The sequence below is a fragment of the Onychostoma macrolepis genome, chromosome 19 (assembly GCF_012432095.1).
Source record: "Onychostoma macrolepis isolate SWU-2019 chromosome 19, ASM1243209v1, whole genome shotgun sequence".
Lineage (NCBI taxonomy): Eukaryota > Metazoa > Chordata > Actinopteri > Cypriniformes > Cyprinidae > Onychostoma > Onychostoma macrolepis.
The window spans coordinates 21,897,456-22,185,813 of NC_081173.1; the positions used below are offsets into that span (position 1 = coordinate 21,897,456).

At 37.5% G+C, this 288,358-nt stretch overlaps 13 protein-coding genes, 3 long non-coding RNA genes, 3 other non-coding genes and 13 gene segments (V, D, J or C); 17 read left to right on the forward strand and 15 right to left on the reverse strand.

Annotated features, from left to right (window-relative positions):
• Positions 1–568: 568 nt before the first annotated feature.
• Positions 569–2,160, reverse strand: LOC131526170 (galactose-specific lectin nattectin-like). Its single transcript, XM_058754315.1, has 6 exons — positions 2,071–2,160; positions 1,869–1,936; positions 1,593–1,687; positions 1,260–1,382; positions 974–1,082; positions 569–795 (listed from the first exon to the last, which is right to left on the reverse strand). The coding sequence occupies exons 2-6, from the start codon at positions 1,927–1,929 to the stop codon at positions 731–733; spliced, it is 453 nt and encodes a 150-aa protein (XP_058610298.1). The 5' UTR covers positions 1,930–1,936; positions 2,071–2,160; the 3' UTR covers positions 569–730.
• A 19,262-nt stretch (positions 2,161–21,422) lies between these two features.
• LOC131526415 (uncharacterized) lies at positions 21,423–23,056 on the forward strand. The gene is made up of 4 exons (XR_009267447.1): positions 21,423–21,614; positions 21,720–21,902; positions 22,007–22,084; positions 22,843–23,056. It is a non-coding gene; the product is annotated as an uncharacterized LOC131526415 (long non-coding RNA).
• A 15,277-nt stretch (positions 23,057–38,333) lies between these two features.
• Positions 38,334–40,602, reverse strand: LOC131525473 (Ig kappa chain V-III region VH-like). The segment is given in 3 exon segments: positions 38,334–38,872; positions 38,965–39,046; positions 40,451–40,602. Coding segments are annotated over 2 exon segments (453 nt in total).
• LOC131525471 (uncharacterized) lies at positions 39,548–43,639 on the forward strand. Of its 2 annotated transcripts, XR_009267234.1 has the most exons (4): positions 39,548–40,063; positions 41,944–42,083; positions 43,190–43,242; positions 43,338–43,639. XR_009267234.1 is itself a non-coding variant. In XM_058753121.1 (3 exons), exons 1-3 carry the CDS (start codon positions 41,505–41,507, stop codon positions 43,363–43,365), a joined length of 660 nt encoding a protein of 219 aa, XP_058609104.1. In that variant the 5' UTR covers positions 41,482–41,504; the 3' UTR covers positions 43,366–43,639. The 2 variants fall into 2 exon arrangements, 1 of the variants encoding a protein (XP_058609104.1); XM_058753121.1 differs by lacking the exon at positions 39,548–40,063 and having other exon boundaries at positions 41,482–42,083.
• Positions 43,640–43,653: 14 nt separating this feature from the next.
• LOC131525469 (uncharacterized) lies at positions 43,654–45,795 on the forward strand. Its single transcript, XM_058753120.1, has 4 exons — positions 43,654–44,299; positions 44,413–44,580; positions 44,792–44,887; positions 44,967–45,795. Exons 1-4 carry the CDS (start codon positions 43,790–43,792, stop codon positions 45,291–45,293), a joined length of 1,101 nt encoding a protein of 366 aa, XP_058609103.1. The 5' UTR covers positions 43,654–43,789; the 3' UTR covers positions 45,294–45,795.
• Positions 45,796–46,897: 1,102 nt separating this feature from the next.
• On the forward strand, positions 46,898–55,042 carry LOC131525472 (immunoglobulin kappa light chain-like). The gene is made up of 4 exons (XM_058753122.1): positions 46,898–46,928; positions 47,029–47,271; positions 52,732–52,815; positions 54,548–55,042. Exons 1-4 carry the CDS (start codon positions 46,898–46,900, stop codon positions 54,868–54,870), a joined length of 681 nt encoding a protein of 226 aa, XP_058609105.1. The 3' UTR covers positions 54,871–55,042.
• On the reverse strand, positions 51,907–52,475 carry LOC131525474 (immunoglobulin kappa variable 1-6-like). The segment is given in 2 exon segments: positions 51,907–52,221; positions 52,396–52,475. Coding segments are annotated over 2 exon segments (351 nt in total).
• Positions 55,043–56,219: 1,177 nt separating the features above from the next.
• On the reverse strand, positions 56,220–57,017 carry LOC131525140 (Ig kappa chain V-III region VH-like). The segment is given in 2 exon segments: positions 56,220–56,695; positions 56,918–57,017. Coding segments are annotated over 2 exon segments (549 nt in total).
• Positions 57,018–67,063: 10,046 nt separating this feature from the next.
• LOC131525941 (immunoglobulin kappa variable 4-1-like) lies at positions 67,064–67,762 on the reverse strand. The segment is given in 2 exon segments: positions 67,064–67,561; positions 67,649–67,762. Coding segments are annotated over 2 exon segments (438 nt in total).
• Positions 67,763–70,730: 2,968 nt separating this feature from the next.
• Positions 70,731–72,955, forward strand: LOC131525141 (Ig kappa-b4 chain C region-like). The segment is given in 3 exon segments: positions 70,731–70,791; positions 71,163–71,264; positions 72,504–72,955. Coding segments are annotated over 3 exon segments (486 nt in total).
• A 4,210-nt stretch (positions 72,956–77,165) lies between these two features.
• LOC131526115 (immunoglobulin kappa variable 3-11-like) lies at positions 77,166–78,548 on the reverse strand. The segment is given in 2 exon segments: positions 77,166–77,943; positions 78,168–78,548. Coding segments are annotated over 2 exon segments (462 nt in total).
• Positions 78,549–81,075: 2,527 nt separating this feature from the next.
• LOC131525142 (immunoglobulin kappa variable 1-6-like) lies at positions 81,076–81,607 on the reverse strand. The segment is given in 2 exon segments: positions 81,076–81,377; positions 81,568–81,607. Coding segments are annotated over 2 exon segments (342 nt in total).
• Positions 81,608–84,914: 3,307 nt separating this feature from the next.
• On the forward strand, positions 84,915–86,746 carry LOC131526116 (Ig kappa-b4 chain C region-like). The segment is given in 2 exon segments: positions 84,915–85,195; positions 86,251–86,746. Coding segments are annotated over 2 exon segments (387 nt in total).
• A 16,230-nt stretch (positions 86,747–102,976) lies between these two features.
• LOC131526401 (uncharacterized) lies at positions 102,977–105,175 on the reverse strand. The gene is made up of 3 exons (XR_009267443.1): positions 104,300–105,175; positions 103,770–104,049; positions 102,977–103,670 (listed from the first exon to the last, which is right to left on the reverse strand). It is a non-coding gene; the product is annotated as an uncharacterized LOC131526401 (long non-coding RNA).
• A 39-nt stretch (positions 105,176–105,214) lies between these two features.
• LOC131525143 (immunoglobulin kappa variable 1-6-like) lies at positions 105,215–105,744 on the reverse strand. The segment is given in 2 exon segments: positions 105,215–105,516; positions 105,696–105,744. Coding segments are annotated over 2 exon segments (351 nt in total).
• Positions 105,745–105,844: 100 nt separating this feature from the next.
• Positions 105,845–107,794, forward strand: LOC131526400 (Ig kappa-b4 chain C region-like). The segment is given in 2 exon segments: positions 105,845–106,088; positions 107,337–107,794. Coding segments are annotated over 2 exon segments (435 nt in total).
• Positions 107,795–112,642: 4,848 nt separating this feature from the next.
• On the reverse strand, positions 112,643–113,394 carry LOC131525109 (immunoglobulin kappa variable 1-8-like). The segment is given in 2 exon segments: positions 112,643–113,107; positions 113,243–113,394. Coding segments are annotated over 2 exon segments (351 nt in total).
• Positions 113,395–113,864: 470 nt separating this feature from the next.
• Positions 113,865–115,446, reverse strand: LOC131525108 (immunoglobulin kappa variable 1-6-like). The segment is given in 2 exon segments: positions 113,865–114,852; positions 115,034–115,446. Coding segments are annotated over 2 exon segments (351 nt in total).
• LOC131525144 (Ig kappa-b4 chain C region-like) lies at positions 115,126–117,231 on the forward strand. The segment is given in 3 exon segments: positions 115,126–115,153; positions 115,366–115,449; positions 116,706–117,231. Coding segments are annotated over 3 exon segments (435 nt in total).
• A 1,617-nt stretch (positions 117,232–118,848) lies between these two features.
• Positions 118,849–118,920, forward strand: trnap-agg (transfer RNA proline (anticodon AGG)). Its single transcript has one exon. It is a non-coding gene; the product is annotated as a tRNA-Pro (tRNA).
• A 598-nt stretch (positions 118,921–119,518) lies between these two features.
• On the reverse strand, positions 119,519–119,590 carry trnap-ugg (transfer RNA proline (anticodon UGG)). The gene has a single exon. It is a non-coding gene; the product is annotated as a tRNA-Pro (tRNA).
• Positions 119,591–120,340: 750 nt separating this feature from the next.
• Positions 120,341–120,412, forward strand: trnap-agg (transfer RNA proline (anticodon AGG)). The gene has a single exon. It is a non-coding gene; the product is annotated as a tRNA-Pro (tRNA).
• Positions 120,413–120,656: 244 nt separating this feature from the next.
• Positions 120,657–197,500, reverse strand: grb10a (growth factor receptor-bound protein 10a). Of its 4 annotated transcripts, none has more exons than XM_058752735.1 (17): positions 197,255–197,500; positions 185,392–185,504; positions 175,272–175,365; positions 165,521–165,767; positions 162,031–162,166; positions 135,244–135,400; positions 133,217–133,332; positions 127,728–127,802; positions 127,351–127,488; positions 126,716–126,826; positions 126,424–126,522; positions 125,644–125,721; positions 125,092–125,208; positions 124,932–124,998; positions 124,722–124,809; positions 124,544–124,637; positions 120,657–123,857 (listed from the first exon to the last, which is right to left on the reverse strand). In XM_058752735.1, exons 2-17 carry the CDS (start codon positions 185,440–185,442, stop codon positions 123,711–123,713), a joined length of 1,815 nt encoding a protein of 604 aa, XP_058608718.1. In that variant the 5' UTR covers positions 185,443–185,504; positions 197,255–197,500; the 3' UTR covers positions 120,657–123,710. The 4 variants fall into 4 exon arrangements, with proteins under 4 accessions (XP_058608718.1, XP_058608719.1, XP_058608720.1 ...); XM_058752736.1 differs by lacking the exon at positions 197,255–197,500 and adding an exon at positions 196,320–197,248; XM_058752737.1 differs by lacking the exon at positions 185,392–185,504.
• Positions 197,501–206,558: 9,058 nt separating this feature from the next.
• On the forward strand, positions 206,559–220,676 carry LOC131525274 (interferon-inducible GTPase 5-like). Of its 3 annotated transcripts, XR_009267171.1 has the most exons (5): positions 206,559–206,661; positions 214,717–214,794; positions 215,721–216,288; positions 216,516–218,827; positions 220,599–220,676. XR_009267171.1 is itself a non-coding variant. In XM_058752667.1 (4 exons), exons 3-4 carry the CDS (start codon positions 215,721–215,723, stop codon positions 217,142–217,144), a joined length of 1,197 nt encoding a protein of 398 aa, XP_058608650.1. In that variant the 5' UTR covers positions 206,559–206,661; positions 214,717–214,794; the 3' UTR covers positions 217,145–220,098. The 3 variants fall into 3 exon arrangements, 2 of the variants coding, with proteins under 2 accessions (XP_058608650.1, XP_058608652.1); XM_058752667.1 differs by lacking the exon at positions 220,599–220,676 and having other exon boundaries at positions 216,516–220,098; XM_058752669.1 differs by lacking the exons at positions 206,559–206,661; positions 220,599–220,676 and adding an exon at positions 207,899–207,993 and having other exon boundaries at positions 216,516–220,098.
• Positions 206,571–211,008, forward strand: irgf1 (immunity-related GTPase family, f1). 3 transcript variants are annotated; one of them, XM_058752666.1, is made up of 4 exons: positions 206,571–206,661; positions 208,267–208,364; positions 209,024–209,591; positions 209,784–211,008. In XM_058752666.1, exons 3-4 carry the CDS (start codon positions 209,024–209,026, stop codon positions 210,410–210,412), a joined length of 1,197 nt encoding a protein of 398 aa, XP_058608649.1. In that variant the 5' UTR covers positions 206,571–206,661; positions 208,267–208,364; the 3' UTR covers positions 210,413–211,008. The 3 variants fall into 3 exon arrangements, with proteins under 3 accessions (XP_058608649.1, XP_058608647.1, XP_058608648.1); XM_058752665.1 differs by lacking the exon at positions 206,571–206,661 and adding an exon at positions 207,895–207,993; XM_058752664.1 differs by lacking the exon at positions 208,267–208,364 and having other exon boundaries at positions 206,609–206,661.
• LOC131525276 (translocon-associated protein subunit beta) lies at positions 220,608–224,637 on the forward strand. The gene is made up of 6 exons (XM_058752671.1): positions 220,608–220,748; positions 221,432–221,589; positions 222,266–222,364; positions 222,700–222,808; positions 223,026–223,103; positions 224,149–224,637. Exons 2-6 carry the CDS (start codon positions 221,432–221,434, stop codon positions 224,257–224,259), a joined length of 555 nt encoding a protein of 184 aa, XP_058608654.1. The 5' UTR covers positions 220,608–220,748; the 3' UTR covers positions 224,260–224,637.
• A 570-nt stretch (positions 224,638–225,207) lies between these two features.
• Positions 225,208–240,115, reverse strand: LOC131525145 (SH2 domain-containing protein 2A-like; the record flags this gene model as incomplete). The annotated part of the gene is made up of 7 exons (XM_058752516.1): positions 225,208–225,382; positions 225,484–225,632; positions 225,826–226,159; positions 227,711–227,799; positions 230,949–231,184; positions 239,772–239,861; positions 240,009–240,115. Coding segments are annotated over 7 exons (1,167 nt in total), but the record flags the coding sequence as incomplete, so codon positions are not given.
• Positions 240,115–245,638, forward strand: LOC131525146 (translocon-associated protein subunit beta-like). Its single transcript, XM_058752517.1, has 4 exons — positions 240,115–240,119; positions 240,151–240,331; positions 240,547–240,624; positions 245,298–245,638. Exons 1-4 carry the CDS (start codon positions 240,115–240,117, stop codon positions 245,406–245,408), a joined length of 375 nt encoding a protein of 124 aa, XP_058608500.1. The 3' UTR covers positions 245,409–245,638.
• Positions 241,765–245,291, forward strand: LOC131525278 (uncharacterized). Its single transcript, XR_009267172.1, has 5 exons — positions 241,765–241,992; positions 242,993–243,043; positions 243,370–243,471; positions 243,576–243,737; positions 243,820–245,291. It is a non-coding gene; the product is annotated as an uncharacterized LOC131525278 (long non-coding RNA).
• Positions 245,639–245,824: 186 nt separating the features above from the next.
• si:ch73-109i22.2 (hematopoietic SH2 domain-containing protein homolog) lies at positions 245,825–269,497 on the reverse strand. Its single transcript, XM_058752663.1, has 9 exons — positions 269,010–269,497; positions 267,867–268,069; positions 267,163–267,338; positions 266,926–267,015; positions 262,470–262,647; positions 262,080–262,349; positions 246,965–247,297; positions 246,624–246,771; positions 245,825–246,522 (listed from the first exon to the last, which is right to left on the reverse strand). The coding sequence occupies exons 1-8, from the start codon at positions 269,035–269,037 to the stop codon at positions 246,769–246,771; spliced, it is 1,281 nt and encodes a 426-aa protein (XP_058608646.1). The 5' UTR covers positions 269,038–269,497; the 3' UTR covers positions 245,825–246,522; positions 246,624–246,768.
• Positions 256,496–258,706, forward strand: LOC131525277 (galactose-specific lectin nattectin-like). Its single transcript, XM_058752672.1, has 6 exons — positions 256,496–256,913; positions 257,048–257,115; positions 257,297–257,391; positions 257,591–257,713; positions 257,891–257,999; positions 258,180–258,706. Exons 2-6 carry the CDS (start codon positions 257,055–257,057, stop codon positions 258,242–258,244), a joined length of 453 nt encoding a protein of 150 aa, XP_058608655.1. The 5' UTR covers positions 256,496–256,913; positions 257,048–257,054; the 3' UTR covers positions 258,245–258,706.
• Positions 269,498–269,578: 81 nt separating the features above from the next.
• Positions 269,579–288,358, forward strand: part of si:dkey-240h12.4 (death-associated protein kinase 2) — a 24,399-nt gene continuing 5,619 nt past the window's right edge. Inside the window, exons 1-8 of the mRNA XM_058752670.1 lie at positions 269,579–269,949; positions 280,442–280,610; positions 281,652–281,873; positions 282,367–282,505; positions 283,049–283,178; positions 287,092–287,140; positions 287,798–287,824; positions 288,296–288,358. The exon at positions 288,296–288,358 is cut by the window's right edge and continues 90 nt beyond it. Of these exons, the coding sequence (XP_058608653.1) occupies positions 280,549–280,610; positions 281,652–281,873; positions 282,367–282,505; positions 283,049–283,178; positions 287,092–287,140; positions 287,798–287,824; positions 288,296–288,358 (692 nt within the window). The 5' untranslated portion in view covers positions 269,579–269,949; positions 280,442–280,548. The remainder of the gene's footprint in view (positions 269,950–280,441; positions 280,611–281,651; positions 281,874–282,366; positions 282,506–283,048; positions 283,179–287,091; positions 287,141–287,797; positions 287,825–288,295) is intronic.

Consider the following 288,358-nt stretch of genomic DNA (forward strand, 5'->3'; position numbering starts at 1 on the left):
GTAAATAAATTAAATAGCACACTAATGATAAATACTTTTTTATATTTGATCTGTATTTATTTGATATCGTAGGCTATGTTTCAGGTTCATTTTACTGTGAAATTTTTATAATGATTTGCTATTTTGTTATTGCGTCCCATTCCTTACATTTTTATTTGCATGATTCATATTGACTGATATATTGGGCGCATACACTTCTCTTTGAAGTTATACTGTTTTTAAGGCTTGGTTTAATTCTTACTTACACAAATCTACATAGCCCAAATCTTTTATATTATAGTTGACCTGGAGTCACTAATATGTGGAACTTGAATATGATATGGATTCATGCTAACAGCCCATCCGCCTACAAAGTGACGTCATAGTTACCCCACTCTGTTGTAACTGAACTTCGACGGTTGATGATGACGTAGAACGAGAACACAAGGACGCAAGATCGCTGAAGAACGCATATTGAGAAACAGCCATTGTCTTGCTTGGTAGGCTATACTTGAAACTTCAAGGACCCCTGACTTAAAGCCTATAAAGCCATTCCAAAAACCATATTTTAAATCCAAGATTTTTTTAATGCCTTTATTGATTTGAGAAGTGTTTCAGTATTGAGAAGAGATTAAAGTTGAGAAAATATTTAAGAAAAGTTTAATTTCAGAATGAAACTTGTAAAGATAAGATCAGAACATGTAAATGTAGTACAATCAAAATAAGTGGAGCAGGATGACTGCATGTGATCTCACAGGTATTTGGCACAAACATAACTCAGTGAGGTTAAACAGTCTGCATCGTTCCAGCGGTTATCTGTGAGGTGAAAAAAAAATGTTATTCTCATCATTATTGTCATGTTAGAATCAAAATAAAATGGAATTTTTAAGACATTTTTGACAAATGAGCCGTTTCTTGTTACTGGAAGATGTGAAATTACTGGAATTGTTGTAAATTATAGAATTGTTGTAAATAAACCACACTGCATTCTTACAGTCGAAGTTGAACTCCCCGCAGTTCTCGGTATGCAGATTGTCAGGTTGTCCAGGGGCCCAGAGGGTGTAGTCAAATGGAGATCCATCAGTCCACAACCACTCTCCTTCCTAAAGAGCAAACCCAGTTATTATAAGAGTGCTCTACTGTACTCAGACTCCATTTAGAAGGTCTTTTAGTTTAGCTTTGAAGAAGTCAAACAATCTTCATTGTAAACTTTGGAGATTTCAGTCTAGACAAACAAACTAGACAAAGCAAAACAAAAAAGGCCACACAACTTTACTTACATGGTTACCATCGTGAGAACCAAACCAACAACGTGTGGAAGAAGGCAACAGACTCAGAAGAAAATCGTGTTCTATTTTATTGTGTACAGACGCAAGATTTGCATCCAGACTTAGGCAGCTCTTCTACAGAGATAGATATTTTTATTGTCAATACAAAATACAGTCTTTTTAGGATAAAGCATAAATGATCATTTTCAAACAAAGTCGGGTCTGACTGATTATTTGCTCAGTATTAGTTTTCAGTCCATTTTTTTTTTTTTTTTTTTTTTTTTACAAAAAGGAAGTTTTATTTTTAAAATAATTTAAAAAATCACCTTGCAACTAAAAATTTACCTCTGCTGTGACCCAGTTGACCCCCTGAGAGAAGAACTTGTAGCATTTGACTCCAAAATTTCTCCATCCATAGGGGCATTTTTTAAATGAATTAACTATCCAGAAAATGAACATAAGAAATATTATAATAATATTATGATAATTATTAGTTGGTTGAATATCATACATTTCCTGCTATCCTTCTCCATAAAGCTACAAAACATCAAAGGTTTGGCAGAAAAGCTTTTCAAATTAATTAACGAGGAGTTTTTACAAATAAATGTAGCTATTTGTTACCTTCTGCGTTCCCCATGGAGAACACAGTAAACAGAAGCAGAAGACTTCTCAGCATTGCCATGATGAAACTGAAAAATAAAAGTTAAGCATTTAAAATTAAATGTATGAATTATACTGCACATTGTGGATTGTCATTGTATTTTAAAGACAAAGACACTTTAAGTCAAAAGGTTATTCAGTAGGTTTCTGTTGCAAAACTCACCTTGGTTTTCAGATTGTTGCCTTCAGAATGTCAGAGGAAGATTTTGTGAAGTTCCAGAAAGAGCCCTGCTTTTATGCTTAACTTGATGTCAAGTGTGTATAAGTCACGAGGATGATACTGGATATGATTGTTTGATCTCTCAGTTATGTACATATAAAAATAATTCTTATATATGGGAAATAGGGGTAAGATGAGCCTGTCTAGAAATACAATATTAGGTTAACTAAATATTTACTCTAAGTAAATTTTAAGAACAAGGAGGGAAAAAAATGAATTAGCGTAAATGATGAATTATAGTTCCTTTTTATATAAACTTTAGAAACATCCAGTACTTTCTTTTCAAACGGTTTCATGTAGAAACAACAAAGTGTCTTGAACATGGTGAGAACACTCTACTAACCACTAATGCAACTCAATCAGGCCTTTTTGCGTATGCCTTGGGCAGAAATTATTTAAATAAGGGACATTGTGATGTATTTGTGATACTTAAAACCCTCCACCAACATATTTATAAAGCCAATAGACACCTAAATAGATGCTTTTTCTTTTTCTTTCTTTCTTTTTTTCTTTTCTTGGAGTCTTGTGCATCAGAATTTTAGCCAGCCAATGGTCCGTGGACATGACGTCTGAGATTACCAGAGATCTAATATAACAAAATTAACTCCAAGAGTGTTGCAGAGAAAGAAAGAAATGCAGTTTACACAGACACAGACACATTACCAAGCCAGACACAGGTGATGTCATGGAACTAATTCACCTTTTTCCGACACTAGGATGCTTTATGCAAATTAGGGGAATAACTGTAAACGGTGAAACATTTACTCTATGAACTATTTAAGTATAAGTATAATTTTTTTTGTTTTGTTTTTAAACTGGGCTGATGAAGTAGACTAAATTACATTTTAAAATACACATAATCAGACTACAGTTACTTGTTTATTGGTTATATGTTTACATATTTACAAAATATTTACTTTTCTTTGCTTTTTTATATTTTCTATATGGTACATTATTATCCTATTTAAATCAACATGACAAATGAGTTCACAAGTAATCTAAAAGTAATCAAAAATAGTCATCAAAAGTACCGTATTGTCCCGAATATAAGACGATGTTTTTTTCTTGGAAATACATCTGAAAAAACACGGTCGTCTTATATTCCAACCCATTCTCACACCCAACTCGTCACATATTGAAGCTTGGTCAGGACCACTTGGCGTCGCTTTTTGACGCTCAAGGTACCCCTTAGCGTCATTTTTCGACTTGCAGGGTCCTCCGTTGCTTTAAATAGGAAACCCTTAGCGTCAATATGCCGACGCCATACTGGGAATTTTATCGTCATAATTAAATTATATATTGGGTATTGCCATTATTGCATATATGTTGGGGTGTGATTTTTCAATGTAAACAGCCACAACAGTTTTATTTATATTACAATATTTACACATTTGTGAGCACATAACCCAAGCCCTGCCCCTAAACCTACCATTTGTCAATAAAACACAAGATATAACAGGCAGATACAACTACCGTCATAATTTATTTTAAAAATATTAATATTCCAAGTCTTCCGAGGCAAAACATTTGATTTGTGAGAGGAATAGACGCGATCGCCGTCTCCGTCCGCCGCTAAGCTCAGCCTGTGTGCTGCAGTCTGTGCGCGAATTCAAAAAATGCCGCCAGAAGAAGCCTTACGTCAGCCTTGGTTGTGAAATGCTATTGGTTCTTGTGTGTCTCGTGACCGATTGCGTTATGCTGTTCTGACAGGCTATTGGCCGAATTGGCCAATAGCCGACTTGTTTTTAATGCTTTTATACTGCTTGTTTATGGTCAGTTTTTGCAATAAATACCTGTGACTGCACTTATATTTGCCTGTTATGTGTTTTATGTTGTTCAGAAGTGGGTAGGTTTAGGGTAGGGGTGGGTTAGGTGCTCCAATGAAAGTATAAATGTATATAAAATTATTTATATTTTTTACAAATGCATGCAAACCATTAAACTAAGACAAACAACTGAAAACAACGGAGGAGAACGTGTTGTCATTTTCCATGAGCGTCTTGACCTGACGCATAAAGCAAGCAATTGAAAGCAATGGAGTTCCTATTTTGTCATATAATGACGCCTAGGGGCACTTTTGGCGTCTTCATAGTGACGCGAAAGGCGTTTGACCATGCTTCAGTTTTTGACGCCTTGGGAGTGAGAATGGGTTGCATATTCGGGGTCTAGACTTTGACATGTCAGTAATACACCCACAACAATAGGTGGCGCCAAAAACGCATAAAACGAGTGTGCCATGAAATATGTAATGTAATGTGTGTTGTAAAGTCGTGACTGTCATGTTAGCCTGACGGGACCAAACTTCCTCTGTAAGTGATTTTAAAACATAAGACAGTACCCAGATTTGAAGACTACAATAAGATTTCACTTCTACTGATAATAAAATTTTGGTTGGCTACTATGAGATGGATAGCCTATATGTTATATAATTCAGATGGGCTACCTGTTATTTCAATGGTATATCAAAAATAAATTTTTCAATGTCATTGTTGGTACATTTTTACCAGTATTTACCATAATTTCAAAACAAAAATTAAAATAGGAAAAATATGCAATTTGAAAATAATTTAAGAAACAAATGTGTTTTACAGAGAGAAAAACAAACAAACACAAAAACAAGATTTGGTTTTCAAAAAGGTACATCTGGAAAAAGGGGGGTCGTCTTATAATCAGGGTCGTCTTATATTCGGGACAATACGGTAATCAAAAAATAGATTATAAAATGCGTAATGTAATGGATTATGTTACTATTTTTTTTGGAATCTAATTTGGAATCAGTAACGGACTACAATTTTTACATAATCTATCTAGCTCTCGCCATCACAACACAGACCATTTCTCAATACCAAATACTGTACTATTATTAAATACAACTATTATAAATTATTATTTATTAAAAATAATATTTAATAAACAACAATAGCCATTATAAAATTTGCTAAGTTATTCAGTCAAAAGCACAAATGCAGCACTCTAATACAGCATTAAAGTTAATATAAAATCAATTTGCTCTGGAAAAAATAATAGATTAACGAGACCAAATATTGCCTGTTAGATTTATCCAAAGCTAATTATCTCTCAATTATCTATCTAATTATCTCTTTAACCACTAGAGGCATCAGAGCAAATTCAGAACCGCAGAAAAATGTGATTGTTCTAGTTTTGGACTAGCTTTGAATAGTGATTGGGCTTGTAAAGTCACATTGTTGAAAAAGCTTTGCTGTGTGGAAATTACATTTGATAAAAATTATTTTGTGGTGAAGTAAATACTACAGAAAAACAAATGTAATTTCTACATTAAGTATATTTTACTTGGAATTGTTTGTTATTTTTACAAAGATTGCTTAAGTAGATATCAATGTCATGATCCTGTTGTTCCCATCATGCACTTGGGCATGAATAATTAATAAGGTAATTTTTTTTTGCTGTTTTCGAGATGTATTTACACTGTTTTATGATTGCTTTTGTTGTTAGGTTAAGTAACTTGCTGTTTTGTGACATCTGGAGTTCATTTTTTACTCAAAATGACCCATTCATACTCAATCATTATTCACTGATTGTCACCGTCATTGTGTATCATGTGCCAAGTATTCAGGTCTCTGTGTTCATTCAGTTAATAATTATATTGAGTCAACATATTATCTTAAAATGAATAACAAACAGTCTACTTGTTTACATACGTGATTGCATTTTGTTTTCAGTGCTATCTTGTTTGAGTGAAGTTTACAAACCGTGACTGAGTGAAATGTACTTGAGTATTGCAGGGTAAACTTCAAATAATTAAGTAGAAATTACTCATCAAACTCTATCTGGCCACGTTAAAATTACTTATTTCCTTTGCTAATTTTAGATAACTTAGTTAAGTAGATTTTACATTAAAAATATGCATGCAAAAACTTGCAAAATAAAAATTAAGTAAATTTAACTTGTAATAACTTGTTTTTTTCAGTGTATACACACATGAACAGAAAACCATACACGCTAATAATAATAATAATAATATAAAAATAGCACAGTTTCTACAACTATCTATTCAGAGGTGTGATATTTTTATATAATAGAAAGAAAGGTCTCAGAGAAGGTGTTTCTGAGAAAACCAAGAAGACCAACAAAAACTTATTTAGGCTAATAGTGATTACAATCATTGATCATAGAGATAATACTATTTGTCAACATACAAAGACATTCAATATTTGCAAAATGTGATGGCACAAAATGTTTCTGGCCTTCTACAGTGAATCGATTGATCCAAAAGCTTTTTGGCAGCATCATCTAAATTTTCTGAAGATTAATATTTTTTTAACGCAAATTAATCGTTTTATAAGGTTTGACCCCAACCTCTTCCCGTCATCACAGCGCGGAAGGGTATCTATCAGCGAACCAGTGTTGCAGGGTAGCGGCACAAGTGGGCAATTTTAAAAATACAGACGCGGGAAAAATTACAGAGCCGTGGGTTGCGGTTTTTTGGGCTACTTTTATAATGCCGCCCAAAGTGTATATAGACAAATAAAAATAAAAATAGATCCCTTTACTAATGTGTATTATACTTGGAATGTATACCTGGCAACTTAAGAACAGAGAGACGGTTGTAACATCAAACAACATGAGTTTCAGTCAGAGCATACATGTTTTTACACAGCAGAAATAAACTTGACAACAGCCACAAGATTATAATAGATAATAAACACACGATTACGATAGATATGGTCTGTATGTGATTTTTTTGAGTTGAATGTGTACATTTGAAATGCTAATTTGTGCAGCAATATAAAAGGCTATAAATTGCATATTTTAACAACAGTAAACGACCAAATTCCACATGTGATCGCAAAAGGAAGTTATTACAAACACTCGATGGTGGTTTAAAGTGAGTTCTGAGTAAAAGTGTACTATTAATATCATAAATTGTCTTATGAAGTATTAGCTCTAATGCACCTGCAGAACAGGTCCAATTCTTCTTCATAATGCATTTTGTCATAATACTTCATGTAAGGTCGCAAGAAATGTTTTGTTGTATTTATTTAGAAACACTTTTGATAATAGTTGGGTAAAAGTATACTGGGATTGAAGCGATGTGGCTTGGTAAACGTTTTATTGCCAGTTTAAAGTCTGATAATGGCTGAATAAAAACAAAAGAATAATGATAAAAGAATAATAAGGATTATGTCTCATACCTGGTGGAAGTGTGAAAGGTTCTGTTTCCTTAAACTAGTTTGTCATGCATTTCGTTTTCAACACATTTACAGGTAAATCCTAGTATTTTAAATTTGCGATTAATCATGATTAATCACAGTCCATGACTGTGATTAACGCGATTACATTTTTTAATCGATTGACAGCACTAGTTTATTTCGAAGAAGTAAGGTACAGTATCTCACAGAAGTGAGTACACTTTGCTACAATGTAAAGTAGTGAGTGTACAGCTTGTATAATATTGTAAATTTGCTGTCCCCTCAAAATAACTCAACACACAGCCATTAATGTCTAAACCGCTGGCCACAAAAGTGAGTACATCCCTAAGTAAAAATGTCCAAATTGGGCCCAATTAGCCATTTTCTCTCCCCGGTGTCTTGTGACTCGTTAGTGTTACAAGGTCTCAGGTGTGAATGGGGAGCAGGTGTGTTAAATTTGGTGTTATTGCTCTCACTCTCTCATACTGGTCACTGGAAGTTCAACATGGCACCTCATGGCAAAGAACTCTCTGAGGATTGGAAAAAAAGAATTATTGCTCTACATAAAGATGGCGTTGGGTATAAGAAGATTGCCAAGACCCTGAAACTGAGCTGCAGCAAGGTGGCCAAGACCATACAGCGGTTTAACAGGACAGGTTCCACTCAGAACATTGCTAAAGAAGCTGAGGGTAAAGGTGATGGACTGGCCAAGCATGTCTCCAGACCTAAAGGATAGTCTCCAGGATAGTTTGCACTGTTTGCCACATGTACAGTTTATCTCTCTCTGTCAGCAGCGAGGGATTCACATGTGATAAATGCAGGGAAATAGTTAGGCTGACAGAGAAGGTTTTAGAACTAGAGACACGCATCCAAACTTTAGTTGAGGATAGTAAGAATGTGAGGGCTGTAGATACTGCTTTGGATGCGACTAGCTCAGGGAGTCCTGTACATTGTTCGGTTCCGGTTGAGCCCGTGCAGCAGGGCAATTGGGTGACTGTGAGGCGGCCTAGTCGCGGCTCAAAACACCGCTCTTCCGTTCCGATTAGAACATCAAACAGGTTCTCCCCACTCAGTGACGCACCCACTGAGAAACCTGATGAAAGTGCTCTAGTTATTGGCGATTCTATTGTACGGAATGTGAAAATAGAGACACCAGCCACCATAGTCCATTGTCAAATAAAAAGCCAGAGTGCCTGACATCTTGGCAAATTTAAAAGTGCTGACTAATGCTAAACGTAAATTCAGTAAAATTGTTATCCACATTGGCACTAAAGATGTTCGACTTCGCCAGTCGGAGATCACAAAAAAAAAAAAAAAAAAGAGGTGTGTGAACTTGCAAATACAATGTCAGACACTGTAATATGCTCTGGTCCGCTCGATCCCTGCTTACCGTGGCGATGAGATTCATAGCAGACTGACGTCTAAGTGGTGCCCGCAAAATAACATAGGCTTTATAGACAATTGAACGAGTTTTTGGGGCAGACCTGACCTGTTGAAAAGAGATGGTGTTCATCCCTCCTGGGGTGGTGACGCTCTTCTCTCTAGAATTATGGCACATAGTTGCCCATTTCACGCCCATTTCACACCGCAAGCGTGAGCGGCGCGTGAACAACGCATATTTTTTTCGGCGCCCATGTTAACAAATGAGTGTATTCACACCGGGAGCAGGAGCAGCGCGTAATCGTCAAGCAGGAGCATCGCGTGAGCAGAGCTGCAGCGACTGTTTCAGTGCCGAGTCTATTTTTGCTGCGCCACTCAAGCTCAATTAAAGTGACAGCACACTTTTGATGGACAAAATAAATATGATTTCACACAAAACGTGCTAAAAATGCACAGAATAAGCATGTCTAGTGTGTTTTAAGACGAATTGGAGTATGTCAGGAAAGAAAATGAACAATCAAAAATATGTATAGAAGATTTACCCATTTTAAGTTGTTTTTCATTTTTAATTGCCATAAGCAAATTATAACTTAAAGCATTTTATCAAACTCACAACGAACAATTGATCTTGCTCAGGATCTTAAGTTACAATGGAGTATATACAGTAGGCCTACATAAGAAATTCATTATTCATTCATTATTGACAGCTTCTATAAGAAATGAAGATTATGGGTAAAAGTATATATTATTAAAAAAACAAAACAAAACAACAACAACAAAAAAACAGTATAAACAGCACTTTGTATATTTGAGTATGACTGAAACAACATGATAGGAGCTGTTTTTGTTGTTTACCATTTACAAGCGAAACTTCAAAACTTTCAAGTTTATAACTGACCAACTTCTAAAAACAAATTTATAGTTGTCTTTGTAAAGAAATATGTCGCTTTGGAGCCTCTGCTGTGACGCTGAACAAACGCTTGCAGTGTGAATACTCTGGCGAGTCTGCAGCTGAAACGAGCGTTACGTATTTGACTAACTGGGGCCCAGGTCAGGAAGTAGACAGACTGGCTAAACCGACCGTCTGCTAGCTGCCTCACGCCACAGAAGTCAGTTAATTCTCAGCACATAGAGACTCCTTCACCTAGATATCACAGATTGTGTCTGTTCCCTGTACTAGAAAATACAGAAAACATCCAAACCAAAGTAATAGTAACAATTTAATTGATGTTCAACAAATAAAAAAACAGATATAATACAGATAAACACATGATAAAGCTTGGCTTATTGAATATTAGATCCCTTTCTACAAAAGCACTTTTTGTAAATGATATGTTCACTGACCATAAACTAGATGTGCTTTGTTTGACAGAAACTTGGCTAAAACCAGATGATTACATTACTTTAAACGAGTCTACACCCCAAGATTACTGTTACAAACATGAACCGTGTCCAAAAGGTAAAGGGGGAGGTGTTGCTACAATTTATAGCAATATTTTCAGTATTTCTCAGAGGTCGGGTTTCGAGTATAATTCGTTCGAAGTAATGGTGCTTTATATAACATTATCCAAAGTAACAAGTGTTAATGATAAAATCCCTGTAATGTTTGTACTGGCTACTGTATACAGGGCACCAGGGCACCATATAGACTTTATTAAAGAATTTACTGATTTTCTATCGGAGTTAGTGCTGGCTGCAGATAAAGTCCTAATTGTTGGTGATTTTAATATCCATGTTGATAATGAAAAAGATTTGTTGGGATCAGCATTTATAGACATTCTAAATTCTATTGGTGTTAAACAACACGTGTCAGGACCTACTCATTGTCGAAATCATACTCTAGATTTAATACTGTCACATGGAATTGATGTCAGTGGCATTGAAATTTTGCAGCAGAGCGATGATATCTCAGATTATCTAGTCTCCTGTATATTCCATATAGCTAAAGCTGTAAAGCCAACTCCTTGTTACAAATATGGTAGAACCATCACTTCTACCACAAAAGACTGCTTTATAAATAATCTTCCTGACTTATCTCAGTTCCTCAGCATATCCAATAGCTCAGAACAACTTGATGATGTAACAGAAACTATGGACTCTCTCTTCTCTAGCACTTTAGATACGGTTGCTCCTTTACGCTTAAGGAAGATTAAGGATAAGACTCCAACACCGTGGTATAATGAGCACACTCGCGCCCTAAAGAGAGCAGCCCGGAAAATGGAGCGCAGCTGGAGGAAAACAAAACTAGAGATATTTCGTATAGCTTGGCGGGAAAGTACCCTATCCTACAGAAAAGCATTAAAAACTGCTAGATCTGACTACTTTCCGTCTCTTCTAGAAGAAAACAAACATAACCACCGGTATTTATTCAATACAAAGTATGACTAAATTAATGAAAAATAAAGCATCAACAGGTGTTGGCATTTCCCAAGAGCACAGCAGTAATGACTTGATGAACTACTTTACTTCCAATATCGATACTATCAGAGATAAAATTGTAACCACGCAGCGGTCAGCTACAGTATCGCATCAGATCAGCACTATAGATCCACTGAGGAACAATTCCACTCATTCTCTACTGTAGGAGAGGAAGAATTGTATAAACTTGTTAAATCATCTAAATCAACAACATGTTAGACCCTATTCCATCTAAACTACTAAAAGAGCTGCTTCCAGAAGTCATAGATCCTCTTTTGGCTATTATTAATTCATCATTTTCATTAGGATATGTCCCCAAAACCTTCAAATTGGCTGTTATTAAGCCTCTCATTAAAAAAACACAACTTGACCCAAAAGATCTAGTTCATTACAGACCGATCTCAAATCTCCCTTTTCTGTCAAAGATACTAGAACAGGTAGTATCCTCACAATTATATTCCTTCTTAGAGAAAAATGGTATCTGTGAGGAATTCCAGTCAGGATTTAGACCTTATAGTACTGAGACTGCTCTCATTAGAGTTACAAATGACCTGCTTCTATTATCTGATCGTGGTTGTATCTCTTTAGCAAGGCAAGTTTATTTATATAGCACATTTCATACACAGTGGTAATTCAAAGTGCTTTACATAAAAGGAAGTGAAAAAGTAATATAAAAAAAAAGTCACAATAAAAACAAGGAATTAAAAAAAAATAATAATAAAAACAAGATATAAAAATTGATTTAAGAATTTAAAACAGTTAAGAATAGAAAATGATTATACATAGTGCAATCAGTTCGGACGTAGCACAGTGCTCATTTGACAAATGCACAGCTAAACAGATGAGTTTTGAGTCTGGATTTAAATGTGGCTAATGTTTTAGCACATCTGACCTCATCTGGAAGCTGGTTCCAACTGCGGGCGGCATAATAGCTAAAAGCAGACTCCCCTTGTTTTGTGTGAACCCTTGGTATTTCTAACTGACTCAATCCTAATGATCTGAGTGGTCTGTTAGGTTTATATTCAGTGAGCATATCTGCAATGTATTTAGGTCCTAGGCCATTGAGTGATTTGTAAATGAGTAAAAGTACTTTATAATCAATCCTAAATGTAACTGGAAGCCAGTGTAAGGACCTGAGGACTGGTGTGATATGATCAGATTTTCTGGTTCTTGTCAGAATCCTGGCAAGAAGCGTTCTGGGTGAGCTGCAGCTGTCTAATGGTCTTCTTTGGAAGGCCGGTGAGGAGACCATTACAATAATCCACCCTGCTGGTGATAAAGGCATGAACAAGTTTCTCCAAATCTTGACTGGACACAAAACATCTAATTCTTGCAATGTTTTTGAGATGATAGTATGCTGATTTAGTTACTGCTTTGACATGACTACTAAAACTAAGGTCTGTCTCCAGAATCACCCCAAGATTTTTGACTTGATTTTTAGTTGTTTGATCCCTAGAGTCAAGGTATGCATTCACCTTGAGAACTTCATCTTTGTTTCCAAATGCAATGTCTTCAGTTTTCTCCTTGTTTAACTGAAGAAAGTTCTGGCACATCCAACAGTTTATTTCATCAATGCATTGGCAGAGGGAGTCAATGGGGCTATAGTCATTTGGAGATAAGGCTAGGTAAATCTGCGTATCATCAGCATAGCTGTGATAGGCAATTTGGTTCTTTCTCATTATTTGACTTAGTGGGAGCATATACAGGCTAAACAAGAGTGATGCAAGAATTGAGCCTTGTGGGACTCCGCATGTCATGGACGTCCGCTTAGACTTATGCTCTCCTATACTCACATAATTACCTCTCCCTTCTAAGTATGACCTGAACCATTTGAGTACCATCCCAGAAAGCCCGACCCAGTTTTCCAGTCTCTTTAGAAGTATGTTATGATCAACTGTGTCAAACGCAGCACTAAGATCTAGTAGTACCAGCACTGATATTTTGCCAGAATCAGAATTGAAGCGAATATAATTTATTATCTTAATAAGCGCTGTCTCTATACTGTGATGCACTCGGAAACCAGATTGAAAATTGTCCAGGTATCCATTTGAGTTTAAGTAGTTGTTCAGCTGATTAAAAACTACCTTTTCAATAATCTTACCTATGAAAGGAAGATTTGATATTGGTCTATAGTTGCTCAACATTGTGTTATCAAGATTGCGCTTTTTCAGAAGTGGCTTAACAACTGCAGTTTTCAGGGAGTTTGGAAAAGTCCCAGTAAGAAGTGAGGCGTTCACCACTTCTAAGAGATCTGCTTCTAAACAGTTAAGTACTTTTGAAAAAATATGTGGGAATTGTGTCAAGATAGCAGGTTGACGATTTAAGGTGCTGTACTATTTCTTCCAAAATTTTGCTATCAGTTGCTTCAAAAACAGACATAGTCACTCCTTTTTGAAATTGCGGTCGAATCTGTGTGACCTCTGTATAACTTGAGGATGTGCCAATCTCCTTTCTGATATTATTGATCTTCTCAGAAAAGAAGGAAGCAAACTCATTACATTTGCTGTCGGAGAGCATTTCACTGGGAATCTGACTTGGGGGGGGGGGTTTGTTAGTCTCTCAACAGTAGCAAAAAGAGTGCGAGTGTTGTTTAAGTTACTGTGTTTAAGAGGTTTGAGACGAAGGAGTGTCTAGCTGTGGCTAGTTCCACATTGAAAGCATGAAGGCTGTATTTATAGATGCTATAGTGAATTTCAAGTTTCGTCTTCCGCCACATCCGCTCAGCTTTTCTGCATTGTCTTTTCATACTCTGAACTGCTGTTGATTTTCTCCAAGATGATTTTTGTCTGCCATTCTTCTTGCTGACTTTTTCAGGAGCGATATCATCAATAACATTCTTAACTTTTGAGTTAAATGAATCCAGGAGAAGATCAACAGTGTCTGCAGAAGTGCTTGGTGTTAAAGATATAGCCTTCATAAATAGCGCACTAGTTTTCTCATCAATGCATCTCTTTCTGACAGAGACAGATCTAGATTCAGTGGTAACAGAGATCAATATATCAAAGAAAATACAGAAGTGATCAGATAGTGCTACATCCTTAACAACAATGGATGAAATGTTTAGACCTCTATTGATGAGTAAATCTAGAGTGTGTCCACGATTGTGTGTGGGTTCATGCACATGCTGGATCAGATCAAAAGTGTTTAAAACAGTAATAATTTATTTTGCAGTTTTGATTTCTGCATTATCTATGTGAATATTAAAATCCCCTGCAATAGTAAAACAGTCAAACTCTGAGGAAATCATTGATAACAGTTCTGTGAACTCTTCAACAAAGGCTGGAGAGTATTTTGGAGGCCTGTAAATAATGATAAACAGAATGCGTGGAGCACCTTTCAGCACAATACCTAGATATTCAAAGGACAAATACTGACCAAATGACACTTGCTTGCATTGATAAACATCTTTAAATAGAGCAGCTACACCTCCACCTCTCCTAACAGTCCTGCAGACACTTATAAAGTTAAAGTTAGGAGGGGCTGTTTCATTGAGGACTGTTGCACTGCAGCTGTCTTCAAGCCATGTTTCATTTAGAAACATAAAAACAGGTTGTTTGTGGTTATAAAATCATTAATCAGAAATGATTTATTTTTTAGTGAGCGAATGTTTAAAAATGCTAACTTGATGGAATTACATTTTGTCTCTACAGCAATCTTAGATTGGTGCATTACAGGCCGCAGATTAGATGGGTCAGCCGTACGGCTTGAGAAGGCCTTAGATTTTCTATCACGTGATAAAACAGAAATATAGAAGGCTACAGGCACACTGGGTTCCCGCTTGTTCTGTGAACATTTGTGAGTGTTGCTGCTAATATAGCGGGGACCCGACACATATCACTGAGAGCTGTTATCAGTTGTTTTTGGTTCACCTACAGCTAATGGAGGAGGGTTTGGGCCCTGGCGTTGTGGCAGCGGTCGGAGAGCTCTCACAGGAGGAGGAGGGAGAGCTGGGCCTGCTGTCTTTGGTGGTTGTGGGGCCCGCCGTTTTTTAGTTGATATCTGGGGGGCTTAGAGCGAATGAGTGGGAGAGTTTGGTCCCAGCATACACCAGTTCCTCCATTTTCTGTGAGAAGCTTAGAAGTGGAGATTTTGGAGAGAGGGATAGTGTGTCTGGCGAGCGGGGCTCTGGCTCTGGTGTTTCCGGTGGCTGTGATATGTTGTCCTGGCTTCCCTGGCTGTTTTCCAGATAGTTGTCCTTGGGTGCTGAGTCTTGGAGCTGTTGTAGTACGTCACAGTCTGTCTGTGAAGAGCTCGTTGGGCAGGGCTCAGCCGGGATAGTTTCCATGAGGAAAGTTTGTTTTGGCTGCGTGGTGTTATCAGTGTCCTTGTGGGATGTGTCAACCACAAGATGACTCTGAGGCTGACATGAAGTCCTGTGGTCACTCATATTCTGTCCAGGTGTGTGTGTGCCATTGAGGCCGAGTGGATTGGCACACACCACTGAAGGATGACGGAGGGAGAAATAGATATTGCCCTTTAGCACTCTTGCACCAAGTTTATTTGGGTGGAGGCCATCCAGTTTAAACAGCTGTCTATGGCCCCAGAAAAGATTGAAGTTGTTGATGAAGTTGACTCCTTTTATACTGCAGGTTCTTTGTAGCCATGTATTCAGCCCAAGCAACCGTGAAAACATATTAGTTCCCCTTGCTGGGAGTGGTCCACTGATGAACGACTGAACTTCAAGTCTTTGAAGTGTTTCAAAGAGTTCACTGAAATCCTTCTTAAGGAGTTCTGACTTCTCTTTCCGAATATCATTCTTCCTCACATGGATGATGATTCGATTTGCAGTCTTGTGCTTCATCAGAATGTTCCGAAGTTCCTTGTTCTCATCAGAGACGGTTGCTTGAGGAAAGCAGCATATAGTTGTAGTCCTGCTACTGATGTTTCTGATAATAGAGTCGCCCACTATCAGAGTCCTGGGCTCGGCTGCGCTCTGAGCTGAGTGCCGCTGTCTGCTTGACCTCGAGCGTCTGTTAGTAGCGATGTTAGCTGCTGGCTGATATGATCTATGTTCAATCACATTTGGGGATTCCTCACCCACATTCATTAATGCTTCAAATCTGTTCTCAAGATTTATAGGGGTTGGTAGAATACCAGTGTTTACAAGTCTTGTCATAGCCGTATCTGGGGTAGAGGATGCTACGGCAGCAATCCAAGATACTCGTGACAATTTGAAGTCTCGAGTGCCTTTGGGTCTCGCTCCCTGTTTGTGCCATCGATTAGTCTGTCGATCAGTTTCGGCTTGTTTCTCTACACATGGTATAAACTGTTGAGATTCACATGCAGGACTCACCGGCTGTATGCCATGGTCCATGATTACCATCTGCTGTGTGTTTGAATGTAGACACCTGTGTTTTCCTGTCTCCGGAATGTAATGGGAGGCAAAGAGTCTTCTTTTTCCAAAAAAAAAATGTGTTGTTTGAGCACTGTGCTGATCTGCTGAAGTTAAAATCTTAGAGAGATCTGAGAAAAGTGCATAAATAGGGAGCAAAGCGCAGAGCAATAAGCAAGAGCGTCCGAACAGTAGCGAAGCCGGAAGCGGCTTTATTAGTTCTACTGGATCTTAGCGCTGCGTTCGACACTATCGACCACAACATTCTTTTGAATAGACTAGAAAACTTTGTTGGCATTAGTGGAAGTGCCTTAGCGTGGTTCAAATCGTACTTATCTGACCGCCATCAGTTCGTAGCAGTGAATGAAGAGGTGTCATATCGATCACAAGTGCAGTATGGAGTACCTCAAGGCTCAGTACTAGGGCCATTACTTTTCACGCTTTACATGTTACCCGTGGGATATATTATCAGGGAGACAAGGTGTTAGCTTTCACTGTTATGCTGATGATACAGAAGTGTTAATTATCGGACCTAAAAAACCCCACATGTAATAACCTAGAACACTATCTAACACTTGAAGGCTGCTCTGTCAATTCTTCTTCATCAGTTAAGAACCTAGGTGTGCTGTTTGATAGCAATCTTTCATTTGAAAGCCATGTTTCTAGCATCTGTAAAACTGCGTTTTTCCATCTCAAAAACATATCTAAATTGCGACCTATGCTCTCAACGTCAAATGCAGAAATGCTAATTCATGCGTTTATGACCTCAAGGTTAGACTATTGTAATGCTTTATTGGGTGGTTGTTCTGCACGCTTGATCAACAATCTACAGTTAGTCCAAAATGCAGCAGCTAGAGTCCTTACTAGAACCAGGAAGTATGACCATATTAGCCCGGTTCTGTCAACACTGCACTGGCTCCCTATCAAACATAGGATAGATTTTAAAATCTTGTTAATTACTTATAAAGCCCTGAATGGCTTAGCTCCTCAGTACTTGAGTGAGCTCTTATCACATTATGCAGTTAATTAAACTATAAATTTAAATTATAATAAACAAACAAATATATATTATAAAAATAGACCGCGAAACAATAAATGCATTAAACTAAACATTACAATTATAGCAAATGAATAAATCATTTACAGTGGTGTGAAAAAGTGTTGGGCCCCTTCCTGATTTTTTAATTTTTTGCATATTTGTCACTTAAAAGATTCAGATCATCAAACTAATTTTAATATTACACAAAGATAATGCAAGTAAATACAAAATGCAGTTTTTAAATTATGATTTCATTTATTAAGGGACAAAAGCTGTCCAAACCTACCTGGCCCTCTATGAAAAAGTGCTTGCCTCCTCCTATTAAATCATGAAAGAACTGTAATTAACCACATTATTTTAGAAAGCTGAGTTAAATTTCACTTGCCAAACCCAGGCCTGATTACTGCCAGACCTGTTGAATCAAGAAATCACTTAAATAGAATCTGTCTGACAAAGTGAAGCATGTTTAAAGAGCAACACATCATTCCGCAATCTTAAGAAATTCATAAACAGATGAGAAACAAAATAGTTTACATGTATCAGTCTGGAAAGGGTTATAAAGCCATTTCTAAGGCTTTGGGACTCCAGCAAACCATGGTCAGAGCCATTATCCACAAATGGAGAAAACTTGGAACAGTGGTGAACTTTCCCATCACTCTTAGAAGAGATTGAACCTTTAGAGTTCAAAAAAGAACTTTAAAGTGCAAATATGAACTTCTAGTTATGAAAAAGGTTCAAAGTTGAACTTAAAGGTTCTATAATGATCCACTGGTTATTTAGCAGTTATTTTTTGAACCTTTGTTGTGGTAAAAGGTTCATATTAGAACCTAGCATAGTTAAGGTTCTTTCATGAACCTTTTCTAAGATGTACTGTAAACAGGGTTCTAAATTAACTTTTTTGATCACCAGCCAATGTGGCTGGTAACTTTCTAAAGTTACCAGCCAATCAGAATTTCCACTAGCCAAATTTTTTAAGTTTTTAGTTTAATCTTAACTTTTTACTAGCTAACTCTCCTCTTTCTGTCTATGCTCCATTCGTTCTTCTTCCTTGTGTTTATTGGTGGACGTTCCGTTCGTTTCCATGGTTTCTCGCACTGGTTTCACTGCAAACTGCGCGCAGCCAATGGGCGTATGAAACGTCATCGCGTAGCATTACGGCACAGTGTTCATGGGAAATGTAGGAAGTGCTACCAGGGGGATAAACGACCGAGAGAACAGAGCCTTATGTATCATGCATGGAATGTCTCATGAATCACCAGCCAAACTGGCTAGTAAGTTTTTATTAACACCCGCCAAAATGAATTTTAACCCGCATTTGGCGGGTTGGCGGGTGTTAATTTAGAACCCTGACTGTAAATACTAGACTGAGTACAGTTAGAACACCATTTGCTTGTTACATTAGTAAATTACTAATTCACAAACTCAGTATTAATGAATTTACTCTTATTCAGTTACTAATTGTGATGTCAGATGCAGTTGTGGCCTCCATCAGTTTAACCAAAATGTTTAGGCCTTGAGTTGATACAATGTGTTTCGTCTGTGCCCCATGCACCTCACATATCTCTAAATTGCACAATAACCTTTAGGGCACCATGTTGTTGTCAATTTTTAGAACACAAATTAAAAATCACAAAAATCAAAGTTCAGTTTTATGTTCATAAATGAACAAGAAGCTATACTGTGTTAAATTTAGAGGGTGAAATTCTTACCCCTAAAAATAAACTTTAGGTCACACTTTATATTAGGTGGCCTTAACTACTATGTACTTACATCAAAAAATAAGTACAATGTACTGCTATTGAGGTGGGATACGGGTAAGGTTAGGGACAGGTTTGGTGGTATGGGTAGGTTTAAGGGTGGGTTAAGGTGTAAGGGATGGGTCAGCAGTGTAATTATAAATGTACTTACATAAATTAAATACAGATGTAATTACATATAGGTAGTTTTAAAAATATAAGTACAATGTAAAAACATGTATGTACACAATAAGTGCATTGTACCAAATTATTAATTTAAATGTAAGTACATATTAGTTAAGGCCACCTAATAAAGTGGGACCAAACTTTATATTCAATAGGCTATCTTCATATTTTACACCTGTGCATCCTTTAACATTTCACATTCAACCTTCAAATCTCAGAAAGCCAACTAATTCAGCTCAGAACAAAACAAGTGACAAAAGTGAATTATTTTAAATGAATCTGGTTGGCAAACACCTTTTAGACATGATCAGGTTGGGCACTTGTTTATATGATTGAGGAACACCATTATGTCATTAACACTCCAAATGTGAAGCAAATACGTGTTGTGTAAGGTTTCATCAGCAAGATTATTTTTCTTTCTTTCTTTATTAGTAGTTTTATTATTGTTGTTGTTTTTATCATTATCGTTATTATACTATTATTATTACTATTTTGATTATATTGTTTCGATTTTGATAATAAAAACAAACAAAACAAAAACATTTAAACACCAGGGCTTGGTGTGTAACGCAACGCAAAGCACTGAAACTGTTTCGCGCGAGGTCACTCAGAGGTCGCGCGGAAAAACCGTTACAAACAAACATTCAAGCGCAAACAGCGGCACTCAGTGGAGCAGCACGAATGAGGTAAGACAACACAACCTTTCAAATAAACTATGATCTTTTTGAAAAGCTATGAAAATAACACCTACGTAATGTCATAATTGTGTGTTTCATAATGAATAAATGACGACGGGCTACAGAATTGTAGAAAAATTAAGTACAAAAGATGTTAATGTGGCCACAATATTAAGTCAGTTTACCGGTCCAGAGTTAATTATTCCACATATACCGTGGTTACTACACCTGAAGACCTTTTCTCAGATGTTTTATTTCAAGATATTCTTTAAGATTTTAGCCTGCTGGTTACCAGACCACTCGTGTATTGATTATTTTCACCAACAGAGGGCGCTGCGAGCTGCATTGAGTGCTTGGTCACGTGCCGCTACTTCATTCGTGAAGAACTTGGACGACAGACGCTATTATCATCAATTCTCAGAAGAGACACCATTGTCCCTATCAAGGTAGTATGTTGAATTAAAATAATACTGTTTGTATGTACTTTATAACTGCCTTTATAACTATAATTTCATGACTCCTGTTGTTTTAACAGACTGAAATTGATGGAGATATTTTAATGAACCTAACTGAGACTACGAAAGCTTAAATATTACCAAAAATGAAGGATTAAGTTAAATTCATAAGATTACAAGAAAACCTAAAGACTGAGATGCCAGCAAGACCACAGACACCACGACTAAGTTTCTACTCTACGGGTTTAAAAATTTGTGGGCACATTTAGGCTACTAATTATTATTAACTATTATAACTGCTGCCATCTGGTCAACGCTACAGAGCTCTGAGAACCAGAACGACCAGACACAGGAACAGTTTCTTCCCTCAGGCTAATTATTTAATGGGATGTACGGAAGAACTTAGCGACTTTAACATTTTCTCACATTTATGCATTTGGTTGACGTTGTTATTACAAAGCAACTTTCAGTGCATTCCCACTTTTAATGGGATGCTCAGTTAGGTGTAATGGTCAGGTCAGGTGTCCACATATGTTTAGCCGAACTATATTGTGATCAAATCATTGAGCTGTTTTTACCATACTAACATGCACTTTTCTGCAAACTTTTTTTGTAGGACTTCTTATTGATATTTCACCTGGATCAGTCTCAAGACAACATATTGTTTGTTTGTAGCAACATATTGTAGCAATAAAAAAAAAGACTTGAGAGAAGAGATTTTTTTTCTTTGAAAGGACAAAGCAAACAAGATCAAAAAATAATTCAAGGTCTGTTTGATTAGATGTGCACACATACATGGTAATTTCCACAATGCAGTAAGTTTATAATTTTAGAGAATGATGAAGCTAAAAATGTTTTTCTCTATTTTCAGGTATACAACAGGTGAACACAACAAGATGTCTTCAGCCCTGGTTACCAAATACCAGTTCTTGAGAGTAAAGACTGGCAGAGGATGTGCTTAAAAACAAATTCCAAAAGAGAAAGATAACCTTTGATTAATGTTGAAGAAATAAATGAAATTTGCTGCAGGTTCGGCAAAGAAAACAGATAATTTTACCAGGAGTCCATCAAAAATATGGCAGCCATTGTAGAGGTAGGTTTGCTAAAATAAAGTGACACTTCGATACTTACATTTCTATTATCAAGTGAGAATGTTTCATGTATATGTTTATTTTTCTATTATTTATTTATTTTGTAGATGGATGATCTATCTGGCCAAGATTTGTATCAAAAGAGGCCAAGGCCAGTAGGGGTAAGTGTCACAGACAGAGTCTGGTGGCACAGACAGTGATCAACGAGTGCCAAAGAAGAGCAGTTGGGGTAGATATTGTTACTGAGTTGAATGAAGAAAAACAAATCTGCATTGGTTTAGCACACAAAGGTAATAAATCACTGATTTACATGAACAGTAATGCTAAGAATCATCATCATGAATTATCAGAAACATAGTATGCCATATTCAATTTAACACATTTTATATTTAAGGCCTCAATGGTTGCTGCTGTCCTGCTGTTTCCACTTCTATTAAAGGAGAGTCTGAGATCTCTTCATGTCATCAGTGAGGTGAATGCATTTGGAACAGTGTACAGAAAACATTTGTTTTCTTTTTCAACCCCTTCTCCTGGTTATCATTTCTTCTAAACATTTAGTTAGGGGTTATTCTGTGGAACGGTTTGTGTCTGTGCATGTTCCACAGTAAAATCAGCAAGAATGAATAGAGGGAATATTCAAACAAAAATTTAAATTCTGTCATAATTTACTCACCTTCATGTTGTTTCAAACTTGTATGACTTTCTTTTGTTTTGTGAAATAAATTATTTTCAAGAATGTCACTGAAAATCATTGACATGTTGTTCTGGACCCCAGTGATCTTCATCATATGGACATTAACATTCTTAAAAATATCTTATTTTGTGTTCTGCAGAAGAAAAAGGGTTGTTTGGAACAACATCAGGGAGAGTAAATGACGACAAAATTTCCCTTTAATGGGTCATATACTTTTGATTAAAATTTGTTATATTTAGAATTATCTGTTTTCTCACTGATGTCAACTTATAATATTAGTAAGGGATTCTTGCAACCAAAAAACTCATAATGTAGTTTTTCATGACTACTTGCCACCCTCTCTATTATCTTAATTATGTTGATAATACAGTTTACACTGCCTCATCTTTCTTTTCAAAGCCTCTTTTACATTGACAGGTTCAAAAATAGTCAAAGATTTATTACTGACTCATTTTTTAATCTTAATTTTAAAACAAATAAATTCACTTTAACTACTAAATATTGTTATAGTATAACATTATTTTCTCCTTGTTTAGGAACCACATACACCCAACCCCGTGCTGTTTATAAAGGGATTTGCCTTGGATGCAGAGACTCTTTTAGAAATAATGATGGAAGGGGAGGAGGAGGTCTGAGAAGTAGACGATGTGAACACGGCTCTACACTTCATCTTCAACACTGAATATGCTTCATGAGAGACACCCTGACATTCATTGAAAACTGTTTAATGTATCATAATGCCAAAACCAATATGCCAGTTTTTTTTTAAATTAAATTAATGTATATGTATATAAATGCATGTTGATTGTTGTTTATTTATTAATGTGTTTGTTGGTTTGTTTGTAACACATATTTATGTTTGATTGTTGTTTATTTATTTATTTATTTATTTATGTGTTTGTTGGTTTGTTTGTAACACATTTATGTTTGATTGTTGTTTATTTATTTATTTATTTATTTATGTGTTTGTTGGTTTGTTTGTAACACATTTATGTTTGATTGTTGTTTATTTATTTATTTATGTGTTTGTTGGTTTGTTTGTAATACATATTTATGTATTAAACAGTTTGTGGACAATCACAGTGTTCTGTCTATATAGTGAAATTGGATTAATAATGTATAATAATAATAATAATATTTTTATTGCTATCTAGAAAAAGGTTAAAAAAGGAACCCATGAGGGTCATTAATGCACCTTTAAGTGAAGGTTCCAATTAGAACCTTTTCAAAAAGGTTCAAAAATAAACCTTTGAGGTTCCTCCACAGTTGCAATCTCCAGGAACCTCAAAAGGTTCATTTTTGAACCTTTTCTTCTAAGAGTGCATGAGTGGCCGGCCTACCAAAATTACTCCAAGAGCGGAACGACGACTCATCCAGGAGGTCATAAAAGAACCCAGAACAACATCTAAAGAACTGCAGGCCTCACTTGCCTCAATTAAGGTCAGTGTTCATGATTCAACAATAAGAAAGAGACTGGTCAAAAACAGCATCCATGGGAGAGTTCCAAGGCAAAAGCCACTGCTGACCAAAAAGAACACAAAGGCTCGTCTCACATTTGCCAAAAAATATCTTGATTATCCCCAAGACTTTTGGGCAAATATTCTGTGGACTGATGTGACAAAAGTTGAACTTTTTGGAAGGTGGTGTCCCGTTACATCTGGCATAAAACCAACACAGCATTTCATAAAAAGAACATCATACCAACTGTCAAACATGGTGGTGGTAGTGTGATGGTTTAAGGCTGCTTTGCAGCTTCAGAACCTGGATGACTTGCCATAATTGATAGAACCATGAATTCTGCACTCTATCAGAAAATCCTGAAGGAGAATGTCTGGCCATCAGTTTGTGACCTCAAGCTCAAGTGCACTTGATTGCAGTTGTTGCTGCAAAGGGTGGCCCAACCAGTTATTAGGTTTAGGGGGCAAGTACTTTTTCACACAGGGCCATGTGGGTTTGTATTTTGTTTTCCCTTCATAATAAAAAACTTCATTTAAAAACTGCATGTTGTGTTTACTTGTGTTATCTTTGATTAATATTTAAATTTGTTTGATGATCTGAAACATTAAAGTGTGACAAACATGCAAAAAAATAAAAAAATCAGGAAGGGGGCCAACACTTTTTCACACCACTGTAAATGAAAAACTTCAAATAATGAATAAAACAAAAATATAACAAATACATTAAATTATAAATTAAAATGCTCCATCGGGACAAGACCACTGGAATCAGATAAGCCTTTTACACAATCTGACATGGCTGTGGTTGGAATTGAACTGCGGGTTTCATCTGTCCAGAGGAGAACTGCCCCCCTGACTGAGCCTGGTTTCTTCCAAGGTTTTTTGTTCTCCATTCTGTCACAGAGGGAGTTTTGGTTCCTTGCTGCTGTCGCCTCTGGCTTGCTCAGTTGGGGACACTTAATTTCTAGCGATTATCGTCGATTTGTTTGCACAGATATTATTTAAACTAAACTGAGCTAGACAATGACATCTCTGAATTCAATAATGAAATGCCTTTAGCTGAAAATTGAGTGTTTAATCTTATCATTATACATTACTGACACGCTATCCTCCAATTTGATACTGTTGACATGCAGGACGGACTTCCATGCGATAGGACCCATAAGAACCAGCACAGAGTGCTTTGACACAATCTGTATTGTTAAAAGTGCTATATAAATAAAGGTGACTTGACTTGACCGGACCTAAACCCTATTTAGCATCTGTGGGGCATCCTCAAACGGAAGGTGGAGGAGCGCAAGGTCTCTAACACCCACCAGCTCCGTGATGTCGTCATGGAGGAGTGGAAGAGGACTCCAGTGGCAACCTGTGAAGCTCTGGTGAACTCCATGCCCAAGAGGGTTAAGGCAGTGCTGGAAAATAATGGTGGCCACACAAAATATTGACACTTTGGGCCCAATTTGGACATTTTCACTTAGGGGTGTACTGTACTCTCTTTTGTGGACAGCAAATTTACACTGTTATACAAGCTGTACACTCACTACTTTACATTGTAGCAAAGTGTAATTTCTTCAGTGTTGTCACATGAAAAGGTATAATAAAATATTTACAAAAATGTGAGGGGTGTACTCCTGTGAGATACTGTATGTCTTTTAACAAAATAAAAAATTGAATACAAAAGTAGAAAATATGCTGTAGTCTAGTCCATTTGAATCACAGTTTGATTAAAAAGTCAAATTGTTTGTGCCACTAGAGTTTGAGTGACAGGCCCTTTGTTTGAGTACTCCAGTTTTTCTAGCTACTGATGTTTGAAAATTCAACATCTCAGTAACTGTCAACAGAAATTATATTTACACACATGAACAGGAAATTTAACCCATACATAATAATGAAATATGATATGAAATTTGATCACTTCTCCACATCAGAAATATCATATCCGTCCCCGGATCCTTGATCCTGTCAGAAGATAACAATTTTCGGCAGGCAAATAGGCTACTCTTCTTGACACCCCTGCTTTTTGGGACACAGCACCACCTATTGGTCATAAAGATTTTTCACATAAAGACTAATTTTTCACTTTTTCACATAAACACAGTTTAGCAGTTACACAGTTTATTATTTATTTATATATTTATTACCATAAGTGACACACACCCTCTGCTCTCAACTTTATAAAACTTGCTGTCTTTTGGACCCTGCAGGTCATGTATTAAGATAAAACCAGCCTTCTAATGATCAGCTAATGGTGATGCCCGCATGCTGGAAATAAAGTTTCCTTTCATTACTCCCTTCGCCAAGTGCATTCCATACAGCTAAATTATGATACACAGGTGCCCTGCATATCGTCTGTGTGAAGATGCGCATTGTACACCAGCGCCAAGAGAGAAATGATAACAGCGCCAACGAGCACTCGCCGTAACACATTCCAGCGATAGATTGCCTGTTATTTAACACAGACCAACGAATTTCTTATCAAATGGAGATGTTTCTTTCTTTTAGGTACATCCGACCATGCGTGCCGCGAGATGGGAGATGGTCGTGCTCGCCTCTCGAGGAATGCGGTTGCCGTGATTCCTGCGTGTTTGTGTGTGTTGGAGAGAAAAATGGGACACGGTGCAAGTGGTAGGACGCATTTTGTTGTGTGGTGAGTTTGCTTTTAGTTTTCTCCAAAACTATAAAGTAAAATGACTTGAAAATAACCACAGTGATAGTCAGGGTCATTCTGAATATATATCAATTGAAAGAATGAGCTAACCTATAAAGGAAATATTTTTATGAGTGTTTGAATATAAGGAAATGATCCAAGTGTAAGAATGTCTGGGGTGATTTTGCCTTTAATTTTCTCTGAAACTGTACAGTAAAATGACTTGAAAATAAATACATTGATAGTCAGGATCACTTTGACAAATACTAATTGAAAGAATGAGCAAATCTGTAAAGCAAAGCTTGTTATGAGTGTTTAAAAATGGGATATATATATATATATATATATATATATATGCGTATATACACACACACACACACACACACACACAAACATTAAAATAAGAATGAATAAAAACAATGTTAACATTTATTAACATTAATAAATGTTTTATAATAATTAATGTACAATACAAACGTTTATTTACAAATTTAATGTATTTACAAACATTACAACAAAAAAATGAAAAATGTAAAATAAGGAAAGGTATAAAGGAAACGCCGGCATAATAGCTTCTTTACATGCATTTTGACTGCTCTCAGCACCCGTACCTTAAGTGCATGATTACATGCGCAACACACAAAAAACAGTGCGGCTGGCTTGACCGCAGTTCCTCACATGCGATAGCCAAGTAGCCGGGAAAACTTCTTTATGTTTACAGACGTGACGTAATGACGCAGTGCCTACCCATACCACTCAAATTACAAAACTTTATTATAAGCTAACCGTTGTGAATCGGGCTAAAGTAAGGTGAGTTGTGAACACTGGCTGGTTATGTACTTGCTCAAATATTGATTTTGGATCATTTTTAACCAAAAAAAGTTACGGATTGCAGCTTTAAAAATGAAACACTAAATTAAAATAATTTGTTTGGATTTGTTTGTATTTAAAATACATTTTTAAAAATAATACCCATGACTAATATAAGAATAAATTATTGAAAAGTTTTGTTCTGGTGTGACAATACCAAATACAATACTTTTCTTATTACTTCTTCAGACCAATTTAAAACAGACACTTTTTATTATTGGGCATTTTATGCATCAGAATTTGACAAACAATGTTTTCATTTGGCATGAAATAGAAAGCTAATGTCTGTATGAGTATATGCAGTCTTTTACTCACCTTTACAAAACTATTCAACAGAGGCAAACAAGAAAACTTTAAAACATTTTATTACACATGAAAAGCGTCAATATAGTAAGACAGCTTGTGAATTATAGAAAGTTCATATTTAATTATTTTTGATTGTTTTTAATAATTATTAAATGTTACCTAGAAATGTACCTTGAAAAAGGCTACTAGCCGAAACGTTGGTTAATAAATATGCTTAAGTGAGTGTGCAGTTGTTCTCTAATTGAGAAATCACATTGTAATATGGCTTTATTGATAATTTTTAGCTTATTTTACTTAATTGCATTAAAATTGGGCTAATAGTCTGAAGTCTTTAAATGGGTGTCAGGATTTATGCATTTGGATTTATGCATTTCACAGGATGAAAGAAAAAATTAACTGTTCATCACAGAATCATAGACAGAAAGTGTAGATTGATTAAATATTTTGTTCATACTGCAAAATTAATTTCTCATTTAATAGAAATTAGTACATAATTGCTCAGTTCACTGTGTGAACAATGTATTAGAATAAGACCCCTTACAGTAATCTCCTTCATCCTCAAGCTGGACTCCATGTATGTTCAGCATAAATTCATATCCAGAATAATTTTCACTGAACCTGTCTGAAATTCCAGAAGAAAGGTTACTTACAGTGCCATGAAAAAAATGATCACGTTCCCTAATATTTTACTATAATAGCAGCATTCAAATTTGCATCTACAAGAAGACACTATATGTAAATGTAATTAAATATTGATAAAAATGATAAAAATGTTTAATGAATTACATTTTTTTTTTTTTACAATCATTTTTGCTCTAATAACAGAACTTTCATGTCATTTTTCAAAACTGTAGACACATATTTCACAACCGATGATCAAAATGCACATTTTTCAAAACATTTAACACTTTTTTTTTTTTTTTTAAATGCTTGGATACAATAAACAAACCAAAGATATTTCGTTCATTTAACTAAAATCACTGGTTCAAAATAACACAACTTAACATCAAAGTATTACTATTTCAAAATGCAACCCACACATTACATCTGAATTGAGTGTCTATTCATTTCATTATAATGATGTAATTGATACAACTGCTCAAAATGCTACTGTTGCATAACTCCTGAAACATAGTCTTTATGGAAAATGATGAACAACATTACATGTATAGATTATGAAAGTGAAGCAACTGAGAACTGAGTATGTTTATGTATGTTATCAGTATTTGTTTCTCCTACAATAAATAGATTTTTAGAGGGTGTTAGAGCTGGAATCTGATGAAAGCCATTCATATTTTTAGATGAGGCAGGCTTTACCCTGGTCATGACATGGAGGAGAGGTTGAGAGCGGCCCAGAACGATGTTCTCTGTCGGGCCTGACCACCCCCCACTGAATGTGATTTTGAGGGATCCCATAGCAAAATCAGTGCAATGGGCCCAGAATTCCTAGCAACGGCCTGACGCTTTACTATTGGGGGCTCTGTCAGCTAGCTATACTGTTGACTAATCAAATCTATTCAGATGGGCTTAGCTAGCGTTACATATTTAGAGAAGAGAAGAGAGAATAATTAAGTTCACTTGTCACTGAGTTTAACATGTTAAATTAGTTATCTTACCCAGTAAACGACCTATTGCTCGCCATGATACAACCTGCTCGATCTTCTATCAGACTGGCAGCGGCAGAGGCGGGGATTCCGGGGAAACGTAGTGGGCGTGGTCAACCGGTGACTTCAATCGAGAGTGACCAACAGAAAAAGGCCTTTCATCCTGGTGGGTAGAGCCCGCCCACTGAGACACAGCTTCACTCGCAAGCAAAACTTTTCATCTCGCAAACAAGTTTTAGACCGGCAAAAAAAGGCGGCAGAAAAGAGAGCAACATTTGTGGTTTCGTGATGAAAAGTGTTTGAAGTGCACAAAGAAAAATATGATTTTTCAAAGACTTACACACACTGCAAATTATTTTGTTTTCAATTTCTTTATTTTTGAGCCTTAAGAATAATGTTTTTGCAAACTTTTATTTTTTAATTACAAAATAATTAGTTTTGCTCTCAAACACAGTATGTTTGATTGAATAAAAATAAACAAAATAAACTCCATACTATGATGCCAACCCCAAAACAACATACAAAACTACCAAATTTTGCCATAAGTTTAATTGCAGCATATAATCATTGCTGTTAATAGTGTTCACCATCTGTTTGATTACATGTCATTAATAAACTTGCAAATAAACTTGAATTGAACTGAAATATGTAAAGTTCGTGGCACATACTCTTTAAAATACATCCAAGACAATTAGTCTGTAATTGTGGAGACATTTCCATGCCCCTAAACATGATGTGGCACAAAACTAAACGTGATTGGTTGCTTTACCTGTCCTCTTCTGGGGCGGTCCTTGGCCATTCAAAGCGGCCATGGTTCCCAGACCTTCTGCCATTAGTCTGAAGGTTTGACTAAGCAAGACAAGCTTTCAACTGCACAGAATGCTTCCACTACAAGAGAAAGCGGCAGCAGCTCTGTGATTCCACCGCTTGCCATGTCCCGTGTGAAATGGCCTTTAGGCCAAAAGTATAGGCCTACTTGACAGCATTCCACTCTTCCACTTGCAGAGCGCGCACGATTTAAACACATTTGACAAGATTAACTATCAAGACTGATTGGCTCACACTATTTTCCCCCTTGTCGGCGCTCTTTTATTCTTTCAGGTTAACTGATGGCAAATCTGAATGATGCACTATTTTAACTTAAATCAACAAGTAGAATTGCCCATGACATCCTCACCTTATTATTCCAGAAAAGTCACTCATCCAATGCCGAATGGAGCTCACATGAATGAATGTTGGGGTTGGGGAAAGAGAGTTCATGTCTGAGCTATCTGATACATGAAATCAGCACCCTGATAAAGATGTTGACTGGCACAAAATTATTTTATGTATTTTGAAAATACAAAAATACTGATCTTAAATGTATTTAAATGCAAACTCCAGATGCAGGTTGTGAGCATCCAAATAATGATGGCTATTAAAGTCATGTTTGCTTTAGGATCTGTTATCATGAAGGAAAGCTGTCAGTCATAAAATCACAAAGTCACAGATCTAATAAAGACCTCCAGAGCACTGAAGCATGCAGTTCAATGCAAAACAGGCTTCTGTCCACAGTGATGCTAGTTTCCACAAAAATATTAAGCAGCACAACCAAGAATAAATAGTAGTGTATTTAAATTGTTTTTCAAGTAAATTCCGCGATGCATCTGAATGTGTTTTTGAAAGTGTTTTGCATATTAACTGAACACTTTAAGGGGACTTTCCATAGGCGTATTGGTTTTTATACTGTACAACCCGTATTTTCTATTGCCCTACACCTAAACCTACCCCTTACAGGAAACATTCTGCTATTTCAGATTTTCAATACACTCCATTCTGTGTGATTTATAAGCTTGTTTTCTCATGGGGACCAAAAAATGTCCCCACAAGGTCAAAATATACTGGTATTACTATACTTGTGGGGACATTTGGTCCCCATAATGCGATGAATACCAGGTACACACACACACACATACACACACACACACACACACAATGAAATGAAACAATGAAATTTCTCTTATTCTAATCCTGAGGACGCTGGGTCTGCTTGCTCAAGGTTCAAAAATATATTTTCTGTTCTGACGATAATTTAATTAAAACCATTTTTGAATTTGTGTGTAACTTTTTATTTTTAATATATTTAGTTCAATATTTTTATAGCAGACACACATTTCTCTTTATCTGTATTTTGAAATATTGCAACATTTGTTTTTGATCTCTCTCTCAGTGTCTCATGAAGAGGTTCAGTCTTCTGAGTCTCTGTCTGCTGAAGCAGGAGATTCTGTCTCTATCAGCTGCACTGGGACCAGCGGAGTTGGTGATGATATGTCCTGGTACCATCAGATTCCTGGAGAAGCTCATAAACTCCTGGGCCCGTATTCTTAAGGATTCTAAGAATCCTCTCAGAGAGCTCCTAATTTAGCTTAAAAATTTCTAACTAGGAGTCTTGGCTTAAAAGTGATTCAGGACCAATCTGAGAGTAACTCTGAGCGAGGAAAACGCAAAAACTTTTATTTTAGTGAGGAGGCGGGGCTGACCCCGTTGCTAGCGATGACACAGTCTTTTGAAGACTGTGATTGGTTAGTTGTCCAAGAAGGAAACAAAAGAGCGCTTTTAAGAGTAGGGTTTATTTATTATAAGCCTTCACTTTGAAATTACATGCGTATTTTTTCTTGTTTTACCGTACTCTCTCTCTCTCTCACACACACACATTATATATGTATTCTTTATTTTTTATTTACCATGCTGTCATACTTAACGTATTTTATAGGAAATGAACAGCGACACAATGAGGTTCTGAAAGTGCTGTAACAGACCCAAATCACCGCTGCTGCAGAGTTGCATTTTTCCAGTTGCCAAATATGTTAATGTAGTTAATGTAGTGACTTTTTAGGGTTAAGATGCTTTCTGAATTACTTTTGTATCACTGTGGCACACATTCGACACACAGCAGTGCGATGATCAGTGAAATAAACACTGACATAGACTATAAGCATGCATAATCACTCGTTCATACTCAAACAACCAAACATAGTCACGAATCCGGTCTATGAACTTCCGTTCACTCACCACCAGAGGTCACCCGGTCACCACAAGGACTCTCACACTACACAGACCGTTACACTATACCCTGGACTACATTTCCCATCATCCATTACACTGACTGCACACACACCTAAATGCACTGATTACACAGACACACAGCTGAATCCCATCAAATCCTCTTCCAGATTGCCGGTCACTGTGATAGCTACTCTACGGAGCCTCTAAGTCATAGTCTTGCCTGTTTTCCTGTGTTTTTGATTCTTGCATCTTATATTTACCCATTGCCGTGCTGTTTGGATACTGTTTGCCCCAGCCCGGACTTTTGCTCATGTTTACTGATTACCTGTTTTGTCTAAGCCGTCTGGATATTGTTAGCCGACGATCGACCACGCCCGGTTAGGATACTTCTCTTGCCTTGCCCTCTTGCCATTGTCAGAAACTTGCCTGTTTAACGACCTCGTCTCTTAATAAAGCTTTGCAGATGGATCCGAACGCTTCCTCTGTTCCTTCCATATATAACACATACACAGTCTTACTAATGGACCAACAATGCTGTGTACCAATTTGCTCATGTTAATCTTTCTTTAAGCCTGCTTTATGATGAATTTTTCAATAAAAGTGTTATTTTATTGTTTTTATTCTTTCCAAATAAAAGTTTGAATCATTAATTGTGTATTATTATTTTTGTCCTGATTTAATTTGATTTCTTTCCTTTACCCTAGTATTCAATACATTTTATTGTCATTTTATTAGTTTACATGCTTTTATCATTCATTTGAATGGAGTTGATCATCAGTGTCACAAGAAAATAAACAGCTTTTTACAGTAAATATAGCAGGAAAACCTGTTGTTGTTAACAGATACAAAATAAAACAAAAAATGGATTCTGGCTTATTTCATACTGAACTGGGCTGTTCATATTGTTTGTTAAAGCATGAATTTGAGAAGTTGCTTTGGCCATGGTGAATTTGCTTTCATTAAGTTTGGATGGATTTGGATTGCAATTCATGTGGAAACCTGACTGAGACATTCTGATGTCTACTGTTAATAAAATATGTGGATTGTTTAATAATGAACATCAACAGTTCCGAGGCCTTAAAGAGTCTCTGTGTTTGTGTGTAAAGTCAGTGAGGTGAATAATGATCTTCAACATCAACATCTGCAGAAGCTCAAAGCTGCAGCGCTACAATCTCACCTAAGGAGGTTTTTGTATGATGATTTTACACTGTGTGAACACCCAGTCTGTGGTGCCAGAGACTCCCTTGTCATGTTGACTCTGACAGTAATAAACTCCTGAATCTTCAGGTTGGACTCCACTGATGGTCAGAGTAAAATCCATGTGCTTTCCACTTTCACTGCCACTGAATCTAGAAGAAACACCTGAAGCTCTGTCTGATGTGTAACAGATCAGGGCCCGTATTCATGAAAAATCTTAGCGCTAAGAGTTGCTCCTAGTAACTAGAAAATTCTTAGAAATGTGGGTGTTTCCCCTTAAAATTAAAGAAAAGATCCTAGTAAAGAAAAAAGTAATTCAGAAAGCATCTTAACCCTTAAAAGAGGTCTTAAGTTCCAAAATTGTTAGGAATACGAACAAAGACTTTTAAGAGGCTTAAGAGTTTCTTTAGCAGAGGAGAAACTGGACGAAACATGAAGAGGGAGAAGAAATGTGTTGCATTTCTTCTAGGTAGGGTAGGTCAGCCCCGCCTCCTCACTAAGATAAAAGTTTTTGCGTTTTCCTTGCTCAGAGTTGCTCTCAGATTGGTCCTGAATGACTTATAAGCTAAGACTCCTAGTTGGAAATGTTTAAGCTAAATTAGGAGCTCTCTGAGAGGATTCTTAGAATCTTTAAGAATACGGGCCCAGGAGTTTATGAGCTTCTCCAGGAATCTGATGGTACCAGGACATGCAATACAGAGGGGTATCCTTTTTCCTACACTTTACAGCTGGTTCTTGATTACAGTGAATAGTGACAGTCTGATCAGGCTTCAATGTTTGATCTTCAGATTGAGTCAGAATCTGCCCCACAGAACCTGAAGAGAAAGACAGAAAACACTGTAAGCAACAATAAAATTAGCACATGTAAAAGTCTAACATTTACTTATAACATATCTGCAAAGACTGAGATCCAATATGTCCTTTTCTTGCATTACAAGTAGCCTACTAAATATGTTGTTGCACATTTTGCACACTGCCAATTAATGACAATATAGACTCTGAAGATCAAAAACAATTTACATGAAATAAAATATACAGTGGGGCAAAAAAGGATTTAGTCAGCCACCAATTGTGCAAGTTCTCCCACTTAAAAAGATGAGAGAGGCCTGTAATTTTCATTATAGGTATACCTCAACTATGAGAGACAAAATGAGAAAAGAAAATCCAGAAAATCACATTGTAGGATTTTTAAAGAATTAATTGGTAAATTCCTCGGTAAAATAAGTATTTGGTCACCTACAAACAAGCAAGATTTCTGGCTCTCACAGACCTGTAACTTCTTCTTTAAGAGGATCCTCTGTCCTCCACTCGTTACCTGTATTAATGGCATCTGATTGAACTCATTATCAGTATAAAGTCAAGTCAAGTCAAGTCAAGTTCAAGTCAAGTTGAGCTTTATTTTCATTCCGCTACATGCGGGGGCATACAGTGGAACGAAATGTCGTGCCTCACAGGACCACGGTGCTACATAAATACAGGCATACAACAATGGAGTAAGACAATATAAACCTATACACAACTATCCTACTGATAGATTTTGACTATAAATATAAATATACTATCTATAAAAAAAGTACCTATACAAACTAAAAAATACAAACTATACGAATGCTTCAGATAAGTACTGTACATGTGCAAGGAGAAACATTGAGTTCAAGCAGCTGGCTGGGGAACAGTGCAGGATGATTTGTAGTGCATGAGCATGTAAACATACATATATTACGGAGTTCTTTTGTGGATTTGTGTACACACAGCAGTGTGTGTGAAAAGTGACAAGTGCGCATAGAGGAGGAGAGTGTGCTACTACAGGTGGTTTGTACAGGCCCACTCACCTGTGTGTAGCACACTTCAATTGCACGTTACATGTTACAGGAGGTAGGGGTTTGTATGGGGGTTCAGAGAGGGCGGGTGATTTGAGTTCAGGGCTCTCACAGCCTGGAAAAAGCTGTTGAGCAGTCTGGCAGAGCGGGCTCTGATGCTCCGGTACCGTCTTCCTGATGGTAGGAGCTGGAAGAGACTGTGGGAGGGGTGTGTGGAGTCCTTCACGATACTATTGGCTTTGCTGGAGCATCGTGTGAGGAAAATATCCAGGATGGAGGGGAGAGGGGCACCGATGATCCTTGCAGCGGTGTTCACTGTCCGTTGTAGGGTCTTGCGGTCTGCTGCAGTACAGTTCCCGTACCAGACAGTGATGCAGCTGGTCAGCACACTCTCAATGGTGCCCCTGTAGAAAGTGGTGAGGATGGGTGGAGGGAGACTGTCAGACACCTGTCCACAACCTCAAACAGTCCAACTCCAAACTCCACCATGGCCAAGACCAAAGAGCTGTCAAAGGACACCAGAAACAAAATTGTAGACCTGCACCAGGCTGGGAAGACTGAATCTGCAATAGGTAAGCAGCTTGGTGTGAAGAAATCAACTGTGGGAGCAATTATTAGAAAATGGAAGACATACAAGACCACTGATAATCTCCCTCGAACTGGGGCTCCACGCAAGATCTCACCCCGTGGGGTCAAAATGATCACCAGAACTGTGAGCAAAAATCCCAGAACCACACGGGGGACCTAGTGAATGACCTGCAGAGAGCTGGGACCAAAGTAACAAAGGCTACCATCAGTAACACACTGCACCGCCAGGGACTCAAATTCTGCAGTGCCAGACGTGTCCCCCTGCTTAAGCCAGTACATGTCCGGCCCGTCTGAAGTTTGCTAGAGAGCATTTGGATGATCCAGAAGAGGATTGGGAGAATGTCATATGGTCAGATTAAACCAAAATATAACTTTTTGGTAAAAACTCAACTTGTCGTGTTTGGAGGAGAAAGAATGCTGAGTTGCATCCAAAGAACACCATACCTACTGTGAAGCATGGGGGTGGAAACATCATGCTTTGGGGCTGTTTTTCTGCAAAGGGACCAGGACGACAGAATAAACGAAAGAATGAATGGGGCCATGTATCGTGAGATTTTGAGTGAAAACCTCCTTCCATCAGCAAGGGCATTGAAGATGAAACGTGGCTGGGTCTTTCAGCATGACAATGATCCCAAACAGGCAATGATCCCACCCAGGCAACGAAGGAGTGGCTTCGTAAGAAGCATTTCAAGGTCCTGGAGTGGCCTAGCCAGTCTCCAGATCTCAACCCCATCGAAAATCTTTGGAGGGAGTTGAAAGTCCGTGTTGCCCAGCGACAGCCCCAAAACATTACTGCTCTAGAGGAGATCTGCATGGAGGAATGGGCCAAAATACCAGCAACAGTGTGTGAAAACCTTGTGAAGACTTACAGAAAACGTTTGACCTCTGTCATTGCCAACAAAGGGTATATAACAAAGTATTGAGATGAAATTTTGTTATTGACCAAATACTTATTTTCCACCATAATTTGCAAATAAATTCTTTAAAAATCCTACAATGTGATTTTCTAGATTTTTTTTTCTTTCTCATTTTGTCTCTCATAGTTGAGGTATACCTATGATGAAAATTACAGGCCTCTCTCATCTTTTTAAGTGGGAGAACTTGCACAATTGGTGGCTGACTAAATACTTTTTTGCCCCACTGTATATCTGATGTCAGCATCTGTGGATTGCTTAATTTCTAGTTCGACTGATATGAATTTCTATACTTACTGCAGATGCAGGTTGTGATAGTGACGGCTATTAAAGTCATGTTTGCTTTAGGATCTGTTATCACGAAGGAGAGCTGTCAGTCATAAGGTCGCAGATCTATAAAGACCTTCAGAGCACTGAAGCATGCAGCTCAATGCAAAATATCTTCACAATGTAAATGTTCTTTCTGAGAACATCAACCTCTCGTACTGTCTTACCTCCCTTACTGTTTTTGGGCACTTTTAAAATTCTAACAATCTCAGTTATTGATCAAAAAATAGTATTATTCACTTAAAAAGACAGTCACTTGTCACCACACAGCGGTGTAACCTGCAGAAGGATTCAACATTCTTATCAGCCTAGCCTAATGTCTTCTGATTTGTGTTGTAATTTAGGGTTAGGGTATGTTTCTTTGACATACTGTACGTATTGTTCCAGAACCAACAAATGAAATCGAAATCGAAGTATTGCGTTTACATGAGATAAAGTTTAAATCGCAATATTGCCCAAATCTCATCGCATTAAGACGGTGCATGTAAGCGCTAATGTTTATATCTGAACTGCAAACTTTCATCCCAGTATTTCTGTGATAATATGAATGACTATATAAAACAGAAATAATACTGTGCAGTTGAAAAGACTGTTTGTGAAGCTGTTTCTTACCCAAACATGTCTGCTCTCTGTGTCAGTGGCAGCGCCAACGCAGATTTGAACGTTGTATGATTTTTTTCAAAGGTTTAATAGACACGGCGAATCGTTGTCATTTAAAAATGGGATTGCGCGGGTGTTTGAATCGAGATGGTGATCTTTTAACGATTAATAGTGCAGCTCTAATTTTTAGTATGTTAGTTCTACAACTAAAATAAGGCATTTGAAAAATCACATTGACAGTAACATGGCTTTAATGATCATTTTTAGCTTATTTTACTTAATTACATTAAAATCGGGGCAAATAGACTGGAGTTTTCACATGGGTGTCAGGATTTATGCATTTGAACAGGATGAATTAACAAAGTTAAGAATCATAGTATATTGATTAAATATTGTACATTGTAGATTTTGTTCTGAGAAAAATAGGGTTGTGAATTAAATGATCACATTCCCTAATATTGCATTATTAGTAACTAAATCATGGAAGAGCATTCAGTTTGCATATACAACAAGACATTTAATTTTAATTAAGGAAGACATTTATATGTAATTAAATATATGTCATTATTAATATTGTATTGCTTGTATTTTTGTTTACCTGCAACACAAGTCATTTGTATATACAGGCGTACATTTGGGAAATTATCTACAGTATGACACAAATGACACATTAACTAGAATGTGAAATTAATTTGAATTTTATTGGTTTTGGCCGTGAGCTTTTCTTTATCATCTGTGAGTCAGTGAGGTGAATAATGATCCTCAACATCAACATCTGCAGAAGCTCAAAGCTGCAGCGCTGCAGTCTCACTCAGAGAGGTTTTTGTACGATGATTTTACACTGTGTGAACACCCAGTCTACATTCCCTGAGTCTTTTTTTATACCATGTTGACTCTGACAGTAATAAACTCCTGAATCTTCAGGCTGGACTCCACTGATTGTCAGAGTAAAATCTGTGTCCCTTCCACTGCCACTGAATCTAGAAGAAACACCTGAAGCTCTGTCTGATGTGTAATAGACCAGGAGTTTAGGAGCTTCTCCAGGAATCTGATGGTACCAGGCCATGCAGTACTGAGAGGTATCTTTTTTAACACAGTTCACTACTGGTGTGTGTTGACAGTGAATAGTGACAGTCTGATCAGGCTTCACTATTTGATCTTCAGATTGAGTCAGAATCTGCCCTACAGAACCTGAAGAGAACCAGAAAACATGTCATACATATCAAAACATATAAGTTAAAATGCAACAACAAAGAAAGAATTATTAATTTTTATATACTTACTCCAGGTGCAAGTTGCAAGCATCCAAATAATGACAGATACTAAAGTCATGTTTACTTTGAGATCTGTTATCATGATGGAGAGCTGTCAATAATGAAATCATAAAGTCACAGATCCACAGATCTATAAAGACCTCCAGAGCACTGACGCATGCAGTTCAACACTGTATTCCCGAACAGTATAACCTACTTATTAAAAATAAGTAAACTGCACTCAAAACTGCAAAAAAGTTAATTCAACTTTAAACTTTTAGGTGTGTTCAACGTTTTGGCCGTTTTAACTACCAAAAACTCAAATAAAATAAGTAAAACAGACTTAATCTTATAGCCTCATCTTCGCCTGTTGGTGGCGATAATGAGCTTTATTGCGTTCCAATATTCCAATTAAACAAAGAAGAGTTTCTACTCCGTGCACTTTATTTGCCTATTTTAAAACATACTAGGTTAAATCTCTCCAAAACAGAACGAGTCAACAGGTAGACTATCATGCCATGTCAGTTTATTTAATGTTTTACACAAATGACTTGTAAATTCGTTTTACTCTGTTGTTAATTTTTCATCTGAAAATGAGCGCTCGGATTTGAACTTCAAGCCTCGTCAACTGGTGAGTTTTGCGTTTATCTCCAACTGTGAACAATAGACCTCAGATTGGTTATGTCCATAGTAATAATGTCGATAATAATATAATCGTTCTTACTACGTGATGTTCTCGGTGTAAAAACAAAGATAAGTGATTTCATTGTAAACACAAAAGTGCATTTAACAAAGTTTTAAAATACTTGTTGTTTTGCCATCCGAACTCGTCCTACAAAATGGCTGTTAAAAACCACTGTTGCGAGTTATCTGAGCGACTTTTACCGCTTGAACGAGCATTTTAATATCTTTTACTTTTTTTTTTTTTTTAAACACAAGTTTGCAAAATTCACGAATCTGCGGCCGATTGGACACTGCTGTTACACGCAAAAAGTCACCAGTTAACGTGAAAACCAGAAAACCCGCCAAGTCACGCAGGATTCGTCGCTTCAGTGTGGTTCTGTGGAATCTTTCATCATCTTCATTGCTTCTGTGGTTGCTGCAGGTTTTTTTTATCAGCTATTATCTGGTAAGTACTTTATAAAATCATTTTAGAAAATATTTCAAGTACTGTGCATCATAATGTGATGGTATATTCATCAAACTGAAACGAGTTACTTGTTGCATATGTAGCTAATAGACCTAATAAAACGATCAGATACGCTTTACACTGCAATGTTATTTGTAGTGTGATTAACTAAATTTAAACAATATAGGGACAGTATTGATATATGCACGAATTAAATCCTAGCAGATGTGTAGAATTAAATTAGCTGTAATTGAAGTCAAATGTTCCCTATTCTGAAATTGTTGTAACGCTATGTCTTTGACGTGTCTCTGCCTCACTATTAATGTTTTTGTTGTCTTTTTCTACACAGTTTAAAGTTTGACACCAGAGCAAATGTGCAAAACTTACATTTTGGAATTTGGGGCTGGAGATACATTTGTAAGACTAACTTTAACTCCAACTGATTTCAGAAGTTGGCATAGCTCAGTGTGTTCTCATTTTCAATGTGTGGTCTTTTTCATGATTTGGATTTGAGTGATGGATTGGAAGTGCAGGTTATGCGATTCCTCCTCACCTACCGAGCAGGGTTACTTAGGCATTATGGTTTGCATCATAGCCATTTTTCAAAGGTTAGCCCTTTACCATGTCTCTCGACTCATGCATTTGCACATTTGTTTCATTTAATGCGCAAAAATTCATGTGTCACGATTTCATAATGAGAAGGATAAGATACAGTCATGTGAGGAAATCCAATTGGTGTACACATGTCCTTTATGTGGCTTCAAGCTACCTTTTTCAGAGAAAAATCTATTTGGTCATTTAAGAGGACATTTGAGAAGTCATGAAATGGTAACATGTCCGTATAAGAATTGTAGGTATACCACAAATGTCTACACCACTTTTAATTCCCACAAAAACAGGGCCCATGGAGTAGATGTTAATTTAGATTGTTTGGATCTTTTTGAGGATGTAGTTGCTGCAGATGATGGCGGTTCTGCAGTTGTGGAGCCTCAGTATGAGGATCCTGCTCAATCTGAGAGTACAGACATATTGGATGTTGTTGATGATATACAGTGTGACACAGGCCAATTAAAAGCGCAGCTACAACGCAATTTAGCCTCTCTGTTTTTGAAGATGCAGGCTATACTTCATATTTCAGATACAGCTGCGCAGGAAATTGTAGAACATTTGTGTCAGCTGTTTTCTTTGTCGAGACCTCTGCTGAGAGAAGCAGTTAATGATGTATTACAGAGACATTGCAATACTGTGAGTGTAGCTGCTCTTGATGAAATTGTTAGCGTTGTTATGGACAATAATGTTTTTGTCAGTGCAACTGCTAAAGGAGCAGAGTTATCCTCAAAGAAGCGACGAAAAACCTTTATTGAAAGTAACTACCCAGTGGTTATGCCGTATCAGTATGTTGTAGCACCTGGGCACAGCTGTTTACGTCCCTATACTTCCAATGATTCAGTTGTTGTTTAAACATACTGATGTACTTGTCAGAATTCAAGAATCACATTCTTCACAATCCAGTCAATACACAAATCATCGAGATGGTTTGTATTTTCGAGAAAATAAGCTGTTGTCCGCATCTGAGGAGTTTAAATTGCCATTGCTGTTTTACATCGATGAGATAGAAGTTGCAAATCCATTAGGTACTTCAAGGAAAATACACAAAATCTGTTCGGTATACTGGGTACTGGCTGATCTACCTAGCAAATACCGTTCAGCTTTGCATGTAATACAGCTGGCAGTGCTGTGTAAAGTTCCTGATGTCCAGACATGTGGCTATGAAAGTGTGCTTGGCCCTTTAATGCAAGACATATGTACACTAGAACAAGATGGTGTGTTCATTGAGTCTCTTGGTCAATCTGTTAAAGGCACTGTTCTTTTTGTTGCAGCAGATAATCTTGCAGCTCACGGACTGGCAGGCTTTGTACAGTCATTTCGTTCTGAGTATGTGTGCAGATTCTGTCTGGCAACTCAAGACCAGTTTAAATCGCAGGAAGTTGCTGAGGGTGAATTCAGTCTGAGAACTAAGGTAAGTCATGATCTGCATGTCCAGAATGTCTCAAGTAGAACTGGGGAAAGTATCTGTGGTGTGAAAGCAGACTGTGTTTTGAAACAAAAGCTGCAATATTTTCATCCCATCACTGGTTTCCCCGATATTCTTCATGACCTCCTTGAGGGTATTGTGCCAGTAGAATTGGCTTTATGCATTCAGGAAATGATTCGTCTGAAACACTTCACACTTGATTATTTGAACAGGAAAATTGAATCGTTCCCATATCAACATACAGATAAGGTTAATAAACCAAAACCAATTTCCAAAACTTATACCACAAAAATGACAATAGGTGGTAATGGGCATGAAAATGCTGCATTGCTTGGCTGCTTCCATTTATGGTTGGCAATGTAGTACCAGAGGGAGATGGTGCATGGGCAGTGCTATTGGAATTGAAAGACATTGTGGAGTTAGTGCTGTCTCCAACATTTACTGAAGAGATGATTCAGTATCTACAGAGTAAAATTAGGGACCACAGGCAAGGTCTTCTTGAAGTATTTCCAGCTTTTAAGCTTCGTCAAGCATCACTATATCGAACATTACCCTGAGTTGATCAGATGTTTTGGACCTCTTGTACATTTATGGACCATACGTTTTGAAGGCAAGCATCGCTTCTTCAAACGGGTTGTGCACGATACACAGAACTTTAAAAATGTGCTGAAGACGCTGGCAAGCAGACACCAGCATATGATGGCTTACCATCTAAGTGCGCCAGGGTTCTTCAAACCACATTTGCAGGCATCAACAGTGACATCTGTTTTAGTTTCAACACTACCTGAAGTGGCAATACAGTATATTAAACAGAAGACTGACAGTAACACTATATACTGTGCATCTACAATCACCATTGATGGGATGAATATTTCTACTGGGGAATTTGTTCCTTCTGGATTTGAAGCAGGGTTACCTCAGTTTTGTAAAATTGAGTCAATCCTCCTTGTGAATGGTCATGTGGCCTTCCTGTGCAGGGAGCACAAGTCCCATTATATTGAACATCTAAGAGCCTTTAATTTGTGTTTGGGTGACTTGTCTGTTAAAACAATAACAGATTTGAGTGACACATACCCCCTTTCTGCCTACAGCATAAAAGGCCAGTTGCTGTTGACACCAAAGCGATTTCTACCATTACAATAAGGTAAAGATTTTTACATGATCTGGAAATCGATGTCCAGCACATCTTGTTTGAAACTATTTGTTTAACTTGTCCTTTACCTTGTTTTGTTCTCCTAGATGGCGGAATCCCAGAAACTTGTACTGAGAGTTTACATTGCTCCTGACATTGCCCACAAGATGACCCTTTCTACACGCCCAAGTACAGTAGAAGAGTTGATTACAGTGATTAAAGAGAAATTCAGACCTCGTCTTGATTTTGATTTCAGCCTCCAATATGAAGACCCAGACTTTGGGGGGGAACTCTGCTTTCTAACAGACATTTCAGAACTGCCGGAGAAAGCTGTATTGAAAGTACACAGATCTGAGACTGAAGCCAGCTCAACTGCAACTTCAGACACCGAAATACTTCCTTATAACCCGGAACGCTGCAAAGTTGGCCTGACGTGTTCCCAGTTCCTCGATTTTCATATGATGTCGAGTACAGGCTAGAAGCTGGAAATGCAATCTATGAAAACAGTGGAAAGTTCTTGAAATTAACAAAAGGCCAAAAACATGACATTCTCGAAAATATGGCCAAGGCAATGCACAGCTTTAAGGCTTACCCCAGCGACAAAGAAGTAGCTAAAGCTGCTGATGCTCTTGTTTCTCAGCACCCCTGCCTCAGAGAACCAGGAAGTCAATGTGGTTGGTATGGCTGGAAGACAAGTTTAAAGTTTAAGATGGGCAACTATCGCTTAAAACTCAGCAGATCTGGTTGTGAAGAGGTGGCTGTGAACTCAGGAAAGAGAAGCCAAAGTAACCAAGAGAGTGAGTGTCCTCACTCAAACATCAAAAAAGCTCGTCGAGCTGAGGTAAACTACCTACCCAATTTTCCAAAAGGAGAGAATGCTGAAAGCTTGGAAAAACAAAGATTGCAAATAATTGAGGAAGTGTCTAAGACCGAAAGAAACCATGGGCTGATAGAGAGACTCATGCAAAGTACCTTTGCTCTGCGTCGCAAACAGATAGTGGTTGATAACCCATCACAACCAGTGAAGTCATTTTTGGAAAAGTGGCCTGCTCTTCGTTTGGAATCTCAGGTAATTTTCTCAGTTATTTTTTTTCCATTCCATATTCTTTTTTTTTTGGTGTGTGTGTTACTGTTGTTTTCTTGTTAAACATTAATGTTATGTGTTTGTATGCTTTCTTTCAGATTGCTGCAGAATTCCACAGAATTACTAATATCAGTTTGAAGAACAAGTTCTATGCAGAGCTGGACAAACATACCCTTCAATTGTTGGCTGTTTACAGGCAGAAGGCCGCCCGCACTGGCAAGGCAGCAGAAGCACTGAGAAGAATCTTTAGTGCCTATGATCGTCTGGTAAATTTTATGTTAATTACATTTATAGTATAAAGTTAATTGTTTAATGTGCATAAGTTTTACTTCATGAGCAGACACTGCTATCTGTGAATAGTTTAAACCTGGGTTTGAATTATCTCGTTTTAAATGTCTTTCCCTCTGTCATCGTTCCTTTATCTCTATTTGTTTCCCTTTTCTCTTGCACCACTAACACAGTTCTGTCTTTTTTCAGGAGCCAAACGATATTAACAACAGACGTACAGCTGCACTTCGAGGCCTCCCTGTGTACTTGCGTGAAGATGACTCTTTGTTTTTCAAGATGTGGAATGTAGGTTTTATACATCATTTTAATTTTAATTTTAATATAATTTATCTGCTTATGCTCATGAAGCTCTCATGCTTTTCAGACTGAAGAGGTGGATGAGCCAGACATTGCAGATTCAGCCGTAGCTCTTGTCAGCATGGTGAATGGCGACTCAAGTTCCACTGTTCAGTTTGACCCTGCTGGGTTTGCCATTGCGCTGGAAGGTGACATTGTTCTGAGGGACATTTGCAGGTTGGCTGATGCTTTTCTTTTGATGTTTGGTTTGATATATGCATTACATCTCGACTATCCAAAAGAGCTGACCCACACCTTCAACTTCATCCAAAAAGTCCTACTAGGCTTGGTAGACTCAAAGCCACTTGCACCCAGGTTGCTGAGTCTAAAAAATGATCTCCTGATTAAGGAGTAGGAGGAATGGATGTATGTGCTCAGTACAATGTATTTTCTGTTCTTTTCCATTTTTTTGACTAATGTCGTTACACAATTTAAACACTGAGCTGAAGGTTTGAAAATTGTCAGTGACGTACAGATTTTTACGTTCATTTCATTATTCATTGGGATTGCATTCCTGGAAAACACTAGCACCCAGATTGCTGTCTAAAAATTGTTTGTTTACTTCAGAGATATTCTGCATCTCTGGATGCAAAAGAGATTTATTATTGATAAATATTTATTGACTTTGATTTCATTTGTTGTGACTAATATTGTCATAGTCTGTTGTAATACTTCTTAAATGTTACAACTTTCCAGAACACAGATTTTGTTCACTTGGTATTTAATGGGATTGCATTACTGAAAGCCACTAGCACATACTAGTTACATTCTACAGAGCTCAGGTTGTAATGCAGAGCTCAGAAAACTGTGCCCTTTGTGCAATGACTCTGATTTCTTTTAAAAGACAACAGTGTAAACACTTCTGAAATTACTTTTGAAATGTGCTAACTTTTATATGGTATACGTCTACTTTTTATATATTGTTTTATTCTCAAATAGTTAATGTCAGTTATGCATGGATGTTAATGCATCAGGTTTGAATGGTTATTTGTTCTGCAAAATAAAATATATTTTTGCATATGTAGTTTGAAAATTGTCTTCTCTCCAAGTGTTTAAGAAATCAAATTTTGCTAATATTAATGTTGAGGTAATTTTTTAAAGGCTTTTTAAATTTATTTTAATTAATGAAAATAATTGTTTGTTACAAAAATGAAGTATTGTGTATTTAAAAAATATATATATATATATATATATATATATATATATTAGTATTTTAATTTCTGATCAATCAAATTTGAGTTTAAAATAAACAGAAAAACATTTATTCAAATAAGTAATTTTGAGTTCATAGGTTATATGTACGTGAGTGTAATAAACTTAAAAATTTAAGTTTATAAACTTAAAAGTTTTAAGACAATAAGTTTCATCAAATTTTTGAGTTATCTTAACTTATCGGGGTTTACAGTGAATGCAAAGCAGCCTTCTGTCCACAATGAAGCTAAATTCATCAAAAGTGACAGCAAAGACATTTATAATGTTACCAATGATTTCTATTTTAAATAAATGCTGTTTTTAACTATCTATTCATTAAATAATTATAAAAAGAATTCTTTCAAAAATAATAATCAGAAATGTTTCTTATAATCAGAGCACAGAATCATATTAATTAAAATGTTAAAATACAGGAATAAATTACATTTTAAAATATATTAAAATAGAAAACATAATAATTTAAACTGTAATAGCAATTCACAATATTCCTGTCTTTACTGTATTTTTAACAAATAAATGCAGCCTTGGTGAGATGATTCTTTCAAAAACATCAAAAAAAAACTTACTGACCCCAAACTTTTAAACAGACAGTGTATTCTTTTCCAGGATGCATCTGGATGTGTTCTGAATCTGAATGTCAGAGCATTTTGCATATTAACTGAACACGGTGCTTAAAACTCTCTAATAATCACTGATGATTATTAGTGTGTGACACTGACACACACATAAGAAACAATTATTTCTCCAATGCTGGGAACACTGGGTCTGCTTGCTCAAGGTTCAAAAATATATTTTCTACATTATGATGATTAACGTTTATTTATGAAATATTTTGAATTTGTGCTTAACATTTTTATTTATTTTAGTAGTTTTACAGTAGACACATGAAGAGGTTCAGTCTGCTGAAGCAGGAGATTCTGTCTCTATTGACGGGACCATTCGAGTACAAGATGACATAAACTGGAATCTGCTGAAACCTGGAGAAACTCCTAAAATTCTCATTTACTCAACGAGTGAACATGCATCTGGAGTCCCAGATCGGTTCAGTGGAAGTGGATCTGAACCTGATTTCACTCTGAACATATGTGGAGTCCAGCCTGAGGATGCAGGACATTATTACAGTGACAGGTTCTCAGTATGAAATAACACCATACAAAAACCATACTAAAGGTTCACAATCAGTCAGTCCAGACAGAAGCAGATAAATTCTGATACTTGTCTTAAGAATTAATCTATATATGTGACCCTGGATCACAAAACCAGTCTTAAGTCACTGGGGTATATTTTTAAGCAATAGCCAAAAATATGGGTCAAAATTATACATTTTTCTTTTATGCCAGAAATCATTAGTATATTAAGTAAAGATCATGTTCCATGAAGATATTTTATAAATTTCTTACCTTAAATGTATCAAAACTTAATTTTTGTTTAGTAATATACATTGCTAAGAACTTCATTTGGACAAATTTAAAGGCGATTTTCTCAATATTTCGATTTTTTTGCACCCTCAGATTCCAGATTTTCAAATAGTTGTATCTCCGCCAAATATTGCCCTATCCTAACAAACCATACATCAATGGAAAGCTTATTTATTCAGCTCTCAGATGATGTATTAATTATCAAATGTGAAAAATTGACACTTGAGACTGGTTTTGTCATCCAGGGTCACATATACAATACATAATGTTCAGTATAAATGAAATATGACATCCATATCAGTCTGTTTCAGTCAGGGCCGGGTTATCCATAGACGGGATTGGGCGAGTGCCCTGGGGCACCAGCCAATAAGGGGGCACCAAGTGATTAAGAAAATAACTAGACCTTTAAAATATTTTTAATGTTTTGTATATATTATTTTGCTGGAAGAGTTGCAGATGCATAGAAAATAAACAGTTAATGATCCAATGTATACAGAGAGAATATAAAATATATGCATGCATATAGAACTGCGATTGGGTCAGGCCACAGTGTAATTGCGCCCTCCCCCAGTCAGAGTCGAGCCCGCCAATTTATAATATTCAATTCATAATGGATAGGCAGCATCAGCGTAGCAGTTGGGCTAAATGTAAATTAAAAAATGAGAAAATATCAGGGCACATAGCCAGGGCTCTACAATGCGACTGAAAAGTACTGCGTGCAACTATCAAAACATACCCGATCAGCATTTGTGTTTGCGCTCAGGGGAGCTTCAAAGATTTCTACTTGCGTGTTTGTGCAGCAGTGAGTAATGTGTCGCAGACATTAATTTCTTGAATGCAATGTTAATCAGAATCCACTCACTGCTCAAAATACTTTTGTTCATTGCTGAGTTATGCAAGCTCACAAATCCTCTCGTTATAACAAACAAAGTGTAGACAGGGTGTAAATAAGAGATTCGTTGTGCAGTGTAGATCTCTTCATTGATTATTATGGAGCTTTGTGAGATTGCGATGAACTGTGACAGCTTTTAAAGATTATAGGAGTTTGCAAATGTGATATCAAATTAATACAACAGTTCAACAAACAATAAGTTATATAAAGTGATGTACATTGTATGAATTTAACAATATTTCCGATTTTGCTCTATTTCGTAAAGGAAAATAGGTTCAAACAGTCACAGCTGAGCCGCTGCGCATCTCCATTCAAATACAGCGTTGTTTCATTTATGAATGAACCTGCGTTTTAAATGAATCTAGAGTCAGTGATTCAATTATCCATTCATAAAGACAGTGCCTGCGTCCCAATGTGCATACTATCCATCCTAAATTCTATGTGATAGTAGTCATTTTCAATACTATTTAGGGCAGATAGGGTGGATAGTATGCACATTGGGACGCAGGGAGTCACTTGCTTCGTTCCTGAATGAATCAGCCGTTCAAACAAATCAGTTAAATGAATGATTCAGTGATAAAATCAGTGACTTGCTGCCACCTGCTGGCAGTTTTATTTTAAAGTGTCATAGTTACTTAAATAATTTCAATCAAACAACAGTTCTATATTCAAAATTTTATTTTTAAAACATTAATCTCACAACATTGTTATGAATTTAAAACATCTATCCCACCTCTGAGCCTTTGTAAATGTCTGTAAATTTACCTTCATGCCACTTTTGTGTTCTGTGCCACCTTTGTAGTGGAAACTGATTTTGTTAATATTGATTTATTTTGATTGGTAACTTATTCTTATTATTCTACCTGTTCTTATTCTATTTTTTTATTATTAGACATTTTGGAAAAGCTTATAAATATGGACTTTTGAATTTGACATAATGACATACTTTTAATAAAATTCGAGAAAAAAAAAAAATTGCATTGCAAAAAATACCAGAAAATGCCCCTGTAAATCACTTTAAGGAGTCAAATATCACCTTCTAATGGGAAAGCTAATTTTTGTTATTGATCAGAAGGTGCTCCTGAATTTTTGAGGGGGGGGCGCTTCAAATGTGCTCACCCTAGGGCACTACACTGTGTTAATCCGGGCCTGGTTTCAGTGATAAATAATGACACATTCTTGCATTAATTCATTCTTTCTTTCAAACCTGAAATACTAATGATGTTTAAATGTATATTTCAGAGTAATTTTAAACAATATTTGAAGCAGTAGTTAAGATTTTGTCAAGTAAATTGGGCTTGTATCATTGTGGAACACATTTGACACACAGCAGTGCGATGATCAGTGAAATACACACACTGACATAGACTATCATGCATTATCACTCATTCATACTCACACAACCACACATACACAGTCTTTACTAATGGACATACAATACTGTGTACCAATTAGCTTTTTATGTTAATCTTTCTGAAAGCATGCTTTAACACGTGACGTGAATTTCTAATAAAATTGTGTTCTTTTATCATTTTATTTTTGCCAAATGTAAGCTTTTTAAATGATTAATTGTGTATGATTATTTTGTCCTTATTTAGTCTTATTTCATTCCTTTGTCATATCATTTAATGAATTTTGAGTTGATCATCAACAACACAAGAAAATAAACAGCTTATATATTTCATTTTGAATACACAAGGGAAACCCTGTTGTTAACGAATACAAAATCAAACAAAATATGGATTCTGGCTTATTTCACACTGAACTGGGCTATTACGTTGTTTCGTTAAAGTGTGAATTTGAGAAGTTGCTTTGGCCATGATGAGTTTGCTTTTATCAAGTTTGGATGGGTTTTACTGGATTGTACCTCATGTGGAAACTTGACTGAGATATCCTGATGTTTATTATTAATAAAATATGTAGAATGTGTTGAGGAGTGTGTGACAATAATGGACATCAACAGTTCAGCAGCTTTAAAGAGAGTTTCTGTGTATGTGTGTGTAAAGTCAGTGAGGGGAATAATGATCTTCAACATCTGCAGAAGCTCAAAGCTCAGCGCTGCAATATCACCCAAAGAGGTTTTTGAACGATGATTTTGCACTGTGTGAACACCCAGTCTGTGGTCTAGACTCCCTTGTTATGTTGACTCCCAGACAGCAAGCAGTGTCGGCCCAGATCCAGCCCACATGGATTTCACGCGGGCCAGATGTGGGCCGGATCTGGGCCAACACTATGTTGCTGTCTGGGCTGTGTCAGTAATAAACTCCTGAATCTTCAGGCTGGACTCCACTGATGGTCAGAGTAAAATCCATGTGGTTTCCACTTTCACTGCCACTGAATCTAGAAGAAACACCTGCAGCTCTGTCTGATGTGTAATAGATCAGGAGTTTAGGAGCTTCTCCAGGAATCTGATGGTACCAGGACATGCAATACTGAGAGGTATCCTTTTTTCAACAGTACACAGCTGGTTCATGATTACAGTGAATAGTGACAGTCTGATCAGGCTTCACTGTTTGATCTTCAGATTGAGTCAGAATCTGCCCCACTGAACCTGAAGAGAACCAGAAAACACTGTAACCAACAATAATATTAGCACATGAGTGTCCAAATAATGACAGATATTAAAGTCATGTTTGCTTTATGATCTGTTATGATGAAGAAGAGCTGTCAGTCATAAAATCAGAAACTCACAGATCTATAAAGACCTCCAGAGCACCAAAGCATCCAATTCAATGCAAAGTGTCACTAAGTGAGACTAACAACCTCCCTCAATTTTATTTTTATTTTTTTGGGGCAAGACAGTCACTTGTCGCCATATATCAGTGTAACCTGCAGATGGATTCAACATTCTTATCAACCTATAGCCTAATTGTCCTGAGATTTATGCTGTAATTTATGTGGGTTAGGATATGGTTATTTGACATATGTTTTGTTCCAGGACCAACAAATGATGTTGATACAAGAGCAGATGGTTATCGTGATGACAAATATTATGATTTAAATGTGATATGAATGCTTATGTTTACCACTATATTTAAAAAAAAAAAAAAAAAAAGAATTAAAGACAGTTTCCATGTTTTTTGATGGTTCACGTTCATAAACAGTATGATGTGAGAATATGATTTGTTGTCTTCTTACTACATAAAACCTCCATAGGCTAGTCATGTCATTTTACAATTAATTGTTACAAATGTTGTTCAAAATGCTACAAATTAGGGCAGCTACAAGGATGAATGAAAGAGTATGTTAATACTGAAACAGACACATGGATTTCATGCTTCATTCATAATTAACTAAAGTCTAATTAATTCATCATTGTGTATTATCTTGTGGATGTATGTACAAATACAATTAAGCACAACTTATCTGATTATATCAAAACTGACTGATATTGTGAACTTCTCAGTATTCACATATTCTCTGCTGTCTGACTGAAGGAGGTTTTTGTATGATGCTGTTTCACTGTGTGCACACTCCACCACTATAATACCCCATACAGTAATAAACTCCTGCATCCTCAGTCTGGACTCCACGTATGTTCAGTGTGAAATCAGGTTCAGATCCACTTCCACTGAACCGATCTGAGACTCCAGATTCAAGTTGACTGGCTGTGTAGATCAGGAGTTTAGGAGCTTCTCCAGGTTTCTGCAGATACCAGCTCATGTCTCTTCCAACTCCGCTGGTCCCAGTGCAGCTGATAGAGACAGAATCTCCTGCTTCAGCAGACAGAGACTCAGGAGACTGAACCTCTTCATGAGACACTGAGAGAGAGATCAAAAACAAGTATTACAATAATTTAAAATACAAGCAAAGACAAGTTTTCATATATAAAGCAAAGTAAATATAATAAATCTAAAAAGCAAAGCAAAAAAAAAAAATGATATAAAATAAATTCCAAATGATTAATTCCATAATGTAGAAACATATTTCTGAACCTTGAGCAAGCAGACAGAGTGTCCCCAGCATTAGAATAAGAGAAATCATTGTTTCTTATGTGTGTGTGTGTCAGTGTCACACACTAATAATCATGAGTGGAGTTTTAAGCACCGTGTTCAGTTAATATGCAAAACACTTTCAAAAACAAATTCAGATGCATCCTGGAATTTACCAAAAATACAAAATACATTTTGCTTGAATTAATCAATTAACATTAATAAAGTACTGTAAAAATAGTTAATTTCTAATTTTGACCTTTCTAAGCAAAACTAACCTAAGATACAGTCTGGCGGTGTTATTGTGAGTGTGAGTGTTGATGTTAGTGTCAGTTTTAGTGCAGGAGGTTTTTGTACAGCTGTTGATTGAGTTTGTGTCACTGTGGCGCACGTTCGGTGGAGGCACCCGACTCTCAGTTGGAAGTAAGTAAATATCTTTCTATTTCTATTATTTCTATTTCTATTAATTAATTAGTTAGTAATAATAAGAAAAAGAACAGACCAATAGAATAAGAGTAACTAAAATACAAAAATAGCCTATCCTCAGACAATTTTTTAGTAGACAGAATTAGTTGACCTTTTTATCTGTTTGATTGGTAAATAAGAAAATATGCATTTTATAGATTATGCTTGTGTACTTCACATGAAATAGAAATATGTCTGCTGTTTCAGATGTTTAGGAACAAAATAAATCACCTCAGTTTTAGGTGAAATGCTTATAAAATACACAATTATCTTCTTTTTCAAGTCTGAATATATTGTTCAGAATATAAACCTGAAAGGTAGATATCATTCCAATCAGAGGTCGTAAAAATTCTGTCACAATCTATTATTACCTGTTATTTTAATTTTCAGATTTTAATGATAATAACTCATTTAATTGCTTTTATATTTGTCCACATTTTCAATTTTAATAATGAACCTAAAGGACGAGCATATAGGCTTATGCATTTATTTAGTCATGAAGAGCACAGAGGAGCAGAGACTGTGTGTCACTTTTCATGTTCAACAACACACCCCGCAGTGACAGGGAGGTCACTAAAAACAATAAAATATATAGGGCTGGGTAACAACAACAACAAAAAATCAATTTCTGGATTTTAATAGATTTTTATGAACCAATATCGATTCTTAAATCCTACTCGATGCTGTTTTCAGTTGATGAATGAACAGTAGCTACATATAATGCCTCCCATCCAATAAATCACAATAGGCTAAGCTTGTGTTGTTACTTTTCTTATGAAACAAAGTTTCAGATTTTAAATTCTGTCAATAGATCACCCTCGGTGTAATCTGTCACAGATTTTTCACTGCTAAAAGGGCTTTCCTGTAGCTCAAATAGTAGAGCATGGCGCTAGCAACGCTAAAATCATGGGTTCGATTCCCAGGGAAAGCAAGAGCTGATCAAATGTAAAAACTGTAACTTGAATGTAAGTCACTTTGGATAAAAGTGTCTGCTAAATGCATAAATGTAAATGTAAAAACATTATGTAGTGATGGAAAATTATCGGTTAACACGACCTCTGATTCCAATATATAAATGTATGTCTCATATCATAAATCTTGATTTTTTATGAACACTGATTATTTTAATTATGAATACTGACACTAATATGTTTTTACAGGCTGTTGAAATTCAGATCTGCTTCAAAACTTCAAATTCAACATTAAAGTAAATAATAATGTGTTGTTTCAAAATCGTTCATGCTTAAAATGATAAGTTTAGTTTGGTTAAGTTGGATATTTAAACTATCTAGAAAAAACATTAAGTTGATATTACTGCAGCATTATTTTACAGTGTTGATTAATTTAGTTTTTTTTAATTTCTTTTTTCATTGAATGTTACATGAGACAGAAATGCGTTTTCTTCCAGTGTAATTTTCTATAAGTAATACGGTAAGTTTTCAACAAATAATTTAACAATAATTTGAATATATGTTCACAGAAACCATATAACATTATCTATAATTAATAAATAGTTTTAAATGTAAAGATAACCTATATGAGATTGCTGGTAAAAATGTGTGCTTTACAGACTATTGGATCTGCTTGATTAACTCTGTATCTCTTAGAGGGAAGTGAAAGACAGTCAGAAAGACTGATAGAGCTGTTTTTCAGAAGAACGAAACCTCACAGTTTCTGTGTCTCTCTTTAGCTGCGGCTCGTCCCGCTCTCACGGTGCTGCCTCCCTCCAGAGACGAGCTGCAGCAGGGTAAGGCTACAGTGCTGTGTGTGGCCAGTAAGGGATTCCCCTCTGACTGGAAGCTGAGCTGGAAGGTGGACGACAGCAGCAGGAGCTCTGGTGTCAATCTGAGTCCCGGTCAGCTGCAGAAGGATGGACTGTACAGCTGGAGCAGCAGCCTGAGCCTCACTGAGAGTGAGTGGAGCAGAGCAACAACCGTCAGCTGTGACGCCACGCACCCGTCCCACAATGCAGTGACCAAGAGCCTCGACACACAGCAGTGCAATGATGAGTGAATACACACACTGACACACTGTCCTAAATCAGACCATGCTCAACCATTAATCTTTCGTGCTGTTGGTATATTGCTCATATATTCTTATCTGTTGTAACTCTACAACTACAATGCTATGAATGTTTTGTTAATCTTTTTATTCTTGCTGCCAAATAAAAGCATTTTGTCTTAAATACAGTGCTGAATTATTATTAAAATATGAAATACTGTGCAATTTATTGGTTTTTAGGACATGTGATATTGTGATGAGCAGCATGGATATGTAGATATTATTTAAAATATCAATAATAGTAAAAGAGATGTTTATGTTAAAATATTTTTGTTACATTTAATTAATGAAGTATTTTAATTTTTATTATTTTTATTATACAGTATATACAATATTGAATAATTTAAAATATAAAGAATCATTTCAAATATACAGATATACAGACAAGTTACTGGGAAAGTCCAAAAGAAAAAGACTTGTGCCTATTATTCATAGCGACTACTGAGATATATGTTAGTTCTCAGCTTGAGCAGAGCTCAGTAAGCCTATACTAATTTACACATTCACAGAAGAATGAATGAATGAATGAATGAATGAATATGTACATGAAAAATTTGTTAAATATTATTTAAAAAATGAGCCTGGATTTGGATTATGGAAATCATATGTTACAGGAGAAGGAGGATGGAATATAAATTAATTTTAAAAATAAATAAATAAATACATTATTGAGTTAATTATATTAAACAAAATTAAACTTTGTGAGTGCTTGAGTGTCATATTTATTGATTGTTTTCGTTCTCTTTTCAGCACCTACAGTTGCATTAGAAGATCTTCCCTTGGTTCAGTAACCTGACTAAGGGAAGTTTTCCCAATAACACCCAGCTGTCAATGATCTTACATATACTATATATGAGATACATTAAAGATAATAAAGTTTCAGTTACTCCACTAACCACTTCATTTCATAGTAAAATGTGGGTGGCTTTTCACCAGGGACTGATGTGAAAACCTTTTATTTCATTGGCTTTGGCCATGGTGAACTTTCCTTTATTATTTTCACGAGTTCACACTTACATATAATAAACTGAATAAAGGTTATGCGTATTTGGTGCTTGATTATTTATAGGGGTTGCACTGATTGGATAGATGGTGTAATTACTAATGATGAATTGGCCGTGTTAATTATCTGTGCGTGCTCCTCCCGAAACTTGTTTATAAAACATCACTTATTGGATTGTAATTTTATATGGAAACCCTTAAGACATTCTGATGTTAATTATTAATAAAATATGTAGAATGTGTCAAGGAGTGTGTGACAATAATGAAAATCAATCGATCACCAGCATTAAAGAGAGTTTCTATGTGTATGCTTGTGTAAAGTCAGTGAGATGAATAATGATCTTTAACATCAACATCTGCAGAAGCTCAAAGTTGCAGTGCTGCAGTCTCACACAGAGAGGTTTTTGTATGATGATTTTACACTGTGTGAACACCCAGTCTGTGGTGCCAGAGACTCCCTTGTTATGTAGACTCTGACAGTAATAAACTCCTGAATCTTCAGGCTGGACTCTACTGATGGTCAGAGTAAAATCCATGTGATTTCCACTTTCACTGCCACTGAATCTAGAAGAAACACCTGAAGCTCTGTCTGATGTGGAATAGATCAGGAGTTTAGGAGATTCTCCAGGAATCTGATGGTACCAGGACATGCAATACTGAGAGGTATCTTTTTTAACACAGCTCACAGCTGGTTCATGATTACAGTGAATAGTGACAGTCTGATCAGGCTTCACTGTTTGATCTTCAGATTGAGTCAGAATCTGCCCTACAGAACCTGAAGAGAGACACAGAAAAGACTGTAGAATAATAAAAATCATAATCATATTAGTTCTGTATATCATAGTCATCTTTCATATCAAAATAGTTAAAGTTCAATGATAATATATACAGTATAATAACGTATACTGTTCAGGTCAAAAACATGCATTTAAGAAAGTATATGTATATATATATATATATATATATATATATATGATATGAATTTCTATATACTTACTCCAGATGCAGGTTGTGAGTGTCCAAATAATGATGGCTATTAAAGTCATGTTTGCTTTATGATCTGTTATCATGAAGGAGAGCAGTCAGTCATAAAATCAGTCTCACAAATCTATAAAGACCTCCAGAGCACTGAAGCATGCAGTTCAATGCAAAGTGTCTTCACAATGTAAATGTTTTTTTGTTTTTTCTGAGAACAACAACCTCTCATACCGCCAAGGAACATATTTCAATGGATGAGTCAGACTTTTTTTTTGTTTTTGTTTTTTTGACAGTTTTAAAGTTCTAATGAACTAAGTTATTGATCAATAAAAGTTATTAATCAATGATTTCATTGTTGTTCAGCTGTAACATTGAGGGTTTGTTGTCATTTTGCATCGTTCTAATTCTGCTATACAAATCTCCTGAACCAGAAAGTTGTTCAGAGTAGTTATATTTTACAGTCACACAAGACTTCATTGTGGGAGACTGAAAAAACAAGCTCATGTGGAAAGGTTTCGCAAATTTGCACACGCTGAATTAATGTTCACGGTATTTGAAATAGACTCCATAATTCACTATTCCCCCCACTATTACTCCACTCATGTTTTGCATTTTCAAAAAAACTCATTTATTATGAAATATCATAGGAACATTACTTTAGATCACCCACACACAATATACCCATAGTTTCACTGTGTAGGTTTTAGTACAATCATTAAATATAGTTGTTCAAAACACATGATGCAGCTTTTATTATGGTTCTACACATTCATACATCATTGTAATAGACTAGAGAGAAAAGTACAGACACTGGAATCATTAAACAAAATTTGAAAATTATTGATGAAATAATCAACACAACAGCTTTTTCAAAAAACTTTAAATAATAAAAAAAAGATAAGAAAAAACTACAGTAGGTCTACAGTAAAATGTCAACTGAAGTGTTCCTCACTGCATTTCTATGTTTTTATCAACCCTGTCTTGTGGATTTAGCCACATGCAGGTTCTCATCCACATCATAATGGATGTTTTCATTAGTTAAAATCTTCCTGCATGGCAAATACAGGCCTGACATTGGTCCCCTGTGACGTCATTGCATGCATCATCTATGGCCTGGAGAAGAGGGACTTGTTTGTGAGGAGCCTATTGAAAACCTTCCACCTCCAAGTGGAGAAAAAAATCTTCAGTCGGGTTACAGTAAGGAAAGGGGAGTATGGGGTTAAATACAAGTTGATAAACTGTGGATGGGCCTGAAACCATGATTGCTCTCAGTGCCATTACTAGGAATTCTGGGCCCATTGCACTGATTTTGCTATGGGGCCCCTCAAAATCACATTCAGTGGGGGGTGGTCAGGCCCCCAGCGAACATCATTCTGGGCCGCTCTCAACCTCTCCTCCATGTCATGACCAGGGTAGACTGCCTTTTTCAAAAATATGAATGGTTTTCATCAGCTTCCAGCTCTATCACCCTCTAAAAAGACATTTACAGTATTGTAGGAAAAACAAATACTGATAACAATGAGATAGACTTTTGGGGATTTTTTTCTTCTTCTCCCAACAACAGGCATCTTGAAACTGATCATACCTGAACATACTCAGTCCTCGGTTGCTTCACACTCATAATCTAAACATTTAATATTGTTCATCATTTTCCATAGAGTAATGCAACAGTTAGGTAGCATATTGAGCAGTTGTATCAGTTGATAGTTAAATCATTGTAATGAAATGAATAGACACTCAATTCAGATGTTGAATTTTGAAATAGTAATACTTTGATGTTAAGTTGTGTTATTTTGAACCAGTGATTTTAGTTCAATGAACAAAAGATCTTTGGCTATCCATGCATCCATGCATTTGGAAAAAGTGTTAAGTGTTTTGAAAAATGTTTTGATTTTGATCATCGGTTGTGAATTATGTGCCTAGAGTTTTGAAAAATAACATGAAGGTTCTGTTATTAGTGCAAAAATGATTGTAACAAACTATATGACTGACAGACTGCACGGTTTGAGTTAAAAATCTTCATTTGTGTTCTACTGAAGAAACAAAGTCACCTACATCTTGGATGCCCTGGGGTTAAGCAGATAAACATCAAATTTTCATTTTTGGGTGAACTATCCCTTTAAAATCAAAGTATTACTATTTCAAAATGCAACTCATGCATTACATCTGAATTGAGTGTCTATTCATTTCATTATAATGATCTAACTATCAATTGATACAACTGCTCAAAAAGCTACGTAACTGTTGCATAACTCTTGAAGCAAATTTTTTATGTAAATTGATGAACAATATTACATGTTTAGATAATGAAAGTGAAGCAACTGAGGACTGAGTATGTTCAGGTATGATCAGTTTCAAGGTGCCTGTTGTTGGGTAGAAAAAAAATCCCCCAAAATTCTATATCATTGTATTTAGTATTTGTTTTTCCTACAATACAGTAAATGTCTTTTTAGAGGGTGATAGAGCTGGAAGCTGATGGAAACCATTCATATTTTTGGATGAGGCAGGCTTTACCCTGGCCATGACATGGAGGAGAGGTTGAGATTCCAGTGGTTGAGAGCGTCCCAGAACGATGTTCGCTGGGGGCCTGACCACCCCCCACTGAATGTGATTTTGAGGGATCCCATAGCAAAATTAGTGCAATGGGCCCAGAATTCCTAGCAACGACACCAAGTGCAATCATGGTTTCAGGCAAATCCACAGTTTATCACCTTGTATTTACCTTTATACTTCCCTTTCCTTACTGTAACCTGAAGGTTTTCAATAGGCTCCTCACAAACAAGTCCCTCTTCTCCAGGCCATAGATGATGCGTGCAATGACATCCAACCCATTCTCACACCCAACTAGTCACATATTGAAGCTTGGTCAGGACCACTTGGCGTCGCTTTTTGACGCTCAAGGTACCCCTTAGCGTCATTTTTCGACTTGCAGGGTCCTCCGTTGCTTTAAATAGGAAACCCTTAGCGTCAATATGCCGACGCCATACTGGGAATTTTATCGTCATAATTAAATTATATATTGGGTATTGCCATTATTGCATATATGTTGGGGTGTGATTTTTCAATGTAAACAGCCACAACAGTTTTATTTTATTACAATATTTACACATTTGTGAGCACATAACCCAACCCCTGCCCCTAAACCTACCATTTGTCAATAAAACACAAGATATAACAGGCAGATACAACTACCGTCATAATTTGAATATCAAAAAATATGAATATTCCAAGTCTTCCGAGGCAAAACATTTGATTTGTGAGAGGAATAGACGCGATCGCCGTCTCCGTCCGCCGTTAAGCTCAGCCTGTGTGCTGCAGTCTGTGCGCGAATTCAAAAAATGCCGCCAGAAGAAGCCTTACGTCAGCCTTGGTTGTGAAATACTATTGGTTCTTGTGTGTCTCGTGACCGATTGCGTCATGCTGTTCTGACAGGCTATTGGCTCTTCTGTGTCTTGTTTTGCTCTCTTCTTCTCACAAAGACTTCGTATGGCTTCAGAAGACTTGGAATGCAACATGACTTGTTTGTAATGCTTTTATACTGCTTGTTTATGGTCAGTTTTTGCAATAAATACCTGTGACTGCACTTATATTTGCCTGTTACGTGTTTTATGTTGTTCAGAAGTGGGTAGGTTTAGGGTAGGGGTGGGGTTAGGTGCTCCAATAAAAGTATAAATGTATATAAAATGATTTATAAATTTTTTACAAATGCATGCAAACCATTAAACTAAGACAAACAACTGAAAACAACGGAGGATAACGTGTTGTCATTTTCCATAAGCGTCTTGACCTGACGCATAAAGCAAGTAACTGAAAGCAATGGAAATCCTATTTTGTCATATAATGACGCCTAGGGGCACTTTTGGTGTCTTCATAGTGATGTGAAAGGAGTTTGACCATGCTTCAGTTTTTGACGCCTTGGGAGTGAGAATGGGTTGTGACATCACAGGAGGAGACCAATGTCAGGCCTGTTTTTGCCATGCAGGAAGATTTTTTTCCAAGTTGTTTAACTAATGAAAACATCCATTATGATGTGGATGAGAACCCGCATGTGGCCAAATCCACAAGACAGGGTTGATAAAAACATAGAATAATATAATAATAAAGGAAACATCTGTGTTACAAATAATGACTGTTTTGAGTTTTGTGTCTAGAGTTTTGAAAAATGACATCAAGGTTCTGAAATTGGTGACAAAATGATTGTAAAAAACTGTATTATATTCAGAATATTTTTCTGTATGATATTACTGTAGAAATGGTGCAAATTTCTATCTTATTCATTTTTATACTGTGCTAGGTTTTGAACTTTTTTTTTTTTTTTTTCAGTCGCTAGGACACATTTCTCAATACTACTAAGTTGAGCCAACTTAAAATTTTAAGGCAACCAGCTTCAGCAGGTTTTTGAGTTTTCTTAACTTGTCATTTTAAGTTTATACAACAAAAATTGGAGAATCGCCCAAAAAATGCGTTGAGCAAACTCAAAAATCTGCTGACGCTGGTTGCCTTAAAATTTTAAGTTGGTTCAATTTAAAATTGGTTCAGTGTAAGCTACTATTACAAAACAACCTAAAAAACACTAACAACAGGTAGCATTACAGTATACAATGTTTTCTTTTGTAAAATTCAATGTGATGTATGTTGCATGCTCCATGTTTACATTAGCCTACAGTACAAAATTATAAATTTTCCCCCTTTTCTATAGATAGTAATGAAAGTGAAAGACTAACAGATGTTCAGCTACATGCAACTGCTTTGATTTTGTACACTCAGAATATTTTTCTATATGATATTACTGCAGAATTCTGTCTTATTCATTTTTATACGGGGCTAGGTTTTCAACGTAAGTTTAACAGTTTTGTAAACAGTATGTAAACGTGCAAATTGGCTTGTATAGTACATAAAGTTTTGGTGTTGTTTGTGTCAAAGTGAGAATACAATTCATGCAATTTGACAGATTTCGTCAATGAATGCATTTTGTGCCAAAGCAATGATAAATGATTCACAAATTAGCCCACTTCGACTGATGTTGTGCTCGCTGTGTGAAGAGTTTTGAAAAAGTGACTTAAGTATTGAGAAATGTGTCCTAGTGATTGTAAAAAAAAAATAAATAAATGTATTTACTGTTTCAGTACGAGAAGGACTAAGTATCTTTTTTTTGTACATCATTCACTATCTAATCATTGACAATAAAGAACTTGACTTGAAGATCAAAATGTTAAATTAAGTACTAAAATGTTTAATTAGGGTCCAAGCCAAAATGGCGCAGGGCCCTATTTTTTCCTTCAGGATTATTTATTTATTTATTTTATTTTATTTTATTTTTTCAACCTTCCAGGAGTTTTTGGGGGCCTTAAAGGAACACTCCACTTTTTTTGGAAATAGGCTCATTCTCCAACTCCCCCAGAGTTAATAAATTGAGTTTTACCGTTTTGGAATCCATTCAGCTGATCTCTGGATCTAGCGATAGCACTTTTAGCATAGCTTAGCATAGATCATTGAATCCGATTAGACCAGTAGCATCGCGTTCAAAAATGACCAAAGAGTTTCGATATTTGTCCCATTTAAAACTTGACTCTTCTGTAGTTATATCATGTACTAAGACCGGCAGAAAATGAAAAGTTGCGATTTTCTAGGCTGATATGATTAAGAACTATACTCTCATTCCGGCGTAATAATCAAGGAACTTTGCTGCCGTACCATGGCGCAGCAGGTGCAGTAATATTGCGCAGCGCCTGAAAGTAGTCCCCAGCTAGGTACCTAGTTATAATATAGCTGGGGACTACTTTCAGGCGCAACGTAATATCACTGCGCCATGGTACGGCAGCAAAGTTCCTTGATTATTACGCCGGCATGAGAGTATAGTTCCTAGCCAAATCGGCCTAGAAAATCGCAAATTTTCATTTTCTGCCGGTCTTAGTACACGATATAACTACAGAAGAGTCAAGTTTTAAATAGGACAAATATCGAAACTCTTTGGTCATTTTTGAACGCAATGCTACTGGTCTAATCGGATTCAATGATCTATGCTAAGCTATGCTAAAAGTGCTATCGCCAGACCCGGAGATCGGCTGAATGGATTCCAAAACGGTAAAACTCAACTTATTAACTCTGGGGGAGTTGGAGAATGAGCCTATTTCCAAAAAAAGTGGAGTGTTCCTTTAACATGCTCAAAAACTCTTGAAAATTTGCACACATGTTGGAATCCACGGCCATTAGGACGCCTCCCAGGCTGGGACCTGGGCGTGGCACAGGGGCTCTACAGCGACCCCTAGAACACAGTCTGAAAACATGATATGTAGCTCACACATACCTGCACGTATTCATATGAAACTCGGAACACATATAGATCTCATTGAGCCGAACAATTTTCACCCTCTATGTCATAGGCTCCGCCCAACAGGAAGTCGGCTATATAGGGCTGTTTGAAAAGCGCATGCTCTGGAATTTGAAATACTCCTCTGAGGACTTCCATACGATTGCCACCAAACTCGGTGAACATGATCTCAAGACATTGGGGATGCTAAATTGCGGAAGGATTTTTGATATCTCGAACGGTTTGCCCGTGGCGAGGTGATGAATTATGGCGAAAAATGAGAGACACGAAATGTCTAATAACATCCACATACATTGTCTGATTTTGATCAAACGTCAGGGGTTTGTTCGTTGTACGATGCCGATCGAATAGATGTGACTATTATGAGTAAAAGTTATAGCGCCACCAACTGGCAACAGGAAATGTTTCAATTTCAAAATGCTTTGAATTCAGCATCTTATTTTTACCCGATTTGTTTCAAACTTCATCAGAATAATGACAAAACACGGCCGATGTAAAACTGTGAAGGGAATATTGATATCTAAAATATTGTTGCCGTGGTAATATGTCAAAGTTGAATATTTTTTTCCGGTTATTTTGAGGCAGATAACATGCTTAGAATTCCATGAAACTCAATACACATATCCGTATTAATGATAGTTAGACACCAACAAAAGCTCATAAATGGGCGTGGAAGAGGCACTCTATAGCGCCACCTTTTGTCAAAAGTTTGGGGGTTAGTTTTAGCTACAGACACCAAACTTGGTACATAAATTGTTCTTATTTAGCCGGACAACTTTCTAATTTACAGTCATTAGCTACGACCAACAGGAAGTCGGCTATTTTTATTTGAATGTTTGTTTTTTGAGAAAACAGGCTGTAAATAAACTCGTACTCCAAGCAGAAACAAGTAGTTCACACCAAACTTTGTCAACATGATGCCAATATACTGAAGATTTTAAATTGCGGACGGATTTAGGATATCTCGAACGGTGTGGTAATGCTGATTTATTAAAGTAACAGTAAAACAAATAGCAGTAATTTTCTTATATCTTTAAAGTGCAGTTTCCAAACACTTCAAAACGTTTTACATAAATATAACAAGTCATTCTGAGGAAACATGCATAGTTTCAAAAATGTATCATGCTCAGGGGCCACAAAACAATTAAAACTTTAACTGAAATTGGTTTAAAGGTGAAGAGTGTAATACCAAGGATGATCACCAGATGGAGGCATGACCTTATTTTTCATGAGCTGCCTGTCTTTGTATCAGAATGAAAAAGAATGCATAGAATCAGCTGAAATGCTCTGTATTCTCAGTATTCTTTATACACACACACACACACACACACACACACACACACACACACACATATATATATATATATATATATATATATATATATATATATATATATATATATATATATATATATATATATTTTTATATAGTTATAGAATATTAAAAGTATTTGTAACAATTTACATTAAGGTCTCTTTGGTTAACATAAGTTATTACATTAATTAACATGAACTAAAAAGGAACAATATAATTTAAAATCATTCATTAATCTTATTTAATGTTAGTTAATACCAAGAGTGTAATACCAAGGATGACCACCAGATGGAGGCATAGCATTAAATTTCAAGAGCTGCCTGTATGTCTATCAGAATGAAAAGTAATGCACAGAATCAGCTGAAATGTTCTGTACTGTCAATATTCTTTTACATATATATATATATATATATATATATATATATATATATATATTTTTTTATAGTGATAGAATATAACAGAATAGAATAGAATAGAATATAAAAAGTATTGGTAACAATTTACATTAAGGTCTCTTTGGTTAACATAAGTTATTACATTAATTAACATGAACTAAAAAGAACAATATATTTTAAAATCATTTATTAATCTTATTTAATGTTAGTTAATACTGACATATATTATGTTAATTCACAGAACATAAACTAATGTTAAGATGCAACTTTAAATTTTAATAATGTATTAATACATTTTTAACTGAACATTAATAAATATTGTATAATCATTGTTCATGCTAACTAGTATAGTTCAATAATATAGTTTTTAATATGAGTTAATTCAAAACTTACAAACTAAGTATGAACAACATATGTTTTACTATATTTCTTTGTGTTAGTAAAAAATTATTTGTTAGTTTATGGTACAGTAACTAATGTACATTAACCAGAAATTTTAATTAGTAATGTAGTAGTCAATTTTGAACATATCATACACCAAGATTCATAAATGGGACCCTGGACCACAAAACCGGTCTTGAGTCGCTGGGGTATATTTGTAGCAATAGCCAAAACTACATTGTATGGGTCAAAATTATAGATTTTTCTTTTATGCCAAAAATCATTAGGATATTAAGTAAAGATCATGTTCCATGAATATATTTTGTAAATTTCTTACAGTAAATGTATCAGAACTTAATGTTTGATTAGTAATATGCATAGCTAAGAACTTCATTTGGACAACTTTAAAGGCGATTTTTAAAATATTTTGATTTTTGCACCCTCAGATTCCAGATTTTCAAATAGTTGTATCTCAGCCTAATATTGTCCTATTCTAACAAACCATACATCAATGGAAAGCGTTTTCAGCTCTCAGATGATGTATGAATCTCAATTTCGAAAAATCAACACTTAAGACTGGTTTTGTTGTCCAGGGTCACAAAAATGCTATACAACTATTGTTCATGTTAACTTTGTGTTAACTTATATAATGTTAAAAACTAAAAACTTGTTGAAAAGTGTTACAAAAGATTCACAAATTGTTCTTTGTGTGTGTGTGTGTGTGTGTGTGTGAGACATAGAGGATAGAGAGAGACTAACATTAATAAAAGCTATATAATTATTGATCATATTAATTAATATAGTTAAATTAAAAACTGAAACCTTATTGAAAGTGTTACCAAAATTGTATATATTGTTGTGTGTATGTGTCTGTGTGTGTGTGTGTCTCAATGTCTTGATAGTTTGGATTAACCCTTTCATTGCTGTATCCATCAAAACCAGACTGCCAGAAGGTTACTGTAATGCATGTGCCCGCTGGGCACAGTTTTCCTGATGCCACCGGGGTGGCGTTTGCACACGGCTTGGGCCGCCATCGCTGCTTGCAGCTATATTTTGTTATTGTTATTGTTAAAATGTAATGTGTTATGTAATTTCTTATGCAAAACTCACGCTCCTCACGGCTGAATGGAGATAAATACTTTGGATATGGTTTGTTTCAGGTTGCTTTTATTGTGAAAAACAAGAACTTTAATTTCAAACCTTAAAATTAAGTGTTAAAAATATAATTATGATTGGTTATGTTGTTATTGTGCCTTATTCCATTATTCCATGTTTTTAATTGCATGATTGATTCTGACAAACTAACTGATATATTGGGGAAACAATTTTCCTTGAAATTATACTGTTTTTAAGAGCGCTTGCAATTCATTCTTACAAATATCTACATAGATCAAAATCTCTTGAGACCATTTATATTATATATGTAGTTGATCTGGAGGTGACAGTTCATTCACCAATGTACAGAACTGAATATAACATGGATTCAGAATGTTAAATTATAGAGACATCTACATTAGAATATTTTTTTCATGTATTTATTATTAAAGCCAGAATAGACTGAGTGATTTTGTATTCATGTTGCATTTGTCTCCCTCTCTACTTTGTGTCAAGTACAGTTTCATATTTCTATATGTGAAACACTGTATGAGAAATATCATGGAACCCAATGAATTTGGAAAATGAAATAACAGGAACAGCAAGAAATGTTCTATTGATATTGCAGATCTGGGTTGGAAGATTAATTTGATTAAATAGAACATCTGTTTGTATCTTATTGCTGCCCCTGTTTTTGTTCTGCTTTCAGCACCTGTAGGTCTCAGATGCATCAGAGGATTCTTGGTAGTCTGACCAAGGTAGGTTTTTGTAAGGGAACTTTTCACAGTGTGAACACTGCTTTACCACTGATTTCATGGTAACTCTGACAGTAATAATCTCCTGCATCTTCAAGCCGGGCATCACTTATGGTCAGAGTGAAATCAAGACCATTTCCTCCAGAGTGAAAACTGCCTCCACCACTGATTCTAGATGAAGCACTTGAAGGCTTCATTGTTGTAAAATATATGAGGAGTTTAGGGGTTTCATCTGGCCTCTGAAGATACCAGGAGATGTAGTAATCTTTGGATACTGAGCCTGTTGGAAACCTATAAACTACAGTGTTGACCTTACAATCGATAGAGACTGTTTGACCGAGCTGAACTGATTTAACCTCAGACTGAGTCACAACAACCTGCCCAAAAGAACCTGCGGGAGTAATAAACTGAATTTAAAAAAATGATCAGTGCATGAGAAAAAAAAATGTATTTCAGTTTTATTTGAAAAATAAATTACCTTGAATGCAGTAAAATGCCCAGATGAAGAGAATCATATTTGCTTCTGTTTTAGAGTGAACAGTTGTCAGCATTTGTTAAAAGTGTTGACAAGACTATAAACACTCGGAGCACTCATGTATGAGCTGCCAAATGCAAAACATTTTTACGGTGGAAAACCCCCTCCTGAACTGAAATATCTTCTCACTCCTATGACAATTAGTTTTGTAATATATATTTCAATTCCTAAGTTAATCAGTTTAATTAAAACCTCAAAAAAGTCTGGAGTTGTTTTGCAGTGAATGAGAATGAATTATTGTGGAGGATTTTTGTTGGAAGAACCAACCTAAGTGTTGAAAGTAAGTGCACAATGAAATAAGAAAATTACTAAATTTGGACCTGAATAGATTAGGTATAAATGCAGCATATTCAGAGATTATTATTATTATTTTGTTTGTTTGTTTTTTGTTTACAAACTGACTGCATTGATACTGTATAAGTAATACAGGACTGTAAATTAGACTATAAAAGACAAATAAAATGTAGATACAAAAGATAAATAAAATATAATTTTATGTGAACAAAAAGCCTAAATCTTATTTTACATGAAAGTACTGATGTACTTGTTTTGTTCTTAATAGTGCATTAATGTTTGCATTATTCTTAGTAATAGAATTATATAATATTGAATACATTTTTTTTAATTTATTAAAATTAAACTGGTTTAATTATTACGACGGCGTTTTATTGCCTCGTAAAAAAAAAAAAAAAATCTAAGATTACGAGATTAAAGTCGTAATATTTCGAGAATAAAGTCGAAACTACGAGAATAAAGTCGAAATGTTATGAGAATAAAGTCGAAACACTACGAGAATAAAGTCGAAACATTACGAGAATAAAGTCGAAATATTACGAGAATAAAGTCGAAACACTACGAGAATAAAGTCGAAACATTACGAGAATAAAGTCGAAACACTACGAGAATAAAGTCGAAACATTACGAGAATAAAGTCGAAATATTACGAGAATAAAGTCGAAACATTACGAGAATAAAGTCGAAACACTACGAGAATAAAGTCGAAATATTACGAGAATAAAGTCGAAACACTACGAGAATAAAGTCGAAACACTACGAGAATAAAGTCGAAACATTACGAGAATAAAGTTGAAACACTACGAGAATAAAGTCGAAATATTACGAGAATAAAGTCGAAACACTACGAGAATAAAGTCGAAATATTACGAGAATAAAGTCAAAACACTACGAGAATAAAGTCGAAACACTACGAGAATAAAGTCGAAACACTACGAGAATAAAGTCGAAATATTACGAGAATAAAGTCGAAACATTACGAGAATAAAGTCGAAACGCTACGAGAATAAAGTCGAAACATTACGAGAATAAAGTCGAACGCTACGAGAATAAAGTCGAAATATTACGAGAATAAAGTCGAAACATTACGAGAATAAAGTCGAAACATTACGAGAATAAAGTCGAAACATTACGAGAATAAAGTCGAAATATTACGAGAATAAAGTCGAAACACTACGAGAATAAAGTCGAACGCTACGAGAATAAAGTCAAAACACTACGAGAATAAAGTCGAGAACATTACGAGAATAAAGTCGAAACGCCACGAGAATAAAGTCGAAACACTACGAGAATAAAGTCGAAACACTACGAGAATAAAGTCGAAATATTACGAGAATAAAGTCGAAACATTACGAGAATAAAGTCGAAACGCCTACGAGAATAAAGTCGAAATATTACGAGAATAAAGTCGAAACGCTACGAGAATAAAGTCGAAACATTACGAGAATAAAGTCGAAACGCCTACGAGAATAAAGTCGAAACATTACGAGAATAAAGTCGAAACGCTACGAGAATAAAGTCGAAACATTACGAGAATAAAGTCGAAACATTACGAGAATAAAGTCGAAATATTACGAGAATAAAGTCGAAACACTACGAGAATAAAGTCGAAACACTACGAGAATAAAGTCGAAACATTACGAGAATAAAGTCGAAACACTACGAGAATAAAGTCGAAATATTACGAGAATAAAGTCGAAACACTACGAGAATAAAGTCGAAATGTTTCGAGATTAAAGTCGAAATGTTTTGAGAATAAAGATTATATAGTTATAATATTTTGAGATAGGCTATTCTAGCCTTTTGCTCATGCAAATGGCCCGGATTTGGAGCACCGGGAGATATTCCAAATTTCAGTTTTCAAAATCTGTCAGTTTTATAGCGAAATACAAACAATATGTAGGCTATATTGCAATAATGTGTTTGTTAAGCGGCATGTGAGTCAATCATCTTTCCGATTACAATAACGAACAACGAGACATTTTCATTATAAATTAGGCTAAACTTCTTTTTTTTTATGCCTTATGATGTTCCTTCAATTTATATCTTGCTATAAACTTGAAATAAAGAGCAAAAACACATTTATAATTTGTATTTTGTTATAAAACCGGCAGAATTTGAAAGCTGAGCTGTGTGCAAAAGCAACAAAGCACAGAATTGTTGCGATTACTGGTTGACTGGCGCGCTACAAATAATGAATGGAAGACATTAAATATTATGTCCTCATTTACAGTATACCATGAATAAAACAGTTTGTGAGTAGTCACTTAACGTTTACAGCAGAAAAGACAACAATATAACGTATGTTAACAAATTTGAGTCCACTTCAACCTTTAGAACGTTTTATTGCTGTTTAATTAGACAGGCTGTGTGAGGAATGAAAGTTTGGGACGTTTTTGCGGAGCAGGTGGTGGAATTTTCACACTAATTTAATGAATTTATTCACATAAATACAGCGATCTGTCATTAAATACATTAAATATTATTTCCAAGCATACTGTCCCCGCGAGTATGACACATGGTATGATTTCTGCTAATAATCACACATAGCTATATTTGTAGTGTATTAAAAAAGGGTTGAATAAGAGAGCTACAGCGCCCCCCAAAGGAATATCGATTGAGTGTGTGAGCTTATGTTAACAGTTGTTCCTGTTCAGTCTGTTAATAAATATCATATTCTTGATATTAAGCTGTTCCCGTGAGTCCTTAAAATTGACATCCCAGTAAGATAATGCGGCTGCTCGGACACAACAATATTCAAATCAATTCCGGTGGCCCGGCAACTTCTCCCGGTGCTCTCAACGCGGGCTATTTGCATGCGCGATATAGGCTATACTCTCAAAATATTATAACTTTAATTTCTACGATTTAAATGATCGAAACATTTCGACTTTATTCTCGTAATGTTTCGACTTCATTCTCGTAATATTTCGACTTCATTCTCGTAGTATTTCGACTTTATTCTCGTAATATTTCGACTTTATTCTCGTAATATTTCGACTTTATTCTCGTAGTTTCGACTTTATTCTCGAAATATTACGACTTTAATCTCGTAATCTTAGATTTTTTTTATTTTTTAACGAGGCACTAAAACGCCGTCATAAATTATGTAGCTTTATCTTATCGCTTTTTTACTATCAGCTGTGAATAGAAAATTGGTTAGTGTCAGTGTCAGGTTTAGTGCAGGAGGTTTTTGTACAGCTGTTGATTGAGTTTGTATCACTGTGGTGGACTTTCGGTGGAGGCACTCGACTCTCAGTTGGAAGTAAGTACATTTATTTCGATTTTAAACACTAGATTAAAATAAAATAAGAGGATTTGCTTATGTTTAAAACACATTTTAAAAATAATACCAATGACTAATATAGCAATAAATCATTGTAAAGTTTTATTTTGGTGTGAGAATTATGCACAATTTTCTGATTTCTCATTCAGACCGAATTAAAACAGCCGCTTTTTTATTACTGGGCATTTTATCCATCTGAATGGTAAATTGCATTTGACAAACAATGTTTTCATTAATTTAGTAAGAAATAGAGAGCTAATGTCTGTGTGAGTATGCAGTCTCACCTTTACAAAACTATTTAACAGAGGCAAACAAGAAAACATTTTATTACACAAGAATAGGACAGCTTAGGAATTGTGGAAAGTTCAAATTATTTAATTATTATTAATTGTTTTAATGATTATTAAATGATAAATTGATCATTAAATGTTTGTAATAATTCTAGATTAATGAAAACGTTTTTAATTAAATGAATGTCACATACTGTATGTCATCTGATGTAGCTTTCAATCTACAAACAGCCATGAGTAACTGTAGCACAGTGAATTTTTAACAAGAAATAGTTTAAAAACAATATGAACAAACTAAAAATAGAAACCTTAAATGTTAAAGATAACCATGCAGTGCAGCATGGTCCTAGCAGCGCCAAGGTTATGGGTTTGATTCCGAGGGAAAGCATAACTGATAAAGTATACCTGGAATGTAATGTAAGCTGCTTTGCATAAAAGTGTTTGCCAAATGAATGAATATAACATATTATGATTTTATATGTGTGCGTGTGTACTTGTTTTGATACTTGTGAGGACCAAATGTACCCATTTATATTGTGAAATACTTTGACAGCCCACTAGTGAGGACATTTTACTGGTCCTCAATATTGAAAAGGCTTGCAAATCAGCCAAAAGATGCTTTATTGTTCTGCACATGTTTCTGTGATGGGTAAGTTTAGGAGTAGGGGTTGGATTAGGTGATAGAAAATATCATCAACCTGTTATAAAATCAGTGGAAGTCTATGCAATGTCCTAACTAAGATAGCGAAACAAACGTGTGCGTGTGTGGCTGTGATTACTGGTAAAATGTGTGTTTTACGGACTATTGCACTTCAGATCTGCTTGATTAACTCTGAATCTCTTAAAGGGAAGTGAAAGACAGTCAGAAAGACTGATAGAGCTGTTTTTCAGAAGAACGAAACCTCACAGTTTCTGTGTCTCTCTTTAGCTGCGGCTCGTCCCGCTGTCACGGTGCTGCCTCCCTCCAGAGACGAGCTGCAGCAGGGTAAGGCTACAGTGCTGTGTGTGGCCAGTAAGGGATTCCCCTCTGACTGGAAGCTGAGCTGGAAGGTGGACGACAGCAGCAGGAGCTCTGGTGTCAATCTGAGTCCCGGTCAGCTGCAGAAGGATGGACTGTACAGCTGGAGCAGCAGCCTGAGCCTCACTGAGAGTGAGTGGAGCAGAGCAACAACCGTCAGCTGTGACGCCACGCACCCGTCCCACAATGCAGTGACCAAGAGCCTCGACACACAGCAGTGCAATGACCAGTGAAACACACACACACACACACTGCTGTTAGTATATTGCTCATATATTCTTATCTGCAATGATATGAATGTTTTGTTGATCATTTTATTCTTGCTACCAAATAAAAGCATTTTGTCTCAAATATGTTGTTGAATTCTATGAACATTTAAAAAACACCAAATATATGAAATAGAGATATTTATGACAAAATATTTTAGCTACATTTAATTAATGGTTTAGTTATTAGGTCAAAATCTAAAAGTATTTGAGAAATCACAGTGGCAATGAGATGATTTTACTGATTACCTTTAGCTTATTTTACTTAGATTACATTAAAATTAGGACTAATAGTCTGAAGTCTTCAAATGCTATCAGGATTTATGAATTTGAACAGGATGAAAGAAAAATGTAATTGTTCATCAGAGAATCATGGACAGAAAGTGTATTGATTAAATATTCTGTTCATACTAAGGAATTCATTTTTCATTTAATGGAAATGAGTTCATAGTTACTGCATGATTTCATTTACTGTGTCGTCAGACTGGGAGGTACACTGTAAAAAGTGAAAGTTGACTTAACTTAAAAAAATTGAGGAAACCCGTTGCCTTAAAATGATTAAGTACATAATAATTTAAATTTAAAAAAAGTGAAGTGAACTTGACAATTCAAATAACTTTTTTTTTTTAATTATCATTTACTTAAAAATGTTAAGCCAATGGGTTTACTTATAAGTCAACTTATCACTTTTTACAGTGTACTTGTATGATGTTGTTTCACTGTGTGAACACTGAAGCACTATAAGCCCCCATACAGTAATAATCTCCTTCATCCTCAGGCTGGACTCCACGTATGTTCAGTGTAAATTCATATCCAGAATAAGTTCCACTGAACCGGTTTGAAACTCGAGATGCAAGGTAACTAGTTCTGTAGATCAGGAGTTTAGGAGCTTTTCCTGGTTTCAACAGATACCGGCTCATGGCATAACCAATTCCAGAAGATGCAGTGCAGCTGATAGAAGTAGAATCTCCTGCTTTAACAGACTCTTGGTGAGACACTGATGAACAAAAGGTAAGTGTTAAATTTAAATACAAATAATGAGATATTCTTTGTAAAATCTCTTGCAATTAAAAATAAAAACAAAGCACAACAGAGTTAAAAGCTTAACAAAGTAAATACCAAGCTCTGATAATGTAGAAAAATAAGTTTTAACCTTGAGCAAGCAGACCCAGTGTAGCCAGAATTAGTAAAAGAGACATGATTGTGTTTGTCAGTGACACTGAGGGACTGAACACACATCGATCATCAGAGGGGTTTTGTGTGTGAAGCCATAAACATGCAAAACACTCACATCAGTTGCCTCTTAGATTTAGACTTAATGTGATAAAACAATCAAGCATGCATTTTGCAGGATTATATTGCTCTGAGAATCATTAATGATAATGTAAATGAGAATCTTCGTGGACTTTGTGGACAGAAGAGGAACCAAAATGAGTACTGGAAGTAGATGCAGAATGAGAATTGATATAAATTTTCAGTTAATCACATTAATCACAGATGTGAACCTAAAAAAAAATTTAAGCAGCATTTTTGGAAAATAATCTTTTCATTATGTCCTCTAAAAAGCTGTTCTGACAAATAGTAAATGAAATAAATGAGAAGTAACTGATAGAGAAGCATTCAAATATAAATCTGAAGACAAGCAATGTACATTTACATGTATCTCTATCATTATTATATTTCTTACATATATTTAATATTACTATTACTGTTACAAGATAAAAGTCATTTGTAAGGTTTACATTTGGGAGATGGTTCTGTTCTGGGCAAGAACTCCCTGCGCATCCATGCAGCCTAGCATGGAAGAGAGCAGGGAGAGCAGCGATAACCCCCCAGGGTAAACAGAACAGAACCAACATAAATGTATTGCAGATATCGTTAATGTTCAATAATTTTATGTACACATTTTAGCATTAGTCTTATTCAAAGGAGAATCAGAAGGCTGAATCCTGACTGACAGAGGAGGAGTTGGGGATGGAGGAGGGTAATTAGCTATTGAGCAATGTAAAAACTGCTGATAATACTGAGGGACCTTATCAGTGATGGGCAGTAGCGTCGCTACAAGTAGTGACGCTAGTAGTTTAACTACATTTCTCAGTAGCGTGTCAGTAGCGTCACTGCTTTCTGAATCAAATAGCTTTTCTGTAGTTAAGCTCTTTTTTTGATCAAGTAGCGCTGTAGCGTCAACAAAAGCTAACGTTACATTTTCCAAAGAATGCATTCTGAAACTCAAGCTCAAAACGGAAATAAAACAGCTACGGATCACTGATCCTGGATCAGTAAGTGACGCCACAGACACTAAAGCTCGTAACGCCATTGGCTCCTCAAGCTGTCAGTCAAACCTCATTATTCCTCCCGCCTCTTTCGTCAATGAAGTGCAGCGCACATCTCAGCTTGTTTGCAGTCTGAAGGTAAATAATGAACTGTTGATTGAATAAGTACATCGGTTTCTGTACTCAAAAAACAAAAGCTAATGCTTTTTTTGTTTGTTTTTTGTTTTTGAGGAGCGGAGAAGAGTTTCTCTAGCATGTGTTGTCAAGTCACAGCCAAATAGCTCGTGCGAAGCGCTTAATCTTTCATATTATGATACTTTGGCCAAATAACAGAAAAAAACTGAACGCCCACATAATGACAGAAAACTGGTAAAACTTCATGTTAGTTCACAGTGCATTAACAAATGTTAACAAACAACTTTTGATTTTAATAATGCCTTAGTAAATGTTGAAATTAACATTAAGATAAATGCTGCAGAAGTATTGTTCATTCTTAGTTCATGTTACACCAGATAACTAATGTTAACTACTGAACCTTATTGTGAAGTGTTACCATTTATATAAATGTATCTGTACACAATAAAGCCACAATATCAACTACCAATAGGAGGTTTCCGGCCGACAGCAAAAATTTATTTTGCCTATGTCACAATTTGAGGTCAATCCGGCCCTGTATTTGATACTGATTATGTTGCCAAATTGGCTGTTGAATAAACAATTAAACTCAACATGTCTGTCTATCTGCTTGACTGACAGTTTTATAGATCACTGAGAGAGCATTGACTTGGTATGATGTTGGTTCAATAGAATTAAAAAATTTTTTAAATAGCTTGGATGTAGTAAACTACTTTTGCCATGTTGCCGTAGCTTAGCTTGCTACATTTCCCAGGGCTGTAGCTTTAGTGTAGTTAAGCTTAATTTAAAGAAGAGTAACTGTTAGCTTAGCTCACTACATTTTTCAAGTAGCTTGCCCAACACTGGACCTTATATATGAATGCAGATGTCATATTCCTATAGGTAGATGGGGATCAGCTGAGAGTCAGCTGATACGAGCTTGACTAACGTGACCTGCCAGAACTAACGCTATGCTTGATATATAGCATATATTTTTATGTCAAACAGACACAATATGGACTGAACCTTTCATTCACCTTTCATGAGATATGCTCTTTTTCAGCTTGTACTGAGCGCAGTATTAAACCTACACATTCAACTCATATATTCACAGACAGATAATCAAACAAACAAATAAATAAAATGACAAAAATAAATAATAATGAAAAAGGTATGGATTATGGAAATTCTACATGTTATAGAAGAAGTTAGGTAAAAAAAAAAAAAAAAAAAAAAGATAGTAAATCAATATAGTAAATCGGGAGTTTAGGAGCTTTTCCAGGTTTCAGCTCATGAAATAACCAATCCCAGAAGTTGCAGTGCAGCTGACAGAAGCAGAATCTCGCGCTTTAACAGATAGAGACTAAGAGTCTGGATCTCTTCAGTGTCTCATGAAGAGGTTCAACCTTCTCTGCCTGCTAAAGCAGGAGATTCTGTCTCTATCAGCTGCACTGGGACCAGCGGAGTTCAAGATTACATGAGCTGGTATCTGCAGAAACCTGGAGAAGCTCTTAAATGCCTTATCTACTCAATGAGTGAACTTGAATCTGGAGTTCCAGTTAAGTGGAAGTGGATCTGAACCTGATTTCACACTGAACATACGTGGAGTCCAGCTTGAAGATGCATGAGATTATTATATGGGGGTTTACAGTGACAGGTTCACAGTGTGCAATAACATCAAACAAAAACCATACAAAAACTTCACAATATCAGTCAGTTCAGACAGAAGCAGATAAATTCTGATACTTGTCTTGAGAATTAATCTACAGTATTAATTCCATTCAATTCCAAAACCATTACAAAGCACACACACTGTCCTAAATCAGTCAACAAAAGAATTTGCAATGCTGTGAATGTTTAGTATATTGTTTTAAGCTTGCTGACAAATAAAAGCATTTTGATTCATGTATGGTGTTGACTTCTTATTATGTTATTAAACATTTTAAAATAAACAAAAAGAAGCTATAATACTATTGATTTTTATTTTTGGGGGTATATTATACTGGATGTACTATCCACTGAACCGGTTTTAAACTGAATCATTTAATCTGATAATTTAATTTTTCAAATAAATATACAGACTGTGAATTAAACATTTCATTTATAGTGACCACTGAGATTCATGTGGAAACCTGACTGAGACATTCTGATGTTTATTATTAAGAAAATATGTAGAATGTGTTGAGGATTGCGAAACATGATGGAAATCAACAGCAGAACAGCCTTAAAGAATCTCTGTGTTTGTGTGTGTTTGTGTGTAAAGTCAGTGAGGTGAATAATGATCTTCAACATCAGCATCTGCAGAAGCTCAAAGCTGTGGAGGTTTTTGTATAATGCGTTTACACTGTGTGAACACAAGATCTGTGGTGCCAGAGACTCCCTTGTTATGTTCACTCTGACAGTAATAAACTCCTGAATCTTCAGGCTGGACTCCACTGATGGTCAGAGTAAAATCCATGTGATTTCCACTTTCACTGCCACTGAATCTAGAAGAAACACCTGAAGCTCTGTCTGATGTGTAATAGATCAGGAGTTTAGGAGCTTCTCCAGGAATCTGATGGTACCAGGCCATGCAGTACTGAGAAGTACCTGTTTTATAACGGTTCACAGCTGGTTTATGATTACAGTGAATAGTAACAGTCTGATCAGGCTTCACTGTTTGATCTTCAGATTGAGTCAGAATCTGCCCTACAGAACCTGAAGAGAGACAGAAAATGCTGTAGAATAATATAAAACTGATAAGCACATTTGAGTAATAATATGTAGAATATATAAAAATGTTTATTAATACATACATTATATAAAAATAAATAAAGTCTAAACTACATCTTGATCTCACCATCTGCAGTGGCTCTGTGGATTGTTTGATTTTTTATAGTTTTCTGTAAATCAGCTGATGATATGAATTTCTATATACTTACTCCAGATGCAGGTTGTGAGTATCCAAATGATGACGGCCATTAAAGTCATGTTTGCTTTATGATCTGTTATCATGAGGGAGAGCAGTCAGTCATAAAATCATAAAGTCACAGATCTATAAAGACCTTCAGAGCACTGAAGCATGCAGTTCAATGCAAAGTATCTTCTCAATGTAAATGTTCTTTCTGAGAACAACAACCTCTCGTACTGTCAAGGAACATATTTCAACTGATAATCTGGCTGAGCCAGATATTTTTGATTAAATGATTCCTTCATAAAGACAGGCACTTTTTGATTCACCATTCTTATCAACCTATAATTTCCCTATTGCTTGTGCCATATTTTATGGCTATAGGATATATTTGAAGAGTTCAGATGCAAAAGCCTCTAAGTGCCATCTCAAATTTTGTTCTAAAATGATCATTTTTATCAGCCTGCTGTGTTTATGTTCAGTTATTTCAGTTTAATGGCAATGAAAAGAACTTATTCATTGGTTTTAAAGTGAAATTACTGAACCTACACACAGAAGCCTGATAAAAATGCTAATTTTTGAAGAAAATTTCAGATGGCACTTGGAGGTTTTTGCATCTGAACTCTTCATTTCTTTAGCACAGACAATGAATGTTCCAGAATCAACAAATGATGTTCATTCAGGAACAGATGCTGATCATGATGTTTGACTTCACATACCATTTAAATACCAACCGCCCTACAAAATTAAATAAAAACTGTTACATATTTGATAATTACTTTTATAATATACTGTACAACCCGAATTCTGGAAATGTTTGGACTTTTTTTTTTTATTTGAATAAAATGAAAACTAAAAGACTTTCAAATCACATGAGCCGGTATTTTATTCACAATAGAACACAGAGAACATAACAAATGTTTAAACTGAGAAATTGTACACTTTTATCCACTAAATGAGCTCATTTAACATTTGATGCCTGGTACAGGTCTCAAAAATTTGGTACGGGGGCAACAAAGGGCTGAAAAAGCAAGAAATTTTGAAAAGATTCAGCTGGGCGAACATCTAACAACTAATTAAGTTAATTAACATCAGGTCTGTAACATGATTAGTTATAAAAGGGCTGTCTTAGAGAGGCAGAGTCTCTCAGAAGTAAAGATGGGCAGAGGCCCTCCAATCTGTGAAAGAGTGCATAAAAAGATTGTGGAATACTTTAAAAACAACGTTCCTCAACGTCAAATTGCAAAGGCTTTGCAAATCTCATCATCTACAGTGCATAACATCATCAAAAGATTCAGAGAAACTGGAGAAATCTCTGTGCGACAAGTCCGAAGACCTTTGTTGGATGCCTGTGGTCTTTGGGCCCTCAGACAACACTGCATCACTCATTGGCATGATTCTGTCATTGACATTACGAAATGGGCCCAGGAATACTTCCAGAAACCACTGTCAGTAAACACAATCCACCGTGCCATCTGTAGATGCCAACTAAAGCTCTATCATGCAAAAAGGAAGCCATACGTGAACGTGGTCCTGAAGCGCCGTCGTGTCCTGTGGGCCAAGGCTCATTTAAAATGGACTGTTTCAAAGTGGAAAAGTGTTCTATGGTCAGACGAGTCCAAATTTGACATTCTTGTTGGAAATCACGGACGCAGGGTCTTCCGGGTTAAAGAGGAGGGAGACCTTCCAGCATGTTATCAGCGTTCAGTTCAAAAGCCAGCATCTCTGATGGTATGGGGGTGCATAAGTGCATACGGTATGGACAGCTTGCATGTTTTGGAAGGCACTATGAATGCTGAAAGGTATATAAAGGTTTTAGAGCAACATATGCTCCCCTCCAGACGACGTCTATTTCAGGGAAGGCCTTGTGTATTTCAGCAAGACAATGCAAAACCACATACTGCAGCTATTACAACAGCATGGCTTCGTAGTAGAAGAGTCCGGGTGCTGAATTGGCCTGCCTGCAGTCCAGATCTTTCACCTATAGAAAATATTTGGTGCATCATTAAATGAAAAATACATCAAAGACGACCGCGAACTCAGCAGCAGCTGGAAACCTATATCAGGCAAGAATGGGACCAAATTCCAACACCAAAACTCCATAAATTCATAACCTCGATGCCCTGATGCCTTCAAAATGTTTTGAAAAGAAGAGGAGATGCTACACCATGGTAAACATGCCCCCGTCCACTATTTTGAGACCTATAGCAGGCATCAAATTTGAAATGAGCTCACTTTGTGCAAAAAATTGCACAAATTGTTATGTTCTATTGTGAATAAAATATTGGCTCATGTGATTTGAAATTCTTATAGTTTTCATTTTATTCAATTTTAAAAAACGTCCCAACATTCCCGGAATTCGGGTTGTATATTATGAAATAAAGTATAATGTACATATATAATATTGTGGTTGTGAGGAGCAAGAATACGTACATTTTAAAACTGAAAATATAATTAAAAAGAGAATTATGTTATGTTTTAATTGGCTAATGTTCATATGCAGAATAATGTATTATTCAAACAGAGAATAATGTGGTGTGTTTATATATGCTGCATTTAAACAGTTATTCCAGCCTGTGAATCTGTTTTTGAAAGTTGGATAAGCTTGACAACTGAGTCAAAGATAATTGGCAATAAGGCTAACTTTTCTTCATTTACTTTCTTTTCAACTGAAATAATGACCATTCAAATGTCATGAACAGATTGAATAATTTAAATCTTAACCACTGTTTTAACTGTTGTTTAAAATGTTACAAATTATTGCACCTAGCCTGAAATTTATACAGTTCTCTGTTTAGGATTAAAACAATTAAAATGATAAATTTGAGAATATGTTTTGTTACAAACACAGCCAGAATATATTTATTCAAATTGCATTCTTACTGAACTAACTAATTCTCATGGAGTCTGATTGAGGGAGGTTTTTGTATGATGCTGTTTCACTGTGTGAACACTGGGCCTTCATAAATCCCCATACAGTAATAAACTCCTGCATCCTCAGGCTGGACTCCACGTATGTTCAGTGTGAAATCAGGTTCAGATCCACTTCCACTGAACCGATCTGGGACTCCAGATTCAAGTTGACTGGCTGTGTAGATCAGGAGTTTAGGAGCTTCTCCAGTTTTCAGCAGATACCAGCTCATATCATCACCAACTCCGCTGGTCCCAGTGCAGCTGATAGAGACAGAATCTCCTGCTTTAACAGACAGAGACTCAGGAGACTGAACCTCTTCATGAGACACTGAGAGAGAGATCAAAAACAAGTATTACAATTATTTAAAATACAAGCAAAGAAAATCGTTAAATACAAGAGATAATTATGCCTGCTATAAAACCGTTAAAAAGCACAAAAGCAAAGCACAAATTAAAAAAAATTTAACAATTCCACAGGTTTTTATTTTTTGTCATAATGTAAAAATATATTTTTGTACCTTGAGCAAGTGTCCCCAGCAATAGTATAAGAGAAATCATTGTTTCTCAAGTGTGTGTGTGTGTTTGTGTCACACACTAATCATCAGTGCCGTTGTCACATCTCACAGGGGAGCACGGGAACCAGGAACGAGAAGACGAGGAATTAGCAACACGGGAGTTTAATATATAGACAGGAACACAGATCACAGGTAGGGTAGACACTTACGTAGACACTTAGGTTGACGTACAGGATGACTTTCAAAGACCGACAAACACTAACTGAAAGGACTGGGGTTTTAAAGACAGGACAATCAAGGAACTAAAGGAGACACACCTGGAATTAAATTAACCAATCAAGGGGAGACAGAAACTAGGTCACAGGGCACACATGGGGAGCAAAACACACACACAAGACAGTCCAGGGACGTGACATTACTCCCCCCTCCCGGAAGGTGCGTCCTCGCACCGTGGAACAACAGAGGGGGGGGGAAACGGGTGGGAACCATGGCGGAGGCTCAGGAGGAGGACGGACCACCGGGAGGAGGTCGGCAGACAGAGACCAGGGAGGCAACGAAGGAGGGAGGAGCCAGGGAAGAGACAGGAGGGACCCGGAGCAGGAGGAGCCTGGCGGACCCAGGCCACAGCCATGATGATGGCCCACGGTGGAGCCGGCGGAGGGAGGAGCCATGGAGGAGGAATGGCCTCCGACTCCAGGGGCCGACCAGCGGCGGAGCAGGTGGTGGAGGAGCCCGAGGCGGAGACGGAGAGCCGACGAGCCAGGGGAATGCCGAGGATCCGGGGGGCCAAGGTGGAGCAGAGTGCTCTGGCGACCGAGGCGAAGGCGGAGCTCCGGAGATCCGCGGCGGAGCCGGAGCGACTGAGGACCAAGGTGGAGCTGGCGGGAGGAAGGAGCCCAACTGAGCCGGTGGGACGGAGCGACGAGGTGCAGCCGGAGGAGCGGAGTCCTGAGGCGATGGCGGGTCGACGCCCGACCAAGGCGGAGCCGGAGGGACGAGGGAGCCTGGTGGAGCTGGAGGATCGACGGGTGACGGTGGAGGCGAGGGAGCTAGGAGCCGAGGTGGAGCCGCTGGGTCAACGGGCCGAGGCAGAGTCCGGGCCGAGGAGGTTGGAGGTGGAGGTGAGGATACTCCAGCCCCGGCGACGCTGGAGGATGGCAGTCCTGTGGGGCTCGCACCGCATTGATGGTGGGCTGAGGCGAGCAGAGGGGCTGCCAGGCGACAGCGGTGGAGGAGGCAGGAGCGGTGGGAGGGTGGGCATTTGCGAGGGGCCGGCACTGGCGGGCACTTGCGAGGGGCCGGCACTGGGGGGCGCTCTTGAAGAGCGGACACTTGGGGGCGCTCTGGCAGCGCGGAGACAGGGAGGCGCTCTTGCAGCGTGGAGACAGGGAGGCGCCTTCGTGGCGCAGGCACTGGTGGGCACTGCGAGGGGCGGCACTGGCGGGCACTTGCGAGGGGCCGGCACTGGGGGCGCTCTTGAGCGCGGACACTTGGGGCGCTCTGGCAGCGGAGACAGGGAGTCGCTCTTGCAGCGCGGAGACAGGGAGGCGCCTTCTTGGTGTAGGCACTGGGGGGCGCTCGGGAAGCGCTGTGCTGGACGGGACCAGCGGAGACTCTTGGGAGCGCCTTCTTGGCGCAGGCACTGGGGGGCGCTCGGGAAGCGCTGTGCTGGACGGAACCAGCGGAGACTCTTGGGAGCGCCGTGGCGCAGGCACTGGGGAGCTCGAAGCGCTGTGCTGGACGGAACCAGCGGAGACTCTTGGGAGCGCCTTCTGGCGCAGGCACTGGGGGCGCTGAAGCGCTGTGCTGGACGGAACCAGCGGAGACTCTTGGGAGCGCCTTCTGGCGCAGGCACTGGGGGCGCTCGAAGCGCTGTGCTGGACGGAACCAGCGGAGACTCTTGGGAGCTCCTTCGTGGCGCAGGCACTGGGGGCGCTGAAGCGCTGTGCTGGACGGAACCAGCGGAGACTCTAGAGGGCTCTTGCGAGGCAGGCACTGGCGGGCTCTTGCGAGGGGCAGGCACTGGCGGGCTCTTGCGAGGGGCCGGCTCTGGTGGGCTTGCCATACTCTCTGCCGGCGGCTTGCCATACTCTCTGCCGCGGGCTTGCCATACTCTGCCGGCGGGCTTGCCATACTCTCTGCCGGCGGGCTTGCCATACTCTCTGCCGCGGGCTTGCCATACTCTCTGCCGGCGGGCTTGCCATACTCTCTGCCGGCGGGCTTGCCATACTCTCTGCCGGCGGGCTTGCCATACTCTCTGCCGGGCTTGCCATACTCTCTGCCGGCGGGTTTTCCTGGACCGCGAACGGCGGCTGGTGAAGGGAAACGTTGACCTCAGATCCGTTTCCCAGTCCAGTAAATCCTCCTCCATGTCCAGCTGCCCCAGATAGATGATCAGCTCATCCTCAGCCGTGATGCAGGGGGCGGAGCTCCACTCCGCGCTCACACCGCCCACGGTTGGCTCCTCGCGATGGGCACCGCCGCCGCTCGCACCTGATCTGACGTGTTGGGCTCAACTTCCGGGCGATCTTCCGCTCAGTCGCCGGCTTCGCTGGCTCGCAGATCGCAGCGGCAATGGCTCTCCGTCATCGGTGGGCTCGGGCTGATGCTCCGTGCACCGCTGGGAGTTGGTGGGCTGGGCTCTGGGTCTGGAGTGGATCTGGCGAGATCATCCTCGGAAGAGACGGTGAGGGTGATCCGTTTCTCACCAGCATCCACTCCACGGCGGCGAAATCCTCTCGAGGACCATCCTCGAACGACAGCGCTCTGCACGCGGTGTTCAGACTTGCGTTGTAGAATGAGCAGAGCGTGCCGTCCGGGTAGCTGGTGTCATTAGCTAACATCAGGAATAGTCTGGTGTGGTCCTCGAGAGATCTGTCCCCCTGCTCCAGCAGGAGGAGGAGGAATTCGGGCCGAACATAGGGATCCATCGAACACAACGGAAAGAAAAAACACTGGGTAAAACGAGAAAACAAAACGGAGGGAAAAATGCGGAGGTTAATGTATAGGTCGGTCTTTCTGTCACATCTCACAGGGGAGCACGGGAACCAGGAACGAGAAGACGAGGAATTAGCAACACGGGAGTTTAATATATAGACAGGAACACAGATCACAGGTAGGGTAGACACTTACGTAGACACTTAGGTTGACGTACAGGATGACTTTCAAAGACCGACAAACACTAACTGAAAGGACTGGGGTTTTAAAGACAGGACAATCAAGGAACTAAAGGAGACACACCTGGAATTAAATTAACCAATCAAGGGGAGACAGAAACTAGGTCACAGGGCACACATGGGGAGCAAAACACACACAAGACAGTCCAGGGACGTGACAGCCGTTTTAAGTGCAGTGCTCAGTTAATATGCAAAACACACTCACATGCATCCTGGAATTTACCTCAAAATCATTAAAAATACATTTTGTAGCATTTTATTTGTTAACAATTTATTTCTATTTTTGATGTAACTGAATTAGACTAAAATGCATTATTAGTTTTAGTGTCAGTGTCAGTGTTATTTTGAGTGTTGGTGTCAGTGTGTTTTAGTGCAGGAGGTTTTTGTACAGATGTTGATTGAGTTTGTATCACTGTGGTGGACTTTCGGTGGAGGAACTCGACTCTCAGTTGGAAGTAAGTAAATCTCTTTTTATTTCAAAAAATATTTACGTAAAAAAGGAAAGGCTGATTGAACAAGGGATACAAGAATAAACTAGGGGGGGGGGAATTCAGATCTTACCTTGTGTAACATGACCACAATCAATAATTTATCCAACTAATTGGTAAATTGTTAGTATATTCTTTTTTTTGTGTGTGTGTGTGTGTGTGTGTGTGTGTGTGTGTGTTTCACTTGAGAAATATGTCTTACTCCTGTTTCAAATGTCAGTTACATTACTCTAACTGAAAACTAAACAAATATAAAAATCTAAATATATTGTTATATATCAAATTACAAATATAAATGTTTAATGATTGTCTAATGAAAATAATTTTTTTCTTTTGGATATTTTAATATAGAAACAAAACAAAATCTTAATTTTCTGTGAAATATTTATTAAATAAAACACAAAATAATTTTATTTTTGAAGTCTGAGTATGCTGTTACAAATCAGAATCTGAGAGCGAGATATTTAAAACCGGTATTAGTCTGATATAGTTATACATCTTGTTTTTTAACACTGACCTAATGCATTAGCCAACTAATAAGCAATATATTTGATATAGCAATCATTTATCTTTATTAATGTTAGTTAATAAAAATAACTGTTGATTTTTAGTTGATGCTTAGTGCAGATCCATTAAATAATTGTTTTATCAAACTTTTTTTATTTAATTATATTTATTTAATAATATATATTATTTATATAATTCAAATTAACATCAACTAAGATTAATAAATGCTTTTGTAGTATTTTTCCATGTTTGTGTTAACTATAGTTTTCTAAGGTTAAGGTTAACAAATGAAACCTTATTGTAAAGTGTTACCATATATTATACAGTAATGAATACTGATTATCTAAAATCTGAATATTAAGAGTGAGTAAATGTGTTTTTTTTACGGGCTGTTGCACTTGACATCTGCTTGATTAACTCTGAATCTCTTAAAGGGAAGTGAAAGACAGTCAGAAAGACTGATAGAGCTGTTTTTCAGAAGAACGAAACCTCACAGTTTCTGTGTCTCTCTTTAGCTGCGGCTCGTCCCGCTCTCACGGTGCTGCCTCCCTCCAGAGACGAGCTGCAGCAGGGTAAGGCTACAGTGCTGTGTGTGGCCAGTAAGGGATTCCCCTCTGACTGGAAGCTGAGCTGGAAGGTGGACGACAGCAGCAGGAGCTCTGGTGTCAATCTGAGTCCCGGTCAGCTGCAGAAGGATGGACTGTACAGCTGGAGCAGCAGCCTGAGCCTCACTGAGAGTGAGTGGAGCAGAGCAACAACCGTCAGCTGTGACGCCACGCACCCGTCCCACAATGCAGTGACCAAGAGCCTCGACACACAGCAGTGCAATGACCAGTGAAACACACACACTGACACACTGTCCTAAATCAGCCAATGCTCAACAATTAATCTTTCATGCTGTTGGTATATTGCTCATATATTCTTATCTGTTGTAACTCTACAACTACAATGCTACGAATGTTTTGTTGATCTTTTTATTCTTGCTGCCAAATAAAAGCATTTTGTCTTAAATACGGTGCTGAATTATTATTAAAATATGAAATACTGTGCCACTTTTATTGGTTTTTAAGTTTTTAGGACATGTGATATTGTGATGAGCAGCATGGATATGTAGAGATTATTTAAAATATCAATAACAGTAAAAGAGATGTTTATGTTAAAATATTTTCGCTACATTTAATTAATTATTATTTTTATTATACAGTATATACAATATTGAATAATTTAATTTGATAAAATAATTTAAAATATACAGATATACAGACAAGTTACTGGGAAAGTCCAATAGAAAAAAACTTGTGCCTATTATTCATAGCGACCACTTAGATTTATGTTAGTTCTCAGCTTGAGCAGAGCTCAGTAAACCTATACTAATTCACACATTCACAGAAGAATGAATGAATGAATGAATGAATGAATATGTACATGAAAAATTTGTTAAATATTATTTTAAAAAATGAGCCTGGATTTGGATTATGGAAATAATATGTTACAGGAGAAGGAGGATGGAATAGAAATTAATTTTAAAAAATAAAAATAAATACATTATTGAGTTAATTATATTAAACAAAATTAAACTTTGTGAGTGCTTGAGTGTCATATTTATTGATTGTTTTCATTCTCTTTTCAGCACCTACAGTTGCATTAGAAGATGTTCAGTAACCTGACTAAGGGAAGTTTTCCCAATACCTGTGTGAACACCCAGCTGTCAATGATCTTACATATACTATAAATGAGATACATTAAAGATAATAAAGTTTCCCAGTTACTCCACTAACCATTTAATTTCATAGTAAAATGTTGGTGGCTTTTCACCAGGGACTGATGTGAAAACTTTTTATTTCATTGGCTTTGGCCATGGTGAACTTCCTTTATTATTTTCACGAGTTCACACTTACATGATATAATAAACTGAGTAAAGGTTATGCGTATTTGGTGCTTGATTATTTATAGGGGTTGCGCTGATTGGATAGATGGTGTAATTACTAATGATGAATTGGCCGTGTAAATTATCTGTGCGTGCTCCTCCCGAAACTTGTTTATATGTAATGGGTAGGGCATTAGGACCCAGTAGACGCCACCTCCGAGCGCTTCATTGCTCAGCTGGTTATTTAGTGTGACGTAGCGTTTCAGCATAGCGTGTCGGTACAGCGTGGGGAATGATATGGATGAAAGCATCAGGATCGCGGCTTCAAACCAGTGCTGTTGTCGTTGTTTGAGGCTGGATATTGGCCAGTGGACAAATCGGTTGCTCTGGGCAAACTGCTACAGTAACGCAGTGTGAGATTGTGGCGAGGATACATTGTGCAAACATTTGTTCGCTATTCAGTATGGAGTGAAAACAGTATCAAAACCTCCTACAAATACACGCGAGAGATCCACATGCGCGTACACGAATCCACACATGCGTGCGAGTATGGCGTTCGGCCGGGTCCATTAATATTACGCTGTTACATGCACTCGTCTCACTGAACGTGACGTCTGCGTCTGTCGAACGTGACGTCTGCGTCTGCCGAACGTGACGTCTGCGTCTGTCGAATATGGCAAGCCAAAGTATTCATAAACGCCTGCTCGGGCGTCTGATTGCACACTGACACGTCAAAAGCGTGCGTTTTGTCAGCAAAACGCGCGTCCTCGACGTGTGATTTGCCATAAAAACGCGCGTTGTTGACGTGCGCTTTGGGTTCTTGGAACACGCGCGACGGAAACGCGTGTTTCTTTTAATCAAAACGCGCGTCCAAGACGTGTGATTTGCTGTAAAAACGCTCGTTGTTGATGCGTGCTTTGGAGTCACCAAAAACGCGCGTTTTTGACGGGCGTTTATCATAAGAGAAATGGGCGTCGAATACTCGCGTTTTGAGTCGGACAAAACGCACGTTATGAACGTGTAAACAGGTAAACCAAACTGGCGGTGCAAAGGCCTGTCTGAAGTATCCAGACAGGAGAAATTAACGTGCTCCCTTCTAGTGTTCTCAAAATGGCACGTCCAAAGCATGTGCTCACTTCATAGGGCTTGAGTCTGTCATGCTTTGTCCGCTAGGATTTGGGGTATTACGGCAAGGCATTGCTGCCACATAGGTATTATTTTCCCCCACAAAACACATTAAACAAATGTCATTAAACTTCAGTTCACATATTAGCTAATTCTCCTTGTTACATTTACAAATGTTGTGAAAATATAGCTGAATTAGTAATTATAAGCACAAACTATTTATGTTAATATATTCATTAACTCAATCACAGTCTGTAAAAGTCATATATTTGGTCTTTGTTTGCTGTGTAGACTCCTATTATTTGCACATCTTAAATCACTTAATTATTTGTTAATGTTTTTGCATACCCAATCTAAAGTGGAAACTATTCATCAATTGTAAAGGTTTATAAACATTTACTAATCATTAGTACCTTCATGAGCAGTCATTTTGATGGCAAAAAGTTTCCCAAATGACCAGAATTAACCCTATTTTCACATCTTTACAAATAATTTATTAATCATTTGTTCATGTTTTTGCAGTACCCAATCTAAAGTTGAGACTATTCATCATTTGTAAATGTTTATAAATATTTACACATTTTTTAGTATCTTTATTATCACTGGACTTTTAGCTACTGTAACTATGTTTGTGTAAAGGGTGGTTAGTTAAGTTTAGCTAAATGCTTGGTAAAGACATAAACACATTGTAATTTTGGTGCAAAACATGTTTTTATTACACTTATATTAGTATACTGGTGTGTATCATTAAACAGAATATTCTTTGAATCATACATCAACAGGAGGGGGGAAACAAATTTTCAGGAAAATATATGTATAATTTACCAAAGCAATGAAATATAAACGGATTGAATCACGTTCCCTTATCAAATTGACCCCTGTACACTGCTGACCCCTTACCCAACCTTAAACCACCAAACCTGTCCCTAACCCTACCCGTATACCTCAACAGCAGCAAAAGTGTTGTACATTAAGAAAAGCTATTAATGATTGAATAACATGTTAAAATCCTTTGTAGATTTTCGAGATGTCCATAATCATATGAATAACTCATTTTAGTCAATCTCTGCAAGACAGACTTTTTAGGATAGGAGATGGAATAAAACTGAGCTCCTAAAACTTACTGCCAGATTCTGGAAGATAAATTCTTCAAACAGTGGTACAAGAGGATGTGATGCTGGTCCTTCAAGAGTCACTCTCAATTTATCTGTCCATAAAGCCTATACAAAATCAGTCTTCATGTATTTCACAACACTTCAGCATGTTATTCTTATTAAGTGAGGGTTATTTTTTAGCATTTTTTACCCAAGCAAGGTCTCTGAGAACCTGACACATTGCACTTCTGGAGACTCCAGGAAGGTTGCAGTTCTGGAAAATGCTGGCGCTGGAGACTAAATGATTCCTGATGGTTTCACACCTAATTCTTCACCTTAATTCTTGTGCAGTTAGCGTGTCTTTTCTTCTCCACCTGTTTTTTTCTGACCCTGCTGACCCAATGAGCATTTTGCTGCCCAATGGTCATGCCTTAACTTTGCTAATTCTATTATTGAATTAGTATTGCATCCTTCTCATGGGCATTTAATTATTATTATTTTTTTTTTACTTGGCTCATTTTATCTGTAAAAGAAAGCCTGCCTAATAATTCAGCACACCTGAAATAAGGAGTTTTTGACTTTCAGCCTTCATAGACAATTATATATAACTTAGAAATTACTAAATACAAAATCAATAGTAGTTATTAAGATTGATGTGGTTTGGAATTGGTAAAATGTTCTTGGGAAAAAAAATACGACCAGGATATTAACTTGCCTAATAATTCTGCACACAGTGTACAGTTATTAGTAAACATTAACAAGCACATTATTTCACGTTTCTTTATATGTGAATTTATGTTAACTAATGATCTGTTAACCATTAGGCCTATATAATGTTTGTTAATGATCTATTAATAAAAGTTATTATAAAGTGTTACCCGGTGAATGAAAAACAATGATTAACCTACCTTACAATTGTGTCTTCCACAATATCGAGGTCCGGGTTTAATGTTGACAAAATATGACGATAAAAGTGATCCTGCACTGTACCAGAATTCTATGAGCCATGGTGGTCATCTAGGTGCTACATGGTGCTATAGAGGTAACATTACACAGCTGCTAAAATGAACAACAACTTACATCCCTTAGACATCACATAAATTGTACCACACCACTGATCTAGAATAGAGAGTTTATCAGACCCATTTCTTTAATGAACCTTAACCACATACAATTAAAAATGTTTATGTTTAATGTGTTTTGTGGGGAAAAATAATACCAATGTGGCAGCAATGCCTTGCCGTAATACCCCAAATCCTAGCGGACAAAGCATGACAGACTCAAGCCCTATGAAGTGAGCACATGCTTTGGACGTGCCATTTTGAGAACACTAGAAGGGAGCACGTTCTTTTCGCCTGTCTGGATACTTCAGACAGGCCTTTGCACCGCCAGTTTGGTTTACCTGTTTACACGTTCATAATGTGCGTTTTGTCCGACTAAAAACGCGAGTATTCGACGCCCATTTCTGTTATGATAAACGCCCGTCAAAAACGCGCGTTTTTGGTGACTCCAAAGCGCGCGTCAACAACGAGCGTTTTTACAGCAAATCACACGTTGTGGATGCGCGTTTTGGTTAAAAGAAACACGTGTTTCCGTCGCGCGTGTTCCAAGAACCCAAAGCGCACGTCAACAACGCGCGTTTTTATGGCAAATCACACGTCGAGGACGCGCGTTTTGCTGACAAAACGCACGCTTTTGACGTGTCAGTGTGCAATCAGACGCCCGAGCAGGCGTTTATGAATACTTTGGCTTGCCATATGTGTATGGATCTCGCGCGCGTGTGGATTCGTATGTATGTGTGTGTGTGTGGATCATCATGTGTATGGATCTCGCGCGTGTGGATTTGTGTGTGTGTGTATGGATCTCTCGCGCGTGTGTGGATCTTGTGAATGGATCTCTCGCGTGCATTTGTAGGAGGTTTTGATACTGTTTTCACTCCATAATTCAGGAAACTAGTCCAGTCACTGTTTTTCCTAATCACTTTAGATATACAAACTGCCTACCATAATTTACAACGTAGTGTTTGCCGAACGCCCGTGGGGCATGTGAGGAGAGAGAGAGTTTTTTTTTTTTTACATTGTATTTTTGTTTTGTTTCCCTCTGATAACCTGATGTATACTCTGTGGGGTTCTTTTAATTGAAATACTTATTGGGTAGCATGTAGTTTTCCAAAGACACAAACGCCTGCAGTGGTGTACGTGTGGAGGCGGGATATTGCTGTGAATCACGTGTATTATATTTAACTGGGTTATCTTACCTGTGTATTCTTCTTAACTTATTTATTAAGAGTGACGTGTGGTGTGCTTTAACATTCTGACACGTCTCTGAAGGGAAACTCAGTACACATTCTTGACCATTTGGTGTTTTGATTGAGGGAAGTTTCATGAAGTATTACAGTTGTCTTTTTTTTTTTTTTTTTAATTGTTTGTATTATTGAACTATTGAGAAATGAAGAAATGTATATTTTTGACACGCCAGCTTCCATCTGCGTCCTTTAATTAGGGTGGCTTGCATGAAACCAGGTAGTTCTTTTTAACTAACTATTTTCTAATCATGGGTTTTGATCTATTTGAGTAGTAGTCCAGAGGGTGTGTAAAAGACCCCTGGTGGCCACATCTAAAACATCACTTATTGGGTTGTAATTTTAAATGGAAACCCTTAAGACATTCTGATGTTAATTATTAATAAACTATGTACAATGTGTTAAGGAGTGTGTGACAATAATGAAAATCAATAGTTCACCAAGCATTAAAGAGTTTCTATGTGTATGCTTGTGTAAAGTCAGTGAGGTGAATAATGATCTTCAACTTCAACATCTGCAGAAGCTCAAAGCTGCAGACTCACACAGAGAGGTTTTTGTATGATGATTTTACACTGTGTGAACACCCAGTCTGTGGTGCCAGAGACTCCCTTGTCATGTTGACTCTGACAGTAATAAACTCCTGAATCTTCAGGCTGGACTCCACTGATGGTCAGAGTAAAATCCATGTGATTTCCACTTTCACTGCCACTGAATCTAGAAGAAACACCTGAAGCTCTGTCTGATGTGGAATAGATCAGGAGTTTAGGAGATTCTCCAGGAATCTGATGGTACCAGGCCATGCATCTCTGAGAGGTATCTTTTTTAACACAGTTCACTACTGGTTTATGATTACAGTGAATAGTGACAGTCTGATCAGGCTTCACTTTTTGATCTTCAGATTGAGTCAGAATCTGCCCCACAGAACCTGAGGAGAGACACAGAAAAGACTAGAATAATAAAAATCATAATCATATTAGTTCTGTATATCATAGTCATCTTTCATATCAAAATAGTTAAAGTTCAATGATAATATATACAGTATAATAACATATACTGTTCAGGTCAAAAACATGCATTTAAGAATGTGTATATATATATATATATATTGTGACGAGTGTCCCGAAGCTTCATCAGCGTCGCCCTGGAAACAAGTGAGGAACACCTGTCCGTCCTCATCACTGGCTGATCGGTCACAGCTGCGGCTCATCACAGGCCGGCTATATAAGCCACGCAAGCCCTGCCACAGAGAGAGACTTCTCCAGGAGACTGAGCACTAACTTGCCCTCTCTCTTTGCCTACAGACAGCAGCGTATGACCGACCGGCCCCTCATGAGAGCACCCCACGGATTTGCTACACCGGGAAAGAGGAAGAAGGCACTCACCGCACCGGAGCACCCACGTAGACTGTTTCCTTGTTGCACTACCCTTCCTCACAATAAATCCACCCTTCGGGGCCACTACATTGCAATCCTTGTCGTGTGATTCCTCACCCCGTGACACTGGTGGAGAATGCGGGCATATTCGTGAGGAATCACTGACAAGCGATCTGCGTCACCTGACCTTTTTTTCTTTTTTCTGTTGTTTTTGTGTCTCCGGTTTTCTGTCACAGGCGAGCGCTCCTCCCCTAACATGGATGAAATCCTCCAGCGACTCACCGAGGTTAGCATCCGCCAGCAACAGATAGTTGAGCACCTCGCCACCCGTCAAGGAGAGACGGAGCAGGGGCTCGCGGCTCTCCGTACCGCCGCCGCTCAACGCGTTCCGCTGCCGGACCCCCGAGTGCAAGCCGCTAAATTACTCCCCAAGATGACCCCTCATGATGATGTGGAAGCCTTCTTACAAATGTTTGAAGCAACAGCAACCTCTGAAGGGTGGCATCCGGACGAATGGGCACGGATACTGGCTCCCCTATTGACAGGTGAAGCTCAGCAGGCATACTTCGCTCTTCCCACCACCTCCGCCGATCAGTATGCGGAGGTCAAGAAGGAGATTTTGGCCCGCCTGGGGTTATCCCCTATCTGTGCTGCCCAGTATTTCTATGAGTGGGAGTATAAACCCCGTCTGCCAGCCCGTGCCCAGGCCGCCGACCTCACACGGCTCGCGCAACACTGGCTGCTGGAAGGCACCCCATCGGCCAGTCAGGTTGCGGAACGCGTAGTGATCGACCGTCTTCTCCGGGCCCTTCCCCGTTCTCACCGTCAAGCGGTTGGGATGAGGCATCCAACCACCACCTTGGAGCTTGTGGAGGCTATAGAGCTGGCGGATGCAGCCCAACGTCGGGATGCTGGGGAGCGAGTGCCGCCGTTTCCCCGAAGGGTGGTTCAGGAGCGACGCGCGCCGGAGGGCACCCAGCAACCAATAAGCAGGCCGGCGGTCCCCTCCCCGCGGGACGAGCCCATGCCAACAGAGGCTCCCGCACTTACCGCTCGAACCTGGCGGGTGGGCTGCATTGTGCACCGCGATCTGCCGATTGGAGCTCCCGAGGTGGACGTGAAGATCAACGGAAAGCCCTTCCGGGCCATCCTGGATTCCGGCAGTGCGGTCAGCCTGGTGCAGTCTCTTGTTCTCGCTCCGCGTATGGAGTATAAAACCTTCCTCCCCATAACATGTGTCCACGGGGATACACGACAAGTTCCCGCCCGTAGGGTGAATATTTCTGCCACTCCTGGCACCTGGCCCGTGGAAGTTGGAGTCGTGAAAGACCTTCCCGTGCCCGTACTGATCGGGAGAGACTGGCCCGGGTTTGACCGCCTGCTGGCCACGACCATGCAGCCTGCCAGCCCCCGAGGGGACCGCCGGAGACGGAGGCCCAGGAAAGGACCTCGTCAGCGCCCCGTCCTCTTGGCCTCGGACAGCGGGAGAGATGGTGAGTCCCCCTCCCAAAATCCTAACCTTTTCTATGATGTCTTCCAACAGGTGACGGGAGGGGGCTCGTTTGGGAAGGAACAACGCGAGGACGACAGGCTGAAGCATTGCTGGACACAGGTCCGGGTCATTGAAGGCAAGGACGCTCAGCCTGGCCCCCACCCTCTCCCGCATTTCGTCGTCCAAAACGGCCTGCTCTATTGTGTCGCTCAGCGAAGGGGAGGAAAATTATTGTTGGTGGTGCCACGCACAAAGACAGAGACCGTGCTGGAGTTGGCACACTCCCATCCCTTGGCAGGGCACCTCGGAGCCGTGAACACCATCCAACGGATCCGCGACCGCTTCCACTGGCCAGGGTTAGAAGTCAAGTGAAGTGGTTCTGCCAAGCCTGCCCGACCTGCCAAGTGACATCACCCAGGACGCCTCCCCCCAGCCCGCTGATACCGCTGCCCATCATCGAGGTGCCCTTCGAGCGCATCGGGATGGACCTTGTGGGGCCGTTGCCTAAGTCTGCCCGGGGACATGAACACATTCTGGTGATTGTCGACTATGCCACCCGGTATCCAGAGGCAGTCCCTCTCCGAAAGGCCACCGCCAAGGCCATCGCCCAGGAACTCTTCCTGCTCTCCAGCCGAGTCGGCATCCCAGCAGAGATTCTGACCGATCAGGGTACCCCCTTTATGTCCCGGCTAATGGCTGACCTCTGCCGGCTGTTGCGGGTGAAACAGCTGAGGACCACCGTCTACCATCCCCAGACCGACGGATTGGTTGAACGCTTCAACCAGACCCTAAAGCAGATGCTGAGACGCGTGGTCGCGGAGGACAGACGTGACTGGGACCTCATGATCCCCACGTCCTCTTCGGGATCCGCGGTTCCCCAGGCCTCCACGGGCTTCACCCCCTTTGAGCTCCTCTTTGGCCGGCAACCCCGCGGCCTCCTGGATGTGGCGAAAGAGGCCTGGGAGCAACAGCCGGCAGCCCATCGCTCGGTGGTAGAGCACGTAAAGCAGATGAGGAAAGGATCGACCGGGTCATGCCGTTAGTCCGGGAACACTTGCAAAAGGCGCAGCAGGCTCAACAGCGCCACTACAACCGGGCAGCCCAACCACGGGAGTTCCAGGCCGGAGATCGAGTCATGGTTCTAGTCCCCAATGCTGCTTGCAAGTTCTTGGCCACTTGGCAGGGGCCCTACACGGTGCTGGAGAAGATTGGGCCAGTTACTTACCGCGTGCGCCAACCAGGACGGAGAAGAACCGAGCAGCTCTACCACATCAACCTTCTGAAGAAATGGGTGGGGACTAGAGACCAGCTCGCAGCCTTCGCCACCTCTGATCCTGTGGTGGTGGACGTCAACCCCCATCTCTCGGCTGCCCAGAAGGGGGAGCTGCAGCACCTGATCGGTCAGTTCTCCGATGTGTTCTCACCTCTCCCCGGGCAGACCAGCGTCCTGCAGCATGACATCCGGACGCCTCCAGGGGACATCGTCAGGCAACGGCCCTATCGTGTCCCTGAGGCTCGTCGGCAAGCTATTGAGGAGGAAGTACAACAAATGCTGAAGTTGGGGGTGATAGAACCATCGCGTAGCCCATGGTCCAGCCCGATCGTAATGGTCCCGAAACCGGATGGCACCCTCCGTTTCTGCAATGACTTCCGTCGACTCAATGAGATCTCCGAGTTTGACGCATACCCCATGCCTCGGGTGGACGAGCTGTTGGACCGGCTGGGAAGGGCCCGGTATATCTCGACATTGGACCTCACTAAAGGTTACTGGCAGGTACCCCTGTCTGAGGGAGCCAAACCCAAGACTGCTTTTTCCACCCCTAGTGGCCACTGGCAGTACCGGACCCTTCCCTTCGGCCTGCACGGGGCACCCGCCACGTTCCAACGGATGATGGACATCCTGTTGCGGCCCCATCAGGCCTACGCCGCCGCGTATCTGGACGACGTCATAATCCACTCTGAGGCATGGGAAGACCACCTGGACCGGTTACGGAGGGTGCTCTCGGAGCTCAGGAGGGCTGGGCTCACCGCCAACCCTCGCAAATGCCACCTAGCACTCTCCGAGGCAAAGTACCTGGGTTTCCAAGTTGGGCGGGGTCTCATCCGGCCACAGGAGAAGAAGGTGGAGGCGGTACGCTCGGCCCCGAGACCCGAGACCAAAACCCAGGTACGAGCTTTCTTAGGGTTGGCAGGGTACTATCGCTGCTTCATCCCTAACTTCTCCTCCTTAGCCGCCTCCCTGACAGACCTGACCAGGAAGGGGCAGCCGGAGAAGGTACAATGGACACCAGCGACGGAAGAAGCCTTCCAGAGGGTAAAAGGGGCCCTCACCTCGGCGCCAGTTCTCCGAGCCCCGGACTTTAGCTGCCCCTTCCTGCTGCAGACGGATGCCTCCGACACGGGACTAGGAGCCGTCCTATCACAGGTCCAGGAAGGTGAGGAGCATCCAGTCATCTATATCAGCAGGAAGCTGACCCCGGCCGAGAGAAACTATGCCACGGTGGAAAAGGAGGCCCTGGCTGTTAAGTGGGCAGTCCTGGAGCTGCGCTACTACCTCCTTGGCCGGAAGTTCACCCTGGTCACTGACCACGCACCTTCAATGGATGGCTCGTGCTAAAGACACCAATGCCAGGGTGACACGATGGTTCCTCGCTCCAGGACTTCCACTTTGTTGTGTGTCACCGGGCTGGAGCCGCGAACGCCAACGCGGACGGCCTCTCTCGGATCTGGGCAGCTTTCACAGGTCTGTCAGGGGTCACTCCCACCCACCCCTAATTTTCCCCTACTGTCTCATGTTACCAACAGGACCAGGACGTCGCTTAGGGGGGGGGAGTGTGACGAGCGTCCCGAAGCTTCATCAGCGTCGCCCTGGAAACAAGTGAGGAACACCTGTCCGTCCTCATCACTGGCTGATCGGTCACAGCTGCGGCTCATCACAGGCCGGCTATATAAGCCACGCAAGCCCTGCCACAGAGAGAGACTTCTCCAGGAGACTGAGCACTAACTTGCCCTCTCTCTTTGCCTACAGACAGCAGCGTATGACCGACCGGCCCCTCATGAGAGCACCCCACGGATTTGCTACACCGGGAAAGAGGAAGAAGGCACTCACCGCACCGGAGCACCCACGTAGACTGTTTCCCTTGTTGCACTACCCTTCCCTCACAATAAATCCACCCTTCGGGGCCACTACATTGCAATCCTTGTCGTGTGATTCCTCACCCCGTGACAATATATATATATGATATGATATGAATTTCTATATACTTACTCCAGATGCAGATTGTGAGAATCCAAATAATGATGGATATTAAAGTCATGTTTGCGTTATGATCTGTTATCATGAAGGAGAGCTGTCAGTCATAAAATCATAGTCTCACAAATCTATAAAGACCTCCAGAGCACTGAAGCATGCAGTTCAATGCAAAGTGTCTTCACAATGTAAATGTTTTTTTGTTTTTTCTGAGAACAACAACCTCTCCTACCGCCAAGGAACATATTTCAATGGATGAGTCAGACTTTTTTTTTTTTTTCTGGACAGTTTTAAAGTTCTAATGAACTAAGTTATTGATCAATAAAAGTTATTAATCATTATAATTGATTTTATTGTTGTTCAGCTGTAACATTGAGGGTTTGTTGTCATTTTGCATCGTTCTAATTCTGCTATACAAATCTCCTGAACCAGAAAGTTGTTCAGAGTAGTTATATTTTACAGTCACTCAAGACTTCATTGTGGGAGACTGAAAAAACAAGCTCATGTGGAAAGGTTTCGCAAATTCGCACACGCTGAATTAATGTTCACGGTATTTGAAATAGACTCCATAATTCACTATTCCCCCCACTGTTACTCCACTCGTGTTTTGCATTTAAAAAAAAACTCATTTATTATGAAATATCATAGGAACATTACTTTAGATCACCCACACACAAGATACCCATAGTTTCACTGTGTAGGTTTTTGTACAATCATTAAATATAGTTGTTCAAAACACATGATGAAGCTTTCATTATGGTTCTACACATTCATACATCATTGTAATAGACTAGAGAGAAAAGTACAGCCACTGGAATCATTAAACAAAATTTGAAAATTATTGATGAAATAATCAACACAACAGGTTTTTCAAAAAAATTTAAATAAGAAAAAAAAAGATAAGAAAAAACTAGGCATACAGTAAAATGTCAACTGGAGTGTTCCTCACTTCTATGTTTTTATCAACTCTGTCTTGTGGATTTGGCCACATGCAGGTTCTCATCCACATCATAATGGATGTTTTCATTAGTTAAAATCTTCCTGCATGGCAAATACAGGCCTGACATTGGTCTCCTCCTATGATGTCATTGCACGCATCATCTATAGCCTGGAGAAGAGGGACTTGTTTGTGAGGAGCCTATTGAAAACCTTCCACCTCCAAGTGGAGAAGAAATTCTTCAGTCGGTTTACAGTAAGGAAAGGGAAGTATGGGGCTAAATACAAGGTGATAAACTGTGGATGGGCCTGAAACCATGATTGCTCTAGATCACCCACACACAAGATACCCATAGTTCCAGCTCTATCACCCTCTAAAAAGACATTTACTGTATTTTAGGAAAAACAAATACTGATAACAATGATATAGACTTTTGGAGATTTTTTTCTTCTTCTCCCAATAACAGGCATCTTGAAACTGATAATACCTCAACATACAGTGAGGAAAATAAGTATTTGAACACCCTGCTATTTTGCAAGTTATCCCACTTAGAAATCATGGAGGGGTCTGAAATTGTCATCGTAGGTGCATGTCCACTGTGAGAGACATAATCTAAAAAAAAAAATCCAGAAATCACAATGTATGATTTTTTAACTATTTATTTGTATGATACAGCTGCAAATAAGTATTTGAACACCTGTCTATCAGCTAGAATTCTGACCCTCAAAGACCTGTTAGTCTGCCTTTAAAATGTCCACCTCCACTCCATTTATTATCCTAAATTAGATGCACCTGTTTGAGGTCGTTAGCTGCATAAAGACAACTGTCCACCCCATACAATCAGTAAGAATCCAACTACTAACATGGCCAAGACCAAAGAGCTGCCCAAAGACACTAGAGACAAAATTGTACACCTCCGCAAGGCTGGAAAGGGCTACGGGGAAATTGCCAAGCAGCTTGGTGAAAAAAGGTCCACTGTTGGAGCAATCATTAGAAAATGGAAGAAGCTAAACATGACTTTCAATCTCCCTCGGACTGGGGCTCCATGCAAGATCTCACCTCGTGGGGTCTCAATGATCCTAAGAAAGGTGAGGAATCAGCCCAGAACTACACGGGAGGAGCTGGTCAATGACCTGAAAAGAGCTGGGACCACCGTTTCCAAGGTTACTGGTAATACACTAAGACGTCATGGTTTGAAATCATGCATGGCACGGAAGGTTCCCCTGCTTAAACTAGCACATGTCCAGGCCCGACTTAAGTTTGCCAATGACCATTTGGATGATCCAGAGGAGTCATGGGAGAAAGTCATGTGGTCAGATGAGACCAAAATAGAACTTTTTGGTCATAATTCCACTAAACGTGTTTGGAGGAAGAAGAATGATGAGTACCATCCCAAGAACACCATCCCTACTGTGAAGCATGGGGGTGGTAGCATCATGCTTTGGGGGTGTTTTTCTGCACATGGGACAGGGCGACTGCACTGTATTAAGGAGAGGATGACCGGGGCCATGTATTGCGAGATTTTGGGAACAACCTCCTTCCCTCAGTTAGAGCATTGAAGATGGGTCGAGGCTGGGTCTTCCAACATGACAATGACCAAGCACACAGCCAGGATAACCAAGGAGTGGCTCTGTAAGAAGCATATCAAGGTTCTGGCGTGGCCTAGCCAGTCTCCAGACCTAAACCCAATAGAGAATCTTTGGAGGAGCTCAAACTCAGAAACCTGACTGATCTAGAGAAGATCTGTGTGGAGGAGGCCAAAATCCCTCCTGCAGTGTGTGCAAACCTGGTGAAAACTACAGGAAACGTTTGACCTCTGTAATTGCAAACAAAGGCTACTGTACCAAATATTAACATTGATTTTCTCAGGTGTTCAAATACTTATTTGCAGCTGTATCATACAAATAAATAGTTAAAAAATCATACATTGTGATTTCTGGATTTTTTTTTTTTAGATTATGTCTCTCACAGTGGACATGCACCTACGATGACAATTTCAGACCCCTCCATGATTTCTAAGTGGGAGAACTTGCAAAATAGCAGGGTGTTCAAATACTTATTTTCCTCACTGTAGATCGTTATAATGAAATGAATAGACACTCAATTCAGATGTTGAATTTTGAAATAGTAATACTTTGATGTTAAGTTGTGTTATTTTGAACCAGTGATTTTAGTTCAATGAACAAAAGATCTTTGGCTATCCATGCATCCATGCATTTGGAAAAAGTGTTAAGTGTTTTGAAAAATGTTTTGATTTTGATCATCGGTTGTGAATTATGTGCCTAGAGTTTTGAAAAATAACATGAAGGTTCTGTTATTAGTGCAAAAATGATTGTAAAAAACTGTATATGACTGACAGACTGCAACGGTTTGAGTTAAAAATCTTCATTTGTGTTCTACTGAAGAAACAAAGTCACCTACATCTTGGATGCCCTGGGGTTAAGCAGATAAACATCAAATTTTCATTTTTGGGTGAACTATCCCTTTAAAATCAAAGTATTACTATTTCAAAATGCAACTCATGCATTACATCTGAATTGAGTGTCTATTCATTTCATTATAATGATCTAACTATCAATTGATACAACTGCTCAAAAAGCTACGTAACTGTTGCATAACTCTTGAAGCATAGTTTTTATGTGAAATGATGAACAATATTACATGTTTAGATAATGAAAGTGAAGCAACTGAGGACTGAGTATGTTCAGGTATGATCAGTTTCAAGGTGCCTGTTGTTGGGTAGAAAAAAAATCCCCCAAAATTCTATGTCATTGTATTCAGCATTTGTTTTTCCTACAATACATTAAATGTCTTTTTTAGAGGGTGATAGAGCTGGAAGCTGATGGAAACCATTCATATTTTTGGATGAGGCAGGCTTTACTCTGGCCATGACATGGAGGAGAGGTTGAGAGCGTAACCCGAATTTCTTCTCCACTTGGAGGTGGAAGGTTTTCAATAGGCTCCTCACAAACAAGTCCCTCCTCTCCAGGCCATAGATGATGCGTGCAATGACATCACAGGAGGAGACCAATGTCAGGCCTGTATTTGCCATGCAGGAAGATTTTAACTAATGAAAACATCCATTATGATGTGGATGAGAACCTGCATGTGGCCAAATCCACAAGACAGAGTTGATAAAAACATAGAAGTGCAGTGAGGAACACTTCAGTTGACATTTTACTGTATGCCTAGTTTTTTCTTATCTTTTTTTTTAAACGTGCAAATTGGCTTGTATAGTACATGAAGTCTTGGTGGTGTTTGTGTCAAAGTGAGAAAAGAATTCATGTAATTTGACAGATTTCGTCAATGAATGCATTTTGTGCCAACGCAATGATAAATGATTCACAAATTAGCCCACGTCGACTGATGTTGTGCTCGTATATATATATATATTTGCATTTATTTAATGGTTTGTTTCAGGTTCCTTTTATTGTGAAAAACAAGAACTTTAATTTCAAACCTTAAAATTAAGTGTTAAAAATATAATTATGATTGGTTATGTTGTTATTGTGCCTTATTCCATTATTCCATGTTTATAATTGCATGATTGATTCTGACAAACTAACTGATATATTCGGGGGAAACAATTTTCCTTGAAATTATACTGTTTTTAAGAGCGCTTGCAATTCATTCTTACAAATATCTACATAGATCAAAATCTCTTGAGACCATTTATATTATATATGTAGTTGATCTGGAGGTGACAGCTCATTCACCAATGTACAGAACTGAATATAACATGGATTCAGAATGTTAAATTATAGAGACAACTACATTAGAATATTTTTGTCATGTATTTATTATTAAAGCCAGAATCGACTGACTGATTTTGTATTCATGTTGCATTTGTCTCCCTCTCTACTTTGTGTCAAGCACAGTTGTCATATTTCTATATGTGAAACACTGTATGAGAAATGTCATGGAACCCAGTGGATTTGGAAAATGAAATAACAGGAACAGCAAGAAATGTTCTATTGATATTGCAGATCTGGGTTGGAAGATTAATTTGATTAAATAGAACATCTGTTTGTATCTTATTGCTGCCCCTGTTTTTGTTCTGCTTTCAGCACCTGTAGGTCTCAGATGCATCAGAGGATTCTTGGTAGTCTGACCAAGGTAGGTTTTTGTACGGGAACTTTTCACAGTGTGAACACTGCTTTACCACTGATTTCATGGTAACTCTGACAGTAATAATCTCCTGCATCTTCAAACTGGGCATCACTGATGGTCAGACTAAACTCAAGACCGTTTCCTTGTCCACTGCCACTGAATCTTGATGGAATTCCTGAGTTTTTTTCATTTGTATAATAAACCAAGAGTCTGGGAGCCTCTTCGGGCTTTTGGCTGTACCAAGATACATAATAACGCCCTTTAGAGACACTGCCTTGCTCATTTTTGTAAACCACAGTATCAACTTTACAGTCAATAGAAACGGTTTGACCAGGCTGGACTGATTTAACCTCAGACTGTGTCACAACAATTTGTCCAAAACAACCTGTGTAGAACAAGTGATAACAGCACAGATTATTATATACTATATTATTTTATTGCTTAAATATATATTTAAAAGATCACATGTAACAATATATTTTACCTTGCATGCTGTAGAGTATCCAAATGATAAACGAGAACAAAGTCATGTTGGCTGTTAGATCTGCTGTCATGAACAGAAGCCCAGTGAAGAGTTAAGCAGACCTATAAACATTTTCAGATCACTGTTGCTGTCTATGCAAAGCATCGTATATGGCCAGAAGTTTATAAAAATCTGTTCCTTATTTTACAATTATGCAATTGGAGGCTGGACACAGTTTGCAATTTCATGCCCCTTATTTGCCATTGAAGAACCAAACTAGTGCTGGAAGGAAGTGCAGAATCTGAAAAGAATGAAACTAATTAACAATAATTATGCAAGTGTTGTACTGTATATTTTTGCAATAATAATCTTTTGTGTAAGTAATGATACACACACACACACATTACTTGTGAGTGAAATTTACAAGACACATAAATTACAATCGTAGTTAATACTGTATAACTTACATTTTTATTGCATGTTATTTTTAAGCTGTTTCGTTCATAGTGCCTTAAAATTAATAAGATAAAAGCGCAAAAAAGTCTTATTACCATTCACAACATACTTGTCTGCAGGTATATTTCACATCGACACACCCCTTTTAACATTGCAACTCAGGTGTGGTCTAGATATTTAACCTGAAAAAAATATGAACACCAAATAAAGGCCTGTGTTTGAATTGAGCTGAAAGCTGTTATGGTCTGTTGGGCTCAGATGTGCTTGATTAACTTTTCAGGTGCAAGAGACACTTAGACACTTAGAAAGACACTTAGAGTGACTGATAGAAATGTTTTTAAGAAACTTCACAGTTTCTATCCTTTCTCTATCCTTGTTTGGTGTTGGCAGTCAGTGATTCTGGAAGTCAGCGACAGCGAGTACCAATGTGCTGCAGAAGGACTGCGGTTACCATGATTTTGCCATTTCAAACCTTTTCTTAGGTCAGCATCATTGTTGGTCCTTGTTGTCAACTAATTCGATTTTAGGAACAGAGAAAAGGGTTATACGTTTCATGTAGAATATACATTTCATGTTTGATAATTACTTTTATAGTAAATGATTTTAAACAAAGTAGACTGTAGATATGTTGTGGATGTGAGCAACATGAATACTGACATATTTTAATACTGAAAATATAACTTAAAAGAGAATCGTTTGAGTATGTTTTGATGGCATGAATTCACATGTTCATATACGGTATAATTAGATGTGATGTGTTTTCATGCTGCAGATATATATGCTTATAATTCCAGCCTTTAATCATAAGCTTCTGTCCACAATGATGCTATGAGCTCTACATTCCCCTTATATAAATTTCTGCTGAAATCTACAATGACAAATAAAGTGAACCGATTGAATACTTTAGAAATCGTCATTACTGCTTTAAATGTTGTTTAATTATACAGGGAAACTTGTCTGAAATTATTCTCATGGTGTCTGACAGAGGGAGGTTTTTGTATGATGCTGTTTCACTGTGTGCACACTGCACCACTATAATACCCCATACAGTAATAAACTCCTGCATCCTCAGTCTGGACTCCACGTATGTTCAGTGTGAAATCAGGTTCAGATCCACTTCCACTGAACCGATCTGGGACTCCAGATTCAAGTTGACTGGCTGTGTAGATCAGGAGTTTAGGAGCTTCTCCAGTTTTCAGCAGATACCAGCTCATGTCTCTTCCAACTCCGCTGGTCCCAGTGCAGCTGATAGAGACAGAATCTCCTGCTTCAGCAGACAGAGACTCAGGAGACTGAACCTCTTCATGAGACACTGAGAGAGAGATCAAAAACAAGTATTACAATAATTTAAAATACAAGCAAAGACCAGTTTTTATTAGCTATGAAGCAGTCAACCTAAACATAATAAAACTAAAAAGAAAACACAAATTAAAATAATATAAAATACATTTCAAATGATTAATTCCATAATGTAGAAACATATTTCTGAACCTTGAGCAAGCAGACAGAGTGTCCCCAGCATTAGAATAAGAGAAATCATTGTTTCTTAAGTGTGTGTGTGTCGGTGTCACACACTAATAATCATGAGTGGAGTTTTAAGCACCGTGTTCAGTTAATATGCAAAACACTTTCAAAAACACATTCAGATGCATCCTGGAATTTACCAAAAATACAAAATACATTTTGCTGCATTTAATCAATTAACATTAATAATATTGACCTTTCTAAGCAAAACTAACCTAAGATACAGTCTCACGGTGTTATTGTGAGTGTTGATGTCAGTGTCAGTGTCAGTTTTAGTGCAGGAGGTTTTTGTACAGCTGTTGATTGAGTTTGTATCACTGTGGTACACGTTCGGTGGAGGCACCCGACTCTCAGTTGGAAGTAAGTAAATATCTTTCTATTTCTATTTCTGTTAATCAGTTAGTTATAACAATATGAAGAAGAACAGACTAATAGAAGAAAAGTCCATTTAAGTTATTCTCTGACATTTTTGTGTGACATGACTACAAGCACAGCTTCAAAATAATTAGTTTACTTTAATGACCTTTTTTATCTATTTGAGTGGTACATAAAAATGATGTTTATGTACTTCACATGAAATAGAAATATGTCTAATTCCTGTTTCAGCTGTAAGTTACTATATAAGTACTGTAAAATTGGGCATTAAACACATTTAAAAATCTATATTGTTCGTGATCACATTTGACCACGAATCTGAATGTGCAATTATGAACTGAAAATAAATTTCTTTGATTTTTTACATTTTTCATGAGGAGTAATAAGGGACACACTGCTCCGTGTGTGTGTGTGTGTGTGTGTGTGTGCACTTGGATGGGTTAAATGCAGAGCACAAATTCTGAGTATGGGTCTCCATACTTGGCCCCCAGTGAAATATTTATAAAATACAAAATTGTTTACTTTTTAAAGTCTGAATATATTGTTCAGAATATAAACCTGAAAGATAGAAATAAATCCAAATACATTTAAGTCTCAGTTATAAATCTTGGTTTTTATAAACACTGAATATATGAATATGAATACTGCTACTAATGTGTTTTTATAGGCTGTTGGACTTCAGATCTGCTTCACAAATTCAAATTCAACATTAAAATAAATAATAATGTATTGTTTCAAGTTAAAAAATGAAGAGTTCATGCTCTTTACTTAAAATTATAAGTTAACTTCTGTTTGGTTTCGCTACGTTGTATATTTGAGTTACCTCCACAAATTTTAAGTTGATATAACTAATTGCAGCAACATTTTACAGTGTTGATTGATTAAAGCATTTTATTAAATTACTTTTTTATTGAATGTCACATGAGACAGAAATGTGGTGTAGTATTCAAACTACAAGCAGCTATAACAGTAAGTAATACAGAAGGTTTTTAACAAAGAATTTAATAATTTGAACAAATGAGGACAGAAACCATAATGTAACATTATAATTACAAATTGTTTTAACTCTAAATATAGGCATATGTGTGATTTCTGGTAAAATGTGTTATTAGGCTGTTCAGATCAGCTTGATTAACTCTGAATCTCTTAAAGGGAAGTGAAAGACAGTCAGAAAGACTGATAGAGCTGTTTTTCAGAAGAACGAAACCTCACAGTTTCTGTGTCTCTCTTTAGCTGCGGCTCGTCCCGCTGTCACGGTGCTGCCTCCCTCCAGAGACGAGCTGCAGCAGGGTAAGGCTACAGTGCTGTGTGTGGCCAGTAAGGGATTCCCCTCTGACTGGAAGCTGAGCTGGAAGGTGGACGACAGCAGCAGGAGCTCTGGTGTCAATCTGAGTCCCGGTCAGCTGCAGAAGGATGGACTGTACAGCTGGAGCAGCAGCCTGAGCCTCACTGAGAGTGAGTGGAGCAGAGCAACAACCGTCAGCTGTGACGCCACGCACCCGTCCCACAATGCAGTGACCAAGAGCCTCGACACACAGCAGTGCAATGATGACAAGTGAAATACACACACACACAAACCATTACAAAGCACACACACTGTCCTAAATCAGTCAACAATAAAATTTGCAATGCTGTGAATGTTCAGTGTATTGTTTTAAGCTTGCTGACAAATAAAAGCATTTTGATTCATGTATGGTGTTGACTTCTTACTATGTTATTAAACATTTTAAAATAAACAAAAAGAAGCTATAATACTATTGATTTTTATTTTTGGGGGGGATGTATTATACTGGATGTACTATCCACTGAACCGGTTTTAAACTGAATCATTTAATCGATAATTAAATTTTTCAAATAAATATACAGACTATTTATTGTCTGCCTAAAAGACAAAATTTGTGCATTAAACATTTCATTTATAGTGACCACTGAGATTCATGTGGAAACATGACTAAGACATTCTGATGTTTATTGTTAACAAAATATGTAGAATGTGTTGAGGAGTGCGAAACAATGATGAAAATCAACAGCTGAGCAGCCTTAAAGAGTCTCTGTGTTTGTGTGTGTTTGTGTGTAAAGTCAGTGAGGTGAATAATGATCTTCAACATCAGCATCTGCAGAAGCTCAAAGCTGTGGAGGTTGCTTACCTTGAGCAAGCAGAACTAGTGTAGCCAGAATTAGTAAAAGAGACATGATTGTGTCGTGTGTCAGTGACTCTGAGGGACTGAACACACATCGATCATCAGAGGAATTTTGTGTCTGAAGCAGTAAACATGCAAAACACTCACTACTCAACAGACTCCTAACCAGAAGAGTGCTTGGAATAAATGCTGAATTAATCACATTAAAAATGTGAACCAAGAAAAAAAAAAGAAAAAAAAAAGAAAACTTTTGAAAATTATCTTTTCATACTGTAGATGATGTTTTGAGAAAAATGGTTGTCAAATAAATGAGAAAATCTCCTAGTATTTCATTAAAGATAACTAAATGATGGAGAAACATTCAAATATAAATGCTATACAATATAATAAACAGCTGTATCTTACATAAATATTTATTATTAGCTAGAAGACAACAAGCAAATTAATAGTGTTGAATAATTTAATTTGATAGAAAATTCTTTGCATATTATTCATAGTGAGATAAAGTATATGTTAGATATACTGTCACAGAAGAATGAATGAATGAAAGAAAAAACATGTTATATTATTAAAAATAATAAAAAATAAATAGTCTGGATTAAATAAAGTTACAGAAGAAGGAGGATGGAATGGAAATTTATTAAAAAAAAAAATATATATATATATATATATATATTGTTGGGTTGGATGATTAATTATATTAAACACATAAACATTGTGAGTGCTTAAGTGGAGGCACCCGACTCTCAGTTGGAAGTAAGTAAATATCTTTTTATTTAAAAAAATATTTACGTAAAAAGGAAAAGCACAGAACAATTTTTTTTTTTTTTTGCCTTGTGTGACAGCATATATACTAATGTCTTCTAAACAGGTTCAAATGAATTAGTTGACCTTTTTATCTGTTTGAGTGGTAAATAAATTATATGCATTTTATAGATTATGTTTGTGTACTTCATGTGAAATAGAAATATGTCTACTGTTTCAGATGTTTAAGAACAAAATAAATCACCTCAATTTTAGGTGAAATACTTACAAAATACTAAATTATTTTCTTTTTCAAGTCTGAATATATTGTTCAGAATATAAACCTGAAAGGTAGACATTTCTGGATTTTAATAGATTTTTATGAACCAATATTGATTCTTAAATCCCACTCGATGCTGTTTTCAGTTGATGAATGAAATCACAATAGGCTAAACGTGCGTTGTTACTTTTCATATGAAACAAAGTCTGAGATTTTAAATTCTGTTAATAGATCACCCTTGGTGTAATCTGTCACAGTGACGGACAGCCTTCAGATTTTTCACTGCTAAAAGATTCTGTAGTGACGGAAAATTTTCGGTTAACGCGACCTCTGATTCCAATATAGGCCTATAAATTTATATCTCATATAGTCATAAATCTGGATTTTTTATGAATACTGATCACTGAATATATTAATATGAATACTGACACTAATATGTTTTTACAGGCTGTTGAAATTCAGATCTGCTTCAAAACTTCAAATTCAACATTAAAGTAAATAATAATGTGTTGTTTCAAAATTGTTCATACTTAAAATGATAAGTTTAGTTTGGTTAAGTTGGATATTTAAATTATCTAAAAAAAAACATTAAGTTGATATTATTGCAGCATTATTTTACAGTGTTGATTAATTTAGTTTTTTAATTAATTTTTTCATCGAATGTCACATGAGACAGAAATGTGTTTTCTTTTGATGTAGTTTTCAAACTACAAGCAGCTATAACTGTAAGTAATGCAGTAGGTTTTCAATAAATAATTTAACAATAATTTGAATACATGTTGACAGAAACCATATAACATTATCTATAATTAATAAATAGTTTTAAATGTAAAGATATGTGAGATTGCTTGTAAAAAGTGTGTATTACGGACTATTGGATCTGCTTGATTAACTCTGAATCTCTTAAAGGGAAGTGAAAGACAGTCAGAAAGACTGATAGAGCTGTTTTTCAGAAGAACGAAACCTCACAGTTTCTGTGTCTCTCTTTAGCTGCGGCTCGTCCCGCTGTCACGGTGCTGCCTCCCTCCAGAGACGAGCTGCAGCAGGGTAAGGCTACAGTGCTGTGTGTGGCCAGTAAGGGATTCCCCTCTGACTGGAAGCTGAGCTGGAAGGTGGACGACAGCAGCAGGAGCTCTGGTGTCAATCTGAGTCCCGGTCAGCTGCAGAAGGATGGACTGTACACAGTGGTGGTTCTACATTGAATTACTCCCCGGGCGAGACCCCCTCTGAGCGCCCATCCTCAACCCCCAAACCCCCATTCGAGAATTTTTTTTTTTTAGGTATATTTGCTAAAAATTTGTGCACAAACAGTTTTACTATAACAATATAAGTGTAAGACAAGCTTATATTTCTCAATTGCACAAATCCTTCAACATGAAAAACACAATTCTGCACAAAACAGTATAAGTTATCAGAACTTAAATAAATATACTCTATATACATAATAAACACTCTGTGTTTATTTGGCACTCGACAATCAACAGATTTCCCATCCCCCAACACTGTCACTCACGACCAGAAGTCAAGACTAAACCACAAAGTGAAAATAGCAGTATTCTTTAGTGATATGTTATCTACACAGTGCAGATAGCTTTAGATTCTATTTATTCTATGTTAAAATAAAATAAAAACATGGCGAAAAACATTATTAGAGAAAAACATTACTTATTGCAAAAATAGTGGTAATTATCTGCACTTCTGCATTGTAATACATTATAAAATAGTATGCAATAACTTATTGAGTGTAATTTTTTAATTTTATTTCTAATTATTAAATGGATGCCACCTTATTGGGACAAAAGCCCTCTCTACACCTACCCTAACCCTACCCGATACTTTATGTTCAACTCTTTGATTATTTCCTTCATTTTTATTAAAAAATAAATGCTTTTCTGATGTGATTTGAAATTTAAAAAGGGAGAAAAAAAGTTCGCCAAAAGGCAGATTCGAACCCCGGTCCATCGTGTCGAAAGAAGTGTAACGCAAACTTTACCATCTGCACCACTGAATCTGACAACTAGTAACCGTCTTTTGCATATTTGACTATCCCAATCATACATTTGTGGGTGGAGTTAATCTAAATAGCCTATGCCAGCAACATAACTATTTGCACTTAAATAGACACTCCGATTTTTTTTTTTATATTCCCAACAATTAAACAGTTGCCCACATAAAAAAACACTTCCCGCGCCCCTGGGTGTGACTGACTTTAGCCCACTTGTCCCACTAATTTGGGAGAGGTCAACTGTCCCCCGCGGCCGCACCCCCCTCCCCTTTCCACTTCTCACACAGCTTCTGTGCTCGGTACCTTCTCAGCAAGCAGGGGCGCCAATTTGCCAATTCCCCGCACAGTTATATGATAGATAATATGATAGATAATAGAAAACCGCTTAGCGTCGCAGATGATTTTTTTTTTCCAAGTGCTTGTGCCGCCCCCCACGTGTCATGAAAAAATGCCGCCCCGGGCGGCTGCCCCGTTCGCCCATGCCTAAAACCGCCACTGACTTTCCAGCTGGAGCAGCAGCCTGAGCCTCACTGAGAGTGAGTGGAGCAGAGCAACAACCGTCAGCTGTGACGCCACGCACCCGTCCCACAATGCAGTGACCAAGAGCCTCGACACACAGCAGTGCGATGAATGAAATACATACACACACACTGTTAGTATGCTGTTTTATGCTGTTAGTATATTGCTCATATATAGGCTACTTATCTGTTGTAATTCTACAACTGCAATGATATGAAAGTTTTGTTGATCATTTTATTCTTGCTGCCAAATAAAAGCATTTTGTCTCAAATATGATGTTGAATTCTATGAACATTTTAAAACAAAAACACCTAAAATATGAAATATCACTTTTATTGGTTTTTAATTATTTTTAGGATGCAGCATAGAGAGAATATTTTAATATTGAAAATATCAATTACAGTAAAAGAGATATTTATGTTAAAATATTTTAGGGGAATTTAATTAATGAAGTATTTAAATATTTATTTATATTATTTATATTAACCGTTAGCTGTGACACCACGCACCCGTCCCACAATGCACCAAGAGCCTCGACACACAGCAGTACGATGAATGAAATACATACACACGCTGTTAGTATGCTGTTTCATGCTGTTAGTTTATTGCTTATATATTCTTATCTTTTGTAATTTTACAGCTGCAATGCTCTGAAAGTTTTGTTGCTCATTTTATTCTTGCTGCCAGAAAAAAGCAATTTTCTCAAATATGGTGTTGAATTCTGTGAATGTTTAAAAAAAAAAAAAAAGAAACACCTAAAATATGAAATAACACTTTTACTGGTTTTTATTATTTTATTTTTGTTTAGGTTGTGTGATTAAGGTTGTGTGATATTATGATGAGCAGCATGGAAATGTAGAGAATATTTTAATATTGAAAATATCAATTACAGTAAAATAAATATTTATCATAAATTTTTTTAGCTACATATATTTAATGAAGTTCATAGTTACTGCATGAGTTCATTCACTGTGTCGTCTGACTGAGGGAGGTTTTTGTACGATGCTGTTTCACTGTGTGCACACTACACTAAAACTATAATACCCCATACAGTAATAATCTCCTTCATCCTCGGTCTGGACTCCACGTATGTTCAGTGTAAATTCATATCCAGAATAAGTTCCACTGAACCGGTTTGAAACTCCAGATGCAAGGTATCTAGTTGTGTAGATCAGGAGTTTAGGAGCTTTTCCAGGTTTCAGCAGATACCAGCTCATGGCATAACCAATTCCAGAAGATGCAGTGCAGCTGATAGAAGCAGAATCTCCTGCTTTAACAGACAGAGACTCAGGAGTCTGGACCTCTTGATGAGACACTGATGAGCAAAAGGTAAGTGTTATATTTAAATACAAATTACAAGATAAAATATTTGTAATTAAAAAAGTAAAACAAAGCACAAGCTTTGCAAAATAAATAAATAAATAAATAATATAGAAAAATAAGTTTTAACCTTGAGCAAGCAGACCAAGTGTAGCCAGAATTAGTAAAAGAGACATGATTGTGTCGTGTGTCAGTGACTCTGAGGGACTGAACACACATCGATCATCAGAGGAATTTTGTGTCTGAAGCAGTAAACATGCAAAACACTCACTACTCAACAGACTCCTAACCAGAAGAGTGCTTGGAATAAATGCTGAATTAATCACATTAAAAATGTGAACCAAGAAAAAAAAAAGAAAAAAAAAAGAAAACTTTTGAAAATTATCTTTTCATACTGTAGATGATGTTTTGAGAAAAATGGTTGTCAAATAAATGAGAAAATCTCCTAGTATTTCATTAAAGATAACTAAATGATGGAGAAACATTCAAATATAAATGCTATACAATATAATAAACTGCTGTAACTTACATAAATATGTATTATTAGCTAGAAGACAACAAGCAAATTAATAGTGTTGAAGAATTTAATTTGATATTCTTTATTATTCATAGTGACCCATATCTGTGATACAGTATATATGTTAGATATACTGTCACAGAACAATGAATGAATGAATGAATGAATGAAAAAACTTTTATTTAATAAAAATACTTTTATTGTATAAAATACTTTTACTCTATTATTTAAAATAATAAAAATAAATAGTCTGGATTAAATCAAGTTACAGAAGAAGGAGGATGGAATGGAAATTTCTTAAAAATATATATATTGTTGGGTTGGATGATTAATTATATTAAACACATAAACATTGTGAGTGCTTAAGTGTCATATTTAATGATTATTTTTGTTCTCTTTTCAGCACCAACAGTTGCATTAGAAGATGTTCAGTAATCTGACTAAGGGAGCCTACTGCCCACTACCTGTGTGAACACCCAGCTGTCAATGATCTTACATATACATGAGGTACATTAAAGATATATCGGGTTGGTTTCCCAGTTACTCCACTAACCTTTCATTTCATAGTGAAGTGTTGGTGGCTGTTGAACATGTGAATGTTAAAGTTTAGCATCTTCAGTGAGAGTGTATATTTTACAATTCATTTTTACTCATTTTGTTCAAAATGCTACAAATTAGGGCAGCTAAGGATGAATGAAAATGTGTGTGAATACTGAAACAGATGCATGGATTTCATGTTTCATTCACAATGAACTAAACTCTGGTTAATTCATCATTGTGTATTATCTTGTGGATGTACTATCTATATTTGCAAATATAATTAAGCACAACTTGATATCGTAACTGACTGACATTGTGAACTTCTCAGTATTCACATATTCTCTGCTGTCTGACAGAGGGAGGTTTTTGTATGATGCTGTTTCACTGTGTGCACACTCCACCACTATAATACCCCATACAGTAATAATCTCCTGCATCCTCAGCCTGGACTCTGCGTAGATTGAGTGTGAATTTAAGTCCAGTCTGACTTCCACTGAACCGATCTGGAACTCCAGAATGAAGTCGATTTGCTTTATAGATCAGGAGTTTAGGAGCTTCTCCAGTTTTCTGCAGATACCAGCTCATATCATCATCAACTCCGCTGGTCCCAGTGCAGCTGATAGAGACAGAATCTCCTGCTTCAGCAGACAGAGACTCAGGAGACTGAACCTCTTCATGAGACACTGAGAGAGAGATCAAAAACAAATATTACAATACTTCAACATACAAATAAAGACAAGTTTTCATATACTATAAAGCAGTCAAAGCAAATATAATAAATCTAAAAAGCAAAGCAAAAAATAAAATGATATAAAATGAATTCCAAATGATTAATTTCATAATGTAGAAAATATATTTCTGAACCTTGAGCAAGCAGACAGAGTGTCCCCAGCATTAGAATAAGAGAAATCATTGTTTCTTATGTGTGTGTGTGTCAGTGTCACACACTAATAATCATGAGTGGAGTTTTAAGCACCGTGTTCAGTTAATATGCAAAATACTCTCAAAACCACATTCAGATGCATCCTGGAATTTACCTCAAAAACTATCAAAATACATTTGGCTGTATCTAATCAATTAACATCAATAAAATACTGTAAAAATAGTTAATTTCTAATTTTGACCTTTCTAAGCAAAACTAAACTAAGATACAGTCTCGCGGTGTTATTGTGAGTGTTGATGTCAGTGTGTTTTAGTGCAGGAGGTTTTTGTACAGCTGTTGATTGGGTTTGTATCACTGTGGCGAACGTTCGGTGGAGGCACCCGACTCTCAGTTGGAAGTAAGTAAATATCTTTTTATTTAAAAAAATATTTACGTAAAAAGGAAAAGCACAGAACAATTTTTTTTTTTTTTTGCCTTGTGTGACAGCATATATACTAATGTCTTCTAAACAGGTTCAAATGAATTAGTTGACCTTTTTATCTGTTTGAGTGGTAAATAAATTATATGCATTTTATAGATTATGTTTGTGTACTTCATGTGAAATAGAAATATGTCTACTGTTTCAGATGTTTAAGAACAAAATAAATCACCTCAATTTTAGGTGAAATACTTACAAAATACTAAATTATTTTCTTTTTCAAGTCTGAATATATTGTTCAGAATATAAACCTGAAAGGTAGACATTTCTGGATTTTAATAGATTTTATGAACCAATATTGATTCTTAAATCCCACTCGATGCTGTTTTCAGTTGATGAATGAAATCACAATAGGCTAAACGTGCGTTGTTACTTTTCATATGAAACAAAGTCTGAGATTTTAAATTCTGTTAATAGATCACCCTTGGTGTAATCTGTCACAGTGACGGACAGCCTTCAGATTTTTCACTGCTAAAAGATTCTGTAGTGACGGAAAATTTTCGGTTAACGCGACCTCTGATTCCAATATAGGCCTATAAATTTATATCTCATATAGTCATAAATCTGGATTTTTTATGAATACTGATCACTGAATATATTAATATGAATACTGACACTAATATGTTTTTACAGGCTGTTGAAATTCAGATCTGCTTCAAAACTTCAAATTCAACATTAAAGTAAATAATAATGTGTTGTTTCAAAATTGTTCATACTTAAAATGATAAGTTTAGTTTGGTTAAGTTGGATATTTAAATTATCTAAAAAAAACATTAAGTTGATATTATTGCAGCATTATTTTACAGTGTTGATTAATTTAGTTTTTTAATTAATTTTTTCATCGAATGTCACATGAGACAGAAATGTGTTTTCTTTTGATGTAGTTTTCAAACTACAAGCAGCTATAACTGTAAGTAATGCAGTAGGTTTTCAATAAATAATTTAACAATAATTTGAATACATGTTGACAGAAACCATATAACATTATCTATAATTAATAAATTGTTTTAAATGTAAAGATATGTGAGATTGCTTGTAAAAAGTGTGTATTACGGACTATTGGATCTGCTTGATTAACTCTGAATCTCTTAAAGGGAAGTGAAAGACAGTCAGAAAGACTGATAGAGCTGTTTTTCAGAAGAACGAAACCTCACAGTTTCTGTGTCTCTCTTTAGCTGCGGCTCGTCCCGCTCTCACGGTGCTGCCTCCCTCCAGAGACGAGCTGCAGCAGGGTAAGGCTACAGTGCTGTGTGTGGCCAGTAAGGGATTCCCCTCTGACTGGAAGCTGAGCTGGAAGGTGGACGACAGCAGCAGGAGCTCTGGTGTCAATCTGAGTCCCGGTCAGCTGCAGAAGGATGGACTGTACAGCTGGAGCAGCAGCCTGAGCCTCACTGAGAGTGAGTGGAGCAGAGCAACAACCGTCAGCTGTGACGCCACGCACCCGTCCCACAATGCAGTGACCAAGAGCCTCGACACACAGCAGTGCAATGATGAGTGAATACACACACTGACACAAAAACACATAGATTATAGGCATGCATAATAATTTGTGCACTCACACATACACAGTCTTAATAAAGAATAAACATCACTGTATTATAATTTGCTTTGTATGTTAATATTTTTAATACCTGATTAACACATATGATCAAGTATGCTTTCTTAAATGTTTTGCCAAATAAAAGCTTTATGAATCATTAATTGTTTGAATTATTATTTTCGTCCTTAATTAATTAATTTTATTTGTTCCCTTGCCATAGTATGTAATTCATTTTATTTTGATGCTATTATTTTCGATATTTTTATTATTTATGGAGTAAATAATAAGTTTAAAATAAACTGGTCATAGATTTCTTTTTTTTTTTTCTTTTTAAATATGCCAGGGAAAGCTATTGTGATTGCTCCAAACAAAAAAAAAAAAAAATGGGTTCATGGACTTATCATGGTGTTAGTGAAAGCATGTATTTGAAAAGTTGCTTTGGCCACGGTGAGCTTTTTTAAAAAAAAATTATCAAGGTTGGATGCATTGTACTGGATTGCAATTCATGTGGAAATCTGATTGAGACATTCTGATGTTTATTATTAATAGAATATATAGAATGTGTTGAGGAGTGTGTGACAATAATGGACATTAACTGGTCAGCAGCCTTTAAGAGTCTCTGTGTGTGTCTGTGTGTAAAGTCAGTGAGGTGAATAATGATCTTCAACATCAACATCTAGAGAAACTCAAAGCTGCAGCGCTGCAGTCTCACACAAGGAGGTTTTTGTATGATGCTTTTGTGTGAACACCCAGATTGAGTTGTTAGATACCTGTACTCTCTTGTCATGTTGACTCTGACAGTAATAAACTCCTGAATCTTCAGGCTGGACTCTACTGATGGTCAGAATAAAATCCATGTGATTTCCACTTTCACTGCCACTGAATCTAGAAGAAACACCTGAAGCTCTGTCTGATGTGTGAGAGATCAGCAGTTTCTCCAGGAATCTGATGGTACCAGGCCATGCATCTCTGAGAGGTATCCTTTGTATTCCAACAATTTATTGCTGGTGTGTGTTTACAGTGAATAGTGACAATCTGATCAGGATTCACTGTTTGATCTTCAGACTGAGTCACAATCAGCCCTACACAACACAGAAAAAAAAGAAAACTAAACTGATGAACACATTTAAAAGTCTCACACTTAGTTATACGGCTGAGCACACAATGTTTCTTACTGTTGCACTACAAGGACTAAGCATTTTTTTTCCACATTAGCTTATCATACACAAACTACGGTAAAGGACTTGACGAATTATATGAATTTCTGTATATATACTTACTTACTAAAGATGCAGGTTGTGAGCATCCAAATAATGATGGCTGACCTCTGAACCATGAAGAGCCTCTCATACTGTCAAAGAACAATTTTTCTTGAACATATTAAAAAGTCTGATGAGATCTCAGTTACTGATAAATAAAATGTATTGATCAATAGAACTAATATTATTATTCTGCTGTAACACAAGGGGGCTTAAGGTGTTGGTGTAGTAGTCATTGTGCAGTGTGAAAAATGTAAACGCCGCATCTAACTTTGACAATATTTTGAGACTTCTGTCAGCGGAAACATTTTGGGAAGATACATTTTCAGAGTTACACAATATTACAGATGTACGTCTATCAGAAAGTCGCATCTGCTTGTTAACCACTAGATGTCGCCATTTGACACGACACGGCTCCAAACATGTAATCCCAACAGAACAAGCCCCCCTCATCCACGTTGTCTACAGGCCTGTATCTTCTGTGTGAAACGTGGCACATCATACATTCCTGCAGCTCAAGGCTCGTTGGTCTAGGGGTTTGATTCTCGCTTAGGGTGCGAGAGGTCCCGGGTTCAAATCCCGGACAAGCCCAACGCTTTTAAAAAATGTAGTATTCTGGAATTGACACAACTTTACAGTTTAAAGTCCTACATGCTGTAGTCAGTGTATTAGTGTATCAGTGGTTTTCCAACAGTTACAAACTGATGGGTTCATAATTGACCTTACAGGATGAGCCAGTTCTAACTTATATAAACATTTACAGGCCACCGAGACATTTCTTTATTACTGTGAGAGTTTTCTACCAAGTGCCTGAGGTGCTTCTGGAGAGTCCATAGAGAAGAGATACACAATTCGTATAGTTTCCACTTGTTTTTGATTAATTACATTGCTAAATAAGTAGACTATCTCATTTATTTTACTTTGATGGCGTGACCACTCAAGAAATTAAATTTTTGAAAAAACATTTTTGTCTTGAATACAGTTGTTTTTGATAAAATTACAGTAGGCAGTGGGACTCGAAAATATGACAAGCAATGCCATCTCCTGCCGCTGGTCAGGTTTAAAGAAAGATTTGCATGTGGCTTTAAGAGTTACTGCAACACTCACGAGGAAGCTTCGCTGCTTTATAAGTAATCTTAACTAAGTGACTTCTAACTTCCTTGTTCTTAACTTTTGGCGATGAAAAGTCGGGCTCGTCCGGGATTTGAACCCGGGACCTCTCGCACCCAAAGCGAGAATCATACCCCTAGACCAACGAGCCAGATAACGATACACTTCAAGGTAAAGTCCTGTGAACGTACAAAGTGAACTTTCTGCACTATTGATATCAAGCAGAATATTAAGTTATACTGTAACTGGACTATAACAAGACCAGTAATCATGCATTCAGTCAACCCTTATCAAATTTCAGAACAAAACAGCACACGTTTTAAACATATTTATTAAGGTATTCTGTCTGATAAAGCTTAACTCACGTTTTAAAGCAGTAGTAGTTAGTTGCAGGTAACGTTAGCATAGTCTATCTGTAATTCCCTCAAACCCAGTTTTATCGAGAGTTTCATTATTTTATTTTTAAATCACATCTGCTATGCCTGAACCAGATTGGTGTTCACGTTAACAACTCGGTTATGCTATGAAAATAATATTTTAATTCAGCAACTTTGTTTTTAGCCTGTGTCTAAAGTCCTTTGTAAATGACTAACGTACACCAGCTACCCGAAGATATTTTTTCCAAGAATATATTCGGTCATATTTGGATGTCATTCAGTTTTCAGAACACACGGACATCTGTTTAATTATTTGCAGCCTTTCGAGCACTGCTATAATGTCGCAAACTAATTGTTATTTGGTGGTATTATTCTAACTTGTTCTGAAGGGCACCTCTGTAACTCCAGGTTTATGCCCCCAGATGGCGCCAATAATCAGTAGACGCCACTAAAATAAGCATCCCAAACGCACTGTATAGATGACCCTATGCAACGTGGCACACCATTTTACCTAAAGTGTGCAAGGCTCGTTGGTCTAGGGGTATGATTCTCGCTTAGGGTGCGAGAGGTCCCGGGTTCAAATCCCGGACGAGCCCTCAATTGCTTAATTTTTGCATAATTGCATGAACACAAGAGTATTGGAATGTCCTAGCATTGGAATCTATCCTTAAATTGATAAGCTTCTATCTTTTAAAGTATATATTTATGATTAATATCATACTTGCACTTATAAGAAAAGCACTGGATGTAATCTTAAAGCTGGGTGTAGACTGTACAATCTCATTGCATGAATAAAAACATTCTGAAGATCAAACCAATAGTGAAATAAAGACAACAGAAGACCTTTTTTAATTTAATACTGTAATATATACTCTTTATAAAAAGACATTTGTGACAAAAATGAAAACACGATATAAGCTAAAAATATTTCACACTGGTACAAGTCGAGAGGGAATATGCATATTTGCACTTTATGCGCAATATCTTCATTCTGTTTTGGAGCGCACCACATTTATATAGTCATAGATGGTGTTTTAATACAGTGTTAGATCTACTACCTCTCCTTAGGCTTCACATACTTAGAAGAGCGTGACTGTTTCCATATTACTAATAGACAAAGCTGCATATGAGCCAAACACACATGTGAAATGATCTCCAGTCACCTGTGTTCAAAAAAAAAAAATACTACCAAAACAGCATAATCAAGGCTGGGTAAGTTGATTTCACATGCATGTTTGACATTTCATCACTGAGAGCCACACAACAGCACAAGTCTGATGAAAAGAAGCATCATCCAAATACTTCGAGCTCGAGTTGGACGGAACCAATCATCGTTCACACTTACGTATTCCAGTTAGAACATGCTTCGTTTACAGACGTCCTTGTCTAACTCATGCAGGCTGGAACTGTGACTAAATTACTAAATCTAACGTGATGAAAAGCCAACCGCAATCCCTGACACTGAGTGCGTAAAGCTTGTACTTTTCGTTACAATTAACAAAATCGATTTACGTATGAAGCGGCAAGGAAGCGATAACGTAAGATAAGGCAGATCAGAGTCTTAGCTAACATCTGAGATGAAAACACGTTCTTAAAGCGTTTACGTAAGTTAAACAGCGTGAATCGTATGTGAAAATAAAAAAGGTGCTTTTGTGGTATCATAAAGTGTTTGACAATCGCAGTGTGCATCGTACACACTCTCGTCCTAGGCGCGTGTGGTTCTAGCTCAGCAGTATAACAGTCAGCTGTCAGAGTTAGCATATAAAACCATAGCTTAGTCTTGCTGGGCCAGTGCTGGAAGGGTAACGAGGCGGACGTTAGGGGCAGAAAGGAGACTGCAGAAGTAGCGCCGCAGGTAACCGTACACCGGCCTTTTGCCGCTAACCTCCTTTTGCAAAGCTGGCACGCAGCCCCGGAGGATTACAGACACGCCTGTGAGACGTGACTTCGCAGAGTCCTCTATGGAAGACCAAAAGGGCCAAAAACACGTGAATTTTTACACATCAACAACACGTTAAATAAGCGTATTTAACCTGTTGTTGACGTGTTAAAATTCACGTTTTTGGCCCTTTTGGCCTTCCATAGTCCTCAAGAGTGTACGCGAGCGTCCCCGCAGGCGCTCAGTCCGGGCCTGGCCTGTCACTTTTAGGGGTTTAACATGGCTCAAGAACAGCACAGTGATTTGAAAAGGCAGTTGTTAAGCTTTGGGCTAAACTAATAGCTAGGTACGTTCGCAAAGTAACACGACCTGGAGTCAGTGTAGGAAACGAGTTACAACCCTCTTGAATTGTGCTCAGGGTGGGATACACCATACCAAAGAGGCCTGGGTCAAGTTTCAGTGGCCTTTTAAGGCCCGAGTCAAGTTTTTGATGGTTCCAAATATAAACTACGCACAATCAATATGGCATTTCAGCGCCGGGAGCAAAATACAAGCCTCCTGACAGGAAAAAATTGCAAATTCAGTGGACTCAAACAAGCCATTGTCTTCCTAAACAGAACAAGTGATCTGGATTAAAATATGGATAATTCTCAAAAGGTCATGGTTAATTATTGTTAACCCTTGCGCCCTGAACTCTGATTTCTACGTCCTTCTAATTCAGATTTAAAGGGAGAGTTTACTCAAAAATAAAAATTCTTATCTGTATGACTCTGTAGTCATACAGTAATTAGCAGTGCCCAAATGCTGTTTTGGACCCCATTGATTTTCACTGTAAGGACAAAAACATTCTTCAAAATATCTTATTTTGTGTCCCACTGAAAAACAGAAGTCTGGAACAATGATCAGGATGACCATTTTGACAAACTTCATTTTTGGGCAAACTGTCTCTTTAAACTACAGTGCGACTCTGTGGCATAATGTAATTTATGACAGAAATATTTGTCTGACAGTTTGGAAACAAACTTAATATCGAATATGGTGATTGGATTCCACTTATAAAGCAAGTTAATTGAGAAAAATGGAGTTTCCTTACAAGCAGATGACTGTCGACACGCTTTTTGTTTTTCAAAGTACATTTTCTGTTGTAATCAACAGTGTGTGCGACAGCTGAAGCTTGTCGATGGAGCTTAAGTTATATTTAACCCAGAACATTCCTTTAAGGCAAAGCTTGATTAGAACTCCAAACTTAACTAATTCTTATGCTGGTAAAGCACAGCAATCAAGTATAATTTATTGAAGTGCAAGTCTGCTACCCCTTGCGGTTAGTCCCTCCTCGCTGACATGGAGATGTCATGTATGAAAGACCAGGTTACATTATTTGGCTGAGGATGTGTCACCTCACATGGTCATTACTGTCATCGCTGCTGCAATAATCCCATCATTACACAGGGAATCCCCAGGAAGAGCTTAGAGGAGGACAAAAAATGAAACGGTGAACTGTAGGAGGAAGGCAAATGGGTAACAGTTGTTGCGGTAAGCTCAGGATGAAGCGGATCACCTGCTTTCAGCTTGAGAGTGCAAAATGTTCAGGTAGGAAATAACATAATACATATCAATCGTCATCAAGTAACTTTTAGCAATGCAAGTCCCCGCAGACACACCACTCGAAACGACCGTCCCGATCCGTTCAGTTTATGGGGGGTGTGTCTAGTGTCATGTCCTGAATGATGAAAAGTCTTGATTTCAATGAAAATTCATGAATATCACCACAGAAAATGTTTTAAAAAAAAAAAAAAAACAGGCACCCTTGTCAAAACCAAAGGACAGGTGTCCGGGAAGTTGATCTTGTCCCATAATTATTCCCAAAGGTTTCCATGCTAATCCCAGAGCAGTGGGTCATGCCTGTGGGTTGCGTCAGCTTATTGTGAAAATGACTGGAAATTATTACTTTAAAAAAAGCATCCAGTTTCTCAGTTTTATTTGTGTGTGTGTTGTTTGTTAGGATCGGGAGGGGGTCATAAGGCCACCATGGTGCAGGGGTGTTTGAGTTTGCAGGGCAGGACGCCCCTGTTGAGCTGGTAAAACTCTACCAGATGGATCAGGTCTGTGAACTTGGTAGAGCCATCATCAAGGCTAAAAAAGACCTGGCCGTCCTCCTCAAACTGCCAGAGAGAGAAAGAGATGAGAATAAGACAGATTTTTAAAATCACTGAATACATTTTTAAATCATAAACTCTCCTGTCAAGGAGACAATCGCACAAATAAAAACATTCAGCATTTTATATAAATATAAAAATGATAAATTTGGTATTTTCTTAAATATTTATTATTATATTATGTAAATTGTGTATAATATAAATATTAAATACATTCAGCATTTTACATAAATAATATACAAATTATACATTTATTACACATAATTAAGAATGTATTTACTAATTAAGTACACACAGGCCTAATATTATAATTAACAAAAAACATTTTATATTAATATTTCCTTTAATAAATCATGCCTCATTTTCAGCTACAAAAATGTTTTATACATTGCAAATTCACTAACATGCACAAAATATAAATATAATATACAATATTTACATATCAAATTTGTTTTCACAAAACTTACAAAAATATTTTTAAATTAATTTTTAAAAATAAATGTAACCTAAAAAAGTTTTAACATCTAAATTATCATGTACCTCTTTCAATCACTGACAGTAATCACTGTAAATTACACCTTTTATAAGTATACGGTAACATGACAAAAAAATAAAAATAAATTAATACAAGTTCACTTGGCATTAATACATGCAAAAGGGTAGTTTGTATTGAGTGTTTATTAGGGACTCACAGGTAAAATCTGGAAGTGTTTAATCTTCTGATGATGGCACAGCGTGAGAACAAATGCTTTTGGGTTGCTCTGGCTGTCTCTCAACAGGAATAACCTGCGAGACACAAGACTGATTAATTTCACTGCTCACTTATAAAACAGCAATTAATATTGCCTATAAATGTGGAAAGTGTCATACCCATCAACTTGGCCCTGCTGCATAATCATCCTGTGGGACTCCTCTCTCATAATGCGGCCATGGAACCATAACTGTGTCCTGTGGATCACTGAGGACATAAAGGCAAAGTCTACATTTACCGGCATGAAATATTATTTCTATTAAAGTACCACTTAAATCAACTGGTGTTGAAGATGCTGAAGAATTGTAAGTAAATGCTACGACACTCACCTGAGCTTAATGGCGAGGGATGTAGAGGACTGGGGCTTCCCAAAACATTCATTCTCTGACTCCGTTTCTGTACAGAGATTTTAAACATTGTTATAAATGCATTAAAAAAAATTATAAACCTTGATTCATTGCCTGAATATACATGTATCTAACTACTCACTCTCCAAGTGTGTCCCTCTTCCATGGCAGCGCTCTGAGCCTCCACAGGGTTGTCAATCACACGACCGGTCCTTCCTGAGAAATCCATGGCCACCAGTGAATTCTCAGACACACTCCGCTACAGTAAAAACAATATTACACTTGATCAGTTGTTTATTACATAAGCATTCATTTGTGTGTAGAAATAACTCCTACAGGTTGTCCTTACAAACAACCTGCTATGATCAGCATTAAACCTCTCTAATTAAACCACTAAAGCCTTATTAAATACCTTCTAAATGAATCCCTACAGCAACCCCTGTGTTCATACGTTTCGCCTGCATGAAATTCCCAATGCAAATCGGCGTAAAGGAATCTATAGCCGCACGCTTCATTAGCACGCTGTTCATACTGTTATGAGTAGATTAAGTGAGCTCTCAGCAAGAGCGTTCCTCAAGAGCACACGGGGTGCATGTAATACCAGGTGAACTCACAGAAGCGTGAAAGCAGCACATTTAAACCATCAAGTGCACTGGAGAATCAGCACCGAGTAACATATTAATGTGTTTCTTACCACAGGTGTGGTGAAGTTTGATATGGCAGTCTTTCTCTGGTGTGGGCTCTTGTAGTTCTGATATAGGAGAATTCCAAACTGGAAAAAAATTGTTTGTCTGGGTTAACAAGAATGGACAAGAGTGTGTGTGGGAAATATCTGAGGGCCAGCTTGTTCACAACAAACCTCTAGTAATTAAATATGAAAATCTAGAATGTTCACTAACAATAATAATTTGATATAGTATTATAATAAGATTTCTAGAAAAAATAAAAATAAATAAACAAAAAATAAAAAATTAAATCTGGTGCATGCTGAATAATAAGTTTGGGAGGAAATAATCCAACAAATGGCTCACTTGTAGCCGTCTAGTACACTGCTGTTCAAAGGTCTCGAGTCAGTAAGATTGAAATAAATAAGTAAATACATTTTTCGGCCAGGATGCATTAAATTGTCCGAAACTGACACTAAATACATTTATAATGTTACAAAAAAATTCAAATAAACTTCAAATAAACAAATTTATTAAAATCACAGAATCCTCAAAAAAAGCTGCATCTTGATGAAAATATTAAGCAGCACAACTATTTTAAATAATGATAATAATGAGAAATGAACACAAAATTAGAATTTTAGAACGATTTCTGAAGGATTGTGTGACAATTAAGACTGGACTAATGGCTGCTGAAAATTCAGCGTTACCATTAGAGGAATAAATTACATTTTTAAATATATTAACATATAAAATGGTTCTTTTAAATTGTAATAATATTTCATAATTGTTCTGTTTTTACTGTATACCTTGAGCAGTCTGAAAGCAGTCATCCAGCACGTTCGGCTCTGCTCGTCCTCGGCACACAGCATCTTCAACTCCTTCAGTTCTGTCCTGCCCTTACTGGGCTGTCAATCAAGCAAGATATCTACTGTCAAATCAAGGCACTCAAGTTAATAAGGACTAGCATGCACTATACCAGGTAAGGCATGGGTAGTTATTTAAAGGGGAAAATCGTTGATTTTGAAATTGTGCCAGCCATGCCTCCTCTATTCTCAATGTCAAAGATTGTGTTTATTTACTGACCGTCATCCTGCTCACCTTAATGCAGAATTGGTAGTCTGTGGGCGAGTTGTGCATCTTTCTGCCCGTCGTCACAGTGAAAATATTGCTCTCCTCTACGTCCGACAGTAACTGCAGGTGCCTTGGCTCCTAAACCACCCAGGTAAAAATTCATCACAATACAACTCCCAAAGACAGACCTACATTAGAATTTTAGTGACGGTTATGAACAGTGAAAACAGTTATCCTGAAATCCTTCATTTGCCATTATTCTAAATCAGTTTGTTGCATTTTTTTTATATGTTTTACAAATCTCAATCAAACTGCAGTTGGGTTATTTTGACACGCTCAATGTGAAACGGCCTTAAATATTAGTAAATAATAATAATAATAATAATAATAATAAATAGTGATAAAATTACAGTTAAGCTCCTTGTAACATTACAATAACAAATATTTAATAAATATTTATTTGAAATCATTTATATAAAAAAAATGAATCTCAGGCTTTCAATGTGTACTTTAACTTTTGGACTGCACTGTATGTATTTGCAAGCAAGTTTAGGAATAATAGATGCATAACAGCTGTCTATAGTTGTAAAAACACTGATATGCTCACAAATACATGTCAAATTTAAAGACTTGAATTAAAATTCTATTAAAGAGAAGCTTGCCTTTGACATTCCTTTAGTAGAGCAGTACAATCCAGAACGGCGCAAGAAAATGTAGAGCTTTTTCCAGGACTTGCGGCCCGTTTCTTTCATATAAAGGAAGCCCTGGATCTCTGGACAGCTGCTGGAATTCAAGAAATTCTGTACAGGAGGGGAAAAAAGGATGAGGACCATCTGGAAAATGAGTTCTTCAAACCTGAATGCCTTTCATGCTTCAATAACGCGGCCTCTTTGCTATCACAAGACATGAGTATGCATTTCAAAATCTGTTTGAATCCACTAAAATGCTCATTCAGCTGCAAAAGTGTGACGCACAGGTTCATAATGTGGGCTAATCCAGATTTTGCTGTGTCACAGATCCATTTGCGTCTCTTCCTTACCTGTAAGAGCTGTGACTGTGGGATAGAGCCATTAGTTTCCTGACACCACGCTACCATCTGCTCCGGAAAGAAGTTCTGTGAGAGGTAAGAAAAGACTGTCTGCATTGAACATATGCCAGCAGTTCACACAGTTCACAAGAAACGTAATGGAACAAGCAGTGCGTGTATGAACTAGGGTTTGAATGATTAGTAAGGAAGCCATATATAATTAATCTGTTTTTAGGATCACCTGGCCAAGATCAGATGCCTTTCTTAGTAGGCAATTACATAAGATGATTGTTACTAGCCTGAGCACGAAAGAAAGGAACAAACTGAATTTGTTACAAAGGTTTGAACGTGCAAATTTGTAAAAGTTTGAATTGAATTCTATGCTGTATGTAAATTTTTATTATTACTACTCTGTATATACAAATTACATGATGGAAATTATAGTTTGTAACAATCTATTGGATTACACAGGTTAGGTGATCTATTCTGACTACATTTTGATTACTTTTAGATTACTTTTCATATATTCCATTCTTTGTTATCAGCAGCATGAAGTGTATTAAACATTACACTATTCCAGGGTTTCCCAAACTGGGGTTTATGAATGAGCTTGAAGACTATGAATGAAGACTTTCAAAATATATAAAGCAGTAGAGTTTTAAAAAGGAAAATTTAACAGACATTAAAAAAATAATCTAATTATGAATAAATTACTACCTTTGTGTCAATAATACTATGAAATCATGTAATCTATAAAAAGGTAACTGTATGTGATTATGACATTTTAAGTTTGATTACATATCCAGATTACATGTAATCAGTTACTACCCAGCACTCTGTGTGTGTGGTCCTGGTAAAGCACATGTTATGGGGACAAAATGTCCCCACAAAGATAACAATATCCAAAATCCTTGTCCTTATGAGGACATTTTTATGTCCCAATGAGGAAACAAGCTTATAAATAATACAGAATTAAGTTTTTTTTTTTTTTGAAAATCTAAAAATGCAGAAGTTTCCTATAAGGGGTAGGTTTACGTGTAGGTTTGGTTTTGGGGCGATAGAAAATACAGTTTGTACAGTATAAAAACCATAACGCCTATGGAATGTCCCCATAAAAATGGAAACCCAACGTGTGTGTGTATGCATGTACAGTGGGGAAAAAAATTATTTGATCCCCTGCTGATTTTGTATGTTTGCCCACTGACAAAGAAATGATCTGAATAATTTTAATGGTAGGTTTATTTGAACAGTGAGAGACAGAACAACAACAAAAAATTCAGAAAAACGCATTTCAAAAAAAGTTATAAATTGATTTGCATTTTAATGAGTCAAGTAAATATTTGATCCCCTATCAATCAGCAAGATTTCTGGCTCCCAGGTGTCTTTTATACAGGTAAGGAGCTGAGATTAGGATCACTCTCTTAAAGGGAGTGCTCCTAATCTCAGTTTGTTACCTGTATAAAAGACACCTGTCCACAGAAGCCATCGATCAATCAGATTCCAAACTCTCCACCATGGCCAAGACCAAAGAGCCGTCCAAGAATGTCAGGGACAAGATTGTAGACCTACACAAGGCTGGAATGGGCTACAAGACCATCGCCAAGCAGCTTGGTGAGAAGGTGACAACTGTTGGTGCGATTATTCGCAAATGGAAGAAACAAAATAACTGTCAATCTCCCTCGGTCTGGGGCTCCATGCAAGATCTCACCTCGTGGAGTTTCAATGATCATGAGAACGGTGAGGAATCAGCCCAGAACTATACGGGAGGATCTTGTCAATGATCTCAAGGCAGTTGGGACCATCGTCACCAAGAAAACAATTGATAACACACTATACCGTGAAGGACTGAAATCCTGCAGCACCCGCAAGGTCCCCCCTGCTCAAGAAAGCACATGTACAGCCAGTCTGAAGTTTGCCAATGAACATCTGAATGATTCAGAGGAGAACTGGGTGAAAGTGTTGTGGTCAGATGAGACCAAAATCGAGCTCTTTGGCATCAACTCAACTCGCCGTGTTTGGAGGAGGAGGAATGCTGCCTATGACCCCAAGAACACCATCCCCACCGTCAAACATGGAGGTGGACACATTATGCTTCGAGGGTGTTTTTCTGTTAAGGGGACAGGACAACTGCACCGCATTAAAGGAACGATGGACGGGGCCATGTACCGTCAGGGCCAGGGCATTGAAGCCAGCCAGGGCATTGAAAATGGGTCGTGGATGGGTATTCCAGCATGACAATGACCCAAAACACACGGCCAAGGCAACAAAGGAGTAGCTCAAGAAGAAGCACATTAAGGTCCTGGAGTGGCCGCCAGTCTCCAGACCTTAATCCCATAGAAAATCTGTGAAGGGAGCTGAAGGTTCGAGTTGCCAAATGTCAGCCTCAAAACCTTAATGACTTGGAGATGATCTGCAAAGAGAAGTGGGACAAAATCCCTCCTGAGATGTGTGCAAACCTGGTGGCCAACTACAAGAAACGTCTGACCTCTGTGATTGCCAACAAGGGTTTTGCCACCAAGTACTAAGTCATGTTTTACGAAGGGGTCAAATAAAATGATAGACTGATCATGCATGCACGTATGTATGCATGTATATATATAGAGAGAGAGAGAGAGAGAGAGAGAGAAAGATATGTATTATATACACACACACATACATATACAAATACATATATACACATATATACACACACACACACACACACACATACATATATATACACATACACATACACATACACAGTGTGATGAGGGTACAGCACCAGTGTTGCCAGAGCAGCGGCAAAAGTGGGCTATTTTGAAAATACAGTCGCGGGAAAAAATTACGGAGCCGTGGGTTGCGGTTTTTTGGGCTACTTTTTTTAAATGTACCACGGCCGCTCAAAGTGTAAATAGACAAATAAAAATTAAAATAGATCCTTTTACTAATGTGTGTTATACTTGAAATGTATACCTGGCAACTTAAGAACGGAGGCGGTTGTAACATCAAACAACGTGAGTTTCAGCAGAGCACATGTTAAGGCTTTTACACAGCAGAAATAAACTTGACAACAGCCACTATAGATTATATAAGATAATAAACACATGATTACGATACATATGGTCTGTATGTGATTTTCTTGAGATTGAATGTGTACATCTGAAATGCTAATTTTTGCAGCGATATAAAAGGCTATAAACAGTATATTTTAAAAACAGTAAACGACCAAATTCCACATGTGATCGCAAAAGGAAGTTATTACAAACACTCGATGGTGGTTTGAAGTGAGTTCTGAGTAAAAGTGTACTATTAATCTCATAAATTGTCTTATGTAGCATGATGCTAATGTTAGCTCTAATGCACCTGCAGAATAGGTCCAATTCTTCTTCATAATGCATTTTTGTCATAATACTTCATAAGGTCGCAAGAAAATGTTTTGTTGTATTTATTTAGAAATACTTTTGATAATAGTTGGGTAAATGTATACTGGGATTGAAGCGATGTGGCTTGGTAAACATTTTATTGCCAGTTTAAAGGCTGATAATGGCTGAATAATAAGGATTATGTCTCATACCTGGCGGAAGTGTGAAAGGTTATGTTTCCTTAAACTAGTTTCATGCATTTCTTTTTCAACACATTTACAGGTAAATCCTAGTATTTTAAATTTGCGATTAATCATGATTAATCACAGTCCATGACTGTGATTAACGCGATTAAAATTTTTTAATCGATTGACAGCACTTACATATAAAAACATTAAATATTAGTCTATCTGTCGGTCTATCAAAATGCTTATAATAAATTACTTATATATATATATATACACACACACATACACACACACACACACACACACACACACATATACATATATACACACATAGATGTATATATGTCTATCTATCTATCTATAGATATTTATCTATCAGTGGCGTTTTGTCCATATAAGCTGCGAATGGTCTGCATAACCAGGCCATTTAAGAGAATAAGTTCACAGGATAATTAATATAAACATGATTATAAGCTGATCTTGTCATTTGAAACGTAACTTAAAGCTTAAAGAGTTAGGAATAAGTACATAAAATGATTAATTTGCCAAAGGGCAGTCATTTTCTTTAAATCTACCAGTTGCGGTTGCTTCCGGGCGAGCGGATTCCCCCGAAGCTTTCTCGTCTCCGCTCTACTGCTATGACTCTTTAGGATTGTAGCGCATTGTCATTGGTTTGCTCGCATGCGACTGATTTAATGCAAGAGGTAAGCTGTCCGCGAAGCGCTCGCCCAAGCGGAAAAATGTGCTGTTACTGCCAGATTTCGACTGCCGAATATTGCGTTTGATGCAAAACCAACTCGACTAAATCACAAGAAAAAAATGCTGTAACTATATATTTTTATGTTTTCTCAAGCAAAGCAAATTTTAAAAGTCCACTGAAAACATATCTTCTTACATTCTTGGTCACAGACAACATATGTTGAAGATATACGTTACAGTAAACATGCCTAAACTGGTAAATTTAAAAAAAAAGAAAAAAAAGTGGGCTATATACAATTTTGAAAATATCAAACATCGGGAAAAGAAAGAAACATAAATCTTCTGAACATTTTGAACATTAAGATGTTATTGTTCCCTTTGTTTTGCATATGCTCCTGTTGCTTACAGTTAAAGTCCTTCTCTGATTTTATTGTTTGCAAGGTTGCAATGTTACTTGGTAATATTTTAAAGATATTATTTTTTTAGTTATTTCTGCATGGCCATCTTTTTTTTTTCCTAGCATTTGAATTATATATATATATAGAGCCGTGACTCTTACAAGTTGAGTTACAGGAGAATGGTAAGTAATAAGAAATATGTATGAATTTACACACACACACACAAGCTGAAACTCATCTAAAGCTAATTTAGGTGAGTTGCACTAAGCACTTGCCAAAGCCACGGATTACCAAGAGCAGGTTAAGTGCTCTGTCAAACAGACTCGGACTAACTGGCCCAAAGACGCCTCAACCACTGACACACACTGTACATACCGTACTAAAGCACAGGCTCAAATAAGATTAGGCTTTTGCATGAATTTTTTTCCAAGCGTACAAAAAGTCCATGGCTTACAGAGCAGGATAAAATGTTTCACAGTGTTCACACCGTAAGATGCTTACACGACACAGGTTCGAATGTACTTGTCAAATTGCCATCAGTTAAAAGGTGTTGAGTACTGTACTTGCTTAGTGAGGTGGAACACGTACAAGCTGTGCCAGAATGGCTGGAAATGGATTAACAAGGTTTTTCTCGCATGCGGAACACAGGAATGTGGGAATTTCACTTTTTCTTTTTTTTTTCTTTTATTTTTAAAGATATTTACATATTTAGGGGATTTATAGCTTGCAGGTCATGAATCAAGTGTTCTTAGCAAGATTTTCAAGGATAATCGGACTTTAATTTCAAAGGATTTAAGCTTGAAGTGGTGGTCTTGAGAGGCAAGGAAACACATGGGTGGGCTGAAGGAGAACGGTTGCTCTCGGTGACAACTCACCAGTGGGTTTCTGAAGAACTCGTACTTGGCGTAGTTCTTCCTGAAGAGAAACTTGCTCTCTGGAGACATGCAGGCCTGCACAGGAACAACCAGTTCATGATCTTCTAGGCACCTCTCTGTATTCAAACACAGATGACATAAAAATGGTGTTAGTTACTAGCAAAGTGGACGTTACTGCTTTTAATAGATTTTCACAAGATTGCAACACACTTTGTATCAGAGTTATATGGGATGTGTTGTCCACCTCTGAAACTGAAGTATATTAAAAAGTCTGTCAAGGGGACATTTTTATTTATTTATTTTTTGCTAAACACTAAGCCACAGTAGTTAAAGGATGTTAAAAAAAGCAATTTAAGTTAATGTCTTTAATAAATTTAAGCATTGTATTTAATACATGCATAATGTATAATTTCTTCAAAAAACTACATGTATACACACTGTATACATATAAAAACATTAAATATTAGTCTATCTGTCTGTCTATCAAAATGCTTATAATAAATTACTTGCTTATATATATATATATATATATATATATATATATATATATATATATATATATATATATATATATATATATATATATATATATATGCATAGGCAAATACAAGTGCGTGTGAATAAGGTTTATATATTCATGCTCTAATACTTGTTTTAATAATCCAAATATGTCAGAAATACACAGTAATCTGTTGAACATTTAAATGTAATATTTACATTCATGCATTTGGCAGAAGCTTTTATCCAAAGTATCTTACAGTGAATTCAAGCTATACATTTTTCTCATTATGCATGTTCTATGGGAATTAAACCCATGACCTAGGTGTTGCTAAAGGCATGCTCTACCAGTTAAACAGCAGGATCAGACATGTTGAAAATTGTCAAATGTTATATTTCAATATCCAGCACTACGTGATGCCCTATAATGAGAAAACGAGCCAAATTAACCATACACTGTAATGTCTGTGCTTCTTAAGAATAGCAGTACTCATATGTCAAAGACAATAAAGCACTGGCTCAAACCCCATCTAATGTATCTGTTGTGTATCTGATCCCTCATCCTCTAATCCACTCCTCCGAGAAGAGCACAAGAGAAGGAGAGAGAGCATGACTGTGTATGAAAGAGAAAGCGAGGGGCATTGCAGAGGGATGAGGTCATGTATTTAGCTTGATTGCACCGAGGGCTGATGGCAGCAAAGTCAGCAGAGTCTCTCTGCTAATGGCTTACGTAAGAGCAACGTTTCTAGAAGGTTTCCGTAACGTTGACGCCCTAATGTCTCCAGAAGCGATGAGGGGAACGCATCCAACTACACCACATAATACTTGGCCTCTCTAGAAATGTCAGCTGACCAAAACAGACCACACCCTGTCATGTTATGACATCATACCATGTGATGTGCACAATCAGTATCTATGCAAAAGTCACGACTTTCCTTGACGGCGTTAAAGTGGACGAATTAAAATAAAGAGCTGACTGTATCAGCCCAAATTATTTCGGAATCTCAGTAAAGGGCTTTTTAACACCCTACAAGAGCAATGACTGCATCTCTAAAGGTCAGGCAGAGTTAAATCTGTTTAGTATGATTTAGACAAGGGTTAATCTGTAATCTGCCTGAGAAATAGGCAGCCACACGTGTCCTCATTGATTGCCTGTGAGATTAAGCACTAGTTCTACGCAAACCTTGTCTTTTCTATGGTCATCTCCTCAAACCTGTCTGCACTGGGAGTGCTTTTTCTTTCCATCAGGTTATACGTTCTTCGAGCGGCTGTGCATACAAAATGTGCAGCCGTGCATGATGTATAAAGTCGTTTTTGAGAGCTGAAGTGTTAATAGGAGAACAAATATGTGTGTGTACTTAAGACTTGGATTCTGGGCTTGCTGAAAGGTGATTTCCTGTTACACGAAGTGCAATGCACTGGGAACCCAGTGTCCCTGGACAGAACAGCCTGTCCTGTTAGACTGGGTGTGTGCCGCATGCACAAGTCATATGGACTCAGAAAACGAATGTATACGTCTGTTGGCTTACCCAGACCAAGCAGGGAATGATGCTCCACTAGAGACCAGCAGTTGTCATCCAGGCAGTGGTTCTTGTAGACCAGGAACTGACACACATCTCTGGCCGTCATGTCGGCGGGGACTTCCACAACTTTTCCCACACCATCCTCACTGAAAACCTTGATGATCTGTTGAAGACACACACAGAATGTCAATTACAAATGCGCACGTTGCTTAATATGACCTACAGGCGATGTTCTCGGTAAGTCTAATTTGTCGACACTATTACAGACACACTTTCACATAATGCTTCAGCTGGGATAATTACACAGCTTGTGGTTGGACAACTTAGCCATGTAACTTTCCTAAGTGAAGCGTCTAAACTAATGTATGTGCATCATATACAAAGTTTTCAGTTATTGAAGAATTAAAATGATGCTTGATGGAGGAGGAAAAAAAGTTTATTTGCACTTCTTTTTCAAGTTTTTGTCATTGCAAACCATGCATATCTCTGTTTATGTGGTCTTTAGCTCAATCCACATGGACTCTTATCGGGTTTAGATGGAGCCCGGCGCTCATAAGCATGACTGACTTGAACACACACGCACAAGAGGATATACTCCATTAAGAGGCAGAATTCACGTGAATGCCAAAGCCTACGGACCAGGTAAAAAGAAAGGAAGAGAAAAGGGAGAAATACTTCCAGTGAACGTGCACACAAAACAAGACATTATATAAATCTATTTACATGTGCAAGTGCACAACTAGACATACGCATTCACGCACAAAAGCAAACATTTCCAGCTTTAATTATTATAGACACACTTTTTAAAAAACTGCAAGCACAGAAGCAGCTAACAGTAGCGTGCAAATTTATGCACAAAGATGATCTGCATGACTAAATTTGAAATGTTTTAGACTGGCATCTGCAAGGTTTGTAGGGTTTTCTTGGAAAAAGTAATTACTGTCAGTCTTACCTCTACTGCCTGATACAAGCAACAGTCCGGCGAACACGATGGCATTTTCACTCTGAGACAACCTCTGCTCACTCACGCGGCGAGAGAGAGTGAGTGAGTGAGTGAGTTAGAGAGAGAGAAAGAGAGAAAGAGGGAGGGAAAGAGGGAGGAGAGAAGGGGAGGAGGAAGGCAAGCGAGAGGATGAGAGGAGTTGAGAATGGGCAGAGGGTTGAGATGAGACCAAGAGAGTTGCTGAAACAAGAGAGGAAGAGAGAGAAAAGAAGGGAAAGAGACTCAGCTGACAAGCAGCTTGTGTCTTACAATACTCTAGTGGATTAAGCTGCAAGAACGAGACGGAGAGAGATGACTAGGGCTTTAATTTGTCAATAAAATTCATATAATAGGTTTCCCTTCATTCCAAATATAACTTTTATTCTTCTATGGAACAAAAGAGATACATGGGAAAGGATAGCCTCAACAAAGAAAATGAATGGGGACTGAGGCTGTCTTGCTGTCGAATCTTATTCAAATATAGTTGACGTCAATGATGGCAAATATCCTAGATAATGTGACTGTGATAATAACTGTATTTAACTGTCATTTACACATGAATTTTTTTCTACAAACCCAATACCCGCTTTACAATGAATAAAATACAAATAAATAAAAAAAAAAACAATATTAATTAATTAATTATATATTAGTACTATATATTATATTACTGGTGTTTAACTTTAATGGTGTTGATCTTTAATATTTGTTTAAAAAAAACAAAAAAAGAATGTAACAACATTAAATCAACAATAAAGCAATTAAATGTATGTAATTGTTTTACTTTTTTATTTTAGTTTTTAAAGTGCAATAAAAATCTATACTTTTTAATTGAACAATAAATTAAATTAAATGAAAACTGTAATGCAAAATAATCAACTAGTACATAATTAATGTGGATTTCATTACATTTGTATTATTATATATCAGGCTTTGAGAAACTCACATTACCAATCATTAATAACAATTCTCCCTCTCTCTTCCCTTACCTTCCATCATCTCCCTTTGTCTCTCCCTCTCTCTTTTCCACAACCTTGCTCTCTCTCTCTCTCTCCCCCACATCAAACTTTGCCTTGGCTTCTGTCAAAGTTTCAAATTCTCTCTGGTTCTCAGAAAGCCTTGAGACACAGCCCCACATCCAGCTCTCACGACACACACACAGAGTGAGATTTTGTTCTCATTCTTTTTTTCACTCCCATTTCCCCCCTGAAGTTTGGCTTTGAACTCCACAGCCAAAGAAAACCGTTCCCTCTCTTTTTCTCAAAACTCAGCATATCACAACTGGAGAGTGTTTCTAAAACACACAACAGAGGCCAAATCCCAGCAAAATCCCTCCTCCCACAACACTTCCTCAGTAAAACTAGTGCTTTTCTTTCTCATACTCAACATTCTCAATACCTTACCATTTCTCACTATTTGAAGTAGAATGCACATGTTCATTTTAAGTGCGGTAAAGAATAAAACTAAATAAAAAACACACACCATTCCGTCCTCTCAGACAGAAGAGAACAGTATCATGTAATCTGACTCAACACCATGAAGAAAAGGATGTTGGGGGTTGAGTTATTGGCAAGACCATTATAGCAGTGGAAGCTGTTTGCAGAGCATTGTTTCATTGCTCATTCTTAGTTATACATGCACCATTCTACTGCTGCAAATGCTATTTTCTGCAAGCTTTACGATGTAAGAGTGTTTACCCAATGTTGTTCAAATGCATCCTCACAATTGTGAGGCTACAAGCAAACGTTTGCTCTGCACTGCTCCGTCCTGCCTCTGTGGGTCACATGGGAGGATCTTTAAATGTTAAATAAAGGTTTTGCAAACATTCTGAGGGTCACATGGCAACAAAGTGTTTGTTTGGAGTTAATAGAGGGTTGTTCAAGCATTGTTCGCAGTTTGTATAACGAGGGAAGAGGTAATCCAAAAATAGAACAGAGGTCACAGTATATGGCCAGTACTTCTGATAAATTAGGTTCTATGATTATATATGCACAGATATAGAGAGAGTTATAGACAGAAATACAGTTAGATATAGTTAAATAGACAAAAGTAGTTGGATGGTTTGAGAGACAGATAGACAGTTATAGACAAATGAGGACATAAATTGTATAATGAAAAGGGTATGACATAGGTATTACAAGGAGAAGGTGACTTTTCAGGACATTACCCCATGTCCCCACTTTTCAAAACACTTATAAATCACACAGAATGGAGTGTATTGAAAATCTGAAATAGCACAAAGTTTCCTGGTTGGTGTAGGGCAATAGCACATACAGTTTGTACAGTATAAAAACCATTACGCCTATGGGATGTCCCCACTTTTCACAAAAACAAACGTGTGTGTGTGTGCGCGTGCGTGCGTGCGTGCGTGAGACGATTCTCACAAGCACATAGATGCATGTATGCACACATGAGCATATGTGAGTGAGAAACCCATTAAATTGAAACACTCAAACAGTAAAACACTCTTAAGCAAGACTGACCTCCACAGTGAAAGATCAAAGACATCGGAAACAAGAAGCTATTACAACTGAATAAGAGACTGAATAACCAGAAATGGTCCATCTAACTTAAACAGCCATCCATTTAAATGAAAATAATGTTTAAGTAATGTACAACTCTATCTAAGATAAGAGTAAATTAGAAAAGTGCATGAGACTATTAGAAACCTGTGGCTGTCTGGAAATACGGCCCGGCAAGTTCATTTGTAAACAGTCCTGTGTGCTGCGATCACTCACCTGATTCTTATTACCTAACTTGACAGAGCAAATTCGATTTTAACCCCACGCAGGCCTGATGCATATGCATGTACACTCAAACACAAGCATTATTACCACCCGCAGTTTACTGAACTCTTCATGACCCTGCCTTTCAGTGACATCACAAACATACTGTAAAAATCCACATTCACACAAAGGCAAAAAATATAACCTGCCCTGACATACATACACACACATGCCTTTGTTTAGAGATCTCAGGGGATAAACGACAGTGACAGCTTTGGAAGTTTCAGGTTTCATGGAGAGGAGCCAGTCTGTGTGTGAGATACAGAGAGAGAGAGAGAGAGACTTGTTTGTGCAACAAGACGTGTTTGACGGTTTATCAGCAAGTGGAAACAACCCCTGAATGAATAAAGGATAAAAACAGAGATGAACAGGATACATGACGACACAAGATTATATATGCATATCAAAAAGTAGAGTGCAACCACCCCCATTAACGCAGGTAATTCATTTTTCCAGTTTAATTCCAGTGCAATTAACGCAGGGGCGGAGCTAGGGTTGGCCACCTCACTCATAACTGCTGCTTGTGTCTCTTTTTTCCCGACAAGAATTTCATTTATTTAGACATATGAACATTTTTACGACCACATCAAACGGGAGATTTTTCAGATGCACATTCCAGCTTCGCCTCCAGCGCTAAAACGGTACAGATGACAAGGAGCTTCAGTAGAACATCAGTGAACATGTCAGTAAAAATTTATTTTCCTGTCCTGTCAGCCGTTATCCTGTGCTCATAGCGCATGCTCTTCAATTGCTTGCACAAATACGGCGGCGGCGCGCTGTAGTCTGTATCATTTCAAATTAAAGCACAAATGAAACTACGAGCATGCATGTCAGATCCGTGTCATGTTCAGCAGCGGCAGTTCTTAAAGTAATAGCAGCCAAATAATAATAACCCTAATAACCCATCTGCTATGATGTCTGTTTATCAAAGAACAAAAAAAAAAAAAAAAAAGGAGGAAATCAATAACTTTTATAGCTTTAAGGATTCATCTATTTTTAATATAAAATTTAATATTTGATAACTTTATTCAATTTATGTATATTTCCTACTTGCTGAAGGGCACAGGTAAATATGACATATATAACGTAAATATAATGGGTTTATGTGAAGATTGTTTTAAGTTTACTTAAATTAGAAGTTGTTATTTTAAGTCTAATAAATGTTAAAATCGATAGCTCTCAATTATATTGTAATTTTAGTATAGTCAACATTACATATAGTCAATGAACATTTTCCTAGAGACATCAGTAATATTGGTATCAGTGATGCTTGCCTTCACTCATAAAAAGCTCATAAATGCCATTAAACAAATATTAAAAAATATACTGTCTTTGTTTCTACATTAATTTGAAGATTGAATGTGAAATTATTGCAATATAAAAGTATACTTAAAAATTTTAAATGTTAGGTGGGATTAATTGTGATTAATTTCAGAAAAAATGTGCATTTTTTTTTACTCAATTGACAACACAAATATATATAAACATTTATATATATTAAAAATTTAAAATACACATGTTTAAATTCAGAATTAGCATAAAAAAAGATTGAAACCCAGCATAATCCCACATATTTTTTTTATCCCATGATCCTCAGTGTCCATCTCACTCCGCAAACAATATCAAGCTCCAGCAATCATCATGAGCCTGTGCATTGTTTCTCCTGAAATGTAATTTTCCAATTAACTGACATCAAAAGACCAGACATAAAGATACCACTCAAGCAGAATTAGGAATCAAGAGGGACAAGGGTAGTTTGAGGAGAGGATTATTTTCTCATGCTGATGTTTTCAGTAATGTTGGCTCATGTCATCTCTCAGGGGTTTGTGTTGCAGTCAGCTGACTGGCCAGTGTGTAAGAGTGTGTGTGTATTTTGCAGTGTGTCCTAAGGCTCTGGCACACAAACCGAAGCAAACTGGTGTTGAGTGTACACTAGGGTGGAGACAGGATCCACACGCACAGACATATTCAACTCCGCTGCGACGGTGTCTCATTTCACAGCACAAACCTTTAATGGGTCACCTGGGAGGAGATTTTTGGCAAAGGTTCTGCTAAATGGGGCATTTGAGTTTGTTTGACTGTGTGAACTAAGAATACAAAGTGGTTCTCACACAGAGCGTGACTCAGGAGACAGGTAAACAAATAGGTGGATTGTCAGTGGTGTGATGGGTCTAAAAAGTGTTTGAATGTGCATCATCTACTTAACCGCATGAAACAAAACAGAGAACGTAAATGTCCTCTCACCCTTTTTTACAAGAGGAAGTCAAAGTCTCTTTCTCCTTACAAATCATGCCTCAGATGGTAGGTTTAACATGGCAGCAAGGTATAACAAAGGAACCATGCTAACTCAACAATAAGACAAGTGGATATGTAACACACCTGATCCAAAACTACCCTAATATTGGGTTTTAGATTAAACAACATTCTGGAAGACAGATATGCTTAGCATACCAGGCAATCCAAATTAATGTTAATTTTTACATGTACTAATACATTTAAATTTTCATTTTTTTTTATTTTTTAAATGAACAAATAATTTAGTGTATTCATCAGTTAATGTATTAACAAGAAAATGGATTAACAAATCTTATGTGTTCAAAGTTATAAAGTTAAACGTTCATTTTTAAAGCCAATGCTTTAATATTATTTAATTGAAACTTACTTACAGTAATGCATTTTTAACATTTAATAAATGCTGTGAAAGTATTGTTCATTAATTCATGTTAGCTATTGAATCAACTAATATTAATATATACAAAAACACCTATAGATACATAAATATTATTTAAAGTTGAAAATAAAATTCAAAATGTCATGTTTAATCGTCATGTTAAAAATACTAATGATTTTTCAGTGTACACAACTGTATAACTATATACATACATATATACAGTCATGGCCAAAAATATCGGCACCCTTGGTAAATATGATCAAAGGCGGCTGTGAAAATTAATCTGCATTGTTAATCCTTTTGATCTTTTATTTAAAAAAAAAAAAAAAAAAATCACAGAAATCTAACCTTTCATTGGATAAGTATTTAAAATGGGGGGGAAATATCATTATGAAATAAATGTTTTTCTCTAATACACATTGGCCACAATTAATGGCACCCTTTTATTCAATACTTTTTGAAACCTCCATTTTCCAGTTTAAAAGCTCTAAATTTTCTCCTATAACGCCTGATGAGGTTAGAGAACACCTGACAAGAGATCAGAGACCATTCTTTCATCCAGAATCACTCCAGACCCTTTAGTTTCCCAGCTCCTTCAGTTCACCCCACTCATTTTCTATAGGGTTCAGGTCAGAGGACTGGAATGGCCAGCAGAAGCTTGGTTTTGTGCTCAGTGACCCATTTTTGTGTTGTTTTTGAGGTTTGTGTTTGGATTATTGTACGGTTGGAAGATCCAAACATGGCCCATTATAAGATTTCTAACAGAGTCAGTCATTTATTGATTTTTTTTTTATCTGTTGGTATTTGATAGAATCCATGATGCCATGTGTCTAAACAAGATGTCCAGGACCTCCAGCAGAAATATAGGCACACAACATCAAAAATACAGCAGTATATTTCATTGTACACATGGGGTACTTTTTATCTCTCTGTTCACCAAACCCATCTTGAGTGTTTGCTGCTAAAAAGCTCATCTTTTAGTTTCATCTGACCATAGAAGCCAGTCCCATTTGAAGTTCCAGTCGTGCCTGAAAACTGAATATGCTGGAGTTTGTTTTTGGATGAGTTAGGATAAGTTTTCTTTAAACCCTCCCAAACAACATGTGGTGATGTAGGTGCTGTTTGTCAATTGTTTTTTTGTTTTTTTTAGGTTTTCTGACCCCGAGACTCAACTATTTTCTGCAATTCTCCAGCTGTGGTCCTTAGAGTCTTTAGCCACTCAAACTCTCCCTCTCACCATGCATTAGGACGATATAGACACACGTCCTCTTGCAGGCAGCTTTGTAACATTTTATGTTGATTGGAAATTCTTAATTATTGCCCTGATGGTGGAAATTGGAATCATCACTGCTCTAGCACTTTTCTTAAAGACACTTCACTAATTTGTGAAGATCTATTATCTTTTGCTGCACATCAGAAATATATTCTTTGGTTTTTCTCATTGTGATGGATGATTAAGGGAATTTGGGCTTTGTTTTCTCTCCTATTTATATTTCTGTGAAACAGGAAGCCATGGCTGGATAATTTCATGTAATCACCCTGGAGTGCTCAAAATTGTGAATATGAATGGGAATATACTTCAGAGATATTTTACTCATAAGAATTTCTAGGGGTGCCAATAATTGTGTCCAACGTGTATTTGAGAAAAACATTAATTTCATAATGATATTTCCCCCCATTTTAAAATTCTTATTATCCAATGAAAGGTTAGATTTTTGTGAATTTTTTAAATAAAAAGATCAAAAGGATTAACAATGCAGATTAATTTTCACAGCCGCCTTTGATCATATTTACCAAGGGTGCCGATATTTTTGGCCATGACTGTGTGTGTGCGTGTGCATGCGAATGTGTACTGGTATACAGGTGCATCTCAATAAATTAGAATGTCGTGGAAAAGTTCATTTATTTCAGTAATTCAACTCAAATTGTGAAACTCGTGTATTAAATAAATTAGTTTTTGGTTCTTTTAATTGTGATGATTTTGGCTCGCATTTAACAAAAACCCACCAATTCACTCTCTCAACAAATTAGAATATGGTGACATGCCAATCAGCTAATCAACTTAAAACACCTGCAAAGGTTTCCTGAGCCTTCAAAATGGTATCTCAGTTTGGTTCACTAGGCTACACAATCATGAGGAAGACTGCTGATCTGACAGTTGTCCAGAAGACAATCATTGACACCCTTCACAAGGAAGGTAAGCCACAAACATTCATTGCCAAAGAAGCTGGCTGTTCACAGAGTGCTGTATCCAAGCATGTTAACAGAAAGTTGAGTGGAAGGAAAAAGTGTGGAAGAAAAAGATGCACAACCAACCAAGAGAACCACAGCCTTATGAGGATTGTCAAGAAAAATCGATTCAAGAATTTGGAATGGACTGAGGCTGGGGTCAAGGCATCAAGAGCCACCACACACAGACGTGTCAAGGAATTTGGCTACAGTTGTCGTATTCCTCTTGTTAAGCCACTCCTGAACCTCAGACAACGTCAGAGGCGTCTTACCTGGGCTAAGGAGAAGAAGAACTGGACTGTTGCCCAGTGGTCCAAAGTCCTCTTTTCAGATGAAACCAAGGTCCTAGAGTCTGGAGGAAGGGTGGAGAAGCTCATAGCCCAAGTTGCTTGAAGTCCAGTGTTAAGTTTCCACAGTCTGTGATGATTTGGGGTGCAATGTCATCTGCTGGTGTTGGTCCATTGTGTTTTTTGAAAACCAAAGTCACTGCACCCATTTACCAAGAAATTTTGGAGCACTTCATGCCTCCTTCTGCTGAGCAGCTTTTTAAAGATGCTGATTTCATTTTTCAGCAGGATTTGGCACCTGCCCACACTGCCAAAAGCACCAAAAGTTGGTTAAATTACCATGGTGTTGGTGTGCTTGACTGGCCAGCAAACTCACCAGACCTGAACCCCATCGAGAATCTATGGGGTATTGTCAAGAGGAAAATTATAAACAAGAGACCAAAACATGCAGATGAGCTGAAGGCCACTGTCAAAGAAACCTGGGCTTCCATACCACCTCAGCAGTGCCACAAACTGATCACTTCCATGCCACGCCGAATTGAGGCAGTAATTAAAGCAAAAGGAGCCCCTACCAAGTATTGAGTACATATACAGTAAATGAACATACTTTCCAGAAGGCCAAAAATTCACTAAAAATGTTTTTTTATTGGTCTTATGAAGTATTCTAATTTGTTGAGATAGTGAATTGGTGGGTTTTTGTTTTATATATGTATATGTATGTACAGTGGGGCAAAAAAGTATTTAGTCAGCCACCAATTGTGCAAGTTCTCCCACTTAAAAAGATGAGAGAGGCCTGTAATTTTCATCATAGGTATACCTCAACTATAAGAGACAAAATGAGAAAAAAAATCCAGAAAATCACATTGTAGGATTTTTAAAGAATTTGCAAATTATGGCGGAAAATAAGTATTTGGTCAATAACAAAATTTCATCTCAATACTTTGTTGGCAATGACAGAGGTCAAACGTTTTCTGTAAGTCTTCACAATGTTTTCACACACTGTTGCTGGTATTTTGGCCCATTCCTCCATGCAGATCTCCTCTAGAGCAGTAATGTTTTGGGGCTGTCGCTGGGTAACACGGACTCCAAAGATTTTCGATGGGATTGAGATCTGGAGACTGGCTAGGCCACTCCAGGACCTTGAAATGCTTCTTACGAAGCCACTCCTTCGTTGCCCGGGCGGTGTGTTTGTGATCATTGTCATGCTGAAAGACCCAGCCACGTTTCATCTTCAATGCCCTTGCTGATGGAAGGAGGTTTTCACTCAAAATCTCACGATACATGGCCCCATTCATTCTTTCGTTTACACGGATCAGTCGTCCTGGTCCCTTTGCAGAAAACAGCCCCAAAGCATGATGTTTCCACCCCCATGCTTCACAGTAGGTATGGTGTTCTTTGGATGCAACTCAGCATTCTTTCTCCTCCAAACACAACAAGTTGAGTTTTTACCAAAAAGTTCTATTTTGTTTCATCTGACCATATGACATTCTCCCAATCCTCTTCTGGATCATCCAAATGCTCTCTAGCAAACTTCAGACGGGCCCGGACATGTACTGGCTTAAGCAGGGGGACACGTCTGGCACTGCAGGATTTGAGTCCATGGCGGCGCAGTGTGTTACTGATGGTAGCCTTTGTTACTTTGGTCCCAGCTCTCTGCGGGTCATTCACTAGGTCCCCCGTGTGGTTCTGGGATTTTTGCTCACAGTTCTTGTGATCATTTTGTCCCCACGGGGTGAGATCTTGCGTGGAGCCCCAGATTGAGGGAGATTATCAGTGGTCTTGTATGTCTTCCATTTTCTAATAATTGCTCCCACAGTTGATTTCTTCACACCAAGCTGCTTACCTATTGCAGATTCAGTCTTCCCAGCCTGGTGCAGGTCTACAATTTTGTTTCTGGTGTCCTTTGACAGCTCTTTGGTCTTGGCCATGGTGGAGTTTGGAGTTGGACTGTTTGAGGTTGTGGACAGGTGTCTTTTATACTGATAATGAGTTCAAACAGATGCCATTAATACAGGTAACGAGTGGAGGACAGAGGAGCCTCTTAAGTTACAGATCTGTGAGAGCCAGGAATCTTGCTTGTTTGTAGGTGACCAAATACTTATTTTACCGAGGAATTTACCAATTAATTCTTTAAAAATCCTACAATGTGATTTTCTGGATTTTTTTTTCTCATTTTGTCTCTCATAGTTGAGGTATACCTATGATGAAAATTACAGGCCTCTCTCATCTTTTTAAGTGGGAGAACTTGCACAATTGGTGGCTGACTAAATACTTTTTTGCCCCACTGTATGTATGTATGCATGCATGTATGCATGTATGTATGTATGTATGTATGTATGTATGTATGCATGTATGTATGTATGTATGCATGCATGTGTATACATACATAAAATACAAAATAATGCTATCACTGTGTACATATAAATAGGACTGTCTCATTAGCATCTGCCTATAATGAAATAAATAAAATTAAACTTCTCATGACCTGACAATGCCACATTCACAAACCGTCAATTTAATGGATTTCTGTTCCAGTTACTTTCTGCTGACTCACTGGGATTTTAGGCATCACACCCAGTAAAGCTCCTTCATGGCATTTACCATTGTTAAAAATGCTACATAAATACAAAAAGAATTAAACTGTGTGACCTTTGCTACTTACAGTCTTACCTTAAAACACAAATCTGACTGACCCTGCCTCAAACACTAAACAAATACTACCCGTGTCGGGTAAACAAGAATTAGAAACAAATAGGTGGTGGTTCAATTGAAATTTGTTTTAGAAGTTTTCATATAGAAACTATAGCACACACCCATGCATTCATATGTGAAAAGTCACATGGTACATTCTGTGGAACAAATTTCTTAGACATCCTTTTTTATCTTGGATGAGTTTTGGATGGATGCGAAATGGGACAGCGCAAACAAGCCAAACACAAGACAAGCGGTTTGTGCAAACAAGCAAGGAAACCAGACGCATAACATACAACCCAAACAATCAGCCATTGCATATGTACAGTAATATGACAGGAGACAAATTAAGTATTGTATAATATCGTACACTCTCTTTACACGCACAACGAGAGAGTCATTTGAAGAGAACAAGAAAGACGACCGAGAAATTTGATTTTTCCAATCAGGCAAAGCATTCATGGAAAATTTTGTCAGCTGACCGCAACATCCTGAGGACAAGACTGACTAAAAAAAAAAAATAAAAAAATAAAAAACAGTGTAGTCCCATGCTGCTTGAAGCAGTTGAGTTCAGTTATAAGTTAACAAATGTCAGCCTATCATCAAAGCAAAGCTAGTTTGAGGGCATCTAAGCTTGTCTGAACTGCAGTTTAAAGATTAAGTGAGGACACAGTATACAAAGGCTCCTTTTACAACTTACATGTTGTCTTCTTTGGAAGTTAGAAGAAAAACAATGAAATTCAATGGAGTATCTGATTTTAATATCTAATTTGTTATATTGTAATTTCAGAAAGAGTCAGTTTGGCCTGAGGGAGCCAAAATAGCTAAGAAAATTAACAAAAGTTGTCAAGTTTTGCTGGGTAACTTCTTGTAGAGTACATTGCAATATTTTAATATTATTTGGCAGATGTGACTTTGAAGCTAAAATAAATACAGTGCGAGAAATAGAAGAAAAGTAAAGGGTATTTTTTTTCTATCTAAATACTGTTACAACACCTTGAAGGGTTTGAACCTGCAACTTCTGGATAACCAGCACAAGTTTTTCACAACTAAGCTAAACAGTTATTTTGTTATTATAATCACTAAAACAAAAATCATTTTTGGTTACTCAAAACGATTTACATATTAACTGAAATATTAGGTCACATTATTGTAAGGTACAATTCTCAGTATTAACAAACTAACTATCAATTTTGCCTCAAACTCCTAATTTGCTTATTAATAGTTAGTAAAGTAGCTGTTAAGTTTGGGTATTGGGTAGGATTAGTGATGCAGAAAATGCCATGCAGAATATGTGCTTTATAAGTACTAATAAACAGTCAATGTGTTAATAATAGGCATGCTAATAGGCAACTAGTTAATAGTTAGAACTGGTCCCTGTACTAAAGTGTTACCAAATATGTGACCCTGGACCACAAAACCAGTCATAAGTGTCAGTTTTTCGAAATTGTGATTTATACATCATATGAAACCTGAATAAATAAGCTTTCCATTGATATATGGTTTATTAGGATAGGACAATATTTAGCCGAGATACAACTATTCGAAAATCTGGAATCTGAGGGTGCAAAAAAAAAAAAAAAAAATTCAAAATACACCTTTAAAGTTGTCTAAATTAAGTTCTTAGCTATGCATATTATTGATCAAAAATTAAGTTTTGATATGTTTACGGTAGGAAATTCACTAAATATCTTCATGGAACATGATCTTTACTTAATATCCTAATGATTTTTGGCATAAAATAAAAATGGATAATTTTGACCCGTACAATGTATTTTTGGTTATTGCTAAAAATATACCCCAGCGACTTAAGACTGGTTTTGTGGTCCAGGGTCACATATATAAATAAGAAAAAAAAAAAAAAAAATTTTATTTCAGCTATTTGTCAAAGCAACATTTATCATGTTTATTTAGTTTAACTTTACGTATTAAAATGGCTAAAACTTAAAAATGAATAAGAACTAATAAAATTAAACCAATAAATGCTATTATAGTTTTTAATTTAAATTAAATTACATCTCAAAGATACTAAAATAACACTGATTAGTACTAAATGTTATGTACTGTACTGTGTACTGCATGTTATGATGGCGAGTCCATGGCCAAGTGTATAACTGCAGTATTCTTGTCAGCATTTTACATTTATCTAGTCAGGGTTCTTTAACGCCTACCCTTGAAAGTTCAGCTCCAGCCATGATGAAACACCTGAACAAGCTAATGAAGATCTTCAGGATTACTTAAATTACTGGCAAATGAGCTCAATTCTGCAAAACAGTGACTACGTTTACATGGACATTAATATTTCAATTTTAATACGATTAAGACAATACTCTGATTAAGAGTCTACCATGTAAATAGAGATTTCTGATGACCTTAATCCGGCTAAAGTCATAATCGAAGTAAACTAATCGAATTAAGACATGTGGAGTATTCCTATTTTAGTCGCATTATCGAGGTGCAGTACAGACATGTAAACACCTTAATCAAACTATTACCATTGTGTAGGACTTTTCGCCGCATTTTGTGACAGGACACATACACGGCAGCGATCAACCGTTTGACGGCAAATAAAAGAGCTTCAACACCGCCGTTGTCTGTATGCACGTACAAATAATTAACTGCACTTGAAGCGTTCATGAAATTAAAAATGAAACACCCAAAACTGTATATGGCATCATCACGAAGACGTTTATACTTGAAATTCTGGAGGAGACGTCGGATAGCATCGCGTGGTGACGTAATGACGCATGCCATTAATCGATCTATGTACTATAACATGTAAAATGGGAACATTAAAGGATTATTCTAAAAGTAACTCATGTAAACACCTTAATCATAATATTGTCTTATTCAGAATAAGGTAAATAATTAGATTACTGATGTCCATGTAAACGTAGTCAATGATATACAGCATCATATGACTGTTTCCAATGCGAAGTAGTAACACCAACAACAATAAAACAGGCTAAACAAGGGCTCCTCAAATCTGGACCTCGAGATCCACTTTCCTGCAGAGTTTAGCTGTAACCCTAATCAAACACACCTGAACATGCTAATCAATGTCTTCAGGATCATTAGAAAATCACAGACAGGTGAGTTTGATCAGGGTTGGAGCTAAACTCTGCAGTGGATTGGACCTCCAGGGTAAGATTTGAGGAACCCTGGGCTAAACCATCAACATTAACATCATAAATATCATGCCAATTTCTTAGGCCTTGTTTAAAGCCAATATCGATGGCGTTTGTCTCTGATGATAAACAGGTGCTGGAAAAAAGAGATAGGCTTGTGTGACAGTACAGACGGGTCATGTGATATCACCATTCTCAAATAAAACCCAATCCAACAGCCTGAACATTCTGTTCTCTGCCGGCATGCAAATGTATACCAACATGTAAATAGAAGACCTGATATACGCCATGAAATGCAGCTGTATTGTTTTGATTTGTTGCTACGTGTATGTTCCAAAAATCCAGACAGACTGAAAACAAAGATGACTAGTTCAACAAACACATTAGGTGTCACTGTCGCTTACACACGAACACATAGATGCGTCTGTGTTGGTTTTGTGCATGTTGCTAGCACTCAATCATTTGTCACTTCATGATCTGACTTTTACGAGAGTCTTGAGGGCCTGGTATCGTTTCGCACTGTACACAAACTCACAGACACGCACCCCCTGCGGCTCCGTGCTCTGGCTCACCGCCATTAATCACTCGCTCGCAGAATCCAGCGAAGGTCACGGCAGGTTCAGCGCTTGAAACTCGAGTTACTACATCAGAGATGGATCACTCATGCACAGAATGCCGTATTAGTATTCGTACGTGCACGAGGGGAAAGCTGACACACATAAACAAAGAAAAGAGTAAATAAGAAAATCTAGCGAATCCTAATTAATCCCACTGCGGCGGACCTTGAGCGCTTTTGCCATTTTAAACAAACACACATACACCACAGTTACACACAAGATTAAAGTTGATGTGCGATCAAAATTGACCCCATTTACTTTCTTAATGCCTGTTTTGGGTCTTATGGACGATTCATCAAGGCGCGTCATTCTGAAAAACATTTACATTTATGTATTTGGGAGACGCAAAGCAACCTAAAGGGCATTCAAAGTATACACTTTTATCTGTCCATGCATTCCATGGGAATCAAACCTACAAAAATAATGATTTTTAATTTAAATGATTAAATACATGACTACATTAATTAAATTATTATAAATGAAACAACTATATATACACACACACACACACACATACACACACATACATACAGGGCCTAAAATGAACACTCGCCAAGCGCCAAATGTGAGTGTTGGCGAGTGTATGTAACAGTGTCAGTCACCAGTTGGCGGGTAAAACTTTTCCGAAATATAACAATGCAATGTAGTGAGAACAACAGCCAGTTTTTAAAGAGATTCGCTGTTTCTGACGTAAGCGAATAAAATAATGTTTTCCCAAGACGAGATCATCGTGATTAGCTGTTCTGTCATAAGTGACAAGAGCGAATCAAATAATAGGATACAAGCGGGGTGATCAGGTCAGAGCAGTGTGATGGCCAGCTTGTCCCTAGACACGGTTCTAATAACTTCTAACTGAGAAGATATTGCTGCTTCATTTCGGAAGATTAAATTTTCCCTTCTTTATTCTTCATAACTCAAGAATGTGGCGACACACACCTGGGGTTTCACCGCCTAAACGGTGCAGTGAAGTAGGCTATGTTCGGCTGAACACATACACCGAGCCGCTTCAGAAAGCGCACCAGTAGCGCTTCAACGGACGAAAACACACACAATTATGTCAAAATACACGGTTTTGGCCAGTTACCTCGTAAACGTAGTATGAGTTATAAAGTCTTAAATGACCGTAAAGAGTTTGGAGAAAATAGGATACGTGTCAGATCCGCGTCATGTGCATCAGGTTTTAAAGAGACAACGCTGCTTTTAAAGTAAAACCTGCTGAAGTCTGTCATTGATGTAAATCAAGGAAAAAAAGAAATCACTCGACTGCTCTAGTCTCTGATTAATAAGGATTAATCTGTATATCTTATATATCTTATGCATATGCAATTTATATTTTATGTGAAGATTGTTTTAAAATCACTTAATATTTCAGAGCCTATTAAAATGTAAAAAAAAAAATAATGGCTTTCAATTATACTATAATGTTAAATGGCTATAATTAATAGCTAAAATTGAGGGAAAATGCATTTAATAGAGACACCGTGCAGTAGCAATATTGGTATCAATACTTCATTAATAATAAGCTACTTAGTAAAAAGATGCCATTAAAAACACATTTAAAATATACTATATTTATGTTGTTTCTATATTAATTTGGAGGTTCAATGTGAAATTATGACAATATAAGTATGTGATTAATCACGATTTATTACAAAAAATGTGTGATTTTTTTTATTTATTTTTTTTAATCGATTGACAGAAAGCACTAATGTTTACCATTAGTTAACATTAATAGATAGACTTTAAAATAATAGACTTTAGATTTCAATTTCATTTCAAATGTTGTAGGTCCCCCCAGAAAGAGATCGGGATGACCCCCACCCCCTTGGCCCCCTTTAAATTTTCAGTTCAATATGACCCTCAAATGAAGCTAATTGAATAGCCCTGCTCTAATCCGTTAACGTGTGGAAAAAATACGCACCACATTCGCACTGCGAACTGAGTATGTGTGAAACAGGCGTAACACAATGGCCTGAATCACACCGTTTTTGAGAAAAAAAAAAAAAAAAAGAAAATCAATAAATCTGTTTGTTTGTTTTTTTCTTGTAGGCTAAGTAAAGTAAAGGACAAATTAAAAACATTGTTAATATGTTTAGTCATTGTAGTAGTAATTTTTTTTGCAAAAAGATTTCCATGGCCGGTAAAAAAAAAATCTTTTGGCCAGTAAATATTGTCACGTCACCGGCCATTGGCAGGTGTAGCAAAAAGATAGTTTTAGGCCATACATGCATACACACATACACACACACGTTTCACTATCCTTGTGGGGACATTCATAGGCGTAATGGTTTTTATACAGTACTTACTGTATGTGCTATTGCCCTACACCAACCCTACACCTTACAGGAGACTTTCTGCATTTTTAGATTTTCAAAAAACTTAATTCTGTCTGATTTATTAGCTTGTTTGCCCATGGGGACTTCAATTTAGGTCCCCACCGTGACACGAGTCCCCATGAGTCTGTGTGTATTCAGGTTTAAGTCCCCACCTGAATAGAAAAACAAGTACACACACACTGCGTGTCTAAACAAGATGTCCAGGACCTCCAGCAGAAATATAGGCCCACAACATCAAAAACACAGCAGTATATTCCATTGTACACATGGGGTACTTTTTAATTCCTGTGTTCACCAAACCCATCTTGAGTGTTTGTTGCTAAAAAGCTAATTTTTTAGTTTCATCTGACCATAGAAGCCAGTCCCATTTGAAGTTCCAATCGTGTCTGATAACTGAATATGCTGGAGTTTGTTTTTGGATGAGCTAGGAGAATTGTTCTTGAAACCCTCCCAAACAACATGTGGAGATGTGGGTGCTGTTTGACAATTTTAAGGTTTTCTGACCCCGAGAATTAACTATTTTCTGCAATTCTCCAGCTGTGGTCCTTGGAGAGTCTTTAGCCACTCAAACTTTCCTTCTCACCATGCATTAGGACGATATAGACACACATATTCTTTGGTTTTTCTCATTGTGATGGATGATTAAGGGAATTTAGGCTTTGTTTTCTCTCCTATTTATATTTCTGTGATACAGGAAGCCATGGCTGGATAATTTCATGTTCATAATCACCCTGGAGTGCTCAAAATTGTGAATATGAATGGGAATATACTTCAGAGATATTTTACTCTCAAGAATTTCTAGGGGTGCCAATAATTGTGTCCAACGTGTATTTGAGAAAAACATTTATTTCATAATGATATTTCCCCCCATTTTAAATTCTTATCCAATGAAAGGTTAGATTTTTGTGAATTTTTTTAAATAAAAGATCAAAAAGGATTAACAATGCAGATTAATTTTCACAGCCTTCTTTGATCATATTTACCAAGGGTGCCGATATTTTTGGCCATGACTGTACGCATGTATGTATGTATGTATGTATGTACGCACGCATGTATGTACGTATGTACGTATGTACGTATGTACGTATGTATGTATGTATGTATGTATGTATGTATGTACGTATGTACGTACGTACGTACGTACGTACATATATATATATATATATATATATATAAAATTTAACTGATTTAATTTATTTTTAAATTATTTTAATTTGAATTTATATTTCAAACATTATATCTACTGTTTTATCATTTGAAATCTAACTCCTTAAAAACATTTTACAAGTCTCTTACTAAACATATTTCTTGAAAAGTTGTGTTGGTTTAATATTTTGCTACTTATCGCACACAAATCACACACAAGAATATTTTTGGGCTGACAGTAGACTTGTAAATGCATGAAACATGCAAGTGCATTCACCTGTCAAAAAATTTTACAGACTCAATCTGCTGTGCATTTGAGCAAGAGAGCATATGATTTTAGTTGCAGATGCAGGAAGAATGTACTCTTGTCTAGTCTGAGGTCAGTGCCAGTATAAATACAAAGACGCTCAGATAAACGCACATACAGAAAGACCTCTGTGGAGCATGCACAAGAAATTACAAAAGATTCCATCTTTGTGACGCATATTGACAGATCTCAAGCACCTGATTATAATCACACTAACACGCTGTCAGTATCACAAACACAGCAGCAGCAGTTATTCCATTCCCACGCTCAGCAAGAGACTACATTGTGCAATGCATGTTGTGCCCATGTCATGCCCGCCAATGCCTGAGCAGTTCTGTCTGATGCCCGCCGGTCACTAAGGGTCAGACAATCCTCGTGAGATCATTAAGAAACCACATGTGTGCATAACCCATCTACAGCATTCTTCAGTAGTAATATCATGTCCAAAATAATGCCCAAAAAGCGCTGCCAACCATAATAGGCCACACTTACTGGAAGTGTGACCTTCAAACTCTAGAAAACCTCATAACTGACATCGACTTCTGGGAACAAAGTATGAACGAAGGTCAGAAACATTAGGGCTAGGTGGTGTAACAGTATATACACTGTGTGATTGTAGAAATATCAACAAGTAGAGATTTTTCTATACACCTTGGGATATCAGTGGAAATGACTGCTGTACATTATTCAGTTGTAACTGCAAATTGTCATGTTAATATTAGACTTCATCTGATGTACATCAGCTATTTGACTTGGAATATGGCTCACAATCAGGGTCTGGAGTCTGTTTATAATATCATTTTTCTGTTTTTACTCACTCAAGTGTTACATAATGTGAATGTTTGTGAACTGATGCCAGACGTATTCGTCTGTTATGAATGGTCTTATCTTTTGGTCTGTGTCCATGAAGTTCCAAATAAAAAGTAATAAATCACATAGAATTCACTGGATTATTTACAAATTGGCAGCGCCACATGACTGTTGCATATATAAACCATTTTTTAATTTAATTTCCAGGAATACCTATAATGTAATATACATGAATCCATGATACAGTATCTCACAGAAGTGAGTACACCCCTTACATTTTTGTAAATATTTTGTTATATCTTTTCATGTGACAACACTGAAGAAATTACACTTTGCTACAATGTAAAGTAGTGAGTGTACAGCTTGTATAACAGTGTAAATTTGCTGTCCCCTTAAAATAACTCAACACACAGCCATTAATGTCTAAACCACTGGCCACAAAAGTGAGTACACCCCTAAGTGAAAATGTCCAAATTGGGCCCAAAGTGTCAATATTTTGTGTGGCCACCATTATTTTCCAGCACCGCCTTAACCCTCTTGGGCATGGAGTTCACCAGAGCTTCACAGGTTGCCACTGGAGTCCTCTTCCTCTCCTCCATGACGACATCACGGAGCTGGTGGATGTTAGAGACCTTGCGCTCCTCCACCTTCAGTTTGAGGATGCCCCACAGATGCTCAATAGGGTTTAGGTCTGGAGACATGCTTGGCCAGTCCATCACCTTTACCCTCAGCTTCTTTAGCAAGGCAGTGGTCGCCTTGGAAGTGTGTTTGGGGTCGTTATGTTGAAATACTGCCCTGCGGCCCAGTCTCTGCTTCAGTATGTCACAGTACATGTTGGCATTCATGGTTCCCTCACTGAACTGTAGCTCCCTAGTGCCGGCAGCACTCATGCAGCCCCAGACCATGACACTCCCACCACCATGCTTGACTGTAGGCAAGACACACTTGTCTTTGTACTCCTCACCTGATTGCCGCCACACACGCTTGACGCCATCTGAACCAAATAAGTTTATCTTGGTCTCATCTGACCACAGAACGTGGTTCCAGTAATCCATGTCCTTAGTCTGCTTGTCTTCAGCAAACTGTTTGTGGGCTTTCTTGTGCATCTTCTTTAGAACGACAGCCAGGCAGACCAATTTGATGCAGTGTGCAGCGTATGGCCACAGCCATATCACCCTGCAGCCCAAGACTGGTTGCCCACTGAAGCTAAACAGGGCTGAGCCTGGTCAGTACCTGGGTGGGAGACCTCCTGGGAAAACTAGGTTGCTGACTAGGTGTTAGTGAGGCCAGCAGGGGGTGCTCACCCTGTGGTCTGTGTGGGTCCTAATGCCCCAGTATAGTGACTGGGACACTATACTGGCAAAAAGCACCGTCTTTCAGATGAGACGTTAAACCGAGGTCCTGACTCTCTGTGGTCACTAAAAATCCCATGGCACTTCTCGTAAAGAGTAGGGGTGTAACCCCTGGCCAAATTCCCTCAACTGACGCTTGTCAATCATGGCCTCCTAATAATCCCCATCCACTTGATTGGCTCTATCTCTCTCTCCTCTCCACCTGTAGCTGGTGTGTGGTGAGCGCACTGGCGCCATGTGGATGCTGCACACTGGTGGTGGTTGAGGAGAGACCCCCCCCACACGATTGTAAAGCACTTTACACAAAGCGCTATATAAATGCATCATTCATTCATTCATTCATTCATGGTCTGAGCACTGACAGGCTGACCCCCCCAACCCCTTCAACCTCTGCAGCAATGCTGGTAGCACTCATACGTCTATTTCCCAAACACAACCTCTGGATATGACACTAAGCATGTGCACTCAACTTCTTTGGTCGACCATGGCGAGGCCTGTTCTGAGTGGAACCTGTCCTGTTAAACCGCTGTATGGTCTTGGCCACCGTGCTGCAGCTCAGTTTCAGGGTCTTGGCAATCTTCTTATAGCCTACGCCATCTTTACGTAGAGCAACAATTCTTTTTTTCAGATCCTCAGAGAGTTCTTTGCCATGAGGTACTATGTTGAACTTCCAGTGACCAATATGAGAGAATGAGAGTGATAACATCAAATTTAACACACCTGCTCCCCATTCACACCTGAGACCTTGTAACACTAACGAGTCACATGACACCAGGGAGAGAAAATGGCTAATTGGGCCCAATTTGGACATTTTCACTTAGGGGTGTACTCACATTTGTGGCCAGCGGTTTAGACATTAATGGCTGTGTGTTGAGTTATTTTGAGGGGACAGCAAATTTACATCGTTATACAAGCTGTACACTCACTACTATATACACTGTAGCAAAGTGTCATTTCTTCAGTGTTGTCACATGAAAAGATATAATAAAATATTTACAAAAATGTGAGGGGTGTACTCACTTCTGTGAGATACTGTATATGTATTATTACTACGAATTTATGAATCATTCTGAGAAGGAATTAAAAGCTATTCTAATGACAGACAATATATATAATATATCATTTTTATTATATACACCCATATACACTACCATTCAAAAGTTCAGGGTCAGCAATACATGCTGTTCTTTTAAACTTTCTATTTATCACAGAATCCTGAAAAATAATTATCATGGCTTCCACAAAAATATAACACAGCACAACTGTTTTTATCTTTGATAGTATTAGGAAATGTTTCTTGAGCTCCGAACCCAACGTATTAGAATGGTTTCTGAAGGATCATGAGACTGTAATGGCTGCAGAAGAATTCAGCTTTTGCCCTTAAATTGCATTTTTAAATATATTAAATAAACAGTTATTTGTAATTGTAAAAATATATTTCAAAATATTACTGTTACTGTGTTTTTAATCAAATAAATGCAGCCTTGGTGAGTATAAGAGACATAAAAAAAAAATCTTACCAACCCCAAAACTTCGAACAGTAGTGTGTATTATATCCATAAAAAAATCAGCTTTTCTGATAAATAGCGTACATTAACAAATGAATGAATAACTTAATTGTGGTACCAAAATCAACCTGACCGCACAGGATGTCCTATACGTCTTGATAACAGAAATCATACCTCTGCAGACTGCCTTGGGTTCAACCTCAAAGCTAAAGCCATGTCCTGTTTTCAGATTTTTTAAGTTGTTCTAGACTCACTCAAGGGCAAAAGCACAAAAAGGGAGGAAGACCATGTTTGCAAACAATTCCAAGTCATTCCAAACAATCTTCTGACCCCTAGTCTAGACAAAGAATCTCTTCCAGCTGTATGTTCTAATGAACTGAACCTTGCCAGGCTTTGTGCCAGACTACTGCAGTTGGCATACCTCAAATGACTCAATCAATTCAAAGAGATGTGCAGTGTGTGTGTTTCGATTACCACAGTACCGCGTAAAGTATGTAGTGCGTTCTCAGCACTGTCACAATAGGTACAATCGCGAATACTAGCATAGATGGTCTTTATAGTGGACCAACACTGTGAAAAGCACACACTGTACAATCAATAGGGCAGCATGTTTGCAAAGCACATAGAAACTGATGGGGATGTTGTTAAGCTAAATCTAAAAATTAAGTAAAGCAAAATACATAGCAAAGAATGGAAAAGGGAAAGACAGAAAGAAAGAAGAAAAGAGAAAAAAGAAAAAAAGAATTAAAGGAAGTAAAGAATGACAAAATGAAAGAAAACGAAAAGAAAGAAAAACAAATGATTGAAAGAAAGAATGAAAGAGTTACAGTACAAACTAAAGAATGAATAAAGAAAAACAAATAAAGAACAAAGAAAAGAATGAACAAGCTAACAAACGAGACAATTAAAGCACCATCGGTGCTCGGGCCCTAAAAATACTGAGAGATAGAAATTGGACAAAAGAGTGATGGACAGACTGTCCTCAGGGTGTTGACAACAACAAAATGATCATATTCACATGAAAAAGACAGAAATAGAGTCAGGCAGCACATACAGGACATCACAAGATGTCACCCCACCCGAGGTAAGGTCACTCCCAGTGAAGAACTGGAAACACAGGGCCATCCCACAATGACACTTCACTTCTCAAAGCTCCAGGAAGGCTTCAGGGAGAGGACATACAAAACATGATCTCTCTAAGGTGCTTGTGCATTCCAACGAGCATAAATAAAGTTATTTTTTTTCCTTTGGAAAGGGAGCTTAAGGCAAGGCATTGCGGGAAAGGACAGAAAGGATAGGAAAGAGGAAGGAAGGGCTTTGACTGCTGGCACAGACCTGGACAAATATACATCCACACACACTCGCAAGTGGAAACGCAAGCGGCGTGTGAAAGGAAAGCAACTCTCATCTCCAAGAAAAGAGTCTCCACTCAGAGGATGCTAAGAAAAGATATGATGGGGGTTGAGGGCCAAAAAAAAAAAAAAAAAAAAAAAAAAAAAGACAGACACTTTTCTGTTCAGGATTTCACACTCGTGACAATGCTTGACAAATGCACATATTATCTCGTAGGGCACTCATTATACAACAATAGTGCACACTTGAAAAGTATAGGCTTTACAAACAACCCCTCTGGCTGACCCCGTGAAGTCCAAAGAGTGTGTGTGGGGTGTACAGGAGATTAAAGAGGAAACGCTCTGTACGACTGCAACCTGATAAGCTTGTGAGAGTCATTAGTTCTGTACTAAAACCTAGCGAGCTGCTTCACTGTAGTGTCTACATTGGCTGTAATCTTCTAAGGCAGCATCCAAGTTGAAATGTAATCATTAGCGACTGATTTGAAACAATCCTTTACGGGAAAAATACTGCTTCTCAATAAGCACACTCTGAGGCCTTAAACACATTCTGCAATTTTAGTTATGCAAGATCATTGAATCATCCTTTTGAATGGGGACAAAGTCAATTCTGAGTTAAAGTTTTCTGAAGGTTCCAAAGCAAAATCACCTAGCAACATTGCATCTTTTCCTCCAGTTCTTTTCTTAATAATAATTACTATATTAATAGATATTTTTATTTTATTATAAATAAGAACAGATGCAAAAAAGCAGTAGAACATACAAAAAGAAACAAATAATGCATTACCTTTTCATTTTACATCTAAACAAAAGCATTTCAGTAAGAAAAACAAATAATCAAATGTAAAAATCCGTTTAGTGTGTTCATTACAAATAAATTGATTAGTAAAACTACAAAATCAGTTCAAATCAAGAACAGTACAATAACAATACTGTAATTCTGTGTATGTGTGTATATTTATTAGGATCGTGCGCTGGCGAAAGCACCTTTTATGTGGGCTCTTGGGATGTCAGTCAGCGCAAGAAGAAACTTCCCTCAGAAAACGTTCAAATAAAGAGAATTTTAGATGTTTAATTACTATTTGGAGCATTGGGATCGCTAAATGAGGGCTTAATTCACATTTTTGTGAAAACCTCAAATTCAATTAAAACCAACATTTTTCTCTTTTTTTTTTATTTTTTTATTTCTTGTAGTTTCCGTTCACCACTATATAAGTTTACCTAACTATGATGACTACCGGGAAAGGGGTCCATTAAGCTGAGAGGCATGCCTGCATTCTTTGATTTGATTGGTCATTTCAAGTGTTTTGACACTGTTGAGCACTTTTGGACCGCTAAGGCAGACCAGCCTTTTAAAACCCTAACAAGGCAATTAATAAATGGAGAGAAGCATCAAGCATAGCAAATATTACGGCGCACAATTTGGGTGTATCTGATTACTGAGGGTACATGTCCCCCTCAATGTCTATGGTGGTTACAGCCAGAGAGGAACAAACAAAGACAAGGGATGTATACTTTCAACTTAAGTTTTTGTGTACCTTACTTATAGCCTGATGTTATCAATGACTTTATAGGCTACTTTCAGTGAAAAACTACACTGTAAAAAATGACTGATTTTAACTGTAAAAAACTGTGAAAATGCTACAGTAAAAACCTGTTAAATGGTTAACGGTAAAATTTGCAGGGAAAAACCGTAAACTGACGTTCCCAGAATTCCCTGCGTTGCATTTCAAATTTTGTTTGAATTTGATGTTTTTTCTTTGAAATAACTATGTTTCTTAGTTTTTTCTTATCAGTTATGTTTATTAGGGTTGTATGTTACATCTAATGTTGTTAAATTAATGTTTATTGCATATTTCAGTTTAATGAGTCTCACCATGATGGTGTTTAGGGCTTGTGTGAATGACACTGTGCACCATCTATATACAGTATGTTATTATTTAAAAGCTGCTTGTGATGGGCTTTGGTTCATCATGCGACTTTCTCATCACCACCTGCATTTGGTGGTTATCAGTGTATTTCAAAAGGTACAAAACAGATTTCAGTACTTTAATAGGTTGGTATATTAACATTATATCAGTTAATGAAATTACGGTATTTAAATGTAAATTTAAATTAAAACCGTAAAACCAAACCCTGTTACCGTATTTTTTAAGGTAGAATTCCGGCAACCACAGCTGCCGTTTTTTACTGTAAATTTTACTTTTTTTTTTTTTTTACAATGTACATACTGTAGCAAAAGTGCTTATAACTTTTTCTCTCATCTTCATGACTTCATGAGATACAAGATGTCTTACAAAGGCAGCACACTAGGTTTTGAAACAACCAATGTGCTACTGGCATCCACAATGCAACGTAGGGCGAGGCAAGTTTTTAGTTGCAGAGACAGACAAATGCCATAGAAACAACATTTAAATGCCAAAGAATCTCCAATCATTTCAGTTTCTCTTAACTTCGGTGGTTTCTCGTACAAACATACATGAGAACAGACTAGGATGCCAGACATACAAGTCTCATACTTGCAATAAATCACTCAGGTAACATCTCATGTTTGTCTGATGGGTAATAGCAAGTCTGTTTTCAACTCTTACATGTGGCTCCGATGGCTGTGGCAGAGATCCATGGCTCAGCACAGGAGATCCCGAGGGGCTGCAGAGCTCAGGGAACGGGTTCGGAATTGCTGGCAAAGATGCTGGACGAACTTGCAACTCTTCTTCCTGAAGTCGCCTACAAGGAGAGACACAAAGAGGCAAGAAAAAAAGAGGTTGTACTTATACTTTTGTACTGAACTCACCTTTAATATTATTCAAAAATACATACGTCTCCTAACACTAAAACACTTAGTGCTACAACATCTAACCGAACCGCCTTGTTAGTTTCTTCTCGTTTCATTAAGATCTCATCGGTTCATTAACCATGCAGTATTCTTGATATCATCCATGTTTTAATCAATATGAAGTTGAGCAGGGAATTAAAGCCCTAAAGTTCCCTGAAAACTTCAGCGTTGTAATGCGATAGGCTAATGAAAAATAAATCAGAAGAATCCGCGTGAAATTCTCACTGCCGCATTACGGATTCTACTACAGAATATATGAATGAAACCGAGAGATTTGAAACCCTCTTAGCAAACTGAGAAGAGGTTCATGAACTCTCGTAGTGTTCAGCAGAGTTCAGCAGACAGACACATAGACTGCAGATGCTAAACTCGTCTTCGGGCCTTTGATCTACATCAATAAGACCAGGAATTATACATGACTGCCTCAGCACAGTTGGAGCGACCATAATAACTGAGGGAATAACTGAGAGAATTTTTAAAATCCGAACCGTAGCAGGGGGTGGGCTGTTCGGGGTTCATGGCCGAGTCAGAACGAAAGAAGACTGTGTGTCTGTGTGAGTGTGTAGAGACGGGAACCTCTGAGTGAACCCATCTCGGTGTGTGTATGCGTGTGAAACTACACCCTGCTGTCATGGAGATCAGAGAAGAGCGGATGAAAGACAGCAAGCGATATAGAAGCCCCGCAGAAAGGTGAGGTGTAAAAGAGCTGATTAGAACAAGCAGTCAGAGAGAATTCTGGGGAGAGAATAGATTATGACTACGAACAGAAAGATGACTTTAAAAATGTAGCAAGCATACATAACATACAATCAACAGTGCCTGAGGGGAGAGTATGAATATGGTTTCTTAGATCCAGATCAACCCACTGATAAATAGGTAACATCAAAAATAAAGGAATATATATTTTTTTATATATTATTATAATAATATAATAATAATAATAATAATAATATATTTTAAGTCATTTAATGAATAATTAACTGTAGTAACATTTTACGACTTTTTTATTGATAAAAATCACACAAAATTTAATTCACAGCACTAGATAATCAATTACTTGATAATTGCAATGTGTGATACAAGCAGAGTTTCAACACTTATTGACCAAATCATTTTCAATTAATATAACTTCATAAAAATTGATGAAGTTACTAAATATTAGAGCATATCTCAGCACAACTGCTCGAACGTTTTATTATATAAATTTATACTTTTATTCATCAAGGTTTCAATTGCATTAAATTGATCATGTGTGACAGTGAAGAATTTTATATGTACAAATAAAATCTATAAAAAAAAAAAAAATTTAAAAAAAAATCACATTCAAAATTTGCTTGATTTTCTAAGTCTGGAAATCATAATTCCATTGATGTCATATTTTCATTACCAGTTAAAAACACACACTTAAGGCCTTTCCACACGGAGCGCGAAAAAGCGAAACGAATATCGGATGCGATGACGTGCTGGAATAAAACAACAGATTCCAATGGATGCTTCCACACAGACATTCGTGCACCGAAAATGCGAAAAAAAAAATTATTATTATTTTTTTTTTTTTTCGCACCAGTCTGACGAATCTTTTCAGTTTCGCAAAATGAAAACATGGGCCATCCAATAACATTTGAGCTAGGATCACATGACCGGAGTAGCTGCTGTTGCACAAAAGGGTGAGAATGGTGGCGCTGTTTCAAAAACCAGTGTAAACAAACAACGAAGAAGAGTATCCCGGATACTCTAAATCTGTTCTGAAATACCAACGATACAATTCTCACATGTTCTTTATACAAAATAACATTTCTAATAATTCTCCACTGAATCATGTGATCTGCAGAGCACCGTCCGTTTTCTTCCACGTGCACGAGTGTTATGAGTCAGAGCGCGTTCACTCTCTAGTCTAGATCTTCCGTATTAAAAAAAATGTGAAACATTTTTCTACACATGAAATATGAAAGCAAATAGACATGATTATGACGATGTATTTTCTGTATGTGTTTTTTTTTTATGTAGCACATGGTATTTTTTATAGCAATAGAGGATGTTTATGACAAATATAGTATTAGCAGTGTAGCATTATTAAACATACAAAGAGTCTATGTGTCTGCTTATTATAGAATCAAAATCAACTATAGATCACAATCGGGAGTCATCACAAGCACTCGATGATGGTTTAAAGGGGGTAAGCAAATACATTAATAATTCCATACATTTTCAATTGTAGCTTGATACTAATTGTACTTTTAATTATATTTAAAGGACGCAGCCTATTCTTGTAAGTATTATAGACAGTTTGTGTTTCTAGTGTAGAAACAAACTTTGTTTATCTTACTTTAGATGTTAAACCCATACACAAGATACATATCTGAGGAAAAATGCATTGTTGGTTGGCGCCACCTAGCGTGCAGGCGTGAATTAGCAGAAGGCGAACAATCATTTCACGCTTGGCACCATTTGTGGACGATTCGCCTCCAGGGGCGCGGGAAGATGTTTTAGATTGGGGGTGCGGGGGGGGTTGATTGCGATAGAGGCTATTTACACTAAGTGAAAATAGCAATATTTTTTAGTGATATGCTATTTACACATTGCAAATAGCTTTAGATTCTATTTATTCGATGTTAAAATAGCAGGATATTCTGCTAATTACTTATTGCAAATAGTGGCAATTATCTGCACCTCAGCATTGTAATACATTATAAAACAGTATGTAATAACTTATTGAGTGTATTTTTTACATTTTATTTCAAATTATTAAATGGATGCCACCTTATTGGGACAAGCCCTCCCCTACACCTACCCTAACCCTACCCGATACTTTATTTTCAACTTTTTGATTATTTAAAAAATAAATGCTTTTCTAATGTGATTTGAAATTTGAAAAGGGAGAAAAAAAAAGTTTGCCAAAAGGTAGATTCGAACCCCGGTCGATCTTGTCAAAAGGAGCATGACACACGCTTTACCATCTGCGCCACTGAATCTGACAATTGACGACCGTCTTTTGCAAATTTGACTATCCCAATCATACGTTTGTGGGTGGAGTTAGTGTAAATAGCCTCTGCCAACAACCGGGCTGTTTGCATTTAAATAGACACTATATTATTTTATTCCCAACAGTTAAACAGTTGCCCACAGAAAAAAACAGGGGGTGCTGCAGCACCCTCAGCACCCCCACTTCCCACGCCTCGGTTCGCCTCGCTTTTTCGCATCGCGCTTTATGTGGAACGGCCTTTTAATGCATGCATATACATTACCTGACGGCCCGTATGTGCATTGGCTGTGATCGCCGGAGCTTTTGGGCTGGAGAGTGGGGGGCGGTCACTTTATTACTAGGGGTCCGTGGCAGTGGGGCCACTCTGTTGCCATGGAGTCCACTGCCATCAGTGCTGTGCAAGAGGGGGGTTGAGTCCGAATGCCGGGTCCCACAGGTTGCATAGATGCTCTCATAGGAAGAAAGAGAGGCCATGTCATTCACCAGGGCCTCCAGATCTACATCATCCTCTGAAGCAAAACAAAACATGCAAGGAAAGAGAAAGAGATTGAGTCCTAGGTCATTCACAAGCCACAAAATTGTTTCAGCAGAAACCACAATACTAACAGTAGCCTCAAAAATACACTCAATTCACATACAATAGGATGCTGTAATTAATCACTGATTATTATGCATATTAACTGAGAGACTGTGCGTAATATTTATACTATCATTTGTCAAGCAGAAGAACTTCAAAAATGAAAAATGTAAAATAAATTATGACCATACTCTCCCATTTAAAAGTTTAGGGAAAGTTTTTTTCTTTTTAAAATAATTTTATTCAGCAAGAATGCATTAAATTAAATCATACTGATCAAACTGAACATATTAGAATGGTTTCTGTAGGATATTATAGACTAAAACAGAAAATAGCTATTTTAAATTGCAATAATATTTCACAATATTATTTTTCCCCAAGTGTATTCTTGCTTAAGAGACCTAAGAACAGTATTTTATTTTATTTTTTAAATCTTGAGATCCAAACTCCTGAAAGGTAATGTGTATTATACATAACACCATATAAGAAGTCATTCAAATGAATTAAAAAATAAAATAAAAATGTAAATTTCTTATATTATAAAATAAAACATCACGTTGCACTGAATCACAGCACCACCACATCAATTTTTATTAGGGAATTTATTTATTTTGATTTCACAATTGCACTTTAAATCAATCATGTCAAGTTTTGAAGTAGTAAGGCATTCTCACACTAACACCACCACGTTTGACTGTCAACTACATTGCGGAATGCCATTTTAGCTTCACGCCAGACATAATGGGATGCATGTCATCCAAAATGTTCCATTTTTGACTCACAGAACATTCTTCCAAAAGTCTTGGGGATCAGCCAGGTGCTCTTTGGCAGATGAGAGATGAGCGTTTATGTTCTTGGTTAGCAGTGGTTTCCACATTGCTCCTCTCCCAGCCCACATTTCTTTGGAAGAGTTTTTTAGGATCCTGTGGCTTCCTGGATGATTTTAAGCTGAGCCTTTGGACACACTTTGACAGATCGGCCACAGAACATTCACCACCATGTCCACTTGTTTTCCATATGCATTATGGTTTAGTGGTGTCCCAGAATTTCAGAAATTGATATAACTTTATGTTAAGGCAAAAACTTTAGTTACTAGTTTTCCCTTATGTTTATGTAATTTCCTTTTAAGTATGGTTTGTTTAATTGAATATGTATACATCTTGAGATGGTGTAGCATAGCGATTAAGGATCTGGGACAGTATGCAAGATATAATTGTCTTATTTGAACAATATTTGCATAAACTATGAAAACCATGCACTAAATGCACAATGCCGCTAACAATAAATAGCCACAAGATGGCAGTATCAAATTAAATGATTAAACGCCAAAGTGGTCAGCGCTTTGGTCACATTTCCCAGTGTTCCATGATTTGATTGATTCCCTCTAATCTGACTCAGAGCAATTCATCTTGAGTCAATGACCCCACAACGTTACTCACTGACATATCCAAAACCAAACAGTCCACCAATCTTGCGCACACAGAAAACACATCATCATAATACATTCTGTTCTGTGGGAGGAACAGCAGGTAGTTTATGGAATTGGTCTGGAATAACGGTACATGCCTGTTAAATGAAGCAAGCTGGAGTGGTTCAATAGTTAGCGTGTATTTTCACTAACTTGGTTGATGACTGAAATGCTTTAACCTACTGATTGTCATTTGGTTTTGCCTCATGACCTCAAGTGGTAACTTTCACAGTACCAAAACTTAATTTTATCATTAGCATTTAGCGTTATTTTTCTTATTTTTTCCCCTGCCGTCCACAACCTTATCAAAACAGCCCTGAGACACATTTTTGGGTCATGACCCAATAGTTGAGAAGCACTTTGTGCAATTGAGACCCATAATAACTAAGCTTTTAATGCCCTAGACTAGAGTGATCTCCTCAAACAACTGGTACGTTTAAAAGGATAGCAAATCATGCTAAATGTAATGCTAGTGCAGTGTGGGTCACCAAAGTGCTTTTCCTTCATCAGTACAAACAGTTACCATTGCTGAAAAGTGCTGTCCCTAATCGATCCAGACTTGTAAAGCAAAGAGAAGGCGGCAAGATTGCCATGCTATCAGACACAAATAGACAGAAAAGTAAACCTTTATAGACTAGCTAAAAAGAATATTTAGCTAAGCTAGCTCCCTGAGTAACAGAAGCACTTCTCTAGAATATATACGGATTTAAAGCCTGTTCACACCAAGAACGATAACTATAACGTTTTAAATTCTATTAGAATAGAGAAGTCCAAACCACAAATATAATGAAAACAACGCAGGAACAATACTGTTCGATCACTTTCATTTAACTTTTATCAACTACAAATAAATATTAACTAATGTATAGTTGCGATGAAACAGAAGTGACATATTTTCTTTTTGACGTACATCAGAGCGTAACGATTACCAAAAAACATTTTTTTTTTTAAAGATTTATTTATGGGCTTTTTTAAGCCTTTATTTGCACAGGAGAGTATAGAGGAGGAGGAAAGAAATGGGTAGAGGAGGAGGAAAGAAATGGGTGGAGAAAGAGTAGAACAGGATTGGCAATGAGACGGGATTCAAACCTAGGTCCCCACAAGCACAGTTGTGCTGAATGTCGGTGCACTACCCACGAGGCCATTGGTGCCGAGAGAAAGAGGAAACATTTTTTTTTTTTAAAAGAACAAATTTAAGGCAGGAACTTTATTCACTGGTTGTTGATTGGATTTTGAGATGTAGGCCTATCCACTGCACTCAAAGGAGGAGGGAGATGAATGCGTTTCATGCCAATTTTAACTAAGCTAGCTAGCGAATATTAATTTAGCAACACCCGAGTAACCTTAACAACTGACAAATGACCAATCAGAGAAGCTGATTCGAAAACAGATCTAAATCAAAAGCTCTGCTTCTGACTTCCTGTAGAATAACAGCAGTATTCGAACCGCCGTGCATTCCATACATACCCCAGACCCACACAATTCCGCGTGTGTCCCCGAGTGTAAGTTTTCGTGAATGTAAGAAGAGAACTCAGCAAGTACCCTGTTGTCTCCTCAAGCACAAACATACACATAAAATAAGATGAATATGATTGTAAAACAATGAGGTACTACAAGTACAAGATCTTCAAGAGGTACAACGAGTACAAGTGATTATCAAAGAGCTTCTTCCCGTTTACCACTCTCTCATGGTCCAAATATGCTTTGAGAGCTATTAAAGTTTTCCTCGTCTTTCCAAACACTCCCTTCCTCTTTTCTCCATTTCACATTCCTTAAAGTCACCTTACTAACAAATACAAACATTTCCACAATACACCATGGTATTACCATGTAAGGTTACTTTTACTTTAAAAACAATGGTAATACCATGCTACATATAAAAGAACATGCTATTACCATAGTAACATTAAAAAAAAAAAAAAAAACTATATAATTACTATGGTATGACCAAACATCATGACATTACCACAGTATGTGTTGACACCATAGGTTCTTTTTGTATGATATCATGGTAATACCATATTTTTTGCACGTGGTACCAAGGTAAACTAATTTTATTAAAGTTTATATCAAAAAACCATGGCATTAACTTTCTACATGTAAAAGAACATGCTATTACCATGGTATTTTAAAAATGACATTACTATAGTACATGGCGATGCTATAGGCTCTTGTAGTGTTGTCACGGTACCAAAGTTTTTGTATTCGGTACCGATACCGGTGAAAATCCACGGTTCTCGGTACCAATTTCGGTACCACAGCAAAACCCAAAAACATGCCAATTAAAAAATGAAAAAAAAAAATTTTGATTTTTTTTTTAAATTAATTTTTATTAGTCAAACAAAAAAAAAAATCTACAAAAATCAATGCCATTCTTTATACTTATTTAAAATTGTGTTTCATGTTTTTCCACAAGTAATAAAATTATGAAAAACTGTAAACAAATTTAATTTGTCTTTTAATTAATGAAATTTAAACATTTAATTTTTTGCTAAATAAAGGGGATTTACTATTAAAATTAAAACATGGAAGAAATAGTGTGTGATTATTTCTTAAAAGTTTTATACATTTTTTCAACAGTAGTAGTAGTAGCCTATCACATACATTCTACTAAATAATAGTAACGGTACAATGTCTTTAGTTAAACCGAACTTTTATTTATTTTGATGGGTTGCCGTGAATACCTTTAAATTGATGCTGGTTTTACTCAATGAAACGGTAAAATGCTCGTGAAGTGACTCTCAGAGCAGTTCTGGAGATGTTGTTTATGTATTTATGTCCTCATTGAGATGGCAAATGCTGAAATCACCGCGAGCATCACAAGCGCTTCAGTGTATGTAGTAAACAAAACCGCTCGTCTCTGCCATTCATTCATTCACACAGAGACATGCAGAACATACAGAATTCATATTTTAATCGACTTTTGCGGCTTAATATTTACAAATACTGGTCCATATCGTGATTTGATTTAAGTGTAATGACCTACTTTTGATTAATTAATCTAAACTTTGACAAATTCTGTGACATTCCATGTTAAATTATAAATTCCGTTTTTATAACTGGATTCCGAGGTTATAAGATCGCAGAAATCATAGGGCCGTACCCCTCAAGAACCGGGTTGACCGAGTAACATTACTCGGTACCACCGGTACTTAAAAAAACCTGGTAACGTGATGTTTTCATTTCTTTAGTACCAACTTGGTACCGAAGTACCTGGGGCCGGTTGCACCAGCTGTGCGCAAGTTACAACGCAGCCTAGTTGCGACATAAAAAGACACTAAGTTACAACTTACGCACTACTAAATATTTTGGCGTTGCACCAGTAAACTTAGTTTAAACGTAACTCTACGTTCCAACTAAATATTTACGGAAGCCTCTACCCATGAATAACGGTCAAAAAGAGATGGCAGCCAGATTAGATCACATCGATGAACTCGTGATCGATAATGAAGGACCGCATGTTCGTAGGCGAATTTTACGAGACAGACATCATCCTTTGGATATTTATGATGATGTGGACATATATGCTCGTTTGCGCTTTAAAAGAGAGGGAATACTGCGCATAACAGACTTGATAGCGTCTGATATTCAACACTGCCAAATCTCACATTTTTTCCGGTTTGTAACAGACGAGTTTAATTTGCTTTCAATGACTGTTTTGTTTTCTTTGTATCCATCAATTAAAATGAGAATTTCTTCATGACTGAAATTTTTCTTCCTGTTTCTTTTCTCTTCCATACCTTCGATTAAAAATTTGCTTGATTTTGATGACTTAAACGTTAGACGTTAACGTCTTTTTTCAGGTTCAATTTACGCGGAGTTCAGTCTAACAATTTGAAGGCATTTGATTGGGTAAGAAACATATACGTCATTCTATGCGACTACACATTACTTTACGGAGAGCTTACGGACTACTAGCTACGTCCTGCCTTACAAACAACTGGTGCAACCGAAGTAAGTACAAATTTAGTTACAAACTAGCAAGTAGTTACTAAGCCTCTAGTGTGGACGCAATGTTCTAATTTACGTAAGAACTTACGAATGACTGGTGCAACCCTACCCAGGTCTTTTGACAACGCTAGGCTCTTGTATGTTACCATCCTGTTCTCACACTTAATGCACACTCGCAAATTATAAATCCTCAATGCATCATATTCAAGTTAAACTATTGACTGCATGCTGGATTGTTTTCAGGGCGGGTTTTAGAAAGAGGGTGTGTCTAATTGACCCTTTGCAAAGACCTGCCCCCCTTAGTTACGGTTGCTATTAAAGCAAGAAATAAACATGAATGAACATTAGAAGGTATTTTATTTCAGCTGTGGAAAGATGTCAATACACTATTTTAAAGGGGGCATAACACACACAGTTTCACCCAATCTCATGTTATTAATTAATCTTGAGTACCTAGAGTAGTACTGCATCCTTCATATCTCCAAAAAGTATTTAGTTTTATCATATTCATAAAAGAAAGATACAGCTTGACGATTCTTTCCGAAAAAAGCCGAGCTCCTGGAGGCGCGCCGTGGGCGGAGCTAAAGAGTGACGAGCACTTGCGCCGATCGCCAATAAAACAGAGACATTTGATGCCGTTTCACTTACTGTCTGCTGTTCTGAATAATGACCAGTATCTTTTATAGCTGGGACCGCTCCATCTTTCAGTATCTAATGATGTGCAAATCCAGCGTCGAACTGGGCCTTGTTTATAAAACGTACATCAACAAACACACTTGAGAAACTCCAACTGCATCCACTGTTTACGTAACGCTGGGTTCTTCGGGAAACTGAACAAGGTTATCGTTCCCTCAAAAACACACTTCTTTAGAGACATTCTTCCCGAGCGAATCCCGTGCAGTGCAGCCGAATGAAGCGCGTTGATGGGCTGTTCTTGCTCTGGTCGATGCGTGCACAGGCGCGTTCTTCCGGGAGAAATGCCCATATAAGGAGTTCCACCGTCATTTACGTCAGCAAGACCCATGATCGAAAAAAACTCTCTGAAACTTGTACGAACCCGGAAGTGAGATTTTTGGCACAGAAATACATCCAAATTGTTTTATGAAACTTTGTTCATGCTTATGAGAATCCAACTCTTTAACAGTGTAAACAACTCTGAATGCATGAAACAGCATTGTACCCCCCCCCTTTTAGGTTCAAGACCACCTACCTTAATCTACTCTCGGTTACGGCGGATTCTGCGATATGATCGGTCAGATCGCCTGTCAATCAAGCTCCCTGCGAAGGGTCTAATTTAGTGGACAAGTCTAACAAACGTTCCTTACAACCAGTTCACTCTGGTTTATCACTTATTGTAAGAGGGACACACAATACGTTGACTATTAACATCAGACCTTGTCAAACAACTAACAATAACAAACAATACAGTGCAAATAAATTAGCTACACAGCTAATTATAACATTCATTAGCAATCTATAAGAAGATTCCTAGCTGTAGCTAGAAGTGATTTTTTTCAAAAGAGGATATACAGATCTCTTCAGTGGCTAATACTGTCAGACAGACTGTCTCTTTCCTGTTGTTTTTCTTTCAACTCTCTTTCCTGACTGTGGAACTGTGTTTCAGAAGACGGTCCAACCTCATGTGCCCAGCTCTCTCTGTCTCTCTTTGTGTGTACTGAATATAGGTCACCTCATATAACTCCAGCCTCAACTTATAGAATGCAAACAGGCATGTAAGTGCAAGCATGTACTCATGCACCCCCACCCACCCAGTGGCTTGCCACAGAGGACCAGAAACAAACACAACAAGAAAGATTTATAGGTTTATGCCTGTGTATGTATGGGATACAGGAGTACTGCCATCTCGACCTGCCCAGTAGGAAGCCATCAACGTTCCCCACGAGGAAATTGGCTTAATATGCAGACTAAATAATGTCTCATTGAGCATCTAAATATGCAGAAAGGTTTGTGAGAGGATTCAGAGTAGAGGAAAGAAAACATCATTACCTCAGAATATAAACAGAAGTAGTTAATAAAAAGTCTGCATCAAGACTCTGTTTACTTAGCATACATATTTGTCCCGAAAAGTTAACTAAATATGACAAACTCTCCCTTTGATCTCAGTTTGAGGATGCTCTCATTTGGAAAAAATGAATCATAAATAATTTGTATTACTGTTTTCCGGATGCAGGGGTTTTAAAACAATTTTATACCAAGATGGGTTTTTTTTGGAGGACTCAATTCCTAAAATACAAAAGGCAGCTATATTTATGTATAAAGGATAAATATATGTATGTGTGTGTGTGTACATATATAAACTTTCTGAACTCCTAGGGGCTCATTGGACCCAGTTCCCAAACCTCTGCTTTAAGTGGTAGGGTTACTTACTATAAATTAGTATTTAGAATTATCTATATAAAAAAACAATAGACAGCCAAGATGCATGCATGTATCAATGTCAGCGATGCCAGTTCTTATAACCCTGACCAGTGTAACCAGCCCACAGTGTATATATGTCTACACACAATAGCCTGCTGTGGCTTTCTGAAAAATCTATATGCTTCAGGGTAGTGACACGTTAAAGCAAGGCAGCATCTGGAGAGCAGAGCAGGACACACACACACGCACGCACAAGATCTACGGCCAACAGCCTTGCTCACGGCTAGAAAATGGTTAGCGATTCAGGAAAGGCCCTGGCTTGCACAGCTCATGGAGGATATACAACGCTAAGTGCAGCTACAGGAGGGGTCGCCAGTAACCTCTGTGACCTTACAGAACCCAGTGACCTCCACAATGCTACTGAGGACAAATGCTGCCTGTGCGATCCAATTAGATGTTGCCACTCAAAATGCAACAGAACTAAAGTAATTAACCGTTCGAAAAGACCCGCCCTCCTTAGTTACTGTTGCCATACCCGACAAACATTGCCGCTTTCACACTACAAATCATGTTCTCATGCAGTGAAAAATACAATCGCAGAGCAAAGAGGAAACTGAAAACGTGCCGACAGACAAGACAGAGTAGGCTACTTCTGGTATGAAACAAGGAGTCAGGACTCTCAGCTTTCAAATTTTGTTATTTTTAAAGAAATTCAAATAAATACCGTTTTGTGGCTCTTTAATGTTGTTACAGATCACTGTATTGAACCAGTTCAAACACGTGAACCAATCGTCTTTTCATATTTATGTAAATAAACATGAATAAACATCAGAAAGTATTTTATTTCAACTGCGGAACACACCATTTTTCAAGTTTAAGTCCACCGAAGTTAATCTACTCTTCTATCTGATTTGTGGTTAAGGCTAGAAGGGATACAGCTGCGGCTACTGGGCATGTGCATTTACATATTTTACGAGCCAACGATATAACGTGAAACCTATGAAAATGGTTTAAAAAGCACATGGCGCCATAGTTTCATCACTTTACAGTGTCGCAATGACCGTCTTTTTGCAGTAAAGGATCTGTCAGTTTAATGAGTGGGAAGATGACATGAAGCGACAAGAGGTTAGCTGCATTGAAAACAGATGAGTGCACAGCACATGTGCATACAGCTCCCAATCGGGGCGAAGTCCACAGGATTTTATCCACAGAATGAAAAGAGCACACGTTTTAACATTTTATTATTTAACACTCAGTTTTGTTTTGTTTTAACTTAAGCGCTGCAAGCCAGTACAGCACTGGACATGGACAAATCTTGTGTGTAAAACAAGTACTTTAAAGGAATTTCTTAGCTTATTGCCGTTACTGTGGCAACCAATAACAGCACAGCTTAACTCTCCGCATATTTTTATACTTAGTTATATTGAAAAACTTTAAATTCAGTCTATCTTTTTTGCCCTGTTTTAACATGGATTTTTATGGAGACCGGCCGTAGATATCGGTCAAGATGGCAGATAGCAGTGCCTGCACATAATATCCGTGTTCTGATTGGTCAGATCGCCTGTCAATCAAGCTCCCTGCAAACGGTCAATTGAATGTACAGGAATAAAACCAGAGAACGACCCTTTAATAACCCACCTGGGTGATTAGGAGAATTCAGATTGGACGACTGCTGGAAGCTTGAACCGATGAGATTTGACGGTCTGTGAGGGGGGGTGCGGTCAACATTGTCCTGAAGAAAAGTGAAAAAAAAAACGGAGAAGGTCAGACAGCTCAAGTAGGAACATAAAAATATATATGAAGAGATGCATGCAAGCTGATGTCTCTGCCACTTTATGCAATGACCAATACTTTATGAGAATTTCAGGCTATAGTGTGCTTCTAATGTGTATACTTCTAATCTTTAATGGAACAATTCACCCCCAAAAAATTGTCATCACTTGCTCACCCTTATTAATGTTCTTCTTGTATGATTTACTTCCTTCTATCAAGTAAAAAAAAGTTAATATTTTGAAAAAAAAAAATAATAATAAAATACTGGTCACTCTTCAAAATAATGAAAGTGAATGAGGATTGAAAGCAAGGTTGCTCAATGATGACAAAAATCATAATCAAATATCTTGGTTAATATTGGGATCACAAGAGTACAATATATTATATTACATACATATACAGTGGTGTGAAAAAGTGTTGGCCCCCTTCCTGATTTTTTATTTTTTTTTGCATGTTTGTCACACTTTAATGTTTCAGATCATCAAAAATTTAAATATTAATCGAAGATAACAAGCAAACACAACATGCTGTTTTTAAATGAAGTTTTTTATTATGAAGGGAAAACAAAATTCAAACCCACATGGCCCTGTGTGAAAACGTGCTTGCCCCCTAACTCTAATAACTGGTTGGGCCACCCTTTGCAGCAACAACTGCAATCAAGCGTTTGCGATAACTGGCAATGAGTCTTTCACGTCGCTGTGAAGGAATTTTGGCCCACTCTTCTTTGCAGAATTGTTTTAATTCAGCCACATTGGAGGGTTTGAGTATGAATGGACTGTTTAAGGTCATGCCACAGCATTTCAATAGGATTTAAGTCCAGACTTTGATTTGGCCACTCCAAAATTGTCCTGCTGCATAACCCAAGTGCACTTGAGCTTGAGGTCACAAACTGACGGCCGGACATTCTCCTTCAGGATTTTCTGATAGAGTGCAGAATTCATGGTTCCATCAATTATGGCAAGTCATCCAGGTCCTGAAGCTGCAAAGCAGCCTTAAACCATCACACTACCACCACCATGTTTGACAGTTGGTATGATGTTCTTTTTATGAAATGCTGTGTTGGTTTTACGCCAGATGTAACGGGAAACACACCTTCCAAAAAGTTCAACTTTTGTCACATCAGTCCACAGAATATTTGCCCAAAAGTCTTGGGGACAATCAAGATATTTTTTGGCAAATGTGAGATGAGCCTTTGTGTTCTTTTTGGTCAGCAATGGCTTTTGCCTTGGAACTCTCCCATGGATGCTGTTTTTGACCAGTCTCTTTCTTATTGTTGAATCATGAACACTGACCTTAACTGAGGCAAGTGAGGCCTGCAGTTCTTTAGATGTTGTTCTGGGTTCTTTTATGACCTCCTGGATGAGTTGCCTTTGTGCTCTTGGAGTAATTTTGGTAGGCCGGCCACTCCTGGGAAGGTTCACCACTGTTCCAAGTTTTCTCCATTTGTGGATAATGGCTCTGACCATGGTTTGCTGGAGTCCCAAAGCCTTAGAAATGGCTTTATAACCCTTTCCAGACTGATACATGTAAACTATTTTGTTTCTCATCTGTTTATGAATTTCTTAAGATTGCGGAATGATGTGTTGCTCTTTAAACATGCTTCACTTTGTCAGACAGATTCTATTTAAGTGATTTCTTGATTCAACAGGTCTGGCAATAATCAGGCCTGGGTTTGGCCAGTGAAATTTAACTCTGCTTTCTAAAATAATGTGGTTAATCACAGTTATTTCATGATTTAATAGGAGGGGGCAAACACTTTTTCACACAGGGCCATGTGGGTTTGGATTTTGTTTTCCCTTCATAATAAAAAACTTCACTTAAAAACTGCATGTTGTGTTTACTTGTGTTATCTTTGATTTAATATTTAAATTTGTTTGATGATCTGAAATATTAAAGTGTGACAAACATACAAAAAATTTAAAAATCAGGAAGGGGACCAACACTTTTTCACACCACTGTAAGTAGGCTATATACATTTAAATAAATAATATAAAAATTATATTAAAAAACAAATAATATCAACTATGTTGGATACTATATTTCAAATCTTCTGAAGTCATGTGATTAAATGATGACAGTTTTTGGGTGACCTATTCTTTAAATGTCATGGTTTGCATTTAATTTGGAAATGGGCAAATACTCCAATATAGACTTCATCTCTGAAATAATAGGCAAGGCAAGTTTATTTATATAGCACATTTCATACACAGTGGTAATTCAAAGTGCTTTACGTAAAAGGAAGTGAAATAGTCATTAAAAAAATAAAAATCACAACAATAAAAAATAAATATAAAGGAAATTATATAAAAATTGATTTAAAATTAATTTAAAAGTTAAAAATAAAAAATGATTATACACAAAATACAGTACAATTAGTTCAGACGTAGCACAGTGCTCATTCAACAACTGCACAATAAAAAAACGTCAATTTATATGTCTATAACCTAAAACAAATTGACGGCAAATGCACAAATATACAGTCAGAGGTGTCAAGTAACGAAGTACAAATACTTCGTTACCTTACTTAAGTAGAAATTTTGGGTATCTGTACTTTACTGGAGTAATTATTTTTCAGCCGACTTTTTACTTCTACTCCTTACATTTTCACGCCATTATCTGTACTTTCTACTCCTTACATTTTCACACCATTATCTGTAGCCTACTTTCTACTCCTTACATTTTAAAAATAGCCTCGTTACTCCCATTTCATTTCGGCTTGTCATCGTTCAAAAAAAAAAACCTATCCAGATAAATCCCGCCATCCGGATCGAGTGAATTTGATTGTGGTTGGATGAGAAGTATAAACTATACCATTCCGACATCCTATTGGTTTGTACGCGATCCATCGCACCTGCACATGACACAAATCACGTCACACTTTAGCAAGGACTCTGGGGTCGTTACTCAAAAAATATTATTTCTTAAAAGTTATTATTTCTCCACTACTGGCTCATTTATCAAACTGGTGCTTTCTCTTCGTCCTCCGCAAATTAAGTTACAGTAAGTAGTTCGGTAGAGAGACGTTTGAATAAATTAGCGTTTGTGATTGACAATGTTGTGATAAGTAGGCTATACTAACTTTGTAACTCGTTACCCCCAACACTGGACACAGCAGACGTATGTAGCCAAGTACGAAGATGTCCGTGGCAGAGACTCAAGAAGAGAACTCGAGCGAAATGTAACTGATGTAGATTACTCTGTTGTTGTACATACAGCATTGAGTCCAAAGTGTTTGTTACATCTTCTAGACAAATGTGACATTGTTGCCATTAGCTATAGAATGAGCATAGTACAAACCTGGACGGTATCAGGATTGAGTTTATTAATCACTTGGATTAATCATTCATTTTGACAGCACTAATGTTTATTGTATATAGACAGGGGTGCACATAAGTGGTCCGCATGCGCGACCAAAATGAAAAATGCGCTGCGTAAATAAGTTGTGACAGCGCTTTTGCGTACCGACATGGTTGACCATTTTAGATCGACAAACTGTACTGTATAAGATTTCTATCCAAACTGAAAGCATAATCTAGGCTACCTGCTGCCGTTTTCAAAGCAAAACTGTCTGTGACATTTCATACACTGACGCAATTCCATCAGCAGCGCTAAACCCGGAAGCGCATAATACTTACTTGCCGGCAAAATTTACGTTTGAAAATGATGAAATTTAAAATAAAAATAATGATAATAATAAAAAATATTAACATTTTATTTTTAGGTTTACTATGAAATAATTGCATTTGTATTATCACACTTGATTATTTATTTATTTATTTTTTAGTTAGTTTATTTATATATATATATAAACAAAAAAAATAAATGAAGTGCAATAATATTATCATCACTATTATTAATTAATGTTTTATAGTTATAGTTTATGGGTCACACTACATGCCATGGCCTGTGTGAGGACCAAACCAAATCTCCAGGTTCTCATATGAGAACCAGGCTGAAAAACTTATGTGCACCCCTGTATATAGACAACCATACAAGGGTAATTGTTACTAAGCCTGCCCTGGGTACAGCAATTTTTTGTCCGTTGCCCTCACAGATTCCTGCAGCTAAGCTTGGGTGTACATTTACATTCCAATAAAGGTTAATGATGACATTCCTCTGAAGTTTGACTTTTGCACCATTACAATACTTATAGGCAACTAGTCATCATATCTTCCGCTCCATGAAACACGTTAATGCTCAGTAGTACACATATATGGTTCTTTAATGTATTTGCATTGTACTAAAATGCGTTCATTTTAATGGGCATATATGCGGCTGAAACAGGTAGCCTAGTGCAACCCAAATTTTTCAACATTAACATTTTAATATAACATTATAGTCATTATGGCCTTTAGAAAATGTTTTTGAGGAGGTGGGGTAGTGCACAATAGGCCCTGTGGCGTGACCTAAGCTTTTATCCTTAATGGCATTTTTTCCTTACATTACTTTTACTTTTATACTTTAAGTAGTTTTGAAACCAGTACTTTTACACTTTTACTTGAGTAAAAAGCTTGAGTTGATACTTCAACTTCTACAGAAGTCTTTTTAAACCCTAGTATCTATACTTCTACCTGAGTAATGAATGTGAATACTTTTGACACCAGTGTATACAGTATATATTGTATGTGGACTGAATTCAAAAACAGAATCAATGTGAGCAAAAAATATATATAATGCATGTCTTTGACAGTAGCAATTACATGCATATGTGTGTATGAAAGTCCCATCCATCATTCCAATGCATCAACATAGAATGCAGAGCAAAAAAGGCAAACTATGCACACAGCAACAGCTCTAGTGCTTTCAAACCGCACACACAATCTCACACCATATAATTCAAAGCAGAATGCACAAAGCTGGAAGTAGTCGTCCCAGAAAAAATAATAAAAAATAAAGCCACATTTTCAATTTCCAGTTTTCTAGGAAACCTAAGAACATGGAAGCTGAGTTTCCAGGAACTAGCCTCTGCCAGAGGTCCCCATGCTCTCTTTTCTGCCTGCCTTCTTTCTATTTCTCTCTTCTGCTCTCTCTTCTGCTCTCTCTTCACGCTGCACCAAGCCAGCCGGCTCTCAGAAAAGAGAAAAACATCTATAAAAACGAGAAGGGAAATTTACAGCTCTGAGAAAGCTTCTCTAATGCTTCAGCCAGTGTACTGTTAATCTTGCGCAGTGTTAAGACCAAAAAAAAGTCAACAAATGCTGCACAACACCAACAGAAGGTATTAACTTTTTATTTGCTCATTTAAACAGGGTTTAATTTGGGCCATATTACTTTAAATTCAAACTGTAAAGGCTTTTTACATACTTTTTATTCTCTTCAAGGAAGCTCAAAAGTGGAACGCACCAGGATCTGTAGCAGGGGATGACAGAGGAATACGAGAGGGGGTGTATGTATATGTATATATGTATATGTATATATATGTGTGTGTGTGTGTGTGTGTGTGTGTGTGTGTGTGTGTGTGTGTGTGTGTGTGTGTGTGTGTGTTGTACTTGGATGGGCTCCAGGCCTTGTGTCCGTTATGTAAACCTTAACCCCCAGCTGATTCCACAGGGCAACAAAGACAGCGAATTTCCTAGAAAGGGAGGTCACGTGACCCAAGTAGAGCCTTGGCTATTGACTAGGCTAAAGAGTGGTTAAAAATCCAAAGCATTTTGGAGTTGACCTCTGACCCCGAAAGCTATAACTTGGCCATTCTAGGCACTGATGTGATACACAAACATTAACACAACTGCTCAACTTTCCCATTTGGCTCTTGGTGACCAAACACCCAGCTATAAACCTGAAACACAATTCCAAGTCTCCTTTTGACTTATGACCTCTGATCCTAATCGTCATCCTCATTAACTACAAGCAACTTAAGACTTGCAACTCTCCATGTAACTAATCCCTAACCATAACTAAAGAGGCAGAAAAATAATGGATAACAGACTGACTGAAATAAATTTGCAGATATGATACTAAGAAAGATTAAATAAAGATGTACACTTATCAGGAAAAAAATCTATAAGACTACATATAGAGAAACACTGGGCAGGAAGAAAAAAAAAAAAAAAAAAAAAAAAAAGTGAGAAAATACAGGGATAAAACGATATAAAAGGGGACATGAACTGAGAAACCAAAATTCCCTTGATCTTCTGACATATAAAAAGTCATTGTACTATAAAATACATCCTGTAAGTTTCAGAACTCAAAACTTTGTCGTTAGTCTAAAAAGAGCTTATATTGAAGGCAGTTTGCCAAAACAACAGCTTGTGGAATGTTCTACTCTATGATGTAATAGTGTGGATAAGCACCGCCTCCACAGAGGAAGATCAATGCCTGCTTCTACAGCACTGCCTGTTTAGCCCCGCCCACTGATTCGAGCATGTAGTGTTTACAAGAGAGGCGAACACAGGTCTACGCAGAAACCAAACAAAGATACTCTGAAGACAACAAGATGCTGTGCAGTGCCAAGTTGTGGAAAAACAGTGTTTGTGTTGCCTTCCTTCTGATCCCAATGTAAGGAAAGAGTGGATCTTTTTAATGAAGATCCAGACCGCTTCAGGAAGAACTTGGTCCTTTGCTCACTTCATTTTACTGCGAATTCGTTTACAAACAAGGCACAATTTGATTCTGTATTTTCAAAAAGATTGAATCCGACAGTAATGTAGCAACATACGTGCGAGTAACCGTTTTCATTACGTGGTCACTACTGATTTGTCTCTTCTTACGGATCGTTTGATATTTATTGAGTTGTTTATGCCTTTTTGACAAATCACAGCAGCGTCCATCTGTGAGGAACGTACGCTGTCAAACATACACAACTCTTAGCCAATCACAGCAGTGGGCGTATACTTCCGAGTCTACAATCCGCCACGCCCATTCAAACAGAGCATTCTGATGAGGGGGTTAAAAACTAGGGCTGTCGCAGTGAAGGAATTTCCCTTGCGGTAATTTTGAGTGGCTAAATAGTGCGGTATGCGGTTATTTCACCTGCGAGTTCTATAAGGGCTGTCAGTCAGTGCAGTTTCATTGTTTCGCCTCAAAGTGGCGGCAAGAGACTGGCTTTTAGTGAGTCTTTAAACCGTTCATTCGACTACACGTCGACTAAAACGCTGATTCATTCAAAGAGAGAAACTGCGCCGCTGATTCATTCAAAGAGAGAAACCGCGCCACTTTTAAAGGTCGATGCCAAGACAGAGATTTCGCTTTCCTTGGACATGACAACCTGTTTTCACAAATATACAAGACTCGGCCTGAAGTTCAGACGCAGGTAATCGCACGCAATCAGTCGATCTCTCTCTCATTCGCTGTCTGTTTAGGCTTAAGTGCAAATTTACTGAGCCTCTGTATAAAATCAGCATGGTACACATTGTTATCATTACTAATATTCAGTACACATGCACGAAGTGTAAAACGAGAAGGGCGTAACCTTACGAAAAACAAAACATGGAAATATCGCGGTTGCTGCGGTTGTTGAATTCCTCTGCGGTTATTCTCGTCAATAGCGTAGTATTGCGATTATCGCGACAGCCCTATTAAAAACAGACAGAAAACAGCTGATTACTTCTAAATTATGATTTTTTTTTATGTAAAAATCTTGATAACATTGTAAGTGGACCTCAGAGAACAGAACAAAATAAAGATAAAAAATAAAAAAAAAGGTTCATGACCCCTTTAAAATTCTGGCCAATAACAATAAGCTACTAAATATTTTCATGTCATAGCGATAAATGGTCAATATTAAAAATTCTATTCTATTATCTAAATATAAACAAACCTAAAAACTAAATGCATTTCAATTTAAGCATTATTATAAATGTACAGGATGATATATAATGTACAATATGAAAAATGCATATATTAATGAGATTTGCTAAAGATTACATTTAATTCATTTTTAAAGATTAACTTCAAAACATTAAAATATATGAGAAATAAGCATGCACAATTTCAATAATACTGATAAATCTCTGACAAATAAATGAATTTGTTAATTAATAATGAAAAATATCTCTAATTCGATAATGAGTATATACAGATATATATGGAGGACCAAATTACTCAAAATGAAATCATTAATCAAATATTTAAATTGTTAAATACATGATTAAATACAACTAGGGATGCATCGATACCATTTTTTCAGAACCGATCCGATCCCAAACATTCTGAGTATCTGCCGATGCCAGCACAGTTTTTTGTTTAATCAATGAAGAATTTCTATATCTCAGTGTAGGGATGGCTCGATACCATAATTTTGGCTTCGGTACGATACCAGAATGTAATACCTCAGTATCGATACCATAGGTGACAAATAACCAGCCTCAAAAGATAAGTGAATTTAAAACAATTTTATAATAATTATTATTAATAATAATAATAATAAAACAGATTCATATCTTAATACCTTTGTATCAAACTAACAAAAAACCTACAGAGAACATAGGTTACATTTTGACTGAGTTTGAAGAAAAAAAAAAAATACAACTGAAGTTGCGCAATTAATGCAACAAATGTTGCTTTATTGTAAAGTGTTATTCTAACAATCAAAGTAATATTCAAAATCACGTTATTACTTCTCTCTCTCTCTCTGATTGTTTTCAGATTTCAGACTCAGCCAAAGAAAAAGCATTAAATATAAATCTAATTCTCTCGCTTGCTTCATATTAGCGATCGCGCGTGTCAGAAACATTCCCTTCATATATGATACTAAAATTAATATAGCAAAACTCTTGCTCAATTCAAATTCAATTAATATTCGATTGTATGAAATGCAAGTGCATATATTACTTGACAAAAACTTCACTGATTCGAGCGTGTCACTCTGTATGTGCGCTTATTAGTTGTAAATAAAAGTTCAAATTAAATCTGAATTTATGAGTGATGCACTCACCTGTCGATCTCTTAATTCTCTGAAAAGATCAAGATGAGTAAGCGACAAATGCTTAAAAAGATCTGATGTGTCCCTGTGGCAACATGATTATAGCAACGCTTGCATACAGGTGCAGTAAGGTCAGTTCGTTCACCTTTGTCATCTGTTTTGTATCCAAAGTAATGCCATATTTCACTTCTACTGTTCGCTTTATTTATTAATTTCGGGTGCGTTGATAGTTTCATGTGTTTGATCCATCGCGTTGTTCTGTTGTCACATTTACCAGTTGCGCAGCAATTTGGGAAGCACTGCCACCTACAGGTGCACTTCGCAACTGCAGCGTATGAAATACCAAATTGAGTAAAATTATGATATTGTACCGTTTGAAATATCATATACGGCCCCTTTAAAGCCTCAAAGAGAAAAAGAGCAGAACCACAGTGCAAGCCAGGGTTCCTGAGTTGTGTATGCCTGAAGTGAATATTTGGGCAGCGTTGCCCCCCTGCTTGGGAAGATCCAGGCCAGGTGCCTGTGGCTCTGAGAAACCCCCTGCAGAGTTATATACGGCCACAGACAGAGGGTGGCCCACACCCCTGCCTTCACTGTATACACTCAAGCTCTGCCACGTTCACAAGCACCAGCCACTTGTATAGCCATCCCGGGTGGGGGCAGGGAAGAAGTGGGAGGGTCTGAGAAAGAAACAGTTTCTGGAAGTGCTGCATAGTTTATAAAATTTAAACGAAAGGAATCATATTAGAGAGAGTGAGAATACAAGCAGAGTCAAATATAGAGAGAGGGCTGACTGCGTAGCCCGGGTATAAATAGCAACAGCCGCCACTTTGCATGTCAGCATGTCAGCTGTGTGGCACCATGGAAACGCCATGGCGACGAAAGGCATGCGGACATGCCACAGAACCCTCGGGAACCGCTGTGCTGAAGCGATGAGTCCCCTCGTGCTAGTTCAGGAGGATTTGTGCATGTGAGCGTTCAGGTTTTCTGTGCAGATTCCGCTCGAGGAGTCATTACAGCATGGTCAGGAAACACTGACACAGTGACCTGATGAACTTGAAAGCTCAGTAGACTCCATTGCTTCAGAAGGGGCAATACAGATACTTCTATACTAGGCTTTACCTGGTAGTTTGGATGATGGAGGAAGTAGTCTGGGCATCCAGCTAAGGCCATACTCGGAGTCCCCACAATTGGTGTGAGCTGTCACATGCACCTCCAAACCCCTGTGCAACAGCCTGAGAGAAAACAAAGAGAGACTTTAATATTGCAAAATATACTGAATCTCAGTGATGACCACTTTGCAATAGAGGTCTGCATTCCCACGGCTCTCCCGCGGGAACTGCGGGACCTAACCAGATTTCTTGTGACGCGGGATTAAATTCCTGAATAAAACGTGGTAGCGGTCGGTAACTCTGGTGTAATTTGAATGGGAGCGGGCAGCCTAACAATATCCCGTTCACGACGTCCTTTCAGAACAGCACAGATTCTGCGCTTTATTCTTATTGACCACCGGTACAGCCTGCACTCAGGACTGTTATGCATGCGCTGCACGCTTGAACCAGTGCTTTCTGCGTCACGCATTTTATTTGTGAGGTTTGTGCGCAGCATGTGCGTGGCGATGCTCAGAGCAGGCTGTAGCCTAACGGAGGTAAATATACGGCCTCAGACAGAACAGGCAGGTTGTCTATGAGTGACAGAGCAGAATAAGGATGGAGCGAAGTGTGGATGTGCCGTCTTTGAAGGACATTCAGTTTTGTTTATATTTAGCTTAGCCTATCATTTTAAATTACAGATGCCGTAGCCTATTTATTTATTTTACTGTGTACAGAAAAATGTTAAACGAATTTAGTATTTTGACAAGACAAATAAAAATAGCTAATAGGCTATTTTTGTACAACCTACATTTTTATTTTTTTTCGCTGCGACTTTTTCCTATTGTGTTGTAAATGTTAAACGAATTGTATCCTGACAAGACGAATAAAAATAAGAAATACAATTTTTGTACAACATTTTTATTTTCTCTGTGACACTTTTTTTCCTACCGTGTTGGCAGCAAAATGTTAAACGAATTTTGTGTTTGTGTCTTAAGACACAAAATTTGTTTAACATTTTTCTATAAATAAATTAGGGATGTAACCATTACCGGTTTGACGATAAATCATGATAAAAAAATTCACCACGGTTAGTATTAGCGTTTAATTTTTTAATCATCATTAAAACCGAAATACTATCATTAAAAAAAATAAATACTGTCCAGCATAAAGCAGTTTTCAGTAACAGTCTCACGTGCGCACAGCAGCAGAGTAACTTGGTTTCATTTTGAGCGAAAACACGGCGGAAAAGCTGGGAGGTTTTAAAAGAGTGCTATACAAATTAATTCTAAAATATTCTAATATTTTGAGATACTGATTTTTGACTTTCATGAGCTGTAAGCTCTAATCATCAAAATTAAAAGAAATAAACATTTGAAATATATCAGTCTGTGTGTAATGAATGAATATAATATACAAGTTTCACTTTTTGAATGGAATTAGTGAAATAAATCAACTTTTTGATGATATTCTAATTATATGACCAGCACCTGTACAAGCATAACATTTTAAAGGGGTCATGAACTGCCTTTTGTACTGTTCTCTGAGGTCCACTTATAATGTTATCAAGATTTTTACATAAAAAAAACTATCATAATTTTAAAGTAATAGGCTATTAGCTAAAGTAACCTGTCCGTTTTTAACCCCCCTCATCAGAACGCTCTGTTTGAATAGGTGCGGCAGATTGCAGACTCGGAAGTAAACGCCCACTGGTATGATCGGCAACAAATTGGCTTGTGCATGTTTGACAACCTACATCCTTTACAGATGGACGCTGCTTTGATTAAAATAGCATAAATACTCAGTACATATCAAACGATCTGTAATAAGACACAAAGCAATAGTGACCACAATAAAAAGTTACTTACACGACATTGGTGCGACACTACTGTCGGAACATAACAGTCGGCACAGCATCGTCTTTCAGTTTCAATCTTTTTGAAAATCCTGCCTCAAATTGAACCTTGTTTGTAAACGAATCCGCAGTAAAACGAAGTGAACAAAGGATTCTTACAGTGCATTTCCACTGGCACGTAGCGAGCGCAGCGGAGCGAGTGTTTTCAATTCATTCCTATGGAAGTTGAGCTTAAACGCTCGCATGGTGCATTATGGGATTGAAAGCGGCATGGCGAAAGCGTTGAGAGCGGCCGAGAGCGTCAAAAAGGTTTGGCATTCCTCAACTTTATGCAAATATCAAGCAAAAAACACTAGGCGACAACCATTCGCTGTGAGAAGATGAAACTCAAACAGGGTGTAAACATAGTTTTAAGAGGCGTGCTCTGCCCTAAATTTGACACGACCCAAAGCAGTGGCGATGTAGCGTTGCCACAGGCACTGAGCGCAGATTTGACGCTGTAGTGGAAACGCACCATTGTGGACATGGTCGGGAACTTCATTAACAAAGTTAATTCACTCTTTCCTAACATTGGGATCAGAAGGAAGTTAATGCAAAGACTGTTTTTCCACAACTTTGCACTGCACAGCGTCTTCATGTCTTCAGAGCATCTTTATCGTTTGGTTTCTGCGTAGACCTGTGTTCGCCCAAAGACTATAGAAATACATACAAAGACGGTTCACTCCTATCTTTATGAATGGGAGAAACTGCAACGCACAATATGACGGGATAGTTCCGCCTTCTAAATGAAAGAGCCAATCGTTGATTGGTAAAGTCATTGCTTCACTGCAGCGAACGTTAGAAGCTCCGGTTCCCATAGAAACCTGAGGCTGGACCAGCCGATGCGCATGCACAGTCATAGTCATAAGCGCGTTGGAACTACGCATGCGCATTGGCTGGTCTAGCCTGAAAAATAAGCTTTTTAAACGCTATTTGAGCATAAGAAACAACATTCATGGGGCAGTTCATTTCAGATTTTGTTGCTGATTTGAAATATGTAATTTAATCACGAGTTCAGCGAGCAGTTTTGGAGATTTCAGTATTCCCCTATTCATTTAGATAGGACTCGGTCCTGTTTGAGCTGCCTGGAGGCGTTGCAAATATGGCGGCCGAGTGAACAGACTTTCCTTGAAAGGGACTTTGGTTCACCTCCCTTGTTATCTACACAACATGCGTGAATCAATAGGTGGGGCTAAACAGGCAGTGATGTAGAAGTAGGCATTGATCTTCTATGGTGGTGGTGCTTAGCCACACTATTACAGCATAGAGTGGCATATTCCACAAGCTGTAGTTTTGGCAAACTGGCTTCAATATAAGCTGTTTTTAGACTAATTAATTGAAAAAATTTAATTTAGTACATTTTAAAGTTAAAGCTGCAGTCCGTAACTTTATTTGGTTAAAAATAATCCAAAATCAATATTTGAGCAAGTACATAACCAGCCAGTGTTCAAAATTATCGCCTTACTTTAGCCCGATTCACAATGGTAAGCTTAAAATAATGTTTTCTAATTTAAGTGGTACTGGTAGGAACTCACGGGAAATTCAAGCATGACGCTGCATCATTACGTCACGTCTGTAAACATACAGACGGTGTCCCAGCTAGTAGGCTATATCGGTTGTAGGCTATATGTGAGGATGCTGCAGGTGGCGGATCGTTTAAAGCCTTTTCTTACAGCAGCTGGAATAATTAAATTCATCATTTTGATGGCGGATTGTAATCCAGAAAGGATTATGTGCATTTATGTTTTAAATGTGCATCTGATTACAGATAGCCTACTTGGGATTACACAAGTTTTGTATTTTAAAGAGAACCAGTTCGAAGGAAGAACAATTTGCTTTTTGGATTAAAAGAATTTATTTATATGAAATTTGAAATGGTATGACAATAAGAGATTAGACTGTACAGAAATTGAAATCTACATGTACATGCAATGCTGATGTTGTTAACTTTAACAATTTGAGAAAAGTATAACAAATTAGAATTTGCATGGTTTGATGTGATATGAGCTAAGTGACCATTAGATTTAAATCACCATTGGTAGCGCAATTTATTGTAATGGTTTTTTACTCAGTTGGTCAGAACAAAAGTGGCAGACTTGTTACTTACTTGTTCAGATGACAATATCCGGTGAAAATTCTTATTCGGGTCATATATTCCAAAATGTAGGCTAGAATCAGAGATTCCAAAATACAGTGAATATCCACACCGTTGCGGTGACAGGCAGCCACACATTCACCTCAAAACATTTGATTAATCCGCTGGAGCCATGCCGAGGCACAACCCACGCAAGGAAGATGATTCCGCAAACAGCTGCAATTGCAGGTTTTCAAACAGATTGCGACAGAGGCAAAACTTACAGACTGCAGCTTTAAATTATTCTATCTAATGCACTTCAAAATGAAGAGCTATAACCCATGTTCTTAACTATTATTTTATAAATGTATAATTTTTGCTTTACACTACAGTAGGGAAATTACAATACTTTCCTAATAATTTCTACAATTGAGAGCGATATTTTGAATTTGGATTGCATTTAAACCGTTAGCTGTATTTAAACTGCATTTAAATGTTAGCACCTTTAAGCTTTTATTTTGAAGGAAAACTCCAGATTCAGTGAAAACAGGCTTTCAAAAACGTGTCTCACTACAAATCTAGTGAAATTCTGTAATCATCTGGCGCGAAAATAAAGCATAACTGGTGGCCATTGCGTTCCCAAACGAGCGCTAAACTCACGGCACGTGCAATTAACGAGTTCACTGCATTCATTCACTGTGAACGGAGCCGTTCTGAGGCATGGAAAACACCGGCTCACGAGCTGATCACATAATGTGGGAGCTTCACTTTAAAACACAGCAAAAACAGACTTGATGAAGGGATTATGCCATATTGTGCTGTGCTTTCGGTTTTAGTTCGTTTGACAGATACTGTGCCAAAGCATAACGGTCCAAAAAACAACTTTAAAGACCTTTTATGTTAGATTAAGAAGTTTAAATAAATTTTAAAACTACACTTTTTTCCCAGAAGACCTATCGTTTCATATCGTCATGTGACTACGATAATATCAAGATAGTTTTGCAATCACGATATTAGGATATTGATAATATCGTTACATCCCTATCAAGCACTGACAGGTATGGGCAGTTTGTGACTGTAATACTTTGTCCGCTGGCACTGCAGCACTTTGACAGCCAGTTTGTTTGACACAGCATGCTACATGACAGAATCTACTACTTAAAATAGCACTTCATTTCAAACTTATCTCAGGAGAGCTGGGAGAAGGGGGCTGTGCTGTGGTAGGACTTAAAAAGTGAGCAGGAACAAAACTGATGGGGAAAGAGCTAGAGAAAGACAAAAAGAGTAAACTGAAATAGAGTTTTGATTTCCATTCCGAAACATTTTGAAATGACATGCTTGGAAGCACCGAAGCACTTTTTGACAGTGTACTTTAGCACCGCATGAAAGTCCAAACTGAGAAACAGTAAGCCCAAACGTGTGGTGCTCCACACTGGATTCAAGGCTCAACCCTGGAGCAGCTGAACAGCATGAGCACAGCACCAAAACCTCAAATTAACATCCAGCATTGAAAGACCGTTCAGGCCCACTACACATCAATGGCCAAGCTCATTATTCTGACAGAGAAGAAAAGCGACACACATTCACTCACATACACAGATTCTTGCTGATGATTGAGACCGCACTCTTAGGTTGCCTCTGTTAGGCCAGCAAAGGTGGTTCAATCATTTGCATTGGGTTTAAAAGAGGGTTCCCTGAAAGACTTGATTAACCTTAGGAAAGCCTGTAAAATTAGGCCAAGTAGCCAAATAAGACAGGTTCTTGTGTTCCAAAACAGACTATTAAAGGGGTGGTTGACTGGTTTTTTCTAGGCTTGATTGTGTTTATGGGGTGCAGTCTAACATGTGTTCATGCTTAATTTTTTAAAAACGCATTATTTTTCACATAATTTACCTTTATTCTACACCGCTCTGTCCCTTCTCTGATAAACGCTCCGATGATTTCCTGGTTTTATGAAGCCCCTCCCTCAGAAATACACTATGGGCACAGATTGGTCAGCTGGCGCAGTGTGTTGTGACTGGCTAAACTGCCTCTAGTGTGCGTCTGAACATCACGCCCCTCCCCTCAGCGGTATGAGTCCCTATGAGCCGTTTTTGTAGGCATTAAGCTGGCATAATTTTAAAAGAAGATATCTCTGTTTGCATTCATTCATTGTAAACAATGGCATTGTCTATTTTGCTTATCAGTTTGAGCCTGATTGAGACGCAGAGGATATTAGTGAAGAGGATCGCGCAGAACCTGTGCAAGCACGGCTCTTAGCGGTTTCAGCTTCGGAACTTTGCAGATATCGTTTATGCTCAAACAGCAACATTACACACTAACTAACTTTACAAAAAGTAAAAATCGCAATCAACCACCCCTTTAAACATGATAAAATTGGTGGTCATTGTCAACCATCTGTGTTCAAAGAACATGGTATTGTCTAAAACTTCTGGACATGCTAAACACTACACACTAAACTCATGTCATAATTTGAAATCCACATGCACTTGGTTGACAACAAAGTCAAATACTGATGAAATCGTTATGGTTGAGGTTTTAAAGCCTGCGTGAAGTCCAGATGCATGACAAATCGACTTTCTGTAACTGCCTCAGTGCTTTTTAAGTTCACCAGGGTTCATAAGAATAAAAACAGACAGAGGCCTTAACTTGATGTTGAAATCCATTGCAAAAAAGTTCAAGTGGTTCCAGTTCATTTATCTTCACCTCCCATAGTTTTGAGTGCTGATTGACAGAGGCTCTATTGTTGTCAGTTACGTAATCCAACCTGTTATTGTTAAGATATCAGACACTACATAAAGCTGGCACATACCGATATGGTCCACCAGTGTTTTGGGTAGCGCTCCGCACAAGAACCGACAAGAACCGCTGTGTATAGAGCAAAGCACACCCAGATTTAATGATGAAAAAATATACACAAAGCGGTTACGGGGAGAAACTCATTGTTTAGAGATGGATGAAATGCTTCATGTACCAAGGTCTTATCAGAAAAGCAAATTAAGAGAGTGAATGAATCCCACCACTGCCTCTCATGTCTTCTAAGGAATTTCAAGGCCTAGATGATCATTCCAAGAGTGTCCTGTCCTCATCCTCCCTTTAGTATGTACATAAACACAGATCAAGTGCCCCTCTTTCCTTCCTAATAGAGTGAACAAACTCAGTCTGAAAACAACTTTCTTTTTTCCAACAAGAGTCATCCACCACCATTGGATATTGCCCTTTGCAATGTCAGCCAGGTCAAATGGATCCAAAGGCGACAAGATAAAGGTACCTTGAGCTTCATGTCTACTCCAACTTTGGCTATTCTAAATGCAAACAAGTACTGTATGCTGGGAAATGCCAGGACGCCTCTAGCTCCATCTAGCTCCTCTTTACATCGTATTGTACAGGGTTACAGCTGGGCTAATCAATATGTTGGCGTGAAAAGCGGTACACATGTGTAGAATTCGGTGAACTCAATATCCACTTGGATGATAATGCCAAAGAAAGAAACATGCAAGTCTTTTAAGCTGTACTGACAGTAGTGTATCTGTCTGTTATGTAAAGCCCAATGAGTGACAAATTCTGGCTGATACCAATTAGCCAATAAACGACCGATATTTAGTCTAAATAGATAAAATCAAACACTCTCAATTGTTTCGAGGTCTTCAGCCCTGCTCTTGCAGAGCTACATTCCTGCACACCTCAGTTCAAACCCTGCTCTAACACACCTGCTTGTAATTTAAGCAACTCCGAACACCTTGATTAGCTGGTTCAGGAGTGTTTGACTGGGGTTAGTGCTGAACTCTGCAGAACGGTAGCTCTTTAGGAATAGGATTTGACCCTTTTTTTCTTATTTTAAATGCTACAGGTAAATTTCACAACATTGTAATATACATACAGTATGAATAAATGTAATTTTTTAGATTTTCAAAATATTACATTTAAGTGTTTTTTTTTTTAATGTTTTTAAGATTAACTAATTCAGCATTAGATGATAGTCAAGATAATCTAAATGTAAAAATCAGGAAAATAAGCATGTCCCCCTTCTATGTAAGGCACTTTGAGTACCCAGAAAAGCGCTATATAAATGTAACAAATTATGTCAAATTAAATATCCAATTCAAACCAATGTATATCCGATATCCATCAATAAATTAAAATACCTCTAATATAATCTGATACATGATATTTCTGATAGAGATGCACTGAAATTTTGGCCCAAAAAGCAAAAATAAATAAATAATAATAATAATATTTGTTTTAATTAAAATAGTTTTGGACAGCTGAAATCATTGACCCCATTTTACTGTTTCAGCATTTATTTCATGCATGAAGCATGGATAAGCTACATGCAACATTTAAGCAGTGTGAATGCACATTATCATGACCAAAATTTACGTTACACTAGCAATATGTAAAAATATGTTCTACTGAAATACTGAATTCTTTCTTGAAGTTCGGGTTTCAGTGTTTTGGCAAAAAAATAAATAAATAAATAAAATAATAATAATAATAATATTAATAACAATTTTGTTGCATCATAAATTTCTGAGAAACTAAGGCTAAAAAACACTGAAGTTCAAGACACGAGTATTTCTTACACCACCACATAGCCAACTAAAAATTCCAATAGATCTTAGTTCAATCTGTCAGGCAGAAATTCCCAGAATCTTACGAGACTTCAAGAGTCTTCCTCTCCACCCAAAACTTTGAAGGAATGTTGCCTGAAGACAAGGTCCATTTTCTACACATCAAACTATATTGGTTATTGGTTGATTTTTTTTTTTTTTTTTTTTTTTTTAATTATTATTGACCAGTAATGCATATTTATCATTGGATACTGGATATTTAATTGTTTTATACATTTAAACAGTAATTCTGGCTAATAGGGTGAATCAGGTCAAAGGTCAACATGAATTGGCTCAAAGGATACAAGTTATACATAAAGTTAAGATATTGCTGTGAAGGAAAGTTAGAATGTTGGACTAGAAACCATCAGAGCTGATCTGTTCATAACACTGAGCCGCAGAAGAATACAGTGGACAAAAAGAGGAGTGGTTCATTGTGCTGTATTGGATTGCATGGAAGGTCTTTAAGCTTTGGAAGCCAGCAGTGGTACGGCGGGGAGATCAAAAGAACTAGTGCCCTGTGACAGACTGACGGTCCATCGGAGGCAGCTGGGTGTGTGTGTGTTCCAAGACTCCAAAATCAGGTCAGAATCTATCTAACATGGACCACCCGTGTGACCACACACAAACAAAAGAGTTAGCGAGAAAAAGAAAAATCAGACTGGAGAGAGTCTGAAGCGCAACGCAAACCGACACAAGTTCCCACTAACTGTCTATGCAAGCCAGCAGTTTGATCGGTTATGACACTTCATGTGTAGTTTTAGTGAACTCCTGCTTTAAATAAACCAGCTTTGGATTGACTGAAACCACTTTTGTATAGACTTCAGCAAGGCTGACCAAAACAAACACAATGGGTTTTGGATCAGTCACCAATGGTTAAATTAAGAGCACATGTAACACTACTCTCTCAGTCAAAATCTTTGCACTTTTGCTTATTCTCTCTTTCCCCCCCCCAAGACTCCATGTGGCCAACGCTAATAATAGTGCCTAAACTTCTTTCACATTTCTTTCGGTCTCTCTCACACAATTTTTTTAGCAAGATAACTGCTGTTTCACAGGACTGTAGAGTGCATGCTGATTTGTTTATTTTTAGGATGAATGCTTACATTTGGTGCTAAAGATTGAGGGAACGTAGCCAGAGAAAGTAGGATGGTGGAAGACAATTTGCAATATCAGAGAAACAAGGGAAAAAAAAAGAGGGAAATGAAGAGACATTAGAAGGTAAGTGATATCATTTTCGCTTCCAAAATATGCAATAAAAAGGAACAATTTTGGTTGTTTTGTTGTCACAAACAACTGTGTGAATACTCCGTAATGTTACATATATCTCAAACAACAAACTATACACCTAATTATACAACTATACATATAATCTGACATCTCATCTTGGCTTAAAGATAAAACCAATGCCCAAAAATATGGGGATAAGTGAAAAAGGTACAATCTGTGCCATCTGAACCAGAACATGTTGACGTGTTTGATGTTATCAAGTGTCTCCTTATTCTTACCTCCCTTAGTGAACACTAGATGTATGAAATTGTGAACTGAAATGACATTAAATTGAACCCTAGCCCTGGAGGCGGCAATTTGGAGTTGTCGTCTTGCTTCATTGCTTTTTGCAGAATCTCTGCCAAATAAAACCCACACATTTCTAGTTGAGATGAGTGTGAGAGAGGGAGGATGACAAACTCATATTTGTGTGCCTGAACATGCCTTTAAAAATCCAACCCCTGCACTCGGCCAGTCTATTGTTAGAGAACCACTGAACAACTTCCCTTCCTTCCTTGACAAAAGAAAACAGATACACCTCCTTTATGCAAGTCTGTGTGTGTGAGAGAGAGATAAAGAGCATTCTCGCGCAAGAATATTACATAACTTTTCTGGACAATTTCTTTGGACAACTGTTTGAAATGAAAAAGCTCATTTGCATTTGTGACACATGCAAATCAACCATTTGCACAATCCCATAATGTAAGATTATGTTGCAGTTTATAGTCTAATAGCACACTGTAGAACATCAAGATCAAGCATTAGACTCTCAAATAAGATAACTATTATCTTAAAGCCAAATATATGGTCCGTAAACACAAAGGTAAGGCCAAATGTGCAACATCTGCATCAAAATTCAGAATAGGAATCATAGGACTTTCCCACAAAACATGTCAGATTTCAGTATAACTCAAATCAGAAATGAATGTAATACAATTCTATCAAAAGGTTAGTCTTTTTAGAGGTGGCAAATGCAATCCAATAACCCTACACATTAAATAAAAATACTAAACAAAAGTGGAAACTCTTCATTTATCAAATTAGCCTGCGTCTACATCTTTAACTGCCAAATGGACAGCCAGTCATTAACTAACACTCTCACAAGTACCTACCATAGCGCAGTAACTTGTCTTGCTTCTCTTCAGACACGACGAATGTAACAATTGCTCATTAAGTTAAATCAATAACCGCTCCAGTTGATTCAGAATCACTACAAAGAACCGATTCATAAGAGTCCTTCGCTCTGGAATCTGACACAGTGCGCTCAAGATGTTGATTCGCTACAAAGAACCGAGTCTTGAGAATCATTCGTATACGACTACACAGTGGCGCTGGATGTTTTCGATTCACTAAAAAACCGACTCCCAAGATTAATTCTTTTGGCGAACCGGACTACATGGTCGGGTGTGTGTTTTTAATTTTTTATTCACTTTAAGTTAAAGACTTAGTGTGTTTTGCGCTGGTTAACCAGTAGCGGTGTTTTAACGAATAGTAGTGCGTTAAAAACTGTCAACAGTTCAATACGGTCCGCATCGTTCGATATCCTTTACCAGATCATGCAAATCACATCATGTAAATCATTCGGTTCCAGTATTTTTTTTTTTTTTGTTTGTTTTTTTAATGAACGGTTCTCGATTAGGCTACCAACCCTAAAGAAAAGATGTCTTCACAGTAAGCACGACCTAGAAGTAAATACGATCTAAAAATACATGCACTCTCTTGAAGTTGTTTGTAAACACGCGTGCGCAAAGTTTACCGGTATTGGCTGCAAACCTGACTCTATGATCGAGACTATTTCACTCATAAAACTTATAAGCATGCATGCATCTCATTTATAAATAGCAAGTTTAATTTAAATCGACCCTATTGTGAAATATATGAGCTACTCCTTTGTTGACGGGTATGTTTTAGCAGTGAATTACATTACAAAACGCTTAGTAAATGCATGTTCCTAAATTACAACTGCATATCTATAGATATAGCATGAGCACGAAACCATATGTTCTCAACACAGCCCCTATCCATCCAAACAGTCTGGAATACTCACCTCCAAAACGGTATTCTTCACGGAGAAAGAACGGCGAAGTGGAGCTAAAAGAAAGGGTGTTTAACTGGATTGTTTTCTGTACACGTTGGAATGACAAAAAGTGCACAGGGTTAAACGTGTTCGTTGTGATCCTGCATGCTGTACGAGGTTAGAGCCGCGTCCGCAGAAGTTGGGCTCAGCTGACTGCTTCAAACACACGAGGGTGAGGAACTCTTCCAGCCCCGCCCCCTTTACGCACAAGACACACCTCCTTAGTCACAACCCGCCTATTTTAACCCATTGTTCTAAAATTCAGGCGGACACCTTCAGGATGATCTATGACTGGCTGTTTTTATCTGTTTGAGAATCCGCTAAAGCACATTATGCACATAACACATATTCTCAATAAGAAAGGAGCTAAAAGTATTACCACCTTATAACAAAGGGGGTCGTTTCTCAACCGAAAAATCGTTCTAAAAGTTCCAAAGATTTTGTTCCTGCTGTGTAGACTGACTCCCCTAAATTCTCATAAAAATAAAACGATTATTTTTAGTTTTCGCACGTGCATTCTTCAGCGTACCAATCTAGTCTGATCCCCGAACGAATAACTCTCATGAATCGGTTCTTCCTATAGAATCAAACTGTCCAAGAAATTATTTACTCTTATGAGTCACATCTTTTTAGTTAATCAGTGACATACAGCGAGAAGTTAGATTCTATTAGTTGGTTCTTTTTCATGTATTAAAAACTAGTAGCGCAACCATGTAGTCCGATTCCCGAATGAATGACTCGGAGTCGGTTCTCTTCAATCAAACAGTTTACAGTTTTCAGTTTATCAAAACGTGCGATAGGCTATTTTATAAACAATAAATACATAACTATATTTTCTGTTTGTTTACATTTATTTAGGGACAACCTTCCTCCAAATAGACCTAAGGCACCGTGTTAAATTTTTGACAGGACAAGGCTGTGAGGAATGTTCAGTGCATTGTACTGATTTAACAGCATAGCGATTGTTCAGCTAATGAAACTTATTATCGAGAAAAATATTTTTAAAGTTGTTAGTTGGTTAAAATTAGGCGATCTATGACCTTTATACAGTGCATACCATTAAAAAGACTATAGTCTATCCCTCTCAGCCTCCGTGTTAAATTCAGCATCTAATCTGACTAAGGTCTATAATCATGTAAAGTGAACCACAACACTGATACGTGATATCACCTCATATTTTCCTTACATTACTTCTGTCCGTGTATTACAGTACATGAGACCTATATTACATCTGATGATTTATGATATTGCCTGGTAATCAGGTTACATCTAAACATCTGCTATATTTCTGAAATTGCTACAGTACAAAATACATCTGAGGCTTTCATCACTTCCAGAAGCTGAAGAGTCACACAATAGAGACCAGGAAAGCATTTCCAGGAGTAATGGACACTGTTGACAGGATCAGGGCGGGAGGGTTTGCTTGGGATTACATAGCCATCTCATGAAACGTGGCCCTCGGCCAAACCTGGTGGGGCACGCCTCTGGAATTCCAGGAGAAGCGGTTATAAGATGCTCCTATGGGACCAATACTCAGCACTGCGATTGCACAATTCAGATGGAGACAGCAACACTTCTGCCTGGTGAAGCCTCACATGGGAAAGATATTTGAAGATGTATTTATGGAGATTTTGTGTGTATTGGGGGTCAGTGACATCAGATATCAGACATCTTCTTGAGTGACACAGAATCATGATGGGTGGCTCAATCTTGAAATATAGAAACTGACACTACAAAAAAAAAAAAAAAAATTGTTTTTTTTTTTTTTTTTGTAAAATAACTTTTTTCTTTTACTTATCTGAACACAGGCATAAATGCTGAAAGGTCAAAGGTTAAAGTCAGGTTTATTGTCATTTTTATAACACAAAAGAAAAATGATTTCTTCATGAAGCATCAGTATAAGAATAACATTTATATTGTTACTAGTATTTGAAGATGAACTTTTTCTGGACTGAAGCAACTTAGATCTACTTCATAATCCATACATGATACAACAGATAAATGAATAACAGCACAAATTGCATATTTCTGCTCAGTTTTGGGCTTCTGAATAAAATGAAGATGTTTTTTCCTTCTCAAGCATGAACACCATGATATATCATACAATATGGACCATAAAATCCTGATGGATGGATGTAAATGATACAAACATAAATGCTATCTCTTTTATATTTTGTCTAATGGGTTAATAAACTTTTATTTTTTTATTATTTTTTTACGTCATATGTCAAGCTTTACATGGTTAATAAACGAAAATTGGAAGAAAAAAAATGATCTGATCATTTACATGTTAGGCCTGTCTTAAAATGGCTTTAAAGTGCTATACTGGTAATATCTATTTTATCTTTGGAGATCACAGAAAAAGTTCATTTAAAAGAGGTATCAGTGGTATCGATTTAAGAAATAATTGGTCATGGTATTGGACTGGAAATAAAATGTGGTTTTACTCATCCCTAACATAAAGAGTCATTGAAAGTTCTCTAAATTGAAATTTCCCACTGAAAATCTCCAATGAAAATGGTTTAACCACATAAACACACTCATTTCCTACATTGGCAAGCCACATTATGTAAAAATTCCACTGGTTACTTTTGACAAATGTTTGGAGGATACAGATGTTTTGTGGACCCTGGTTCTCTTTTTCTCCTCCACGGGAATCAGAGAAAACCTTAAGTGAGTGACTTTCAGTATTACCACAGAGGAGAGCCACACTTACCCTCCCCTGTAAACACAAATTACACATTAGCCATGCTTAAGGGTCTGACAAGAAAACATTTGCACTACTTTAACCTTCTCAAATACGTTGACTGGTAAGCCACAAAGGGCTGTGCATTACCAGAGCTATTCAAGCTATTTGGGGTGGTCAATGACCCACAGGGATATGTGTCAGCATCTACAAAGCGCTGAGGTATGCATGCACATATGGATGTTATGGAATGAAACATACCAAGAGTATTGCTATGTGTTACTTGCAACAGTTGTTACAAAGCCCAGCCTTCAGCCAAATATTGGCACGCTGGTGAAGTGTGCTTCTATGGATTGAGTGTTTGACATCTCTGTTGAAGGTTTTCAGACAATCCTTTCATTCTACTGTGCTAACAGTATTGAAAGGCTCGGTGCGTTCAAGTCATGATGGAAAGATTGCATATACAAGTTGAATGCACATAAATGCCACTACAAAGTCATAATTACTCATACATTATCTCCAAGATGTAGATGAGTTTGTTTGTTCATCTGAAAAGATTTGGAGAAATGTAGCATTTCATCACTTGCTCACCAATGGATCCCCTACAGTGAATGGGTGCCATCAGAACGAGAGTCCAAACAGCTCATAAAACCTTCACAATAATCTACAACTAATCCACATGACTCCAGTCCATCATTTAACATCTTGTAAAGTGAAAAGCTGCATGTTTGTGGAAAATCAAATCCATCTAGACATTTTAACTTCAAACCGTTCCTTACAGCTAAAATATCCTAAATATATAGAGTCCTCTAGCCATAATATAGCTTTCTCCATTGAAAAGGTCTGAATCAGGAAAGAAATATGCACAGATCAAGCACCGTTTACAAGCACTAACAGTCCAAAACTGCTCTAAAGAATTATGTTGGCAGATTTTGATGTAAGAGGACTTTTTCACTAGAGGAAGCGTTATTATGGATTATTGACTTGTATTTTGGCCAGTTCAAATGCCTTAATGATGGATCTGTTTATTAGAAACATGCACCTTTTCACTTCGCAAGGCATCAGTTGATGCACCGGAGCAATGTGGATTACTGTGATGCTTTTATCAGCTGTTTTGACTCTCATTCTGATGGCATCCATTCACTGCAGAGGATCAGAGAATTTCTCCAAACCTGTTCCCATGAAGAAACAAACTCGTCTACATCTTGGATGACCTGAGGGTGAGGAAATGTTCAGCAAATTAGAATCTTTGGATGAACTATTAAGAATTTGTGGTGGCTTTCTTGTGTGTTTACCTTATTTCTTTAGTCCTGAGTTTCCGAGTTGGGGGCATGTCAGTGAGAGATGTATTATGGTAGATGCAATGGATGAGGTGTCTGTATTGATGATAAATTTGTTGAAATTATTGCTTTTTTTTTCCTTTTTAATTACAATAAAACTAGCTGAGTTGCATGTACAAAATGCAATAGTATTCTGTTAACTATTCAGTTTACAGCACCTTCATAAACTGAATAAAAACAAAAAAGCAAAAACACACCTGAAGTGCATTATGTATCATTTTGTAGAAGCAGAGTTAAAAGAAAAAAATATTGCTGTTTTTCAAAGCAAAGGTACATCTTGCTCTGACCAAAGAGATTTGAATGCACCATTTGATTATGCCCCTCTAAACTCAAGCAGAAAGGTGATTAGCTGTAAAGATTCAGTAGTGCTGCCTACAATCAAAAGGTAATGCAAGCCTGCACCACTGCCTTTAATCAAGAGAATAATCTTTAAGGGCCTAATATAATCTCTTTTTTCAAGTTTTAATTAGACATTAGTAGTCAGAAGGACTTGGATGCAAGTTAGTGAGTAGCTAACTGTGCTGCATCTAAAAATCCCATATCAGTGTGTGTTGACACACAAAGAGGTTTCTATCTGCTTTCTGGCCACCCAGCTCCAGACTGATCGCTCTCCAAAATTCTTCTCTCTCCACTAAAGTTTATGGGCTTAAAAATGTGCAGCATACAGCATTTCCTCCAAGATACAAGACTACTTGGAGTCCGTTAGGAGATCAAAGTATTTTTAGTCTTCCACTAATCCACGGAACATGATCTTTCTCTCTCTAATAACTTGGAATTCTTCTCATTCCTGTTGGTGTCTGGCAGAGGGAAACTCAGGAGGCTTCAAACCCACATTGTTCTCGTGCTCGGGGCGCGAGGCCCACAGAAATGGAGAGCTAAACGGCCGAGGCCAGTGTTTGACTTGGCTTGTGAAAGGGAGACACTGCACCACCCTGCCTGCCATCTGGCTAAAGCAGGCCTTTAAGAATAGAGTACTGAGAAACACAAGAACACCATCACTGTTTTTCTGACAGGACTGTAAAATAACACAAAGCACTTTCTCTTGCACCTGCAAGTCATTTCACAATACAGCTGAAAAAGATGCCATAAAAAAAAAGAGAAAGACTTGTGCAATAATCAGTTCAGGAATTTAATTTTCACCCAAAAGGAAATTCCTCCATGTATTACGGTCTCCAAGACTAATTTTTTGCTGGTGACATATTATCCATCTTTGAAGTTTCACAATGAGTATTTATGGCAGGCTTTGTTGGAGTTCTGGCTGTTATTCTATACATTTAATCAAAGCCAAGTAATCATATGTATCATAAGACATAAATAACCTCTCATAAACTATGTAATATATTTCATTTTTGGAGCATCAAGATACTCCTCCACGTTATGTTCTTTATTATACTTATGGAAATTATATTACAACAATATTCTATTGTTGTGCTTGATCCTATAGATGATCCTAGAAATGCCATGATGAATATTTTCATTTAGAAATCATACATAGCCAAAAAATATTTATTTATTTATTTATTTATAAGAAAAGAAGCATCATGGTAGGTCAAATGATCCGGAAAATGGTTGGATGAATTATTAATTTTAAATCGGACCAAGTAGGATTTTTTGATCCAAGTAGGTACGAGCTTTCTCCAACCAATAGGCTATATAATAATATTATTTATATTAAATATTATAAATTATTACATTTATTATTAAAAAATTTTTTAAATAAACAATTGATGCAATTCACTTGCTAAAGAGCAACAATCAGAAGGTTTAAGAAAAAAAAACTCTTCCTACACTGTAAAAAGTGATAAGTTGACTTAACTTAAAAAAATTGAGGAAACCCGTTGCCTTAAAATTATTAAGTAAATAATAATTTTAAAAAAAGTTAAGTGAACTTGACAATTCACTTAACTTATTTTTTTAAATTATCATTTACTTAAAAATTTTAAGGCAACGGGTTTCCTCAATTGTTTTAAGTTAAGTCAACTTATCACTTTTTTCAGTGTATAGATTCACCGAAAATAAAAGAGGACGGTAGCCTATTGTAATCAAATGAAACTAAAGACAAATATCACATTGTGTCCAGTCAGCGAGTGAAACTCTAGTTTGAGAAAGTTTGTTTACAGATTGTGTTACCTGGATGTCTGATTTGCGCATATCTGCGACAAACAAATGCAAATTTCTCTTCCAGAAACTCTTCAGCTGGTGATTTCTCACAGGAGGTTTCCCGTTCCTTCCCCACAGCTCACACAGAGGTTATCAGCATGTGAATAAGTGTGACTTTGCACGAACTCTCTAACGTCATTCACATAACCACAGGAAAGAAGGTTATCGCCTGTTATTTCCTTGTTCTCCACCACAGCTCTTGCTGTGCCTGATCCTTTGACCTGGTGTGCTGCTGACCAACTCTGACACATCCTGTACCACATCATTCAGTGAGCACACATCAACAACACAAAGTTATATAAGAACTACATCTGACTTGCAATTCATTTTAATAAAAAGACTGCTTCAAACCTATTATGTTAATTAAGTCTTGTGATTGGTTTAATTATCAGTATTTTTACAGCTGACATTTCAGTATGGACCGCAATAGCGCCTCTCTATGGTCAAATGCAGAAATACTTTTAGCCTTACACTATATCAGTGACAAAAAATGTTTCCCAAACACCATCGTGACTTGGAGTCAAAAGGGTTCTGTTTCCAGTCAGAATCAGCGTTTGCAGCCTTTCATGCTGTACCTAAAAAATTTAAAATGTCCTGATATTTTGATACTATTTTTTGATTTATATAAATTGTATTTACCAGAAGTCTTGCTCGTTCAAGCTGCACCGCACGCGCGCAATAAAGAGCTGCTTCATCGCAGACACGATAAATTAGTTTAATACAATGGATTACATGTAAATATGTCAATCAGTAATATTTCTTTGTTTTCTGTAGGCCTATATGTAAGGGTGCGAAACCGCTCCAAACGATTCAGTGCGTGAGTCAACTGTGAAAAAATGAATCAGACTGAACCAAACAATTCAAAACTTTTTTTGCATGCTTGACCGATTAGTGATTCATTCACAAATCGCTAGTTCTGATTCTAAACAGTGGATAGAAAACACATGATTTCTGAAATATAAGACATCTAAACAGAGCTGTGGCTAGAAAAAAGCAAGCATCCTTACTTGATCTAAAGTATTGCAATTACACAGACAGTTAATAAAAGGACACGATATGAATGCTTAAAGACATATAATAAAGACATCCTAATTACAATAGAAATAATAATAATAGTAATAGTCAGTATTAGTAGTAGGCTAGTACAAGGAGTACAATTTTAAAATTTTAGTTTGGGTTTGGTGTATAATACTACAACTTCTTCTAATAATAATAATAATAATAGTAGTAGTAGTAGTGTGTGTGCGCGTTTTTGTGACAAATGAGGACATAAATTTGTATAATGACAAGGGTATGACAGGTATTACGAGGAGAAGGTGACTTTTCAGGACATTATACCCCATGTCCCCACTTTTCAAAACGCTTATAAATCACACAGAATGGAGTGTATTGAAAATCTGAAATAGCACAAAGTTTCCTGTAAGTGGTAGGGTTAGGTGTAGGGTTGGTGTAGGGCAATAGCACATACAGTTTGTACAGTATAAAAACCATTACACCTATGGGATGTCCCCACTTTTCACAGAAACAAACATGTGTGTGTGTGTGTGTGTGTGTTATATTCAAACTATTATTATCCACTTGCAAATACATTGTGTGTATTGTGTGCAACTGCTGGAAATGTGATTGATCTTTCTGAGATGTATAAGATGTAATGATATTACATATGTCACACAGCACACGTAGCTGGGAAATAGTGCTGAGGCGGGCCAGAACATTCTAAAAGAGCTAGACGTGTCTTTCTCGGAACACAGTGTACCAATGCATGTGTGTGTGCTTGTGTAAGTGAGAGAGATAGGCTTTCAACGTTGTTTTAGTGAGATATCTATCCCCAACAATCCCTTAAGACTCCCTAAACAAAAGCTATAGGTTTCAAAATAAAACTCATAACACTCGATACAATGGAACAAGCACACACGCTGGCAAATCTCAATTGGGGGCTGAATATAATGGCAGGACAGAGGTTCAGTAAACAGAAACACCAGATAAGGACTATGCTGACGAAGCTACACTGATTAGAATATCCCTATTTCACTCCTTGTTCTGTGAAATACATCACACTATCAACAGCAGGACAGATGGTTGGCATTCAGTCAGAAAAAGATAAAGATGTGTTTGTCTGTATTACAGTTAATCAAACATAAATGAACAAAAAGACCAAACATCTTTCAGGAAACTAGTTATCTAGTTATAAGCAAAATGAACTGGATGTCACAGTGTTTTAATGGGGTTATTCACACAGCTATTTAACTGTATATTTTAGTGTAGTCTGTAGAGGGTATTGCCTATACACCTGGTCAAGCCCCTTTGTAATGACATTTAACATAATCTGGATTCTTTAGCTTGTACATTATTACCTGAGGCCAGTGTGAAAGCAGACAGAAAATAGGCCTATATGTTGTGCGCATAGATACAGATCTCACTATGATCTTCATCTTGGCATAAAACAGTCACATCTGTTTCACAATTTTCTTTCTACAAGGTAGTCACAGGTTATGACCCCATTTCTCCTCCCTCACATTAATTTATTGTCAGACTCTCCATTTAACAGAACCTTTTCAGTAAAGGTCATCGTATCGTCTTTGCTGTAAATGCAACACCACCTGAGCCTCCTAATACGCTAATGCAAAAAGCAAATTAAGAGGTCTAAAGTGTTCGAGACCGATTAGATTCAGAAAATCAGTAATGCGACAGAGACCTCTGGTGGAAAGTTTAATTCATGACGTCTAGAAGCATTACGTTACCATTTAATGCAGCTTTTGATATATTATACTATGTATGTAGTAACTGTAACAGTGTAGACGATGCATTTATTCATTCATTTATTTGTTTGGAATCTATATAAACATTTCATATCAAATGACTAGTAACTGTGCTTTCCGCTCTCAAATATGGTATGTTACCTCTATGAAACATCTACAGCAATATCTTTGTCAAAACATAAATTATTAAGAAGACTTTTCATTCTGGCATATAAATAAAGGTCGAACAGGTTAGGCCTATATTTAGTATGTAATCATGTACATGCCCATAACCATGAAAGGTTACTGAATTATAATTGGACCGCTCCTCATGTATATTAATGAATACGCGGAGATTGATAGTGAAAGTTGAGAAACATTGATCTTATACGACAAATCCCTGTAATAAGGAGACCTTCTTTAAAACCATTACGAAAGTCGTGAATGTGCAAGGTATGTTTTGATTGGCTTTGATTTGTTGACGCATTGTGTTGCGTTGAGTCGCTGGTTTATGTGCGGATATGAACAAATAACTACGGCTATAACTTGCCTGTAACAAGAAATTCTGTCTCAATGGAATTGAATTGAAAGTATAGATTGGGTGGATTTGATGAATTCTGTTTACATGTAGGCCTATTTATTAATCAAATGCTTTTATAAGCATCCTACATTTTGGGAAAAGGTTGGCTAATAGGCTACTTTTAAGTTTGGCAGAATAAGTCACCGTGTTGCAAAGTAGGTCACGTTCTCTCATTTCTTTCATTTTGTTCTTCTTTTTATCAACAAAAATAAGTGTACATATGATATTATCTAATTAGATAGTGTTTGATTTTGACCCTTTCTCTTGTCTAATTTACTTTCCCCTTCGAACAGTAATGCAACATCATGGCCTCAGACGCCACTGCTTTATACTTATGATATTTGTATGAAGGTAATATGATGCCATAAGGATTTGCACGTGCAGGGTAAGAGTTGTGAACGCGTAGCCTACATAAGCTTTGTGTAGCTAAATCACCTTTCAAGCGCAAGAAAGAAATATTTGCAGCATGTTACTGTTATTCATAAGTGTAATTCATGTATTGTGAAACTACAGCTTCATGCTAACGCAAAATAAATATGATCTGCATTCGTCTGACTTCCATTTTTCCGCGCTTACACTTTTGGCACGTTTTTTTCCCCGCCAAAATACGGTCAAAAGCACTGCAAGCCTGTGAACAGTGATTTGCAAGCGAAAACAACAGTTTAAAGAACTGCCAAACGGATTGACTGCGTAGAACCAATCTGTACGTGTAAAAACAAACGGATGCAAATAATGACTAAATGGCTTGTTGTGTATGTATGGCAAAAAGTTCCCGAAATAATCCGATATGTACAGCTTCTTTCTTTTATCTGTGCTTACACTTTTTGCAAGCGTGAGAGTGAGGGCGGGTCCACCACCTTCTTGTAGCCAATCAAATGAGGCTCTCGCTGACTCTCCATTTACTCCTATCTGTATGTTCATAGTTTTGAATAAGTACATGCTTGTTCCTGATTGTGTTCATGTTGCGTTGCGTTTGAAATTAAATGCTGTCAATGATCAGATAGAAAATCAACAAATAAAAAAAATTCTGGTAAATATTTATATGCCTTTAACTTTCGTCACTATGGTGATTAATAGCAGCGAAAGTGAAAGTGTTTCTTGGGTGGAGCTCGCTTCGGCTGTCCGTCCAGTGGAAAAGCTTACAAGCCTATAATTTCAGCTGCTGTAGGGGCATTATTGCTGTGTGGACTGCTCAGAAGAATTTGGTAAGAAAGACACAGGCTACTTGTCTCCATTGCGATGCATTTGTACTCTTTATGGTAGTTTTCTGGTAGCCATTAACTTCTATGAATCAATATTTCATACTATCAACATTAAGTGTGAGCCGGCAGATAAACGAGTTGCTATAGTGTGTAAATAGGCCTATATTTATCAAATCTCTTTTAGCAAACAAATCTAACACTGAAAATACCTAGTGAATCAAGTTTCACATTATAATTTAGCTGTATTGAATGTGTTTCAAACTTCTATTCGTACAGCTGTGAATTTCACATCTGTGAAGGAAATATAGTACTTCTCCTCTTGGTCTATTCTTCCTGTGTCTTGTGCTCTGAAGCTTTTAGTGGTTTGAAGAAAGGTAAGATTTCTATTTTATTATATTGTAATATTGTAATTATTGTAAATAATTCAAGGATCGCAATAACAACCATTTATTTCTAAACAGAGCGATATCTAGTACAGCGGGGCATTAGGCAGATATATGGGCCAGATAGCTAAGCTGGAGTGGCAAATCATAAACCCTTTGAAATATTTCCATATGACATAAAATGAATATGACTGGAGATTGTTGAAGTGGATAAGGGCATTTGACGAAACGTAAATAATTTATAAATTCATCCAGAACTTCTAAAGTTAAGGTTTCATTGTGACAAAATAAAAGATATTTCTCCCTTCAGCTAAAATGGGAGTTTCAGCTGAAATGGGTCTGTTAACATGGAACATTAAAATTGTTCAGCTCTTAAACTATTTAACTGTCACATAATTTAGCCTTCATGATCTGACACACTTCAGATTTAGCTGCAGGCATGTAGTGGAGTGAAGATGCATATTACCTTTGAAATTATAATAATAAGATTTTTGCTCTGTTTTTATTAGGTTATTTGTAGGCGTTGTAGGTCATAGATTACAAAAATTATATTCAGTGCAGGTGTTTCTTACTTCATTTTTGCATTTGAAAGGCCTATTTATAACTTTACAATACTTTTTATAACACAGTTGACATGTTTCTTTTTTTAGATGGCTACATTTGAAGATTATTGTGTAATAACCCAGGAAGACTTGGAGGGTATTAAAGATTCCATATCTACTCAGGATCTTCCATCAGCAATAAACACGATCAAGGAATACCTGAAACAGCAGGATCTTGTAGAGCTAAACATTGGTGTGACTGGAGAGTCTGGCTCTGGAAAGTCCACGTTTGTCAATGCGTTCAGGGGTTTAGGAGATGAAGAAGAGGGCTCTGCTAAAACTGGTGTAGTGGAGACCACTACAGAACCAGAGGTTTACCTTCACCCAAAATACAAAAATGTGAAAGTGTGGGATCTTCCTGGCATTGGAACACCAAACTTTAAAGCCGATGAGTACCTTGAACGGGTTGAGTTTAAGCGTTATGATTTTTTCATCATCATTGCTTCAGATCGGTTCAGAGAATGCCACACTCAGCTGGCCAAAGAGATCATGAGGATGCGGAAAAAGTTTTACTTTGTTCGTTCCAAGATTGACTTTTGCATTACTGCTGAGAAGAGGAAGAAGAGCTTTGACCAGAAAACAACTCTGGATACCATCCGAGAGGACTGTGAAAAGGGTTAGTTATTCAGTTCTCATGACAATGTTTTGAGCAACAAAAGTATGTAGATGTTGTCTTTTAAATTATTATATATTTTTTTCTCATGTAAAGGGGATATTGAGTATATTTTTTAATACAATTATTAATATAAAAACATATAAGAATCCTTTTTTGATATATTTCATCATGTCCTGTCCTGATTCTGTCTAGGTCTGAGAAAGATCGGTATAGAGAATCCTGTCGTTTTCCTGGTCTCTGGCTGGGAGCTTGGAAAGTATGATTTAAATTTTCTGCAGGAGAGGATGGATAAAGAGCTTCCACAGCATAAGAGACGAGTGCTGATGTTGGCTTTGCCGAATATCACGCTAGAGATTAATGAGAAAAAGAAGAAAGCTCTAGAAGAAAACATTGGAAAAGTTGCCTTCTTGTCTGCTTGTGTGGCAGCTATTCCTCTCCCTGGTCTTTCGATCGCTGCAGATATAGCCATTATAGCAGATGAGCTGAGAAAGTACTACTGTGCATTTGGTCTGGATGATCCATCACTGCAGAAGCTCTGTGAAAGATCTGGGAAGACCGTAGAGGAATTGAAGAGTCTAATGAAGTCTCCTCTTCATCAAGGGATAAACCCAAGTTCAGTATTAACCTTGCTGGGTGCTGCATCCCTTCTTATATCAGAAGATGCCGTTGAATTACTTGTGAGCTTCATACCCATTGTTGGCACTTTGGTGGCAGGAGGTTTGTCTTATCTGACTGTCTCAAGAATGCTGAAGAGAGCTCTGAATGACATAGCTGAGGATGCTAGGAATGTGCTGATGGCTTCATTGGAGACTGAAGTGTAGCTGTAAAAAATGATAACAATATTCAACATCATTATAATTAACTGCTTTTGGGGTACTTGAAGACAAGTATATTTGTTTATCACATTTAATGGCAAAATATCTAATAGACATTTATGTGTTACACTTTATTTTAAGGTGTCCTTGTTACAGTGTAATTATACATTTAAGTAATATTAATTAAGTGTTAATATTAATGAAGTAATATTAATATTAATTACATTTAAGTAATATTAATTAACTACATGCACTTAATATATGGTTAGAGTTAGGATTTGGGTTTGGCTAAGGGTTACTTGCATGTAATTATGCATAATTTATTGTTATTATAATAGTAAGTACTAAAGTACATATAATGTGTAACAAGGACACCTTAAAATAAAGTGTTACCTATTTATGATATAGATTTATGTTTACATGTACTTACTAACAGGTAATGTTATCCAAAGCAACTTGCATTTGAGGAGAAATACAAACAAATTATTAAATGTTTAAGATTTGATGGATTAATAAATGTAACATTTGGATAAATGACTGTAGTTACTGTTGTTTTCAATATACTACTGTTTTTGTTGTATATTACACATTATAAAAAAGTATGCAATAACATATTGAGTGTAAATTATCATATTTATAAATATTATTAAATGGATGCCTCTTTACTAGGACAAAGCCCTCCCTACACCTACCGCTAACCATACCCAATAACACTGTATTATTATTATAAGGCGTTTTATTTTCCACTTTTCAAATAGGCTATTTACTTTACTTTTATTGAAAGTAAATGCCTTTTCAATATGAATGGGAAAAGGAGAAGGGCTGTGTTCCATTCCACTTTTAGACATGCACTCGCAAACTTCCCCAAGCACTTCCCCTCGGTGGAATCCCCGCTGCCATTTCAAAGTGCATTTCACTTCATGAAGTGGACAAGGGAAGATTATATGGACAGACCCTCGACCCATCGATTTTGACGGAGGGAGCAAGGCTGCTTCATATGCACACTTCAGGCCGCTCCATAGACCATAAGGCAACATGATTATGACGTCATCGCAGATCACATTTAATTCATCCCCACTCCAAACAACTCTATAATGTATAAATTTTACATTTATAACAGCCTAAACATACTGTACATATAGAATGCTGCACCAAACAAATTCATCAGGGAAAAATGTAAACGATAAACTAACTCCATAGCGGATTCTAAGTGATAAAGGGCTTGACCGTTCGCAAAGAGTTTTGACAGGGGATCTGACCAATCAGAACGCGTATATGTGCCGCCGCTGCTATCCGCCATCTTGTCTGCCTTACAGTAATGCCGCTGCTATCCGCCATCTTGTCTGCCTTACAGTAATGCAAATACAGTAATTATGTGTTATATTCGTGGTTGTGGCTAGAAGGGATACAGATACCGGAAACCAACAATAAATAATTTTTTATACCTATTAGATTGTGTATTATTAATGTCTACACCTACCCCAACCCTAAACCTACCCATACAGTAATGCAGATACATTAAATATTGTTGTTCAGCATGATAAAAAAGACGCAATATTGATGTGTGCATGCGCAGTAAGCCCTGGTAGGAAAATCTGACGGGTAGGATATGTATACAGTATATATATACTGCCAATTTCCCTCTGTCCCACGACAGTTTTTCAGCATCCCTCCTCTACCCCAACTCCTCACTCTTAAATTATTCTCATCCCATACTAGGGATAGGAGGAGCTCTCTGGGTTCGGGCTATATTCCGAGCTTGGAGCCCTCTCTCAAGACAGCCTACTATTTGCTCAATCCGATTATATGTAAGTGCGAACTTGTGAATTGTCTTTTGCAGTGCTGTTTTTCACCAGGCCAGGTGGGCTAATATAAATATAAAGGTGGGGTTAATATAAATAACCTCTGCCAACAAATCGTTTCTTTTTAGAGCTGCCTTACAGCGGAATTTAATTCTGTTTGCATAACTGAAATATAATTTTTATCTATATATTATATGTTATAAATATATTATATTATTTGAAACAATCTATACTGTATAAAACAAGATCAAAGTGACATCATTTGACTTGATCGGCGACGTGCCGTAGAGATTAAGGTACAATTTATGCCGTACTAACGATATTGTTTTTATATACACTGCAATAGTTTGTAGTCTACAGTAAAATGCTTATATATATATATATATTTTTTTTATAGTTACTATTCCCTGCCTCCAGTTCACTCGTGCATTTTAAGATGAAACGTCACTTGGAGCTCGTTGCGTTGTGGGAAACAGTATCTCACGCAGAGGCATATATTCAGAGGCATATATCAGATTTCAGCAAATGTAGTAGGTAATCCAGGAATTCCATGCATGTAGAAAATTCACATATTGTTCACATTATATGTAAACAGTAAACCTCACTCCCATCTGGGTCACAGCACCAATGTAATCCCCCTGGGTCCTACTCACACCCGCTCCAAGTGGGTCTCAAACCCAGGTTGCCGGCATGGGAGGCGGGTGCACTAACAAGGAGGCTAAAGACTGCAGCCAATAGTGTCGGTCACTAGTGCACCTCTTGAGCTCAGGGAGTGAAATTTGCACAGCACCTACCAGCTGCCCTCCATTACATATACCCATAGCATACTGCAATATAGTAGGAGTTGTATGGTAGTATGCCATTCCAAACACAGCTTCTGTACTGATTTCTGAGTACTTAAGTCAAGTCAAGTCAAGTCAAGTCAAGTTGAGCTTTATTGTCATTCCGCTACATGCGGGGCATACAGTGGAACGAAATGTCGTGCCTCACAGGACCACGGTGCTACATAAATACAGGAATACAGCAGTGAAGTAAAACAATATAAACCTATACACAACTATCCTACTGATAGATTTGACTATAAATATGCTATATATAAAATAATTTTTTACCTATACATAAACTAAAAAATACAAACTATACGAGTGCTTCAGATAAATACTGTACATGTGCGAAGAGAAACATTGTGAGTCAGCAGCTGGCTGGGGAACAGTGCAGGATGATTTGTAGTGCATGAGCATGTAAACATATGTATATTACTGAGTCTTTTGTGGATTTGTATACACACAGCAGTGTGTGTGAAAAGTGACTAGTGCGCATAGAGGAGGAGAGTGTGCTACTACAGGTGGTTTGTACAGGCCCACTCACCTGTGTGTAGCACACTTCGATTGCACAAAAAAAAGTTCCATAAGTTTCAGATGGTCCATGCTTCAGGAGGTAGGGGGTTTGTATGGGGGTTCAGAGAGGGGCGGGGTGATTTGAGTTCAGGGCTCTCACAGCCTGGAAAAAGCTGTTGAGCAGTCTGGCAGAGCGGGCTCTGATGCTCCGGTACCGTCTTCCTGATGGTAGGAGCTGGAAGAGACTGTGGGAGGGGTGTGTGGAGTCCTTCACGATACTGTTGGCTTTGCTGGAGCATCGTGTAAGGAAAATGTCCAGGATGGAGGGGAGAGGGGCACCGATGATCCTTGCAGCTGTGTTCACTGTCCGCTGGAGGGCATGGCCGTAAAACTTGCCAACCTTGTGATTGGATTTTGAGACCCTCCAGCTGGACCATGAAAACTGATAAATTGGAGGGGGACATAATTTTGGGAGTCAGCGTTGACCAGTATTGTGTTGTGACTATAATTCAGATTTTATGCAATTACAGACCAGCACTTCTGTTGTTTTGATTATCAGTCCAAGACCAAACTGCACTTACCAAAGCATAATTTTTGTAGTCTTCAGTCTTTTTAATGGGTGCAGGTCCTCTTGTGCCATGTTCACCTATATGTTACAACAAAAGAGCCATTTATTTGCCTCTTAGTGTAGTTACTATGGTTGTTCATAACAGTGAAAGTGAAAGCAGGTGAAAGAGTTACTTGGTCTTAAAATATAAAAAAATATAAAAAACTCTGACTCTATTTGCAACATATGTTTTGAATCGTGTTGTGTCGTCCAGAAAACAGATTCCATAAATGGGATTTCAATCTCTCTTTTGAGCATCCTGTCAACCTGAGCCGCAAGGACGGCAGCTGCAAACTCGAGCCTAGGTATAGTTACAGGCTTTAATGGGGCAACTCTGGCCTTGCCCAATACAAAGGCAACATGAACAGCACCACTGTTAGCAGTCGCAAATAGCTAGCTATACCATATCCTGCTTCGCTAGCATCACTAAAGTGATGTAGCTGGGCTGCTTGTATTTTACCATAATTTGATGGTTTGAAACATCTGTGAATGCTTAGGTTGTTTAGTTTGTCCAAGCCCCTTGTATCCCATTCTGATAATATATCTGTCTGGTTTGATTTTTAGGTGTATACATTCACAGATTTTGATACTTCCGAGTTGCATCTTGGCAGAGCCGTCTAGCTATGAATCAGAAGGACAAAGGTAAGAATTATATTTCTATGATATATCCAAAGTTCTGTCATGAAACTCTAGATGGTACAGTCCAATAGATTCTAACTGAATCTGACATAATGACATCATTATTTACATGGCGTAGCTGATTGGTTTCTTTTTGTATCAGCAGCCAATGAGTTTGCTGCTTAACATTAAAATACTTGGCTAGTACTTGCTGTAGCAGTTGCAGTGTGCTTCAGGAAGTATCTGAAATCAGCATCTATATCACTGTATACATACTGCGTGGTCTGCTTAATTGATTTCAAAATTTTATCCGGGGGTTCGCCATATTTAGCTGCGTAACCTCAATGTCTATGTTTGTTTATTTCTAAAGTCGATGTTTTCGTTAGCTGTGCTGTGTGTGTGGTTGATTTCAGCTGCACGCAGTGTCAGAGACACACTCTTTTATCACTCTACTGGCTTTACTATACAATAAGAGTATAAAAGTTATGTCACTGACAGTTATCAAATAACTTAAGTTATGGGGGGTGTTTTGTTCTATCCTATCCCGTTTTCATTCTTTTCATGTGTGTATGCATGTCCGCTGATGCAGCAGTTTTATATTATTACACTCAGCGTCAGCGGAATGCGTTTATTGCCTTATATTGTTCTCAGTAGCAGGTCTGCCACAGCAGCAGCATAGCATACCTATCCAACAAAACCAAACACATTAACATTGTCATGTACATTACCATGCTAAACTCTCCGAGAGTTGTCATGACAGAACTACATTTGTACTTGTGTTACATGCAGCAACAGATAAGCCAACCATGAGGCTTTTTTATGTTTGTATATGCCAACACATTTTTAGATATCATCTGCTAATAACTTTATAGATAAGTTGAAAAAACTTCAAGAAATTATTTCTGCTCAAGATATTTCAAACACACAGATGACGTTTCTTTTTTTTTTAGATGGCTACATTTGAAGATTATTGTGTAATAACCCAGGAGGACTTGGAGGGTATTAAAGATTCCATATCTACTCAGGATCTCCCATCAGCGATAAACACGATCAAAGAATACCTTAAAAAGCAGGATCTTGTAGAGCTAAACATTGGTGTGACTGGAGAGTCTGGCTCTGGAAAGTCCACGTTTGTCAATGCGTTCAGGGGTTTAGGAGATGAAGAAGAGGGCTCTGCTAAAACTGGTGTAGTGGAGACCACTACAGAACCAGAGGTTTACCTTCACCCAAAATACAAAAATGTGAAAGTGTGGGATCTTCCTGGCATTGGATCACCAAACTTCAAAGCTGATGAGTACCTTAAACTGGTTCAGTTTGAACGCTATGATTTTTTCATCATCATTGCTTCAGATCGGTTCAGAGAATGCCACACTCAGCTGGCCAAAGAGATCATGAGGATGGGGAAAACATTTTATTATGTTCGTTCCAAGACTGACATGAGCATTGAGGCTGAAAAGAGAAAGAAAAACTTTGACCTGAAAAAGACACTGGATACCATCCGAGAGGACTGTGAAAACGGTTGGTTTATTCAGTTAATGAAATGGCGATGTTTTGACAAACACAATTACAGTTACATTTTTGAGGTTGTCATTAACATTATGATTTATTGTGGATATATCTTTGGCCATCTAAAACTGATATTACATGATTGTAGAATTCATGATAATAGGCATATTGTACATGATTATTACAATAATTCTTTGTTAATGATTACATAATTCACAATACCTTTTTCCTTTTTATAGGTCTGAGAAAGATCGGTATAGAAGATCCTGTTGTGTTTCTGGTCTCTGGCTGGGAGCTTGGAAAGTATGATTTAAATGTTCTGCAGGAGAGGATGGAGATGGAGCTTCCACAGCATAAGAGACGAGTGCTGATGTTGGCTTTGCCAAATATTACGCTAGAGATTAACGAGAAAAAGAAGAAAGCTCTAGAGGAGGACATTGGAATAGTTGCCTTGCTGTCTGCTTGTGTGGCTGCTGTTCCTGTTCCTGGTCTTTCAATTGCAGTGGATTTAGCCATCATAGCAGTTGAGATAGAGAAATACTGCCACGCCTTTGATCTTGATAAGGAGTCTTTGGAGAAGCTCTGTGAAAGATATGGGAGGAGAATAGAGACTGTCGAGAGTCTGATTAAGTCAGCTTGGTATAAAGGGATATGCACAGGTTCAATCATAACCATACTAAGAAACGTATCCTTTCTGATAACAGAAGATGCTGTTGAGTCTGTTGTTAGGTTTGTACCCATTTTAGGTGCTGTAGTGGCAGGAGCAATGTCCTTTTGGGCTGTGTCAACAATGCTGAAGAGTGCTCTGAATGACATAGCAGAAGATGCCAGGAATGTGTTCATAGGTTTGCTAGAGACTGAAGTGTAATCAGACAGATTTAATGTACCAGATATTTAAAGTGGTTGCAAGGTTTATAATATTGAATATTTAAAAGGTAATTCTTTTGGAAAAAACACAATAGTTCTGGCACATTTTATTTACAGAATTACAGAATTTTAATAGACAATTATTTATACTAAATAATAAATACTATATCAATACCAAATAAACAGCCTGAAAAAAAAAGCTAACTGAATTCAGAAACTACTTTATTAAGAACACTGCATGAAACTGCGGTAACAAATGTGTTGATTGTTTTCAAGCATAAATATACAAATGTAAACAGCACTTCTTCATGCAGTAAAACTTTAAACTCAGTAAAACCATTGGACTGTTATTGAATTATTGAATTACTAATGTTGATTTATACAAAAAGTGCAATCTTCCTATAAAAAGTAACATTACACACTGCATAGAACAGGTGGCAGTCTAGTTTGCATTTACACTCCAAGACTTAATACACCGATCTAATTTGATGTACTGTATCAGATGTTTTATCCTATCCATTGCTAAAGTTATCACTGTGAAGGCAGTTTCAGATTTAGTCCACCATTTAAATAAGGTTGTTATTTCCACCAATTAATAATAAAAAAAAAAGGTAATTGTGACTTTTTATCTCACATTTGTGAGTTTACATCTAAGAATTGCAGGATATAAACTCCCAATTCCAAGAAATAAAGTCAAAATTAACAGATATAAAACTCACAAGACTTTTTCTCATAATTGCGAGTTTATATCTTGCAATTCTGACTTTTTTTTCTCACAATTGCGAGTTTACATCTCAAAATTCTGGCTTTTTTCTCAGAATTACGTGATATGAAAGTGAAAGTAACATGACATGTGGCCAAGTATGGTAATCTATACTTGGAATTTGTGCACTTCAAAGCTCAAAAGTCTTAATATCAAATTTAAATTTAATTTTCATTGTGATATGTTTATCCTTCAAAGACTAAAAGTTTCACAGTGAGGAAACTAATGCTTTTATTTTAAAATTATTAAAAAACATGAAATTATTTCTATGGCTGCAGAGGGGCACTATGGCTCACTTAATGGTTCATTGGCCATTTCTGCTCCCTAACAGTTATTTAATACATTTTCCTTTTGAATTTCTTTTTAGTGATTCTTAATTTCTTTACAGTGTTAAATCTAAATATTCATCTTATTACCAGTGCTTTTTTACATCTCACCTTACTTGTAGCATTGCTGACCTCTGGTTGTTGTCCATTTTATAAGCCTACATCAGTAGTGTAGTCTAGTTTTTTGTAGTGGGTATACTCTGATTTTTCCCTCCCAGCCTCATTCTCACCGTCCCAAAGAAACATCCCATAAGTATTTCAATACTGTAAGGTAGAGCGGAGCACAAGCTATTTTTTTTTTACTTCATCAGTTTATGTAAATCCACATGGGGTTCAGAGTAATTTCACACTTAATTACAGTGAATACGTTTTTCTTTATTTACCCCAAAAGAATGGAAGTGAAATGTGACAACATGCCCCAGGTGGGGTACATTGTAACATCTGAAAGACCATATGAGAGCTTTAAAATGTTATCTGATCTAATTGTGGCGAGGTAGCGTCGAGCAACAGAGACAGTGGAGAGACGACTACGCCACCCTAGGACTTGCACCCAGGGAAATACTATGCACCTTCAGGTGCTACTCAAAGAAAACAGGTCCGATTCTACTGAATGAGCAAGAGACGTGACTTACAAAAATTAAACATTTATTTGGCACAGAAATCATTAATCCTCAAACATGCTGAAGAATGGTCTCATCAACAGTTTACCAATTAAATACCCACAGGTTACAAAGAGACCATAACAAGCCTTATTTGGACAGAAGGGACAAGCCCCACAGCAAATCAGTGCATTCAAATTCATAAAGCAAGTGACAAACCAAAAAGAAAAGAAACTACAACAAAAGAAACAAAATACACTCCCCTTCTGTCAAGATTGAGTATCACAGCTCGTTAAACATTCACCTGTGGATATAAATGCACCGTCATACAGATCGATTGAACAATAGTCTTACAAACACTCAGAGGGGCCACGGTCCAACACCGTGATGGCCACACAGTCAGCTGCATGCACAGGACAATGAAACCGTAAGATCAGACAGTATACGAAAGCAGCCGTAGATGAAACCGGTGTAGGAAACAACCATAGATACAGGGTTATAAAACAACAGCTAGCGCTCTCAGGCCGCACCTAGACAACAGACACACCAGAGGTGTTCAGATGAGTCATGATCGCTAATGCCGGTGTTTTCTTCACTAGCTCGCTGACTGAATACCTCTTTCTGGCGAATTCTCTCGTCAGAAACAACAAAGTGCAAATGTGTGTACGAATCTGTAAGATTAATTTCATAGTGTAAACAGCTTCAGTGATTTTAATGGGAATTTTTGAGAGTGCTTGAACTAGACTCAGTGAAAATGTTCTTTGCTCTCTTTCTGTACAATGAAAGTGTTATGATTAGTAGCCTAACTTGCAATGTTTTTATTCACATTACATTTAAAGTCAGTCGTATTAAAAATATGTTATGGCATGACACCCATAAACGGACAGGTTTTTATGCATAGTTACTGTAATACTAGCACCCATTCAAAAATTGTTTTAGAAAGAAATGTGAAAACTCATGAAATTGATATTTACAATTGCATTTTTTTGTGTTGTGTAATAGTATTATAGAAAAATAATAATTTTACATTCCTTTGTGATTGTTATTTATTATTATTGGTAATATTGGTAAATATAAATGTAGCAAGGCAATGAGACAACAAATAACCCAATGTTTAGGTAATGTTTAACCCAGCAACACAGTTAACCTGACCCACTGGTTGGGTTAAATAAACAACCCAGCATTCTGGGTCAAATGGTTAAACCCAGCACTTGGGTCAAAACAACCCAGCATAGTTACCCAGCAGCCAAAAGCACTTATGTTTTATTTATTTATTCCTTTTTATTGAAACATTCCCAAACGCATTAACTATATCTTGATTCTCACACTCTAAAATTGCTGGGTTAAAAAAATTAACCCAACCATAACCCAGCATTTTTAGAGTGTGAGAATCAAGATATTTCATGATATAGTTAATGCGTTTGGGAATGTTTCGAATAAAAAGGAAAAAATAAAAATAAAACATAAATGCTGTTGGCTGCTGTGTTTCACATGACGACCAACCCCGCACCCCTAAGCTTAAACCTCCTCACAAGAAACGTATAACATAGGCTATAAAATAAATATGAGGCTAAATTGTCTGAAACTTTATAAAAAATAAAAAATAAATGCCTAATGCATTCTATCATATTTGTTCTTGCAGTTAAACATTTATTAAGAGTTAGAAAATACACCAGCACTTTAGAAGAATACATTATATGCTACAAATGAACCGGCTACTAATATATTTTATTATTATTTTATTATTGTGTATGTTTTCTTCATTAGACCTCCTCAGGCCGAAGCAGTAGGCGGCGCTGTGGGTTTTAGAGTGTTTCCGTGCACACTGTGGACACGTCATGCTAGCGGAAGACTAAAATCATCTGCGCGTGCGTTCAACTGTCTTCGGAATTTTGGGGTTCAAACCAGCGGGTGAAGGTAAAGTGGCTGCTAAATACTTTCTTTTTTTTAAAACTAAATATGCTGCGAATGACACATTACAATATGTGGTGTCTTTATTCTGTACGTTATACGCAAGCAGTCGACGTTGTCTGTGTAATAATCTGTGAAGTACACGTAATCCATGTTTGTCACATTTTTTATATATAATAGATTCATTGAGCTTAGTCTATCAATAAATGTTTTTACTATAGTGCATTAAAAACAATTATTTGTGCTCGGTACAGTAATTATGATGAAATTAAGTAGTTTGTTGTGGGCTTGTGTTGTACACGTAAGCATAATTAAAGAATGAACTGTTTCAAGTGTTGTAGTTTTAAAACTAGTAAATCTGAATTTTTATAAAGTGTTTTAGATTTATTTATAGGTTTGTTTGTTATAGAACTGTAAGTTGCAAACATAAACATTATTTGAAAAATTCATTCATTGCTGCACTGTCGGACAGGTTTTTAATGCTCCTTTTTTTTACTCCTAATAGAATGCATTCTGTATTCTAGCTTAAGTCACTGTATGAGTGAATATAGGGTTTTTTTTTATTTTATTTTTTTTATCAAATTGTTCAAATCGTTTTCTAACAATAGTATTATCATTTTTGTTGTGTCAGTTTATGCAACAAAATCAGATGTTCGTTTAATCATTAAATATGCCATTTCCCTCCACAGATGAGGCTGCTCTGTGTATTTGCTCTGGTTGCTGTGGTGGGTCTGGTGGCAGGAGAAGAAGGAGCTCGTCTGTTAGCCTCCAAGTCCCTGTTGAACCGATATGCTGTAGAGGGACGAGACCTTACCCTGCAGTACAGCATCTACAATGTGGGCACCAGGTATTGTTCTCTCTCTGTCTCAGAAGTTCAGCACATCACTGTTTAACAGATGGTGGGCTTTGGGTTAAGTTGGAAACATGAACCAATTCCAGTTACCCCTGAAATGTGTGCTTTGGGTGTATTTCCTGTAAGTTTGTCATTACCAGGTTAGCACACTAAAATGATAGACATTTCTTTCGTTCCTGCAAGACGTTTGATAGCGTTCTATTGGAAGAACATAGATGGTCCATCTATTGACCATTGGTTGAAAGATTTGGCACATTATATTGTATTGGAAAGAATAACCTGTCCTACAGTATAAAGGGCAAGCTAAAGGACTACCATAAAATTTGGGATTTGTTTATACAGTTTCTGAAAAAAAAAAAAATATCGGCACAGGCAACAAATGCCTCTCACTCTACTGATTGATGTATGTGTATATATATATATATGCACTTTTTTTACGTGAAAATATGTGAAGATGTCGATCTTAGCCTTTGTATAACAACTTCTTTACCTGTATAATTGAATTTTTGGATGCTTTGGGGGGTGGGGAGTTAAGATATAAAAATGTTTTTTTTTTAAGTTGGAAACATGTATATACAGTATTAGAATCCATTTTATTTAGAATGTTATTAGAATAAATTTTAGAATGTATTTGATTTTTTTAAATTATTTTTTAAAAAAATTTTTTTAGTGCTGCCCTGGAGGTTGAGCTGTCTGATGACTCCTTTCCCCCTGAAGATTTCGGCATTGTCTCAGGAATGCTCAATGTGAAATGGGATCGTATTGCTCCGTATCCTCCTCAATAAGCAATCGCTGTCCTGTGTACTGTACCTTTTTTTTAATAGAGAGACTTTTTTTTTTTTTCTCCAGTGAGTTTTCATATTGACTTTATGTTCTAATAATAAATGTATGTATGCTGTTTGTTTTTTTTTGTTTGTTTTTTTTACTTTGTGCATTCTGAGTACTTTCCACACTTTTAGTATCCCATTAAGCCTTCAATCAGTTTCTTCTGTTTGTTACTGATAGCACCTAATATCATCAGTACTGTATCAGACTCTCAGGATGGGATGCATTTATTTATTTTTGTTCTTTAGTAGACTGTTCCTTAACTCATCCTCTCCACAGTGCCAGTAATGTTTCTCACACAGTGGTTCTCCGGCCTCTAAAAGCTGGATACTTCAACTTCACCTCTGCTTCTGTTAGTTACCTGGCCCAGGAGGGTGGACAGGTTGTGGTGAGTGGAGTCCCATGCTAACTTTCATATACACCGTCAGCATAAGGAAATGTTGTTGTATTTTTTTTTATTTTTTACTGTGCTTAAATTAGTGATTATATTGAGAGAGAATTTTTACGATATTAATGCCAAAAACATTTGGCTTAATGTTTTATTATTACAGTCAATTTAAATGTAGTTATTGGCTGTTAGCTAAGACTTTTCTCACATTGCTCAGGTTGGTTACACAAGTGCTCCGGGTCAGGGAGGCATCCTCGCCCAGAGAGAGTTTGACAGACGCTTTTCTCCACATTACGTAAGTGTTTTAATATAGAAAATTGTGTATAATGGTCTTTAGTGTATGATAGCCTGTGCTGTTATATTGAAATTAGGGCTGGTAAGTGATTTAAATTTTTTTATCTAATTAATTACATGATACAATTAATTAATCTAATTAATCGCACATCAACTTTGGCTGAGAAATTACTCCTGAAAGATCATTTAAAGTCATTGTTGTGTAAAGCATCAAACAGACATTACAAAAAGTAGCTTCAGCAAGAAATATTTTGTTTGATAAAATTTATTACACATACTCTTTTGGACCATGAGGGAGAGTAAATGATGACACAATTGTCATTTTTGGGTGGGTGAACTATACCTTTAATAATTTTATTATTACTATGGAAATATTAAATTATTTATTTAATGAAATTATCCTCTAAATAATAAACTAAAACTGCCAGTAGGTGGTGGTAAATGTCTTAATGATTAAGTCATCGAGGCATTTATTCATTTGATTTGTTCAAATGGCCGATTCATTCAGGAGTGAAGTAAATGGTTCTTTATGAATGGTTCATTGAATCATTAGGCTTGTTCGACTTGAAGCGGATCATCACCATCAGACCGATTGGTGTGTGACGTCAAAGTACCGCAGGAGCTATAGAGAGCAGACAGCTCCTTGAGCAAAACAGACAACATTGTGTCTAAAATAACACAATATTAACTTCTTACTTACTGAACTGTTGTATAAGATCAGTATCGCAATTGGACTCATGTGATATTGCACTTAGCCTATTGCTCGTGTGTTATTGCTTAACTATGTGACTTAAATGAGACGACAACTCAGAGGCATTTTTGCCCTATATATTGAATTTTAGGAACATTCTAACTACGTTCTCTAGGCTCCATATTTGTCATCAATCAACTGTATGAAATGTCAGATGACCCACGTAGGTCTGGGGCGGGGCAAGTGCGTTAAATGCGTTAATTTTAATGTGTTACTTTTCACCGTAATTAACTAATCTAATTAACATGTTGAATTACCAGCCCTAATTGAAATCTAATCTCTGTTTTTCTAAAAGCTGGACTGGGCAGCTTTTGGTGTCATGACCCTTCCCTCCATTGGCATTCCTCTGCTCCTGTGGTACTCCAGCAAGAGGAAGTACGACTCACCGAAAAGCAAAAAGAACTGAGTTATCTAATGCAAGACAAAAACAGATCAGGGATCATACATGGGTGGGGGGAGGAGTGTTAAGTGAATTATGGTGAAGCTGAGAATGTTGTTTTTGAATAAATTAATTACCCATATTGGGGTAAATGGTCAATGATTTAATCTGTTTTTAAGTGATGTTGGTCTTCATCAGAAAATTTGTTTGAGGGATAAGCATCAAATAGGATGTTCACCGTCTGCTTTTGATTATTTAAAGTGGCCATTCCATGGTGGCTTCAGGTGCACCATCTTATTTTTTGTTTTGTTTTTTTGTAATGATTCTCAAATGCTAAACAGAACTGTACAGCTCTTCATGATCAATGTGGGGCTTGTTTGTGGAAATAAAAGAGGGTTTTACAGAGATGCTCTCATTGTGTGTCTAGTCACTCACTGAAATATGCTTTCATCTGTGTGTCTGCTTTCTTGTTCTGTGATGTTCTTCTCATGCAGTGATTAGTGCATTCTTAGTCTTTCATGGTAATATCATCAGCTAAATAATTCAAGCTAGTTATATTATGGTCTATCAAACCTCACTTGAAGCTATCATCAATCTTTAGGTAATTAAAAATGAATAGGGAGGAGGGCTGCAATTCACCCAAACAAAATCTGTTTTTGGTAATCCTAATAATGTATTTGATTAAAAATGATTCATTATGAAATTATTTACTGTGCAATTACAACTTTGAATGAGTGACTTCTATGAGAAAAACAACTGTATATTCAGATACAATTTAAATAAAAGAAAAACAGATAAACATGCCTACAACCTCCATGGGGAGATCACTATTAACAAACCTTATAAATGTATAGACAGCTTATAAGCTATGTTTTGGTACATATATGTCATCCTAATATCACTATGCTGTTTTTTAAATCTCGTTATACAAAGTGTTTACAAAGGAAACACTCTTTTGGTGAAGTTAGAGGTCTATACAATTGTGAGGTCAGCGTTTGTGATTTGGTGGGGGCAGACATGCTTTAGAGCTGGTTGGTCTTTCAGGAATCTGCTCATAAATGGAACTGGAGGAAGCGTTCAGATTTGGCTGCTCTGAATGACGAAAACCAGACTGCTGAGGTGGAGTCATCAGTGGGGACACACCAAAACTCTGAGGGAAAAAATCATAAAATTTAGCATTTTTTATAACAGCTTGTGCACTATATATACTACACAAAATATCACTCATAAAATATTCTCATGGATATTTACCTGCCCAGCGACCTCTGGTCGCAAAGGACCATGAGCAGATCTTGGGGGAGGTCTAAGAGGAAGACTAGGCCCGGGTCTTGGTATAGCAAAGCCTTCTTGGGCACCCTTGATGTTCACCTCTGAATACAGATGATTTTTTGGAAGGTTCACTGAAGAAAAGGTAAAAACATGTACCAAATAAGCATTTTCATGTTTTATATGTATTATTTTAGTCACCCTATTTAGGGCATGGTTCTTTTGAAACCATTTCAAGTCATTATTATATTTGAACTCCAAGACAGGAAATGTTCAAAACTAGTAAGTCGTGAGCAAGTTTTGATGCTTGTTTTCCTCGTTTCTCACCTTCATCCCCTGCCGCCTGCCTCCTCCACCCCATGGCATAGCAGTCGATCTCTTCTGGACGACTGCGTGTGTGGGGGGTTTCTTCATAAGTGTGCATGGGCTCCAGTTTCCAGTATTTCGGGTCTGCTGCTGTTGTGTCAAAGTTTGGGATGGATGGAGGGGTAAAGGCTGCTGTCGCTCCCTGGAGGTCAGGGTGGGCACTGAAGTTGGGGGTATTTTCTGATACTGCTCTGGGGGGTTTGTTAACTCGAGCATACTGGACATCCACAGGAGAAACCTGATCCCCTGTTAGATTAAGATTTGAGGGTCTTTCAGCAACCTCAGAACTGCCATTCTAGAGGGAGGAAAAGGGTAAGGTGTCCTGTTAGTGTATAATATTATAACTTTGACATTAAACACTTAAATAAGAAAGTCATGATTAAACTCTTCCTCTCTTTACCCTTAGGAAAATTAACCATGGTTTTATTATGGTAAAGGTGTAGTATGTTCTTTTTTTTTTCTTTTCTTTTTTTTAGCGCCGTATTAGAATTTATATTAACACAGTTTTACTACATATACCATGGTTAAACTATGGTTAGTGTAGCAATACAATGGTTAATTTGTGGTTACCGTGGTTTATCTAGTAACCATGGTTTTTTTGGTTATAGGCTGTTTGTAGTAAAGTCATATATACAGGTACATCTCAATAAATTAGAATGTCGTGGAAAAGTTCATTTATTTTAGTAATTCAACTCAAATTGTGAAACTTGTGTATTAAATAAATTCAATGCACACAGACTGAAGTAGTTTAATTCTTTGGTTCTTTTAATTGTGATGATTTTGGCTCACATTTAACAAAAACCCACCAATTCACTCTCAACAAATTAGAATACTTCATAAGAAAAAACATTTTTAGTGAATTGTTGGCCTTCTGGAACGTATGTTCATTTACTGTATATGTACTCAACACTTGGTAGGGGCTCCTTTTGCTTTAATTACTGCCTCAATTCGGCGTGGCATGGAGGTGATCAGTTTGTGGTACTGCTGAGGTGGTATGGAAGTCCAGGTTTCTTTGACAGTGGCCTTCAGCTCATCTGCATTTTTTGGTCTCTTGTTTCTCATTTTCTCAATAATGAATCCTTAATTTATTTACAATTTTCATCGGAGATGCCTTGCTTGGTCGATATCTTACAACATTAAATATAGGAGATAAAATCATTCTAGAGCAAGAACATAGAGATGAAAGCGCGTTTTATGCGAGAGTGAAGGATTCATATACTCACTCTCATGTTACAATAATACGTCTTTGGCTTGGCTGACAGCTGTTGTTAAAATAACGCGATAGAAGCTGCCTCAAACTCAGAAATATAAAGAAATGAAGAATATTGTGTCTGAAAGCTGTGCGCGCCGTCCCCCCTCCCGCACCCTGCCCGGCGGTAATGGTACTGTCCAACCGCGAGCGCAAAACAGAAATTGAGAATAATTAGTCATTTGTATGTTTGTTCAAAAATCATATTCAGACGCAGCATTCATCTAGTTCTTTTTGATAGTGCAAATTGAACAAAGCACTGCAAAGCCTTACACGGAGAGTGGTTTCCTATTGTGCGAGAAAGTCAGAGTTGTGAGATATTAACCCGCAATTGCGAGTTTATATCTCAGAATTGCGAGTTTATATCTCAGAATTGCGAGTTTATATCTCAGAATTGCGAGAAAAAAAGTCAGAATTCTGAGATAAAAAGACGCAATTACCTTGTTTTATTTTTTATTCAGTGGCGGAAACGGGCTTCCATACCAGCCTAAAGTTTGCCTTGACAAATTTTTTTATCTAGTTATTATTATTATTTCATATGTACATCAAACAGTCATATCCCCAGCTAAAATAAGGCAGACGCCGCTCGCGGTTCACCGGAGTTTTGCTCATCGTTATTCCAGCGGCAGCCGCCGCTTTTCCGACAATGGTCCACTGACGAGCCGCTGATTTATAATTACTGTTTGCTGGCGGTCCACACAATAATGCACACAATAATGGATCAAAAACAATGTACAATAGCAATTACAAATTTCTTTTCAGTGAACAGATTAAACATACAAAAGCATTTACGGTATATTTATCAGATGGTTCTATCCAATGTGACTTTCAAATAGAAGCATGCAGTTCACATATGTCCGTACAAAAGACAACCACAAAATCAACCGTGGTTTAACTATGATTGTTGTAGTAAATCCACAGTAACTACCATAACCATGGTCTTACTACAGCATAGTAGTAAACCGTAACTACAAACTTTACCATGGATTCAAAAACTATGGTTACCACAGTTTTACTCCAGCAGTACTAAAATATTACTATAGTAGAACCATGATATCAAAACCTTTGAGGGGAAAAAAACTCTGATTACTACGGTTATGGTTATTAGTTTTACCATAGTAAAAACATGGTTGACTGTTGTAAGGGTACAATGCTTTTCACAATCAAAGTAGCTTTAGAAAATGCATTCAAGGTTACAAAAAAAAAAAAAAAAAAATCCTTTAAAGCCCGAGGTGACTGTGAATCAACGGAGAGCTTCTTCTGGCAACAAATTAATGTCCATATGTCAATAACTCCTTCCATCAAATTGACTCTTGCACTAAACTACTGTTGCACGTCACCCACGGACTACAATACCCATCATCCATTGCACTGACGACACACACACACACACACACACACACACACAGCTGATTGTACTGATCACACAGCTTACTTAAGCCATGGACTTCCTTAGATCGCCGAGTATTATATAGCATTTATCACTCTCCTAGCGATATCTACTCTACGGAGCTCACTTAGTTGTCATAGTCTTGCCTTGCCTGTTTTCTCGTGTTTTGATTCCTGCCCGTGTTTCCTGGATTAACCCTTTGCCTTGCTGTTTCGGACTCTGTTTGCACCTTGCTTGGACTATTGCTCTTGTACCTGGATTATCTCTCTGCCTTACCCTGTTGGATATTGTTCACCGATCATCGACCCACGCTTGTCCTAGGATTACTCTGTGTCTTGCCCATGCCATACCTGTTTGCCGATGTTTGACCCTGCCTGTGTTTCTAAATAAAAGCTTGCACATGGATCCGTACGCCTCACGTCTCCTCGGCTCCGTTACAGAATACTCGGCCTTACAAGGATCCAGCAGCTTTTAAGACGGACATTTGTCAGGTATGGACACAACAAGACTATTGTTTGCCCTTAAACAAGGCCCACGATCACTGGAGAACCATATTAGAGTTTTTAGCCATTGCTCATTATTCTGATTTACCGGACATTTTCTTGATTGAGATTTTCTGCGATGGGTTAAATAAACCTTTACAGTCTGAATTTAGACGCGAGGGTCCGCGCTCTTCACTCGCGCAGTTTATGGACTATGCTTTGTTGTGTGTTGGCCCTCCATTCACTGTGGGTGTCGTGGAGGAGGAACGCGATGCCGCATCTGTGACTGAAATGGTGGCTGCCCCAGAGTGCACTCACAAAATGGTGACAACAATAACACCCCGTCATGTCATTGCTGCCATTCATGAATCAGGCCAAGTCAAAGTTGATCATGATCAGGCCAAGTCACACCACGCCTGCTGCCTCAGAGCCTGCTCACGTCATGCCAGCCATTGAAGAGCTCCTTCACAACATGGCCGCTATTCAAGAGCTTCAGTGCAAGATGGCTACTACTCAAGAGTCTCTTCATAAAATGGCTGTCGTTCTAGAGTCTCACCACGTCTCAGTTGATTTTCCAGAGCCTCCTCGCGACATTGCTGCCATTCCCGAATCTGCTCACGACAAGCCTGCCACACCTGAGCCTCATCTCAAGATGGCCGCCACACCTGAGCCTCGCCATGCCAAGGCCGGCCTATCAGGATTTCATCCCGTCATGGCTACTGTTCCAGAGTCCAGTCAAGTCACAGCTGATCGTCCAGAGTCACGTCACGTCACAGCTGATCTGCCAGAGTCTCGTCACGTCACAGCTGATCTGCCAGAGTCTCGTCACGTCACAGCAGTTCTGCCAGAGTCTTGTCACGTCACAGCGGATCATTTAGAATCACGTCACCTCCTGTCTGTTGAACCCAGATATTCAAGGTCAGTTCTTCGATTTCTCAGTCTGGTATCCAGTGTGAGGGATGCACCGCTGGTGTCTGCACGCACAGCTGGTATCCCCAAATCCACTCACTCCAACCCTTCTGTTTCTGAACTAATTGCCTTGTCTGAAGCGCTTCCCATGATAGGGATCGCTTTATGTTGCGTTTGTGCTGCGTACACCACCACAGAACTGCTCGAGGTGGCGAAGTCCACTGTGATGTCTCCAGAGGTGGCGGCGCATGCTGCAGAACCTCCTGAAGCGGCGGTGCTCGCTTCAGCTCCTTGCGTGGTGGTGGCGCCCAGCAATTCATGTCCAGCCCGTCATATCACGGTCAAAGGAACCGTAGTTGAGCACTGTACCTGTCCTGTTAATGAACTCTACCTGTTCCTTGATGTTACCACTGTAGAACCTCCAGAGGTGGCGGCATCTGCTGCAGAGGTGTCAGTGGTAACCATCTATGAATCCTTGTCCTGTCCTGTCACGGCTATGGAGGCCGTCAATGAATCCTTGTCCTGTCACGGCTATGGAGGCCGTATATGAATTCTCGTCCAGTCCTGTCACGGCTATGGAGGCCGTATATGAATCCTCGTCCAGTCCTGTTACGGCTATGGATGCTGTCTGTGAACTTCCTGACTGTTCTGTTATGGTTACAAGGGCCGTCCTGGAACTCCCATTCCTGCCTGTCATGTCCATGGAAGCCTTAAAAGAACTTTCTGTATGCTCTATTAACCCTGTCATTGCCAAGGAGGTCACAAATGAACAGCCTATTCATCCGGTGTCAGTCAATTAATCTGATTATGAACTATCTGTCTGTCCAGATTCAGTCACTGAAATGGCTACTAGTCCAGCTTCAGTTAAGACAACTAATAATGAACCGTCTACTACAGCCTATGGCAATGCCCTTGATTGTGAACTATCTGCCAATCCCATTCCCACCAATGCGTTTTATTGTGAACTGTCTGTCTGTTCTACTTCAGTCACTGATCTGTCTGCCTGTTCAGTTGCCACCAGTGAAACTACTGATGAACTTTTTGTGTTCCCTGCCTTGGTCCTTGGGGCCATAAAAGTCTGTATTGTGTCTCAGTGGGCTCCTGGTCTCCGGTTCCACCCTAGTTTCCTGCTCCGTCGGCTCCACTCTAGTTCCCTGCTCCGCCTTGGTTCTCTGCTCTGCCCTGGCTTCCTGCTTTGCCGGTTCTGCCTGGGTGTCCTGCTCTCCCTCAGTCCCCGGTCTTCCCACGTGGACCTGTTCCGCCTCCGCTCCACCACCCACCCGGATTTTACTGTTTTGGGGGAGGGGGGGGGGCACCAGAGGTCGCCCTTCCATCAAATTGACTCTTGCACTACACTACTGTTGCACGTCACCCACGGACTACAATACCCATCATCCATTGCACTGACGACACACACACAACCACAGCTGATTGCACTGATCACACAGCTTACTTAAGCCATGGACTTCCTTAGTCAGATTGCCGAATATTGTATAGCATTTATCACTCTCCTAGCGATAGCTACTCTACGGAGCTCACTTAGTTGTCATAGTCTTGCCTTGCCTGTTTTCTCGTGTTTTGATTCCTGCCCATGTTTCCTGGATTAACCCTTTGCCTTGCCGTTTCGGACTCTGTTTGCACCTCGCTTGGACTATTGTTCTTGTACCTGGATTATCTCTCTGCCTTACCATGTTGGATATTGTTCGCCGATCATCGACCCAAGCTTGTCCTAGGATTACTCTGTGTCTTGCCCATGCCATACCTGCCGATGTTTGACCCTGCCTGTGTTTGACTATGTTTCTAAATAAAAGCTTGCACATGGATCCGTACGCCTCACGTCTCCTCAGCTCTGTTATAGGAACTCATGCAGAGAAAGATTAAACATTGTTCGTTCACATATATTACCATCATAGTAACAATACAAAGTGGGTTGAAAATCACTAAACATATGATTTAAGGCAATGATTACAATACATAATATTTGTCAGGTTTGTATGTTCATCTAGAGTTGCCATCATCTGGAGTCTTCATGAATGTTGGCATCATCTGAAGTCACCACAAGTTAGGCTGGATCCAAAATGTAGTAACACTGGGATGGGCAACCTGAGAGATAGAAACAGGAAAACAAAAGGAGAAGGATTAACATAGATGTCGTTCATATTATTTCAGGCAAAAGATGATCATGTGCATTTATTACTAGAGAACACGGTTATGAGATGTGAATACTTGGCTAAAAAGATGTATTTTTAATCTAGATTTAAACAGAGAGAGTGTGTCTGAGTCCCAAACATTATCAGAAGGCAATTCGAGAGTTTAAGAGTAAAATGCGAAAAAGCTCTGCCTCCTTTACTGGACTTTGATATTCTGGGTACTATCAATAGTAGGGATGGAAAATTACCGGTATATATTATGTTTCAAACGGTACGATATCATAATTTTGCTCAATTCGGTATTTCATACGCTGCTGTTGCGAAGTGCACCTGTAGGTGGCAGTGTTTCCCAAATTGCTCCGCAACCGGTAAATGTTACAACAGAACAACGCGATCAAACAGATGAAACTCTATCCACGCACCCAAAATGAATAAATAAAGAGAACAGTAGACGTGAAATATGGCATTACTTTGCATTCAAAACAGATGACAAAGGTGAACGAACTGACCGTACTGCACCTGTATGCAAGCGTTGCTATAAATCATGTGTTGCCACAGGAGGCAACATATCAATTTTTTTAAGCATTTGTCGCTTGCTCATCCTGATCTTTTCAGAGAATTAAGAGATCGACAGGTGAGTGCATCATTCATAAATTCAGATTTAATTTGAACTTTTATTTACAACTGATCAGTGCACATACAGATGTGATACAAGTGCAAATGTGCGTGTGTGACACGCTAGAACCAGTGAAGTTTTGGTCACGTAATATATGCGCTTGCATTTCATACAATCGAATATTACTTGAATTTGAATTAAGCAAGAGTTTTGCTATATTAATTTTAGTATCAATAATATGAAGGGAATGTTTCTGCCGCGCTGCCGACCGCTAATATGAAGCAGCCGAGAGAGCGAGTGAGATTTATATTTAATACTTTTTCTTTGGCTATCTGAGGCTGAAATCTGAAAACAATCTGAGAGAGAGAAATAATAACGTTATTTTGAATATTACTTTGACTGTTAGAATAACACTTTACAATAAAGCAACATTTGTTGCATTAATTGCATTACTTCAGTTGTTTTGTTTTTTTCCTTCAAACTCAGTCAAAATGTAACCTATATTCCCAGTAGGTTTTTGTTACATTTTGAGACATTTTGTTTGCACTATGCGTTTGAACTGAAAAGATAAGAAGATTTGAATATATTTTCATTTTATTACTTCAGTTATATATATTTTTTTCTCCAACATCAAAATGTAGCCTATGTTCCCTGTAGGTTTTTTGTTACAGTTTGATACAAATGTATTAAGATATGAATCTGTTTTTTATTATTATTATTTTAATAAAATTCAATTCACTTATCTTTTGAGGCTGGATATTTGTCACCTATGGTATTGATTTAGTATTGATGCCGAGGTATTACATTCTGGTATCGTACCGAAGCCAAAATTATGGTATCGAGCCATACCTAATCAATAGTCCAGAGCTTACTTTGCTATAATTTGGTTAAATCGGAATCCGATTTTATTCTATATACCTTAGTAAGCATATAATTTGTTCTCAGTATTCAGGGAACAGACACAGTCTACATATGCCACAGTATTATTGAAGTGGGAGGAACATCATAGCTGTAATTTACACAACTGTTCAAAAGTCTGGGGTCAGTAGGATTTTTTGCATCTTTGAAAGAAGTCTCTTATACTCACCACAGCTCCATTTATTGTAATTAAATAAAAAAACACAGTAAAACAATATCATTCTGAAATGATATTACAATTCAAGAGAACTGTTTTTTATTTGAATATGTTAAAATTGTAATTTATTGCTGTGATCAAAGCTGAATTTTCAGCATCATTACTCCAGTCTTTAGTCACATGATCCTTCAAAAATAAATCTGATATATTGATTTGCTGCTCAAGAAGCATTTCTGATTATTATCAATATAAAAAAAGCAGATGTGCTGATAAACATTTTATTGTAAACTGATGATTTTTTTTTTAGGATTCATTGTTAAATAGACCTTAAATGGTAGTGTACAATACTGTTCAAAAGTTTGCAGTCAGTGAGGTTTTTTAAGAAATTTATATTTTTATTCAGCAAGGATGCATTAAATTAATGAGAAGAGAGAGTAAATATTTTTGTTTCAATAAACTTTGTTAATCAACGAATCCTCAAAAAAAAGAAAAAGAAAAAAAACACAAAACAAAATACAAATCAGGAATATATCCTTGTCACAGTCACCAGTTAAACTGCACCAGTTAAACTATAATAATAACAGTGAAGAGAAAACATCCTCCTTACATTATTGCGCACCTCTGTGTGGAAATTCATCAAGATAATATGTGGAGAGTGCTTCATTCTTTCTTGGTTATGCAGTCCAGCATCAGTGGTTAGTCAGTCTACAGGATACCACTCAAACCACTCAAATGTGCAATACTGTACATTTTCGAGAGTTGATTTTGTTGACTGCTATTTAGATTAGATTAGATTAGATTAGATTCAACTTTATTGTCATTACACAAGTACAGGTACAGGGCAACGAAATGCAGTTTAGGTCTAACCAGAAGTGCAATAGTAGCAAGTGCAGTATATACAATGGTTGAATAAGTGCAGGACAAGGATATGTACTGAGTATATGTATAAATATATATAGAAAGATGGTTATTAATATAAACAGAATTTACAGGTGAATATGTGTAGTGAATAAATATACAGAAATTACAGGTGAATATGTATAGTGAATAAATATACAGAATTTACAGGTGAATATGTATAGTGAATAAATATACAGAATTTACAGGTGAATATGTATAGTGAATAAATATACAGATGGCTATTACTATAAGCAGAATTTACAGGTGATATGTACTATCAATATAATATATATACAGATGACTATTACTATAAACAAGGTGTAAAAGTGCAGTGGAAGTGATTGCGTATTACAATTAGACATACGGTGCAAAATGTTAATGTAAGCATTGATAATGTAACAACAGTCGGCAGTGCAAATGAGCATAATCCAATTTAGGTATGGTAGTGCAAGATACAAAAGTAAACAGTTGTTACTGTAATAAAAATTTACATTCAGTAGTGCAAATAAGGCAGATGTGAGGTAGGAGAGAAGAGTTAATAATATATGAGGAAGTGGATCAACGGGGTAGAGTTCAGTAAAGAGACAGCTCTGGGGAAGAAACTGTTCTTTAGTCTGCTGGTCCTGGTCCGGAGGCACCTGAAACGCCACCGGAGGGCAGGAGAGAAAACAGTCTGTGGGCTGGGTGAGAGGAGTCCTTAAGGATGCTGCGAGCTCGATGCAGACAGCGTTTCCTCTGGATGTGTTCGATGGCAGGTAGTGGAGTCCCTGTGATGCGCTGGGCAGTTTTCACCACCGCTGCAGTGCCTTGCGCTCCGCAACAGAGCAGCTCCCATACCATACTGTGACACAGTTGGTCAGGATGCTTTCTATTGCGCAGCGATAGAAGTTCACCAGGATAGCAGAGGAGAGCTGATTCTTCCTCAGTGTCCTCAGAAAGAAGAGGCGCTGGTGAGCCTTCTTGACCAGGCTGGAGGTGTTGGTTTTCCACAACATGTCCGCCGAGATGTGGATCCCCAGGAACTTGAAACTGGAGACACGCTCAACAGCCATTCCATTGATGTGGATGGTGTCGTGTGTGCCTCTTGACTCCTTCCTGAAGTCCACGATGAGCTCCTTCGTTTTGGTGGTGTTGAGGAGCAGGTTATTTTCAGTGCACCATGTGGCCAGGTGCTGGATCTCCTCCCTATAGGCAGTCTCATCGTTGTTACTGATGAGGCCAATCACCGTGGTGTCGTCTGCAAACTTGACGATGGAATTAGATCCATACACAGGCTTGCAGTCGGAGGTGAAGAGGGAGTAGAGAAACGGGCTTAGCACACAGCCCTGTGGTACACCAGTGTTAAGTGTGATGGATGTGGAGCAGGTGAATCCTGATCGAACATTCTGGGGTCTGTTAAATATGTTATATATATAAATATATATATATATTATATATATATATTTATAAGTTCATAAGGTTTGCGATTGTCAAACGAGACACTCTGAGATTTTTGTTTTATTAACTTTATTTGATAACATAATTTATAACTAACTGTACAATTTAACATAGGCTGATGCAGGGGTGTAAAACTCAGTTCCTGGAGGGCCGCAGCCCTTCAGAGTTTTGTTCCAACCCTGCTCCAACACGCAAACCATGTAGTTTTCAAATAAGCCTGAAGGACTTGATTAGTTGGATCAGGTGTGTTTAATTAGGGTTGCATCTAAACTCTGCAGTGCCCTCCAGGAACTGAGTTTGAGAACCCTGGGCTAATGTAATTATGGTAGGTTTGCATTAATTAAAAGATCGGTGTTTGCATTTTCCTGTGTGTTTTTATTAATATTTATCTGTTTTGTGAAAGATCTGTTCCATAAATCATTGTCTATAAGCAGCACATTTATTTTTACGATTTCTTTTGCATTATCAGATAAAACAAATCTTTAAATTAGTCATGTAGGCCAATTAGTTTTATCCTTTTACAGCCCGTTTATTTTTATTATTATTATTTTTTTCATTTAAAAAATATGTTTTACGCAAAGTTAACTGTGTGTAAAAATTTTAATATTAAAATATGTTGTGAAAATGATGACGGAACAAACTGATGTATGTGCACAACTGAGAAATTAATATTTATGAAGATCAATGGCAGCCCATGGCTCACAAGGTAAATATTTCATTTAAAAAAAATCTATGTAAGACAAACATTTTCGAGAAATAAGTAATTTGTACATTTCCATAATTGGTAAAGGAAAAATACATTGTGTAGCTGTGTGTATATTATATATATATAATTTTTAATCATTTTTATATAATTCCCACCACCATGTCCCTTAAGGGGACCCGTAGTGTGCAGATGACTTGATTTGATATTTTAGGTTGCCAGTAGGTGATGAGCAAGTCTGTCTTTATGAGTGAGTTGTTTAAATCATTTACTCAACTGATTTGTTTAAACATTGATTCGTCCAGTAACAAAAGAAATGACTGTTTTATTAGTGAGTAATTGAATCATTCACACAACCGGTTTGTGCATACTCTGATACATTCAGGAACAAAACACCACTACTGTATGTTGTACAACAGTCAGTTTTACTTATTACCTCATTGTATATTTAACAATGTTTTAATCCAACACAATAACATTCTTAAGGCCTGTCTATACCAAGGACTAAAACTTGAACAATTTTTAATAATCATTCTAATAGAATGAGAATAAGGTAGTCCAACTATAACAGCAATGAGGAATGATATCTTTGGAATTACTTTCAGAACAGTTTTTTCCTGCTGATGAACGATACGAACTTTGACAGCCAATCAGAATCAGAATCAGAATTAGCTTTATTCGCCAGGTGTGCTCAAACACACGAGGAATTTGTTGTGGTTTTTTTTAAGGTGCTCCTGGTACATACATACATGCATACATACACATCTGGCATGAGAACAGAAAAAAACATTTAAATAGTAAGACTTAACAATAGATAATAATAATAGTAATAATAATAATAATAATAATAAGTATGAATCTGGAACAGTAGATTTATGTACAGATTTGTGCATTATTTACTCTATATACAGCTGTATAAATAAACAGATATGTATATGTATTTACATAATACTTGAGAAAGAGGCAATAATTAAAGATGGAGAATGAATTACAGAACACAGGTAATGATCCATGTGTTAGCTATTTAAGCTGGAGATGGCATGGGGGAAAAAACTGTTTTCATGCCTAGATGTTCTAGTGCACAGAGATCTGAACCGTCTGCCTGAAGGGAGAAGTGCAAACAGGTTGTGTCCGGGGTGAGAGGGGTCTTTGATGATGTTACCTGCCCGTTTCTTCACTCTGGAGTTGTACAAGTCCTGAAGGCTGGGCAGGTGCACACCAATGATCTTTTCTGCTGTCCTAACCAGGGCCGTTTCTAGCCAATTTGACGCCCTAGGCGAAATCCCTATTGGCACCCCCCATAAATCACACATAAATTAATTTTATTACATTTGGATACATTTTTAGATACTATCAATGGCTACTTTTTGTCTTTATCTGTTTTTTGTTCAATTGTTTTGTTGTTGTTGCTTGAAACATTGATTTAAAGTGTCAGTTATTGCATTATTATTTCAGTCAAACCTATAAAACCCTTTGTTGCCCCAAACTACATATAAAAGCCTGATCAGTGGCATAAAAGTAATCAATGTAGCTACTTAATAATCCTTTGCTACTCATTAAGGCGTGAACTTCCCCTTTAAATAATGTGACGCTCTGCCCTCTATGTGTATGACGCTTCATCTCCCATTAAGTGCTGTTAGAATTGAATTAATTTATCAGCATTTCGACACCTTCATAAGGATGTATTAAACGCGACAAAGCGGTTTAATAAAGGATGTATTGATTTCGTGAATTAGCGAATTTTACTATACCAATATTTTTTAATTGGCTGTTAAAGTTTATATGGGAATATTACATGACACGCTGATCCTTTAACAATGCATTGGCGCAAAAACGCACGCCTTTTGGACAAATCTCGCAACAGGATTCATCAACTGCCACAAATACTGCCTAAACAAAATACTGATTTTGTGCACTTTATTTACTGTACCAATATTTTAAATTGGCCTTTGAACTTAGTTTTATTGCATGGCAAAAAAACAAAACAAAAAAGCGTTACCTTGCCAAAGCACTGATCCCATTAGCCCATTGATCTAATGGCGTTGATGAGCGCTCCAAATGCAAGCATGCAACAATCAGGCAGCAATTCAGAGCGCTCTGATCCAATGGCATACAGGCATCATCAGATTGACAGTACTCTAGCCCAATGATGTTGGGGATCCAGTGGGGGCGGCAGTCATATTTCAGGGTGTCCGTGCCACTCTTTATCACAACCCTGCTAAAATGTAGTACCAGTACGTGTGCTCATTGGCGCCCCTTCAGCTGATGGCGCCCTAGGCGACCGCCTAGCTCGCCTATGCCTAGAAACGGTACTGGTCCTAACAGTCCGTTGAAGTCTTCTTAAATCTGATTTGCTGGCTGACCCAAGCCTTATAGAGGAGCACAGAACCGACTCAATAACAGCTGAATAAAACTGTTTCAGCAGCTCCTGTGGCAGGTTGAACTTTTTCAGCTGACGAAGGAAGTACAACCTCTGCTGGGCCTTTTTCACGATGGAGTCAATGTGATTGTCCCACTTCAGTGGTGCCCAGGAACCTGAATGACTCCACTGAAGCCACTGTGCTGTTCATAATGGTGAGTGGGGGGAGAGCAGGGGGGTTTCTCCTGAAGTCCACTATCATCTCCACAGTTTTGAGCGTGTTAAGCTCCAGGTTGTTGTGACTGCACCAGACAGCCAGCTCCTTAACCTCCTGTCTGTAAGCAGACTCATCGCCGTCCTGGATGAGGCCGATGACTGTGGTGTCATCTGCAAACTTCAGGAGCTTGACAGAGGGGTCTTTAGAGGTGCAGTCATTTGTGTAGAGGGAGAAGAGCAGTGGGGAGAGAACGCAGCCCTGAGGGGCACCAGTGCTGATGGTGCGGGTGTTGGATGTGAGTTTTCCCAGCCTCACTAGCTGCTGCCTGTCTGTCAGGAAGCTGGTGATCCACTGACAGATGGAGGTGGGTACAGAGAGCTGTGTCAGTTTGTTCTAAAGGGTACTTTTCAAATAAAGTACCTGTAAGACAGCGCAAAGCCGATCTTTGACTCGCTGAGCCTCAGCAGGAAACAGCCTTGTGGCTTATCCTGTAGCAGCTGTTCCGCTTCCCTGAGAGAGTGAGAAACAGGTAGTGTGAAAATATAAACCGAATGGTATATGTATTTGACACTGTTTCACATCTGTGTTTGTGCAACTTTGCTTGTGCACCTGTTTTTTTGTTATGTTTTTGGAAGAATATTTTGATGTGGCTGTAACCTGCGTGTAGCGAAACCATGGAGCCAGCGGGGAAGAGGCTGTCCAGGCCTGTGCAGTCGAGGCAGCTGCGTTCTTTTAAACCAGAGCAGAGTGTGAGCACGCAGAGATGGAGCCTGTTTTACTGATATCAGTACTGTATCAGACTCTCAGGATGGGATGCATTTATTTATTTTTGTTCTTTAGTAGACTGTTCCTTAACTCATCCTCTCCACAGTGCCAGTAATGTTTCTCACACAGTGGTTCTCCGGCCTCTAAAAGCTGGATACTTCAACTTCACCTCTGCTTCTGTTAGTTACCTGGCCCAGGAGGGTGGACAGGTTGTGGTGAGTGGAGTCCCATGCTACTTTTCATATACACAGTCAGCATAAGGAAATGTTTTTTTTTTTTTTTTTACTGTGCTTAAATTAGCGATGATATTGAGAGAGCATTTTTACGATATTAATGCCAAAAATCAACATTTGGCTTAATGTTTTATTATTACAGTCCATGTAAATGTAGTTACTGGCTGTTAACTTTAGACTTTTCTCACATTGCTCAGGTTGGTTACACAAGTGCTCCGGGTCAGGGAGGCATCCTCGCCCAGAGAGAGTTTGACAGATGCTTTTCTCCACATTACGTAAGTGTTTTAATATAGAAAATTGTGTATAATGGTCTTTAGTGTATGATAGCCTGTGCTGTTATATTGAAATTAGGGCTGGTAAGCGATTAAAATTGTTTTTTTATCTAATTAATTACATGATGCAATTAATTAATCTAATTAATCACACATCAACTTTGGCTGAGAAATTACTCCTGAAAGATCATTTAAAGTCATTGTTGTGTAAAGCATCAAACAGACATTGCAAAAAGTAGCTTTGGCAAGAAATATTTTGTTTGATAAAATTTATTACACATACTCTTTTGGACCATGAGGGAGAGTAAATGACACAATTGTCATTTTTGGGTGGGTGAACTATACCTTTAATAATTTTATTATTACTATGGAAATATGAAATTATTTATTTAATGAAATTATCCTCTAAATAATAAACTAAAACTGCCAGTAGGTGGTGGTAAATGTCTTAATGATTAAGTCATCGAGTCATTTATTCATTTGATTCGTTCAAATGGCTGATTCATTCAGGAGTGAAGTAAATGGTTCTTTATGAATGGTTCATTGAATCATTAGGCTTGTTCGATTTGAAGCGGATCATCACCATCAGACCGATTGGTGTGTGACGTCAAAGTACCGCAGGAGCTATAGAGAGCAGACAGCTCCTTATGCTTTTGAATTGCTCTCGCAGTACTTTGATGTCATACACCGCCAACACGCCTATGGCCAATGGTTCAACGCGCCGAATGATTTGCCCAGTTCGTTCAAAACGTGCATTAAGAAATGAAATGCCGCTGTGTGTTGCTCGGAGACGAACAGTTCTGCAGTTGTCTTTATATTTTCGTTGGCAAAATTGAGCAAAACAGATAACATTGTGTCTAAAATAACACAATATTAAGTTCTTACTTACTGAACTTACTGTTGTATGAGATCAGTATCACATTTGGACTCCGTATCAGTATCACTAAGTGATATTGCACTTAGCCTATTGCTCGTGTGTTATTGCTTCCCAGGTGAAAAAGACGTAGTATTAAATGTATTAAAAATATACTTGAAATTCAAGTAGTTGTTACAGTGCACACAGCAGGGAGGAACGAGGAACACGCAGACGAGGAGATACTTCAAAATAACAGTCTTTAATGAGGACATCAGGACAGGGCAAGACAAAGCAAGGTTCACACAGACAGGAACACCGGGGAATAACGAGTAGACCAGACAAACACTAACTAAACAGGCAGGAACTAAATACACATGACAATCACTGATAATTACTGAAACACGGCTGGACAAGACTTAACTAATAATCACACACGTAACAAGGACAGGAACAAGACCAAATATGGAAACAAGAGGCGGGAACACATGACAGACACGACAGAGGATGTAACAGTAGTATGTTTATAATACATTTGTATTCCCAACATGCTTATTTGAAGTGCATTAAAAATATATTGAATTGCATTTTAATATATTTCTAAAAAGTATACTAGAAGTACTTTTGTATTAAATATATGCTTAGTTATACTTCTAAAAAATATGCTAAACACAAGCATATTTTTAATGTATTTTAAAAAAGTATACTAGAAATACGTTGGTAATAAATATATGCTTAATTACACTTTTAAGGAATATGCTAAACACAAGCACACTATAACTATATTTCTAAAAAGTATAGTCGAAATACTATGTTAATAAATATATTCTTAGTTACACTTTTAAGGAATATACTAAACACAAGCATACTTTTAGTGTTGTTTTAGTGTATTTACAGAAAACATAGGCTATATTACCCTTACTTAAAGTATATTTTAGTAGGTTTTTAATGTACTTTATATTGCAGTAGGCAAATATGTATTTATAATTTTAATATTTGGAAAAGTACGATATTATTATGTTTATATAAAACATTTTTAACAAACATTCTGATTGGCTGGCAGGTGTTGATTAAATTAGTTGAACTGCACAGGTAGTTCCAGGTCAGTGCATATCTGTGCATTAAACGATTTGAATGCAGGACTTGGAGGCGAAGAGCCACCCGACGCGCGGCGGAGTACATTCAAATGTTTAATGTACAGCTAGCCGTTGATTATCACGTTTATGCCATGGTCATTTGCCAGCATTCACATATTAAAGATGTTAATAATATTTGTGCTGCAATATTTGACCGAAACGATAAAAATGACGGTTATTTTCGTCTGTATTACTATTAAACTGTAATTGTATGTTACTATGGTTACCAATGTTTATAGGAAGCGCATTAATATAGAACGTGATTAAACTGACCTGGAACTACCTGTGCAGTTCAACGAATTTAATCAACACCTGCCAGCCAATCAGAATCGAGTATTCAGACAGACCATGGCATAAAGCGGTATGTTCTTAATTTTACCAGCTTCTGCGAGCGTGTATGGCGTCTGGCTTCAGTACCTCACTGTGACTTCAGGTAAGATTTGTATTTAATTAACGTTATTTGTCTGTACCAGTCATGTTTTTGACACATGCATTGGCAGAAAAAAATAAAATAAAATTAGTTAACATTAACATTCTTTTATTTGCAACATGAAGTATATTTATTTCTGATTTCCTGAACAATTTGGCTTCATTGTAATGAGGTTAATGATCTTTGAAAAACTATGATTATGAACATACTATTACTTTGTCTTGAGCTGATCAGCAAACTGTGGTAGTGTTGGTTGATTGGTGTCTATATTTGTTCAAGCTTGACAACCTTATGACTTTATTTTCTAATATATATATTTCTCATTACAGATAAGAACAAAGATGAAATTGTAAGAAGGGTTGCTTATAAAAGCATACAGTACATCTGAAACTGCTGAGGCTGGGAAGGTTTTTGACTATATTTCCGACCAGGTACATTATTCTGTCATTCTTAAATAGAAAACAAATCATCAATCATCATTTGCCTTTTTTGTGTGTGTGCGTGTAAGAAGTATTAACATTTGTTGTTTTATTAGATCAGCTGCTATAGAAGACAAACTGAAATCTGAGTGCAGAGACGGGAATAGTAAGTATATTTTAATGTCGTATCACCTCTGTTATAGATTTTTGAATCAGGCCTAATAGAGGGGGATTCGGTCAATCTTGGAAGAAAAACGTCAGCAATGTGTCCATTCCAGGTAGCTAATTTGTGCTTCTTTTCAGTCATTCATGTAAAAATCTGTTATCTAATTTTGTTTCTGTTTTGTTTTTTTTCTAAAGCTGCAAGACACTACTGACTAGGCTGTGCCCAGGTCTCCGGAACCTGCGACGACGCTCAGCTCCATTGGTCCTTAGTCTGCGGCTTCGGATCCACCAGCTCTGTCTCCATCGGTCGGCCCCCAGATGTCGGCAGCCACACCATCTACATCTTGGCTCCTCCCTCCCTCAACTCTGCCGTGTGTTGTCAGCACTGGGATGCTCTGGGTCTGTGCCATGTGCCAAACACCATCTAAGCCGCCAGGGCATCATCGTCATCCTCTCATCACCATCCCTACACCATCTCTTTGTCCACCTCCAAAACCCCTCCATCCCCCCCTATTCTGTTGCTTGAACTTTATCATCTTCAGTCTTCGCACACACATCTATTCACTTTACATGTTTTTATTTCTTCAGAAAATTGCATTGTAATTTTTATTTATTCATTGATGTAAAATTCTTTACTTTTCAGTAATACAGGTATAACTGAAATGTTCTACAAATGGATAAGATGGCTCTTCCATAGCATTTCAGTCTTTTTTTTCCATTTATGTTTTTTGTATAATGTTTTAAAATGTACTTGAGTATGTTTGTAGTAATACAAAAATACTATAAACATACTTGTATTTCAAGTGCATTTTTAATACATTTAATAGTATGTTTTTTTTTGTTTTTCACCAAAGTATATATGCTGCTGTACTTTTTTTTAATGTACTTCATGAATATTTGTAATGTACACAATATATAATACATTAAAGTTTTCTAAATATCAAAGTGTACGTGTGTGTATATTGAAAAATATAATACTAATAAATATAATATAATAATAGTGTAATGCTAATGCATTTCTAATAAGCTGAAATACAATTGAAATGTACTTGAAGCACATTAAAACGATGCTTCAAATATACCTTACCTGTAGTTCATGAAATATCACAAGTACATTTTAAATGTATTTTTAAAAATACACTTAAATTGCATTAAATATACTTAAAGTGGTTCCAATTTAACACAATTTCAATATATTAAATATATTACAAATAGATTAAAATTGAACTTAAGCATATCTTGAAATACACTTAATATACTTAAAGTTGTTTCAAAATAATACATTTAATATGCAATTAGTACAGTATAATATAAATATATTAAGTGTGTCTGAAAAAGCACAATTTAAATATATTTCTTTTTCACCTGGGTTAACTATATGATTTAAATATGAGATGACAACTCAAACAGAGGCATTTTTGCCCCATATCTTGAATTTTAGGAACATTCTTACTACGTTCTCTAGGCTCCATCACGCAGCGAGTTGTTGCCCTGCCTCATATTTGTCATCAATCAACTGTATGAAATGTCAGATGACCCACGTAGGTCTGGGGCGGGGCAAGTGCATTAAATGCGTTAATTTTAATGCGTTACTTTTCACCGTAATTAACTAATCTAATTAACACGTTGAATTACCAGCCCTAATTGAAATCTAATCTCTGTTTTTCTAAAAGCTAGACTGGGCAGCTTTTGGTGTCATGACCCTTCCCTCCATTGGCATTCCTCTGCTCCTGTGGTACTCCAGCAAGAGGAAGTACGACTCACCGAAAAGCAAAAAGAACTGAGTTATCTAATGCAAGACAAAAACAGATCAGGGATCATACATGGGTGGGGGGAGGAGTGTTAAGTGAATTATGGTGAAGCTGAGAATGTTGTTTTTGAATAAATTAATTACCCATATTGGGGTAAATGGTCAATGATTTAATCTGTTTTTAAGTGATGTTGGTCTTCATCAGAAAATTTGTTTGAGGGATAAGCATTAAATAGGATGTTCACCATCTGCTTTTGATATTTAAAGTGGCCATTCCATGGTGGCTTCAGGTGCACCATCTTATTTTTTGTTTTTTTGTAATGATTCTCAAATGCTAAACAGAACTGTACAGCTCTTCATGATCAATGTGGGGCTTGTTTGTGGAAATAAAAGAGGGTTTTACAGAGATGCTCTCATTGTGTGTCTAGTCACTCACTGAAATATGCTTTCATCTGTGTGTCTGCTTTCTTGTTCTGTGATGTTCTTCTCATGCAGTGATTAGTGCATTCTTAGTCTTTCATGGTAATATCATCAGCTAAATAATTCAAGCTAGTTATATTATGGTCTATCAAACCTCACTTGAAGATATCATCAATCTTTAGGTAATTAAAAATGAATAGGGAGGAGGGCTGCAATTCACCCAAACAAAATCTGTTTTTGGTAATCGTAATAATGTATTTGATTAAAAATGATTAATTATGAAATTATTTACTGTACAATTATAACTTTGAGTCACTTCTATGGAAAAAAAAACTATATTCAGATGCAATTTAAATAAATGAAAAACACAGATAAACATGCCTACAACCTCCATGGGGAGATCACTATTAACAAGCCTTATAAATGTATATACAGCTTATAAGCAATGTAATGTTTTGGTACATATATGTCATCCTAATATCACTATGCTGTTTAATCTCGTTATACAAAGTGTTTACAAAGGAAACACTCTTTTGGTGAAGTTAGAGGTCTATACAATTGTGAGGTCAGCGTTTGTGATTTGGTGGGGGCAGACATGCTTTAGAGCTGGTTGGTCTTTCAGGAATCTGCTCATAAATGGAACTGGAGGAAGCGTTCAGATTTGGCTGCTCTGAATGACGAAAACCAGACTGCTGAGGTGGAGTCATCAGTGGGGACACACCAAAACTCTGAGGGAAAAAATCATAAAATTTAGCATTTTTTATAACAGCTTGTGCACTATATATACTACACAAAATATCACTCATAAAATATTCTCATGGATATTTACCTGCCCAGCGAGCTCTGGTCGCAAAGGACCATGAGCAGATCTTGGGGGAGGTCTAAGAGGAAGACTAGGCCCGGGTCTTGGTATAGCAAAGCCTTCTTGGGCACCCTTGATGTTCACCTCTGAATACAGATGATTTTTGGAAGGTTCACTGAAGAAAAGGTAAAAACATGTACCAAATAAGCATTTTCATGTTTTACATGTATTATTTTAGTCACCCTATTTAGTGCATGGTTCTTTTGAAACCATTTCAAGTCATTATTATATTTGAACTCCAAGACAGGAAATGTTCAAAACTAGTAAGTCGTGAGCAAGTTTTGATGCTTGTTTTCCTCGTTTCTCACCTTCATCCCCTGCCGCCTGCCTCCTCCACCCCATGGCATAGCAGTCGATCTCTTCTGGACGACTGCGTGTGTGGGGGGTTTCTTCATAAGTGTGCATGGGCTCCAGTTTCCAGTATTTCGGGTCTGCTGCTGTTGTGTCAAAGTTTGGGATGGATGGAGGGGTAAAGGCTGCTGTCGCTCCCTGGAGGTCAGGGTGGGCACTGAAGTTGGGGTATTTTCTGATACTGCTCTGGGGGGTTTGTTAACTCGAGCATACTGGACATCCACAGGAGAAACCTGATCCCCTGTTAGATTAAGATTTGAGGGTCTTTCAGCAACCTCAGAACTGCCATTCTAGAGGGAGGAAAAGGGTAAGGTGTCCTGTTAGTGTATAATATTATAACTTTGACATTAAACACTTAAATAAGAAAGTCATGATTAAACTCTTCCTCTCTTTACCCTTAGGAAAATTAACCATGGTTTTATTATGGTAAAGGTGTAGTATGTTCTTTTTTTTCTTTTCTTTTTTTTAGCGCCGTATTAGAATTTATATTAACACAGTTTTACTACATATACCATGGTTAAACCACTTAATTTGTGGTTACCATGGTTTATCTATAGTAACCATGTTTTTTTTTTTTTGGTTATAGGCTATTTGCAGTAAAGTCATATATACAGGTGCATCTCAATAAATTAGAATGTCGTGGAAAAGTTCATTTACTTCAGTAATTCAACTCAAATTGTGAAACTCATGTATTAAGTAGTTTAAGTCTTTTGAAGTAGTTTAAGTCTTTGGTTCTTTTAATTGTGATGATTTTGGCCAATTCACTATCTCAACAAATTAGAATACTTCATAAGAAACATTTTTAGTGAACTGTTGGCCTTCTGGAAAGTATGTTCATTTACTGTATATGTACTCAATACTTGGTAGGGGCTCCTTTTGCTTTAATTACTGCCTCAATTCGTCATGGCATGGAGGTGATCAGTTTGTGGCACTGCTGAGGTGGTATGGAAGCCCAGGTTTCTTTGACAGTGGCCTTCAGCTCATCTGCATTTTTTGGTCTCTTGTTTCTCATTTTCCTCTTGACAATACCCCATAGATTCTCTATGGGGTTCAGGTCTGGTGAGTTTGCTGGCCAGTCAAGCACACCAACACTATGGTCATTTAACCAACTTTTGGTGCTTTTGGCAGTGTGGGCAGGTGCCGAATCCTGATGGAAAATGAAATCAGCATCTTCAAAAAGCTGGTCAGCAGAAGGAAGCATGAAGTGCTCCAAAATGTCTTGGTAAACGGGTGCAGTGACTTTGGTTTTCAAAAACCACAATGGACCAACACCAGCAGATGACATTGCACCCTAAATCATCACAGACTGTGGAAACTTAACACTGGACTTCAAGCAACTTGGGCTATGAGCTTCTCCACCCTTCCTCCAGACTCTAGGACCTTGGTTTCCAAATGAAACACAAAACTTGATCTCATCTGAAAATAGGACTTTGGACCACTGGGCAACAGTCCAGTTCTTCTTCTCCTTAGCCAAGGTAAGACGCCTCTGACGTTGTCTGTGGTTCAGGAGTGGCTTAACAAGAGGAATACGGCAACTGTAGCCAAATTCCTTGACACGTCTGTGTGTGGTGGCCTTGACCCCAGCCTCAGTCCATTCCTTGTGAAGTTCACCCAAATTCTTGAATCCATTTTGCTTGACAATCCTCATGAGGCTGCGGTTCTCTCGGTTGGTTGTGCATCTTTTTCTTCCACACTTTTTCCTTCCACTCAACTTTCTGTTAACATGCTTGGATACAGCACTCTGAACAGCCAGCTTCTTTGGCAATGAATGTTTGTGGCTTACCCTCCTTGTGAAGGGTGTCAATGATTGTCTTCTGGACAACTGTCAGATCAGCAGTCTTCCCCATGATTGTGTAGCCTAGTGAACCAAACTGAGAGAACATTTTGAAGGCTCAGGAAACCTTTGCAGGTATTTTGAGTTGATTAGCTGATTGGCATGTCACCATATTCTAATTTGTTGAGATAATGAATTGGTGGGTTTTTGTTAAATGTGAGTCAAAATCAACACAATTAAAAGAACCAAAGACTTAAACTACTTCAGTCTGTGTACATTGAATTAATTTAATACACGAGTTTCACAATTTGAGTTGAATTACTGAAATAAATGAACTTTTCCATGACATTCTAATTTATTGAGATGCACCTGTATACACAAAACTTGTATCTCATGTTTAATCACTACAGAGACATCAGAGCCAGCGGCAAATGTCGGAAGGACTAGCTGAGCGTAAGGCTGCTCTAGGCGGATACATGAGCACTGAGCGCCCGGTGATCACCTGGAGCTCCGAAATCAGCATATCAAATTTTCAAATAGGCACTATCTTTATAAATAAACCGCAGATTTGGGTTTTAAACAACTACATTTTCGCCTGAAAAACTCTTAAAACTACTTTCCATGACACAACAACAGTAATATTTTGAGCAGTGACGTTTCACAAGTCCACAAGAAGGCATATTGAGAAACGGCTATCGTCTGTGTGAAAATTATAAAATACACTTTTTTGTGTTTGTGCACTCTGAAGTGCATTATGATATTTACTCAATATGGTAATATCTTACTTAAAATATGATGAATGTTCAAGAATGTAATCCATATACTGATCAATATACTGAATTACTCTAATACTGGATGTCTTAGTGCAGATTGTAAGTCTTAAGGGGCCATCCATTGGGCAGTGTTGGTATTTTCCATTGTAGTGTACCAATGAACTTGAATAACCCAATGAACTTTGGGTTATTTCCAGAATATGACAGGAACAGGTAAACAAGTTTGATGTATGTCTTGTGGGAACACCGCCAACCGGCCGTAAAATAAAAGTTAAAAAAAGGCGGATCTGGCCAAATTCCACCATTAAAAGATGGACATGGTGGGCTGGTAATAAATTGTGGCACACCAGATAGGCATAGCCAATTAAAAACCGGAACTACCAAATTTGGGTGGAAAAAAGGGTATAAAACGGATGCCCCGACAGACAAAGATTTCAGATGCGGCGACCGTTATCTCGGCTTTTGGCATCTCGGATTTTGACATCTGGAACTCTGCATTTCGAGCTTCATTGATCACATTGAAGAAATCTATCTTTGCTGACTTCGAGACACAACACTCCGAGGAAAATCCAAGCGCCTGTCCTGGAACTCCACCGCCCACGAAGCCTTCCAGAAACTGCAGACAGCCTTCAGCACGGCCCCCATCCTACACCACCCAGATCCTTCAGCCCCTTTTGTTGTTAAAGTTGACGCCTCCACCACCGGCGTCTGGGCCGTGCTGTCCCAATACCACGGTGAGCCTCCTAGCCTCCATCCTTGCGCATACTATTCGAAGAAACTGACCTCAGCGGAGCAGATCTATGACATCGGGAACCGCGAGTTATTGGCCATCAAACTTGCCCTGGAAGAGTGGCGACACTGGCTGGAGGGAGCAAAACACCTGTTCACAGTCATCACAGACCATAAAAACCTCCAATATCTTCGAGATGCAAAAAGACTCAACCCATGTCAAGCCCGCTGGGCTTTGTTCTTCACCAGGTTCCAGTTCACCATAACCTATCGCCCCGGAAGTCGTAACAACAAGGCTGATGCCCTCTCTAGAATGCATTCTCCCGATACTCCCACAGATCCTGAACCCATTCTCCCTCCAGCCATGGTTGTAAGCCCCATTCAACATAGACAAGGAAATCAGAGCCGCCACTCTCACCGAACCTGCTCCGCTGGGAGGCCCAGAAGGGAAGACTTATGTACCGACCACCCAACGACACTCCCTTCTGGGCTCAGTTCACAATGTACCGGGCTCTGGACATCCAGGCAGCCACAGGACCCTCTCGCTCCTCCAAGCTCGGTACTGGTGGCCTAGTATGAAACGGGATGTCATCAGGTCCGTCCGCAGTTGCTCACTCTGTGCCATGTCCAGGACCCCCCGGCATCTTCCTGTAAGCAAGCTAAAGCTGTTACCAATCCCTCATCGACCCTGGTCACATTTGGGAATAGACTTCGTGACGGACCTACCAAATTCCAAAGGTAACACTTGTGTGCTGGTGGCAGTCGATCGCTTTTCCAAAGCCTGCAAATTCATCCCCCTCAAAGGACTCCCTACTGCCATGGAAACAGTGGAACACTTATTCCAGCACGTGTTGCGAAACTTCGGAATACCTGAGGACATAGTCTCAGACAGAGGTCCTCAGTTTATTTCCCACGTGTGGAAAGCCTCTTCAGGTTGCTGGGCATCACGGTCAGCTTGTCCTCAGGATACCACACCCAGACGAATGGCCAGACTGAGCGCAAGATCAAGGAACTCGGACGTTACCTCCGGGCATGCTGCCATGACGATCAGCACAGCTGGAGCCGCTTCCTCCCCTCGCTTCAGTGCATACTCGGGTACCAACCACCACTCTTCCCGTGGACAGGAGAGCCGTCGGAGGTTCCAGCTGTAGACCACTGGTTCCGAGTGAGCGAGAGAGTGTGGGACTCAGCTCACGTCCACCTCCAACGTGCAGTGCGGAGGCATAAAATCTTCGCAGATGCCCGGCAAACCACTACTCCCACCTACCATCCCGGAGACAAGGTCTGGCTGTCCACCCGGGATCTGCGTCTCGATACAGAGGCAGATCAACGAGGTCACCTATGAACTCCAACTCCCACCCAGGTACAGAATACATCCTACATTCCACGTGTCACTCCTTAAACCCTGTTCTCCCTCTGCACCAGGACCCACAGAAGTGGACGAACCTCCTCCCCCAGAAATCCTCGAACAACCCTCCGTCTATCTGGTCAAGAAAATCCTGGACTCACGGCGATGGGGCGGAAGACTGGAATATCTGGTCGACTGGGAAGGATACGGACCGGAGGAACGCTCCTGGGTGGCCAGGGATGACATCTTAGACCCCTTACTGCTTGAAGAATTCCATCGCACGCCCCCCGAGCGTCTCGCGCCCAGAGGCCGTGGCCCCCCTGTCATCCAACATCCAATTCAGTTAAGGGAAAACGTATGAAAAATATTGTCTCCAGTATATTTCAAAGCAATCACTAATGCTCTGTCAATTGACCATATGCACGATTACTTCCTGGTTTTAGATAAGCCAGCTCAGTCATTTCTTACAGCTTGTACTGTGCTGTAAGAGGAGCGCTTTTGCTTAGTTTATACATCCATTCACAATTTGAAGAGAATTTTTGTTTAGGTACCTAATGTTAAAGGCATCATCTATCATTATTGTTATGCTATCATTATTTACTATGTTGCAATTATTATTATTTTATTAATAAACAATGTAAGAATTACAGAACCTCAGACACTTTGAACTTCTGAGATGGACAACACCAACATGGTGTATTAACATACAGACATCTGTCTCCACATCCCACTGAGAGAAAATGCAGGAAAACACCTCTATCATATATGCATCAGTTTCTTTTCATTCCCTTCCTTCCCCTCACCCATCCTTCCCTTCACTCAGCTCACTCAGAATGGTCAATAGTAGAATATAATGTTCTACATGAATGCAAATTATATTTACAGTCATGTTTGGTATCATTTGAAATGTCTCAGGGCGACTGGTACAATGGTCTCATTCTTATAAGTGAACTAAAAGGTAATACAGATCCTAAGAGTTTAGAGAGATTTTGCATACTGTAGAGGGCGGGCCAATTTCCAGTGGTTTCCATGCAAAATTACCTTTTGTCCCAAAAGGTGTTAACTCGGTCAATGCAAATTCCAATCGTTAGTTCCTGTCTCCATCTCGGGGGGATGTTGGTCTTGGTCTGAGGTACTTAAGGAAATGTTGCAAAAGGATCAGGGCCTTCTGTAGCCGGAATGAGCCCATAGGATGAAGTGTGTTCGCACACTTCATACTATGTATTTTTCTCAAGTCAGGTATGCTTACTCTTAGATTCATCTTTGATATTTTGATGGTTTGTATTGATTTGATATCGTTGAATTGGCTGTATAATTGGCACAATACATATTTACCTGACTGATAATAAATTGTTATATTTGATTTCATTCTGACTTACTCTGAAATTATTTTCTCAAGTAGATTAAGTGAAGGCGTATGTTACCACAAACATACGTCCAGGGTTAGTACAGGCTAGATTTCAGGTTAGATGGAGCATGGGGCACATCAGGTTAGTTTCTAGATTTCTGACTATCTGCTTGACTTTAGTTAAGTTGTTATGCAGTTGCATTAACTATGGGGGGCTAGATAAAATACTATTGAGATACTAGCATGGTTCGGGCATATTTCATAGTACTAGCCATAACCTCTGGTTATTGTCTCAGTTTTAGTCAAGTTGTTATATAGTTAGATTAACTATAGGGGGATAGATAGAAACACTATTGAAGTATCATAGTGATTATTGTTTGAGCTTTAACTAAGTTGTTACATAGGTGACTGTAGGGGGCTAAACAGGACCACTATTTAAAAATGACAAGCATGAAGCGGTCTATTAAATAGTTAGTCAGAACCTCTGATTAATGATCAGACTGGAGGGTTTGTGACCGTGGGGTACATGTACTTCGGCCGACGTGAGGCACCCTGAGCGACATAGATTCCTAATGAACGAGTAATAAAGTAAAGAGTTAACTAGAATAATCAAATGTCAGAAGAATAATAATTAGGAACAGGCGAACCAATTTGTATTTCAACCTAAATTCGAGGTCATAATAAAACGGAGTCAGATTAGATAATAAAATGGAGTCAGATTAGAATTTATCCTAAATTTAATAACTCTGCGCGCTGAAAAGACCGAACACGCAGGAAACCTTCATCCACGATTGGATACCGTCCTTGGACCAAATTCGTGGACCTTACAACAAGAAAGAGGCAGGAGTCTCAAGAGTCTCTAGCTATATAAACCACGACATTAAATCAGCTTTACCGGACGTTTACGAGCTGGCTTGTTATAAAAGATGTATAAAGGATAATTTAAATGCTGCTTTGCAATAATCCATCTTGTCTTTTTTTTTTTTTTTTTATGTACCATATATGGTGTGTTTTTTGAGTTATTATTTCTGGATTTAATTTTTTCGATATATGTTGTAATTAATTTGTAGTCATTTGTATTTATATATTTGTTATTGTAATCAAACTTTTTCTTTTAGTTTTTTTTTCTCTTTTTTCTCCATTGTTTAGGTGGAGGCTCTAAATAAGCACTTTGGGTTTTCTGCCTCTCCCTGCACAGTATATGGATTGTATTTTATTTTATTATTATTATTATTGTATCTATTTTACTCTTGTACAAAAATAAACTAAACTAAAACTATGCGGAAGTTCTAAAGAGCGCTCGGTGCATATGGTCAATTGGTTACCAGGCAACGCGGAAGGTCCTCTCACTCAGGCCATAAGAACATCTTATTACTCCATCAATACAAATAATTAAAATAGCACTATACAAAACCATAAAGCACAACGTTATTCAAAACAGCTCAAAATGGTGGCAGAACAGGCATATTGTACTCACTACTCCAGTGTTTTACACAATGAAATGTTATTATAAACAGCATACATTAATATTTCATTAATATCAATTGTTAAACAATATCTTTTTCTATGTAATGGCGGGCTCCTGTGCTAATCACATACAATAAAACGAGCTCAACAACTCACCAACAATAATTCATTATCCTTCACCCAAAACTGTTCATTTAGGATGCAGATCAGATAAGTATTACTATTTCTTCCTTTTTAGTATCTTTAAATAAACTTTTAACAAGTTAAACAACGTTAATCACTGATTTCTCAGCTTCTTCTCCTCTTTGACCGTTACTGTTCAAAGTATGCGCGCTACAGTTGCACGCGCCCTACATTCGGATTTCTTAAAGGGGAAGCGTCAGGACAATACCATAAAAGTTTGTGTTTCTATGAATTCCTACTCACATGTAATACATTTTAACTTATTCAAACATTATGGAATGTCATATTTATTATCTTTCCCTTACTGTAATATTATGAATTTCAGTTATATTTGTGTGTATTCAGATAGGCTGCATTTTATTGAGGGTTACAAGTACACACAGGCAGTGTTACTCTTAAAAAGTAATTGATTAACAGAATCAGAAAGATCTTACAGGACAAAGTGAATTTCCATTTAAAAATCAATATGTCCAATATGATACAAAAAATCAATATAACAGGAAAAATTTTAATCCCATTAAATCAAAGACAATGTCCAATAGGATTCTAAGAATCAAATAAAATCCTATAGGACAAAGTGAAATTCCATTAAAACCAATCAGAATGTCCAATAGGATTCTAAGAATCCAGTAAGATCCTAAAGGATAAACTGAAATTCCAATAGGATTTTTTGACAAGGGGTCGGTACTGAGATCATCAGAATTTGAGGATGCAGCCTTCCGTTTGAGAAGCTCCATTCGCCTCCCTCATGCTCGATAAAAGCCGTAATTACAGTTGTGAGATGAAATATTCTTTTTTATATATAAAAGATCTATTTCATTTTTATATTTGTATTACCCTTCACCTAAAAGTGATTAGAAGTCTGATTCGTTTCCACGAAAAGTTCTTTCGGATAGTTTTAATGAACCAAAAAAAAAAAAGATTCAGGGGTTATTTACTATGGAACTGGCTTATGTTGTCCACAATTTTGAGCGCTGCACGACAGAATAGATCATGATGTGATTGAGGATCTTATTTCCATCTAAAATACTATTTTTTATTTCTATCAGCCAATGATAATTCTAAAAGAAAACGTTACGATCAGTGGCCGAGCATCTGATTGACAGATAAACCACGAGCGCTTATCAGTGTTATTGTTAATGTTCTGGTTATTTTGTTTCAATGTACAGTTTGTTAATTTTGTCCAAAGCATACAGTCAAAGTAAACTTCATCATTCAGCTGAACTGTGCACATTTATTTTAGACACTTCATCTTTTTCAATTCATGCGATATGCATGTCCCTGCCTGCTGAGCAGTGAGCTATGACTAATTTCACGGGCAAAGCAGACAAAATTATAGAAATGTATAATCATTTTTTACAAATAAAGCTTCATATTATGAGAAGGATACTTTCTACGACTTTTATATCCTGCACTCATGGCGAGATTATAGGTTCCTTTGATCTAAAAAAAACAAGAATCGAAAAAGAATCGAAAAAGAATCGAAAACAACAGAGGAATCTATTCTCGGAATCGAATCCCATCGATTCCAGAACCAGGAATCGGAATCGATTCTAAAACATTCGGAATCTTACAGCCCTATCAGAAATTGTTTGTGCTTCCAACAAAGGCTCAACCAATCAGAATCAAGGACCGGAACTATCCGTTTTATAATATTACATTTTGAATTTTAATCGTTGTGTTGTTCTATAACCCATTCATACATAGGTGTAAACGGCAACCCGCACATGATAGTGGGACAAAGTAGCACTTTTATTTTTATAGATTTTTATTTTATTGTTATTTTATAAGATTTTGTATTGTTGTTTTTACGAACATTCAAGCTATTTATTTCATTTAAAAACGTGCCTGCAGTAGTTTTATACTAAACTTTTGTTAATAATTATAACTCTCACTATTTTTATTCAGTGCTTCAGATTCCTTTTAACTGTAAAACATAAATGTAAAAAAATAAATAAATAAATTATAAAACAAAGATGTCATGTAAGAGCTCAGCAGAAACACAGGACAGGACCCTCCGCTTTCCACTGGTGTACCGACGGAGGCCCAGCCACAGCAAATCGCTGGTGGCGTGCCACCCAAAAACGGTCCGACTGTATTAAGCCACTGAATTTGTGCCGCCCAAAAGACGCTGGCGAACTGCCAGGTCATTGTTTGCTAGGTCCGGTATCATCCTCGTGACTTATACACACATGACATCAAGTAAAGCATAAAAGCAGGGCTCTTTCTGGAACTTCACAAAATCTTCCTCTGACATTCTGAAGGCAACAATCTGAAAACCAAGGTGAGTTTTGCAACAGAAACCTACTGAATAACCTTTTGACTTAAAGTGTCTTTGTCTTTAAAATACAATGACAATCCACAATGTGCAGTATAATTCATACATTTAATTTTAAATGCTTAACTTTTATTTTTCAGTTTCATCATGGCAATGCTGAGAAGTCTTCTGCTTCTGTTTATTGTGTTCTCCATGGGGAACGCAGAAGGTAACAAATAGCTACATTTATTTGTAAAAACTCCTCGTTAATTAATTTTAAAAGCTTTTCTGCCAAACCTTTGATTATTTGTACCTTTACGGAGAAGGATAGCAGGAAATGTATGATATTCAACCAACTAATAATTATCATAATATTATTATAATATTTCTTATGTTCATTTTCTGAATAGTTAATTCATTTAAAAAATGCCCCTATGGATGGAGAAATTTTGGAGTCAAATGCTACAAGTTCTTCTCTCAGACGGTAAACTGGATCACTGCAGAGGTAAATTGTTAATTACAAGGTGATTTTTATTATTTTTCAAATAAAACTTCCTTTTCGTAAATAAATTTGACAAAATTAATACTGCGCAAATAATCAGTCGGACCCAACTTTGAAAATTATTAAAAATGTTTAAAAAGTAATTTATGCTTTATGCTAAAAAGACTATTTTGTATTGACAATAAAAAATCTCTCTCTTTAGAAGAGCTGCCTAAGTCTGGATGCAAATCTTGCGTCTGTACACAATAAAATAGAACATGATTTTCTTCTGAGTCTGTTGCCTTCTTCCACACGTTGTTGGTTTGGTGCTCACGATGGTAACCATGTAAGTAAAGTTGTGTGGCCTATTTTGTATTGCTTTGTCTAGTTTGTTTGTCTAGACTGAAATCTCCAAAGTTTACAATGAAGATTGTTTGACTTCTTCAAAGCTAAACTAAAAGACCTTCTAAATGGAGTCTGAGTACAGTAGAGCACTCTTATAATAACTGGGTTTGCTCTTTAGGAAGGAGAGTGGTTGTGGACTGATGGATCTCCATTTGACTACGCCATCTGGAGCCCTGGACAACCTGACAATCTGAGTATCGAGAACTGCGGGGAGTTCAACTTCGACAGTAAGAATGCAGTGTCTTTTTTTTTTGTTTTTTTTACAACAATTATTTACAATCCTATAATTTCACATCATCCAGTAACAAGAAATGGCTCATTTGTCAAAAATGTCTTAAAATTTTTATTTTGATTCTAACATGACAATAATGATGAGAATAACATATTTCTTTTTTTTCACCTCACAGATAACCGCTGGAACGATGCAGCCTGTTTAACCTCACTGAGTTATGTTTGTGCCAAATACCTGTGAGATCACATGCTGTCATCCTGCTCCACTTATTTTGATTGTACTACATTTACATGTTCTGATCTTATCTTTACAAGTGTTATTCTGAAATTAAACTTTTCTTGGATTTAAAATATGGTTATTAGAATGGCTTTAAAGGCTTTAAGTCAGGGGTCATCACACTCGGTCCTGGAGGGCCGGTGTCCTGCAGAGTTTAGCTCCAACTTGTCTCAACACACCTGCCTTGAAGTTTCAAGTATACCAAGCAAGACCTTGATTAGCTGGTTCAGGTGTGTTTGATTAGGGTTTAAAGAACCTTTTATTTCAAAAAGGTTCTATGTAAGAAGAAATTATTAAATGATTGCATAATATATATACATATTACATAAACATACTGTATTACATCTATAATAAGAATGTACCTGTTCTTTCAGTAACATCAAATCTTTGGTTAGTACCATGAAAATATAATCGCTCAAGATAAAACGATCAAACACCCATCTTTGTTCTAATATCATGGAGCAATAATGATCTGTGTACGTCTCAACTCAATGTGTATAAGGTGCAAGTAAAATATGCATTAACAAAAATATTACGTTTGTTATAACTGGCAGCCTTTTCTGTTGTGTTAAATAAATAGTTCACACCCAAAAAAGAAATAAGGTCATACAGCTTTAGAACAACACAAGGGTGAGTAAATTATACCTGAATTTTTGTGAGAACTACCCCTTTAGGTTTACATTAAAAAAGTATGTTATGTCTGAATTTGAATGCAGGTCCAAGAAATGTTGCCAAAGAATCATTTCTTTTTGGTATTTGATTTTCCTGTAATCTAAAGGCAAATGATCTAAACTATCTGATGAAACCCCTTTTATTAAAGGTAGTAGAGGAGGACGGGAATGACATTGGCAAGACAGTAAGAGCAGCACAAATTGTGACCTTAACTCACACTTGAAAAAGCTGTGCTGTATGAATATTATTATACTGTATTCCATATAGCTATTATATATACACATGAACATGATACATAAATTATCATGAAAAACAATACTAAATATCAAAGAGATATCATCTAAAAGCACCCTTATCTCAGTATATGCCAGGGTTGTCAAGCAGAGCAGTTTGGACACAGTACCACCTTTTTGTTTATTTATTTATTTTTACTAGTTTGAGGTGGAAATGGGCTAGGATGTCAGATAAATTTAGTTTTTTTAACTCAACATCAGCTCTCTGCACTGTTCTAGAGTCTGGATGATTGGCACCACAGTGACATCTAGTGTCTCTGTGAAACATCACAATATTATTATTTGTTCTAAAGTTTATCTAGTTGTTCAGTTTTCATAAGGAAACATAGAAGGCCTGCTTTTGACTGGATTCAGCACTGACACTGAATCATGTTGGGGACATGATGAAGAAACAAGAGACAAACCTATCTACTGCACATAGGCCTAAATCTGTTTTGTCCTTTTGCTGTCTTTAAATGATTGCCACGCATTCCCACAACACTTACAGAATTTACATTTAGTACACTGATGAAAGCAAACTTATAGGTCCCCTGAGTCACTTTAACAAATAGTGTAGCTGGAAACATTTTATGTAGGCTATAGTTGAACTGCTGAAAAAAAAAAAAGTAGGTCAAATCAATCAATGTTTTCCTTGACAGGATGTCAACAATGGATCATTCAGACAGACTGTTAAAATAATAGCATTGCTATTCACTTACTGATAATAGCTTAAGTAATATGTGCTTTATAGAATTGTTAGCCAGCCTGTTTGTCAGCTATTTATAAGATGAAACTAATTTATGTCACAAGATTAACATTATATTTACAACAGAAAACTGTAAACTGGTCTGTCAATCATCTTGTCACAGTTAACATTCTCCACATTTAATTTAACTTCCCACTATATTGGAGAGAAAAGAAGTAGCACCCTGATCTGCCAGTCGCGGGTCTTTCAAGGTGTTTGTTGTTCTGGATCGAATCCTTCTCCAAAAACTTCAAAAATCGACCTGAAATAGACCATCCGGGGACTACTATGCTTTGGGACACACTTATTCTAATCTCACATACTATTTAGAATGGATAGTATGAACATTGGGACTCAATGCCAAAGTCACGTGATTTCAGTAAACGAGGCTTCATTAAGTCAACTGCTGGGGCGCGATCTCTGTGAACCCATCAATCATGTGAATTCATTAAGAATAGGTGCGTTCGACTTAACGCAGCGCTGCGCAGATCGATCAAATTCTGACTTGAAGCAGTGCATGCAGGTTAGAAATTTTGTCCGATTTAAGACGGCGCCGACGCCACGCGACTGTCACGTGTGGCATCAAAGTTGTTTTATATTATGCTTTAAATGACAAAGATAAAACAAACATTATGAAGCCAGGGGGACAACTGAGAGAGAGAAAAGGAAAAGAAAAGAAAAATCACAGACAGAAATTACAATCACAGACATGCAGGACCTTTATATCATTCAAAGATTTTGAACATAGAACACAAGTGAATAGTTTTAATTGCCTTTCTATTTGTACTAGGCCTATGTTCTGCCACAGTTTTTCCAGAGCGGCTGCAGGAGCCCTGATGAAGCTGTTTCACAATTGGCCAGATTCACCACATCACAACAATCACGTGTTTCAGGTTTATTCTAACCTTATCATTTCCAATAATGGCCACAAATCAGTGTTTTTAGAACAGTAAAAGCTTTTTTACTGTAGTCGCAATGTTATATTGAGTCAAGTTTATCATAAAACACTGATAAAAGCATATATACCCCCACTTTATTAGTATTTAAATAGTATATGATTATGAACAGATGGCGCTGTATTAGGCAGTATATAAAAATGTTTCTGTTGCTCATGAAAACGTTTCTATAAGGTATTTGACAAATATTGTATTCTATTCACTTCATCTGTGATAGAGAATGCAAACACTGCACGAGCGTCACTAATGGGCCAGAAAGTGTCCGGCTTTTTGGCTCCGTTTTCAACTCCGCCCCCGACTGCAAGTGGCTACTCTCGTTGACAGCCATCTGAAGCCGTGGTTCAAGTTGAACACACCTCTTGTATCAAACTGCCAAAGTCACATGATTTCAGTAAACGTCATAACTGTTTCGAAGCATTTCGAAACTTCTATGGTTTGCCAGTAGGGGGTGATCTCTGTGAACCCGTGAATTATGTGAGTTCACTCAAAGACTATAGAATACCCAAGACGTGTCACTCGTATTGTTTTGAATGAGGAAAAATGCAGCACTCAATATGGCCGCTCTATTGAACAAAGCCCCACCTTCTGAGTAAAAGAGCCATTGATTTCATTGGTGATTTCAAATATGACATTTAATCGTAAACTTGGTGAACAGTTCTGGAGAATTTGATGTTTCCCCATTCAAAGAGTTTTTGTTGCATTCACACTTTTGACCAGCAAGCTTCACTAGCGTGTGGTGTTTCGAGTGTTTCAAAACAATGAATCACTTTGCAAAGCAATTGGTTCAATTGATTCGAAGCTTTGAAAAAGTTCGTTTCACCCATCACTAATAAGAAAACATTACTTATTTGAATGCTGCCTTTTAAGCTCTATAACGTGAAGATAAACATGGCGGATTGTGTGTGGCTCACTCAGGGGTCTCGGCTAATACGGCAGTGTCCGTCAACAGTCGTGGGTGGGGCTTGTAAAATACTAACCAAAAGAGGATGCTCAACAAAGAACCCACCTTGATGATATTCTTATCCACAGATATGACTTACAAAAAGTCTATAGGATTTTTAATGTTTTAGTATCCCTCAAAGTGTAATATAAGGAATGTGAGAGGAAAAAAGTAAGATTTTGCTTTTTGCTCTCAGTGCTTGTAATCTACTCACTTCTAGCCCAGGAGGCGCTGTTTCAGTTCCACACTTGCATTCTGGCAGCGAGTGGGTCTTTTTTAGTGGCTTTCTCACGGCTGCATACTGCACAGGCTCTTCTGTTGCAGAAATGGTCGTATTGGAGGGGTTTGTAGGGGATGAATTCAGAACAGCTGGACCGATGGCCATGGGCAGTTTTGTCTGCTCACAATCTATTGCTTTTCCATTTCTCTCTTCTTCCTCGTCTTTCACCCTCCACCTATTAATTTCCTCAAAACCCCCATCAGGCTAGATAGCAAGATAAAATTACAGGATATGAAGTGAGATGACAGGAAAATCAAATGTAAAATCATATCCTCTTCTGTATTAAAAATCAAAAAGATTCGCTAGGGAAAAATGTCCATGTACCTGCACACAAGGTACAGTCAACACCTCATTAAAAGGCCCCACAGGATTATGGGTGTAGTAGTTGATTAGGTCATCCAGGCTTCTGTGACGGCTGTGTTCTCCAGCAATTAGATATACACTACCAGATGATCCACACTCCTCCTCTTCAATTATGAAATGACGACACCGGTCTTCTCCTCTGGGGTTTTAATGAATTTGTTATTTAGTGAGTGAGTGAGTGAGATTAGAGATGTTGCAAATATGTACAATGACACCAGAATGTAGTTGAACACAATGCATAGCAAGTGGCATTCCATTAAGAAACAAAATATCTTACTTTTGTAACACACTATTTTACTGGTATAATAGTATTTCAAAATTAACACTGTTCAATCTAAATATTTGTATGTTTAGGTATTAAAATGACAAAACAGGTTCGGTGCACAAGATGGCGCTGGTGAGCTTTGGCGACGCGAGTATGTGCATACCTACTTCCGGTCTTGCATTTACTGTAAGGGAAACTTGGGTCATTCTTCATTTGGGTGGCAAGCGGTGTCCCTCTATTTTACAACAGTTGAAATAAACTTTAAATACCAATAAATTATACAATGTTTGCATGTTTGTATTCTGTAGGGTAAACACAATTTGTACACTGTTAATAGTTAAATATTTGTTTTAAAATAGCCTACATATTTAATTGAGTTTGCATTTGTAACTACACTGAACAAAATTATAAACGCAACACTTTTGTTTTTGCCCCCATTTTTCATGAGCTGAACTCAAAGATCTAAGATTTTTTCGATATACACAAAAGGCTTATTTCTCTCAAATATTGTTCACAAATCTGTCTAAATCTGTGTTAGTGAGCACTTCTCCTTTGCCAAGATAATCCATCCACCTCACAGGTGTGGCATATCAAGAGGCTGATTAGACAGCATTTTGCACAGGTGTGCCTTAGGGTGGCCACAATAAAAGGCCACTCTAAAATGTGCAGTTTTATCACGCAGCACAATGCCACAGATGTCGCAAGTTTTGAGGGAGCGTGTAATTGGCATGCTGACTGCAGGAATGTCCACCAGAGCTTTTGCCCGTGAACTGAATGTTCATTTCTCTACCATAAGCCGTCTCCAAAGGCGTTTCAGAGAATTTGGCAGTACATCCAACCGGCCTCACAACCGCAGACCACGTGTAACCACACCAGCCCAGGACCTCCACATCCAGCATCTTTACCTCCAAGATTGTCTGAGACCAGCCACCTGGACAGCTGCTGCAACAATTGATTTGCATAACCAAAGTATTTCTGCACAAACTGTCAGAAACCGTCTCAGGGAAGCACATCTGCATGTTTGTCGTCCTCATCGGGGTCTCGACCTGACTGCAATTCGTCGTCGTAACCGACTTGTGAGGGCAAATGCTCACATTCGATGGTGTATGGCACTTTGGTGTTCTCTTCATGGATGAATATCGGTTTTCACTGCACAGGGCAGATGGCAGACAGCGTGTATGGCGTCATGTGGGTGAGCGGTTTGCTGATGTCAACGTTGTGGATCGAATGGCCCATGGTGGCGGTGGGGTTATGGTATGGGCAGGTGTATGTTATGGATAACGAATACAGGTGCATTTTATTGATGGCATTTTGAATGCACAGAGATACCGTGACGAGATCCTGAGGCCCATTACTGTGCCATTCATCCACGACCATCACCTCATGTTGCAGCATGATAATGCACGGCCCCATGTTGCAAGGATCTATACACAACTCCTGGAAGCTGAAAACATCTCAGTTCTTGCATGGCCAGCATACTCACCGGCTTAGATCTTTGATTTCAGCTCATGAAAAATGGGGGCAAAAAGAAAAGTGTTGCGTTTATAATTTTGTTCAGTGTAAATATGCATGTTCCCGCCATACCACCTGCAATGACCTTTACACACAGGAAGTAGTCCAAATAGAATTCCCCCTTTTCTCAAAGGGGTGACATCCATTGTTGTAACACCACAGACATGAATTTAGGGGACTTTTTCCCCCCAAACTTTTTTCTTAAATATAATAAAATATGTATTATTTTGTTAAATAAAATCTATATTCACAATATAACCACTTCATGGTTGATCTGAGGGGTACATTCTTTCTTATTAATTTTCTAAAAATTTAGCTAAACTTCTGACAATTTCATGTGTCGCACTTTATTAGTGTCTGTGGTGTTATGTTGATAACTTGTAGATCTGACCTTTTTTAATCAAAATTTTGATAAATACATACTTATTAATATTTCCAAAATGCCCCTGATCTTGAAATCATCATGATGGCAGCCTCCATTTTAGAAATGTCTGGATTTAGGCTGATTTATCTGTGGTGGTGCTGTTTTTCCTGGTAACAACACAGACTCTATAGTAACTTGCAAAATGAAGTCTGTGATGTTATATTACGTCTGTGGTGTTACTTCAAAATATATCTGAAATCTCTTTCCTTCAGAGCCATTTAATCTTATAATTTTATGTTTTTAGACTGTAAGGTGTTTTAATCTTTTAGAATAAAGACTATAAAGGCACCACAGACCATTTTTTCCAGTCTTTTTTTGATGTATATCCAAATTTTCATAAAATAAACTATCGTCCTTTGGCAGAAATATGGGCCAAGATGAACAAATAAACATTTATTTTAAAAACTGAAATTTAAATAATCAATTAAACTGAATACTTAAAGTAATTTATTTATTTATTATTACCTAAAGTTGCATATCCCTGCTCATTTTAGACCAAACCAACATTTTACTTCAAATATTGGTAACACCATAGACATAATTGGTTGTGTCACCAGTGTCTGACTGGAATTATTTTAAAATCAAAATGTTCTTAAGCTTCCATTTTAATTGATATAGCGTATTAAACTGATTTTAAATGCATAGCAATACATGGTATTACAAAAAACAAACATTTGTACAAACTTTTTTTTGTACAAACCTTTTTACAAATTCTGCCTGTCATTTGCCACCCCGATTGAAGATTGAATAATGACCCATATGAAACTTGGCATTAACATAATTTATAACTAACTGTACAATTTAACATAGGCTAATGCAGGGGTGTCAAACTCAGTTCCTGGAGGGCCGCAGCCCTGCAGAGTTTTGTTCCAACCCTGCTCCAACACACATACCGTGTAGTTTTCAAATAAGCCTAAATGACTTGATTAGTTGGATCAGGTGTGTTTAATTAGGGTTGCATCTAAACTCTGCAGTGCCCTCCAGGAACTGAGTTTGAGACCCATGGGCTAATGTAATTATGGTAGGTTTGCATTAATTAAAAGATCGGTGTTTGCATTTTCCTGTGTGTTTTTATTCATATTTATCTGTTTTGTGAAAGATCTGTTGCATAAATCATTGTCTATAAGCAGCGCATTTATTTTTACGATTTCTTTTGCATTATCAGATAAAACAAATCTTTAAATTAGTCATGTAGGCCTATTAGTTGTATCCTTTTACAGCCCGTTTATTTTTATTTTTTTAATTTAAAAAATATGTTTGACGCAAAGTTAACTATGTGTAAAATTTTTAATATTAAAATATGTTGTGAAAATGATGACGGAACAAACTGATGTATGTGCACAACTGAGAAATTAATATTTATGAAGATCAATGGCAGCCCATGGCTCACAAGGTAAATATTTCATTTAAAAAAAATCTATGTAAGACAAAAATTTTCGAGAAATAATAATTTGTACATTTCCATAATTGGTAAAGGAAAAATACATTGTGTAGCTGTGTGTATATTATATATATATAATTTTTAATCATTTTTATATAATTCCCACCACCATGTCCCTTAAGGGGACCCGTAGTGTGCAGATGACTTGATTTGATATTTTAGGTTGCCAGTAGGTGATGAGCAAGTCTGTCTTTATGAGTGAGTTGTTTAAATCATTTACTCAACTGATTTGTTTAAACATTGATTCGTCCAGTAACAAAAGAAATGACTGTTTTATTAGTGAGTAATTGAATCATTCACACAACCGGTTTGTGCATACTCTGATACATTCAGGAACAAAACACCACTACTGTATGTTGTACAACAGTCAGTTTTACTTATTACCTCATTGTATATTTAACAATGTTTTAATCCAACACAATAACATTCTTAAGGCCTGTCTATACCAAGGACTAAAACTTGAACAATTTTTAATAATCATTCTAATAGAATGAGAATAAGGTAGTCCAACTATAACAGCAATGAGGAATGATATCTTTGGAATAACTTTCAAAACAGTTTTTCCCCGCTGATGAACGATACGAACTTTGACAGCCAATCAGAATCCAGAGTTTAAATGGCTCAAGCTTTTAAAATGGCAGGCATCAAAACGTCAGCATAGACTTATCATAAACAGAACATTATTATGAATTGATGTGGTTGCTAATCATTCTAGTTATCTTTATAGTTATCAGTTTTAGTATGAAGAATGCTTTTTCACGTTCAAATAAAGTACCTGTAAGACAGCGCAAAGCCGATCTTTGACTCGCTGAGCCTCAGCAGGAAACAGCCTTGTGGCTTATCCTGTAGCAGCTGTTCCGCTTCCCTGAGAGAGTGAGAAACAGGTAGTGTGAAAATATAAACCGAATGGTATATGTATTTGACACTGTTTCACATCTGTGTTTGTGCAACTTTGCTTGTGCACCTGTTTTTCTTTTATGTTTTTGGAAGAATATTTAGATGTGGCTGTAACCTGCGTGTAGCGAAACCATGGAGCCAGCGGGGAAGAGGCTGTCCAGGCCTGTGCAGTCGAGGCAGCTGCGTTCTTTCAAACCAGAGCAGAGTGTGAGCACGCAGAGATGGAGCCAGAGCCTCCAGGGGCCTCACGGGACCCAAAACCAGAGCAGGATCCATTCGCTTCACTGTCATCTTTAACAGAGAGAATCCAAGTAGGATGTCATTTAGATGTAATTTAAATACAATTAAAAAAAAAAAAAAACTTAAAAAATATTTAAAAAGACAAAAAATGATTTGATATGTTAAATGTTTTCATGGTTTTACTTACTAGTACTGTGAAATTTAAACTACAAAAATCTTATGATGAACATAAACATGGAATTAATCTAATGGAATTTTGAAAATTACTTCAAAAGTCCCCGCAAGATGTGCAAATAATATTTACAGGGCAGATCACTCTGGTTAAAGACGTGATCATGTCACGTCAAACACGTTAAATTTGGTCTAAAAATGAAAAGCGTTGTCAGCTTTGATCTTGTTGTTGCTCGACTGACCAACCTGCTATTTCTTTGCTCCAAAAGAACAGCTGAACCGCTGATAGAAGTGTTTTTGTTTTGAAGAAATTTTTGCATATGCACATTTTGCCTTTGAGGGCATTAGAAGTTTTTTTTTTTTTTTTAATATATACGTTATAATATATTTATTACTTGACAGATTCACCTCATTTTCCTTCTGCTGGCCCTGGTTTAATTGCTCTGTCTCTTGTTGTGCTGTGGGACGACACTTTATGCTCCGCCGGGGTTTTACGGGAGGTTTCTTGGTTGTGGGATGGTTCTCTGGAGCTACGGATGGACGGGGCCTTGGTCTTGGGTAATGGGCAGGAAGAGTGCTCAGTTGCTCTTCTCTCTGCTGAAATTCAGCATCTGTACAGAAATAAAAGAAATTCTAAATTTGATCATAAAAGCAGACAGTATTGAAAAACTCATCAACAGTAAATGAAAGATGAATGTGAACAAAATTTTATTTGTTAAAATGATTCTCTTAATAGTGCCTTAACCTTCGATCTGACTGTTAACTGCCTTTTGAATGTATTTATCCTTAAATACATTCAGATATTTAATATTAACTTGTAGATGTTAGTATCTAAATATAAATATAGGTGTCAGTGTGCAAAATTTAGAAGTTGAGATACAGTTAGAATCACACCAATGCAGTCAGGCTCAAAATAACCCTGAACGGAAATGTCACGTTCTCTACAAGCACGCCAGCAACACAGAACATTCTAGATATCAATCAATCAACAAAACAATAATGTTACAAATATTAAAGGCTCTGTGTAACATTAATGCTGTTGAAAGATTATGGTATAGCCATGCAGTCAGAGTCAGTTCATGTGTCTAAGCATTATAGTATAGTAATACAGTAGTATAGATTATCATGTAGATTTGTATTGTTATTTTATACTACACAAAGTCTAGTCAATTTCTGTTTTTTAAACTAACTCTCAATTCTATATTAATGCTAGATTGCCTATAATCTATTTTAACACATTAAAACAAAATAAGCTCAGCTTGAGCACCATATAGCTTCATTCTGACACTAAACCTAAAAAATATATTTACCTTCACAAAATGATTAATTAAATAAGTATAACCTTGTCAAGATAACAGCTATTTCTGATATTCTAATAAATATGGACATTGTAAGATTTTAAAAGAAAGTATTTCCAGTCGTCAGTGTACCGTCAGAAGAAACAAGTGAAAACAACTTCTTAAACCATCAGGCTGTGTTTTATTATCTTTTGTAATAAAAGATGATAAAAAATGATTATATAAGTTTAAAAGGTGTTGAGAAATAGCTGACCTTTAAGGTTTTGGTAGTCAAAGTCCATTCTCAAGTGCAGGATGTAAAATGCTACCTCTTCCTATCTGTTCTTGAGTGTTTCTGCCTCATCCTGTTTAAATGCATGTGTGAGTGCGAGAGAAAGTGAGCGGAAAAGGTCACAGGCAAAGAACTGATAGTGAACTGTTAGTGATTGTGTGCAGATTTCATTTTCAAACTTCTTTTGAAATATTTAACTGATGTGCTAAAGCTCAAATAAACAACCTGACAAATTGCTTTTGAAAAGTTGCGGTGCACTGGGCGAAAAAATTAGTGTAGAAACCAAATTGCATCAGAAATTGCCAGTAAATTTCACAAAGAAACAGAAAGTAACACATTGAATTAAACACGAGATTTTGAAGTAGAAAAACTGAAATGTTATTTTCTTTTAAAATATACTCCAATAATTACTTTGAAAAGTAATTTTTTACAGTGTGCCATAATTTATGTTTTTAATCAATTAAACTACGAGTACATAATTATGACATTCTTTAAAACAAAAGCTTTGAAAAGATATGTATTAACATAGCTTGCAAAATTGATATGTAAAAGTGGAGGTCATCTTAAACTGATTTAATTTTTAATCATAATGTCATGTTACTGCAGTTTTATTGGGTTTCTGTGGATTTTTTAATAAGGTTTTTGAATGCCTGTCTATAAAACAAAACTCATGTTGTTTAAAACTGTCTGTAGAATGTTTCCCTCTTCAACACAAATTGTGAACATGTAAATTTGTGTCTGTTTATTCTGTATATGTGCATGTCTTTTTTTTAATCTTTGTTTATGTTTGAGCCCCGTGAATGTGTTGTTAGGGTGAGAGACAGAGAGACAGAGAGACAGAGAGAGAGAGAGAGAGAGAAGAGGCAGTTGCGTCACGTGACTTGCTCACCACACAGGATGAGAAAGAACAACCACAATGAAGGTGAGGAAAAAAGAAAGAGATGACAAAAGAAGCGTACAGACAGTAAGCAGAATACTCTGCCCAATTCCCACAAGCTGTTCTTTAAGTTTGACGGAAAAGCCACATTCCTTTACAGTGTTTTGGTATACATGATGAGATTTCTTCTTTGTCTTTTTTCTTTCTTTTTTCTGTTTTTCACTTAGGCCTATATTTATTTATTTTTTTAAGGTTATTAATTTTTTATTATATATCTTCAGTTCAAAATAATTCTCAAAGTAATTCTTATTTAACAACATTTTTACTTTTGTGTCCATTGTTCTAATTTAATTTAATTTTGTTTTATACTCTTTCCAAATATTGACTAGCTGACACTTACAGGACACATCCACTAGATGGCGCAAGTACATTAACAGTGAGAATGAAATTCGGAATGAGACAGGAATGAAAATTACCTGTCATTCGTTGCACTCGACAATAGCCACTAACAATAGTCATGCAAAACTCATGCATACCAAATTATATATAACGGTTTTATTCAACGTGAGTTTCATGCACATTATTACATCCTTACAATCTGATTCAAAACTTATGTTTCAAAAATGCGTTGGTTAAATAAGAACAGCTGTCCAGCCATTAGATCTGAGCTGAGTCCACTTTCATTCTTGCCTGCAATATTACAATCACCTTAACTAATTCTCTAATAATTGTCCGACTTGTTACTCTTGCATAAATTCACAAATAAGTCTTTTTGTGTTGCAGAAATTGATCAATTTAACCTCAATCTCTCTACCGTGAATTCCATATGTTTATGGAGCTGCAGAGAGAGAGTTACCTATAATACATCCACCCCCGTTTTTCATGAGGTGTGTTGCGGCAAGCAGTTTTTACATTTAGTTCTTAAAACTCACTGGTGTATGTTAGTACGAACATATTTTTAATTACCCAGATAAATAATGGTGACTTGACTTGACTTGACTATTATGTACTATGTACTACTTGTTTGTAAATGATTTATTTATTTATTTATTTTTCTGGGAGTAAATAGTTTTTATTGTAAAAAACTGATTCACAATTCCAGTTTCACTTGTAGCCTATCTATTTGTTAGAAGCTGATCCTTATTCCTCTGCTAGTCACTATTTTAGAGGTGATAAGTAACTATTCCAGTTTTACTAGTAAATGCTATACTATTTGTTTGCAAATTCCATTAGTGTCTGTGGTTCCAAACAGATCTCATGAAAGTGCGTATAAATAGTACGCCAAATAAAAATGAAAACTTGTGGTATTGATACGCAAAAATTTACTTTGGCATGTACAGTGGGGCAAAAAAGTATTTAGTCAGCCACCAATTGTGCAAGTTCTCCCACTTAAAAAGATGAGAGAGGCCTGTAATTTTCATCATAGGTATACCTCAACTATGAGAGACAAAATGAGGGGGAAAAAATCCAGAAAATCACATTGTAGGATTTTTAAAGAATTAATTGGTAAATTCCTCGGTAAAATAAGTATTTGGTCACCTACAAACAAGCAAGATTTCTGGCTCTCACAGACCTGTAACTTCTTCTTTAAGAGGCTTCTCTGTCCTCCACTCGTTACCTGTATTAATGGCATCTGTTTGAACTCGTTATCAGTATAAAAGACACCTGTCCACAACCTCAAACAGTCCAACTCCAAACTCCACAATGGCCAAGACCAAAGAGCTGTCAAAGGACACCAGAAACAAAATTGTAGACCTGCACCAGGCTGGGAAGACTGAATCTGCAATAGGTAAGCAGCTTGGTGTGAAGAAATCAACTGTGGGAGCAATTATTAGAAAATGGAAGACATACAAGACCACTGATAATCTCCCTCGATCTGGGGCTCCACGCAAGATCTCACCCCGTGGGGTTAAAATGATCACAAGAACTGTGAGCAAAAATCCCAGAACCACAAGGGGGGACCTAGTGAATGACCTGCAGAGAGCTGGGACCAAAGTAACAAAGGCCTCAAATCCTGCAGTGCCAGACGTGTCCCCCTGCTTAAGCCAGTACATGTCCGGCCCGTCTGAAGTTTGCTAGAGAGCATTTGGATGATCCAGAAGAGGATTGGGAGAATGTCATATGGTCAGATGAAACCAAAATAGAACTTTTTGGTAAAAACTCAACTTCGTGTTTGGAGGAGAAAGAATGCTGAGTTGCATCCAAAGAACACCATACCTACTGTGAAGCATGGGGGTGGAAACATCATGCTTTGGGGCTGTTTTCTGCAAAGGGACCAGGACGGCTGATCCGTGTCAACGAAAGAATGAATGGGGCCATGTATCGTGAGATTTTGAGTGAAAACCTCCTTCCATCAGCAAGGGCATTGAAGATGAAACGTGGCTGGGTCTTTCAGCATGACAATGATCACAAACACACCGCCCGGGCAACGAAGGAGTGGCTTCGTAAGAACAAATTTAGCATCATGTGCATGCGAAAGCTAAGCTGCGTATTATATGCACACCAAACACGTGCGTATCATACAGGTACATCTCAATAAATTAGAATGTTGTGGAAAAGTTCATTTATTTCAGTAATTCAACTCAAATTGTGAAACTCGTGTATTAAATAAATTCAATGCACACAGACTAAAATAGTTTAAGTCTTTGGTTCTTTTAATTGTGATGATTTTGACTCACATTTAACAAAAACCCACCAATTCACTATCTCATCAAATTAGAATATGGTGACATGCCAATCAGCTAATCAACTCAAAACACCTGCAAAGGTTTCCTGAGCCTTCAAAATGGTATCTCAGTTTGGTTCACTAGGCTACACAATCATGGGGAATACTGCTGATCTGACAGTTGTTCAGAAGACCTTATTCTGAATAAGACAATATTATGATTAAGGTGTTTACATGAGTTACTTTTAGAATAATCCTTTCATGTTCCTGTTTTACATGTTATAGTACATAGATCGATTAATGGCATGCGTCATTACGTCACCACGCAATGCTATCCGACGTCTCCTCCAGAAATTCACGTATAAACATATAGTTCGTCTTCGTGATGATGCCATATACAGTTTTGGGTGTTTCATTTTTAATTTTATGAATGCTTCAAGTGCAGTTAATTATTTGTACATGTATACAGATGACGGCAGTGTTGAAGCTCTTTTATTTGCCGTCCAACGGTTGACCGCTGCCGTGTGTGTATCCTGTCGCAAAATGCGGCGAAAAGTCCTACACGATGGTAATATTGTGATTAAGGTGTTTACATGTCTGTACTGCATTTCAATAATGCGACTAAAATAGGAATACTCCACATGTCTTAATTCGATTTGTGTTTACTTCGATTATGACTTTAGCTGGATTAAGGTCGTCAAAAATCTCTGTTTACATGGTAGACTCTTAATCAGAGTATTGTCTTAAGCGTATTAAAATTGGAGTATTGATGTCCATGTAAACATACTGACTGACAACCTTCACAAGGAGGGTAAGCCACAAACATTCATTGCCAAAGAAGCTGGCTGTTCACAGAGTGCTGTATCCAAGCATGTTAACAGAAAGTTGAGAGGAAGGAAAAAGTGTGGAAGAAAAAGATGCACAACCAACCGAGAGAACCTCAGCATTATGAGGATTGTCAAGCAAAATCCATTCAAGAATTTGGGTGAACTTCACAAGGAATGAACTGAGGTTGGGGTCAAGGCATCAAGAGCCACCACACACAGATGTGTCAAGTTACAGTTGTTATATTCCTCTTGTTAAGCCACTCCTAAACCACAGACAACATCAGAGCCGTCTTACCTGGGCTAAGGAGAAGAAGAACTGGACTGTTGCCCAGTGGTCCAAAGTCCTCTTTTCAGATGAAACCAAGGTCCTAGAGTCTGGAGGAAGGGTGGAGAAGCTCATAGCCAAGTTGCTTGAAGTCCAGTGTTAAGTTTCCACAGTCTGTGATGATTTGGGGTGCAATGTCATCTGCTGGTGTTGGTCCATTGTGTTTTTTGAAAACCAAAGTCACTGCACCCGTTTACCAAGAAATTTTGGAGCACTTCATGCTTCCTTCTGCTGAGCAGCTTTTTAAAGATGCTGATTTCATTTTCCAGCAGGATTTGGCACCTGCCCACACTGCCAAAAGCACCAAAAGTTGGTTAAATGACCATGGTGTTGGTGTGCTTGACTGGCCAGCAAACTCACCAGACCTGAACCTACTGTATGTCAAGAGGAAAATGAGAAACAAGAGACCAAAAAATGCAGATGAGCTGAAGGCCACTGTCAAAGAAACCTGGGCTTCCATACCACCTCAGCAGTACCACAAACTGATCACCTCCATGCCACGCCGAATTGAGGCAGTAATTAAAGCAAAAGGAGCCCTTACCAAGTATTGAGTACATATACAGTAAATTATACTTTCCAGAAGGCCAACAATTCACTAAAAATGTTTTTTTTTATTGGTCTTATGAAGTATTCTAATTTGTTGATATAGTGAATTGGTGGGTTTTTGTTAAATGTGAGCCAAAATCATCACAATTAAACTAAAACAATTAAACTAAACTAAAATAACTACTACCTAATGTTTAGATACTACTAGTGAAACTACAATAAATACATCCTGATGACATACATGTGATTAGTTGTTATCGGAGTTCCACATATAGCCTAAAATGATTATATTAGGCTATATAAGTAGCTAGTTGTTTTAGTAGGATTAGTAGGATTGATTGCTTACTAGAAATTCAATTAGTTAGTAAAGTTAGAAGTTAGTAAAAAAAAAAAAAAGAGTTAGTGTAGAGGAGTAGTGTTAAAGTGGCTTGCCACATGCGGGCACTGCACTGACGGTCAATATGAGCGTTTCCTCATTTCAGTACTAGCGTGTCCGCAACGAGCGGAGCTCCGGAGGAAATACCGTCCGTCAAACAAACACGACGCGGCTTCATGACGGATCTATGCCAGGTACGTCCCATAATTCAACCGATTCTTCAGGTTACAGGGGATTTGACATGGAGTAGGCTCTTCTAGCCTATATGAAATCAGGGGGATAAGAGAAAATAAAATGTGGACATATGTCGCAGTGCATGATAGAAGTTACCAATACAAGGAAATGTACACTAATTTAATCGTTGCATCGTGATCGTGACACTTCAGGGCTTACTATGTGCGGGGCTCAGAAACACTCGCAGTGGAATATTAAACAGACACGACGCGCGAGAATGAGACAAGAACAAGTTTCCACACGCAGGTTTCGCTCGTGTTCTGCACAGAGTCGACAGGAGACGTTCGATTTGGTTATAGCCTACTGTATTTATTAAATTATGCGATTTCGTTTCATTTTCTGTTATTGTCAGACCAAAGCAAAACGGAACAAAAGCAAAAACTGGCGGTTTAAACGTTCACTTTTATTCACATTTGCTTTTAAAATTTCTCAAGACTGCTGCTGTCTAAAAAACCTTGTGCGAGTTTCAAAACTGGCAATTGACAGCCACAGACTTTATTAATGAAATAACCAAGAAACACAGATTGTTGCATAACTAGTTAGTGATATCCAGATGATTAGCAGCTATAGATCTAAGTAGCCTACCAGGGTTCTGGCAAGCAAACCTCCCAGGCCCTGAGGGTAACCAATTAGACCCGATCTTTCTTCTGGATTTAGGGTTTTTCAAAAAAACATGAAATGCAAGTTTCTTTGTCCATATCTGATTTAGAGCGCATAGATTTAGCTGAAAGCTGCATTGGAAAACAGGCGTTACTGATTGCATGTGTAGGTTTTACCGCACATTGTAAAACAAGTTGTCAGGTAACCTAACATGTGATTTATATGATAACATCCGATTAACTGCTTTTATTCAAGTCAAAGCTGTATTTTAACACTACTCACTCAGCCTTCAGGTTATATTGGGATTAAAAGTTAGATCAAGTAGAAATTTTGCACATTACCATTTTACAGTGTTAGGAAAGCAAGGTATAGGAATACTGTATGTCATTACATATTATATATTATACATTTTGTGTGTGTTAAAGTGAAGCTGAGTTTAAATAGTGGGTTATTTGTGTTTGCTGTGGTATATAGGCCTATACATATATGATATATATTGGTCTTGTCCATTCTTAGACATTCTTTCCCCATGATTTTATTACCATTTATCTCCCTCGTTGTTTTCCTCATTTATGTTGTTTTGAATCTGTAGCTCTGAGACTTTGATATTAATCAAGGATGTGATCATCATTTTGGGTGTTTTATGGCTGGAGATCTGATCCTAGATTCAGCAGCAAGGTATCAGGTTTTGGAATTGCTCTTCAAGTTCTTTCTTTGATCTTGTACAGAAGGGAATGAAAGCAAGCTCATGCTCAAATTTCAGAACTTGCTCGCTTAAACCCGCAGGCGCAGTCACACATTTGACTCAGCTGAGTTTACAAAATAAAGTAGCTAACATAAGGTGATGGAAAATATAGTCTATGTACTTTTTAAGCTAAAATATTGCAGAATGCAGTGATGATGCAAAAAATGACACAAACCCAAGCTGAAACTTAATTGTTGAGCATAGTTTTACTGGATATGTGTAATTTGACACAGCTGAGTGAGTGTTGCTCCAATGAAGCAAAAGGGGAGGTTTTTTGTTTTGCAATGAAGGCTATTGTTCTGCTCTGTGGCTTTTCCCCTGGTATGTTACTGTAGGAAGCTGAAGTGAGATGGGTGGGGTGATATTTTGGAAAAGCACTGTTGATCGATGCAGGCTTTCCATCTCTGCTCCGTTCCCTCTAAACACATGCAATTGATGCGCACTTTAAACAACGCAACCGACTTGCGCTCTAAACACTTTGAATGTTCAGTGTGCTCTGTCAACTTCAGTTTGGCACACAGAAATATGTGCTGTTGTCTTTATCATCACAGAGCAAAGCAGATGGATTCTGGAGCACGAGATGTGTGTTGTGATTGCATGTGTGTGTGGCGTGCGTCTTCTAGATACAAATGTTTGATTGTATCTGTGTTATGTAAAATAACTTTTTTCAAAAGATACTCCCTGAGTCCCTTGATTGTTTTTTTTTTCTCTTTCGGCTTCTAAGCACTGAGCTCTGATTGGCTGACTGACTGTTCCAGACACTGTTAGACTATGATTAAAAACACTTGAAATACTTAAAGTACTTTTTCTAAAGAAAATGTGTTTGGTTTGTTTCTGTGTAAAACCAACAGCCACAGTGTTAGACAGCTGCTTACTAGGGTATTGATAGGGTGTTCTTGGTTGTTGCCATTGCTGTATGCTATAGGGCATTTCTATATGGTTTCTACAGTGCTCTCTGTGTTTGCTAGGGCATTGCTGGGTGGTTGCTAGAATGTTCTGTGTGGTTGCTTAGGCATTTCTGAGTGGTTGCTAGGGTGTTCTGGTTGCTAGGGCATTGTTGGGTGGTTGTTCGAATGTGTTCTGTGTGGTTGCTTAGGCATTGCTGTGTGGTTGCTAGGGTGTTCTATTTGGTTGGGTGTGGCTGCTAGGGTGTTCGGGTTGCTAGGGCATTGCTAGGTATTTGTTAGAATGTGTTCTGTGTGGTTGCTTAGGCATTGCCGAGTGGTTGCTAGGGCATTGCTATATGGTTGTTAGAATGTGTTCTGTGTGGATGCTTAGGCATTGCTGGGTGGTTGCTAGGGTGTTCTAGTTGTTTGGGCATTGCTAGGTGGTTGCTGGGGTGTTTTGATTTGTTGCTTGGGCATTACTATGTGGTTGCTAGGGTGTTTTGTGGTTGCTAGGGATATATTGTAGCTAGAGTGCTCTGTGCATTTGTTGTTGTAAGAACATTACTATTTGGTTGCTAGGATGTTTTTATTTATTGCCAGGGGATTAATTTGTCATGGCTAGGGTCCTCTAAATGGTTGCTAGGGTGTTCTGGGTTGTTGCTATGGTATTGTTGAGTTTTTTTATGCTTGTTGTAGGGGCATTGCAATATGGTTGTTAGTGTATTAGGGATGGTTGCTAGGGCATTCCAGGTGGTTGCTTGGGCATTGCTGGTGCATTTTCTATATGGTCATTAGGATAGTCTGGATGGTTGCTAGTAGGGCTGTGCGATTAATCGAAATCGAACCGCAATCGCGATTTGAGATGTTGCGATTTACTAATCGCAAAGCCTGCGATGTGGACGCGATGTTCTCTGTTCCAGATCAAACGCAAATGCATGACTGCCAGCCTTGAGTGGCAAAAAAAAAACATACTAAAAAAGTAATACTAAAGAAAATTTTATGTAATATGAGATTATTTCGGCTTCGAAATGACAGACACCGAATAAAAAAGGTTATTTGCAAGAGCTGTGCCACAACGCAAAAGAGTTCACTTATCGGTTCTGCTTTTAGTACTGGAGAATTAAATATACATTTTCTTATTTGTTTTTATTAGTACATGAACGTTATCTTACACATTTTATCTCCCCAACAGATTCTAATTTGAAATAAGTTTACAGTGCATGTTGGCTATTCCCAATTCAGAAGACCGCACACACAGCCTGCGTCTCTGAATGCTTCTCATACTCGCTCCTCTCTGCCCCACGCGGCGCATATCCCGGGTCTCACGGACGAGCAGTTTACACTTGCCGCACACACGCAGCCTGTTTCGTAATGCTCGTTTACTCTCGCGGTCTCGCGTCCGACTCCGCACTGCAAGTCTCTATACGAGCGCATCTGGCAGTATGGACGAGGCTTGACGCACGTGCGCAACCTGTGTCAACTTGGCCTGGCTCTGCGTTTGAAACAAATGTAAATTCAGTCTAACTGCTTTGCTAATTTCACTTGGATGAAATGAAACATTCAGCACATTTTCCACTTGTTCTTAAAATCCCAAATACTTAAAAATGAATAAATCAGCCTTCCTATGTAATACTTGAATAATTGACTAAAGTAGGCTAATGTAGTTCTTTATTTACACAAAATAAACAAATCTTTCTGGTGAAATTCAGTAATTAGCCTAAGTAAATTCTGTAAAAGTAGTAATACCATTATAGTCTTCCCTGCTGAAAAAACAATAGAACCCCTCCCAAAACACAATAGAAAATGTAATGGATTTAAGGGTTATAATGGGAATAGTATTGGTTTTAACATAATGGTGTCTACTGGCATTTGATGCATTCTATTGGTGGGATGTAATCTGGCAGATGGGAACCAATAGAACAACAGTAATTCCTATTGCAATACTGCCCAATGGTTTGTATTGTTTTTTTCAGCAGAGAACAATACCCATACTGTGCTGCACACTTTTGACAATATTGAGCTGAAGCTTGACTTTGCAAAATTAAAATCGCAAATCAAATCGCAATCGCAATATCTGTTAAAAAAATCGCAATTAGATATTTTCCCCAAATCGCACAGCCCTAGTTGCTAGGGTTGTCAGGGCATTGCTATATGGTTGCAAGGATATTTTGGTTTGTTGCTAGGGCATTTTGGGTTGTTGCTAAGACATTGCTAGGTGGTTGCCAGGGTGTTCTGTGTGGTTGCTAGGGCATTGTTAGGGTGTTCTTGATTGTTGTTGCCAGTGCTTTGTTGTATGGTTGTTAGGATGTTCAGGCAATGTTTCTAGGGCATTTCTAGGGTTGTTGCTAGTTTGATCAGGGTGGGTGTCAAGTGTGAAATTTGCTACATCAGATCTAGAGTTTGTTTATTAAAATATAAGAAATAATAATAGCGATGCTTAGTCTATGAGAGAGAGTCTACATCTTTTTCTTTTTTTTTTTGGTTTTGAATTAGTGTTTTCCACCTGCAGACGCAACAGATTTGTCCAGCTTGTATTCAAATCAGATAAACTGCCATTTGCAGTTGCTCTCACATTCCATATTTTCCACATTCACAGCACATTTACTTTATTTACATTGATTGCAATGCAATGTGAAATAATCCTCCTCCTGTATCACACCATTTAGATTTATATCTCACATTTTCAACTCTGAAATGGATAAATGATAGATTATATGGGGGGACAGGCAGACAAATAGATATGCCAAAACAAGACCTTGTTTGTCTTGTCACTCCATAAATAATCTTTCTCCTCCCAACTCTTCCTCATTCATTTTCTCATTTCTTCCTCCCACAGTGACAAACTGTGTAAGCCATTGAAAACTAATTACACAACTCGGCTTGGGGAATGGGTTCATTATTTAAGAATGCATTAATATAATCATGGCAGGGTAACTGAGGTCTGGGCAGTTTTCCACACTATGTTCATGCTCATTGCACATTGTGACCTAATGGTTTGTCCACACTTGGCTGAAGTTAAAAGGACTGTCTTGTTTACATCTGTTTGAATTGCTAGAGAATTTAGTGCTACATTCTTTCTCATGTATGTAGTTCTGGCGTATCAGAAGGGTTTGGATTCCAGATGTTTACCCTTTGGGGACTCGTAAATGATTTCCAGATATCTCTCCTTTTCTGTTCCCAGCTAGTATAGTTGTGCTGTCAGAGCAGCCTGTAAAGTCATGAAATGCTTTTTTTTTATGTAAATGATTATGCAAGTTTAGTTAAATTCTGAAAGAAATGATTTCCTTTTGTTTGGAGAAATTGGCCACTTACTACCATTCTATGTTTTATAGGTGTGGACCTAATGCTAACCCCAGTATGTGCAATATACAGTAGCCCATAGCTTTCCTTTGGACATTGACAGACAGAGGACACTGAAGAGACGGAGAGAGACAACAGCATGGCTGTCTTCAAGCTGGATAATGTTGAAGACCTTTATGAGATTGGAAATGTTTTGGGAAGGTAAAGAGATGCACTGCTGTTTATTGTCTGTTTTATTCTCTTTACTGAAAAAAAAAGATGTCAGATGACAGTATCATGGTATATACAATTGTCCAAAAGTTTGGATCATTGAGATTATTGTTGTTCTTTTTTTAAGACATGTATACTTTAATTCAGCATGGATCCATTAAATAGACAGTAAAACAGCAAAAACGTTTACGTTGTTACAAAAAAATAAAAATAAAATAAATACTGTTCTTTTGAGCTTTCTATTCAGTAAAGAATCTTGGAAAAAGCATATCATAATGAAAGGTTTATTGAGAAAATCAGCATATTAGAATGATTTCTGAAGGATCATGTCACACTAAAAACTAGAGTAATGATGCTGAAAATTCAGCTTTGCCATCATAGGAATAAATTACATTTTATAAAAAATATATATTTAAATTGATTTTTTTATTTTTTTATTGTAATATTATGCATTGTTTTTACTGTATTTTTGCTCGGATTAAGTTAGCATAAGAGAGTTATTTTCAAAAACATTAAAACCCTTACCGACCCCAGAATTTGAATGGTTGTGTATACCAAAATATGAATCTTAAAAATAATATAATATATAAACAATATGATCATTTTCATATACATTGGCATTTAAATAGTATTTTAAAGGCACTTCAAAGAATATTTTGGTATTAACATGGCAACATTTCCAAAATATCCATTTTGAAAATGTTAAAACACAAAACAAATTAATTAAGGTTCTTTTTTGTTTTTTAATGTGGTTCTATTGCTTAATTATTACATTAAAATAAAACTACATAAAAACTATAAATAAAAAATAATAAATAAAATAAAGAATCTAAAATAAATTAACAAATAAAAAAGTGAAAATTAAAATAATTTACAGTGCCATATATACTAAATATTTTTTAGGTTCACAATACATTCATTGTACTGTATATATGATTATCTGTTTTGACCCTTTTTAGGAACACAGTTGAATAACTACTTAGTTCTTATCTTAACATATATCTCCATTCATTCTGTCTATTGCCATCCTAGTGGTCACTTCGGGCAGGTGCGTGAAGTGCGGGAACGGGCCACTGGTGTTCTGTGGGCAGGGAAGTTCCTGAAGCTGAAGAAAGGTGCAGGAAGCAGGCTGGGTCTGGAGAGGAAGAGTGTGGAGAAGGAGGTGGAGATCCTACAGAGCCTTCAGCATCAAAACATCATGGCTCTCAGAGATGTTTTTGAGAGCAGGGCAGAGGTGGTCCTAATTGTTGAGCTGTGAGTATGTGTTTGTTTGTTTTTTAAATACATAAAAAAATATGGTGTAAACACGCCTGAATGAAGGCGTGTTCAAAAAGAAAAAGATGATTCTATAATAACAGAAATAATTTCTATAATTTCTAAAATAACAGAAAGTTAAAAAATGCTTAATATCACAAAGAAATCGTATGTGATATCCATCGTATTTCACCTAAAAATAAAAAGTAAAAAATACAAAATATATTTTGCATGACCTCTTTTTAAATTATAATTTTTTTTCATGACAATTTAACATATTTTACTCCCAAGTTCACATTGCATTTTTTTTTAAATTAAAAATTCAATTTATTTACAGCATTAATTCAGTTTAATTACAGTTGCACTTTACAATTTAAATACTACATTTAATTGAAAAAAAAAAAAAACGTTACAGGAGAATAAGAGTTTTTCATTGTTCTTTGATCTATGGTTTATTCTTCTTTCTTGTCGATCTTATCTTTTTTGTATATAGCATAAAGGGTGGCGAGCTCTTTGATTTCATCGCTGAGAAAGAAAACCTCACAGAGACAGAAGCTATTGAGTTCATGAAGCAGATTCTGGAAGGTGTCAGCTACATGCACCAAAAAAACGTTTCCCATTTTGACCTGAAGGTAGGCAGGAAGCCCATTTTTATGCTAGCCTCCACCTAAGTAAGTCAGAAAACCGAAACAATTAACCACATGCACGGTTTCAAATGACCTTCGAAAGTTAATTTTAACTCTCTGTAGCAAACATGTCACTTCCTATAAAGATTTCAAAATGGTAATGAGGAAGTAGACTGTGTACCTTTCTCGTCCAAGCTGTCACCTCTGACCAAAATGAATTTGACACTTCGAACACAACAATATTTATTCAGACAAATATTTCGATTGTGTTCACATTGTGAAAATCGCTTAAATCCACTACATTTATTATATATTTAAATATCTGTAATATTTATTTACATCTGTGTCATCAAACCTTACTGAGCTTCTGAAAGAAACCTTACCAGCATTTTACTGACCTAAAAACCTGTGTAGAAAAATACCTTGTTAGATGAATTTCAACACAGGTTAAAACATGTACACTAAACACATAATTTACAATAAAAATAAATAAACTTGTGTTGTGTATAAGGCAGAAGGCATGTTCTTATCTTCCTTCTTGTTCTTCAGCCGGAAAATATCATGTTGTCGGACAAACACGCTCCCAGTCCAGACATCAAGATCATTGATTTCGGCATGGCTCATCACTTCATTCAAGGAGAAGAGTATAAGAGTTTAGGTGGAACCCCTCAGTATATTGGTGAGTGGTTCAGTCTGTGTGGTTTTGAGTTAAAGTGAATGTTTTCATTTAAAGGCCATAAACCTACGCAAATATGCAAATGCAGACCTGAATACTTGTCCAATACCACAAGCATGAGATATACTCTACTATTGAGGTCAGAATTTAAGAAGATAAAATGTTTGTATGCTCCACCAAGGCTACATTTAATTGTTCCAAAATACAGTAACTGTATCATTGTGAAATAGTATTCTAATTTATAGTAACCATTTTCTATTTAAATATATTTTAAAATGTAATTTATTCCTGTGATGGCAAAGCTGAATTTTCAGCAGCCATTACTTCAGTCTTCAGTGTCACATGATCATTCAGAAATCATTTTGATAGATTTCAAATAGATTTGTGAATGAATGAAAGTCTTTACTGTCACTTTGATCAATTGAATGCATCCTTGCTAAGTAAAAGTAATAATTTCTTTAAAAATATAAAATCTTATTGACCGTATTGTGTACTTAAAGGGATAGTTCATCCGTAAATGAAAACTCTGTCATTAATTATTCACCCTCTTTTCCTTCCAACCCCGTAAGACCTTTGTTCATCTTTGGAACACAAATTAAGATATTTTTGATGAAATCCGAGAGCTTTCTGATCCTACACAGAAAGCAACGGAACTATTATGTTCAAGGCCCAGAAAAGCAGTAAGAACATTAAACATTAAAATAGTCCATGTGACCATGTCCACTTTTTTTGTGCACAAAGAAAACAAAAATATAAACTTTATGCAACAATTTCTTCTCTTCCGTCTTTGATGCGCGTTCACAACAGTACACGTCTTCCTCTGCTTGTAAACAAGGTGCAGCGCATCGGTTTCTTCATAAGAACGCCAGCCCCTGCGTGATGCGACTATTTTATTGACGTTCATACTACTTTTCTGGGCCTTGAACGTGTCAGTTCCATTGCTGTCTGTGCAGGGTCAGAAAGCTCTCTGATTTCATCAAAAATATCTTAGTTTGTGTTCCAAAGATGAACAAAGGTCTTATGGTTTTGGAACGACGTGAGGGTGAGTAATTAATGACAGAATTTTCATTTTTGGGTGAACTATCCCTTTTAACGTTCATACATGGTGGTAACAAACCCCTGTACTTAAGGGGGCGATAGAGTTACCTTCAAATTTCTGTTCTGTTAAATTGGTTTTTATATTATTTAAGCAGCTAACAATAAATTTGTCAACAGTTGAATGTGTGCTTTTATATTTACTGACTGATAACAAAGTCTCTTTAAGACAAGTCATGTCACTCGGTGGCCATCTTTGAAACGTCTCTCGGGCATCCAAGTGCAGCTCCTATCTCTTTGAATGGTGAAACATCAAATTCTCCAAAACTGTTCACTAAGCTTACAATTAAATTTCATATTTGAAATCGCCAAAGAAATCTGTCAACAATTGTATCATAAATGTTGTTTCTTTTGCTCAAATAGCGTTATAAAAAGCTTATTTTTCAGGCTAGATCAGCCAGTGCGCATGCGCAGTCCTCAGCGCACGTCTCAGCTCGCTGACTGTTTCTATAGAAACCGGGACTTCTAACGGCAGCTGCAGTGACGCGCTGACTTTACCGATTAGTGATTGGCTCTTTCATTCAGAGGGTGGGGCTTCCTGCGTTTGAGCGGCTATATTGAGCGTTGCATTTTTCCCCATTCAAAAATATACGAGTGACACGTCTTGGGTATTCTATAGTCTTTGCTGATAATAATAGTGCCTGCATTTACATACCTGTGTACAGAATGCATCTGCTCGTGTGTGTGTTTGACTCTACACCTGCTTCTGTCTCTGTATGCATTATGTTCCTGCCTTTGGCAATATGCACAATTTTTATTTCTAGCTGTCTCCATGGAGACTAACTTCACATGAAATGGCAGAGCTGCATAAGTTCAGCTGAAAATTGAGTGGACAGGAACAGAAATAACTATTGTGAGATCACACATGTAATGTCACTGCTGATGTACTGCAGAAATGTCCTTGAGTCATTTAACAGCTCATCAATTCCTTTAAACTAAAGGAAACATAGTGAAATGTGACACACACACACTATCCAGCTACACTTATCAGTGTTCTTTTAAATACTGACCTTGACAGAATGCAGATGCTCACATATTTTGTCTGTGTGGCCTGAAACTCACTAGATTAGAGACCAATATTATTTTTTACAACCAATACCAATAGGACACAATAGATTTTGGACACAATAATAAATAGTCGAATCATTTGAACAGTAAAAGTATGCATAATATAAATAATGAATTATAAATTATAACAATATATTAAATAAATAAAAGAATATAATTTTAAAATAATAATAAATAGTTGTTGTGAGATGTAAATAGTCTTTATCTACATTTTAAAAAAATATGCATAATATGAATATTAAATACTAGTGCTAGGCAGCGATTAATCGCATCCAAAATATAAGTTTTTGTTTATATAATATATGTGTGTGTACTGTGTATATTTATTATGTGTATATATATATATATATATATATATATATATATATATATAGAGAGAGACACACTCATACAGTATATATTTTGAAAATATTTACATGTATTTACATGTATATATTTATATTCATATAATTTATATTATATATAAATATATTTAATATATAAACATATTTTTCTTAAACATATACACGCATGTGTGTGTATTTATATATACTGTACATAATAAAAATACACAGTACACACACATATATTATGTACACAAAAACTTTTATTTTGGATGCGATTAATCGCGATTAATCGTTGCCCAGCACTATTAAATACTAAATTGTAAATAATGTATTCAGTAAATAAGAATAAATACATTTAATAAATTAATTAATAATATGATAGTAAATGATAATTATATCAATATGAAATCATTTTACTAGCTGTTACGAGATATAAATATTTTCCATAAATTATTAAGATATAAAAAAGATTAAGATATAAATTATTTCCTATAAATATAGTTGTATGTTGCTGAATAAATGTAAATGTGAATATTGAATATTGGTATTGGACAAACCAAGTATTATTTCTCCGTGAGACTAGGCAGAAGTAGTACGCTACTTGATATTAAGCAGACCCTCTTGTTTAAAGTGACTAGCACTTTACTTATCATAAGGACGTCCTTTGTGAACAACTAGAGCTTAAGTGTTTTTCTAAGCATGTCTGGTGATTGGCTGAATTGTGATTTCAGTAACACTCCAGTTTCTGAGTCAGCCCTACTTTTGGATGAACCTTTTTAGCTGCCAAAATCCTCAATAATTAAACTATTGCCACCACTTTGTAATTTAAAACAAATTTTCATTTGATATACGAACGGGTTTGTCCACTTTAAAGGGATAGTTAGCCCAAAAAATAAAATGTCCTCATTTACTCACCCTCATATTGTTCCAAACATTTTGTGTTCAAAAGTCATGAGGGTGAATTAGTTATGAAAGCATTTTTTTTTTTTGTTTGGTTAAACTATTTCTTTGTGTGGATTTCAGTCATATAAATGATTGGAGATTAACAGGAGATGCCTTCATGCCTAGTTTGTTTGCTAGTCAGCTACTTTAAATCATCCCCTGCTGGGTTTGTATCAAATTAAACTGAAGCTTTGTTCATATGAAACTCAACGGGGAACAGAGCACAATCTACTGTGGTTCATGTGAGGACTTGAACATGTGCTGCTGGTCTCAAAGAATGCACTTAATGGTGTCATTTTATCAGTTTGACTTCTCAAATATGTCTGCTTCTGTCCGGCCAAATCTTTCTGAAACATTGATTAATGCAATAAAATGAGTTCAGTGCACTGTTGCTACTGAAAAAATGCTGAAGAATTTAGGAGAGCCAACAGAAGAGTTGAACATTTTTACTTTTACTTGACTTTGTTTCTCTCTATCTTTTTCAGCCCCTGAGATTATCAACTACGAGCCTCTCGGTACAGCAGCAGATATGTGGTAAGGCTTACCGAGTTAAATTAGCAACACAAACACTCATACATACATGGAAATATAGTGTTAGAATTCATAAGGGAGTTTACAGGCATGTTCAGACTTGATTTGTCTTTCTCCGACATCTCCAGGTGCTCATTAAACTGTGTGCATCTGTCTCAGCGTGTATATGTATTTTTACTTCATAATATGCAACTGAATATGGATGTCAAGCGCGAAACGTTGTCAGAAGGCAAACTATTTTGGCTTTTGACAAAAAGCAGTAGCCATCATCTGCTGCGCCAATGACAGCAACTCATGTCTGGTTAGCATAATGTTAGCATAACACGTGTTGGGTTTACATCTCATTCATTCCTGAAGCCCAGCTGGTACAGCATGGCACAAACAAAGCAGAGATCATGGGTTCGATTTCCAGAGAACACTGATAAAAATGTGAAAATTTAAGTGAGTCACTTAGGATAAAATCATATGTTAAATAAATAAATTTCTGTATCAAAAGGTAAACCCTACGAATTATATTTTGAAATAATATATATGTATTTTTTTTATAAAATATTGTATTTAAAATAGTCTAAAATAGTTTACAATTTTTTTTTTCTATATACCAGTTTTAAGATTCAGTTAATGATGATTAATCATGTTCTTGTGATTTTTTTTTTTCAGGAGCATTGGTGTCATTACCTACATTCTGTAAGTAATCTTCCATTGTTATTAATCATATGATAGCACCCCTGACAGTCAAATCCTTTAAGAATCAGTCTGCAACCCAAAGTGCTGCTCCAAATATTTTCCGATTTTAACTGGGACATAAATTACTTCTGAAATAAAGCCTCCCTGTTAGACAAGCAATGTGCTTTTTCAAGTTTATAGGTCAGGTCCTGTGGGATGAGATCAGTCATGTCAGAAATGAAGTACACCAGATATGGAGTAGATAACCAACAGACAGACCAGTAATAGCCTTTATCTTCACACAGGGATAAAGCAGTTGATCTTAATGGTGGTGTGCATATTTTTTTAAAGGTTAACATATTTTTTAGTATCCTAGATTACTGTAAAGAGAGATTGCAGGAAAAATACCTGTAGAAACTCTTGTATTTTTATGGAAACTATGGAAGCTATGAAAGTAAAGACTTTCTTATTCATGTAAATTTATGCCATCAGTTTGAGCGGCCTGTCACCGTTCCAAGGTGAAACAGACGAAGAGACGCTGAGGAACATCGTGGC

Coding starts and splice junctions, on each gene's coding strand:
- LOC131525472 (XM_058753122.1), top strand. CDS start 46,898: ATGCTGGGAACACTGGGTCTGCTTGCTCAAG. Junction 46,929..47,028: donor ACTGGGTCTGCTTGCTCAAG/GTTCAAAAATAT, acceptor TAGTTTTACAGT/AGACACATGAAGAGGTTCAG. Junction 47,272..52,731: donor GGATGCAGGACATTATTACA/GTGACAGGTTCT, acceptor TGTCAGTTTTAG/TGCAGGAGGTTTTTGTACAG.
- LOC131525146 (XM_058752517.1), top strand. Junction 240,332..240,546: donor AGGAGGGTGGACAGGTTGTG/GTGAGTGGAGTC, acceptor CACATTGCTCAG/GTTGGTTACACAAGTGCTCC. Junction 240,625..245,297: donor GATGCTTTTCTCCACATTAC/GTAAGTGTTTTA, acceptor TTTTTCTAAAAG/CTAGACTGGGCAGCTTTTGG.
- si:ch73-109i22.2 (XM_058752663.1), bottom strand. CDS start 269,037: ATGGACTTTGACTACCAAAACCTTAAAG. Junction 267,339..267,866: donor GCCAGCAGAAGGAAAATGAG/GTGAATCTGTCA, acceptor TCTCTGTTAAAG/ATGACAGTGAAGCGAATGGA. Junction 262,648..266,925: donor GGCTTTGCGCTGTCTTACAG/GTACTTTATTTG, acceptor TTAAAACCCCAG/AGGAGAAGACCGGTGTCGTC.
- irgf1 (XM_058752664.1), top strand. Junction 209,592..209,783: donor CCGAGAGGACTGTGAAAAGG/GTTAGTTATTCA, acceptor GATTCTGTCTAG/GTCTGAGAAAGATCGGTATA.
- LOC131525276 (XM_058752671.1), top strand. CDS start 221,432: ATGAGGCTGCTCTGTGTATTTGCTCTGGTTGCTGTGGTGGGTCTGGTG. Junction 222,365..222,699: donor AAATGGGATCGTATTGCTCC/GTATCCTCCTCA, acceptor TCCTCTCCACAG/TGCCAGTAATGTTTCTCACA. Junction 223,104..224,148: donor GACGCTTTTCTCCACATTAC/GTAAGTGTTTTA, acceptor TTTTTCTAAAAG/CTGGACTGGGCAGCTTTTGG.
- grb10a (XM_058752735.1), bottom strand. CDS start 185,442: ATGGCCTTAGCTGGATGCCCAGACTACTTCCTCCATCATCCAAACTAC. Junction 175,366..185,391: donor TCCATCATCCAAACTACCAG/GTAAAGCCTAGT, acceptor ACTTTTCTTCAG/GACAATGTTGACCGCACCCC. Junction 126,523..126,715: donor ACTACCAATTCTGCATTAAG/GTGAGCAGGATG, acceptor CTTGATTGACAG/CCCAGTAAGGGCAGGACAGA.
- LOC131525469 (XM_058753120.1), top strand. CDS start 43,790: ATGGCCAAGGCAATGCACAGCTTTAAGGCTTACCCCAGCGACAAAGAA. Junction 44,300..44,412: donor CTCTTCGTTTGGAATCTCAG/GTAATTTTCTCA, acceptor GCTTTCTTTCAG/ATTGCTGCAGAATTCCACAG. Junction 44,581..44,791: donor TTAGTGCCTATGATCGTCTG/GTAAATTTTATG, acceptor GTCTTTTTTCAG/GAGCCAAACGATATTAACAA.
- LOC131525274 (XM_058752667.1), top strand. CDS start 215,721: ATGGCTACATTTGAAGATTATTGTGTAATAACCCAGGAGGACTTGGAG. Junction 216,289..216,515: donor CCGAGAGGACTGTGAAAACG/GTTGGTTTATTC, acceptor TCCTTTTTATAG/GTCTGAGAAAGATCGGTATA.
- LOC131526170 (XM_058754315.1), bottom strand. CDS start 1,929: ATGGCAATGCTGAGAAGTCTTCTGCTTCTGTTTACTGTGTTCTCCATG. Junction 1,383..1,592: donor TCAACTGGGTCACAGCAGAG/GTAAATTTTTAG, acceptor CTATCTCTGTAG/AAGAGCTGCCTAAGTCTGGA. Junction 796..973: donor CGGGGAGTTCAACTTCGACT/GTAAGAATGCAG, acceptor TTCACCTCACAG/ATAACCGCTGGAACGATGCA.
- LOC131525471 (XM_058753121.1), top strand. CDS start 41,505: ATGATTCAGTTGTTGTTTAAACATACTGATGTACTTGTCAGAATTCAA. Junction 42,084..43,189: donor AATTCAGTCTGAGAACTAAG/GTAAGTCATGAT, acceptor TTCTGCCTACAG/CATAAAAGGCCAGTTGCTGT. Junction 43,243..43,337: donor ATTTCTACCATTACAATAAG/GTAAAGATTTTT, acceptor TTGTTCTCCTAG/ATGGCGGAATCCCAGAAACT.
- LOC131525277 (XM_058752672.1), top strand. CDS start 257,055: ATGGCAATGCTGAGAAGTCTTCTGCTTCTGTTTATTGTGTTCTCCATG. Junction 257,116..257,296: donor CTCCATGGGGAACGCAGAAG/GTAACAAATAGC, acceptor TTTTCTGAATAG/TTAATTCATTTAAAAAATGC. Junction 257,392..257,590: donor TAAACTGGATCACTGCAGAG/GTAAATTGTTAA, acceptor CTCTCTCTTTAG/AAGAGCTGCCTAAGTCTGGA.